Below are 259,565 nucleotides of genomic sequence, written 5' to 3' on the forward strand. Positions count from 1 at the left end.
AAAACAAAGGGCAATTCACATGTTTTCCAGAAATGGAACGCAGATGATTTTATGAAGATAGCCCATTTGATACCGTTTTTCAACTAAGAGATTGGCAGTAATCAGAAAGTTTGTAGGGCTCTTAGGAAACAGATCTGAGACATCATGTAAGTCCTGGGCATTTGCGAAACTTCTATGGGGAATGGACTGACAGTGTCCTTAAACAATTAAACGTGCACATCCGTGGTCGGCCCCCTCAAGGGTGGAGAGGATGAGGCATTTGTGATGTCTCAATACATCCTGGAGAATCTAGAAGGTCACCTCCACACACCTGCACCACAGGTGGCATCCTATAGGTATTTTGCTCAAGGAAGCAATGAAAGGGTAAGATAAATAACCAAGAGGTGCCCGCCACTGTGTTCACCCAATTTTACGTACTCCAAGTTATCACTAGTGTCAAAATCAGAAGAAATAACTCCAATGCCAGAAAAAGCCAGCTGGCTGTGCCCTTCAATATCCTGAGAATGACGGGATGTGAAAAGGTGTCGAATCCTCAATGGCAGGGAGACTGCTTGGGTGACTCCCACCCAGAACTGAAATTGAAGGCGGAGTTTCTGAGCTTAGAAAGGGGAAAGACCCAGCATTTATGACTGACTCCTTCATCCAACCTCTTTCCCCACATCAGACGATTTTTGACATGGGTATGGTAACACCATACGTTTGCATAGAGACATTCATGGGAAGCCTAGCTGCTGTGACGTGCAGCAGTCAGTTTTTAACACCATCATCAGTGGCGAAATGAAACATTCCCTTGAAATCGCCTTTCTCTGGATGACTATTTAAACAGCTTCACGTTAGCCTGCCTGTGCGACTGAGGACGTACTGATGATATCCTCATTTTCCGGTGGAGGAAAGTTTATGACGTCAATCCCATTCCGAATATCAGGACTTTAAATCTCTATGATGTTAGCACAAAATGCAAGTGGAGCCCTCTCCAAGCTTTCATAGCGACATGTATTTTGGAAGCCTTAATGGGGAGACAGTTCTCAATGTGGAAAAGTTGTCATGTATTGCAGAGAAGAGAACAGACCACCATGCCCAGCTAATGTTTGTATTTTTAGTAGAGACGGGGTTTCAACATGTTGGCCAGGATGGTCTCAATCTCTTGACCTCGTGATCTGCTCACCTCGACCTACCAAAATGCTGGGATTTCAGGCGTGAGCCACCGCGCCAGGCCCAATGCATCTCTTTTCTTAGTTGACTTCTTTTGTATCTCTTCATAGCCTTTTCATATTTTTATATTGATTTGTATCTTTCATTTTTTATATATTTAAACTGCCTACTTATGTTAATTCTGTGCCATGGTAACTTCCTTAATTCATGATTCATATGGGCATACATACAGTCATGGATACAACAGGCTTTCGTATATAAAATTATGAAAAAGTTTATTCTTTTAACATTATGTGGGGATACAACAGGTTTTCATATATAAAATTATGAAAAAAAATTCTTCTAACACCTTTGTGGGGATACAAAAGGTTTTCATATATAAAATCATGAAAAAGGCCGAGTGCGGTGGCTCACGCCTGTAATCCCAGCACTTTGGGAGGCCGAGGTGGCTGGATCAAGAGGTCAGGAGATCGAGACCATCCTGGCCAACATGGTGAAACCCTGTCTCTACTAAAAATACAAAAAATTAGCTGGGCATGGTGGCACGCACTTGTAATCCCAGCTACTCGGGAGGCTGAGGCAGGAGAATTGCTTGAACCCGGGAGGTGGAGGTTGCAGTGAGCCAAGATCGCGCCACTGCACTCCAGCCTGGCCACAGAGCAAGAGTCCATCTAAAAAAAAAAAAAAATCGTGAAAAAAAGTATCTATTCTTCTAACACTTTTGTGAGGGTTACACAGGTTTTCATCTATAAAATAATGAAAAAATGTATTCCTTTCTTAAGAACATTTGTCAGGAATGGGTATTCAATCAAGTGTTTTCTTGGGCTGCATCATGCTGACTATGGTTTTCTACTTTGACCTGTTAATATGGTGAATTAAATATAATGACATATCATATATCATCCTTCAATCCAATCTTATTTGGTGTTACACTTTAGTTTTGTTATTTTCTTTAGGATTATTGTGTCAATATTCAAAAGTCAAATTCATGTGTGTTATATGTTTGCATGTAATATATTTCAATATTGTGCTTTCTTCATACATACATTTTGGTAGATTTTCTTCTTTCTCGTGGAAAATCTGATGGCTAAAGTTTTCTGGGCATGGGCTGTGTGTGTGTGTGTGTGTGTGTGTTTTAGAGGGGGCAAAGGGTTTTTGTTTCTTTCTGATGGAGAGATATTTATTTATTTAGAGATGGAGTCTCACTCTGTTGCCCAGGCTGGAGTCCAGTGGTGCAATCTTGGCTCACTGCAACCTCCACCTCCCAAGTTCAAGCAATTCTCCTGCCTCAGCCTCCCGAGTAGCTGGGATTACAGGCATATACAAGCACGCCCAGCTAATTTTTGTATTTTTAGTAGAGATGGGGTTTCACCATGTTGGCCAGGCTGGCTCAAACTCCTGACTTCAAGTGATCTGCCTTCCTCGGCCTCCCAAAGTGCTGGGATGACAGGCATGAGTCACTGTACCCGGCTGGGAAATGAATTTTTTTAAAAAAAACTTTCTGTATTTCTACTTCTTCATTGGAAAGTCATTCGTGTTTACTTAAGTTTTCAAATATCACAGTGCAGATTAGAACAAAGTAGTTGTTTCTAATTCTTCCGCATCCTCCAAGTGTATGGAGAAGCTCGCATTCTTCTTGTTTTGTGCTGTCGTTATTTTAGTTTGTTATCTTCGTCTACTTTAGTTTTCTCAGATAATGTTTAAATTACTTGGCAAATCATTTCTCAATTTTCAATGCATTAATTTCCTCCACCTGCTTTTCTGGAGTTTCATGTGATACCCACTCTCCCCACACAGGATGACTTCTTGAGTTGAATGTTCATTCCATTTATTTTCATTCTTTCTTGCTTAATGTTGTAAACAGGCGAGGTTCTAACTTTTCATCTGTGTACTACAAGCTCTCAAGTTCTTTCATGGGGAGTTTGTATCATGGTCATTTTCTAGTATTTAGCATTTTCAGCTTTTGTTTCCTGTCAACTCAACATGAAAAGTTTTTTAAAACGTCCGGGTGATATTGTTGCTTTGTTTGCTTTCCTGGTTTCATTATCCATTTTCAATTTTGCTGCTGTGAATTTGCACCGTCTCCTTGGGGGGTGATTTGGCTGTATATTAGTCAGCGTTCTCTAGAGGGACATAACTAATGGAATATATATATACACACAAAGGGGAGTTTATTAAGTATTAACTCACACGATCACAAGGTCCCACAATAGGCCATCTGCAGGCTGAGGAGCAAGGAGAGCCAGTCCCAGTCCCAAAACTGAAGAACTTGGAGTCCAATATTTGAAGGCAGGAAGCATCCAGCACGGGACAGAGATGTAGGCTGGGAGGCTAGGCCAGGGTCTCTTCTTGCATTTTTTTGCCTGCTTTATATTCTAGCCTTGATGGCAGCTGATTAGATTATGCCCACCCAGATTAAGGGCGGGGGGCCTGCCTTTCCCAGCCCACTGACTCAAATGGTAATCTCCTTTGGCAACACCCTCACAGACACACCCAGGATCAATACTTTGTGTCAATCAATCCAATCAGCTTAACAGTCAGTATGAACCATCACAGGCAGTGTCTACAAGCAATGAAACGTGCACACACCTTTCTACCTAATTCCTGCCCATTCCTGACCAACGCTCCTAAGAAAGGAATAGATTGATTTTTTTCTTGATTTTATATCTTAAAAACCTGTTGTATCCATGTCTGTATGTGTGCCAGGGTGAATCACAAAGTCAGGAAGTTCATGTGACACAGAATAAGAATATCTTTATTCTTTTATTTTTTATTACTTTTTATTTTGTTTTTGAGACAGAGTCTTACTCTGTCCCCCAGGCTGGAGTGCAGTGGCCTGATCTACGCTCACTACAACCTCCACCTTTCCGGTTCAAGTGATTCTCCTGCCTCAGCCTCCCAAGTAGCTGGGATTACAGGCACATGCCACCACACCCGGCTAATTTTTGTATTTGTAGTAGAAATGTGGTTTCACCATGTTGGCCAGGCTGGTCTCAAACTCCTGACCTCAGGTGATCCATCCGCCTCGGCCTCCTAAAGTGCTGGGATCGCAGTTGTGAGCCATCATGTGTGGCCTAGAATATTCTTATTTCCAATTTTACAGCAACAGAATGTCTTCTGTCTTGTTTCTACTTTAAAAAAACAGTTTGCTAAAGCTTTCTTTGTAGTGCAATTGTGAATTTTCAGGAGCATCCCATGAACATTGAAAAGGAGATGCATTCACGCTTTTTAAGGTTATCGAGGATGTGAAAATTAAAGTTGGCTTTGTAAATTCTGCCGTGTCTGTGAGCTCCCAGCATTTGATCAGCTGAGGCTTCGAGCGGTGAAGTAGAGTGCTTTTCCCCTAACGTGCTCTGATCTGGAGCCTCCGTGTATTACCGCCGGGCACACGGCCTGCCCTGACCATACTTTAGTGAAGCAGAGGTGATAAAACTGTGTTTCACAGGACTCCCACAACACACAGCTTTGATGTCGGCAAACTAGAACCCAGGAGCCAAATCTGCCCACAGTGTGTTTTTGTACAGCTTTCAAGGTAAGAATTTTTTTGTATTATTGTCGTTATTGTTGTTTTGAGACGGAGTCTTACTCCGTCGCCCAGGCTGGAGTCCAGTGGCATGATCTCGGCTCACTGCAACCTCCGCCCCTGGGTTCAAGCGATTCTCCTGCCTCAGCCACCTGAGCAGCTGGGACTACAGGCATGCACCACTACGCCCGGCTACTTTTTGTATTTTCAGTAGAGACAGGGTTTCACCATGTTGGCCAGGCTGGTCTCGAACTCCTGGCCTCAAGTGATCCGCCTGCCTCTGGCTCTCAAAGTCCTGGGATTACAGACATGAGCCACAGTGCCCAGCCAAGAATGGTTTTTACATGTCTGAATAATTTTTAAAACTCCAAAGAACAATAATATTTTGTGATGCATGAAAATTATGTGACACTCAAGTTTTTATGTTCATAAAGTCCACTTGGCGCACAGACATTGGTTACATATTGCAGCAGAATCCATATGGTTTGCAAAGATAAATGCCTTTACTATCTGACCTTCTGCAGAAAAGCTTGTCTACTCTTGCCTTAAGAAGCATGTAAAATACTTACAACACTGGCACATGTTAGGCATGGTGGAAATCATAGCAATTATTTTGCACCTTCATTACATCTGAGAGGATTTCCTGAATTTAACCATTTAACCTAATTCCTCACTACCTTTTGGGAAACATTTTTTTTATTAAGGTGAAATTCACAAATCATAGAATTAACCTTTTTTTTTTTTTTTTTTTTGACGCGGAGTCTCTGTCACCCAGGCTGGCGTGATCTCATCTCACTGCAACCTCTGCTTCCCGGGTTCAGGCAATTCTCGTGCCTCAGCCTGCCAAGTAGTTGGGATTACAGGCAGTCACCACCACATCTGGCTAATTTTTGTATTTTTAGTAGAGATGGGTTTCATCATGTTGGCCAGGCTGGTCTTGAGCTCCTGACCTTAGGTGATCCACCTGCCTCAGCCTCCCAAAGTGCTGGGATGACAGGAGAATTCACCATTTTAAAGTGAACAATTCAGGTTGCTTGCTGCTTTCACAGTGTTTTGTGGCCACCACTTCTACCTAGTTCCAAGATATTTTCACTGCCCCCAAAAGAAATCCCATTAGCAGCTGTTTTTTATATTGGCTTCCTGGGGCTGTCATAAAAACATGCTTCAAACTAGGGAGGGGGCTTAAAAAACAGACAGTTAAGCTGTCACAGTTCTGGAGCATAGAGGTCTGAAATCAAGGAGCAAACAGGGTGGATTCCTCCCTCCGTCCCTTCTTCCTTCCCTTCCTCCCTCAATCCCTCCTTCCCTCCCTCCCTCCCTCCCTCCCTTCCTGCCTTCCCTCCTTCCTTCCTTTCTCTTTCTTCCTTTCCTTACCTTTCCCCTTTCCCTCCCTCCCTCCCTTCCTTCCTTCCTTTCCTCCTCCTCCTTCTTCTTTGTTTCTCTTTCTTTCTTCCTTTCTTTCTTCTTTCTCTTTCTTCTCTCTCTCTCGCTCGCTCTCTCTTTCTGAGTCTCACTCTGTTTCTGTTGCCCAGTCTGTAGTGCGGTGGCACAATCTTGGCTCACTGCAACCTCTGCCTCCTGGGTTCAAGCAATTCTCCTGCCTCAGCTTCCCAAGTAGCTGGGATTACAGGCGCGCACCACCATGCCTAGTTAATTTTTGTATTTTTAGTAGAAACGGGATTTCACCATGTTGGCCAGGCTGGTCTCGAACTACTAATCTCCAGTGATCCGCTCACCTCAGCCACCCAAAGTGCTGGGATTACAGACGTGAGCCACCGGGCCCAGCCAGCAGGGCTGATTTCTTCTGACGCTGTGAGGTAGAATGGATTCCATGCCCCTCCCATTGCGTCCAGTGGTTTGCTGCCAATATCCCTTGGCTTGTAGGTGCATCACCCCAATCTCCCACTTCATGTTCCCAAGGCCTTCTCCCCGTGTGCATGTCAGTGTCCAGATTTCTCTCTTCTTTTAAAATACCAATCATATTGCAGTATGACCTCATCTTAACTAATGATTAGGTTGGTGCAAAAGTAATTGCAGTTTTCACCTTTAAAAGTAATAGCGAGGGGCTGGGCACGCTACCTCACGCCTGTAATCTCAGCACTTTGAGAGGCCGAGGTGGGCGGATCACAAGGTCAGGAGTTCGAGACCAGCCTGGCCAACATGGTGAAACCCCGTCTCTACTAAAAATGCAAAAATTAACCAGGTGTGGTGGTGCACGCCTGTAATTCTAGCTACTCAGGAGGCTGAGGCAGAAGAATCACTTGAACTCAGGAGGCAGAAGTTGCAGTGAGCTGACATCATGCCACTGCATTCCAGCCTGGGTGACAGAGCAAGCCTGTGTCTCAAAAAAAAAAAAAAAAAAAAAAAAAGTAATGGTGAAAACTGCAATTACTTTTGCACCAAAGTAATACATCTGCAAAGATCTTATTTCCAAAGAAAGTCACATTCTGAAGTACTGAAGGGTTGGGCTTCAATATATGAAGTTTGCGGGAGAAAAAATGCAACTCACAATATATCCATTCCCACGTCTTTGCAGCCCCTGGCAACCGGCAATGTGCTTTCTGTCTCTGCAGATTTGCCTGTTCTGGACATTTCAGAGAAATGGAATCCTACACAATGCGTTCTTCTGTGTCTGTTTTCTCTAACTCAGCATCCAGTTTTTGACGTCCATCCGCTTTGTAGCAGATGTCACGGTGTCAGTCCTCTTTAGGGTCAGGGGACTTTGAAGGAAATATCTTTCTAAATGCATCAACTGCTTCCTGGACTCTGCCACTCAGAGCTTAGGACTGCACAAGCTAACTGCCTTAGAGCATTTCCCCCATATGCGCACACACACACACACACACACATGCACACACATGCACACACGCACACACACACAGACACGTGCACACACACACACACACCTGTGTGCACAGGAACTTAATCCATCCAAGTAACTTACCTTTATAAAGATGTTGCAGTCCAGGCGCGATGGCTCACACCTGTAATCCCAGCACTTTGGGAAGCCGAGGCAGGTGGATCACTTGAGGTCAAGAGTTCAAGACCAGCCTGGCCAATGCAGTGAAACCCTGTATCTACTAAAAATACAGAAATTAGCCGGGCGTGGTGTCGGGTGCCTGTAATCCTAGCTACTCGGGTGGCTGAGGCAGGAGAATCGCTTGAACCTGAGAGGCGGAGGTTGTAGTGAGTTGAGATCACACCACTGCACTCCAGCCTGGGCAACAGAGTGAGACTCTGTCTCAAAAAAAAAAAAAAAAGGAAGATATTTCATAGAAGACAACTCCCAAACACCAGGTCAACAACATGAACAGACTTAACACTCCAGATGCTCAAATTTGCAGAGAGAAAAGTCCAAGATTTATTTCTCCTTTTGGGTCCGTTTGCCATGAATCCTGCTTCTCTGGGAATTTAGAAGCTGCCCTTATAACTAAGACTGATTTTCCCCTTTCTCCTGCAGTTAATCTATTTACCAGAGGACTTCAAAGCTGTTTGCAAATGGTAACTTTTTAAGTGCTTGCCTACTGCTTCATGGTAGGTAGAGTGTAAGGGTTAACCCACGAGTTGTATATGGATAAATTAGACACAGTCACAGATCTGCAGGGAAGAATATAATTAAAACCATTGTGAAAGCAGGAGTCATCATCGAACTCAGCTATCCAGTCATGTTTCTTCTCCAAGGAGATTTCAAACAGAAGATGTAAATTTTGGTAGTTACATAAAATGTCTCAGATTTAAATGAAAGACACAAAAAGCCACATGTCATCTCCTTTTCCTGAACAACCGTATCTGCTGAAATATTAGTTCTGCCACCTACAGAGACAACTGAAGGCTGAGGATAAAAAATGCCTCTTGGAAGTCACTGAGTTTGTTAGGTATAAAAGGCAAGACTTCAACTGAGGTCTTTGCACTGATGTGTACATTAACCCCCCACTGGGTATCACTGTACAATCACGTCCTGCAGGAGGAAGATTACAGGCGGCCAGTGTCTTCTCTGGTTTCTGGGTTGGTGACTTTGAACTTGCTACAGCTCCCACACCCGCAGCGAGCAGAGTTGCCAAGCAAGTGTGCCGGCTTCCAGAAGCCTGAGATGCCCATTGGTGCTTGGGAACCACCCCAGTTTCCCCATCCTCTGCGCTGCTGCAGATTGGTTGGGGCAGCCCGGGGAGGCTGGCTCCGACACACGACTGAGTGTGCCTACACTGGTCCCACAGGTTTTCAGCTGTGGAGTTTGGGATCTGAGCTTGGAGCCCATTTGTTTCTGGCAGTTCGGCTCATATTTTCCACTTGAAGACATCGCCTCCCTTCCTTCCAAGCTGGGAGACCAGAAGTCAACAACAGGAGGGTGGAGAGGCCGGGTCTCACAATCCGCTTGGCTGGGGAGTCCACTGAGGTTCTTGCATCCTGAAGCAAACCATGGAGAGCTGGTGGGGACTTCCCTGTCTTGCGTTCCTGTGTTTTCTAATGCACGCCCGAGGTAAGAGGCATTTTGCTTTGAGGGAGATCTGCCTGGGCATGGATTTTTCTATTCTTGCTTTAAGAAACTCTTTCCAAAGGAGTTGCTATGAAGTGAATGGGGATAATTTGCCCAATGGGATTAGAAAGGAGACTAAGAGCGATGGGTGGCTGAGAGGGGAGGGAGAAGACGGGCTGCTCCCATTTGGAATCTGGGAATTAGATCCAGAAGGGCAGGATGTTAGCTGATACCATCTAGATATTCGCCATATTTTCCTGTTTTGATCCATGTGTCCCACGCGTTTAAAAAATGACCTATTTAACTCCGTGATTCAAGCATGACTGGGTGTGTGTGGAATGCCAGTCATTTCTTTCTGATTTTAAAAATTAGTTCTGACCATTTCCATACAGTAAAAGTAGAGTTGAAACTACTTCATCCCGTGGGGCAGATTACCAGAGATTCGTTTGCTGGAAGGGTTGCATTTGTTCAGATTTTTAAATCTTTTCCTAAACACTGTCATTCATTCTTGCAAATTAAAACCACCTGAATTGTTCACATCAAAAACTTCGATATAAACTTGCAGGCTGGCTGTCCCAGACTCCAAGATTAGATTTTTCAGTTCCGTACAAAGACCTCTTTGAGAAACTCCAATGAACTCATAAAATACAGGATTTGAACAACGGTTGAGTAAGTTTCTTTGGTCATTTTAATGTGGCGATTTCAGAGAAGGGAACGCCTGGGCGCATCTTAAGAGAGAGAAGTATTTCTGTTAGGAGTTAAAAGACATCATTCAGATGTCCCTGTGGCAGCATTTCCTGCTTATCCTATTTAAAGACATGGACGTCATTAAGATTGGAGTTGGTTGTTTATGGGCGGAGGCGGTGTCGGGATGGATAGATCCTGGTGGACATAGTCTAGGATCTGCAGTGAGAATTTTTTATTATTCTGTGCTGTCTTCAGATCTCACCTAGTAAGTGGACAATGCGGCCATGCATTCATTAGCTTCTGTTTACGGGGAGATGCTCAACAGCAAACCCACCTCCCCAGAAAAGTACTTCCAGGAGTTTGTATCATTCACAGTAAGAGCCAAAGGTTAACCATATCCCCTTGGGCAAATCAACTTCTACAAAGTGCGGATACAGACAGTTCCCAACTTACCATGGTTTGACATGATGCTTCAATTTAAGATTTTTCAACTTTACAACGGTGTAAAATTGGTATGCATTCAGTAGAAACGAAAACTGTACTTTGAGTACCCATACAACGGTCAAGCAATTCTCCTGCCTCAGCATCTCAAGTAGCTGGGATTATAGGTGCCCACCACCACACCCAGCTAATTTTTCTATTTTTAGTACAGACTGGGTTTCACCGTGTTGGCCAGGCTGGTCTTGAATCTTGACCTCTGGTGATCCACCGGCCTCCCAAAGTGCTGGGATTATAAATGTGAGACACCGTGCCCAGCCCCATACAGCCATTCTGTTTTTCATTTTCAGTACAATATTCAATAAATTATGTGACGTATGCAACACCTCATTATAAAGTCGACATTGTGCTAGATGATTTGTCCATCTGTTGGCTGGTGTTCTGAGCACTTTGAAGGCTGGTAAGGCTAAGCTATGGCGTTTGGTAGGGTAGTTGTATTAAATGCACTTGTGACATAAAATGTTTTCTTTTTTTTAATGTGTTTTAATTTTTTTGAGGGAGGGGCCCACTGTGTCACCTAGACTGGAGTGCAGTGGTTCCATCATAGCTCACTGCAGTCTTCACCCCAGGGGTTCGAACAAACCTCCCACCTCAGCCTCCAGAGTAGCTGGAACTACAGGCATTTGCCGCTACGCCTGACTAGTTTTTAAAACTTTTTGTAGAGACGGGATCTCACTATGTTGTCCAGGCTGGACTTGAACGTCTCAGCTCAAACGATCCTCCCACCTTGGCCTCCCCAAATCTTGAGATTACAGGCATCAGCCACCACACCCTGTCCTGCGCTAAATTCTTTGACTGACGGCAGCACTTCCTATGCACTAGGCATGGATTAACTTAGTTGATTGTCCCTCAACCCTATGACGGGAGTGTCGTGCCTGATGTCATTTTACAGATGGTGTATTAGTCAGGGTTCTCTAGAGGGACAGAACTAATGCAATAGAAATATACATAGAGAGAGGAGTTTATTAAGTATTAACTCACATGATCACAAGGTCTCACAACAGGCCGTCTGCAGGCTGAGGAGCAAGGAGAGCCAGTCCAGGTTCCAAAACTGAAGAACTTGGAGTCTGATGTTCCAGCATCCACCTTGGGAGAAAGATGTAGGCCAGAAGACTAGGCCAGTGTCTCTTTTCACATTTTTCTGCCTGCTTATATTCTAGCCACAGCGGCAGCTGATTAGATGGTGCCCATCCAGATTGAGGGTGGGTCCGCCCCTTCCAGTCCACTGACTCAAATGTTAATCTCCTTTGGCAACACCCTCACAGATACACCCAGGATCAATACTTTGTATCCTTCAATCCAATCAAGTTGACATTCAGTATTAACCATCACAGATATGGGTAAACTGAGGCACTGAGGATTTGGACGGGGGCAGCCGGCAGCAGAATCTGAGCTGTCTTGTAGCTCTCTCTCGGAAGACTCCAGTGAGCATCCCGCTCTATCCCAAGCCTTGTCTTCTGAAAATCAGAATCATCCCTCCTCCAAGTGTTACAGGAAAGGGGTCCGGATCCAGACCCCAAGACAGGGTTCTTGGATCTCGCTCGATAAAGAATTCAGGGCTAGTCTATAAACTGAAAACAAGTTTATTAGGAAAGTAAAGGAATAAAAGAATGGCTACTCCGCAGAGCAGCTCTTAGAGCTACTGCTTGCCCATTTGTATAGTTATTTCTTAGTGATATGCTAAGCAAGGCTTGGATTATTCATGCCTCCCCTTTTTAGACCATGCAGAGTTCCTGACATTGCCGTGGCATTTGTAATTGTCATGGTGCTGGTGGGAGTGTAACACTGAGGACAACCAGAGGCCACTCTCATCACCATCTGGGTTTTGGTGGGTTCTGGCCGGCTTCTTTACTACCACCTGTTTTATCAGCTAGGTCTTTATGACCTGTATCTTGTGCAGACCTTCAGTCTCATCCTGTGACTCAGAATGCCTTAATCATCTGGGAATGCAGCCCAGTAGGTTTCAGCCTTCTATTGCCCAGCCCCTATTCAAGATGGAGTCGCTCTTGTTCCAGTGCCTCTGACACAAGTAGCGCCCCTTAGGGAGGTTACAGGAGGGACTGGAAGGAAAGTGAGGTCTGGATCAGGGCCCTTCTGTGTGAATAACATGATGTACATGCAGCAGCTGGGTATGTCCTGGGTAAAAATTAGTTAAATGCACAGGCGACCCTGTTTCATCCCCAGCCATCACCAGCTGGAAATGGAGCACATTCCCAAGATCCCAAAAACATTCTGCAAGGCTGGTGCGATGATTGCTACGAAGTACTTAAGAAAACAGATTATTGTTCAGGATCAATAGCTAATGCATGTGGGGCTTAATGCCTCTGTGACGGGTTGATAGGTGCAGCAAACCACCATGGCACATGTTTACCTATGTTACAAACCTGCACGTCCTGCACACGTATCCCGGAACTTAAAATAAAATAAAGAAGACAGAATATTGTTCACGGTTAATATGCTGTAAATCATTATGATGATTACTAAATTATCAATACAAAACAAGATAATAGCAAGACGGCCATATTCCTAATAGAGGTTGATGTTTTAGCAGCCTCACATTTCCACTGTATTTAATTAGTATTTGCCGTCCAATCCAGAGGGGCATGAAGGAGCACGAGACAAAATCAGGTCTTCTAACAGCTGAGAAGAAGCTGAGAACCAGAAGTGGAAACCCCAAAGGGCAGCGTATGAAATGTCATTTATTGAGGGAAAAAAAAAGAAAATGACAGAGTTCGATAGAAGAAATAAGCACTAGTGTTTAGATAATCAGTAGGGTGACTTTAGTTTACAATAATCTATTGTAGATTTCAAAATAGAAGAGTCGGAATGGTTCTAATATGAAGGAAAGACAAATATTTAAGGTGGATGGATATCCCAAGTAGGCTGATTTGATCTTTACAAATTATATAAATGTATTAAATTATTACATGTACCCTGAAGCTATGTACATCTGTTATGCATCAATTAAAAATAAATTAAAAGAAAAGGATATATGTCCAGGATATACACCAGCTAAGACAGTCTCTTCCAAGTCTATTGTACATTATTCCCTTATCAGATTTGAAACCTGAGAGTTCCCTGACCCCCCCCCCCTCACAGGATGTGCGACAGGGGTGTGTTTGATCTGTTTGACCGCTGCACACTGAAACCTCTCATGGGAGGCAGAACTTGCAGACGGGCAGGTGCAGCAGCTAGTGTGAGTGTTTTTGAGCTCTGGGCCCCACGGTAGCATCTAGGGATGGGTGCCTGCGACCCCCGAAGCCCCAGTGGGCGTTTTACAGTGCTCTTTTAGCTCTGCCATCCGCACATGGCTTAAGCGTTAGCCAGCTCAGTGCCGTCTTGGTACCCGGGTTCTTGTCCAGCATCCAGGAAGAATCAGGTCACACGAACCAGCTGAAGGATGGTAAATGCGGAAGACTTTGTTGCCAGATGGAGATGACTCTTAGCGGGATGGTTGGGGAGTTGGAAAGGGGATGGAGTGGGAAGATGATCTTCCCCTGGAGTTTGGTTGTCCTGCGGCTAATCTCTTCTCCAACCATCCCCAGCTGAACACCTCTCAGTGTTCAGATGTTCCTTCTCTTCTCTCCTTCTCTGCTGTGCTGCTCTTTGGTTCCTCGCCTTTTCTGCTCATCTGTCTGTCTGTACATGGGGTCTGGGGTTTGGGGTTATATGGGTACAGGACAGGCAGGCATGGTGGGTCAAAAGGCAACATTTGGGCACAAAAATAGGAATGCCTGTTTCCATTTAGGACTACAGGTTTCCAGGCTTGAGGGCGGGGCCTTTGCTGGGGAAGTGCCCTCTTCTATCTAGTATCTTCCTGCCTCCTGTCCGTATCAACATGACTTAAAATGTGTGTGCATTTGTATAGAGCTGTGTTTCTATGTAAAGACTAAAAAAGACTTATGAAAAAGATCACTCAGAGCTCTGAACAGTAGCAAATCATATTTCTGAGTACTTCCTGTTGAGTAAAGGTAAGTGAGGATTGTGGCAAGTATTTTTCATTACTTGCTGCATTAGGTTGTCACAGGCTGTTTAGTTTACTTCTAAAAATTGGGATATGGGGAAGTTGTGGGCCGGGCACAGTGGCTCATGTTTGTAATCCCAGCAGTTTGGGAGGCCGAGTTGGGCAGATCACTTGAGGTCAGGAGTTTGAGACCAGCCTGGCCAACATGGCAGAACGCTGTTTCTACTAAAAATACAAAAATTAGCCAGGCATGGTGGGGGGTGTCTGTAATCCCAGCTATTCAGGAGGCTGAGACAGGAGAATCGCTTGAACCCAGGAGGCGGAGGTTGCGGTGAGCAGAGATCACACCACTGCACTCCAGCCTGGGTGACAGAGTAAGACTCCATCTCAAAAAAAAAAAAAAAAAAAGGAGAAAAACGTTATGATGATCGCCTAAGGTGAGAAGCCATACCATGCCAGCGTACAGAACCCCAAACCACGCCAGCCTCATCCTACGTCTCAGTTATATTTTTCTTGACTTGCTTCCATTCTGGTGCCCCCTCTCTCCCTGCCCCCTCCTTCCCTGCAAAGGATCTAGCAAATTTTTAGGTGTGGAAAGGGAACCACAAATGGGTCATTTCCCTGCCATTGTCACCTTGAGCATGTAGCCATTTAGTGCAGTGATTCTCTGTCTTTGATGTGCAGGTCATCACCTTGAAGGGAGGAGGTATTAAAAGCACCACCCCGTCCCCACCCACTGAGGTCTTTATTCAGCAGGTGTGGGTCAGGCATTTGGGAGCTGGGAGACCTGCATTTTAAGAAGCACCCCAGGTGATGCCCAAGCGGAGCTATGTACTTCTTTTAAGAGATGATGACTCTGTGTGCAACCATGTGGTTACCTTTGCGTGGAGTCTCATGGATCACTGCCACAGTGGGGAGGCAGCTCTGTGCTCTCCAATTCGGTGATGTGTCATTCACTCTATGCAGGCCCAAGGTGACACCCCCAGATACAGATGCTGCCATCCAGCCATTCTCAACCAGGGATCATGTTTATCCACAGGGACACTTGTCGATATCTTGAGGCTTTGAGTTGCCACACTGATAGCAGGGATGCTGCTGGCATCTAGTGGGTGGAGCCCAGAGATGCTGCTCAACACCCTGCAGTGCACAGGACGCCCCACAGCAAAGAATGATCCAACCTCATATGTCAGTAGGACTGAGGCTGAGGAATCTTGCCTTAGCATGAGAGATCCTGTCTGTCTGTCTGCCTATCTCTAGATCTATCATCTACCATTATCCATCGACCTATCTGTCTCTATTATATACACCTATCATCTACCTAATCTATCTGTCAATGATTTTCTGTCTTCTATCATCTATCTATCTATCTATCTATCTATCTATCATTATACCTACTTCTGTATCCAACTCTCATCTCTATTATCTATGTATCTGTCTGTCTGTCTATCTATCTATTTATCTATCTTTCTACCTACTTCTCTATCCAATTCTCATCTCTATTACCTATCTATGTATCTATGTATCTATCTATGTATCTATCTATCCATCCCTCTGTCAATCTATCTATTTATCTAGCAGTCCATCATCTATCTATGACATTCTTCTGCTACTCAGGGACAATTGTGTTCCTCAAGTAACACTTGGCAATGTCTGGAAACAATTTTGGTAGTTGCACTGGGATGGGTGTTCTCGCATCCGGTGGGTGGAGACAAGGCATGTTGTTCAACACCTTACAGTGCACAGGACAGCACCCATGACAGAGAGTTATGCAGCCCCAAGTGTCATTAGTGCTGTAGTGGAGAACCTGCTGTTAGTTGTAACTTCTAACCCTGCGAAAGGGGACAGGTTGGAAATGTCATGCTCCTGTACACTGTAGGAGGTATAGTTGTCTGGAGGTATAGTTGTCCTGTACAGTATAGGAGGTATGGTATGGTTGTCTGGGGCATTTCTAAATGGATCTTACTGTCAGAATGCACTTGTAGGATCTTTTCCCCATAGGGCATAGAGCCATGGCACATATAACCCAGAAGCTAAGCATTCCATAGTTTCCTTGTTGGAGTAGGAAGGGGCTGTGCAGAAAAAGTCTATGGCTGTTTGGCACCTGAGTGTGAAGACATCTGGCAAATATTGGAGCCAATTAGCAGACAGGCACGGAGTCCAAGAAATGTCTCCCCTTTCTTGGATAACAACTGACCCTTCCTGTGAGGGCCCCCCTCATTCCAGCCATTTTCCTCTTTCTCATTGGCAGACAGGGGGTAGAAAAGTGGGGTTCTGCCTGCAGGTGGGGCTCTGCCAGACACGGCTAAGCTCCTGGGGATTCCCCCGATGGATCAGGGGCCAGAGGCACCTAAACCTGTGAGTGATGTGTGCAGCCACGGTGCTGAGGCTGGGAAACTCTGCTGTAGTCTGTGAATCCCAACCTCTGGGAATGCTTCAGAATCTGCATGTGGCCAGATTCTGGGCTGATCTGGAATCTGCATGTGGCTGGATTCTGGGCTGATCCAGGCATGGAGGCGTGTGCCTGTAATCCCAGCTACTCGGGAGGCTGAGGTGAGAGAATTGCTTGAACCTGGGAGGCAGAGGTTGCAGTGAGCTGAGATTGTGCCATTGCACTGCAGTGAGCCGAGATTGCACCACTGCACTCCAGCCTGGGCAACAGAGCGAGACTCTGTCTCAGAAAAAAAAAAATTAAGGAAGAGTATTATTGAGGGCATAGGCCAGGCGCGTGATGTTGCTGAGATGAAACTGTCTCTCCAGATTCCCAAACCCTGGTTATCTCCACTGAACCAGGCTGTCCAATGGCATCCTCATTGTAATTGACCATGTTCCATGGTTTAAATCTGTTGTGAGCCAAATTGTACCCTCCTCAATTTTACAGATGGAAGTCCTAACCTGCAGGACCTCCAATTGTGACTGTGTTTGGAGATGGGGTCTTTAAAGAGGTGATTCAGGCTGGGTGCGGTGGCTCGTGCCTGTAATCCCAGCACTTTGGGAGGCTGAGGCGGGAGATCATGAGGTCAGGAGATGGAGATCATCCTGGCTAACACGGTGAAACCCCATCTCTACTAAAAATACAAAAAAAAAAAAAATTAGCTGGGCGTGCCTGTAGTCCCAGCTACTTGGGAGGCTGAGGCAGGAGAATCGCTTGAACCTGGGAGGTGGAGGTTGCAGTGAACCGAGATCACACTACCGCACTCCAGCCTGGGCGACAGAGCGAGGCTCTGTCTCAAAAAAAAAAAAAAAAAAAAGAGGTGATTCAGGCAAAATGAGGTCACTAGGTCGGGCCCTGATCCAACAGGACTGCAGACCTTATAAAAAGACAAGATGAAGACACAGACATGCACAGAGGGATGACCCTGTGAGGACTCAGGGAAAAGATGGCATCCGCAAGCCGAGGAGAGAGTTCTCAGGAGGAACCAGCCCTGCCCACACCTTGATCTCAGACTTCCAGCTTCCAGGCCTGTGGGAGAATCAATGTCCACTGTTTAAACAGCCTGGTCTGTGGGACTTTGCTATGGCAGCAGCCACAGTGGACAAACACATTTGTATTCCAATGAATGAGTTACCGCTGTAAGGGTTGAATTGTGCGTCTCCAAAATGTATATATTGAAGGCCTAATCCCTAGGACCTCAGAACATGACTGTGTTTGGTGATGGGGTCTTTAAAGAGGTGAGAAGGGTACAATGAGCTCAGGAGGTTGTGCCCTGATACAATAGGACTGGGGTCCTTATAAAAAGAGTAGATAAGGACACAGACACACACAGAGAGATGACCCTGTAAAGACACAGGGAGAAGAGGGTGTCTACAAGTCAAGAAGAGAGGCCTCAGGAGGAACCAGCTCTGCCCATGCCTTGATCTCAGAATTCCAGCCTCCAGGACTGTGGGAGAATAAAAGTCTGTGGTTTGTAAGCCACCCAGCCTATGGTATTCTGTGATAGCAGCCTGCAATGGACTAAGACATCTCATAAGAAGAGCAGATGAGGACACAGACACGCACATAGAGGGACGACCACGTGGGGACACAGGGAGAAGACGGCGTCTACAAGCCCAGGACAGAGGCCTCAGGAGGAAACAGCCTTGCCCATATCCTGATCTGAAGACGTCCAGCCTCCAGGACTGTGGGAGAATCAATGTCTGTTGCTTATAAGCCACCCAGTCTATGGTATGCTGTGACAGCAGCCTGAAATGGACTAAGACACCTCATAAGAAGAGGAGATGAGGACACAGACACACACAGAGGGATGACTACGTGGGGACTCAAGGAGAAGACGGCATCTACAAGCCCAGGAGAGAGGACTCAGGAGGAACCGGCCCTGCCCACACCTTGATCTCAGACTTTCAGCTTCCAGGACTATGGGAGAATCAAGGTTGTTGTTTAAGCTGCCCAGTCTTTGGGATTTCATTGTAACAACTCTGGGAAGCCATTACCAAGTCTCTGTCCTGCAAAGTGAGATCCATGGATCTGCAGCCTTGACATCCCCTGGGAGCTGATGAGAAACACTGTGTCTTGGGCCCAGACAGACCTGCTGAAGCATAGTCTGTGTGTCACCCATGTCCTGAGGGATCCGTATGCATGCCACTCTGGGAAGATGGGTTTACAACACACCATCAACCAGTGCCTCATTGCATGGTCTGCGGTATTTTCCTCGAGTTTTCCTTGCACCAAAGATGTCTTGCTTTTTGTGATGAATGATCATTCCTTCCTCTTTGACGACAAAATACTTCGATCTCTGCAGACACCGTCTGTTGTGTTACAGACAGACACTGAGGCCTGAATTCTCATTACCAATGTTTGCTCTAATAGAGCTTCAATCTGCAACTGCATAATACGGTCACTGGGAAGTCAAGAACGGGGCCGGTTGGTTGACCTTCTGGGGAGAGGCTGGGCTGCTCGGATGCTGAGACCGTGGAGGGTTCATGGGTTCCGAGGAGCAGATCATGCACCAGGGCGGCCTGCTCAGCTCTGGCATCTGCAGCCCCAGTGAGCTTGAGCATTAAGGAGTCCCTGGATATTCATGTTGAGGTGTGGAGGAGGAGACTCCAGCTGTGTTTGATTTCCTGTCCTGCTGGAAACATAAACTTCATAACCAAGTAGAGAACAGAATGGATTTCATTTTATCCATGGGGATAAACTGGAACCCAGCCCTGGGCAAACAAGGCCCACCAGGAATAAGATTTCCCCATTGGGGCAGCAGCCTTCCTTGTCACTTTCTGTTGCAACCTACAGTCCTAACCTAGTCATATGATTGAATTTTTTTTACTCTGTGAATCATGCCGTCCTGGGAGAGAGTGAGATGGAGCAAGGACACCCCTCTTAGGGGCCTGCCAGGCACTCTCCCTAGCATGGAAATAAAGGAAAACCTTGAGTTCCTTCAAGGGAAATTCCAGGCACCTCGCTGGCCTTGAGAAGTGCATGGAGCAGCTTGATAAGCAAGAAGGTGATTGTAGTGTAGAACAATAGCCAAGGAAGTTAGAGCCTCAATATGTTTAGTTTCCTGTGAAGACTAAAGATAACATCCTTTTTTGAGATGGAGTCTTGCTCTGTCACCCAGGTTGCAGTGTAGTGGTGCAATCTTGGCTCAGTGCAACCTCCAGCGCCTCCTGGATTCAAGTGATTCTCACGCATCAGCCTCCCAAGTAGCTGGGACTACACGTGCACACCACCACGCCCACATTTTTGTATTTTTAGTAGACACAGGGCTTCCCCATATTGGCCAGTCTGGTCTGGAACTCCTGACCTCAGGTAATCTGCCTGCCCTGGCCTCCCAAAGTGCTGGGATTGCGGGTGTGAGCCACCATGCCCAGCCAAGATAACATCTTACTATATGGCCCTGAATTGATTTTCAGGAACCCAGACCCCCACCAAATAAAAAATGCCATCTGCTGGCTCATAGACGTTGGGTAAGAGAAACTGAGGCCTGAATTCTCATTACAAATGTTTGTTCTAAATTCCTTCCCAGGGGCGTGTGGCGGTGGGAGGGGGGTGGAAGGGGGTGCGGGGAGGTGCTGGAGGAAGTCACACCAATGGCCAGAACTAACATTGATTTCTGCTGACCCCAAATGCTCAGACAAACTTCGCCTCTTTAACCGATGACAAATCAGAGAAACTTTGAATCCACATTAAGCCCCTGCTTCCAGGTATCCCGCCTTTTTAGATCAAAGCAATGTATAGCCTGCATGTATTATGGCTTTGCCTGTAACCTCTGCCTCCTTGCCATTGAAAACCCTCACCTACTGGCCACCCAGGAGGTTGGGTCTTAAGGCATCAAGGAGGTTGCTTGATGCCCTCTAAATAGCCCGGAATAAATGCCTCACTTCCTCACGCTGCAATCCCAATGGCAGTGTTCGGCTTTACTGCACAGGGCCGGTGGACCTCAGTTGAGTTAGTGGGAGGTGTTCGAACCAGAGCAACTCCAGCTTGAGTAGGGGCTGTGTAAAATGAGGCCGAGAGCCGCTGGGCTGCATTCCCTGATGGTCAAGGCATTCTAAGGCACAGGATGAGATAGGAGGTTGACACGAGACACAAGTCATAAAGACCTTGCTGATGAAACAGCTTGCCGTAAAGAAGTCGGACAAATCTTACCAAATCCAAGATGGCGACGAGAGTGACCTTGGGTGGTCCTCACTGGTATCTTCCCACCAGCCCCATGACAATTACAAATGCCATGGCAATGTCAGAAGTTACCCTATATGGTCTAAAAAGAGGAGGCATGAATAAGCCACTCCTTGTTTAGCATATCCTCAAGAAAGAACCATACAAATGGGCAACCAGTGGCCCTCGGGGCTGCTCCGTCTATGGAGGAGCCATTCTTCATTCCTCTGCTTTTCTAATAAACTTGCTTGCATTTTATGGACTCTCCGCAAATTCTTTCTTGTGCAAGGTCCAAGAACCCTCTCCTGGGGTCTGATTCCAGACCTCTTTCCGGTCACAAGTTCAGTCACAAGAACCATTATCATATGCTTTCTATATATACACATAGGTATTTTTTAATTGCTGAACTGGAGTCAAAGAGAAACCTTAGGATTTGCCTGAAGGAAGTCAAGATTTGTCCTTCTCGGGGTCCCTGTGCCAGCTTTGTAAAACCTCGGAACTTTCCCCTCTGTGGGCTTCCTCAAGCTGAGGAGGGCTCTATGGGCTTAGTACCCACTAAGTGGCTTCATCTGCAGCAGCTGACCCAAGAAAGTTGATTTAAATGAACCCACACTTCAGAGGAAACCAGTACAATCCGATGTAAAGAAATAAAAAATAGGCCGGGGGCGGTGGCTCATGCCTGTAATTACAGCACTTTGGGAGGCCGAGGCGGGTGAATCACTTGATGCCAGGAGTTCAAGACCATCCTGGCCAACATGGTGAAACCCCGTCTCTACTAAAAATACGAAAATTACCTGGGCGTAGTGGCATGCACCTGTAGTCCCAGCTACTCAGGAGACTGAGGCACTAGAAGCGCTCGAACCAGGGAGGCAGGGGTTGTAGTGAGCCGAGAGTGCGCCATTGCACTGCAGCCTGGGCAACATAGTGAGATTCTTTATGAAAAAAAAAAAAAAAGGCTAGGCATGGCGGCTCACGCCTGTAATCTCCGCACTTTGGGAGGCCAAGGTGGCTGAATCACGAGGTCAGGAGTTTGAGACCAGGCTGGCCAACATGGTGAAACCCCATCTCTACTAAAAATTAAAAAAATTAGTTGGGCATAGTAGGGGGCGCCTGTAATCCCAGCTACTCAGGAGGCTGAGGCAGGCAGGAGAATCAATTGAACCTGGGAGGCGGAGGTTGCAGTGAACAGAGATTGCACCATTGCACTGCAGCCTGGGCAACATAGTGAGGTTCTGTATGAGAGAAAGAGAGAAAGAGGGAGGGAGGGAGGGAAGGAAGGAAGGAAGGAAGGAAGAAAACAATTGCTTGAAAGGGCTTTGTTTCTCCAGGGCATGCAGATCAAAGGACATTGGATTGAATAATGAAACAGAAGAGCCTGTCTGAATTTGCTAATGTGGTTGCACGTCCCGTAATGATTGCAGTTGGCTCTGATTCAGTTCCGTGGTGTATAAATTCTGCTGGCAATAGCTGTAATTGGGGTCAGGGATTTAGATAGTCTCTGTGTGTTCCTTTTCATTTTCTGCTCAGAGCCTGCTGGGAGCTGATTTTCTTCTTTAAAGCGAGGTAAATAATTCAGTGGGGAGCAGAGGTTTTGCTGTGGGTCCATTGCTCTCCTGTGCTGCGTGGCAGCTGTGCTGGTGGCAGCTAATGTTCAGTGGGTGGTGGCCTCGACATTGCATTATTATTATTTGAGCAATGGTACTGTTCTTTGCTTTGCAAAATTGCTGTTTGTTATATTGACTTTCTGGGGTCGTGGCCCCTGAAGCATTACTGAAAATCATGGACATGAAGCAGATTTATTAACTGGAGAAAAGACATACAAATGTATTTAATGTGTATACACGGGAGCATTCAGAATGAAGACCCCAAGTTACAAGGGGAGATTGTTTATATTTATGCTTTGGTTCATCCAAGTCTGGACAGCTGTGTAGAAATAGGGTTGGACAAAAAGGGCCTGATCCAATGCTAATGGCCTGAGTGGGGAAACCCAGCCAGGCCTGTGTGTCTAGATTCTTCTTGGCCTCTCTCTCTCTCTCTTTTTTTTTTTTTTTTTTTTTTTTGAGACGGAGTCTCACTCTGTTGCCAGGCTGGAGTGCAGTGGCACAGTCTTGGCTCACTGCAATCTCCACCTCCCAGGTTCAAGCAATTCTCCTGCCTCAGCCTCCCGAGTAGCTGGGATTACAGGCACGCACCACCACGCTCAGCTAAGTTTTGTATTTTTAGTAGAGACGGGGGTTTCACCATGTTGGCCAGGATGGTCTCGATCTCTTGACCTTGTGATCTGCCCTCCTCGGCCTCCCAAAGTGCTGGGATTACAGGTGTGAGCCACCGTGCCCAGCCTGTGCCACTCTTTATACAGATAGGATAGAGGGAAAGTTAGATTCCTGTTTTTAGGTTTTATGGCTGGCTTCGGGGGGAAAGGCGTTCTTGTTTCTGGGACCCGTCTTGGGGAAGAGGGATTCTAGTTCCTTCGGTGCCTTAGGGGAGAATGGGACTCAGAGACAGGGGGGCTGGAGAAGTTCCGAGAGAAACTTCTGCTTCTGAGGCTGCTGCTGAGGCCTGCACTTGGCGGTATTGTCTCGTAAGCCTGAACCACGTGCAGGTCTGAATCAACATAAAGAATTTGGGTGGGAGGCAGGGGAACTCCAATAAGAAGCATCTTTGAATCCGGCAGGGGTGGAATTTGGGCCCCAGAGGGGTTTGGTGACTGCAGGCTACGGAAGAATGCTTCAAAGTGCTGTATCACATGGCTTAGCTCCAAAGGGTCCGGAGCACAGCTTTACCGGGGGCTCATGTGTAGCGCTCGGCCCACCCATCCACCAGCAGGAGCCACTTAATCGACATCTCCAGGATGCCAGCAACCGAGGACCGTTGTCATAGTCCCAGCACAAAATGAGGCTGCTTTCTTCTTGGGGGTTTAGGGATCCCAGACCACAAGGATTTGATTAAAAGCCGCTCAGTTCACTAACTATAAGCAAAGCAAATCGGAAACAGATCTCCTGTTCCTGCCCCGTCTTATGTTCCCAGTGGAAAATAAACCCCATGAAAGCAATAGCGTCATGTGCAACCCAACCTTGGAGACAGAGACCCCACAGTTAGCGTTGTCTACCTGGGACATCTCCCAGCCCGGGGGTCTTACTCCAGGCCCGTGAGGGCCCCAGTCGTGGCTTTGCTGCAACTTCCCTGGAGAGGAGAGAGGACAGGGGGCCCTGCCTGGGAGGTAGATTTCCTGCCTGGCATGCAGGACTGGAGACTGTCTCAGTGCCCAGGCCGTGTGATGCTGGCCGGAGTCCGCCTGGTTTATGTAACGAAGTCTGGGTGTGACCAACAACGGCCTCGTGTGTGTGAGTCACTCATGCAGCAACTTCTGGCTGCAGTGCAACCCCTGAAACCAAGCAAAGCCTAAAACCCCCAGGCTCCGCTTCCTCTGTGACCCTCCCCACCCCCAATTCCTGTCATCTCTCAGGGTCATCCGGAGCATCTCAAAGCTGAAGGAGCCTCCGCTGCAACCTGGCCTCCTGCTGCAGGATGAGACGAGCTGTCTGCGGCCCTCCCGTGCCACCTGCCTGTTTTATGCAACAGCATTTCAGAGAGGAGGGGCCGGGAGGGGAGAGATAACACCGAGGCCTTCGGTTATTTAGGGCAACAGCAGGGAGTGGCCGGGTGCACAGATTGGAGGAGATTAAGTGGTTGCTGAGGGGATGCCTGGGATTGCTGGGATGGGCGGAGACATAACACAGTGAAAGATATTGGTCAACGGTGAACACAGATTGGAATGTAAATTCTCACAGTGTGTGTGCATAGCCGGGACGCTTCACTTTGGCGTCCTGGACAGGTGTCTCGACTGGAACTGCTGGCAGCCTTGGAGGGCAGATGTTGCACAGATCCAAGAGGCTGACACGGTTCCTGTCCCCCAGCCCAGTCTGAGCAGCTTGGACCATGATGATCAAGAGCGCTGGAGGAGGCCAGGTGCGGTGGCTCACTCCTGTAATCCCAGCACTTTGGGAGGCCGAGGCAGGTGGATCACTTGAGGTCAGGAGTTCGAGACCAGCCTGGCCAACATGGTGAAACCCTGTCTCTACTGAAAATACAAAAGTTAGCTGGGCGTGATGGCATGCACCTGTGATCCCAGTTACTCAGGCGGCTGAGGCACAAGAATCGTTTGAACCCAGGAGGTGGGGGTTGCAGTGGGCTGAGATTGTGCCACTGCACTCCAGCCTAGGCGACAGAGACGCCATCTAAAAACAAAACAAACAAAAAGAAAACAACAATAAAAAAAATAAGAAGAGAGCTGGAGGGAGCAAAGATTGGCTGGGTTGTTCTTAAAGGCGAGCCTGTAGTGATCGCCGGTAACAGAGAATGTCATCTGAGAGGGACGTGGGGGCTCCCAGAGTTTAAGAGAAACGGCCGGGTGGGATTTGACCTGTGATGGCACCGCCAGCTCCCAGCCTCCAGTCTGGGCCCAGGGGCAGCTGCTGTGTGCACCCTGGGCTCAGAGTTCCCCTTCCCTCCAAGGTTTGTGACTTTGTCCTGACTTAGGGATTCCTGTCTGGGGATGCGTCTTCTGCTCCGGAGAGGCCCTAATTGCCTCCACAAGGAGCTGCAATGCCTGCCCGGGTGGCATCTGACTGGAGCCATGCCACAGCCTATACGAATCTATGTTGGAGCCCTTGAACCTTCCCCCAGAGCAAGCGTCACCCAGACAGACCGATTTTTGGGAGGGAGACAGACCTCAGAGCGGGGGAGACCCAGCACCTAGGGCTCACCTGGTTCCCCCAGGCTTAGCCTCCTCCAGGGCTTAGTGTTTGAGTGAGAGATTGTCCCTCCTGGACAATTCTGTAGATTCTGACTCTGCTCCTGCCTTGCCCTGAACTTCCCAGAACCTCAGTTTCTTCCTTTGGGAAATATGCATGCTGGTCATACCAACATCCTTGGGTGGGCAGATGAGACTCTTGGGTGCCTGGCATTACTGCAACAGAACTCAATGCATAGTAAGTGCTGATTCAATGTGCTCCTGGCTGCATCCTCTACTTCCTGATAAATTCTCTGGTGGTGTTTTCTCTACAAGGCTAGTACTGGCAGGGGCAAGTGAGGAACAAGATCAAGGTGTGCATATATTTCAGCAGGAGGGACCCTTCACCCTCACAAATTCTGCAGTGTGTTTTTAATGATGTGTCACAAAGATGTGAATGTTCTCTTCTCTCTGCTGCAGACGCATTCATTAGATTAACTGCTTTTGGATCAGGTAGGAACCTCAGCTTGTCCACACAGGTTGCTTCCTGACCCTGTATTTGTCAGTGTAGGCTAGCTGCTGTAACAAACAGCCCCCAAAGAATTAAAAGTTTATCTCTTGTTTGTGTTGCAGCCAGGTGAGGTGGCAAAGGTGTCCTATGCTCCATATAGTCTCTCAGGCATCCAGGACCCTCACATTGTTATGCTTCACCTTCTTCTAGGGCAGCCCCTCTCAACCTAGACTCTGTGTGTGTGTTTGGGGAGTGGGGGGGAAATGCCTGTCCTAAACTGTGAGTGGGACAGTCCAGGAGAGAAGTCTATGTGCTTGGAGAGAGGCTTCCTTCAAAGTTTCCTGGCCATGAGCAGGAATGAAGCTCTGACACAGGTTGCAACGTGAACGCAACTGAAGAGCATCATGCTCAATGAAAGAAGCCAGGCACAAAATACCACATATTGTAGAATTCTATTTATATGAAATTTGCAGAACAGACAATTCATGGAGACAGAAAGTGGATAGTGGTTGTCAGGGGCTGGGGAGGCGGGAGGGGAACTAACTGCTGAATGGGGACAGGGGTCTTCTTTTGGGTGATGAGTATGCTCTGGGACTAGGTGGAGGTGGTGGTTGCATCTCCCACGTAGCTCATGGTCAGGTTAGTTTTAGTGCTCTGGGCGACCCTAGGCTTGCAGGAGGAGGGGAGCAGCATGAGGTGAGGAACAAGGGGGATTCTGGCCTTTCCATCATGGGGTGACTTATGCCCTGTTTGCTCCCAATAGGTCAAAGAGACTTTGATTTGGCAGATGCCCTTGATGACCCTGGTAAGTGCCGATATTTCAAGGGGAGCCTTCCCTTTTCAGCTTGGATCTAACAGCATCAGCTGTATAGTTACTTTGGGGTTGGATTGGGCCAGTGTTGGGAATTTCTTGGTGTTGAGATCTCTGTTCTTTGCAGGAGATTGCAGACACCTTGAGACAAACCTTTACACACTCTCTAAAAGTCTCAGACTCATTTCTTGGTAGGTCTGTGCTTCTAAACCTGTGGTTTAGGAATATGCTAGTATTTTATTATTTTATTTTACTTTATTTTATTGAGATGGGAGTCTCGTTCTGATGCCCAGACTGGAGTGCAGTGGTGCAATCATAGCTTACCACATAGCCTCGACTTCCTGGCTCAAGTGATCCTCCCACCTCAGCCTCCCAAGTAGCTGGAACAACAGGTGTGTGCCCCCATGCCAAGCTAATTTGTTTCTTTTTTCTTTTTTGTAGAAACGGATTCTCACTATGTTGCCCAGGCTGGTCTTGAACCCCTGGGCTCAAGAAATCCTTCTACCTTGGTCTCTCAAAACACTGGGATTACAGACGTGCCTCAACATGCCTGGCCCAGTTTCTGCTTTTCTTACACTTCAGTTCATATCCCTCATTGTCCCACACCCCGATCCCAATCCGTGGCCTCCAATCTCCCCTCCCAGAGCACACTTCATTCCGTTCTCCCCTCAACTTCTCTGGTTACCTTCACTGACGGGGCTGTGAGTTTTTCTTCTCCAGGGCACTGAGGACGTGGAATCTTCCCATTCTGTGTTTTCATCAGTCCAAGTTCAGCTAGAACCTTTCTGGCTGACCAGAATGCTGAAAATATGTGTCCTGGGCCCTGCAGAAAGTCCTGCTTGAGGCAGATAGTCTAATTGAGATTCAGGTGTATTCAGACCGCGGTGGGTGGGAGAAAGGGAAAGATTTGGTTTCTAATGCAGGCACAATGGAACCAAACATTTATTTTGAAAGAAAAATAAACTTTTGTGTACACAGAGGAAGAATCCATTGGGCTTTAGCATTGGGAACAACTGGTTGACCAGTGCAGTTACATAATGGTGTGTGTTGGAGGAAGAGAGAATGATAACCAGATCTGATCCTAAAAAGCCAACAACAAGATGATAGGAACTCATCTCTCTCCCAGTTTTCTGCACACAGTGATGTTTTTGCTAATAATTATCCTACAAAGCAGATATAAAATTGTTGTCAGTGCAACAGGAAAATGTAATGACTCACCCCAACATGGAGATGCCATTTCTCCCATGAAGTTAGAAAAGGTGAAGGTTGAATCCTACCCTGTCAAGGCAGATTGAGGGGTGGGGGTTGGAGGCAGGTGTGTGGTTGCAACCACTTTGGAAGCATTGGGGGATTATCTCCAAAATTCAGACCGAGTGTGTAGCACCAGCGTTTGGTCTGGATAAAGAATGAGGCATATCTGCAAGAGAACCCTGTGCAATAGTGAAGGAGGGGCTGGCTGGTAGGCTCAGATACAGAACAAGACATGTTATTGATCTGAAAGATCACTGACATGTGACCCAGGAGTTCCACTTCTAGACAGATACCCAAGAGAATTGGGAGCAGGGACTCAAACAGTTATTTGTGTACCCATGTTTGCAGCAGCAATATTCACAATAAGCCAAAGGTGGAAACAACCCAACTGTCCATCAGGGGATGAATGAATGAACAGAATGTGGTCCCTCCAGGCAACAGAATATGATTTGGCTGTTAAAAAGGAAGGGGGTTCTGATGCATGCTACATGAGCCTTGAAAATGTGCTCAGTGAAAGAAGCCAGGCACAAAAGGCCACAGGGTGTAGGATCCCATTAATATGAAATGTCCAGAATAGGCAAATTCAGAGAGACAGAAAGTGCATTAGCGATTGTTGGGCTGGAAGAGGGGAGAAAAGGGAGGGACTGCTCACCGTTATGGGGTCTCCTTTTGGGGGGATGAAACTGTTCTGGAACTAGATACAGGTGGTGATTGTACAATATTGTGAATATATGAAACACCATTGAATTGTACTCCTTAAAATGTCAAATTTTATGATATGTGAGTTTCACATTGATTTTTTAAAAATCACAGAAATAAACTTCCTTTCCACTCACCTGCTACTACCTTTTCATTGCTCACCTAGAGGACTGCCAGTGCCTGCAAACACATCTTTGAATGCATCGTTTTGCTACCAAGAGCCCCCCATGAATGGGCAGGCATGTGCCTGTTCACACACAGCCCTTCCTTATGGGAAGGAAGTCCCAGTGCAGAGGAAGCACAGTCACCTGCATGGCGACTGTGGGGAATTCACTTTTCACTGTCTATACTGCCTGGGCTTTAAGAAACTCTGTGAGTGTGTATCACTATTTTAAAAAATCGTTATAATTTTACATTTAAAAAAGAAGACGGAGAAAGGAAGGATGGGAGAGAGGGAGGGAGGGTAGGAGGAGGGAGAAAGGGAAAAGGAAGAGAAGAAAGAAAAGAAGGAAACAATGAAAGGACGGAGGAAAAGAGGGGGGGAGGGAGGAAAAAGGATGGAAACAAGGAGGGAAGACAAGGAAGAAGAGGGAACGATGGAGGGAAGGAAGGAAGAAAAAAGGAGAGGAGATAAGAAAAGACTGAGGGAAGGAAGGAAGAAGGGGAGCAATGAAGGCGGAAGGGAAGAAAGGAGGGGGGAAGGAAAGAAAGAAAAATGGGAGAAGAAAGGAAGATAGAAAAAGAATAAGGGAAGGACGGAGGGAAGGAAGGAGAGAGGGAGAGGAGAAAGGTTGGAGGGGAGGAAGGAAGAAAGGAGGGTGGGGAGGAAGGAAAGAAGAAGGGGGAAAAGGAGAGAGGGAAGGAAGGAAGAAAGAGAAGGAAGGAAGGAGAGAAGGAAGGAAGAAGGGAGGGCAGGAAGGGAGAGGGAGGTGGCAGGAAGGAGAAAAGGTGATGAGAAACCTATTAAAATACAGGACATGCGAAACCACATGCCCCGTTTGGAGGTTCAAGCTCTCCTTCTTGCAGTCTCTGCATCCCCAGTGAATGTCCCCACCACACACAAACCCCTGTGTTCCAGCCGCCTCCTACCAAGGCAATGCTAGGCTGTTATGTAAACCGTGCTTTCAAATACGGTGTTTCCTCCGTTTGGAAGAAGTCTGGCCATTGCACAGCCCTGAAGCTCCAATTTTCCCAGCCATGGCCGACTCCACCTCCTTTGAGCCATCTTCCTCAAACCTCCTCCTGCCCTCATCTGCCCATCCACACTGCACACCCAGGTTCACTAAGCAGGGCAGTCACAGGCTGCACCCTGAGCACTCCTGACCTGATATCCACATCCATGCAATACATATTTGCTGAATGAATAAATGAATGAATGAAAGAAAGGGAGATAAGCCATCATTCTGGAAGCTGCAAGTCTTTCTCCTTCTTTTCTTTTGCCTCCCCCTGCCTCACCCTCCACCGTCCAGCCCTGTGGTGGCTCTACGGGCAGGTGGCTCACTTACTTGTCTTGGATGTTCTCAGCTACTTTGGCCATCCTGTGGGCATCCTCACAGCCTCAAGGGTGGATTGTTTTTGAATGGATTTTAAGGGTGTTTTCTTGCCTTTTTTCTCAATTCAACATGGAATTTGTGTCTATATCATTTACTTTGTATGGCTTTGTCACTCCCTTTTCACCTTTCATCAGGGCGTTCATGGCCTTTCTTCATGCTTCCGATGAATCTTCAATGCATATTGCATTTATTTTCTCTCTTTGTTCACAGAACCCACCAAGAAGCCAAACTCAGGTGAGTGTCTCTTTGGCTGGGAAAAACTGAGGCAACGTCCTTGAACTGATGCTTACGGAGGGGATGGTTGAGGATGTTTTACAGAACTGTGGGGTATATGAAAGAGATGCAACAACTGTACCAGATAGCAGATATTGAAAGCGAAATGTGGTGATTAGGGAAATGCAAATCACAACCACAGTGAAGCACCACTTCGTACCCACTGAGATGGCTAAAATCTAAAATGGAAAATAACAAGTGTTGGCAAGGATGTGATGAAACTGGAATGTTTGTACAGTGCTGGTGGGAGTCTAAAATGGTACAGCCACTGTGAACAAATGCTTTGGTGGATCCTCAAAAAGTTAAATACAGGATTACTCTATGAACCAGCAATTCCACTCCTAGGTATGTACTCAAAATAATAGAAAACACGGGTTCCAAGAAAAATGTGTACACAAATGTTCAGAGCAGCACTATTCATTATAGCTAAAAGGTAGAAATAACTCACATGTTAATCAGTGGAAGGAATGGATAAACAAAATGTGGTCCATTCACACAATGGAATATTATTTAGCCTTGAAGAGGAATGAAGCACTGAAAATTGCTACAAAGTGGTTGAGCCTCAAAAACATTTTGCAAAGAGAAAGAAGCCAGACACAAATGATCACATAGTGTATATTTTTATGAAGATGAAATTTCAAGAATAGGTGAATCCCTAGAACCAGAAGCAATGTCGTGACTGCCAGGGGCTGGAGGGGAAAGAGAGAGTGACTGCTTGATAAATTCCAGGTTTCTTTTTGGGGGAACGAAAGCATTCTGGAAGTACACAGAGGTGATGGCTGCACAACACTGTGAATATTCTAAATGCCCCTGAATTATTCACTTTTAAATGGTTAATTATATGTAAATTTGACTTCAATTTATTTATTTATTTACAATTAAAAAGGTAACCTTTGGCTGGGGGCGGTGGCTCACACCTGTAATCCCAGCGCTTTGAAAGGCCGAGGTGGGCAGATCATCTGAGGTCAGGGGTTCGAGACCAACCTGGCCAACATGGTGAAACCCGGTCTCTACTAAATATAAAAAAATTAGCTGGGCATGATGGCACATGTCTGTAATCCCAGCTACTCGGGAGGCTGAGGCAGGAGAATCACTTGAACCCGGGACGTGGAGGTTGCAGTGAGCCGAGATCATGCCACTGCACTCCAACCTGGGTGACAGAGTGAGATTCCGTCTCAAAAAAAAAAAAAGAAAAGAAAAAGAAATAATTCCCGGGGCCGGGCGCAGTGGCTCACGCCTGTAATCCCAGCACTTTGGGAGGCCAAGGCGGGTGGATCACAAGGTCAGGAGATCGAGACCATCCTGGCTAACACGGTATGTTGTACCTGAGCGAGTTAGAAAAATGCCACACTTTGAGACGAATTAAAAGTCCTTTATTAGCCAGCGACTGAGAGACGGCTAATGCTTAATATTCTCTCGGCCCTGAGGAAGGGGCTTGATTAACTTTTATATCTTGGTTTAGGAAGGGGAGGGCGGGGGGTCTCGTGAAAACAATTTTACAGAAATAAAGTAGGCAAAAAGTTAAAAGGATAAATGGTTGCAGGAAAGTAAACAGTTCCAGGTGCAGGGGCTTTAAGACTATTACAAGGTGATAGACTCGGGGCTTTGGGCGTCACTAATCAGACGAATTCCCGGGAACTGTGGATATTGCTCGCCACAGTATCTTATCAGTTAATTGCATTCTTGCATGTGCTGGGAGTCAGCTTGCACGAGTTCAGTCCTTGAGGAAGGGGCTGCCAGTGAAAGAGCCAAGATGGAGTGTGGCTGGCTCTCTTAGCTAAGGGAGAGTCCATTCAGGTGGAAACCAGGCTAGGTGAGTAAAGGAAAAGGGAGAGTCTAAAAACAGGTTAGTAAAAACGAGGTTGGGCATTACAGGTGAAACCCCGTCTCTACTAAAAAATAGAAAAAAAATTAGCCGGGCATGGTGGTGGGCGCCTGTAGTCTCAGCTACTTGGGAGGCTGAGGCAGGAGAATGGCATGAACCCGGGAGGCAGAGCTTGCAGTGAGCCGAGATCTCCCACTGCACTCCAGCCTGGGCAACAGAGCGAGACTCTGTCTCAACAACAACAACAACAAAAAGAGAAATAACTCCCAGACTTCCAGCAGACTCCTTGACTGCCATGAGAGATGTCAGGAAGTCAATGGACGGGTGTTTATAGGTTGTTCAAGAAATGTTCACTATCAAGCAAGAATTGAAAATGCAACTAAATTGCTGTTGGAGAGTGATGATAGCAGAAAGATTTCCAACAAGGAGCTCTGCAATTTTTGCTGAAAAATCTTCCAAATGATGCTCTGCCATAAGAAGAAATTCACACCCTGAATAGCACAGCAGGATGCGAATAGCAATGCCAGCCAAAGACATTGAAAACAAGCCGGTAAAACTAAGTGACTGTTAGCTGTTTAAAAAAATAATAATAACTGGTGTTAACAACAAAGTGAAACTTAACTTCTGAAGATTAGGCTACCTTCACAGAGAGGATAAGGAAGGAAGAACTGAGTAAAAGTAGTTAGATATTGCTGGATTTTGACATTTGAAGGTTAAGTGTTCCTGCTAAAAATAGAAATTGAACATATAACTCCTGAACTAGTGGATGAAAATGAAGAATGAAGAATAAAATTAAACACAAAAAAATGAAGAGTAAAGTTAAATACCAAAATTAGCCAAGTGTTGTGGTGAATGCCTGTAGTCCCAGCTACTCAGGAGGCTGAGGTGGGAGGATCACTTGAGCCCCAGAGGTGGAGGTTGCAGTGAGCTGAGATTGCGCCACTGCACTTCCGCCTGGGTGGCAGAGCCAGGCTTTGTCTCAAAAATAAAAATAATAATAATAAATTAAAAACCTGAATACTAAATGGAAGTTAAGAAGGAAGGAATTAGAAAAGAAGAAAAGTAAAATAAAATAGTAGGAATAGTGAATCCTTAGTTATGTTAGATGTTCAGTGATTTAATAAATCTGTAAAAAGCCGGAGACTAGATGATGCAATTTAAAATGTTTGGGCTGGGCGCGGTGGCTCACGCCTGTAATCCCAGCACTGTGGGAGGCCGAGGCGGGTGGATCACGAGGTCAGGAGATCGAGACCATCCTGGCTAACACGGTGAAACCCCATCTCTACTAAAAATACAAATAAAATGTTTCATGCTATTTACGAGAGAAGCATTTGCAACAAAATGCCAAAGAGAAGGTGAAAATAGCTGGAAAAAAATGCGCAAAGCAAATCACCACTAGAAGAAAGCCAAGTTGGGCTAGCAAAATCAGACAAAATAACCTTCGAGGTGCAAACAACTTTGAGGCCCAAATAGAGATTCTTCCCACTAAAAGAATGATTCGCTGAATGATAATGGAATCTTGACCCAGCCTGCACCTCAGGTTAAGTTAAAAGTGGAAATTTAAAGATCTAAGTGTGAGATTTTAAAAAGCATTTCCCCAGAAATACCAGGATCTGTAGATGGAAATGTTATTAAGAATAAAGATGTGGAGCTGAGCGTGGTGGCTCACGCCTGTAATCCCAGAACTTTGGGAGGCCGAGACTGGCTGATTTCTTGAGCCCAGGAGTTTGAGACTAGCCTGGGCAACATAGTGAGACCCCATCTTTACAAAAAATTTTTAAAAAATTAGCTGGACATGGTGGCATGCACCTCTGGTCCCAGTTACTCAGGAGGCTGAGGTGGGAGGATCACCTGTGCCCTAGAGGTTGAGGCTGCAGTGAGGCATGATCACGCCACTGCACTCCAGCCTGCATGACAGAGCAAGACCCTGTCTCAAAAGAAAAGAAAAGAAAAGAAAAAAGAAGAAAGAAATGAAAACCGTAGCTCAGAGACAGAGAAACTGAGCAATGCGTAGGTTCAGAAGGGTTTGAAACAGACTGAATTGTGTCTTGGCATATGAGAGAGGTCGCAGCTATAAAACAATGAGAGAAGAAACCAAATTCCACATAGGCAGGAGTGAGACAATTGGCTGTTCTTGTGGATGATACGTGATCAAATCTCAACCTCATGCAATACTTTTTTTTTTTTTTTTTGAGACGGAGTCTCGCTCTGTCACCCAGGCTGCAGTGCAGTGGTGTGATCTCACCTCCCCGCAAACTTCTCCTCCCGGGTTCAAGTAATTCTCGTGCCTCAGCTGGGACTACAGGCATGTGCCACCACGCCTGGCTAATTTTTGCATTTTTTTAGTAGAGACGGGGTTTCACCAAGTTGGCCAGGCTGGTCTCGAACTCCTGACCTCAGGTGATCTGTCCACCTCGGTGTCCCAAAGTGCTGGGATTACAGGTGTGAACCACCACACCCGGCCTCATGTAATACTTAAAAATGAACTACAGGTGGATTACAAACCTGAATATAAAAGAAAACTTTTTTTTTTTTGAAAAATAGAGGGAAATGTCTTATAACCTCAGAGTTAGGAGGTTTTTCTTAGATACAATACAAAAAGCATAACCACGCCCATAGTCCCAGCTACTCAGGAGGCTGAGGCATAAGAATCACTTGAGCTCAAGAGGTGGAGGTTGCGGTGAGCCGAGATCCTGCCATTGCACTCCAGCTGAGGCTACAGAGTGAGAGTATAAAAAAAAAAAAAGAAGCATAACCTTTAAAAATGGGTTAGACTATGTCTACATTTTAAAAATAATAATAATAATAATGTTCCAACTTCAGGCTCTGAAAAAAGTCAAAAGATGAGCTGTCAACTAGAAGAGGCTCCTTACTGCTCATACCACCAGGGAGAGTTTAATATGCACAATGCAGTCATCCTTCAGAATTCATGGGGAATTAGTTTTAAGACGCCCTCTTCCCCGCAGATGCCAAAATCCACAGCTGCTGAAGTCTCTCATATAAAACGTGCAGTACTTGCATATAATGCAAGTATATGTTCCTGTATATTTTTATTTATTTATTGGGAGACAGAATCTCACTCTGTTGCCCAGGCTGGAGTGCAGTGGCACGATCTTGCCTCACTGTAACCTCCACCTCCCGGGTTCAAGAGATTCTCCTGACTCAACCTCCCAAGTAGCTGGGATTACAGGTATGCGCCACCACTCCCAGCTAATTTTGGTATTTTTAGTAGAGACGGGTTTTAACCATGTTGTCCAGGCTGGTTTCGAACTCCTGACCTCACATAATCTGCCCACCTTGGCCTCCCAAAGTGCTGGGATTACAGGGAGGAGCCACGGTGTCCAGCCTCTGGTATACTTTAAATTATCTCTAGGTTACTCATAACTCCTGATACGGTGTAAATGCTATGCAAATAGTTGTTATACTATATTATTTTTTATTTGTATTACTTTTTATTGGATTGCTATATTTTATTTTTTGAAATATTTTCAATACAAGACTGGTTGGATCTATAGATGCAGAAATTCTGGTTATAGAGCACAAACTGTGTATAGATAGCTCCTACCAAAACAGACGGATGGTGAAAAAAAGAAAAGGAAAGAAAAGAAAAAGAAAATGGAGGAGAGAGACTATGAGGCGACTAAAAGAAGAGGGATATGATGATTCCATTTGCTGACAAGAAAAATTCAAAGAGGAGGGAATTATGCAATTGACCAGCTGATGTGTGTTAGAAATGCTCAGGGTCACACATATTCATTGAAAGCCAATTTAAGCCACTATTTAAATTTAAACCAATTTTCTAAAAAAAAAAAAAAAAAAACTCAATTAGGCCAGACGAGGTGGCTCACACCTGTAATCCCGGCACTTTGGGAGGCCGAGGTGGGTGGATCACAAGGTCAGGAGTTTGAGACCAGCCTGGCCAATATGGTGAAACCCTGTTTCTACTAAAAATACAAAAGTTAGCTGGGCATGGTGGTGTGTGCCTGAGGCTGTGAGACTGAGGCAGGAGAATCGCTTGAACCCAGGAGGCGGAGGTTGCAGGGAGCGGAGATCATGCTACTGCACTCCAGCTTGGGCGACAGAGCAAGACTCTGTCTCAAAAAAAAAAAAAAGAAGTATATTGGTTCCGTCTGGAAAGGTGGACCACTTGAAGCAAAGGCAGGAAGACTGGAAGCAGGGAGAGGGTTTTCAGGTCACAAACAGGTGAGAGACAAAACAGTTGCCTTCTTTTGAGTTTCTGATTAGCCTTTCCAAAGGAGGCGATCAGATACGAATCTGCCTCAGGGAGCAGAGGGGGGACTTTGAATAGAATGGGAGGCACGTTGGCCCTAAGCAGTTCCCAGCTGGACTTTTCCCTTTAGCTTAGTGACTTGGGGGCCCCGAGATTTATGTTCCTTTCACAGTGTATGAGTGAGAGCACTTGGAAACTGAGAGTGGAAGTGTCGCAGGCCAGGTCTCACTAACACAGGCCCCCACAACACCTGTTTCAGTATTGACTGAGTGGTTAAATATTAAAAGCCAGTGCCCCTATACAAAGGCTGGAATGTAACAAAAGCCCACCGAGAGTTTTTCCCAGGACTTTCCCGGGCCTTAAAGCATGACAAAATAATGAAGGAATTCTTAACAGGACCCATTTAGGATTAAACAACTTTTACTGGGGGTCTGCAGAAACTCCCCAGGCCTCCACAAACAAGTTTATTGGGGCTTTGAAGGAACTCTGCAAACCTCCTGGATTTAGCAGGAGACAACATGAGGGTAATCACCCCAGCACCTGGACCCATTAGATTAAGTCAATTCACTGAGGCTCCTGAGGAAGATCCTCAGGACTCAGACCTTAGTTATAGATTAAAAGAAGTTAATCACTTATGTCTTTAGATAAATGCACACACATATATCCACATAGCTTGGAAGGTATATAAGCTCTGGAAAACTATAATTTTGAGTTAGTCTGGTGATAATTTCCAGGCCTTCTCCCTGTAACAGGTTGCAGAAATAAAAACTCTCTTCCTCCCCAGTTCATCGGTGTTTCATTATCGGGCTGTGAGAAATAGCAGCCCAGTTGGGTCCGGGAACAGAAGGTTTGGTGTTATCTTCATCACAGGCACTGGACTGTCGGTAAATTTATTCCATGACAATTCTTCCTAGGTTTCTTTTTTATATTACTTGCTTCCGTCATGGCAGACAGCTACACTGGCTTCTTGCCATGAAAACGAACTTCTAGTAACAAAACGGAAACCTTTTTTTTTAAGTTTCAGGTTTCAAGGTTTTACTTCTATCTGCAAAGTGATTTTTAACCAGACAATGGCAATCTATAAACACACCGTGGGCAGCAGATGAGAACAAACTGCAAGGTCGATAGTCACGCTAATGTGCTTGTTTCTGCAGGCTGCTCCTAAGGCAAGGACAATTTTCTTTTCTAACGGTGCAATGTTGTTTCCTCCACAGATATCTACCCAAAGCCAAAACCACCTTACTACCCACAGCCCGAGAATCCCGACAGCGGTGGAAGTAAGAATCTGCAGGCCTGAAACTCTTTCTCAATCTGGTTTGATGATGTTTGCCTTTTTATTTACTAGCAGGTTTAGCCTGGTTGCATTTGAAATATGTGTGTAATAGCTCCCTTACTGGGAATGTAGTTTCATTCCTCACTGGGGGGAGCAAGAAAGTCCAATGGACAGAAACAATCTTATTTTCCCTTTGCTTTGACATCTAGAAACCACTAAGGTGTACTTGTCACCACCCAACTGGTTCACTTTGTTGGCTGCCTAGACAGGGCTGATTTATCAAGATAGGGGAATTGCAATGGAGAAAGAGTAATTCACGCAGAGCTGGCTCTAAGGGAGGCTAGAGTTTTATTATTAATCATTCAGTCTCTGGAACATCTGGGGATCAGGGTTGTTAAGGATAAGTTGGCAGGTAGGGGCTTGAGAAGTGGGGAGGGCTGATTGGTCAGGTTGGAGAGGGAACCATAGGGGGTTGAAGTGAGGTTTTCTTGCTGTTTTCTGTTCCTGGGTGGATGGCAGACCTGCTTGAGCCAGATTACCGGGCTGGGTGGTGCCAGCTGATCCATCCAGTGCAGGGGCTGCAAAATATCTCAAGCACTGATCTTAGGTTTTACAATAGTGATGTTACCCCCAGGAGAAACTTGGGGAGGTTCAGACTCTTGCAGCCAGAGGCTGCACGAGCCCTAAAGTGTAATTTCTAATCTTGTAGCTAATTTTTTGGTCCTGCAAAGGCAGACTGGTTCCCAGGCAAGAAGGGGGTCTTTTTGGGAAAGGGGCATTCTTAATTTTGTTTCAGAGTGAAACCATGAACTGAATTCCTTCCCAAGGCTAGTTTGGCCCACACCCAGGAAAGAACAAGGACAGCTTAAAGGTTAGAAGCAAGATGGAGTTGGTTAGGTCTGACCTCTTTCACTGTCATCATTTCCTCAGTCATAATTTTTGCAAAGGCAGTTTGATACTCAAAGGACACTTTGCATTATCATCACAGAAAGCTAATCAGGCTGAGAGACAAGTCCTTTTTCTCACTTGTTTTCAGTGCTCCAAATTCCTTTGGCTTAACCATTCCCAAACCCCCACGTGTGCTGTGCACTTTATGTGTTTTAGAGTTGGTTTCTCCATTTTTTCTAACATTTGGCAGACAGTTTTTTCCACAGATTTATTACACTCATCATTGAAAAATATGCAATTCAAAAAAAGAAAGAGAGTGAACGAGAGAGAGAAGAGTGGGGGAGGTGGGCATGGAGAGAGAAAGAGAAAGAGAAAAGGGGAAAGAAGAAAGGAAAAGATAGATTCTGGCCATTAAAGTTATCAGCAGTTCAACAACCTTAAAAACTTAAATGTTTGCCAGGCAGAGCAGCGTGAAGCTGGCTAAATCAAGAGGGGTTCTGGAAGCTTCCTGGTAGTTTGCTCTGGCTTTAAACTGTCACAGCTTAACAGCGTGTCCATTCATTGCAGACACGCACATCCAGATGGACAGAAATTATCTCCTCTTACAAGGAATCATTAAAAACAGAGAGCAAGACCCAAGGGAGGTGACACCCACTTGAAAAACTACACCTCAGGCTGGGCGTGGGGGCTCACGCCTGGAATCCCAGCACTTTGGGAGTCCGAGGCGGGCAGATCACCTGAAGTCAGGAGCTCGAGACCAGCCTGGCCAACATGGCGAAACCCTGTCTCTACCAAAAATACAAAAATTAGCTGGGCATGGTGGCATACGCCTATAATCCCAGCTACTTGGGAGGCTAAGACACGAGAATTGCTTGAACCCAGGAGAGGGAGGTTACAGTGAGCCAAGATTGCGCCACTGCACTCCAGCCGGGGAACAGAATGAGACTCTGTCTCGAAAAACCAAACCAAACCAAACCAAACAAAACCAAACAAAACCCCAAAACACCACCTCACCCTTAACTGCATTAGTTAAGCCAGCTAGTCTTTCTTTTTTCCCCCTCTTTCATGATGAAAATCCCAAACACCACCCACCTTTTTCTCCTGCTATTTCCTCCTAGTCTTTTAAAAACCATTGTCCTGCGGATCATGGCTATGTTGCAAGGCACTCATGGGAATTCCACAGGGAACGTGTTTCTTGCTGAAACATACTTGGGAAACGCCCAGTTAAACAGACTGCCGTGGGCTTCCCTCCCAGAGAATTCATCAGGACTTAAAATGCGTGGCTGGGCATGGTGGGTCACGTCTGTAATCCCAGTACTTTGGTAGACCGAGGCTGGTGGATCACCTGAGGTCAGGAGTTCAAGGCCAGCCTGGCCAACATGGTGAAACCCCATCTCTACTAAAAATACAAAAATCAGTCGTGGCCTGTAGTCCCAGCAACTCGAGAGGCTGAGGCATGAGAATCGCTTGAACCTGGGAGGCAGAGGTTGTAGCAAGCTGAGATGGCGCCACTGCACTCCAGGCTGGGCAACAGAGCGAGACTCCGTTTCAAAAAAAAAAAAAAAAGAATAAGAAAAAAAAAAAACTTAAAATGCGAGATCCTTTAAGATGGGCCATCTTCAGAGTGTGAACACTCAGCCCCTCCCACAGCAAAGTGATTCATGAACCCCAATAGGAGGAGGAGTGGGGGAAGAGAGGCTCAGGCTGGGGAGGTGACCCCGCATGACTCAAGCCTCAATCTCCTGATGCTTGTCCCAACAAAGAGGAGGCTTCCTTTCCGACTTTGGTTTTTCATGTTGTGCTTAAATCCAGCCACGCTGATGCCTTTAACATGGCAGTCCTGAATTATTAATCAATACTGTGTGAATCCAAAATATCTGAGACAGGTCTCAATCAGTTTACAAAGTTTATTTTGCCAAGGTTAAGGACGTGCCCGTGACACAGCCTCAGGAGGTCCTGATGACAAGTGCTCAAAGTTGTCAGGACACAGCTTAGTTTTACACATTTTAGGGAGACAGGAGATATCAATCAATATGTATAAGAAGTACATTGGTTTGATCTGGAAATGCGGGACAACTGGAAGCAGGGGCTTCCAGGTCACAGGAAGATACGAGACAACTAGTTGCATTCTTCTAAGTCCTTGATCGGCCTTTTACTGAAAACTCAATTTACATGTGAGACAGGGCAAAGGAATAGTACTTATGCCTCAGTCTGGCCCAGTGAATCTGCATTTTTCATCAACAATAGGGCAGAGGAAGCAATCAGACATGCATTTGTCTCAGGGGAGCAGAGGGGATGACTTTCTGTCCCACACCTGTGAAGATGAGCTGTCGGTGTACATTGCCAGGGTGAAATTCCACAGAACTGTTTTAGGGTAAACAAAACAGTTTACTTTCCTCAGATTGTGAGGACAGTACGTAGCTTTTAAAAAACTTAAAAAAATTTTTTTGTAGCTATCTTATTTGGAAAGAAAATGGGAGGCAGGTCTGACTAACTTTTTTTTTCCAGCTTGACTTTTCCCTTGGCTTAATGATTTTGGGGTCCCAAGATTTATTTTCCTTTCACAATTGAACGTGAGAACATGGAGTATTTAACACAGGAAATGAGCAAATTTAACGTACACACCCAAGGAAAAGGAAAAATGAAGCTGGTTGGAAGTTAATTATGGATAGTGTGGTATATGAGCAGAAATTCCCCTTAACCAGTGTTCTTGCCCAGGCTAGCCCAAATGAGCCCAGGCTAGCCTAGATTCCCAAGTGTGTATCTTGAGAACGAGGAAGAGCCCTAGAAAACAATGTGTAACGTCCCTCCAAGATGGGGTGTTCTGGAACAATCCCTCAGACAACGAAGGCAATTGTTGATGGGCAACATTGGGAAGACCCCAGAGATGGAATGTCCTAGGCCTTTCCATGTTCTCTTTCTCATTCTCCCTCCATTGACTTGATAGGTGGCTGGGGGATTTATAAGTATTTACCACACACCAGCCAGCTTTCTCCAGATGGCTCCAGGCATGCTTGGAGCCCAGTGGTCTCTTTCCCTTAGAATTTGATCTGGAGGAACCCAAAATTCTCTCTGTGTCCTTTGAAATTCAGCACATTTTTCTTGGCTTCCATGAGCTCCTGTGGCATTTCTCAGGCCAGCTGTTGACTCTGCTTCCTATGTCTGTGCTTGTCCCTTTGAGAGATGTCAGCATTGCTCACCGATTCTTTTCTCTGACCCCAGCAGCTCCTATCCATGTTGTCTTTTTTTTTTTTTTTTTTTTTTTCAGACAGAGTCTCACTCTATTGCTCAGGCTGGAGTGCAATGGCACGATGGCATGATCTTGGCTCACTGCAACCTCCGCCTCCTGGGTTCAAGCAATTCTCCTGCCTTAGCCTCCCGAGTAACTGGGATTACAGGCGTGCAACACCACACCCGGCTAATTTTTGTACTTTTAGCAGAGACAGGGTTTCACCATGTTGGCCAGGCTGGTCTCAAACTCCTGACCTCAGGTGATCTGCCCGCCTTGGCCTCCCAAAATGCTGGGATTACAGGTGTGAGCCACTGTGCCTGTCCCCATGTTGTCTTGAAAGTAACAAGACAGGCACGGATTCTTTCTGATGCAAGCTGTTATGGGATGAATTATGTCTCCCCCCAGTTTCCTCAGAATGTGACTGTCTGTGGAGATGGGGCCTTTAAGAAGGAGATAAATGTAAAATGAGGTCGCTAGGGTGGGTCCTGATCCAATAGGACTAGTATCCTAATAAGAAGAGATGAGGACTTAGACACACACAGAGGAAAGATTATATGAAGACACAGGGAGAAGATGGCATCTACAAGCCCAGGAGAGAGGCCTTAGGAGGAACCAGCCCAGACTATATCTTGATCTCACACTCCCAGCCTCCAGGACTGTGGGAGAATCAATGTCTGTTGTTTACAAGCCACCCAGTCTATGGTATTCTGTGACAGCAGCCTGAGATGGACTAAGACACCTCATAAGAAAAGGAGATGAGGACACACACACACACACATAGGGACAACCCTGTGAGGACACAGGTAGAAGACGGCGTCTCCAAGCCCAGGAGAGAGGCCTCAGGAGGAACCAGCCCTGCCCATACCTGGATCTCAGACTTCCAGCCTCCAGGACTGTGGGAGAATCAATGTCTGTTGTTTATAAGCCACCCAGTCTTGGTATTCTGTGATAGCAGCCTGAAATGGACTAAGACATCTCATAAGAAGAGGAGATGAGGACACAGACACACACAGAGGGACGACCCTGTGAGGACACAGGGAGAAGATGGTGTCTACAAGCCAAGGAGAGAGGCCTCAGGAGTAAGCCCAGGAATCAATGCAGTTGGAGGTTCTGTGTGTGAATGGAGGAGGGAAGCTCACAGATGAAGGCGTTTTGAGGGAGGACTGACCTTACAGTGAGGTACCCAGAGACTTCCTGAACCAAGCCACGAATATGCAGCTCGTGCTCCGGGCAGTGCCTTCTGGCCTGGAAACCAAAGCTCCCTTGTGTCCAGTCCCCACTCCTCTGTTTGGCCCCCAAGTTTCCATAATCCCCCACAGTTGTATCATTTTAGAGACCTCAAAAGAGAGTCTAGGCTGGGCGTGGTGGCTCGTGCCTGTAATCCCAGCCCTTTCAGAGGCCGACGTGGGTGGATCACCTGAAGTCAGGATTTCAAGACCAGCCTGGCCAACATGGTGAAACCCTGTCTCTACTAAAAATACAAAAATTAGCTGGGCATGCTGGTGTATACCTGTAATCCCAGCTACTTGGGAGGCTGATGCCAGAGAATCGCTTGAACCCAGGAGGCGGAGGTTGCAGGGAGCCGAGATCGTGCCACTGCACTCCAGCCTGGGCAACAACAGCAAAACTCCTTCTCAAAAAAAAAAAAAGAGAGTCTAGGCAGGGCATGGTGGTCCATGCCTGTAGTCCTAGCTATACTCAGGAGGCTGAGGTAGGAGGATCACTTGAGCCCAGGAGGTGGAGGCTGCAGTGAGCTATGATTCACCACTGCACTCCAGCCTGGGCAACAGAGCAACACCCTGTCTCAAGAGAGAGAGAAAGGGAAAGAGAGAGAGACTATTCTGGGAAGTGAAAAACTAGTCATTCTCAGCCCAGATTTGCAGTGTTCTGAGACGTCTGTCCTGAGGAAGGACTTTGAGAACAGCATCCTTGCCTTTTTTGTGAATTAAAGTAATTTCACTCTTGAACCAATGTGGATAAGCACTTGCCAGGTACCAGGAATATAAAATGGGTACAGAAAATAAAGTTTCTAGTCCAGCGACAAAAAGGTGCTGAAGATACAGACTCATGTTGTACAAAGAGCTTGCACTGATTATTTCATTTCGGCTGCTTGAATAGGGTCCAAGGACATTTAAGCTGAGACAGGAGGGACGAGCTAATTAATGCTTTTCCAGATGACAAATGGATTCTTCAAATATTTAGGGAGAGTGTAAAGTGATGGACAGGGAACAGGAGGGGTCATGACAGAAGGAATGCCACCTGCAAAAGTCCTGGGGCAGGGCTGGGCACGGTGGCTCATGCCTGTAATCCCAACACTTTGGGAGGCCAAGGTGGGCAGATCACCTGAGGTCAGAAGTTCGAGACCAGCCTGGGCAACATAGTGAAATCCCATCTCTACTAAAAATACAAAAATTGGCCAGGCGTGGTGGCACACACCTGTAATCTCAGCTACTCGGGAGGCTGAGGCAGGAGAATTGTTTGAACCCAGGAGGCAGAGGTTGCCGTGAGCTGAGATCACGCCACTGCACTCCAGCCTGGGCGACAAAAGCGAAACTCCGTCTTAAAAAAAAAAAAGTCCTAGGGCAGAAAGCTCATGGTAAACTTGAGGAACATGCAAAAGTCGTTGCAAAAAGTTTTAAGAAATTCAAATGAAGCCAGGCTCAGCGTGGCTCATGCCTATGATGATTCCAGCTCTTTGGGAAGGCAAGACAGGACGATTGCTTAAGAACAGGAATTTGAGACCAACCTGGGCAACATAGCAAGACCTTGTCTCTACACAAATTTTAAAAATTAGCCAACTATGGTGGTATGCACCTGTAGACTGAGCTACATGGACGGCTGAGGTGGGAGGATTGTTTGAGCCTCGGAACTCGAGGCTGCGGGGAGCTATGATCGCACCACTGCACTGCAGCCTGGGCAACAGAGCAAGACCCTGTCTCAAAACAACAACAACGCAAATTCAAATGAAAGGGTGTAACTCAAGCAAGATGGAAATACAACGCACTATCAAAAGATCAGATGTTTCATCCTCACATTTATAGAAGTGACTGACTTCTGTAAATGGTGCTGGCATCTGTAGTAGCCCCAAACAGGGAAAGGTCAACAACGCACTTTCTGCCCTGTTAATTTCAGAGAGCCCTGGACTTCTTGCGAAAGCACCGGCGGTGTACGTTTAGGGTACAAAAATAAAAGTTTTTGTTTTTTCATTGTAAGCTCTGAGGTGGTATTATGAATGTTGTCTACATGATTAATAAGCTCCGTAAAAGCAATGGGCAGTAACATCTTTTCTGTACTTTGGCATTCTTATTTATAGATGGTATCTACCTGAAAGATGTCATTATTTTTCTGAAATCATACTGTTGTTTTCCAACAGATATCTACCCAAGGCCAAAGCCACGCCCTCAACCCCAGCCTGGCAATTCCGGCAACAGTGGAGGTAATGAGTATTTATTTATTTATTTTTATTTTATTTTATTTCATTTTATTTTATTTTATTTTACTATTTTATTTGATTCTATGTTATTTTACTTTATTTTACCATTTTATTTGATTCTATGTTATTTTACTTTATTTTATCTGATTCTATGTTATTTTACTCTTTTATTTTATTATTTATTTTGGAGACAGGGTCTCGCTCTGTTGCCCTGGCCAGAGTGAAGTGATGTAATCGCAGCCTCGAACTCCTGGGCTCAAGCAATCTTCCTCCCTCAGCCTTTCAAGTAGTTAGGACTACAGATGTGCACCACCTATATTTCACCACCTATATTGGCTATATTTCAAATTTTTTGCAGAGACAGGATCTTGCTGTGTTCTTCAGGCTCTTCTTGAACTCCCGGCCTCAAGCAATCCTCTGCCTCAGCCTCCCAAAATGCTGGGATTACAGGCACCAGCTATTGTGGCCCAGCCTGGTAATCAGTATTAAAGTCCATTTTAGAAGTGTTTGGGGCCAGGCACAGTGGCTCATGCCTGTAATCCCAGCACTTTGGGAAGCCGAGGTGGGCGGATCACTTGAGGTCAGGAGTTTGACACCAGCCTGAGCAATATGATGAAACCCTGTCTCTACTAAAAATACAAATATTCGCCGGGCGTGGTGGTACATGCCTGTAATCCAGCTACTCAGGAGGATGAAGCAGGAGACTCGCTTGAACCCGCAAAGCGAAGGCTGCTGTGAGCTAAGATCACGCCGCAGCACTCCAGCCTGGGAGAGAGAGCGAGACCCTGTCTCAAAAGGAAAAAAAAAAAAAAAAAAGAAGTGCTTCATGCCTGTAATCCCAGCACTTTGGGAGGCCGAGGTCTCCTCAGGCAGATCACCTGAGGTCAGGAGTTTGAAACCAGCGGCCAACATGGTGAACCCCTGTTTCTACTAAAAATACAAAATTAGCTGGGCAGAGTGACGCGTGCCTGTCATCTCAGCTACTGGGGAGGCTGAGGCAGGAGAATCACTTGAACCCAGGAGGCGGAGGTTGCCTTGAGCCAAGATTGTGCCAATGCACAATCTATCTAGGTGATAGAGTGAGACTGTCTCAAAAAAAGGCGGGGGGGTGGTTGGATACAAGTATTATTTAATGACTTAAAAATTCTCATCTCCATGGTGAAAGACCAATTGCTTTTGAAATGCACAGACATTGTTTTGCGAGGAGTTCAGTTCTACTATCCACCAGCACCTGGGGATTACATTTAGTTGATAGTAAATAAATTTAAATGTTTTTGATGACATTGACTGAAAAATACCATGCACACTAAGACATTTCAAGTTATGATGGAGGAAGGCAATTTTTTCTTGTTTTTTTTTTTTGTTGGTCTGTGTTCTACTCACTTATTCTTCCCTCTGCAAGAGTTATCTGCGGCCACTTTGCCTGTGTTCCTACAGCACTTCCCATCTCCGCCTTGGCAATTGTGTCTCACGAACGTGAGACACTCAGGAAAGAGACGCTGGTCTGTAAAGTTGGAAGAGTCTCGGCGATTCCATTGGTGGGGCCAATGTGTGCAGATTGGGGAAGCTAAGATACACTGGGTGTCTTCCTCTCTCCACCTGCTTTAACCATTGGGAGTTCCGCTGATTGTGATTGTTTCAGGACGTTGCTTGGATGTTGTCATATTCCTAGGGTTCAAGGCACTCTTCGTGAAATCCAAGGAAACAAGCTTTGGGTATGTCCCAGTGCCTTTTCCCTTGGGTCTTGCAACTGAAGAATTGTGTTTCTTCCCTGGAAAAACGAACACACTTTTGCCCACTCACCCACCTCCTGCAAGTCTCCAAAACCACAGCGTTGTATCCTAGACTATGTTCCCCCAGTACGTGGTTCCTTCCTCTGCATTCCCGTACTCCATACTGCTTGATATGTTCTTACATGCAACGCCGTGCAATTGTGTTTAGTTGATTCCTGTGAATTAGAATGAGAACTCTACATGGGCATGGATTTTTGCCTTTCATTCACTGCTGCATTCCCTAGTCTGGAAAGCTGTGCCTGGCACACAATGAGTCCTAGGTGAAGGTCAGTGAAGTCATTAATGCTTGAGTCCCAACAGGCAAACAGCTGGATTCATGAATGAAAGACTTACCGCTACATCCCTTCATCAGGGTGTATAGCGTCAACTCCATTTCCTGGAAAGCTCTACAGTTCTTCCTCCTCAAAAGGCTCTGGTCTTGTGATTCATAGCATTCGTCCACCAAGACGTGAACAAGGGATCTTTATGTCAGAGGTTCCCTGTTCAAAGCTGTTTTAGAGGCCAGGCGTGGTGGCTCATTCAGGTAATCCCAGCACTTTGGGAGGCCGAAGTGGGAAGACCACTTGAGGTCAGGAGTTCGAGACCAGCCTGGCCAACATGGTGAAACCCCATCTCCATTAAAATACAAAAATTAGCCAGGCATGGTGGCATGTACCTGTAATCACAACCACTTGAGAGGCTGAGGCAGGAGAATCACTTGAACCTGGGAGGCAGAGTTCAGTTGGAGTTGCAGTGAGCCGAGATCATGCCATTGCACTCCAGCCTGGGCGACAGAACGAGACTCCATCTCAAAAACAGTAAAAATAAAAAAGCTGTTTTAGGAAACATCCCTTTTTTATTATTTTTTCTTTGAGGCAGGGACTTGCTTGGTTGCCTAGGCTGAAATGCAGTGGCGGGATCACAGCTCACTGCAGCCTCCACCTCCTGGGCTCAAGCAATCCTCCGACTTTAGCCTCCTGAATAGCTGGGACTACAGACACACAGCACTCCACCTGGCTAATTTTTTTTTTTCTTTTTCTTTTTCTTTCTTTTTCTTTTTCTTTGTGTGTGTGTGTGTGTGTGTGTGTGTGTGTGTGTATGTGTGTGTGTTGGGACAGGGTTTCCCTCTGTTGCCAAGGCTGGTCACAAACTCCTGGCCTTAAGTGACCCTCCTGCCTTGACCTCTCAAAGTGCTGGGATTACAGATGTGAGCCACTGAGCCCAGCCCTAGGAAACAGCCTCTTAAGCCAAGTGCAATGACTCTTGAACTCCCCAGAGCCTCTGTGCATGCCACCTCGACTTCAACTTCACAGATGTATGCAACTGCGGGATCAGGTTAGGGGCACTCACTTACCGGCAGTCCCAAAGTTCTGGAGAGTCTGTGCTGAGGGAATGGTCCATGTTAAAGCAAAGCAGAACAACCACTCTGCCTTTTGTATTTTATATTTGTTTTTTTTTTGAAACAGGGTCTCTCTGTGTCACTCAGGCTGGAATGCAGTGGTGCGATCATAGCTAACTGCAGCCTCCAGTTCCTGGGCTCAAGTGATCCTCCTGGCAGATGGGACTACAGGCGCACACCACCAAGCCCAGATAATTTTTTGTATTTTTTGTAGAGACAGGGGGTCTCACTATGTTGCCCAGACTGGTCTCCAACTCCTGGCCTCAAGCAATCCTCCCGCCTCCACCTCCCAAAGTGCTGGGTTGCACCCGGCTTGCATTTCACACGTTTAATAAACCCAATCAGCATGTTTCCTACCCCCTAGAGTGACAATGGTGCACATTAGCATGGATTTCTTATAGATCAAGACCAAAGACCTAATTACTTATCTATAGACCAATCTTGGAGAGGAAAGGCAGACTCCAAGGCTTAATTCGGGGTCTAGAACCATAGAAGGAAGGTCTCCTTGGATCTCATTTGAGCCTGAAGTAGCTCAGTCTATGACAGACACCATCAGAGGGCAGAGGCACAGGTGAACGCAGCAGTCGGAACTTTGTCAGGGCAGCAAAGGACGTCTTAGGAAATGAGGCTTGCAAAGCAGCCTTGGGTTATTGAGAAAGCTCTCTCAGGGTGGATTCTCAGGGCTCTGGGATCTTCTCTGTCTTGCAGGTACCTCTTTGTTTTTTGGGAGGAAGCAGGTAGGTCTCATGTGTCAGGGCAGTAAGGAGCAGGAACGAATGGATGAAACAAATCTGTTGGGGTGGGTAGTGGCTGTGCTCTGGGGAGCCAAGAGAGAGACAGGGGGATGGTGCTGGTTTCAGACAAGATAGTTGAGCAGGAACTTGAAAGAGAAAAGGAGAGTGGATTGTGGGGACCTGAGAAGCTGCAATTCTCCCTGGGGAATTGGCCACTGCCAACGTGAGGGGTGGGGTTAGGAGCATGCGTATGGTGATGGAGAAGCCTGGGGGAGGTGCCTGGTTGATGGGGCAAGAGGAGCCATCTGGGGAGAAGGAAAAGCCTGGAGTCTCCTTCCGGGCTTGCTTAAGGACTAGGGAGGGGCAGGATATGAGATGATGTTGGAGGATTCTGAGCAGGGGATGGGCCTAGGTGGGAGGTGGGGCAGAAGGAGAGCTGGACGAGGACATGGTGAGAGGTGATGTTGGCTCATCCAGGAAGGACGGCCAGGAGGAAGCAGAGGGAAAGGGGCATGCAAAGATCCAGAGGCAGGAGCAACAGGGAACATCCAGGGAGGGAGGGAAGGGCAGGAGATTTGGAGACGGGGCACCCTGAGAGAGGGATCCAGGCAGCAGGCAGACACGACAGCCTGAGCTTCACCCCAGCTCACGGTTGGCCCTGGGAGGGCTTTGAGCAGAAGAGGGGCAAACATCAGCAATATGAGGCCACACTGCAGACGTTCTGGGCCCTGCACACGCCTCCTTGCAGGCAAGGCGGCCAGCCCACAAGGTAATTTAATTCCTGGTGCCTGTGGGCGTCCTGCAAAGAGCCAGTTGGCGTCGGAACGCTCTTCTCCAAAACCTGTCCCAGTGCCCCCAGCGCAGACCTGGTGTGAAGGGGAACTTTGGAGAGGTCTCATTAGCAATGCCACGTGCTCTGCCCCACAGGTTACTTCAATGATGTGGACCGTGATGACGGACGCTACCCGCCCAGGCCCAGGCCGCGGCCGCCTGCAGGTAGGTGCCGAGCCTCCCCAGATGCGACACATTGAATTTGCACAGAGAGGGTGGGATGAGAGGCCTGAAGTTGGGGATGAGAGAGCTGAGGTTGGGGCAAAGTTGGTGACGAGTAGACGATAAGCTGGTGCAGGGGATGACAGAGAAGGCCCCGTGGCCGCATCAGTGGGGTTTGCGGTCTGGGCATCTGTCCGCCTCTCCAGGCTGGTGGACTGGATGGAAACAAAATGAACAGGCAGAACTGGAGGGTCCACTGAAACACTTGTGGTCATTTCTGTTTAGACTTGTATATGTGTAAGTGTGGGTGTACATGTCCAGACACACCTTTATATATCTGCATGCTTATCAATCTTCATTTGTGTGTATATAAATGTTTATGTATCTTTATATTTGTGTGTATATATGCTTTTAAATATATATAAATACATTTACATATGTAGGTATACGGTTTTTTTCATGTGTGTATATACATGCTTTTGTATATATACAGTACGTGGATACCTTTCTATGTTTTTATAGATGTATATCCTGACCTTATATATGTCCTTATATATATCTTTACATAGGTACATGTTTTATATGTGTATATATATCTTTATATTTATATGCAGATATATGCTTTTTATATATATTTATGTATTTATATGTATATCTTTTAATATATCTTTTTAAAAATATATCTTCATGTATACCTTTAAATACATATACATTTTATATACATTTTTATATTTTATGTGTATGTTATATAAATATATATCTTTACATATATAATTAAATATATGCCTTTATTTATATACATCTTTATATATGTACATATATACCTTTACACGTATGTGCTTTTATTTATATATGTATATATTTATATATACACTTTTATATATACATATGTGTATATCTTTATATGTGTGTATAAATGCCTTTATATATGTACACATATACCTTTATGTGTATATACTTTTATATGTGTTATATATGTACACACAACTTTATATATACATGTGTATATATCTTTATATAGGTATATAAATGTCTTTAAATATGTATATACATATCTTTTTTATTTATTTATTTTTTTTTGAGACAGAGTCTCGCTCTGTCGCCCAGGCTGGAGAGCAGTGGCACAATTTTGGCTCACTGCAACCTCTGCCTCCCGGGTTCAAGTGATGCTCTGCCTCAGCCTCCTGAGTAGCTGGGATTACAGGCGCCTGCCAGCACGCCTGGCTAATTTTTGTATTTTTAGTAGAGACGGGGTTTCACCATTTTGGCCAGGCTGGTCCTGAACTCCTGACCTCATGATCCACCTGCCTCAGCCTCTCAAAGCGTTGGGATTACAGGCGTGAGCCACTGTACCTGGTCTATATGTATATCTTCTAATGTATCTTTATATATATCTTTAATATATCTTTATATACATGTACATTTTATATACTTTTTATATTTTATGTATATGTTATATAAATATATACATTTATACATATATAATTGTATACCTTTACTTATATATCTTTATATGTACATATATACCTATATATGCTTTTATATATGTATGTGTACATTTATATATACACTTTTATATATGCATATGTATATGTCTTTATGTGTATAAATATCTTCATAAATATGTTTATATATCTATATATAACCTTTATATATGTATAAATATCTTATATAAATATATATTTTATGTGTATATATGCATTATTTGTATAAACACATATTTGTAAATGTCTTTCCATATATATGCATATATAGCTTACATATGTTTCTATACTGTTATATATAGGTGTATACCTTTACATATGTATGCATACTGTTTTATATATGTGTATATAGGTCCCTTCATGTATATATGTATATACATTTAGGTATGTGTGTGTGTGTGTGTGTGTGTATATATACACCTTTATATATGTACATTTATCTTTATACACACAGACATATATAAACACTTCTAATATAAAGTTTTCTCTAATTGGAGGTGAATGTCTATCAATAATCTTTCATATAGAAATACAAGTACAGACTATAGGAGACAGATGCATACAACATTGGGCTGAAGAGTGTGATGTTTGAGGCTTTATTTTCAAGCATGTGAGGTTTCTGGCCTGTTTAGTTCTGCAATTTTATTTTAGAAGACATAAAGGACTTGTCCCAGGTATTTTGCAAAGCTGGACCTGCATCTTTCGGACAACCAGATTGCATCCAGTCATCTTTTCTGCCGTGTTTACTTGCAATAAATAAAGAGCGCTGTCTTAGAATTTATTACAATAACAATCAGGAATAAACTAAAAATTACTAGTTATTTTTGAAAGGAGAAACTGAGAACATTTACGATTGAGACCATCTGCTGGAAGGTCCTTCTAATCCGGCGTCGGGGTGGCTGATCTCATATCAGTTTCTCGGCAGGAAGCGGGTGCGCCTGCGTGAATTTGGAGTCCCCAGGGTAAATGTTAGTCCCGTGACGGCAAAGTGTTTTGATAGCCAGAGCTCAGTGTTGGCATGAGTTTTCCCACGGGGAAGAGGAAGCTTTGGTGGGGCCACCCTTGACTCTCCCCTGCTGGTCACTCTTTGGAGCTCTCTTGGCAGTGACACGTTCACACGACTTGTTGCCATTCCCAATGAGCTGGACAGACCAACACCTGCAGGAAACCCCACGCTCGGACACCTGAACATCCCTCAACTCTACCTTCTCTGTCTAACAGGAGGTGGCGGTGGTGGCTACTCCAGTTATGGCAACTCCGACAACACGCACGGTACCCCTACATCTGGGCATGCGGTGGTGGGTGGAGGGTGGGAGGGGTCGTCTTTCTAGGGCTCCTGGTTGCACTCTGCCCTGGGCCTTCTACCTGGAGTCTTTGGTGAGTAGGGTACTGTGTGCTGGTGCCTGTCTTCTGAGAATCTGTCTGTGCTGGGCCGTTCCGCTTCTGTTCCCCAGGAGGGTGGGTGCAGCCACACATACACACACGCATACACACACACACACACACACACACACCCCTTTAGGTAAAAGTAAACAGAGCAAAGAACTATACAACTAATGAGAGAGAGAGAGCATCCAACAAACTGGAAATTCTTTAGGGGCGCAGCTCGCTTACTTCAAACAGAATAGAAAACACTTTCAATGGCTGGGCGCGGTGGCTCATGCCTGTCATCCCAGCACTTTGGGAGGCTGAGGTGGGAGGATTGCTTGAGCCCAGGAGTTTGAGACCAGCCTGGACAACATGGAAAAACCCTGTCTCTACAAAAAATACATATATGTAAAAATTAGCCAGGCATGGTGGCATGTGCCTGTAGTTCCAGCTACTCAGGAGGCAGAGGTGGGAGGATCACTTGAGCCCAGGAGGTCGAGGCTTCAGTGAGCAGACAGAGATAAGATCGTGCCACTGCACTCCAGCTTGGGTGACAGACTGAGATCCTGTCTCAAAGAAAAAGAAAAGAAAAGAAAAGAAAAAAAGCAAGAGAACTCTTTTGGTCGGCGGTTATGCCCAGAGTGAAAGCCGTGTTCTACAGAAGCCATAAACAGGCTCTTGGCTTGGTTGAGTTTTTCTCATGGAGACCAGGGGACCTTGAAACCCTCGGATCCTCTCTGGTTTGGAAAACGACTGAAGCAAAACGTCATCACTGAGAAAGAAAACAATAACAAAACACTCTGTAGGTTGATTTTAAACCATCATCTCCATTTTAACATTTTCCCTTTGTTAAGAGTTTTGTACACCTTCAATGAATTGAGTAACCATCTTTTCTTTTCTTTTCTTTTTTTTTTTTGAGACAGAGTTTCACTTGTTGCCCAGGCTGGAGTGCAGTGGTGTGATCTCTGCTCACTGCAACCTTGGCCTCCCGGGTTCAAGTGATTCTCCTGCCTCAGCCTCCCAAGTAGCTGGGATTACAAGCATGTGCCACTACACCGGGCTCATTTTTGTTTTTTTAGTAGAGACAGGGTTTCACCATGTTGGTCAGATTGGTCTTGAACTCTTGACCTCAGGTGATCCATCTGCCTCAGCCTCCCAAAGTGCTGGGATTACAGGCATGAGCCACTACACCTGGCTAATTTTTGTATTTTTAGTACAGATGGGGTTTCACCATGTTGGTCAGGCTGGTCTTGAACTCCTGACCTCAGGTGATCCGCCCTCTTCAGCCTCCCATAGTGCTGGGATTACAGACGTGAGCCACCATGCCCGGCCTTGAGTAACCATCTTTTTGGTTAAAACTAATATGTGCCAAGAGCTCTGGTAATGTGGGAAGTACTTTTTTTTCTTTTTCTTTCTTTTTTTAAGATACGGTCTCATTAGGCTTTGTGAGAGCCAAGGCTGTTGGCCCCCTAAGTTTTCTCTGAATCACTGACATGAGGCAGCTTAATTAACAGGAGAAAAAGCGTATAAATTTATTGAGTGGATATACATGCAAACCTTCAGAACCAAGACTCAACCACCAATGGGATGCAAAAGCTTATAGACCATCTTTTTTAACTTTGATGTTAGGTTCAGGGGTCCTTGTGTAGGGTTGTTATATAGGTAAATTGTTTGTCACCGGGGTTTGGTGTACACATTATGTCATCACCCAGGTAATAAGCATAGTATCTGATAGGTAGTTTTTCCATCCTCACTCTCCTCCCACCCTCCGCCCTCAAGTAGGCCCTGGTGTCTGGTGTTCCCTTCTTTGTGTCCATGTTGTCAATCGAGAAAAATGACGAGACGAGTGTAAAAGATTTATTTGCCAAAGTTAAGGTTAAGGACGCGCCCCAGGAGACAGGTCTGTGGTCTTCTCCGAAGATGATTTTGAAGGCTGCAAATTTAAAGGGGAAAGGGTGGGGGAAATTGAGAAGTATATAATTTTCATGGAAGAGGGGGGTAGGGAAAAAGAGTTATTCATGCTTTTGTCTGGCTCAGTGAATCTGTGTTTTTTTACATAAGACGGCATAGACAAATGGGGCAGAGGGAAAATGCAAGGAATCTGCATGTTGCATAAGATAATCTGGACAAAATGGGGCAGGGGAGCAATCACATATGATTTGTGTCTGCTGGGCGGGGGTGACTGCAAAGCTATCGATTTGCATATTGTCATGGTGAAATCTTCACAGCTCACTAGGATTTTCCTTGTGGGCAAAATATGGGGGAGACGTGTAGCTTTTCATCTTGTAGCCATTTTATTTAGGAACCAAAAGGGGGAGGCAGGTTTGTGTGACCCAGTTCCCAGCTTGACTTTTCCCTTTGACTAAATGAGTTCAGGATCACAAAATTTAATTTCCTTTCACAATGCGTACTCCGTGTTTAGCTCCCACTTGTAAATGAGAACACATGGTATTTGGTTTTCTGTTCCTGCATTAGTTTGCTCAGGAGAATGGCCACCAGCTCGATCCGTGTTGCTGCAAAGGACATGATCTTGTTCTTTTTTATGGCTGTGTATATGGGCCACATTGTATATGGGCCACATTTCCCTTATCCAGTCTACCATTGATGGGAACCTAGGCTGATTCCATGTCTTTACTATTTGAGTTTGCTATTTGTTGTTCTTTGCAGGAAGAATGTGGGCTCAGAGCATGGCCCCAAATAGGTGATGTTGGTAAAGCAGGTTTAACGGGTGGCAAGCCAGGTGATGGGAGGGAGACAGGAAGAGGCCTGCTTAGCAAGGGGGTCCTTGTTATGCAGATGAAGGTTCCCAGGTAGCAGCGCTCAGAGACGACCATGGTAAATGTTTCTTTTCAGACCTGTAAAGGTGTCAGAGTCTCCGTTTCTCTCTCCTACATCCAGGAAAAGCTTAGAAAGGGAAGGCCTGGCTGCAACAGCAAAGATTCTCTACAGATGCCAATTTCCCCACCTCAGTCTGCTGGCCCTGGAGCGGCAATTTCAAAATAAGGCAAAGCAATATATTTTGGAGTAAAATATTTTGATGTCCGTCATCTTCGTTACCTCGGAAGCGAGTGTTGTCATCAGATCCTTTTAACAAAATGAAAGCAATGCATGACGCTTGTCCACTTCAAAGGAGCAATAGCTGTGGCCCTATAGGTAGCCCATCCTCAGAACTCACTCCCTATGACACAGACAAGCTTCAGGATGGGAGGGGGCTCATGACAAGGTGCTCATTTCCTGGGGTCAAGAACTGTCTACTTTTGGCCGGGCATGGTGGCCCACGCCTGTAATCCCAGCATTTTAGGAGGCCAAGGTGGGTGGATCCCTTGAGTTCAGGAGTTCAAGACCAGCCTGGGCAAAATAGTGAAACCCTGTCTCTACAAGAAAATACAAAAATTAGCTGGGCATGGAAGTGTGCGCCTGTGGTCCCAGCTACTCGGGAGGTGGAAGTGACCCTGGAAGTTTGAGGCTGCAGTGAACCATGATAGCACCACTACCTTCCAGCCTGGGCCATGGAGTGAGACCCTGTCTCAAAAAAAAAAAAAACAAAAAAACAAAAAAAAACACTAAAAAAGAATTGACCACCTTCAACTCAACGTACTATGAGTTCCTTCCACCATCTTTCTGTAACTAGCTAAGGGGTTCCCCTTACCTACTACCTAGGTAGACCTGATTTATTAAGACGGGAATCGCAATAGAGAAAGAGTTTAATTCACACAGAGCTGACTGAACGGGAGCATGTGAAGCAGCTATGCTGTCTGGGGTACATACCTGGGGTTCACTGTTGCACGCTGAGAAAGAATTCAGGACACAGACACATGTGGTTGGGTTAAGGAGTTGAAAGTTTAATAGAAGAAAGGAGAGAGGAGAGCAGCTCCTTGCAAGAGAGAGAGGGAGAGAGAGAAAGAGAGAGAGAGAAAGAGAAGCATCTGAAAAAGTTGGGAGGTTGTGGACCACAGCAGCTTTTATAGGCAGGCTGGAGGAGGTGGTGTCTGATTTACATAGGGCTTACAGACTGGTTCGATCAGGTATGACTTCTACATAGTGCGTGGGGAAGGCTGGTGGCCCCACCCTAATTTTGTTATGTAAATGGGCTTTCCAGTTGGTCAGTGCCATCTTGTCTGCTACTTACTGTACATGGGGCTGACAAAGAGGAGGGAAGATGAAGCTGCCATCTTGAACGTGTCTAGGCCCTAGTTCCTGCCGGCATTCACCCATGTAAGCTCCTAGCTGGCTTGTCTATGTCTGCAGCTCAACTTTATTTTTTTATTTTTTTATTTTTTTTTGAGACGGAGTCTCGCTCTGTCGCCCAGGCTGGAGTGCAGTGGCGTCATCTCAGCTCACTGCAAGCTCCGCCTCCCGGGTTCACACCATTCTTCTGCCTCAGCCTCCCGAGTAGCTGGGACTACAGGCGCCCGCCACCATGCCCGGCTAATTTTTTTGTATTTTTAGTAGAGACGGGGTTTCACTGTGTTAGCCAGGATGATCTCGATCTCCTGACCTCGTGATCCACCCGTCTCGGCCTCCCAAAGTGCTGGGATTACAGGCATGAGCCACCACGCCCGGCCACAGCTCAACTTTACAGGCTGCTCTTTGTTAGAAAATGATTTGGGGCTGCTTTTCATTAAAAAGAAAAGCCTTACCAAGGACTCCCATACCCTTGCTATGTGCCTAAGTAATTAACCAATTCCTTCTTAACTCCTATATCAACTGGAGGTTTTGCTTTTTTTTCTTTAAACAGGGTTTCATTTTGTTACCCAGGCTGGACTGCAGTGGTGAAATCATAGCTCACTGCAGCCTCAACCTCTTGGGCTCAAGCGATCCTCCCGCCTCAGCCTCCTGTGTAGCTAGGACCACAGGTGTGTGCCACCACACCTGCCTAATTTTAAAAAAATTTTTGTAGAGATGGGGTCTCACTATATTGCTCAGGCTGGTCTTCAACTCCTGGCCTCAAGTGTTTCTCCGACCTCAGCCTCCCAAAGAGCTGGGATTACGGGCATGAGCCACTGCACCTAGCCAAGACTGGAGTTTTATGACTCAAATCAGCTTCCCCCAAAATTTGGACACTGGGCTTTTTAACGTGTAATTTGGCTGGTAGGAGACCCGGGCGTGGGGAGTGCTGAGTGGTTGGTTGGAGGTGGAATGACAGAGGATGGACATGGGTTCTTTTTGTTGTCTTCTGTTCTTGTGTGGGACGGTAGAGCTCGCTGAGCCGCATTACCAGTCTGGGTGGCGCCGGCTGGTGCATCTCAATGAAGGGTTTAAAAAATATCTCAACTTCAACCTTAGGTTTTACAATAGTGATGTCATCCCTAGGAGCAACTGAAGAGGTTTGGAATCTTGTGGCCTCCGGCTGCATGGCTCCTAACCTGTTAATATAATTTCTAATCTTGTGACTAATTTGTTAGTCTTTCAAAGGCAGTCTGATCCCCGGGGAAGAAGGGAGTTTGTTTCAGAAAAGGGCTGTTATCTTTGTTTGAATGTTAAGCTGGAAATTCCTCCTATGGTTATCTGAGTCTGTGTTCAGGAATGAACTAGAGCTGTTCGAGGGCTACAGGCACGATGCAGTCAGTTAGGTCAGATCTCTTTCACTGTTGTAATTTTCTCACTGTTATAATTGTTGCAAAGGCGGTTTCAATTTAACTGAAAATGTCAGGCAAAGACCAAATTTAATATTTTTACAGAAAGCCACTGGGAGTAGTTTTTTATTGTTTTATTATTTATTTATTTAGAGACAGAGTCTCACTCTGTTGCCCAGGCTGGAGTGCAGTGGTGCAATCATAGCTCACTGCAGCCTCAAACTCCTGGGCTCAAGCGATCCTCCCACCTCAGCCTCCCGAGGAGCTGGGGCTACAGGCACACACCATCATACCCAGCTAAATTTTTAAGAAATTTTTTGTAGAGATGGGGTCTCACCGTTGTAACTGCCCAATGGGTTTACCTTGCCCCCTGCCTAAACAGGGCCAATTTATCAAGACGGAGGAATTGTAATGGAGAAAGAGTAATTCATGCAGAGCCAGCTGTGCCCGAGACCAGAGTTTTATTATTACTCAAATCAGTCTCCCCAGGCATTCAGGGTCCAGAGTTTTAAAAGATAATTTGGCGGGTAGGGGCTTGGGAAATGGGGAGGGCTGATTGGTCAGGTTGCAGAGGGAACCATAGGGGGTTGAAGTGAGGTTTTCTTGCTGTTTTCTGTTCCTGGGTGGATGGCGGAACTGGTTGAGCCAGATTACCGGGCTGGGTGGTGTCAGCTGATCCATCCAGTTCAGGGGCTGCAAAATATCTCAAACACCGCGCTTACATTTTACAATGGTGATGTTACCCCCAGGAGCAATTTGCAGAGGTTCAGACTCTTGAGCCAGAGGCTGCACGACCCCTAAACCATAATTTTTCTTTTCTTTTCTTCTTTTTTTGTGTTTTTCGAGACAGAGTATCACTCTGTTGCCCAGGCTTGAGTGCAGTGGTGTGATCTTGGCTCACTGCATCCTCTGCCTCCCTGGTTCAAGCAATTCTCCTGCCTCAGCCTCCCCAGTAACTGGGACTACAGGCACATGTCACCATGCCCGGCTAATTTTTGTATTTTTACCAGAGACGGGGTTTCACCATATTGTTCCGGCCGGTCTCGAACTCCTGACCTGAGGCGATCCACCCTCATCGGCCTCCCAAAGTGCTGGGATTATAGGCTTGAGCCACTGCGCCCAGCCCTAAACTATAATTTTTAATCTTGTAGCTAATTTGTTAGTCCTACAAAGTCCAACTGGTCCCCAGGCAAGAAGGAGGTGTTTTCAGGAAAAGGCTATGATCAGTTTTGTTTCAGAGTCAAACCATGAACTGAATTCGTTCCCAAAGTTAGTTCGGCCTATGCCCAGGAATGAACAAGGACAGCTTAAGGGTTAGAAGCAAGATAGAGTCGGTTAGGTCTGGCCTCTTTCACTGTCATCATTTCCTTAGTTACAATTTTTGCAAAGGTGGTTTCGCCACGTTGCCCAGGCTGGTCTTGAACTGGGCTCAAGCGATCCTCCTACCTTGGCCTCCATAAGTGCTGGGATCACAGGCCTGCACCACCACATCCGGCCCACCTTGGAGCGTGTTATATAAAGCGAGCCGTCCCCACACCCCTACAGCCTACGAATGAGCCTTTTCACCCCATGCACGATTCTCTGAAACTTCTCTCTGTAAGGAGCTATTCAGGACATGTTCTTTTGTTCTCTGGCATACTCATCAGGTAGAAAGAAGTGATTCAGCAAGCGGCTCCCCTGAGAGCCCTGATCGTTTCCTGTTTTCCTGTGAAGTTAGTCTCGGGAGGTCTGCGCTGTGCCATTTTTGGGGGACCATTATCTGGCTCCCGAATGGATCAAAGCTTACTGGTCAGGGTGCTGCTGTATCCCTGGGGCAAAACTGCCAGAAAATAGCAGATAGCCCTGTGGTCCTTGGCAGGGCCAGGGCCCGGTGGAAGCAGCAGCTGGGCCAAGAGCATCAGGCGTGCATGAGGCACAGCCCAGTTTTGGGAGCATGACGCTTGTTTTCGAGGATGCCTCTGCTTCCCTTCCTGCCTGGACCCCTGCTCTCCAGCCCCGGCAGAGCGAGGCTGTGAGTCAGCGCTCGGATTAGCATCAGCATGGAGGTGCCGGCTGGGATGCAAGCCGCCGCCATGGGATGAGTCACGCGGCTTCTCCCCGAATCCCCAAAGGAGGCAGAGCGTGTTAGGCTTGTTCTGGCTTCACGCAGAGCACTGAGGGGTGAGGGCTGACCTTGGCTGGCCGCGGAGGGAAGCCCAAAGTCTGGCCTCCCTGCGGAGACTGGGGAGAAAATGTTGCGCTCGTCGTTTTTAAATACTGGTGGACAAGTTTCTCTAATACCCAGTGTTTTAGTCTGCTAAGGCTGCCATTGTAAATTACAAGAGTCAGGAGGGCTGAAGCAAAAGGGATTTCTTCTCCCACAGTCCTGGAGGCTGGAAGTCTGAGATCAAGGTGTGAGCAGGGCTGGTTCCTCCTGAAGCCTCTCTCCTTGGCTCGTCGACATCATCATCTCCCTGTGTCCTCACAGGGTCGTCCCTCTGTGTGTGTGTCTGTGTCCTCATCTCCTCTTATAAGGTCTGTAGTCCTATTGGATTAGGGCCCACCCTAGTGATCTCATTTTATTTTAATCACCTCTCTAAAGACGTTGTGTTCCAATACAGTCACAGTCTGATGCCCTGGGGGTTAGGACTGCGACCTGTGAATTTGGAGGGGGATATAGTTCAGCCCATAGAACCCACTATCCACATAAGTCATTCCACTTCAAAATCAGCACAAAGCATTAGTTTTGAAAATCTCGAATCTGTATTTTTAAAAATTGCTCTTAACACATTAGAAAAATATAGAAAAACTTTTTTTCTTGTTTTTCTGAGACAAAATCTCCCTCTGTAGCCCAGCCTGGAGTGCAGGGACGTGATCATAGATCATTGCAGCCTCCACCTCCTGGGCTCAAGCAATCTTTTGCCTCAGTCTCCCAAGTAGTAGCTGACACTACAGGTGCACATCACCACACTCAGCTATTTTTTTTTTTTTAAGTAGAAACGGGGTCTCACTATGTTTCTCAGGCTGGGCTCCAAATGAGCTCAAGTGGTCTTACCGCCTTGGCCTCCCAAAGTGGTAGGATTACAGGTGGGAGCCACCACACCCAACCTGGAGGAACTCTTTTTTTTTTAAATTTTAAATAAATTACTATTTATGGCCTGCGTTTTCATCCTATTCTCTTTTTTTTTAACCAACATTTGCTGGCACTTTTTTTTATGCCGAAGAAAACACCTTTGCCCATCTATGTCAGGCCTCCAGACCCTCAGGGATGTACATCTAATGCACCTTCAGCCACCAGTGTAAACAGTAAACAGGGGCCAGATGGCGCCTGTGCACCTTCCCTGGCCTTGGGAGAGCATTGGAATCTCTGCAGCTTTTAAGAGCATCTTGCTTCAGGTTTGCTGACCTGCTTGCTTCTGTAAGATCATGCAGACTTCCTGAGCAATATCTAGCATTTCATGGTCTCTTTTCTATCCTGCAGGAAGAGGGGGCTATAGACCCAACTCTCGTTATGGAAATACTTATGGTAAAGGAATTATGTCTTACAGAATATGTGAGGCAAAACTGTCCATTTGCAAATAACTAACACACTGTCTGCACTGATGGGAAGCTGAGGCTTTCATCCAGTGCACAACTAACTGGCCGTTTGAGTCTCTCATTTGCATTTTCCTTGGTCATCCATGCTGGGGGGAGATGTTGTGCATGCCCTGAGGACTTCATTTCTTCAAAGGAACTATGGCCCACTTACAGGTGTTACTGGCTGCATGTGTGTGCACATGTGTGTGTATACATATGTGTTCACACACAGGTATGCTTGTGTGTATTGTGTGTGCATGCATGTGTACATGTGCATGTGGATTTTTGTAATCATGTGCATAAGTGCATGTGGATTTCATGTGCATGTGTGCAAGTGTCTGTGTGCACACATGTGGATTGAGCACATGCATGTTTGTGCATGTGCACAGATGTGTTGGCATGTACTTGTGGATTTTGCATGTGTGCATGTTTGTGCTTGGGTTGCATGTGCATTGCATGTTTCCCATGTGTGTCCATTCACATGCATACATTTAGGGGTGTGCAAGCACATGTATGCATGTGGATAGATGCAGGAGTGTGCACCTGGGTGTGCTCGTGTGGTATGTGCATACTGCACGAATATATCGTGTGCATCTGTGCATGTGGATTGTGTGTATACATGCGTGTGTACAGGTATGCACATACACACATGAATGTGTTTGTGTGTGCATATTTGTGTGTACATGCATGTGTTTATGCATACAGGTGTTAACGTGCACACATCGGTGTGTGTGCACACATGTGTACATGTGTATGTTTAGGCGAATTGTGCTTTATATGTGCTTTTGTTGCCTGTGTGTGTGGGATGTGCATGTGTGTGGATGTGCACATTGAGTGCATTGTGCTTCTGTGTTGCATTTGTATTTACATGTTGCACATGTGTGTAAATGCATGTGTGTGTGCACGTGTGTATGCATGCTTGTCTGCCTGTGTGTTGCACGTTTGTTGCATGCTGCATGTGTGTATGCATGTGCACACACATTTGTGCATGTCAGTGTGTGTTGCATGTGCTTGTGTATGAATGGCGTGTGTGTGCATGTGTGTCCATGGGGTTGTCAGCCTGTGCGTGTTTTGCATGCACATGTATGTAGACTCTCCAATCCTGAAATTAAAGCTGCATCTCCCTCTCCCTGGTATTATCCCCATTCTGCTAATGACCATTAGACATGGCATACACATTCACATTCCTCCTCCTTATGCTGCTTGGCTGTCCCCCTCCCCCCACAAGAATGTAAATTCCCTGAAAACAGGGATCTGTGTGCTGTGTTCACAGTCGCATCCTCAACAGTGCCCGGCAATATAAGGCCCTCCATAAGCTCTGCTGAATAAACACGAACATCCTTTTCCGCTTACAGGTGGAGATCACCATTCAACGTATGGCAATCCAGAAGGTAACTGATTGACTCACCCGGTCCCAACCTTTAATAAGAGCACACTCTCCTAGATCAGTGCTGGGAGGAGCTGTGTGGGCTTCTGTTTCCCAACCTCATGACTTTCATGGAGCACTCATACTTTGTATGTATATAAAGTAGCTTCTGAATAAAAATATCTGACCTTCAGCACAGGACCAATCAGAGTTCAGAGAAAGGAGAGGCAAGCATTGGTTTTCACTGCAGAAGATGCCCCTTAGCTCTCAAAGCAAGGCTGTGAATGAGTGCTGAGACTATTACATTTCTCCCAGTACCACCATTACTCCCCTTTCTTTGACCAGCACTAACTTGAAACCCAAGAAGGACAGGAGAAAGGAAGTTATGAACACTCTGCCCAAAGAAGCCATCAGAGTGCACTGTCAATCCCGTCTCAGGTCAAAGGAGGGAGAACTTGAAGCCCACAAGGCTGACTTTGTGTCCTGTATTGTTGGGAGAACAGGTTCCCCATTCCCTAAGGGTCATATTCTTAGAGATTTGGGCTGACACCTGCTTGAGTTTAAGTTGAGAGTAAACGCACCCAACCCCAAGGCTCTTGTGAGTTTTCAATTATGGGGGAGGAGAAAGTGATTGAAGGTGACCCCTACCTTTCAATGATCATGCAGAGTACTAGTATCAATATTTGTGGGGTATGTTGGCATCCTTAGAAAAATTTATGGTTTCACCTTTTTCCCTCTGTGGTGTAAAGTGAGGTCCAGAGATGGAAAGGGCAAGGCAAATAAACAAGTAATTGCAGTCAAATCTGATGAATAATTTCCTGGAACATATGGGATCCTGTAGCAAGGCAGAAGGGATACTCCTAGACTAGGTTAGGTGAGGGAGGTAGGGTTTCCTGGAGAGAACAATATCCAAGCCAATCCCCCAAAATATGGGTGGGAGGTGCCCAGGAGAAGAGTGAGGTGTCAGGGAAGATGGTGCACTAGGTAGAGCTGGATACACACGTGGGGACACCGGAAATTGCGTAGCCAGGATGTGGAATGCAACGGGAACCAGGGAAGGATGCAATGGTGACCAGGAAAGACCTCCAGGTTAGCAGAGGTGGAGTCTGCACTTCATAGAACCTTCATGGGAAGGAGCCTGCCCCTGTTGATATGTAGGTGAAGAATGGACCTGAGGGGGCTCACTAAGACCCAGGGAGACACCCTTTCAGACCAGTTCAGTACTCCCTGGAAATGATGACAGGCTGAATTAAAGCCTGGGCAAAGGAGGCAAAGAGAAGCAGTCAGCTTGGATGACCACTTGGTAATGACAATTGATTGTACTTGATTGATTTGTAAGAGATGAGAGAGAGGAAAAGGTATGGATCAGTCAGCTATGCTGTGTCACAAAAAACCCCAAAACTTAGTAGCTGGAAATAACAACCATTTATTATGTTCGTGATTATGTGAGTCAGCAATTTGGGCTGACACCATTCTAGTGGTCCTCCTGGTGTCTTCTGAACTCCCTCTCTTGTGTGCAGTCAACTGTAGGTGTGGCCAGCGCTTTGACCATGTTTCCTGGGTCTTCTTATGTATCTGGGACTTTAGGTGGAATGGCTCATCTCAGCTTCATGTGGGCTCTCACATCCCTCCAGGAAGCCAGGCCAGGCTTCATCACATGGTGACCAGACAGGGTACCAAGAGCATGAAGAGAAGCGTGCCTGGGCTTAGAGCCACCATGCCTTCACTTGTGTGACATTCTGTTGGCTAAAGCCTGGATTTTCAGAATGAAGATGCAGCTCCACCTCTGGATGGGGAACACTGTGAAATCATACTGTGGAGCGTGTTCATGTAGGGAGGGGAAGAATAGAGGGCTGTCTCTCCCAGGAGGCAGGGTGTGGCGGGTGGCAGCATCAGCCGTAGAGCAGGTTCTTGCGTTCAGTGACAGCACTCTTCCCCCCAGCATGGCAGCCTCATTCGTGGAGCAGTCTTGTGTCCCTCACCTATGCCATGCCACGTATTGGCCCAGGTGTTCAACCCTGTCTGAAGAAAGCCATGCATGGAAAGGGTGGCTATTTCAAATGGAAACGGTGATTTCTTCCTTTTTTCCCTTTGGAAGTGTTGATTTTTGTCACATCAAGCTCCTTCTTGTTCTTTGTGCAGGAGTGCCAAAGCTCTGGAGCAATTTGCCATCGAGGCATTGAGGATGCTTGTGTCTAGTGTGTGCTTGGGTCTAGAGTTCCAGCATGCCTTTGAAAGCAAGCCTATCTGGCAGTTTTTAGTGGAACAATATTTTTGCATGAGTGGGCATTCTACATCTAAAAAGGCACAAAATAGTTTTGACATGTGCCTGTCATCCCAACTACTCAGGAGGCTGAGGCAGGAGGATCACTTGAGCCCAGGAGTTCAGGACCAGCTTAGGCGGCATAGTGAGACCCCATCTCTAAAAAAATAAATCAGGCCAGGCGCGGTGGCTCCCCTCTGTAATCCCAAAACTTTGGGAGGCTGAGGCGAGTGGATCACCTGAGGTCAAGAGTTCGAGACCAGCCTGGCCAACATGGTGAAACCCCATCTCTACTAAAAATGCAAAAATTAGTTGGGCATGGTGGCGTACACCTGTAGTCCCAGCTATTCGGGAGGCTGAGGCAGGAGAATCGCTTGAACCCGGGAGAAGGAGGTTGCAGTGAACTGAGATCACGCCACTGTATTCCAGACTGGGCGACAGAGCAACATTCCGTCTCAAAAAATAATAAGAAATAAATAAATAAATAAAATTAATTAAAAGGCATACATGAATTGACTTCAACAAACAAACAAAAATGCCAAGTGCCTCGTCTGTGCAAATCCTGGCCTTGGATGTCTTCAGTGGTAAAATGTGGTTGACAAGCTTGGCTCTTTGTGAAAACAGAATTACTTCCTAAGGTTTTTTTTTCTTTTTTTTAAATTAAGTTTCTCTCTTTTTTTCTGTGAATACAAGGGTGGGAAGGGATGTGATGGAGAAGTTACTAGATAGATGCAAAAGTTATTGCAGTTTTTGTCATTACTTTCAATGGCAAAAACCGCAATAACTTTTGGACCAACCTAATATTTAAGCAGTTTTCCTGCAGCCATGTTTTTTTCTCAGATGAGCTTGCTTTTTCTCCACTCCTGCAGGCAACATGGTAGCAAAAATCGTGTCTCCCATCGTATCCGTGGTGGTGGTGACACTGCTGGGAGCAGCAGCCAGTTATTTCAAACTAAACAATAGGAGAAATTGTTTCAGGACCCATGGTAAGTTTGGCTCTAAACATTGTTTTGCTTGTTACTAAGCCTGATTTAAAAAAAAAAAATTACTTTCAGATGTCTGTCACTAGCAAGGTTATTTCTGGTTAAGTTCAATATACATAACTTGCCTAATAATGTGATTTTTTAAAATTTATTTTTATTCTTTTTGAGACAGAGTTACACTGTGTTGCTGAGGCTGGACTGCAACCTCTACCTCCCGGGTTCAAGAGATTCTCTTGCCTCAGCCTCCCGAACAGCTGGGACTACAGGCATGCACCACCACGCCTGGCTAATTTTTGTATTTTTAGTAGAGATGGGGTTTCACCATGTTGGCCAGGCTGGTCTTGAACTCCTGACCTCAAGTGATCTGCCCGCCTTGGCCTCCCAAAGTTCTGAGATTACAGGCGTGAGCCACTGTGCCTGGCCAACAATTGGGTTTTCATGGTCAGGTGTGAGCTGTACCTTCCTCTAAACCTTGTTACAATGAGGCTGGCACGTTATCTGTCTAATGTAAAAGAGAGGGAGAAAAAAGGAAAGAAAAAGAAACAAACAAAAAAATTACCAACCTACATTGCAAGACTATAAGCATGACGGTTGGTTTAACTAGCCAAATATAGTTCTGTTCTGTTTTGTATTCAGTGAAATTGTCGTCACAGGTGGGTCAGGAAAAACATCTGGGTTGAATGTGAATGTTTTGCACAGAAGCCCACCCGCAAAGAAAACTCCCGAAACACTCAATTATAAGCCTCTCTGAAATTCCGAAGGTGCGCTCAGACCGTAGGGGAGAAGAAAGATCTGCTGTGGCTTCCTGGTTCAATGCCGGCTCCACACTCCCGGGTTTGAAGAATCACTTGGGATTTGAGAGCAGGGGATGCCCTAAAGAAATCTCTGAAACAACAGTCAGGGATTGTTTTATAGCCTAAAGAGTGACTCAGATCTTTAACTGGGTGTCTCTGGAGGCTTGGTTTAAACCTCAGGCCACCCACGTCAGAATCTGTCTGGAGTTTGCCCAGGGCCCTCTAACTCATACCTTCTTTGTGTCCCCGAAGGAAACCAGAAAGGGGTGCCCATTCCTACGGTGTTTGCTTTAGGATTTGCATTTGGCCTCAAAAATCCTAAAACCTTCCCATGCGCTCCCTCTGCTGGTGAATGGGCAGTATCAACCGTTAGCTAATGAACCTCCGTTGGGGGTGAGCCTCCGTCTACATTACGCCCCGTCCTGAAATTTTAGGAGGAAACTGAGTTACTGAAAAACTGCCTTATTTTCCTGGCAACCTGAGAGCAGATTCTTGGGTTCAGTGACAACACTCTTTCACCCAACATGGCAGCCATCATTAACGAACACCACGTGTTAACTTCAGTAGCTTTTGTGGCAGTGATTTGTAAGCCTTTGTTAACCAAGGGCTGAAACTGAGTAAGCAGAGAGAGGCACCCATCTCCACAAGCACAAAATGTAAGGGCGGGGTACAGGGGTCCCCCACAAACTCAATAATCAAGGCAAATATATTTTAGTGCAATATTTTAAAAGGAAAATCATTGGAATGGGGGCCAGTTGAGTTTCTGAAATAGGTGTAGTTTTAAAAACGTGGATGATGCCTGCCCCATTTATCTGAGGTGGAAGGAAGCACGTTTTTGCTAAAGAGGTACAATGTCTTGAAGCTCTTTCATGCCTTTTGGCTGCCTGGTAAGTATTTTTGTCTACTTTCTCCATTGTACTTCGATGATACCCTCACCAGGTATTCCCAAGCACCAAGTTTATCTTCCCCTCCCTTAAAGTTCCTGAGATCAGAAAGGAGGATATAGACAGAGTGAGCTGATGTTAGGGAGATGTCTTCAAGGGTGAGCAGTGACATTTATGTGGATCCTGGGCCTATATCACCTCGCTGGCTGTAAAGCCTTTATACTATCTAGGAAATATGTGCATGACAGCAAATACGTATGGGTTTGGTATCAAATGGGGCTCAGAGCTCTGCGAACTTGACTCTAAAGTTCCAGGCTGCTGCTAATGGTACCCAGCTGTCCACCTCTCCTTAGTTAGGTCATTAATTTTCTCTATCTCCTAAAGGATGACGTACATGGTATACTAACCATATCCATGGTGATGTGGTGCAGTGCACAACCTGTGGAACTGTGTACCTGCTGAGGCCATACACTGAAGCTTGCGCACTTTGTAGAGAAAGAGTTGTAGTAACAGAGCTGCACAGATAGAAGCAGATGTCTGTCACTTGATGTGGACTTTTAAGAATCATACTTTGCTTTTATTTTATAAAGCGGAGCAAATGACAACATCACTTCAGAAGTTATAAAGACCAACAAGGCCATATTCTAAAAAAGAAGTTCCTACAAATATTAGTTTTAACCAAAAAGAAAGTTACTCAATTCATTTAAGATCATCAAAATCCTTAACAAATGGCAAAATGTAAAAAACAATGTTTTGAAAACTAATATTTTTTTCCAGATATGATTTTAACAGTTTTTAAATATTTTCTATTTTTAATTTTTCCTGCTTTATTGAGGTATAGTTGACAAATAAACATTGTATATATTTAAGATGTACAACTTCATTTCTGCATCATTTATTTGTTCTAATCTATTTCCTTCTGCCGAATGTAAAGCAAGTGTCACGTAGACAGCACATAGTCTGATCTTGGTTTTCTTTTTTTTTAAATAGATTTTTCATTCTTCTAGCTTTATTAAAGTATGATAGACAAACATTGTATATATTTAAGATGTGCAACTTCATTTCTGCTTCATTTTTTTCTGTTCTAATCTTCCTTCTCCTAAATCTAGAGCAAGAGTCTCTTGTAACAGCATAGAATTGGATCTTGGTTTTCTTTTTCTTTGTTTAATAGACTTTTTTTTTGCCCCCACAATGACATTTGTTTCCAATCTTCCTTTCAGAACCAGAAAATGTCTGAAGATGTTAAGATCCCCTGATTACTTTGAGAAAAACAACTAAAACAAGAACCGTGTTTATCACTGTTGTGGAAATTTCCTTTTATTCTTGACACAATTTGATGACCTAAAGTGTGTTTTCTTCTGTGTAAAGTACATGAGCTGCCTCACTAAGCATTCCCAACTCATTGGATGTGATGTGGTTATAAAGATAAGTTAGGCAGCTAGACCCTGCATTCTAAAAAAGGATTGCTTGCAATGTTGGTTTGGCTATTCATTTGCACAAAGAGACTGTGGCTCTCTGTTGTGAGATCTTCAGCTACCTCATGGTGCAATAACACACACACGCTTAACCATGTCGATGGCACAAAGCAGTAAGCAGTAGGGAGGTAGGGTATCTTGGTGGGGAGGGGATGTTACCAGCTTCTGGGAGATGAAGAATATTGTTGAGGTTCCAAAGATGCTGAACCTGTGCTAAATTCTTCAGTGATATAAAAAATCATTGAGCATTCATTATTGCCAATGAAGTGGGGATGCATTATTTCTGACACCCACAAGCAGGGTTTGATCATCCTTTCAGCTTTGATATATCTGCACATAAAATTATTATTACCTGAAGAAAATAAGGCTGCATTTTGAAATGTTAAGTGCAAAACGACTGATGTTAAAACCATCTGGGGGAAATCTTGGGATACTTTTTCCTAGGAAATCATATGGTTGTGATATGTTTTGGCGCATAGGAGACAGAAATAGTGATTATCAGGCGTTGAGCCTTTTTGTAGTATTTTTAGTCTTTGATACTCTGTAAGTACTAGTTCCTAAGGCACCAACATTGCATTCCTTGGTTTATACTTTTTCTATTCATCAGAGTAGGAAATCTTAAATCCTTAGGCATCCAAGAAGTATACTAGCTTTTTGCTTCTCTTTTAGAAATACTTGTGGGGAGAGAAAAAAGGATGGTTTGGGCATATTGGTATAGTTTGAGTAAACTAAGGTTAATGTTCATATAACATTTAGACTTTGCCATAAATATCAGAACCAAAGATCAAGATATTCATGTACAGTCTGGAATGTATATATGGGGCCCATAAAAATTCCCAGTATGCATGTTTTATGCTCACCATTATGAATTGGGGTCTTCAAAGAGAGAAGGTTGAAAGTGGAAAGCACTCGAAAGGGCTCCCCGGTTTGTAAAATATCTTTAATCATTCACATTAGGTATCTCGGAGTTGCGGGTCTCAAATGTGGATTCATGCATCATTTGTGCAATTTGAAGATAGTCCATATTTCCTATTTCAGCATTAGGTCCTGCAACACTTTTCAATTCTTGTAGAAGGTTTTTTTCAGGAGTGGTGATGTCTGATGCTCAATTACTATTTTCCCTATAAGAGTTTCAGCATGAGCTTAATTAAATTCTTGTGAAAACTGTGTTTTTACTTACACACGCACACACACACACATACCTACTTAAATGGAATCTAAACATTTTTAGCCTTTAATCCATTCCATTTTCTAAAACTGTCATAAACTATTTTTAATCATTTTAAATAAATGTAAGAGAAAAATAACTGGATTTGATTATTGAATAGTTTTTTTCTATATTTCACAAATAAATTGTATGAAATGACTGTAGAAGTGGCCCCAAAATTATGAACCTTCGTAGCTGTGAATATGATGCCATAAATCTCTTTTAAAGCTCAAGATAGACTATGAACATATGAAATACATAGTTACCTAATCATGAGACTAAATTCACCTGGGTGACAAGGCTAACGTTCAAGCTACTTAAGATGAAAATATTTGAATCATGATTGCTTGGGGGAACCTCTCTTTGAGGGGTCATGAGGACCACCTGCTGGGCATTCTGTTTTCATGCTGAGAAGGTGAGAATTGAACAGATGAGAAAAGCCTTGATAAAACGTCATCTCCATGTAATTTAGAGAAGGATAACCTTGACTGTACAGCTGACCCTTGAACAACACAGGGCTGAACTGCCTAGGTCCACCTGTATGTGAATTTGCTTCTGGCTCTGCCATTACTGAGACAGCAGGACCAACCCTCCATCTACTCAATGGGAAGATGATAAGGATGAAGACCTTTATGGTGATCCGCTTCCACTTAATAAATAGTAAATTCATTAATTTTATCTTCCTTATGATTTTCTTCATAACATTTTCTTTCCTCTAGCTTACTTTATTGTAATAATATGGTATGTAATACATATACAAAATACGTGTTCAACTGTTATCAGTAACGCTTTCAGTCAACCAGTATGCTATGAGTAGTTAAGTTTTTGGAGAGTCGATTCATACAGCCCTGGATTTTTTTTTTTTTTCAATTAAGTTCATTTAGATGGTCAGAAATGTCAGTTAAGCATCATTTGAAGGTAATAACTAACCTTGAAAAACTAGTGGCTTGGGTATAGTTTTCCAAAAAATTAGGCTGGGCGTAGTGGCTCACACCTGTAATCCCAGCACTTTGGGAGGCCTAGGTGAGGGGATTGCTTGAGCCTAGGAGTTCAAGACCAGCCTGGGCAACATAGTGAGACCCCATCTCTAGTAACGATTTAAAAATCAGCTGGGCGTCGTAGTGCACACCTGTAGTCCCAGCTACGTGGGAGGATCACTTGAACACAGAAATTCAAGACCATAGTGAGCTGCGATAGCACCACTGCACTCCAGCTTGGGCAACAGACTGAGACTCTCAAAGAAAGAAGGAAGGAAGGAAGGGAGGGAGGGAGAGACAGAGAGGGAGGGAGGGAGGGAGAGAGGGAGGAAGGAAGGAAGAAAGGAAGGAAGGAAGGGAGGGAGGGAGAGACAGAGAGGGAGGGAGGGAGGGAGAGAGGGAGGAAGGAAGAAAGGAAGGAAGGAAGGAGAGGGAGGGAGGGAGGGAGGAAGGAAGAAAGGAAGGAAGGAGAGGGAGGGAGGGAGGAAGGAAGAAAGGAAGGAAGGAAGGAGAGGGAGGGAGGGAGGGAGGCAGGAGGGAAGGAAGGAAGGAAGGAAGGAAATACATTTGATTCTTTTCGCCCATAAACTTGTGATGAAGCACCAGTTTTGGAAAGCTTCCCTGCTTTGGTAGAAATAGCAGATGACAAGATTCTGATATCTTCTACTATGAAGTTCAAAACAGTCAGAAGTGGGCAGCTTGGTTTTTCTGAAATTTATCATTCTGACATCGGACTGAGACCTAGAGGAGATTTTTTAATGCCATCTGACAGATCTGAAATACATCTTCTAAGAGTACTATGCAAAAGTGGCAGCTGTCCTGTTTGCTTGGCTTCATTGATCCAAACCACAGGGTTGACAATTTTCCTTCAAATGGATAAAGTGAGGGATTCTGCAGTTATATGAGGTATTTGAGTCAAGGTGATACTTGCTTCTTGACTCCACAGATGCCACTTTTTGCCTTTGAGGGCTTGCTAAAGAGTTCAGACTTTTCCTACTGTATGTTTTCTGTGCAGAAGTCATGTTGTGTGGTGAGGACCATGGATTTTATTTCATTTCATAACCTTTCTATGCAAATGAGACCTTGAGGCTGCAGAGAAAAAAATTATTGGGATGCACAAATCCAAATGGAAATAGGCTCATTAGTTTAGCTAAGGAGGACACTTGTGTTATCTTGTGATTCTAATGACGTTCAAGCTTTAATCACAACATTTTCGTGCAAAAGGAAAAATACATATATTATATACGTGTGTGTGTATCTCCTGTAAAATAAAAACAATATATTGTATTAAGGAGGCCTTATAGCTTCAGAAATTTTATTTTTTCAATATATTATCCTTAGGTCTGTAGTATGAAAGTTCTTTTAAAATAAACTGTACAACAATTTCACAAAATATTCAAAATAAAAAAGAGGGAGTGTTTGGATATTAATTGTCACTAAATTTAATAATTAAAATACTAAAAATTTTACAAACGGGTGACCACACTAAAATTCATATATACCCAAAGATCTCTTAAAAATTAGATTTTTCAGGCTGGGTGCAGTGGCTCATGTCTGTAATCCCAGCACTTTGGGAGGCCAAGATGGGGGGATCACTTGAGGCCAGAGGTTGGAGACCAGCCTGGGCAACACAGCAAGACCCCATCTATACAAAAATTTTGTAAAAATTAGCTGGATGCAGTGGTGTGTGCCTGTAGTCCTAGCTACTTAGGAGGTTGAGGCAGGAAGATCACTTGAGCCCAGGAGTTCAAGGCTGCAGTGAGCTATGATTGTGCCACTGCATTCCAGCCTGAGGAACAGAGTGAGACCTTGTCTCTAAAAAAGAAAAAAAATAGATATTTTGAACATTGCAAAAGCCTACAATCTTTTTAATATTGATTACTTTAGTTAAATTCTTCTCCATTTAATGTGATTTTAGAAGTAATCCTTTTACATCTGGAAAATGGAGAATAATTTATTATTTCACCCAGAGAATGATCAATCAATCAAAATATAGCAATCTAGAAAGCTAATAAATAATGTTCTAATTAGGGAGACCTACTGCCAGTAGGAGTAATAGATAATAACAATACTATTTGCTGAATCATTTTATTTTAGTAGAAAAATAAGCTTTTAAAGTAATTTATTTACTTATTTATTTATTTTTGAGATGGAGGCTCACTCTGTCGCCCAGGCTGGAGTGCAGTGGCACGACCTCGGCTCACTGCAACCTCCGCCTCCCGGGTTCAGGCGGTTCTCCCTGCCTCAGCCTCCTGAGCAGCTGGGATTACAGGCACCCACCATCATGCCCAGCTAATTTTTGTATTTTTAGTAGAGACGGGGTTTTGCCATGTTGGCCAGGCTGGTCTTGAACTCCTGACCTCAGGTGATCTGCCCGCCTCAGCCTCCCAAAGTGCTGGGATTACAGGCGTGAGCCACTGCGCCCAGCCTTTTAAAATAATGTACATACTTTACACATGTACACATAAAAATGGATGTTGGTTGGATGTGGTGGCTCATACCTGTAATCCCAGCACTTTGGGAGGTCGAGGTGGGTGGATCACTTGAGCACTTGAGCCTTGGAGTTTGAGACCAAGCTTGGCGACATATCGAGACTCTGTCTCTACAAAAAAATTAAAAAATTAGCTGGGCGTGGTAGTACATGCCTATGGTCCTAGCTACTTCGGAGGCTGAGACAGGAGAATTGCTTGAGCCTGGGAGGTTGAAGCAGCAGTGAGCTCTGATTGCACAATTGCACTGAAGCCCAGGTGACAGAGCAAGACCCTGTCAAAAAAAAAGGATGTCAGTGATAATGAGTTGTTTATAAAGATAGAATTAGAGTTCCAGGGATGACTGGGGAGGTATAGCGTATTATAACCCCTACCATGTGCCCGTCAGGGACTGGTACTTAAAGGTCAAAACAGTAACTGCAGAATTTGAGAGGTGTACAAAGATAGTCTCTCAAATAGTGCTCAGTTATTAGTTCAGCGATGGTCAGTTTGTGCATAGCTATGAAACTAGCTTATCACGGTAAAAAGTGTGTACGCTTCACTATCTTGTAGCATTTAGTTTCCCAGCAGGGCCATGCGACACCCAGTGGACATTTCTAAATTGTACATTCAAAAAAATGTTACCACTGGCTGCAACATTTTTTTCATTAAACATAAAAGTTGGTCTTGGGGGTGTCATTCAATGCCTTTTTTGCTTCCTTCAGAATTCTAAAGGCTTCCACCACAACTTTGATCTGAGCCCAGTTATGAACTTCATACAAAGCTGCAGGGAGGAGCCTGTGTCTGTTGAAGAAAGGCTCACAAGATCCCATGGTAAGGGGAGAGGAGAAGGGGTAATGAGGAAGAAAGGCAGCTTTCCAGGGGCCGAGTCCGGAAGACCAGACTTGTCAGAGAATGGAACTAGCTTGCCCAGCCTCAGCCCATGAGAGAGTTTCACGCCACCTGCTATTCTGGTTCTGAACATTGAGCACTTGGGTGACTTGGAATGGCCTCCATCTAAGCTGCATCTTCCCCCATAGTTCCAAATATAAATGCAATGCATTCCCTGGGTTCCTGCCAGCCATTGTCACATTTTTGCTTCACAGCTGTCTCCTCCCTGCTCCCCGTCCTATTCATCTGCCCCTTGCTAGACAGGTATTCATGAAACATGACTGCTTGTTTATGAATAGCTGGGATGTAGACATGACATATGGAAAGAGAAGCTGCCAATTTTTCCCCAACCAAAAGTGAAAACAGTGCTTGGACCTAACAAGCATAGAATGTTTGATCCCATAGCAGAGCTGGTGGGAAGGCTGGGGGCAAAATCTGACACTGTCCACCATTGGCTGTAGACCAAAGGGAGGCTGCAGACCAAAGGGAGGCCGCAGGGAGGTGAGATCATTTCAATCGCAGGTCCCCACCCACTACGAGCACTTCCTCACCCACATCCTCTGTTCTAATCTTTTCTGTCTATCTCTTATCAACTTCCAACATATGATAACGTATCACCTTTTATTGTTTCTCTCCCGGCTCCGTCCCCACTAGAATGCAACTGCTACAAAGGCATGGATTTGTCCCCAGTTTCCAGAAACATGACTGGCATGTAGTAGATGCTCATTAAAGACTTATTTATTAATTTATTGAGACAATGTCTTGCTCTGCCGCCCAGGCTGGAGCGCTGCAGTGTGATCCCGGTTCACTGCAGCCTCAAACTCCTGGGCTCCAACGATCTTGTCACCTCAGCTTCCTGTGTAGCTGGGACAACAGGCATGTCCTACCATGCCTGGCTAATTTATTTATTGTTTTTGTAGAGACGGGGTCTCACTGTGCTTCCCAGGCTGGTCTCGAACTCCTGGGCTCTAGTGATTTTCCCACCTTGGCCTCCCAAATTGCTGGGATTACAGACTTGAGCCACCACGCCTGGCCCTAAAGACTTATTAAACACACGGGAAAATGAATGAATGAAGCCCTCGTGCAGGCCACAACTTTAATAATATTAAAGAGGAGATATTTTCTTTTGGTATTCTAGCTAAAGACTTTTGGGATGAGATGGATAGGGATATTAACAAATGTGTGTGTTTTTAAAAAATATACATATTATGAAATGAAACATCTGGAAGACCTCCATAACTCAATGAACCAATATTCTACAAATGACCCATGTGTGAAGTGGCAGAATCATGAATGGATAAAAGGTTTGTCTGAAGCTTAAGATAAACCTGTGGGTTTTAAATGTGTAGACTTTAAAAATTCAGTGATAGGATTTCAGATTCCACACTACCTTATCTTTGAGAAGCTATTGATGATCAAGTTTTGTCATCAAAGGAGAACATTCACAGTTATTTGAAAAGATTACTAAAATACTTTTTCTAACTATGTATCTTTGTGAGGCTAGATTTTCTTCATCTACTTTAACCTGAACAACATAAGGAATGTTGATCTGAGAAACTCATCGTCTCCTCATGTTTGTAAACATGTAAAATAGTACACTCTTCCCCTATGAAAATTTTTCTGTTTGAAAAAATATATCCCATTTTTCATAAAATTACGTTATTTATGTAAAATGTAGTGGATTTATCTTTAAAATTATTAAATAGTCAAAAGCTTCATTTTAATTTTAGAAAATATAGAAATATTAATTTTAATTTATTACAGCATTAAATTTAATGCAATATAATTTAATTACAGAACATGTAGACATTTACAATGCACAAAAACAAAAGTTCCTCTAGGCCCTTAATCGTTGTTAAGAGGGCAAAAGAGGCAGGGTGCGACGGCTCATGCCTGTAATCCCAGCACTTTGGGAGGCCGAGGCGGGCAGATCACCTGAAGTCAGGAGTTCGAGACCAGCCTGGCCAACATGGTGAAAACCCGTCTCTACTAAAAATACAAAAATTAGCCGTGTGTGGTGGCACGTGCCTGTAGTCCCAGCTACTCGGGAGGCTGAGATAGGAAAATTGCTTGAACCCGGGAGGTGGAGGCTGCAGTGAGCTGAGATCACGCCACTACACTCCAGCCTGGGCAAGACAGAGAGAGACTCTGTCTCAAAACAAAACAAAAAAAGAAGGCAAAGGAATCCTGTGACCAACATGTTTCACAATTTCTGCTTGATGTTATAAATGATGGCACTTTCCCCCTGAAATCTCTGCAGTTTTATCAGTCTCCCTCCCTGTCTGACCACCTCAATCCTTTTCTATCTCTGCCAACTCAAAATGGTTGAAGCAATAAAGACAGCATCTGTAACAAGATGTACTTAGATTCAGGACCTCTGGGCTGGGTCAGTTTGAGGGCTTAACAATGTCCTCCAGTAGCCAGGTTCTCTGTGTCTTGCAGTCCTGTGTTTCATAAGTCATCGGCCCATTTCACTCATGGCAGAAGATGGCTGCTGTACCCCCAGCCATCACAGCCTCATCCACTAATATCTGGAGGCCCAATTAGGATCATTTCCTCCCAGATTTTCTCTTTTAAGAGCAAAGACATTCTTTCAGGGATCAACCCCAATTCCTCATCCCTGATTTACACACAGCCCCTAACTAAAAGTAATCAGGTGTAGGCCAGGCATGGCAGCTCACACTTGTAATTCCAACACTTTGAGAGGCTGAGTCAGGAGGATCACCTAAGGTCAGGAGTTCAAGACCAACCTGGCCAACATGGTGAAACCTCGTCTCTACTAAAAATACAAAATTAGCCAGGCATGGTGGTGGGCGCCTGTAATCCCAGCTACTTGGGAGGCTGAGGCAGGAGAATCGCTTGAACCTGGGAGGTGGAGGTTGCAGTGAGCCAAGATCGTGCCATTTCACTCCAGCCTGGGCAACAGAGTGAGACTCCCTCTCAAAAAAAAAAAAAAAAAAAAAAAAGCATGAGAAAGCATGAAGGAACCCTGGGAAAAAATACAGGCTCCACCAACAATAAGGAAAAATGATGGTTGACTGGGTAGCCAGTAGCATGTGCTGCAAATCATTTGCTTATTTTGTGTCAAGTTGTTTGCCAATGTAGTTCTTTATATATTATATATTATTATGTTACTCTTTACCAAAATATAAAACATTGAGATGTAATTGTAGTTGTGACCCACACACATACATGTAAATGCATGTTCTGTGTATTGCAAATGTGTTCTCTCATTCTGTATTTGTCTTCAATTCTTAGAACCTTTGTCACAATCATGTCGTGCAATCAAGTAGCTTGGCACAAACATCTGTTCTGTGCCTTCTGAGTTTGATTTTTTGTTGTTGTTGTTTGAGACAGAGTCTTGCTCTGTCACCCAGGCTGGAGTGCCGATCATGGCTCACTGCAGCCTTGAACTCGCAGGCTCAAGCAATCCTCCCACCTTAGCCTCCTGAGTAGCTGGGACTACAGGCGTGTGCCAACACTCTCAGCTAATTTTTTTATTTTTATTTTTTGTAAAGATGAGGGGAATCTCACTATATTGGCCAGGCTGGTCTTGAATTCCTGAGCTCAGGCGATCCTCCCACTTTAGCCTCCTGAGTAGCTGGGACAACAGGCGTGTGCCAACACTCTCGGCTAATTTTTTAAAAATTTTTTGTAAAGTCAGAGGGATCTCACTATATTGGCCAGGCTGTTCTTGAACTCCTGAGCTCACGTGATCCTCCTGCCTTTACCTCCCAAAGTGCTGGGATGGCAGGCATGAGCCACCATGCCCAGCTGCCTGCCGGGTTTCAATCCTTCCTTTCCCAGCACACATGTAATTTTAAAAAGGTCTTGTAACTAACTCTCCAATAAAGTTGTCCCAGGCATATAAATGTCTTGACGTTTTCTTCAAATGCCTCCCTAGGAAAATTGGCACACACCTATTCCCGGCAACAGGGAGGAGAGAAAGGTTTACTCTGAATGCACCCATGACAAAGCTTACCTGCTGCCAAGCTCTCCATGGCTTCCTGGAGACCAACACACACAAGAACAGAAGCCCGGCAACCCCCAGGGGAAGACGCCTCCTCCAGGTTTAAAGACGGAGCTACCCTTTTGCCCGGGGATCATGAGGGTTGCCTTGTGACTTAGTGCCTTATACTCTGCTTTCGGAGCACCAATTCTCAGTGGAACGGGAGAAACAGGCGGGTGAGGAGGGGTGGGGTGATTTATGGGGCAGAGAATGGTGCAACACCTACCCTTGTTTGTGTTGGGAGACCGAGGCCTCCTCCATGCCCTAAACATGCTGTTTAAACATGCCTGCAATTTTGCCAACGTCTCTTTCTCTCTGGCTGCCTCAACCCTTTTCTATCTCTGCCAAATCCATGCTCCACTGTCTCCGGCCCTCCTGGCTCCAGCTACCCCTCCCCAACACCCTCAAATCTCAGAAATGCAAGCAGTGCCTCTCAAGCCTGCGCATTAGGAACTCCTGGAGGCCTGGTTCACATAGCGGGGTCGGGGGAAGCCCCGAGACGCAGGGTTCTGATTTCAGAGTTCGGATGCCTAAGAATGTGCATGACACAGTTTCCCAGGTGATGCTGATGCTGCCGGACCAGGACTGAGCCTGCACATCTCACCCCGAATTCAAAATCAAAAGATGGGGTGAGGGTTCTCAGCAAAACGCAGCCTGAGATTCTATTTTGGAGACCCCTGTTCCAGAGAGAAGAGCAGTGCTCCTGACACTTGGTGGGTGGGGCCCAGGGACGCGGCTCAACACCCTGCAGTGCACAGGATGCCCCCACAGTCATTCAACTTAAATGTTATTAGTGATAAAGTTGAGAAAGACTCTATCTATTGTCTATCTATGTATCCATCTATCCACCGATTCATCTATCATCATTTATCTATTACCTATGTATCATTTATCTATTATATCTATACATCTAGCCATCCATCATCCATCATCCATCATTATTTATTATCTACCATTTATCTAATATCTGTCTTCCTGTCTATCTTCTTCTTCATTATCATCATCATCATCATCAATCTCTTATCTATTTATCATCTATCTCCATATATGTGTGTATCTATGTATCTCTATATCTATCTATCATCTATTTATCACCTATCTATCTCTCCATCCTATCTATCATCTATCTGTCCATTCATCCTATCTCATCTATCATCTACCTATGTATCATCTATCATGCATCTACTGATCTATTTATCTATCCATTATCTATCTATTTATTTATCATCTATCTAAACAGTGGCTTACAGCCTAAGAATGATTCTGCCCCTGCTCCTACCAGGGGACACTGTGCAATGTTTGAGGTCAGTTTTAATTGTCACTACTGGAAAGTGTGCCAATGGCACCCGGCAGATGGAGCCCAGGGATGCTGCTCAACACCCTACAGTGCACAGGATGGGCCCACCTCAGAGAATCCAGCCCTGAATGCCACAAACGCCTTGGTGAAAAACTCCAGTACTAACTTCCATCTAACCTTGGGAAAGGGATCAGGTTGACAGTCACATCATTCTGAACAGTCCAGGAGGCAGGAGCTGTCTGAGTCTTTCCCTGCTGGAGCAATGAGAAGCCAACACAGGCCCCATGGAACGAGTTGGCAGCACAAGGCTGTGCAGACATCTGGCGACTATTGGAGCCAACAAGGAGAAAGCATAGAAGCTGGGAGAGTCTCCCCTTCCTTGCACAAGAACTGAGACTTCCTTGGAGGGGCCAGCTTCATCCTGGCATTTCTCTTCTTTGGGGCTGGCATCCAGAGGATAGAAAACTGAGGTCGTACTGGCAAAGGGGGCTCCGCCGGGGCACTTCTTGGCTCCTAAGGATTTCCCCAATGCCTCAGGGGCTGGAAGGATTTGAAAGTGGACCCCCTATGGAAAATGATACAGAGATTTCTCAAAGAACTAAAATTTTATCTACCAGTTGATCTAACAATTCCACTACAAGGTATTCACCCAAAGGAAAACAAGTCATTATATCAAAAACACACCTGCACTCATATGTTTATTACAGCACCATTCACAATAGCAAAGATACGGAGTCAACCCAGGTGCTCATCGACAGGTGATTGGATACAGAAAATGTGATTTATGTGTACAATGGAATCATATTCAGCCATGCAAAAGAATGAAATTCTATCTTTTGCAGCAACATGGATGAAACTGGAGGCCATTATCTTAAGTCAAATAACTGAGAAAAAGAACATCAATTACCACGTGTTCTCACTCATAAGTGGGAGCTAAATAATATGTCCACATGGACATAGAGAGTGGATTAATAGACACTGGAGATACAAAAGGGTGAGAGAGTGAGAGGATGGTGGAGAATGAGAAATTACTTAATAGGTACCATGTACACTATTCAGGTGATGCTTACCCTGGAAACCCAGACTTCACCACAACTCAGTATATCTATGTAACAAAATTGCACTTTACCCCATAAATTTACACAAATAAAATAAAATAAATCAGTAAAATTGGATATGTCAACCTGTTTAAAACAAACGAATGCAGAAAAAAACATGTTGTAATAACATATAAAAATAAATAAAGATGCCTTCTTGATGCTTAATATGCCCTGCAGATATCTTACAAAGCTCCAGTAGTCATGAGTTAAATTCTTGCCTGTAGCCTGCTGGAGGTCAGAGATAGCCTCCACTGTTTATTTACAGCTCTGGCCCCATCTATGAAGTAGAGCTAAAAACACCACCGATACCTGTCCCCAAGGCTGAGCTGATGCAGGAACAGCCCTCAGCACAGTGCCTGGTATCCACAGACCATCGATCATCCTAGGTATTCATCTAGATCAGGAAGGCCTGACTGTAGCTTGCATTGATTGCCATTGACAGTTTCGGCAAGAATCTGGGTTCCTTTGCTGTCTCTTTCGGATGGACACGTGAAGGCTCTTCTCCAAGTAAGTTCACTCATTCGACTCATGCACTCATACATGCATGCACTCACACCATCATCACTCATTCAACTCATACATGCATGCACTCACACCATCATCACTCATTCAACTCATACATGCATGCACTCACACCATCATCACTCATTCAACTCATACATGCATGCACTCACACAATCATCACTCATTCAACTCATGAACTCATACATGCTTGCATTCACACATTCATTGATTCATTCACTTAATTCACTCATGCATGCATGCATGCATTCACACTTTCACTTATTCATTCATGCATCCATTAACTTGTCCATGCATTCAATTCATTCATTCACTCATACATAATACATTAATTCCTGAAGTGTATGCAGTCTTCACTCATTCACTCGTGTGTGTGCATTAACACACATGCTAGTTTGTTCCGCTCATTCCTGTACTCATATATATTTATTCACTCAGTCATTCGGCCACGTATTCACTTGTCATGTATTCTCTTCATTCACTCACACACACATTCATTCCTGTATAAATGCATGCCTTCACGTGCTCAATCAATCCTGCATGCATGAATTCACTCACTCATGCAGGCATGAACTCACTTGTTCACTCACTCATTCATGCACTCACTCATGCAGGCATGAACTCACTTGTTCTCTCACTCATTCATGCACTCACTCATGCTTGTACGAATTCGCTTATTTACTCATTCATACACTCACTCATGCAGGCATGAACTCACTTGTTCACTCATTCATGCACTGATGCATGCGTGAATTCACTTGTTTACTCACTCATACATGCACTTATACATGCATGAATTCACTTCTTAAGTCATTCATGCACTCAATCACGTATGAATTCGCTTGTTCACTCATTCATGCACTCACTCATGCAGGCATGAATTCGCTTGTTTATTCACTCATGCAGTCACTCATGCATGCATAAGTTCACTTGTTCACTTATTCATGCACTCACTCATGTATGCATGAATTCACCTTTCACCCATTCATGCACTATGCATGCATGAATTCACTTGTTCACTCAATCATTCATGCATTCAACTCATTCATTCACTCATTCATAGATTCATGCCTTCATGCATGCATGCATGCATTCACTTATATTTTCCACACAGTCACACCTCCATTCATGCATCTATCTCTAAATTCATTCATACATGCATTGGCTTATTCATGCCTTCAACTCATGCATTCATGTGTGAATGCATTCATTCCCTCCTTGGCGCAAACATTGATTCACTGGTTCATTCATTTCCTGGCTTGCTCATTCGTGAGTAGTTGTTTGTTCATTCACGCCTCACATGCATTCACGCATACATGCACTCACGCATACATGCACTCACCGCGTGCGTACAGCCACTCGCTCGCTATGCATTCAACAGCTGAAGCCTGAAACACTCATTTATTCTCTCTTTCCTGCACTCATTCATTCATTCATTCATTTATGCGTGCAAGTACGCGCACGTGCATTTTTCATGCATTCGACAAGATCGCGTATAAGCCCTGCCTTCTCCCTCTGGGAGGCTTCCAGAGCGGCCTCCACTCTCGCTGCGCGCTGGCCTTGGGCCCAGGGCCTTAAGTCATCGCAAACGTTTACTTTGGGGCTGGCTGATTAAAGGTTAAATGTCCAAACCTAGAAACCGCCGACTGCCGAAGGGGCCGCGGCGGGCGAGGGGCGGGGCGCGGGCGTGGATCGCAGCCCCCGGCGGTTCCCGGGTCTCTCTTCCCGGCAGCCGGGGCTGGGCACCAGGCGGCGCGCGGGCTTGCGGGCAGGGGCTGCAGGGAGGAGGAGAGGACCCGCGCCCGCGGGGGCTGGGCCGGGCTTCCGGACAGAGGCCAATCGCTGCCCTCGGGGCCTCCAGCGCCGGCTCTGGGCCGAGGCAGCCAGAGCGCGGAAGAGGTGCGGGGGGCTGTAGGGGGCTGCAGGGGACCGTGGGCAGTGGAGGAGGCCTGGGCGCGGCGGGGGGCCGGGGGGCGCAGAGGCTGCCCGAACGCCTAGGAGGTCTCGAGGGTGGGTGGCGTACAGCGGGGCGGGGGCGCAACCCAGAGGCCGAGGCTGGGGGCTGGGGGAGGGGCGCCGGACTGGAGTGCAAAGGAGGGGCGAGGGGCGCCGGGGGCTGGAGGTCAGAGGTTGCCCTAGCGCGAAGGAGGGGAGGGGTGCGGGGCGCGGGAGTAGGCCAGGAGCGCTTAGGGGTGAGTGCGCCGAGCCACGGCACCGAGTGCTGGGGAATACAGGCCGTCCAGGCGCGGCGGGGCGCGGGGAGACGGAGGCTGCCCCAGTACGGAGGACAGACGGGGCGGGGGCGTAGGGCTGGGAGGCTTGGGGAGGGGGGCGCGGGCCCAAGGCAGAGGCTGCCGGAGCGAGGGGCAAGGGAGAGGTGCAGAGCGTGGAGGGGGCTCGGGGGCGCTTGGGGAGGATGGGCGGCAGGCCGGGTCGGGGAGGAGGGGCGGCGAGAGGCGCAGGGGTAGGCCGGGGGGCTGCACTGGAGTGACGAGGGAGGGGACACCTGGCCGGGGGGCGCGGGCAGAGGCAGCCCAAGCTCGGAGGAGGTGCAGATACTGGCGTCCGGGAGCGCAGGGGTGGTCCAGGGAGTGGAGAGGGGTGACCGGGGGGCGCCAGCTGGGGTGGAGGAAGAGGATGCCCAGAACTCCAAGCAGGTGCGCGGGGCGGCGGGGCAGCTGCTGACACCGCTGAGGTCGGGTGGTGTCCCGGGGGCGTTGTCGTTGCTGGGCGCATGGGTGTTAAGACGCAGCGGGGTCGCAGGTGACTGTGGGGAGGACAGGGGGTCAAGGGGCCCCTGGCCAGAGGGCACGAGGCTGACCTGGAGCGCCAAGGAGGAAGTGCGGGCCGTGGAGGTCGCAGGGGCATCGGGGGAGGCAGGGGCCCCGTGGGGCGCAGGTGACATGGAGTGGGTAGGAGGCCGGGGGTGACACCGGCGGGGCCTGCAGCCGAGGGTGTCGAGACTGCCACGCTGTCGCCCCCAGGCCTGGAAATCCACGCGGATTCCCGGAGACGGCGCCTCTGCTCTGCGGGTTCGTGGCGAGGAAGTCCACCCACTGCTCCTGGGCGCAGGTCTGCAGGTCCGCGCCCACTGCCCGCGGCGCCACTGACCATGTCGGGTGAGTAGCTCAAGCTCCTTCAGTTCAGCCTGCCTGTTCCTACTGGCTTGGGTGAGAGATTGGTCTGCACTGGGGAGAACCCCACTTTGACCGCAGGATTGCCCCAAACCCCGAGTCTCCCCCTTACTGCCTCGCCCAGGTCTCTCTGGGGCTGGAGGGAATGGAGATACCAGCCTCAGCTGCTGGGAGGGGGTGATTTACAGCAAGTGAAGGGGGCCTTGGGATCTCACCAGTTTCCTTTTGTAAAATATAGTCCTGAAACTTTCAATGGGCTTGTTTCTTGGGAATAGCATTGAACTGCCTGAGACTGTCACTGCCTGGAAGGCGGATGGGAAGAAGTCTGTTCTCCTGAAATGGCCCTAAAGCTCTGGGAAGAGGCTGCCTTGAGTTCTTAGAACTCAGACCACGGTTTTAATTTCTGTTTCCGGTACAGATACAGGGATGGCCCGGCTTGGTGGCTCAGGCCTGTAATCCCAGCACTTTGGGAAGCTGAGGCGGGAGGATTGCTTGAGGCCAGGAGTTTGAGACCATCCTGGGCAACATAGGGAGACCACATCTCTAGGAAAAAAATTTAAAAATCAGCTGGGCATTGCGGCACCTGCCTGTAGTCCCAGCTACTAGGGAAGCTGAGGTGGGAGGGTCCTGAGCCCAGGAGTTCCAGGCTGCAGTGAGCTATGATTGCACCACTGCACTCCAGCTTGGGTGACAGAGTGAGACCCTGTCTCTAAAAAACAACAACAAAATAAGAATCCAGGTTAATCCTCCTGCAGGCAGAGGGCTGGCTGGCAAGAATGGCAGGAAAGGCCTGCCCCCCCCCAAGGACCGGTGAGCCCCATCTCCCTGCCCTTGGGTTTTGTGGCCATCAGATAGACTGGTTGACTTAAGAGGCCTAGATATGTGAACACAGAGTGTAACCTCTTCCCATAAGAAAGATGCTGGTTCTATTTTCTATCATTAAATCGTTAAGACACCTCCTTCTTGTACCAGACCACACTGGATCATTCTATGAGTGCATTTTATGTATTTATTTTTAAATGTATATTTTTTAAATTTTGTAGAGACAGGGTCTTGCTATGTTGCCCAGGCTGGTCTTGAACTTCTAGGCTCAAGCAGTCCTCCTCCTTTGGCCTCTCAAAGTGCTGGGATTACAGGCACGAGCCACCACGCCTGGCCATGAGTGCAATTTAAAACACACAAACAGAACAGATGACTTTTTTATTCAGAGGAGAGATTTGGTAAATCACAGAGCTGCTTCTCTCCTGTTTTTTCCCACTCTGGACTTAGAGACGAAAATTGTCGGGGCAGGGATCTTAAGGGCTGTTTTCATGAGGTGTACTGGAAGAGTCTGTTCCAAGGAATGGCAGAAAAGATTCTCTGTTCTAGGGACGCGTTTGGAGCTCTCTAAAGTGAAAGCCACACATTTCCCCAAGCCTGCTAGGGTCTGTATAATAGCAGCATTCAAGACGGACATTCGCATACATCTTGGTCAGCCTCGTGCCAGAAGAGAAGACTCAACTCTTTGCAGAAAACAAAAACCACCTTTGAGTAGAAAAGGGCTGAGAAGGAAGCTGCTAAGGTTATTTTGGGGGGTGATCAGAAGATTCCTTGAGTGCAGGGGGGCAGGCAAGGGGTAGAAAGAAACTGTTGTCACAGATTCATAAAATTCTCAGCCACTGTAATCTCCAGACTGGACTTGATTTTGTGACAATGTCTCCTTTTTGTGGGCTGTAGTGCAGTGACAGGTTTTCTTGCTGTTTTTCCACTCCATGCCGTTGCTGAAAGTGTCCGCCGCAGTGGCACTTGGAGTGGAAACTCCCTCTTTGAATGCAGTAGCATTGGATAATTGTGGATGTTCTCTGGCGTCTGGCGCCGCACCAGGACTTGATCACCAGTTGTTTCTTCAAGGCAAGGCGATGTGGAAGCTAAGCCCTGTCAATCAATGTTTCATCTTCTGTTCTATTTCAATCTGCTGGTCTGTCTTTGCACTTTAGATGGGTTTTACAGTGTCCTGGATGGGAAGCGGCTAACCTTCAGGAGGTGCACATTTTTGTTCCAAAGCAGAAGTCTGAGTCTCGGATCCCTTGTTGCTGGAGAGAGCTCGTGTGCCAACTGGTGTTGTCTTGTCATTGTGTGACTGTGGTCAGTATTCCCTCCACTCTAAACCAAAGAGAGAAACAGGGTATCCAGTAGTTCCATAAAACTCTCACTCTAAATGCAGCCCTGTCTGCATTCTCTTTTGTGTTTGAGATCAAGGTAGGTGTGGGCAGGGCTGGTTCCTCCTGAGGCCTCTCTCCTGGGCTTGGTCCTCACAGGGTCTTCCCTTTGTGTGTGTCTGTGTACTAATCGCCTCTTTTTTTTTTGAGATGGAATTTTGCTCTTGTCGCCCAGGCTGGAGTGCAATGGTGCAATCTCGGCTCACTGCAGCTTCCGCCTCTTGGGTTCAAGCGATTCTCCTGCCTCAGCCTCCTGAGTAGCTGGGATTACAGGTGCCCGCCCCCATGCCCGGCTCATTTTTGTATTTTTAGTACAGATGGGGTTTCTCCATGTTGGTCAGGCTGGTTTTGAACTCCTGACCTCAGGTGATCCACCTGCCTTGGCCTCCCAAAGTGTTGGGATTACAGGCGTGAGCCACCACGCTTGGCCTAATCTCCTTTCTTATAAGGACACCAATCCTATTGGATCAGAGCCCACCCTAGTGACTTAATTTTATCTTAATCTCTTCTTTAAAGACCCCATCTCCAAATACAGTCACATTCTGAGGTCCTGCAGGTTATGATATTCATATATGAATTTTGGAGGTGCACAATTCAGCCCATAATAGGATAACTCATTTATTTGAATACTACTGTGTTTTTCTGCTGGGGCTGCCATAACAAAGTCCCACAGACTGGGCGGCTTAAACAACAGACATTTACTCTCCCACAGTCCTGGAGGCTGGAAATCTGAGATCTGGGTGTGGGCAGGGCTGGTTCCTCCTGACGCCTCTCTCCTTGGCTTGTAGATGTTGTCTTTCTCTGTATCTCCACAAGGTCATCCTTCTGTGTGTGTGTGTCTGTGTCCTCATCTCCTCTTGTAGTGAGGCCAGCAGTGCTACGGTATTAGGACCCACCCTAGTGACCTCATTTTACCATAATCACCTCTTTAAAGACCCCATCTTCAAATGCAGACACATTCAGAGGTTCTGTGGGGTAGGGTTTCATCCTAGGCGTTTCAGGATGGGTTATCATCCGTCTATAACACCCATTAATCCTCATGTTTTCCCTGAGGTCCCCATGAAGAGCTATAAAGCCAGCACACGTGGTTATCAATCAATGATCACTCTGCCATTTCTCTTAGTTGTCACTGAGATCCTCATGAAGAGATTAAAAAAAGCAGCGCACATCGTTATCAATCATTGATCACTTTGCCAGTTCGCATAGTTGTCACTCACGTCCTGATGAAGAGATAAAAAGGCCATGCACATGGTTATCAATCATTGATCACTCTGTCATTTCTTTCAGTTGTCACTGAGATCCTCATGAAGGGGTAAAAAACCAGAGCCTGTGGTTATCAGTCACTGATCGCTTTGCCATTTCTCTTAGTTGTCACTGATGCCCTCGTGAAGAACTATAAAACCAGCACAGGTGGCGATCAATCACTGATCACTTTGCCATTCCTGTGTGTTGTCCTCTGCACCTTGCTTTGGGCCAATTCACTTGCATCATCCTTTTCTCTAGACAGCCAGAGGGCCCTCCCTGGCAATGGAGATGAGACCTTCTTACAGGTTTTGGAACCCTCAAATAGCTCCTCATAAGCCTCAGGATAATAGAAAAGGCTGCATATCACCTTTGTAATCCGGGCCCTCTGACCCCATCTCTTCCTGTGGGTCCTTGTTCTCCAGCTGCTGTTGCTACGCTGTGAGGAATGCAGGATGCAGCATGCAACCTATCATCTCCACCTCTGGCCTTGGCTGGTGGATTTTTTCTGCCTCTTCCTTCTTTGCCTTATTATTTTTGGTTCAGTTTCTTATTGGAGGCAGGAGACAGTAGCTATTTTGAGGGCTTTTGTTGGTGTTGGAGTCAGAGGTGACCTCGGACATTTAATTACTCGTTGAAGCCCCGGTTTACTTGTTTTTGAAGCACATGTCTGTGTTGGAAAGGGAATTAATGAGAGCGCAGAGGTATGCCCTATCTACACACTCCTGGAGGAATGGGAGCCATATTCATTCTTGTTTGTTGCTCCACTGATTTCTTGATGGATAAGTTCTTCCTGGCCATTTATCCCTGAGCTTGGATGGTGCCCTTTCAAAAACTGCTGCCAGCCATAGGACTTGCCTTGCAGTATCGAAACACCCATTTCTTAGGGCTAATGTTTCTCATGGAGCTGTAGGTGTCTGAGGACAGAGCTTGTACCTTGTCAGCTGCTGGGCCCAGCACCTAGCAGATTCTCGTGCCTGGGAATTGCCTGGGACGTGAACCCACAGTGAACGTGTAATGCACTGAGAGCACGTCATTAGGCCCACACAGACATCTTCTGCCCCTTCACCTTCTTTGTCTTCTGCCTCCAGCTTCAATCCTTCACTCTTTCTCTAAGCAGATGCCCTTATGTGTGCAGCTTATGGCATAGCACTGTGGACTGGGATAAGCAGTGTCCCCCATAAAACTCATGTCCCCCCAGAAACTGTGAATGGGACCTGTGAACCCAAAAGTATCTGAGACAGGTCTCAATCCACTTAGAAAGTTTATTTCGCCAAGGTTAAGGACATGCCCGTGACACAGCCTCAGGAGGTCCCGACAACATGGGCCAAAGGTGGTCGGGGTACAGCTTGCTTTTACACATTTCAGAGACATGAGACATCAGTCAATACATGTAAGATACACATTGCTTTGATCTGAAAGGGTGAGACTACTTGAAGCAAGGGGGTTGCGGGGGGTGGTGCCAGGTCATAGGTAGATTTTTAAATGTTCTGATTAGTCAAAAGAGTTATTATCAATAGAAGAGAATGTCTGGGTTATGATAAGAGTTTGTAGAGACCAAGGTTTTATCACGCAGATGAAGCTTCCAGGTAGCAGGCTTCAGAGAGAATAGATTGTAAAGGTTTCTCATCAGACTTGAGGTCTGTGTGGATGTTTATGGTGGTCAGCTTTTCCTGAATTCCAAAATGGAGGAGGGTACGATGAGGCATGTCTGACCCTCTCCTCATTATGGCCTGAACTCGTTTTTCAGGTTAACTTTGGAATGCCCTTGGCCAATTAGGTAGTTGCGAGGCCTAGAATTTTAGTTTAGGTTTACAGACCTTATTGGGAAATAGGGTCTTTGCAGATGTAATTAGTTAAGCATCTCAAGATAAGATTATCCTGGAATATTTGGGTGGGCCCTAAATCCAATGGCAGGTGTCCTTCTAAGAGATAGAAGAAGAGACACAGACACAGAGGAGGCCATGTGGAGTTGGAGGCAGAGATTGGAGTAATGTGGCCACAAGCCCAGGGACATCTGGAGCCACCAGGAGCTGGAAGAGGCAGGAAGGACCCTTCTCTAGAGTTTGGTTTTGGAATCCTGGCCTTCAGAACTGCAAGAGAGTAAATGTGTGTTGTTTAAGTCTCCCAGCGTGTGGTACTTTCTCGCAGCAGCCCCAGGAAGCTCATTCATGGGTTTGCTAGGGAAAGGAGTCAGCGATGAGCCCACCAGTAAGCAAAATGAGCACAGCAGATAAGATGGCACAAGAGATGAAGGGTCCTGTGTCATAGGAGGTGAGGGACTGTGATGAGAAGGGTCGTCTTGGGGAGCAGGGTTTGCAGGAAGATCTCTGAGGGATGGGTGGTTTTTTCCATGGCCACCATGTGCCGGGAGGAGAGTGAGTTCCAGGTGAGTTAAGGGAGTGGTAGTAGCCCCATGGTAGTAGCACACATCATAGGATGTGCTTGAAGACCCAGAGGGGTTGAGCTGGACGTGGGGACTGAGTGTGGGGGATGAGATGACCAGCAGCCTGGACCCAGCTTACATTTGCAGGCAATGAGAAAACCACTGGCGTTGGGTTGGCTTTCAGGGCAGCTGATGGCTTTCACTGTGTGTTGGGGGAGAAAATGTGGTTTTTAAGGACTGAGGAGACAGATAACAGGGACCAGAATCTACAGGGTGGAGCAGAGAATGCAAAGGAGGGAAGCTGTGGCTCAGGGTGGTTGATGCAGAGACCCATTTTAAATGTTTTCTAGTCTGGTGCGGTGGCTGGCTCACACCTGTAATCCTAGCACTTTGGGAGGCCAGGATGGGAGGATTGCTTGAGGCCAGGAGTTTGAGACCAGCCTGGGTGACAGAGCAAGAGACCCCATCTCTACAGAAAAGTTAAAAATAAATTAGCCAGGTGTGGTGGTGAGCATCTGTAGTCCCAGCTACTCAGGAGGCCAAGGCAGGAGGATAGCTTGAGCCCAGGAGTTCCGGGCTTCAGTGAGCTGTGATGCTGCTGCTGCACTCCAGCCCTGGTGGCAGACAGAGCAAGACCCTGTCAAAAAAAAAAAAAAAAAGCCAGGCACAGAAGGACACCTGTAGTCCCAGCACTTTGGGAGGCTGAGGCGGGTAGATCGCCTGAGCCCAGGAGTTCGAGACCAGCTTGGGCAACATAACCTGTCTCTACCAAAAATATAAAAAATAGCTGGATGTAGTGGTGTGCACTTGCAGTCCCAGCTACTCAGGAGGCTGAGGTGGGAGGATTGCTTGCTCTCAGGAAGTCGAGGCTGCAGTGAGCTGAAATCATATCACTGCGTTCCAGCCTGAGCAACAGATGGAGACCTTCTCTCAAAAACCACCACCACCACAACGTAATGAACAACCCCAACATTTTCTGTTGTGCCTCTCGGTTAAGATCTCAGGTTAGTTATGCAAGAGTAGAATGTGGGATTGGAGGCAAGTGGACTTCTCCTTACCCCAGAATTCATGTCATAAATGCTCTGCACAGACGAGGCTTCTGGGACTCTTGGGGAGACCTAGGAGGTGGGTAATAGGGATCTGAATCTACACGGTGGAGCTCATGACCCAGGTCAGATGATGCCAAGTTTCATTTTATACATTCTCTGTTCTTCTTCTCTGCTCCTTAAGAGTGCAGGTCAGTAAGTGGGGTTGGAAACAGTGGACTCTTCCTTACTGGGGTATAGGAGTTGGCACGCTAAATATTCTGCAAAGCTTGCTCTTGCAGGACCAAGCATCTAAATAGTAAGGTCTAACCTCAGTCATCTGTTTCTGGAGGAAAATCCCAAAGCATTGCCTTTGGAGTGTGATTTAGCCCTCATTCTCAGATTCAGTGGTGAAGTTCAGAGGGGAGCCAATCCCTCTGAGCATCTCGAAGGTGGACAGAACAGTCAGCTCAGGAGGAAATCTCAAAACAACGCCCCTCCTCGGGAGTTCTCTTACCTTTGTCATCGTAGTTCCTAAAGGATGCACTCCTTTTCCTTTCTATTCTTTAACTCACAGGGTCCTTAAACATGGTTCCTCAGATTTCAATAATCTATACATTGGAGATCACAAAGAAATCTTAATATTGCCAATGAAAGGCTAAAAATTGTAAATGGCACTTTGTTTTCAGTTTGACATTACTTTGCTGGTGATTCTTTTCATAATATATATGATTTGATTTACCTTACTTTTTACTTTGCCATCTGCTTTGCAATTAAATACACACACACACACACACACACACACACACACGCACATTTTCTTTTTAAAGACAGGGCTCTGCTCTGTAACCCAAGCTGGAGTGCAGTGGCACAATTATATCTCACTGCAGCCTCCAACTTCTGGGTCAAACAAGCCTGCCATCTCAGCTTCCCAAGTAGCTGGGACTACAGGCATGTGCAAAAAAAAAAAAAAAAAAAAAAATTTAAATTAAATGAATACAAGTCCATTCTCAGTATGAAACACATACCGAAGTAACTGCCTGAGAAATGGTACGTGGTAGATAAATGTGCAGCAGATGTGCTAATTGGCCTGGGTATAGAAATTTAGCTATTTGGTCTGGGTATACAATTTTAGGTTGAGGACCATTGCACTCAGAGTTTAGATATGGTGGTTTGTTTTAGTGTCCACTATTCATGATAAGAAGTCTCAGTCTCATCCTTAATAGGATTGACCTGTATTTTTATTTTACTTTCATTTTCTTGGCATTTTCACAATGTTCTCCTTAGCCTTGGTGTTTTTAAATTCCAGGAACATATTGTCAGGAAAAGGACTGCTGATTTTCTTTCTTTCTTTCTCTCTCTCCCCTCCTCTCCTCTCCCCTCCCCTCCCCTCCCTTCCTCCTTCCCTCCCTTCCTCTCTCTCTTTCTTTCTTTTTTCTTTTTCTTTCTCTTTTGTTGCATACTCTCTGGGCTTTTTAAATCTAAAGACTGACTTTCTGCTGTTGAGAACATTTCCTGTTTAATTTCTTTGAAAACTTTTCTTCTCTCTATTTTTTTTTCTATTCTCTTATTCTGAAACTCATGTTGGTGAACCTTCTGAATCACTCCTGTAGGCTTCTAGCTTTCTGAAATTTTCCATTTGTCCCTTTATTCTACTTTCTGAGAGATTTCCTCAATGATGTTTTCCAAACCTTCTGTTATTTCGTTTTCATTTCAGCAAATCATATTTTTAACTTCTAATAACTATTTCTTATCCTTGGAGTGATCTTTTCTATAGCATTTGATTCTTGGTTTATAGATGTATCCCTCTCCCCCTGATCTTTTGAAAGAATACTAATTGGTGCAGTCAGAATTTTTATGTCTGCCTGTCTGTTCCTTGAACTTCTATTCCATGAAATGTCTGGTATTTCTGGGGTTCTTCCCATTCCACTCCATAACTTTTCAGTTTTCTCTTTTGTGGTGAAGGTGTTTTTCAAATATCTGGTAATGGTTTATATGTACATGTATAAAAATGAGGAATGTCGGTTGAGCTGTACCCACTTGCCGACTCGTCTGAATTTGTCAAGCTTATGCTATAGGTTGGGAATTCCACTTCTGTGTGATGGTAATTATTTTTTTCTTGGGCTTTTTGTTTCCTTTAGAGTAGATCCTATCATCTGATTTTGCCCCTGGTGATGGGTATATTTGGCCTCTGAGAATTCTGCAGAATTTCAGTAACTTCTCCAGTTTCTCTTATTGGCTGACGGTTTTCTCCTGCCTCTTTGTTGGCTTGGGGTTCACACTTGCCTTCCTTAGCACACTTTTTAGTTTGTTCTCCTTTTATCTCAGAAAGAAGGAAAGAGAAACTAGGAGCTCCACATCCACCATCTTTGCTTGGAAGATTCCTGGTTTACACTTTTAATTACGTGATTGAATTGATGAAAATGGATGGACCTTGAAAACATCATGCTGATGGAAAGAAGTCGGACACAAAAGGCCATATGACGCTTAATTCCATTTACATGAAATATGCAGAACAGGCAAATCCACAGAGATAAAAAGTGATTGGTGGTTGTCACAAGCTAGGGAAGGGAGAAAGGGGAGATACTCCTTAATGAGTGCAGGGTCTCTTTTTAGGGTGATGAAATGTCCCAGGATTAGATAGAGGTGGTGGATGTACAACATTGTGATGAATTGTGTTCTTTACAATGGCGAATTTTATGTCATGTGAAATTTACTGTGATAAATAAAAAGGAAATATGAAATTATTCCATTTTCAAAAGGCTACATAGTGTTTGATTCCATTTATAGGAAATATCCAAAATAGGAATGTAGAGACAGAAAGTGGACTCATGGTTGCCAGAATGGGGAGTGACTGCGTAATGGGTACAGGGCCTCCTTTTGGAGTGGTGAGAATGTCCTCGGATTGCCTGGAGTTAGTGGTTGCACAACATTGCGCATGGACTAAATGCGAGTCACTTGTGCACTTTAAAATGGTTTGTTTTATGTTATGTTAATTTCCCGTTAATTTTTTGAGAGTTTGCATGGAAAGGTGAAGCTCTAAGCAGGTCGTATGTTTAGGTGTGGGGATACCCATTATGCTGCTTAGAAATATGTTCACACTTAGGGCTCAGCACTGGGGGTTCTACTTGGTAATTCTTTCTGCTTCCACACTCTTTCAAGATATGGGTCAGAGAAACCCTGGTGAGGACGGGGTAGGGGATTGGATCTCTGGCTCTGTTTTGGGCATTGTGTGATTTTCGAGGTCTGTGGGTGAAGCCCACACAGTACCTTTACCTTGGCCAGCTCTGGGCTTTGCAGATGCCAGTCCCGAATGCCTGCTTCCTCTCCCAACTCTGTCCTCTGCTTAGAGACAAAAGAGCCTTACAGACAGCTGAATGGGTCCATGACAGCTACGCCTGTTCTTGGGAAGTAATTTTGATCAGAGCTCAGGCCTTTGGAAATGTCTAAAGAAGTAGTAATCACCATTATTATCATTTTAAAGCTAGTAACTAAGAAAACTATAGATAGATTATAGATAATGGTGGTAGAGATCATTTATAATCTATAGACTGTAGGTAGACAGGTAGATGATTGAAAGATTGATAGATATAAATAAGTAGATACATAGAGGACACATATATGATAGGTAGATGGTAGGTATAGATAGATGGATGGCTAATAGAAAGATGATAGGTAGAGAGATGATGGAGATAGATGGATGATAGATGATATATAGATGATAGATAAATAGATATAGATGATATATGATAAATAGATGATAGAGATACATGGATTAGATAGCTAGATAGATAATAGAGATACATGATAGTAAGATAGATAATAAATAATAGATGTGAAAAGGATTGGTAGATGATAGGTGGATAGATGGATGGATAGATAGATGATAGGTAGATGGATAGATGATGGATGGATGGATAGATAGATATATGATAGATAGATGAATAGATGATATAGATAGATAGATAGAAGGATGGATAGATGATAAAGATAGATAGATTATAGTAAGATAGATAATAGATGTACAGAGAATTGGTAGATGATGGATGGATGGATGAATAAATGGATAGATAGATGATGGATGGATGTATAGATGATAGATAGATAGGGATAGATAGATAGACAATGGATGGATGGATATATGACAGATAGATGGATGGACAGATGGATAGATAGAGATAGATGATAGTAAGATAGATAATAAATAATAGATGTGCAGAGAATTGGTAGATCATAGATAGGTAGATGGATGAATGGATGGATAGATAGATGATAGATAGGTAGATGGATAATATAGATATTATCCAATGATAGATGATAGATGGATGGATGGATAGATAGATGATAGATAAATAGATGAATGGATGGATGGACGGATGGATGGATGGATGGATGATGGATAGATGGATAGATATGGACTGATGAAAGGTATCTTTTGTTCTACAGAATTAAGTTGTAAAGTTTGCTGTCTGTAATTCTCACTCCCAATGGAGATGTCAGGAATTCTCGTTCTTTCTTCGTTCAAGGGTGGGGAGGAGGAGTCTACAGGAGCAGCTGTAACAGGCACATTTTGGAATTTACCCCATTGGAATGTAAAGGTCAAGGAGGCAGCCCTGTACCACACGTCTGGGACGCTTGTGTTTGTTATATTTAGTGCGAATTGTGGGTTGACTTTGCTTGGAGTGCTGCTTCCGGGAAAGGCACTGTGGTCACCTACATGCTGAGCATTTTAATTTCCATAGACAGTACACTGGGCTGCACACTGCATGGGACTTCTCGGCGTTGCTGGCTGCCCTCCTGACTGTTGTCTTTCTCCTGGCAACAGGGGCTTGGGTGCCCAAGAATCAAGTGGTTTAAAAGTCATTACCAAAGTTCACATCAGTCTTGTGCACAGAGAATTAAAACTGCTGTAAATTATATCTGCTGTGAGAGTTCCTTCCTCTCATACTGAGGCATTAGGAAACTGAATCCATTCTACCTAATGAAACAATATACTTTTCCTTATGTTGTCTCTACCACCTCATACATCCCTGAGTTGAACTTGAAGTCTTTGTAAGAAATGGTCTGTCCAGAATTTAAATAACATGTTTGGCTGCTTCTTTATGGAGCACGATTCTTTTCTTTCCTTTCTTTCTTTTTTCTTTTTTTCAGAGACAGGGACTCACTCTGTTGCCCAGGCTGGAGTTCAGTGGTGTGATCATGGCTCTTTGCAGCCTTGACCTCCTGTGCTCAAGCGATCCTCCTGCCTCAGTCTCTCAAGTAGCTAGGACTACGGGCATGCACCACCTCGCCTGGCTAATTTTTTTTTTTTCCAGTACAGATGAGGTCTTGCTGTGCTTCCCAGGCTGGTTTCAAACTCCTGGGCTCAAATGATCCCCCTTCTTCGACCCTAGCACTGGGATTACAGGCATGAGCCACTGCACCTAGCCCAAAGCACAGTTCTTTTGAGTGAGTTGGGTTACATCTTTGCTGTAACTCAGGTCATCAAGCCATCACTTCCACTTTTTGCCTTTTGTTTTCACCTAAGATCTAAACACTTTGGGTGAGTTTTCAAGAGTCAAACACAACATAAAATAAGGGATAGTAGCTATGAGTTTCCATGGCATTGGAGCATCAGGAAATGGGCATAGCAGTTGGGTTGACTTTGTCCCTTGTTTAAGGTTCCTTCATACTCCTCCTGTGTTTTGTGTTGTTTAGAATGAAAGGAAGCATGTATGCGAATTAGAATACTGAATATTCACTGCAAGTCATGATTTTTTTTTTTTTTTTGAGACAGGGTCTCACTCTGTCACCCAGGCTGGAGTACAGTGGTGCAATCACGGCTCACTGCAGCCTCAAACTCCCAGGCTCAAGTATCCTCCCACCTCAGCCTCCCCGAGTAGCTGTAACTGCAGGCCTGCCACCACGCCCAGCTAATTTTTGTATTTTTCGTAGAGACAGAGTTTCACCATGTTGCCCAGGCTGGTCTCGAACCCCTGAGGTCAAGCAATTCACCCACCTCAGCCTCCCAAAGTGCTGGAATGACAGGTGTGAACCATCACGTCTGGCCCAAGCCATGAATCTTGGGAGAGGAGAGGAGGTGACTATGGCCCCGTCACCCCTGCTGTCCCTCAGGAGTGTAACTCTGGTGTTTCTGTTGATTTTCACAGTGACTGATCAGGCTTTTGTCACACTGGCCACCAATGACATCTACTGTCAGGGCGCCCTGGTCCTGGGGCAGTCACTGAGGAGACACAGGCTGACGAGGAAGCTGGTGGTGTTGATCACTCCTCAGGTGTCCAGCCTGCTCAGGTAAGGCTCAGAGATGCGGCTTGTGCCCAGCTGGGTCCTATAGAAGGAGGGTCACCTCTCCCCTAAGAGGTCCTAGGAGTTATTCTGACGACTGACCGCCCTTCTTCATAGGCCTGGATGGCCGGCAGTCATGATGGGCATCTGACGTTTGTAAGGAACCTTCGAATCATGTGAAAATATAGGCGTGTGATCGGCTTCACAATACTTTAAAAAACAATACTGGGTTTGGTTACAGTTCATTCTCCCAACCATGGAAACTGAAAATTCAATTCTTTTTTGTTTGTTTGTTTTTTGAGACAGGGTCTCGCTCTGTTGCCCAGGCTGGAGTGCGGTGGTACCATCTTGGCTCACCGCAACCTCTCCCTCCCGGGCTCAAGCGATCTTCCCTCCTCAGCCTTCTAAGTAGCTGGGACCACAAGTATGTGCCCCCATGCTCGGCTATTTTTATTTTTATTTTTTGTATTTTTGGTAGAGACAGGGTTTCGCCACGTTGCCTAGGCTGATCTTGAACTCCTGGACTCACTCAGTCCACCCAGGTTGGCCTCCCAAAGTGCTGGGATTATAGGCATGAACCATGGCATCCAGCCAAGGAGTCTTTTCTTATAATTTCCTTTTATAATTCTCTTTGTCTTTAATTCTCAAATAAAGCAAATACTTAAATAAATGCGTCTAATGAATAAAGCATAAGGCTTCTCTTAAATGTCATACATTATGTAAGCAATAATCTTTTTCTTTCATCAACCATGGACCACTTAGAAAAATTGATTTTATACGAATGGGACGAGGAGGCATTTAATATGGTAGATGTAGCAGGAATTGAATGTCATATTCTTTGACAATGAAATAATAAATCCAGACATTAATAGCTAAACTAAAAAGAGAACAAATAAAAAACCAACCAGTGTGTCCTCAGACGTTTTAAACTGGAAGTTTTAAACGAAATAACTCAATCCGGGTACAAATGAGAGCTTGAATTATGTACTATTTCAGAAAATCACTGCAATATGAGTGCTACCTATACAAAGCAAAGACAGCAACTACAGTGGTACAAGACAGAAAATTTAAATCAGTGAAGAAATTATCCAGTTCAAATATATATATGTATATACACACACGCATGCGTATATATGTGTATACGCACACACGCGTATATATGTGTATACGCACACGCATGCATATATATGTGTATACGCACACGTATGTGTATATGTACACGTATGCATATATATACATGTATGTGTATATATTTATATATACGTATGTGTATATATCCATGTATGTGTATATATTTATATGTACATGTATGTGTATATACACATGTATGTGTTTATATTTATATACATGTATGTATACATGTATGTATATATGTTCAACTATTATTTTATATACATGCATGTATATATTTTTATATACATGTATTATATATGTTCAAATGTATATTTATATACACATGTGTATGCATATTTATATACACATGTGTATATATACACATGTGTATGTACATATATTTATATACACATGTGTATGTACATACATTTATATATGCATGTGTATGTACATACATTTATTTATGCATGTGTATGTACATATATTTATTTATGCATGTGTATGTATATTTATTTATGCATGTGTATGTATATTTATTTATGCATGTGTATGTATATATATTTATACATGTGTATGTATATATATTTATACATGTGTATGTGTATATATATGTTCAAATGTATATGTATATACATATAAAATATATATATTTGAACTGGTTAATTTCACTGATTTAAATTTAAAATATATATATACACACATATATTTGAACTGGATAATTTCAAATATATATATTTCATATATATATTTGACTTGGATAATTTCTTCACTGATTTAAATTTAAAAAATATACATATATGTATATATATACATATATATACACGCACACATATATATACACATATATATATATATATTTTTTTTTTTGAGACAGAGTCTCACTCTGTCATCCAAGCTGGAGTGCAATGGCACGATCTTGGCTCAGTGCAACCTCCATCTCCTGGGTTCCAGTGATTCTCCTGCCTCAGCCTTCCGAGTAGCTGGAATTACAGGCATCCAACATCACGCCCAGCTAATTTTTGTATTTTAGTAAAGACAAGGTTTCACCACTTTGCCCAGGCTGGTCTCGAACGCCTGACCTCAAGTGATCTGCCCGCCTCGGCCTCCCAAAGTGCCGGGATTACAGGTGTGACTCACCGTGCCCAGCCCCAAATATTTTTAAAATAATAATATTAAAAAAGCAAACAGCAGTAAAAAATTCATAAAGATAAAATGACAAAACTAATAATTGGGAACAAGAAACAAATTCAAGGATTAGATTAACAAATCTTCAGGGAGGCCAAGGTGGGAGGATTGCATGAGGCCAGGAGTTTGACAAGACAGCCTGGGTGACATAGCAAGACCCTATCTCTACAAAAAATAAAAAGAGTTAGCCAGGTGTGGTGGTGCGCACCTGTAGTCCCAGCTACTCAGGAGGCTGAGATGGGAGGATTGTTTGAGCCCAGAGGTTCGAGGCTGTAGTGAGTTATGATCACACCACTGCACTCCAGACTGGGCAACAGAGTGAGCTCCTCTCTCTAAAAATAAAAATAACAAATAAAATTGAATCTTTTATTCGAGAAAACATAAATGTACAAAATTGAAATTAGAAAGAAGTCATTTGGAGGCGGTTTTCAAAGCGAATACTATATAGAACCCTTTACAGTAGTGACACTGGGAGTATTGAAGAAGCGCTTGATCCTTCTGGGGAAATCGGTGAGATGTTGGTTGTTGTCATCAGAAGAAATAGAAACCTTTTGTTTGACAATAACTATGAGAAAAACTGAAAATGTTACCAAAGGCTTATCTTGTAGAAAGTCCCTGTTTTGGGCAATTTTAAGGGAAGTTCTGTTAAATTGCTCATGATGAATTAACTTCCCTGCTGCATAAACTGTCACAGAGCCTAGCAAAAGATGAATATGTTCACTTGTTTTAAGAAACTGTTATAATCTTGACACCCAAACTTGATTTACAGGTTTGATTGTGTTTACATTTGGATTGAGAAAGCCCTCAAATACAGGATGTTAATAAGGCAACTCTAGCCCTGTAGTAAAGAAATAAATAGTGCTTACCCTAAGAAACCAAAGATAGGTTATTATTTTAAAACCTATTAATGTCATTCATCACATTAATATGTTAGAGAAAGTCAATGATAAGATCCTTTTAAAATAAAAACTAAACATATAACAAAAAGAATTCCAGACTGGCTACGGTGGCTCATGCCTGTAATCCCAACACTTTGGGAGGCTGAAGCAGGTGGATCACTTGAGGTCAGGAGTTCGAGACCAGCCTGGCCAACATGGTGAACCCTGTCTCTACTAAAAGAAAAAAAAAAAAAATTAGCTGGGTGTGGTGACAGGCACCTGTAATCCCAGCTACTCGGTGAGGCTGAGGCAGGAGAATCACTTGAGCCCGGGAGGTTAAGGTTGCAATGAGCCGAGATGGCACCACTGTGCTCCAGCCTGGGTGACAGAGCAGGACTCTGTCAAAATAAATAAATAAATAAATAAAAATCCACATAGATTATAAATATAGAGGTAAACATTTAAAACATAGAGAAATCTTAGAAGAAAGTAGATGAAAGTTTCTCAGCACTGCTGCTATCTGGGACTGGAGGATTCCATGTGGTGGGGTGTCCTGTGTACTGCAGGGTGTTGAGCAGCGTCCCTGGGCTCCGCCCACCAGATGCCGGCAGGAGTTGGCAGTTGTGACAACTAAAAATATCTCCACATATTGATGAAGGTGGATGTTTTGTTCATCTGAAAGCTGGAAATGCTGTTGTAAATTAAACAAGATGGAAGAGACACCAGAACTGCTGTGTGTCAGAGATATTATGTGTTAAAGATAAAACAAACTGAGGGCCACATTTAAAATATTATAATGGAGAGGTTCTTATTGTCCATCACATACAAAGAACTCTGAAAACACTTTAGGGGTTTGCACGGGCTCGTCTCTAGCACGCCAGAAGCAAAGATAGACAGACAAATACAAAAATAGGTATTAAACACGAGCAACTGGCTGGGTGTGGTGCCTCACGACTGTAATCCCAGCACTTTGGGAGACTGAGGTGGGTGGATCACTTGAGGTCAGGAGTTCGAGACCAGCCTGACCAACATGGTGAAACCCCGTCTTTACTAAAAATACAAAAAACATTAACCAGGCGTGGTGGCGCCTGTAATTCCAGCTACTTGGGAGGCTGAGGGAGGAGAATCGCTTGAACCTGGGAGGCAGAGGTTGCAGTGAGCCCAGATCGCGCCACTGCCCTCCAGCCTGGTGACAGAGCGAGACTCTGTCAAAAAAGAAGGGAAAAAAAAAGCCTGACTATATTAAGGTCCAAAAATGCACCAGTGAGTGGAAAGGTACACATAGCACATCCAGCAGGCTCCCTGTTTTATTTTAAAAGCCGGCGGGGGCGAGGGGGTAGAAAAATGCTGTTAAAGAGTGTAATTGAGTTGCTTGTAACACAAAGGATAAATGCTTGAGGGGATGGATACTGCATTTTCCATCATGTGATTATTACTTATTCCTGCCTGTGTCAAAGTAGACTTAAGGTTTACTCAAGAGGAACTTTAAAATATTCAGAAACAACATGGCAGAAATCGTGGGAAGGTTCAGTGTTGCAAGTTGGGTTGAGGTTTTGTGGGACCTTTTATTATATGTTTCGTAGTCATGGGGAGAATTGAGGGATGGCGCTCTGTGGTGGTCAGGGCAGTGGAAGACGAGCAGTGAGCAATGACCGTAAATGACCAGGGGTGTGGGTGGTGGGAGATCGCCCCTCCCCCAGGCTGTGTGGTACAAGCGTGTTATGGAGTGATCTTGCAGGGAAACCTGCTTTAAACTAATTGTATTCATGAAACATAATTCTGCTTCCAGGAGTTTATTTTAGGGAAATGAGCAGAGCTGAACAAAAAGATGTAAGGACATAAATGGCAGTGCCATTTGTAGTGAGGTGGAGTGCTGTTTCTCTTGCCCTCCCCCCAGCCCGGATCTTTACGCAACTGTGAAGATGCCATAAATTCCATAAATAACTGGGCCAAAAGCAGAGGGAGATTTGCTGAAGGAAGGGTACTTTTTCAGAGAAATAGTTACCTTAAATACAGAGCAGTGAAATCTTACAAATAAATGTCGAGTCCAAGAGAAATGCTAAGAGACAGAAAAGGTCCGAGAGCTTCAATATCTGTCAAATAGGAGAGAAAGAAAAAGAAAGAAAGAAAGAAGTAACTCCTATTATATTTCAGCTCTGAGAAAAAGTTTAGATTGAAAGTGTTCCAGATATTGAGCAGAGTGGATGAAGAAAGCTCAAATGTAGACACCAAGTGGTAAAATTTCAGAGCAGCAAAAATGAAGAAAAATCCTAAATGCCTTTCTGTATCAATCTGGTTGTGACAATTGATGTCTCAAAATTCTGGTGCAAGATAACTTTGAAATGAAAGTTCTGTATTCAGCTTTAGTACCGTAATTTGAAAGCAAAACAAAGACTTTTCAAATTTGCAAACGTTAAAAATGTTATCCCTCAAAGACCTTTGAGGAAAAAGTTAGTTGATTGACTCCCGCAAAATGGAATGTAATCCAAGAAAGGCGAGAGTAGCCAAGCGCAGTGGCTCATGCCTGTAACCACAGCATTTTGGGAGGCTGAAGTGGGAGGATCGCTTGAGTCCAGGAGTTCAAGACCAGCCTGGACAACATAGTGGGGTCTCATCTCTACTAAAAAATTTTTAAAAATTGCTGAGTGCAGTGGCACATACCTGTAGTCCCAGTTACTCAGGAGGCTGAGGCGGGAGGATCACTGGAGCCTAGGACATTGAAGCTGCAGTGAGCTATGATTACACCACTGCACTCCAGCCTGGGTGACAGAGCAAGACCCTGTCTCAAAATAATAATAATAATAATAATGATAATAATAATGATAATGATAATAATAAATAGAAGAGAGCACACAGGAAGCAGTGCTGAATAAATAAATGTATAAAACAAAGTCTGAATGTGTTAGTGCACAGTTGTGAAAATAATCTGGAATTAACATTTCACATGGGAGGTAATTGAAAGAGCAGAGAAGAAGAGAGAATGAGCATATGTTCATGTTTTTGTTTCGTCTGGGAAGAAGACATAGGTAGTGATTATCTTTATATTTGATAGAAAATATAAGCTTAAATACGTGTGCTGACAGTTGAAAGGTGGTTACCACCAGAAAACTAGAAAAGATGTGTACAAGTTTCAGAGCCTTAATGGGAAATGCGTGGATTGAAGAAAACCTGATTCATGCAATCAGAGGTGGGTGGGAAAGAATTACACTGATGTCAGGCCTCTGAGCCCAAGCTAAGCCGTCATATCCCCTGTGACCTGCATGTACACATCCAGATGGCCAGTTCCTGCCTTAACTGATGACATTCCACCACAAAAGAAGTGAAAATGGCCTGTTCCTGCCTTAACTAATGACATTATCTTGTGAAATTTCTTCTCCTGGCTCATCCTGGCTCAGAAGCTCCCCTACTGAGCACCTTTTGACCCCCACTTCTGCCCTCCAGAGAACAACCCCCTTTGACTGTAATTTTCCTTGACCTACCCAAATCTTATAAAACGGCCCCACCCCTATCTCCCTTTGCTGACTCTCTTTTCGGACTCAGCCCGCCTGCACCCAGGTGAAATAAACAGCCTTGTTGCTCACACAAAGCCTGTTTGGTGGTCTCTTCACACGGACGCGAGTGAAAACTGAAGAAATAGAAAATCTGATATATGTAAAAAAGGGAAAATAATATAAAGTGAAACTGCAGGACTCAATCCAAATATAACCGTGATCATAATAAACATGGATGGATTAAAATTCCTTTAAAAAAAGATAGGCTTTCTGAATGGGAAAATAAACATAAAATCCAGACATACAGTAGTGTAGGAGGCAGCTTAATTAAAAACAAACAAAATGTTGAAAATAAATGGATGCATGTGATATGATTCTGTTCCACTATCCAATCTAAGTAATGGTCAATTGTTTTATAGATTGCTTTTCAGTTGTTTGTTGTTGTTGTTGTTGTTGTTTTTGTTTTGAGACAGAGCCTCGCTCTGTCGCCCAGGCTGGAGTGCAGTGGCGCGATCTCAGCTCATTGCAACCTCTGCCTCCCAGGTTCAAGCAATTCTCATGCCTCAGCCTCCAGAGTAGCTGGGATTAGTTTCCCGCCACCGCACCTGGCTAGTTTTTGTATTTTTAGTAGAGACGGGGTTTCACCTTGTTGGCCAGGCTGGTCTTGAACTCCTGATGTCAGGTGATCCGCCCGCCTCAGCCTCCCAAAGTGCTGGAATTACAGGCTTGAGCCCCTGTGCCCAGCCTTCAGTTTGGTTTTGTCCAGTGTTTTCTCATGATTAGACTGAGGTTATGCATTTTTGGCAAAAAAATCATCAGAATTGATGTAAGTTTTCAGTGTGTCATGTTATGGAGTGCATGATGTCTGTATGTCCTGTCCTGGTGATGTTAAATTTCATCACCTGGATTAAGTGGTGTCGGAATTCTCCACTGTGAAATTATTATGTTTTTCTTTTAGTAATGGAAAATATCTTGGCATAGACATTATACAAACAGCCTGTTTCTTCTCTAAAAATCAGTGAGTCTTGTCTGCAACAGTTGTTACTATAGTGTTTGCCTAATCGTGGTTTTCTACTTCCCTCATTCCTTCTATTTCAATTACTTGGAATTATCTTCTAAATTAAACCTGCCCTTTCTTTCTCACATATTTGTTTATTCAATAGTTATATTAGGTCAGGCGTGGTGGCTCATGCCTGTAATCCCAGCACTTTGTGAGACTGAGGCAGGCAGATTGCTTGAGCCCAGAAGTTCGAGACAAGCTTCATAAACATTGTGAAACCCCATTTCTACCAAAAAATACAAAAAATTAGCCGGGCATGGTGGCGTGCACTTGTAGTCCCAGTTACTTGGGAGGCTGAGGCAGGCGGACCACTTGAGCCCAGGAGTTTGAGGCTGCAATGAGCTATGATTGCACCACTGAACTCTAGACTGGGTGACAGAGTGAGACCCTGTATCAAAAAGAAAACTTATATTAGTGTAGGCTCATGAATATTTATTTCATATTTTGGGCTTGTTGTTTTTTGTTATTGATTACATTATTTCAGCTTTGGCAATTGGGTGCTTCCCCTAGCTGGCCCCCTGTATTCTTTCAATATGCCCCCATCCTTTTCTAGCACTTGCTTAATTTTTCTGTCATCCCAATATGTTCCAGACTATGATGAAGTGGGATTTAAGCAAAAATAAATAAATAAATGGAACAGAGCAAATTTCACGTTGATAAAATGGACAGTCTTTCAAGCTTCGAGTCTCAAACTTGTACGCAACTAACAATGTAAGCTTTGAATACAGAAAGTAAAAATTGATAGAGATTGTTATGGACATCTGTTAGTTTCTACCAGCTCAGCATTTACATTTCTCTGCCTCTGCAGCTTACAGAGGGAAACTGTCTTCCTAAGAGATGGCCCAAGTGCATGCATCTTAAGACAGTTCTGTTCAATTTGTCACATTTTTCAAGTATGCATGCATTTCTTTTTCATAATATTAATATTTATTACTATATATGAATACTAGATTGAAAGCCCAAGCATTCAGTTTACACACAGAAATTATGCAATTATATATCGCTTCACAAAGGCAGTGAACACATTACATTCTACAAAATCTACTTCACAGAAATTTAAAAATTCTAAATATCAAAAGGTACAGCTGAAGAAACAGGTATAAATTTGGCAGCCAGTAATTTTGACAGGGAAGTTGCAGCTTGCATGACTTTATTTTTTTGTTTGTTTTTTGAGACAGAGTCCCACTCTGTCGCCCAGGCTGGAGGGCAGTGGTGCCATCTCGGCTCACTGCAACCTCTGCCTCCTGGGTTCAAGCGATTCTCCTGCCTCAGCCTCTTGAGTAGCAGGAATTACAGGTGCCCACCACCACGCCTGGCTAATTTAAGTTTTTTGTTTGTTTGTTTTTGTTTTTTTGTTTGTTTGTTTTGAGATAGAGTCTCGCTCTGTCACCCAGGTTGGAGTGCAGTGGTGCGATCTCAGGTCAGTGCAATCTCCGCCTCCCGGGTTCAAGCAATTCTCCTGCTTCGGCCTCCTGAGTAGCTGGGACTACAGGTGCCACCACACCTGGCTAATTTTTGTATTTTTAGTAGAGAAGGGGTTTCACCATGCTGGCCAGGCTGATCTTGAACTCCTGACCTCAAGTGATCCGGCTGCCTCGGCTTCCCAAAGTGCTGGGATTGCAGGCATAAGCCACCGCGCCAGGCCTTGCATGACTTTAAATATATGAATATGAAAATATTGAACTTAGAGTAATCATTGTGCTTTGTGTTGATTGAAAAATATAACAATGGCTATCAAAGAAGCATGTTCAAAGATACTTAATTCACTTCAAAATGTCATACAAATTGTGGTGGTTTCTATGCACCTCTAAAGCTTCCGTCATTTAGCTCAGGTACATTACTAAAGTAATATATTAATTCTACCGGTACAGTGGGGTTTCACACCATTGGCATTTGCATTCAAGCATGCAGAGGCTTTTGGGCACAAGTGGACGGTGTGCACAGCTCTAAGCCATCCGTGGAAATGTGCTCTGAACATGGAGACCGCAGTGAGGGCTGTGGGGATTCTCTTTGCATTCCACGTTTGTGAGCAGCAAAACAGCACCCTCTTGAAGGAGGAGGTAGTTCTATGCTGAATATTCACCCGCTGTCCCACTATTTGGCACATGTCTGTTCCAGGGTCATCCTCTCGAAGGTGTTCGATGAAGTCATTGAAGTGAATCTAATCGATAGTGCCGACTACATCCACCTGGCCTTTCTGAAGAGACCTGAGCTCGGGCTCACCCTCACCAAGCTTCACTGTTGGACTCTCACTCACTACAGCAAGTGTGTCTTCCTGGATGCGGACACTCTGGTGAGTGAAGACTCTGCTTGATAGGACACCCTCCAAGACCACATCTCTAGCCTTAAGCAGGCTGTCAACTTTTGTGTGTGTGTGACACAGTCGCTCTGTCACCCAAGCTGGAGTGCAATGGCACGATCTCGGCTCACTGCAACCTCCGCCTCCTGAGTTCAAGTGATTCTCCCACCTCAGCCTCCCGAGTGGCTGCGATTACAGGCACCTGCCTTCATGCCCGGTTAATTTTTGTATTTCTGTACAGACTGGGTTTCGCCATGCTGGCCGGGCTGTCACCTCTTACTGGTAGATTCCTGTGAGGTCATGTGCATTTCTATTTCTAACACAGATGTTCAGTCTGTTATAATCAGACATAACATACCCCCGAGCACTGTGCTAGACCCTGCTGAAGAGAACGGGGGATTGGAAGACATGTTCCTACCCCAGGAATGAATTATAACCGCAGTATTTTACACACACAAAATAGAATCATGAGGGAAAAAACTTGTGGCTGGGCACAGTGGCTCATGCCTGTAATCTCAGCACTTTGGGAGCCTGAGATGGGTGGATCACTTGAGGCCAGGAGTTCGAGACCAGCCTGGCCAACATGGTGAAACCGTTTTTACTAAAAATACAAAAATTAGCCAGGCATGGTAACAGGTGCCTGTGATCCCAGCTACTCAAGAGGCTGAGGTGGGGGGATCGCTTGAGCCCGGGAGGCGGAGGCCGCAGTGAGCCGAGACTGAACCACTGCACTCCAGCCTGGGTGACAGAGCAAGACTCTGTCTCAAAAACAGAAGCATTGGTAAAAGAAGCATTGCGGCGGGTTCTGCGTGTTTTGCTTCACCAGGTGCTGTCCAATGTCGATGAGCTGTTCGACAGGGGAGAGTTTTCTGCGGCCCCGGACCCCGGATGGCCAGATTGCTTCAATAGCGGGGTGTTTGTCTTCCAGCCTTCTCTCCACACGCATAAACTCCTGCTGCAGCACGCCATGGAACACGGCAGCTTTGATGGTAAGTCAGGGCAGCCCGGACGCTTAGGGAAGAGAACGGGACTGCTGCCTGGACCCGCATCGCAGCCTCACCCCGTTTCCCCATATCTGGGAATGGCCACTTGAAAACTGAGGTGGGAATTGAAGAATATGGCCAGTCAGGGGTGTAGGAAGAGATCAGGATGCTCATAAGGAAATATGCAGTTGAGAGAACCATTGGAAATATCCTTGCTGAGTAGAAAGAACGGTTCGACAATCCAGTCATATGAGATAGGTGAGCAAATCGTTCTCTAAAGGGCTGGATAGTAACATTTGCAGAGTTGCACGCCTTGTGGTCTCTGTTGCACACACTCAACTCTGCAGATGTAACACGAAGTCAGCCGTTGACCATACAGTCACACCTCGCTCAGCGACAGGGATGCGGTCTGAGAAATGTGTTGTTAAGTGATTTTGTCATTGTATGAACGTCCCAGAGTGTATCTACACACACCTGGATGATGTAGCCTACTGTATACCTAGGCTGGAGGGTACAGCCTATTCCTTCTAGGCTACAAACCCATATAGCATGGGACTGCACTGAATGTTGTAGGCAACTGTAACATAATGGGAGGTATCTGTGTTCTAAACATATCTAAACATCACAAAGGTCCAGTGAAAATACAGTATAAAATCTTCTGGGACCACCGTCATATGTATGGTCTGTCTTTGACTGAAGCACTTTTATGTGTTGCATGACTGTACTTGGCATTGAACATGGGCTGGCCGTGGTGCCTCATGCCTGTAATCCCAGCACTTTGGGAGGCCAGGGCGGACAGATTGCTTGAGGCGTGGAGTTCAAGACCGGGGTGGGCAGATGGCTTGAGACCAGGAGTTCAAGACCAGCCTAGGCAACGTGGCAAGACCCCATCTCTACAAAAAATACAAAAATAAGCTGGATGTGATGCTGGCACCTGTAGTCCCCAAGCCCTGGGAGGCTGAGTTGGGAGCAGCAGCTGAGCTCAGGAGCTCAAGCCTGCAGTGAGCTATGATTGCACCACTGCACTCCAGTCAGGGTGACAGAGTGAGACCCTGTCTCAGAGAAAAAGAAAAGAGCATGGCTGTGTTCCAATAAAACTTTATTTATAAAAACATGCACAGTGTGTAGTTGCTTGACCCGTGGTAGAATATAGGGAGAATTAAAAGGAGGCAACCTGAAGCCGAGTATTTGTTGAAATGGGCGTCAGTAGAGAGGAAATGTGCTGGAATTTTTGTAAAGTAAAAGAAAATACTGGAGCAGTGAAGAATTGCCTCTAGGTAAAGGGGAAGTTAATGAAACTGGCAAAAATGATGGGAAAAGCATTGTCACTACCAGGGAGAATTCATTAGGGGACCAGTGGAGTGCTTTGGACTCCATATGCAATTTTAGCATTCATTCTGGGGACTCCTGGTGGAGAATTTTGGAGGGAATATGCACTTATTTTTATCAATGGCTTGGGTTATCAGTCTTTTCTGAGAACCAAGAGAATGTGTGCAGCTGGCAGACAGAAGAAATGGAATTAGCAACCCTGAAGGCAAGTGTTTATGTTGAGAGCTTCAGGCACATCTCGCGTTCTTGGAGTGAACCAAGCCATACTTTGCTAACCTGCTTTTGTGTTTGCTCATTATGTAGGGGCAGACCAAGGCTTACTGAATAGTTTCTTCAGGAACTGGTCGACCACAGACATCCACAAGCACCTGCCGTTCATCTATAACTTGAGTAGTAACACGATGTACACTTACAGCCCTGCCTTCAAGCAGTAAGTTCTCCACCCTGGCGAATCCTGCCAGATCTGCCACTACCGATCCACCTTCCCTCCTGGAAGACATACCAGCTGTCGGCATATTTAAAAACTCTATCTATCTATCATCTATCTATCTATCTATCTATCTATCTATCTATCTATCTATCTATCTATCATCTATCTATCTATCACCTCTATCTAGGTAGATCTAAATATCTATTTATCTGTATAGATAGATACCTATGTCTATGTGTCTGTGTATCTAGATCTCTATGTCTATCTATATAGATATATATCTGTCTATATAGTTATCTATCTATATAGGCCTAGACATCTGTCTATCTATCTATCTATCTATCTATCCATATCTATCTATTTAGATCTGGATATCTATCTGTATCCATAGATCTATATATCTATATCTATATATGTATCTAGATCTAGATCTAGATATCTATATACATTGATCTATCTAATCTCTATATCTATGTAGATATTTATCTATCTATCTAGACCTAGATATCTATCTATCTGTCTAATCTATCATCTATCATATGTATCTATTCAGATAGATCTGGATATCTATCTATAAACATCTATCTATCTATCTATCTAGATCTACATCACTATATAGATACCTATATCTATCTATCTAGAACTAGATATCTATGTATCTAGATATCCATCTAGATTTAGATCTTCATCCATATAGATATCTATCTATATCTATCTATCTAGATCCAGATATCTATCTATATACATAGATCTATATATCTATATCTGTATATCTATCTAGATCTATCTAGATACCTATGTATATACATGGATCTATATATCTCTCTATGTATCTAGATCTAGATCTCTCTCTATATAGATCTATGTATCTAGATCTAGATCTCTATCTATATAGGCATCTATCCATCTATGTAGATCTAGACATCTATATATTAATACATAGATCTATCTATATACGTCTTTATATATGTATATACACACACAGAAACACACACACACATCTCGTTTCCTGCTTGCTTGTTGCTGTAAATGATAGCTAGCCAAGGCTCTACGACGATGATCCCCAAAGTGTGGCCCAAGGAACCCTGACCCCACAACTCTTTCAAGTGTCTTCAAAGTCATAACTACTTTAAAAAAAGAATTTGAAGATGTGATTTTTTTCCCTTTTTGCCGCCATTTTCTCATGCGTCTATGCTGAGAGTTTACAGACACTACATGGCATGTGATAAGGTAATACCCTGAACACAGATGGAGCTAGGAAGAACCAGCTGTCGCCTCTTGGGAAAATGGATGGCACTCTTCTCACAATGATTTTTTTTAATATAGAAATTTTTTTAATGAAAAATTATGAAATTTATGTTACTGCATAATGGTTTGATTTTTTTTTAAAGGGATTGATAAATACGCTTTCTAATTTCTCAGTTTTAATATCGATTATTCTAAATATGGAGAGAGAGAATCCACAGGGACATGGCCGGGCACAGTGGCTCACGCCTGTCATTCCAGCCCTTTGGGGGCCGAGGCGGGCGGATCACTTGAGCTCAGGAGTTTGAGACCAGCCTGCGCAACATGACGAAACCCTGTCTCTACGAAAAAATAAAACAAAACATTAGCCGAATGTGGTGTCGCACACCGCTAGTCTCAGCTACTCGGGAGGCTGCGGAGGGAGGCTCACTTGAACCTGGGAAGTGGAGTTTGCAGTGAGCCGAGATCGTGCCACTGCGCTCCAGCCTGGGTGACAGAGCAAGCCTCAGCTCAGGAGGAAAAAAAAAGAAAGAATCCACACGGACAAAGCTCTTTGGGTTCCTAAAAGGGTCAAGGGTGAGGGGACCAGAGGCTGTGAAATTCACTGCTCCAGAAGATATGGCTATAAATGAAAATAGAGAATCTGAGAATCACCTTGGGAATGAATAATTCTAGAGGCTGCATTCTCTACAGAGGACACGGTGTCCCTAAGGAAGAGAAATTGATTCTTGGGAGTGAAATCTTGTTATTTTTTACTGTATAATCACAGATGTAATGTACAGAACATAGATATGTCATGTGACTTTTGTGTTCATATTTCATGAGGAGGTGATCCACGAAAAAAAAGTTTAAAAAGGCTCCTGGAGGATGGTGATGATGAACAACAAAAAAGTTGGCAAGGGGAAAATTTAGAATCCTGTAAAAGAGAAAAAAAGCCAATTGCCTTGCCGCTTGCATTAGCCACTGTAAAAGCTATTTTTTTTTGCCCCTGTCGTTTTAAGGATATGATGATTTGGGCTGCTGTACTTCACGTTTTTACAAAACGGATTTATTTTTCCCGTTTTGGGAAAAAATGTCAATGGATTACGATAATGTTTTTTGATATATAGAAAATAAAATCACTGCAAAAACTGTGATTTAAAAAATATATCTTTATGCAAAATAACTGCAAATGAAACTACTACTACTATGCTGATAGCAGTGGAGTAGTATTATTGATGATATATTGATTACTATCTTGATAGTAGTGGTATGCTAGTATTGCTCAGATATTGATTACTGCATTGATAGTACTAGTATATTATTATTGATTATATATTGATTACTATAGTGATAGTATTTTGTTATTATTGATCACATATTGATTACTGAATTGATAGTAGTAGTATGTTACTATTGGTTATATATTGATTACTATGCTAGTATTAGTATATTGTTGACTATATATTGATTACTACATTGATAGTGGTAGATTATTATTGATTATATATTGAGTACTATGTTGATAATAGTAGCATAGTATTGATTACATAACGATTACTACATTGATAGTAATATATTGTTATTGATCATATATTGATTACATGCATTGATAGTAGTAGTGTATTATTATTGATTATATATTGATGACTATGTTGATAGTAGTAAGCTTATTATGGGTCATATATTGATTACTGCATTGGAAGTAGTAGTGTATTATTATTGATTATATATTGGTTACTATGCTGATAGTAGTAGTATCATCAGTAATAATAATCAATAATGGAAACCCATTGGGACAAGTCCTTCAGAGGCTGTCTTTGAGGAGCCGCATGGTAGGTGGATGCTTTCTGGGTGTCTTTTATCACATCTGAGTGGAAATCAGAATCCCTTCTGTTTCCTTCTCAGATTCGGTTCCAGTGCAAAGGTCGTCCACTTTTTGGGGTCCATGAAACCTTGGAACTACAAGTACAATCCACAGAGTGGCTCGGTGTTGGAGCAAGGCTCAGCGTCCAGCAGCCAGCACCAGGCGGCATTCCTTCATCTCTGGTGGACGGTCTACCAGAACAACGTGCTGCCCCTTTATAAAAGCGTCCAAGCGGGGGAAGCACGCGCGTCTCCTGGTCACACAGTAAGTGGGGGATTCCCTTAAAACCCGTAGCTGAGGACGAGGAGAACGTCCTTGTCACCAAGGTCTGGCGTGGTTTTTTTTTTGAAACGCCCCTTTTTTGTCTAAATACTGTATTTCATGGAAAAGAATACTGAGAAGCAAGCACCTGTTAAAAAAATTTTTAAGTTTTAGCTCAAAATAGAGAATGCCTAATGACTGGAGATCCTGTTTTGATGTATAGGCCTGGTGCAGAAATAGGTTATTGAAATTAGCCATCCTCATCAGAGTAAGAGACACTCATGGACAAGTGGTTCACAATGACTGATTACGACGTCATTCGGGTCAACATTTTCCACTTGAAACCATCATTTGAGATAGCAGTTGGAGGAAGTGTCTGAAGAGGATTTTGTAAAGTTTTGATTGACACCAATTTGATTGCAAAGAATATAATGACAGCCCCTAGGTGTGCTAGATGGTGGAGTATCTGCAGTGTGCTGAATGTGGGCTGCATCTGCCTTGCAGAAGACCTCTTGCAATCAGGACTCAGGAAACTTCTTATTCCTAATGGCTTTTTTCACTAAAGTAAAAAAAACTTGAGCTTTTTTTTTTTTTTTTTAACTAGAGCATTTGTGCTAGAGTACCAGAGTATTTTTTAACTAGAGTAAAGAAAACTAGAGTTTTGTTTGTTTGTTTGTTTTTTGAGACAGAGTCTCACTCTGTTACCCAGGCTGGAGTGCAGTGACGTGATCTCGGCTCACTACAACCTCCGCCTTCTGGGTTCAAGCAATTCTCCTGCCTCAGCCTCCCAAGGAGCTGGGATTACAGGTGCCTACCACCACGCCCAGCTAATTTTTGTGCTTTTAGTGGAGACGAGGTTTTGCCACGTTGGCCAGGCTGGTCTTGAAGCTCTGACCTCAAGTCATCCACCCGCCTCAGCCTCCCAAAGTGCTGGGATTACAGGCGTGAGCCACCAAGCCCGGCCTTTTTTTTTTTTAACTAGAGCATTTGCTAGTGCAACAGAGTCTGCTATCAGCACATGCATTGCCTGGGAAATTGAAAAGAATCCCTATTTTAATTTTTAGTATGGTTTTTTATTTGGGTGGATCTAGGCTGCTTTTTAATGACTGCTGAAAATTTCTCTCACCGAGTGACACTAGCAATGGACGTTTATTTGTATTCACTTCACAAACATTGACTTGTCACATATTTCCTGCTGGGCGTTTTGCTAAGTACTGGATTACTAAGTACTGGATTACTAAGTACTGGATTACTAAGTACTGGATTACTAAGTACTGGATTGCATAGGAGGGAATTTTAAGGCTTAGTGTCAAACGGTCCTGAGAAAGAAAACATTTAGGACAATTATTTAATGATTGGCAGATGGGAGCTGGGAGCCCTGGCTACACAGGGCCCCACCCGCCCCCCAGGACCGCAGGTGAATTGAGGAGACATAGGGAAGACTCACTCCACGTGTGTGTTTTTGTGCAGCTTTGCCGCAGTGATGTGGGGGGGCCGTGTGCGGATTCAGCCTCTGGTGTTGGAGAGCCGTGTGAAAATTCAACACCCAGTGCCGGCGTGCCGTGTGCAAATTCACCACTGGGTTCTAACCAGCCTGCTCAGGGCCTTCCGGAGCCGACCCAGATAGTGGATGAGACCCTGTCCCTACCTGAAGGACGCCGTTCAGAAGATGTAAGTACCTGCATTCCTCACAGGTGTGATAGAGAGTCAGACGCTGGCTCGCAGTGAGAGAGCAGAGAGAGCCGGCTTCCCTGGCTCTCTGGGGAGGGGAGATGGAGGGGAAGGGCTGGTCTTTGGCTTGCTGTGGCATTCAAGGCTCTGCATTTATTTGCATTATGGCACACCGAATCAAGGTCACCTGCAGAAAGATGTCTATGCCCCAATCCCTAGGACCTGTGAATGTCACCTTGTGTGGCAAAAGGGCGTTTGCAGTTGTGATTAAATGAGGGACCCTGAGCTGGGGAGGTATGGTCTTGGATTATGGGAGTGGGCTCTTAGTCATCACAAACCTCCCTTCAAAGAAGAAGGTGGAAGTGTGAAGGTCAGAGAAGGAGTGTGAAGCTGGAAGCAGAGGCCAGAGAGAGAGGGGATTGGAAGACGCTGGGCTGCTGGCTTTGAAGATGGAAGAGGAGGCCACGAGCCAGGGAATATGGTGGCCTCCAGAAGCCGGAGAAGGCAGGAAATGGATTCTCCCCTAGGTCCCCAAGAAGGAACCAACCCTGCCGACACCTTGATTTTAGTCCACTGGACTTCTGGCCCCCAGAACTATCAGATGGTCAGTCTGCCTTGGTGTAAACCACCCAGTTTGTGGCCGTTTCTTGTATAGCAGCCTCAAAAAACTGATGCCACATGGAGACAGATGCTCAGTCTCTCGCAGTTTACAGATTCTGGGGGAGCCAGAGCTCTTTCAGGTTCAAAAAGGGAGGCTTCCGTCAGTGCCCCTTCAACCCAACTGCCTGGCCGTGCATCCTGAGAGGTTTCAGCCGAACCCCTGACTTGAACAGTGGTTCAAGTGAAGATGAATTCCTGCCGGGGGTCAATGTTCAAATGAATGTTGACCTGCACAGTGGTGTCTACTGAGGCCGAGTCTGCAGCACTTTGTCCCCATCGAAGAAAAATGAAAATACACCTTACTTGCAAAACAAATAATGGAGGCCGTCATTTCTCCAGCTCCAATTTCTAGGCGAATACTTTGGAATAATATCTTGTGTTTAAAGGTTTCCTGGGGCCAGGCACGGTGACTCAACACCTGTAATCCTAACACTTTGGAAGGCTGAGGTGGGAGGATTGCTTGAGCCCAGGAGTACGAGACCAGCCGGCAACACACTGAGACCTCATCTCTACAAAAAAAAGTCAAGAAATTAGCCAGGCATGGATGTGTGCACCTGTAGTCCCAGCTACTTGGGAGGCTGAGGCAGGAGGAATGCTTGAGCCTTGGAGGTCAAGGCTGTAGTGAGCTATAATCTCACCACTGCACTCCCGCCTGGGTGACAGAGCGAGACACTGTCTCAAAGAAAAAAAAAAAGAAATCTTTTTTTTTTTTGAGGCGGAGTCTCTCTCTGTTGCCCAGGCTGGAATGCAGTAGCCCAATCTTGGCTCACTGCAAGCTCTGCCTCCCGGGTTCACGCCATTCTCCTGCCTCAGCCTCCCGAGTAGCTGGGACTGCAGGTGCCTGCCACCGCGCCCGGCTAATTTTTTGTATTTTTAGTAGAGACGGGGTTTCACTGTGTCAGCCAGGATGGTCTCGAACTCCTGACCTTGTGATCCGCCTGCTTCGGCCTCCCAAAGTGCTGGGATGACAGGCGTGAGCCACCACGCCCGGCAAGATTTCTTGTTTTAAATCTTTACCACTCATCCTAACAAGTTTCTCAACAGAATTATTTTGAGATCATACTTAGGGAAGGATCTGGGGACTGGGCTGAAGGAAAGTGATTCTTTTCTGTATATTTCAGATAGCTCCGGGAGAGCCGTTTCTTGTTGCTTATAAACAAGTGACCTTTAGATTTTGCACACATTGCTCTGGAAGACACCACACGCTTCAGTGTACTCTGGCGTAAATTATGCTCTGGCAACTTTATGCATGAAGAATGTTGGAGTGGTGATTTCACATTGACCCAAACACATTGAAAAGATGTTTAGGTTCAGATGGTGAAGACTGAGGAGGTGTAAAATGCGCTTTTCTGGTTTTTCATTCCTCATGGTGTGCCCTGAGCATGCCATAGCCTGGGTCTGGCCCCAGGACGTGCCTCATGCGAGTAAAGTCAAGAGCCTCTGCTTGTTCCTGCTGGAATGTGAAGAATTCCATCGGTGGAGCTCTTACATGATGTGCAAAACGGCTGCAATTGTGCTGAGCCATGCTCGTTTCAGGATGTCTAAGGAAAAATCGCATTTACATTAAATGTTTAGTAGGCAACCAAGTTTAGACTGTAAACCAAAGAGTATCCAAGAATGCTGTGGCATTCAAGGCTCATGCTTTTATGTGCATTACAGCACCTTAAGGCCAATAAAGGGGAACTCCGATCCCCTGTTGATGTGTATTGAAAATAACTGAATGCTCAAACTCCTAGCCTAAAAAAGAAATATTATCGAATGCTTCGAAAAAATTAATTTAGGAAGTGTATTTTGCCAAGGTTAAGGACACACCCGTGACACAGCCTCAGGAGGTCCTGACGACATGTGCCCACGGTGGTCGGGGCACAGCTTGCTTTTATACATTTTAGAGAGGCATGAGGTATCAATATGCGTAAGAAGTACATTGGTTCAGTCCGGCAAGGCGGGACAACTCAAAGTGGGGCACGGGCTTCCAGGTCATAAGTAGATACAGGCAAATGGTTGCATTTTTTTTTTTTTTAGTTTCTGATTGGCCTTTCCAAAGGAGGCAATCAGATATGCATTTATCTCAGTGAGCAGAGGGGGTACTGAATAGAATGGGAGGCAGAGGCCCTAAGCAGCTCCGCTCCCAGCTGGACTTTTCCCTGCTTACTGATATTGGGGTTCCAAGATTTACTTTCTTCACAAGACTCTATTGAGTCCTCAGAAAACGGTTTTCAAACCATCTTTCTGATTTCCGGTTGCGTAATTTTAATCTTATTCCATCACTGAATCTTGTACATTAGTGGTTTTGCAAACTATGGCCTGAGGTCTCTCTGAATAAGGATCATTTTAAAGGATTGTGTTTTTGCAGATGATCTTAAAAGCATTCTTCTTTTTCTTTCTTTCTTTTTTCTCTTTTTTTTTTTTTTGAGATGGAGTCTCACTCGATCGCCCAGGCTGAAGTGCAATGGCGCGATCTCAGCAGCTCACTGCAACCTCCACCGCCCGAGTCCAAGCAATTCTCCTGCCTCAGCCTCCTGAGTAGGTGGACAGGCATGAGCCACCACACCTGGCTAATTTTTGTATTTTTAGTAAAGACCGGGTTTCACCATGTTGGCCAGGCTGTTCTTGAACTCCTGGCTTCAAGTGATCCACCTGCCTCAGCCTCCCAAAGTTCTGGGATTACAAGTGTGAGCCACCATGCCTGGCTATTGAAAGCATTCTTAACAGTTTATTCTGAACCACAGTGAGCACTCCCTCATTCGTAAGGGCAGCCACCCTCTTTCAGAAGCGAGTGTGTATTCTCCACCCTTCAGCCCCTGGAGGGATTTCCACGGATTGTCACAGCCCCTGAAAACAAGCTTCCCAGGGCAAACAGTGGTTTTCCAGAGACTCCAAAAGGGAAAACAGTCAGGACGCTCCAGTCCCAGCTCCAGCCCAAGTTGTAGCCACACCAATCTCTGCAAAAACAGAACCATTTCCAGAGTGACAGCACTTAGCACTCTGGTTTCTCTAAAACAGCGCCCGTCATGTTTAATTCATATTAATCTCGATGGAATTGTTGCCATGGATTTTTCTTGACATAAGTCACTTCTACTTTTGCTTTGGATTCATAATTGTCGATGAGGTGGCAACTTAAACAATAGATATGTAGCTTCGTGTTTGTCCGTCCGTGAGCCACCTTTCAATCAGAGCCAGTCAAGCCAAACCTAGGAGAGACTTTCCCATGGAGGGGTTGGGGCTTCTGAGGAAAGCTCATGGAGAGAATCGTGATGACAGAATTGAGGATCATCCTGCCTTGATGCCCAAGGAGATAAGCAAGGACACAAAAGCACGTTCATTTCACCCCAGTTAGGTGGTGTCTGTTATCAAAAAGACAAAAAATATCCACTGCTGGTGAAGATGTGGAGAAAGGGGAACTCTTTTCCACTGTTGATGGGGATTAAAAATAAGCACAGCCAGGATGGAGAAGAGTATGAAGGTTCCTCAAAAAACTACAAATAGAACTACCACATGATCCGGCCATCACACCACTGGGCATTTATCCAAAGGAGAGGAAATTAGTATATTGAAGGGACATCTGCTCCCCGTCCATGTTTTTGCAGTTTATTCACAACAGGCAAGATACAGATTCAACCCAAGTGTTTGCCAAAGGATGAATGGATAAAGAAAATGCCATGTATAGATATACCATGGAATACTATTCGACCATAAAAAAGAAGGAAATTCATCATTTGCAGCAACATGGATGGAAATAGAGGACATTATGGTAGGTGAAATAAGCCAGAAACAGAAAGTTAAACACCACATGTTCTCACTCATCTGTGGAAGCTAAAGAAATTCAATCTCACAGAAGTGAAAAGTAAGGCCAGGCACAGTGGCTCACTCCTGTAATCCCTGCACTTTGGGAGGCTGAGGCAGGATGATTGCTTGAGATCAGGAGTTTGAGACCAGCCTGAGCAACATAGCAAAACCCTGTCTCTGCAAAAAAATACAAAAATTAGCTGGATGTGCGGTACTTGCCGGTGGTCCCAGCTACTCGCAAGGCTGAGGTGGGAGGATCGCTTGAACCTGGGAGGTCGAGGCTGCGGTGAGCCGAGATCACGCTGCTGCACTCCAGCCTGGGCAGCAGAACAAGACCCTGTCTCAGTAGAAGAGAGTGTACTAGAGACTAGGAAAGGTGGGGGAAGGAGAAGATAGGGAGAGATTTGTTAAAGGATACAAAATTACAGCTAGACAAGAGGAATATGTTGTCATGTTCTATAGCCCTGTAGGATGACTGTAGCCAACAGTAATCTATAGTTTCAAATAGCTGGAAGGAGGATATTGTATGTTCCCAAAAGAAAGAAATGGTACATATTTGACATGATGGATATGCTAATTACCCTGACCGGATCACTGAATATTGTAGGTATTGAACCATCCCTGTGTACCCCATGAATATGTACAATTATTATGTGTCAATTTTTAAAAAGTAAATTTTTTTTTTTAAAAAAAGTATGTTCAACAGCCAGCAGCCACGAGAGGATCATCAGCTGGTTTCATCCACAGCAAGAGATTGCAGTGCCCTTTGGATATTTTTGGCATGGCTCCAAATCCCCACCCCATCCTCAAGGGGCAATATTGCAGAAAGGAGGAGGGTGGGAAAAAAATCTCAAGAATTGGAGAATCGCTGGTTTCCAGGGCCCAGAACAAGACCCAGGAGGAGATGAAGATCACCCTTGCAGGTAGAAGCTGTCCCTGTCTGGGTAGTGCTGGGGACAGTAGGTGGCCCTTCTGCTGTCTGTTTGAGCATGAGCTCAAGGCCAAGGGTAAGATGAGGGGAAATGACCCCCAGCTGGGCTGAGCATACTTTGTTTAGGGTATTTAAGTAGTTCTCAAAAGTGATTGCAGAACCCGTATCTCCCATCTCAGGGACTCTGCCCAGCCTCACCCCTCCCTCCACCCCACTGTCATGCCCACGCTTAGGCTTCAAAAACATCAATGGAAGATGATAGTGCAGTGCCCAACTGCAGGCCCTTACATGAATAAACTGCACATCACAGAGGGGGCGGCAAGGGAAGTGAAAACAGACAGATCCAGCTCAGATGGGATTTGATCTGAAGGAAAGTGATGAAGTGAAGAAGGGATCTGTCAGCCCTGCAAGCGGCCCCAGGCACAGCATGAAGGGGAGGCAGGGAGAGGTCATGCTGGCCTCAGACTTGGACGCTGAAATGTTTAGTTACAGCAGGAGGGGGGACGCCTGCATAGGTCCTAGGGAAAGGAGGGGACACCCAGGCATTGGAGACCCACTGTGTAGACGACTGCGAGACCTGCTTAAATATTTAGCAGAAAGGAAGAGAAATTCAAATAGAGAGATTCAGGAATGGGAGAAAGGGATGGAGGTGAAATCAAAGCTGTTTAAATACAGATGCTCTTCGATTTACAATTGGTTTACATCCCAACAAACCCATCGTAAACTGAAATATCTTAAGTCAAAAATGCATTTAGACCAGGTGCAGTGGCTCACGTCTGTAATCCCAACACTTTGGGAGGCCAAGTGTTGGCAGATCACTTGAGCTCAGGAGTTCGAGACCAGCCTGACCAACATGATGAAACCCTGTCTCTACTAAAAATACAAAAGTTAGCCAGGCTTGGTGGCGGGCGCCTGTAATCCCAGCTACTCGGGAGGCCGAAGCAGGAAAATGGCTTGAACCTGGGAGGCGGAGGTTGCAGTGAGCTGAGATCACACCACTGCACTCCAGCCTGGGTGACAGAGCAAAACTCAGTCCCAAAAAAAGAAAAAGAAATATAAGCATAACCTTAAATAACTGGGGAGCGTTATGTTGGCTGACTGCAACACAGATACGAAAAACCCTGACAGAATAAAAAGAATTCTAACCAAAAAGGTATTTTGGGCCGGGCACAGTGGCTCACACCTGTAATCCTAGCATGTTGGTAGGCTGAGGCAGGCAGTTCACTTGAGCTCAGGAGTTTGAGACCAGCCTGGCCAACACGGTGAAACCCTGTCTCTGCTAAAAATACAAAAATTAGCCGGAAATCGCTTGAACCCGGGAGGTGGAGGTTGCAGTGAGCTGAGATCGTGCCAGTGCGTTCCAGCCTGGGCAATAGAGTGAGACTCCGTCTCAAAAAAAAAAAAAAAAAAAAAGAAGGTATTTTGGAGTTCCTGTGTCCACATAATTTCATCCTTCGATCTCACCCCCTATTCTCCCCACCTCTCCATCCTAATGTAGGTGAATAGTGGGTCGGGGAAATTGACCTAAAAAAATTTGTTATGGTCTATATATTTTCTGATGAGGGTATTTTTCTAAAAGCAATGAAGTCTTCAGGCTTTTAAAAGGAAGGGATTGGGGGGCGAGGGGAGAGAGAGCATCAGGACAAATAGCTAATGCATGCGGGGCTTAAAAGCTAGGTGACGGGTTGGTAGGTGCAGCAAACCACCATGGCACACGTATACCCATGTAACAAACCTGCACATCCTGCACATGTATCCCAGAATTTAAAGTAAAAACAAAACAAAACAAAACTCTTTTTAACAAAAGGTATGTTGATTAATTGGAGATTATTATATTACGGTCACATTTTCCAAGATAATATTTGATAACACTGAACAAGGAGTTGAAAATTTGAGCTGTTTTGTATACTAGTTATGTGACTTTGGATAAATCAATAAATATTTCTGAACATCTTAAAAAAAAAAAAGAGAGGGATGCTGTCCATACGGTATCTGATATATAGCTCACCCTCCGCATCTATGGGTTCCATATCTGTGGATTCAACCAACCTTGGATTGAAAATATTGGGGAAACAAAATTGCATCTGCACTGAACATACACAGACTTTTTTCACTTATTATTATTCCCTAAACAATACGACATAGCAAGTATCAACATAGCATGTGCATTGTAATAGGTATGGTAATTAACCTAGAGATGGTTTAAAGTCTATGGGAGGATGTGCATTGCTTATATGCAAACACAATTCCATCTTGTATCAGAGACTTGAGCATCCGTGGATTTTGGTATAACCAGGAGGTCCTGGAACCAATCCTCCATGGATATCAGGAGAAATTCCATTTCATTAATTCATACTCCCGGTGGTCTTTGAAATGAGTCGTGCAACATCACTGTCACCTGCTGTCCATTTACTGAGTTACTCTGGGGTTTTTATTTAGGGGAGCTGAAACACAGATTTTAAAAAAAAGTTTATTTTCATAAATCGCAATAATGTCATAAAAGCTGAGTGTGCGTCTGGGGCTCTTTAGTCCAGTAGCTACTTTGGTATATATAATGATGGCAAGGTTGACGTGTTTTGGTTTTGTTGTTGTTGTTGTTTTTGAGACAGGGTCTCGCTCTGTTGCCCAGGCTGGAGTGCAGTGGCACAATCTTGGCTCACTGCAGCCTTGACCTCCTGGACTCAAGTGATCCTCCCACCTCCTCCCAGGTAGCTGGGACTACAGGAGGTGCCACCACACCTGGCTGATATTTTGTATTTTTTGTAGAGATGGGTTTCACCATGTTGCCCAGGCTAGTCTTGAATTCCTGGGCTCTAGCGATCTGCTCATCTTGGCCTCCCAAAGTGTTGAAATTACAGGCGTGAGCCACCGTGCCTGCCCCAGATCTGTGTTTTTTAAAGTAAAGCTGAATATTAATTTTTTCCACATACATTAATGTATTAAGGAAAAAGTTGCAATTAGTATCTTCTCCAGCGTTTTGTCTTCTAGTATTTGGGGTAGGGAAATGTAGTTAATTAAAAGATTACAGATGTCCTTCAGTTTTTTTTTTTTAAGCTATCAAGTTTTTTTACTCTTTTTGTAGTGCATCTTATTTTATTTATAATACACCTTTTTGTTGAAGTATGTCTTACTTTTTTATTTATTTATTTATTTTTTTGAGACAGAGACTTGCTCTGTCGTCCAGGCTAGAGTGCACTGGTGTGATCTCGGCTCACTGAAGCCTCCGCCTCCTGGGTTCAAGCGATTCTCCTGCCTCAGCCTCCCAACTAGCTGGGACTACAGGCATCCGCCACTACACCTGGCTAATTTTTTGTATTTATAGTAGAGCCGGGTTTTCAGCATGTTGGCCAGGCTGGTCTCGAACTCCTGACCTCAGGTGATCCACCTGCCTCAGCCTCCCAAAGTGCTGGCATTACAGGCATGAGCCACCACGCCCGGCCTCTACTAACATTAGTAGAACCGTTGACTGTGTCCCATATATCTATGACACAGTTATCTGCATTTTCTGTCAATCTTTCTCCCCATACTTCAGTCTACTGACCTATTTTCTAGTTAACTGATCTCTTTGGCTATGTCTAATCTGTTGTTAAACCCACATTTTAGTTTCAGTTATTATGTTTTTAGTTCAAATTAACATCAGATTTTTAGTTCAAATAACATCAATGTAGTTTCAATACTACCTTGAAAATTTTTATCTTTTTCCCCATCTTATTTAAAGTATTTCTCACATTTAATTATAGTCCATGTCTGATAAATTACATATCTGGGTTTCAGGTGGGTTTGGTTTTGTTGTTTAATTTTGCTTGCTCTTGATTTTCACTCATTTGGTCTTTTCTTGTTGTATGATAGTTAATTTTTTAATTGACAGCCAGACATGGTAAATGAAAAAGAATTGCAAAGACAATTTGTAGCTCTGAATCATATTATCATAACCCAAAGAGGATTTTTTTTTTTAAATTCATGTGATTTGATGTGATTTGTCCATACCCTGAGGTAGTTTGCCCAGACCCTATCTGGGGCTGAGCTGGAGGGAAATTGGGCTTCAGTGTTTGTGATGACCAGTCTATTTCTGGTTCTCCTCTCAGTGAGGTCACAAAAGAAAGCTTGTGGTGTGTACCAGGGTCCCTCATTGGTCCTGATTATTAATATTTATGGACCCCTCAGCCTCCTAGCACTGCTGGCAACTCTACTCAGTTTCTCAGCTTCCCAGCCTCTTATTTGCCCTGAGTGGAAGTAAGGTACCAAATGTGACATTTACCTCTTCTGTTTGTCTCTGGTATCTTCACTCTTAATTTTGTGCTGTCTTAGTAGCTCTCTGATGTACTTAAAAAAAAAAAAAAATTCTAGGCCAGGTGTGGTGGCTCACACCTGTAATGCCAGCACTTTGTGAGGCCAAGGCAGGCAGATCACCTGAGGTCAGGAGTTTGAGACCAGCCTGGCCAACATGGTGAGACCCCCATCTCTACTAAAAATACAAAAACTAGCTAGGCATGGTGGCACGTGCCTGTAATCCCAGCTACTCGGGAGGCTGAGGCAGGAGAATCACTTGAACCTGGGAGGGAGATGTTGCAGTGAGCCGAGATGGCGCCACAGCACTCCAGCCTGGGCAACAGAACGAGACTCCATCTCAAATAAATAAATAAATAAGTAAATAAAATTCTATATACATTATTTGTGCAGCCTTTTTAGGTATTTTTGGCAGAAGACTTAGTGTGAAACAACAGCTTCACCATTTGCCGAAAGTGGAAAAAATCTCATTTCAGTTCCTGAGCTGATACATATATATTTGTATTTTTAGCATTTACCACCTCCAGCAGTAATAACTTTCACAAATTTATAGCCCATAATGCAAAGGAGGGCTTCCTTTTTTGCTGTAAATGTTATCTCCTTGGATTGTGTACTGGAACATTCTGTGTCTGCTGTCTAAGCATCTCTGCATATCTCAGCCTCTCTCCAATGACCTGAGAATTCTTCTCTGGCCTGCATCCAGTTTCAGAGTCCCTTCTTTCAAGGTGACCCCATCTTCAGTCAGGCTTTTAGGGGATACATCAGTAGAATAGTTATTACCTAAGGATAAAAAGAAATGCAGTTTGTAAAAGTCACATTTTATATTCATGCATTCACAAGCTTGCCAAAAATGTTCTTAAGAGCGGACTTTGAGATTGCTTGCTGCATTCTCATCTTAAAATTTCTCTCTGCATGATACGCAAGGGGGAAGTGTCTACTTGTTACTAGTAAAAATAATGGCCGTATTTATTCATAAAAGTTGGTTTATGTTTCGGCTGTTAATATTACTTGTTAAGTAAGCCTCTGGGTCTTGATTAGAAACATTAGCAAGGGCTGACTGAACTTCTCTTCGTCGTTTAAATTCGTAAGATTAACACATCTGCAGAGGGCAAGCTGAAAACGTGCATCATTATTTCATCCTTTGTAATCAAACATATAACCCTGAGTTAAATCCCTTCCAAGGAAGGATTATACTTCATGATCGGCCCCGTGGAACTTATTTATGTGTTTATCGTTGGGAGAAATTAGATGACAGAAACAGATTGACATTTTCCCTAATCCAATTCCAGGAATGGTTTTTTGAGCACTTATTCTTTGCCTGTCTGGCTGCTTCATTTATCCATCACAATAAGTGTCTGTGTGACATCTCACTGAAAGCCCCATGACTCAGAGAGTCATTTCTCCAGGTCCTTTTCCTTGATGTGTCAGTATTCAAATCCAGGACATCCCTCTACCAGCCCTGGTTGAAGAAGGAAATTATTCATTTTTATGGGATTCATATGGTTTATGATAATGCAGTTATTGCATTCGTCATTTTTTCCCAAGACTCATTTTGGTGTTTTGCAGACCCTGGAAAATCATGTACATTGCATACAGCCCAAGGGCAAGGCTTGGCAGACACAGAGGCGCATACCCAAATCCCGCTCTCTCACTTGCTAGCTCTCGTATGTTGGGCAGTATCTCTGTCTGCAGATTAAACTTTGCAACAGTAAGAGGGAAGGCTCAACCTGTCTGCCTCATAGGGCTGTCGGGATTAAAAGGAATCAGGGCTGAGAAGTTTATGAGTGTCACTTAGCAGCCAGCCATGAGCAGCTACTAAAAAAGGAGTCCTGTTATCATGGTTGTCTGATGTCTTTGACAACTTATAATTTTGTGTTACACCATAATTCTTAGAACTTAATTTTATGTTTGGATTTTACATACATAGCTGAGATCCGAAAGAAGAAGCCCATATTTTATTTAATGTTAATTTTTAAAAATTTCTCTCCAGCTGTATTGAGGTCCCACTGACAAATAAAAATTGGTATGTATTTAAGGAGTACAATTTGATGCTTTGCTGTATGTATACATTGTGAAACAATCATTGTATCAAGGTAATTAACATTTTCATCACCTCGCATAAATGCTGTTTTCTCCTCCTCCTCCGCCTCTTCCTCCTCTTTCTCCTCCTCCTGCTGCTGTTCTTGGTAATGAGAACACATAAGATCTACTCTCATAGCAAATTTTAAGTACACAATCCTATATTGTTAACTGTGGTCACCATGCTGTATGTTAGATCCCCAGAACTTATTTATCTTGTGTAACTAAAACTTCATATTCATTCCTTCACCAACATGTCTTCATTCTAAGCACTCCGCCCCCAGCCCCTGGCAACTACTGTTCCACTCTATTCTTCTGTGAGTTATTTAAAGTGCACTTTCGTAGGCTGGGCATGGTGACTCACCTGTAATCCCAGTACTTTGGGAGGCTGAGGCAGGCAGATCACTTGAGGTCAGGAGTTCAAGACCAGCCTGGCCAAGATGGTGAAACCCCATCTCTACGAAAAATACACACAAAAAATTAGCTGGGTTTGGTGATGCATGCCTGTAATCCCAGCTACTCAAGAGGCTGAGATAGGAGAATCAGTTGAACCCAGGAGGCAGAAGGTTCAGTGAGCCGAGATCATGCCACTGCACTCCAGCCTGGGTGACTCTGTCTCAAAAATAAAATAAAATAAATAAATAAATAAATAAATAAATAAATAAATAAAATAAATTGCACTGTCGTGATTATGAGTTAGAATAGTCAAATTTAAAAAAAGGTTCATGATTACAGTGTTCTCTTTTACATCTTAAAGTTTCAGTAAATCTCACTAATAATGACTTTTGGGGGTGTTCAGTTTTTATAGATACCTTTTTTCTATTTCTTTCTGTGCTCCTGTTCCTCTGCCTTAGGGCATTGCACATGCTGATCTGCTTTCACGTGCATTTTTCAGCATGTTCTTCTTCTTACTTCATTTCCAGTCGTTCTACATCATTGGCTTCTACTCAGCCTTCAGGCTTCATTTTAGATATTACTTCCCTAGGAGTGTCTCCCCCTTTAGACCAGGTGAGGTCTCTTGATAACATTTTCTTTCCTAGAATTGATAACCATTTTCTTTCCTAGAATTTCTCATGGCTTGCCATTTTGTATTTGTTATTTGTTGATTTTCTGTCTTCTTTGACAGTAAGCTTCATGAAGGTGCAGATCATATCTGTGTAGGCCACTGTTTAATCTTCACTACCTACCTCTCCATAAACACCTGTGAAATGCATACGTGCATGCCTCGATTAGGAAAATGAACTGGACATTCTCCTAAAAGGGAATGCTAGGATCAGAAATTTGGGAGCTGAGTATCCGAGTGACTGATCTCCACCCCAGCTGACATCACTCAAAATCTCTGGGATCATGGCCTGCGGGTCTGCATTTGAAGGATTACAATTCTCTGAAGTTGGCCTGGTGCAGGCAAGAGGGGCTCATGTTGAGGCTCAACCCCATCCACCCCCAAGAATTCCACAGTGTGTTTTCAGTGAGGATGTCAGTGTTCTCTTATCTCTGTTGCTCACACTCATTAAGCTAACTGCTTTGTGACCTGACCTGATGGGGGCCCCAGTGTTTGGACACAGGTTTGCTTCTTGACCCTGTATTTGTCAAGGTAGGCTAGCTGCTATAACAAACAGCCCCCAAATAAGTAAAAGTTTATTTCTCATTTGTATCACAGCCAGCTGGGGTGGCCAAGGTATGCTCTACCCCATGCAGCCTTTCAGGGATCCAGGATGCTCCTATTGTTGTGCACCACCTTCTAGGGCAGCTCTTCTCAAGTGAGACTCCTTGGGAGGATTAGGCGCTGTTGCTGAACGCAGCCACTGTACGTAATGCATTAAGTAATCTCCTCCCCATCTAGCATGGTGTTAGATATGGACCATCCTTGGGAGAGTTGAGAAAAGAGTCACCTGATTTGTTCTCTGTTTGGTTTTATTTTCTTATGGAGGCCCAGTTCAGAGAGGGTGGAGGGATCTTGTTTTTCACCTGGCTGGTGGTAGAAGAGAGGATAGGAATATCTTATTCCTCTCGTTGCCCAGCCCAGAGGTGACTCACATCACCTCCTCACATTCACTCAATCTGCTTGTGGGAATCACTTCCATGGTCCTGTCCAGGTGCAAGGAGGTCACAAAATGCACTTAGACATTAGCCCGAGAAGAAGAAGAAACAAACACAGGTATTGGTGAGCATATCACCTTGCCCCAGTCCTATCCCATATCAAGTTGTATTTGCACCATAGAGGCAGAAAAAAATGGAGTGGGTATTTTCAATTAAGTTGCATTTATTTGCATGAAGGTTTGACTTAACTTGCCTTTGCTCTTTCTTTATAACAGATGATAGCTTGTCCTGAAATTGAGACTCCTGCCGTGATAACGTGTGACCCACTGTCCCAGCCTTCCCCTCAGCCTGCAGACTTCATAGAGACTGAAACCACCTTGGTATTCCTCATCTATATGACCTACACATGGCCAGCTCTCTTATTGCTTGTTATTTTCTCACAGTGTCTATCCCCATTACATACCAGTGGGGGCACCATATGCTTTTAAAAATTCCTCCCATTTTTTTTTTTTTTTTTTGAGTGGTTTCTCCCACCTGGAACAAGTTGTGTTATAATTAGTCTATTTCTCTATTATCCAGGTGGATAAGGAATCTGGCTGTCTGTTCGAACTTATTGTGGGGTTTTCTTTTTCGTCATTTTGTTATTCTCTTCCACTTTGCTTAAAAAAATTAATAAGAAAAAGATACAGCGTCTATATTGCATCTATGTCTCTATTAATTTTTTTAAACTTTTGATAGGACTTGCACCATGTCTAAAATCAATATTCCATGACTATGGATTTTATTTTAATTCTTTTTTTCTCTAAATTTACCCTTATGAATCTGGGCTTTTATTGCCACATATCATCAGAAAACTGGCTTTATGGACACCCCCCTTTTTTTAAACTCTCAAAGAGACTATCTTAGTAAAATGCTTCTGTAGGCATTTGGTATAAACAAGTCAAATCTCTCTCTGAAAATTTAACTTTCATGAATTGCATAAGAACTTGTAGCATCTCCTCTTGTCTGAGACTTGGTGGATGGCTCAGAAAAAGTGAGGGGAGAGAAGCTGAGCTATTTTTAGCATTCCCAGAAAAGAAGATCGAGTACAGTCCATCAGTTTTTTTAAAAAAGTTAATTATAGTGCCGGACGCGGTGGCTCACGCCTGTAATCCCAGCACTTTGGGAGGCCGAGGCGGGCGGATCATGAGGTCAGGAGATCGAGACCATCCTGGCTAACACGGTGAAACCCCGTCTCTACTAAAAATACAAAAAATTAGCTGGGCCTGGTGATGGGCGCCTGTAGTCCCAGCTACTCCGGAGGCTGAGGCAGGAGAATGGCGTGAACCCGGGAGGTGGAGCTTGCAGTGAGCCGAGATCACGTCACTGCACTCCAGCCTGGGCGACAGAGTGAGACTCCGTCTCAAAAAAAAAAGTTATAATAAAGATGAGGTGTTGCTATTTTGCCGAGGCTGGTCTCGAACTCCTGGGCTCAGGCAATCCTCCTGCGTTGGCCTCCTAAAATGCTGGGATTACAGGCATGAGCCACCGCGCCTGGCCTCAACCCAATAATTTGATTTTATTTTACCCCAGGATAAAGAGTTCTCCATCATTTAGGTTAGGGCTACAGTTCCCTGCAGTCCACCGCAGACTAATGATGGAATGGTTATGTTTTAGCAGCCAGCAAATAAAGTCGAAAGTGTCTCATCCGAGGAAACCTTCGAACCAAGCCAGGAACTCCCTGCTGAGGCTGTCAGGGACCCCAGTCTGCAGGATGCACTGGAGGTGGTATCCAAATTCTTCCCCTTGCCCAAGGCTCCCGGTGGGGGCCATCCACCGTCACTGAGGTCAACTGCATGCACACAACAGCTGTTAATTTTTCAGCCTCATTTAACAAAAAATAAGAATCGGCTTCCCTCTTCCCCTGCCTCTGATTCTTCTGTCTTCTCTCTGGCATTTGCCTGGGGTGATCGGCTGACTCTCTTTTGCCATCTCCAAGTCTGATCATCACGCTTTTCTCTCTTTAAAAGCTGTTCTGCAGAAGGGATCAGGAGGGAAGTTGAGGGACTGTGGAAATTAATGCATAGCAGTCCATTTTCTGAAATGAAGAGATTAAAAGCTGAAAATTGGAGGGAGTGGGGCATGCTAATGTTCGAATCCAAATGGGGCATGCAAATAATTTCTTCTTTCAGGATGAAATGAGAGATGCATGCTTTCTGTTCCTTCCTCTTAGAGATGTGTTCATCTTCAACTACATTCTCTCCATTGATGCATTTAATGAAAGCAATTGCTAACGTTTTCTCTTGCTCTTTAAGCATGCTCTAATAATGCCATTTGGTCTTTAAGTAACAATCAATACAGCTCTAGAGCTAGGTTTAGGTCTAGACTGAAAGTTGGTATTGAACGCATGTTTAGAGTGTGACCTACTGTGTCACAAATGTTTCCGTTGGCTAAATGCCTTCCCTGGACAGTCACCCTTGGAGAAAATGTGAACTTGTTTTTCTCATTCTTACTTGGTTAATGTTCAAATGCAGCATTTTGAACTTAATTTCTAGAGCTGTTGGTTGAGGTCCAGGTTTCTTATAAACATGTGAATGTATCCCTTCAGCATGTTCCATCCTTGTGGTCATCATTTGAGGCTCTATGAATTGAATCTGTAGTTATTAGTGAATGACAGGGCATCAGTGTGAGGTTGGGTAGACCTACGTTGGACAGCTCAGCCATGTGGTAGGTTTGGGATCCTGGATGAGTTCATTACTTTTTCTTTTTAAAAATTATTATTATTATTATTATTTAGAGACAGGGTCTTGCTGTGTAGCCCAGGCTGGAGTGCAGTGGCATGATCATAGCTAAGCAGTCTTCCTGCCTCAGCCTTCCAAGGAAATGGAACTACAGGCATGGACCACTGCAACCAGCTAATTTTTTATTTTTATTTTTTGTGGAGTTGGGGTTTCACTATGCTGTCCAGGCTGGTCTCAAACACCTGGCCTCAAGTGATCCTCCTTTTTTGGCCTCTCGAAATGCTGGGATTACAGGCATGAGCCACCGCGCCCAGCCTGAGTTCATTACTTTGCTTCAGTGTTCATGAGGTGGAGACTGGGTTGCCCACCTCACAGAATTGGAAGGAGGGGTATTAAAAAGGAGAGTGGTATAGGGAAAGCCCTAGTTACTGCTTGGCTCATAAAGATGAGGAAGATTTCGGTCATTGATTTGCTAAACCGGGGCACTTTGACCTTCTCCTGTGTGTCCACACTGTCCTCTGGGGGAACTTTAGTATCTTGTATAATACTCTAATTCATAACATTGGAGCAGCTTGTTGTTTTCTTGGATACTCATCTCTTGTTAGCAGAAATGTCACAATCACTGTGCTGTTTTGTCTTGAAAACTAGTATAAGGTTGGGTGCTGTAGGTCCTGTTAATTCCAGAAACATTTCATTCTCAGGAACTGAATGGATCTAAATGCAAGTGCTCTTAGAGGGGAGAAATGCTGCAGTATCCTGAAGTGGACTTTTTAATTTATTTGTTAACTCTTGCTATCACCTTAATCAATAGGATGGCTGTCTTTAAATAAAATATCATATATGGGAATGAGTGTAGAAGGCAGAATCTTATATGTAAAAACCTTCTAAAAACACTGCGGCAAGTAATTAGAGAAGAAAGTAGTATATGCCTATGGTGTAAAAACTCAAATTTATCTTTCTATATATCTATCTCTATACATATCATGTATCTATCTATCTACCTCTTATCTATTTTCTTTTTTTTTTTTTTTGATGGAGTCTCACTCTGTCACCCAGTCTGGAGTGCAGTGGCGTGATCTCGGCTCACTGCAACCTCCGCCTCCCGGGTTCAAGTGATTCTCCTGACTCAGCCTCCCGGGTAGCTGGGACTACAGTCACCCACGACCAAGCCCGGCTAATTTTTGTATTTTTAGTAGAGATGGGGTTTCACCATGTTGGCCGGGCTGGTCTCGAACTCCCGACCTCAAGTGATCCACCTGCCTCGGCCTCCCAAAGTGGGATTACAGGCATAAACCACCACACCCGGCTATCTATCTATTTTCTATCATCTATCTCATCTATATATCCATTCATCCTCACATCTAGATAATAGATACATAGATATAGAAGAGATAAAACATAGGTAGTAGATAGAGATGATAGATAAATGAATGATAGAGTGATAGATGATAGATAGATAGGTAGAGAGGTAGAGAGATATTTTAGATAAATAGATAAATGATAGAGTGATAGAACGGATAGATGGATGGATGGATGGATAAATGGATAGATAGATTGATAGAAAGTAGATAGGTAGGTAGAGATCATAGATAAATAGGTAGATAGATGATGGAGTGATAGATGACAGATGATTTATTGATAAATAGAATGGATGGACGGATGGATGGATGGATGAGTGGATAGATAGAACATAGGTAGATAGATGAGATAGATGATAGATAATAGATGGTTGGTAGATGAGATAGATGATAAATAGATGATAGATAGATAGATAGATAGATAGAAAGAAAGATGTGTGTGTGTCTATTATTGTTACCATCTTTAAATTTTTAAGAGTCTTTTTCTAGTTCTTGGTAAGAAGTGTTTAAAGCAAATGATTTATTCTTTTTGTTGACTCATCTGAATGCCAAACAAAAGTGTGTGTGTGTGTGTGTGTTGTTACACACTTGCATTTTCATCTGTTTTTTCATATGACCCTTAAGAAGGCAGGAACTCTGCCATTGAAAAAACTATCTGAATTATTATTTAAATTCCTTTGCCAAGCAGTCCAAATTCTTATAGGCTTTACTTACATGAGGTGAGTTGTTTTTTCATTTAACATAGTTTGGTTATTCACTGTCATACAAAACAGAAGTTTTGGTGGGTGAGAGGATTAAATTAGTGTGTGTGTGTGTGTGTGTGTGTGCACATGCGCATGTGTGCATGTGTGTGTTTAAAATGGTTTAGTGGCTAGAAATGAAAACAATTCTTCAGAAAAAGAGAACATATACAATTACATTTTATAAAATTTCAAAACACTTAAGCAAAAACAATTATCTTCTAAGCATATTATACTAAATCTAGTGTATATTTAGCTCAAAAGAAAAGTGCTGCTGGGCGTGGAGGCTCACACCTGCAATCCCAGCTCACTGGGAGGCCAAGGCAAGAGGATTGCTTGAGCCCGGGAATTCAAGACCACACTGGGCAACATAATGAGACCCCATGTGTGCAAAAAATACAAAAATTAGCTGGGCATGGTGATGTGCACTGTAGTCCCAGCTATTGAGGAGGCAGAGGTGGGAGGATCTCTTGAGCCCAGGAGGTCAAGGCTGCAGTGAGCTGTGACTGCACCACTGCACTCCAGCCTGGACGACAGAGACCCTGTCTCATTAAAAACAAAGCGCTAGTGATTCGCAATCTCTTTTTGAGAACTGAGATGCATCTTTCTGCGGGACCCTACACTGGATGGGTTTTAGCAGTCTTTCCCTCGATAATGGACAGCTGCAAAAACCATCTCCCACTGACTGTCTTCCCTAGGTCGACCTGGCCGTCTCTGTTTCCCAGATCTCCATCGAAGAGAAGGTGAAGGAATTGAGCCCCGAGGAAGAGAGGAGGAAGTGGGAGGAAGGCCGTATCGACTACATGGGGAAGGACGCGTTTGCTCGCATCCAGGAGAAGCTGGACCGGTTCCTGCAGTAATCCGGCAGCTGGTGGGCGTTGTGTGTAGTTAGACAATGTCCTGTTGGGTGGTCCTGTTGCGTGGAGATCTCCTCTGGTCCTTTCAAAGGGAAACGCTGTTGAACCTTGTGCCTCTATTTATGCTTAATCCATTTGAGTGCCTCACACAAAAAACGTAGAGTATAGAAATCCACCTTAAAGCCCCTCGCCCCAACTTCTCCACCAATGCCTTCAGAGGTCACTTCTACAACCTTGAACCTGTCGGCAAAAGCAAGCAGCAATAACATTCTAGTAGACCCTTGATGGTGGTCTCCGCTCTTGCCCGACGGACCTCTGAAGTACGCTGGAGCTGTGTTGTACAGGTGCTGTGAGACCTACCCTATGTAGAATGAAACCTCACTGCCAATTTCCTCCCATCACGAAGCTAACAACACTAATATACGTATTTAGCACCTCTGAGGCTTTGCCATGGAGACCCATTTCTGTAGGGCTAAGGAAACATTTAGACGTGGTGACTGACTTTCATTTGGACTAGGCGAAGCGTATCTGAGAAACACCTCGGCTGTGGTCTCTCTGCTTTAAATCCTAACAGGACTTCCTAGAGCGTTGACAGAAATTCTACTCGTGGACGTTGGGAAGAAAGATTGTAGGTGGCTTGGGGAATGTGGGTGGCTTAGAGGATCTAAACCGATTCACTTCCTGGTTGAGAAGCATCCAGGGCTTGGCCCTAAACGATTTAGAGCAACAGTTTGCTCAGGATAACAGGATCTAGAGATGCTCTCTGCTTGACAACAAAAGTCAGGGTGCAGTCGGTCCACCCTTGACTGCTCTTGGCTTGGTCTCTACCCCCACTACCTCCGTTCTCAATAACTTAGTGAATCACTGCCCTCAAAGCCATTTCCACTCAGCTCTTTCCAGAGAATTCTCAGTTTTATGAGACGGGAAACTATTTCACGAGAAAGCCTCATTGTCAGAAGTATCTTCATTCAATGGGCACAATATGCTGTGTATCTCACCAGGTAGCTGTGTTTACGTGGAGAGGCGTGGCCACTTTTTAGGTCACCTGAAGCAGTTTAGCCTTTGGATAGAGGAACCTGCCTGAATTTATGGCATTACTGGTGGCATTTTTTTGTGTACAAGATGTGGGTGATGCAGGGGCTGTTTCTTTTTCCGTGTGGGTGGTTAATAATCGTCAGTCTCAGAGGGCGATGCTCGTAGGATATTTCAGGGCTTAATTTAAAATAGCCATATGGATACAGTCTCAGGTGAGTCAGGGTTGGATGGTCATCGGCTTTCAGACGGAGACCACGGGAATGTTCAGGGAAAAAATGTCAGCTTCTCTGAGGACCAGAATTCATGTTCACGGGCAGTGATGAGTTGGCTTATGGAGTGAGTCCAGTCTGGAATTCCGCCGTGCATTCTAGCCTGTATCATCTCATTTGGACAAATGCTGGCACGTTGAAATTAAAATGTTAAAAAACAGCCATGTGGCCTCCTTCCAGTGTGTGTTTGCCTATTTCCTGCGATATCAGGCTTATATTTTATATTAAACCAAGGGTAGGGCCTTTCTATTTTATTTTCGGCCTTTTCTATTGTATTTTGTTTTTAAAATAGTAAGCATCGGGCTGGGCGTGGTGGCTCACTCCTGTAATGCCAGCACTTTGGGAGGCTGAAACAGGTGGATCACGTGAGGCCAGGAGTTCAAGACCAGCCTGGGCAACATGGTGAGACCCCCGTCTCTACCAAAAACACAAAAATATTAGCCGGGCATGGTGGCACACGTCTGCAGTCCCAGCTACTGGGGAGGCTGAGGCACAAGAGTTGCTTGAGCTGGGGAGGCAGAGGTTGCAGAGAGCTGAGATCACACCACCATACTCCAGCCAGGGCGACAGAGTGAGGATCTGTCTCAAAAAAATAAATAAATAAAATATAATAATAATAATAATAAGCATTATTTGAGCTGGAATTGCAAGGTAAAATTTTAAAAGTAAACAATAAACATACTTTATTTTATTCTTGATTTAAAATGTTTTTTAACTGTCATGTAATAATTGTACATATTTATGGGGCATGTAGTAAAGTTGCAGTACACGTCATGTCTACTGATCAGGTCACGGGAATTAGCATATCCATCATCTCCAACCTGTACCATTTTTTGTGTTGGGAACATTCAGTATTCTCCTTCTATATATATATTTGAAACTATATAATATATGATTTTGAGCTGTAGTCATCCTATAGTGCTATATACCAGTGATCCCCAACCTTTTTGGCACCAGGGACCAGTTTCATGGAAGACAATTTTTCCAGAAACCAGGCTGGGGGGATGGTTTTGGGATGATTCAGGTGCATGACACTTATTGTGCACTTTATTTCTGTTATGATTACATTGTAACATGCAATGAAATAATTATACAACTCAGCATCATGTAGAATCAGTGGGAGCCCTGAGCTTGTTTTCCTGCAACTGGACAGTCCCATCCAGGGGTGACAGGAGACAGATCATCAGGCATTCGATTCTCATAAGGAGCACGCAACCTAGATCCCTCACATGCACAGTTCACGGTAAGGTTTGCACTGCTATGGGAATCTAACGCGGCCGCCGATCTGCAGGAGGCAGAGCTCGGGTGGTAATGGGAGCGATGGCGAGCGGCTATCAATACAGATGAAGCTTTGCTCACTCGCCCGCTACTCACCTCCTGCTGTGCGGCCCAGTTCCTAATAGGCCATAGACCAGCACTGCTATAGAACACTAGAACTACCTTAAAAAAAAAAAACCCAAAAACTGGATCTCATAGAAGTAAGAACTAGAACAGAGGATACCAGAGGTCAGGAAGGGTAGGGAGAAGGGGTGATGGGGAGAGATTTGTTAAAGGGTACAAAATTACAGCTAGATAGGAGGAGTCAGTTCCAACAATAAATTTAAATTATCAGATGGATTTTTCAGAATTGCTGGTCACAGTAAAATGCATAGAACTGTTTACTTCTAACCCTTTGCGATCTTGCAGGATCTCTTTAGGAAAGGTACCCATTTTCTGAACTTTGCTTTGTCAGTTTCATTCATTCATTCATCATATGCTTATTGAGTGCTCTCTTTATACCCAGCTGTGTGACATGGGACAAATCAATACACCATAAGTTTGGGAATATACACTTTTTTCCACGAGAAATCCTCATTGTCAGAAGTATCTTCATTCAATGGGCACAATATGCTGTGTATCTCACTGGGCGGCTGTCAGGGGCCACCGAGAGTGTCGTTAAAAATGGGCATGTTGATTGACGTCTCATGTCTCCCTAGAATATATAAAACCAAACTGTGCTCTGGCCACCTTGGGCACATGTCGCCAGGACCTCCCGAGGCCGTGTCGCGGGTGTGTGTCCTCAACCTTGGCAAAAGAAACTTTCTAAACTAACTGAGACCTGTCTCAGATTTTCAGGGTTCACAGGTACAGTGCTGAGTACGTGGGTGGGGGGTTCATGCATACCCCATACCTCACTACCAAAGAAAATACCCTAGTGACAAACCGGCACGTGTACCCCTTAGACCTAACATAAAAGTTGAAATTATTTAAAAATAAATAAATAAATATTATGAGATTATTATCTTGTGGCAAGTGGAAATGACGTGGGAAGGAAAGGATTTCTAGATCTGTCGAATTGGCAGGGTGGATTGATGCCTATAGATCCACAGGAATAAGTTATAGTATTTTTGTTCCTCAAAGCCACTTGGTCGAATCCTGCCAAAACCTTTGGCTGATGCTTGGAAGCACGAAACAGGTCCTAGTGTTAAAGCATTTTGGGGTGGAACTGTAGTTTGAAGCAGAAAGGGGTTTCTTTCTGACCACCACCCTTGAATTAGGAAAAGCAGAGCAATTCTTTCTGGTTTCATAGGCCTCTGCTCTTTAGTGTACAGTACCATTTTAAAAATTATTTATTTATGTATCTTTGGCCGATTACGGTGACTCACACCTGTACCTGGTACTTTGGGAGGCCAAGGCGGGCAGATCGCCTGAGGTCAGGAGTTCAAGACCAGCCTGGCCAACATGGTGAAACCCCGTCTCTACCAAGAATACAAAAATTCGTCAGGCATGGTTGTGCATGCCTGTAATCCCCGCTACTCAGGAGGCTGAGGCAGGAGAATCACTTGAACCCAGGAGGTGGAGGTTGCAGTGAGCTGAGATCACACCGCTGCACTCCAGCCTAGACAACAGAGTGAGACTCTGTCTGAAAAAAAAAAAAAAAGAAAAATAAAATAATTAAATAATCTATTTTAATTATTTTATTATTTTTTATTTTTATTTTTTTGACACGGAGTCTCACTCTTGTCCAAGCTGGAGTGCAGTGGCCCGATCACCGCTTCCTGCAGCGTCCAACTCCAGGGCTCAGGTGATCCTCCCACCTCAGCCTCTCAAGTAACTGGGATTACAGGCATGTGCCACCACACCCAGCTAATTTTTTTAAACTTTGTAGAGGCAGGGTCTCATAGGAGTCTCACTATGTGGCCCAGGCTGGTCTCCAACTCCTGGCCTCAAGCAATCCTCCTGCTTTGGCCTCCCAAAGTACTGAGGATTACAGGCATGAACCACTGTGCCTGGCCCCCATTTTTTTAATAGATCAAATGAGTTGCATAGGTTTACAAACTTGATGTCTTCTATCCCTGCTCTATCCATCATCCTAAGAAACAAAATGAAGTTTTTATTGGCACAGACAATATCTGTTGGAAGCACATTCGTGCAAATCCAGCTATACCTAGTATGTGACATGTACTGTGCAAGAATATACTTTACACGGGATTGTAGCATGCCTTGAGGATGCTTGTCTGGATTCCATTGCATAGTTGCTAAATGCTGATGCTCTGTGAGTCTGTCATTATTGCAGCATTCATGGCCCAACACTCAGCTGCACAAAAGAGCTTTTCTGTTTCTCTTTCCCTCCCTAGCACACTCCTCTTGACTATCACTACTATGTTTTGATTGTTCAACGTGTAAAACAGTCCAATTTATTATTTTTTTAATGTTTAAACTGTTCCTTTTTTTTTTTTTTTAAACGACACAGGGTCTTACTCTGTTGCCCAGGCTGGAGTGCAGTGGCATGATCATATAGCTCACTGCTGTCTCAACCTCCTGGGTTCAACTGATCCTCCCATCTCAGCCTCCCAGGTGGCTGGGACTACAGGCAAGAGCCACCATGTCTGGCTCAAATTGTACCAGATTTACCAGTGGGACTCTCCTCACTTTAGATGGATTCTTAAGTCTATGAACTGATCCCATTAGTCTTTTTTTATTTTTATTTATTTTTGTTTGAGACAGAGTCTCGCTCTGTCACCCAGGCTGGAGTGCAGTGGCACGATCTCAACTCACTGCAACCTCCACCTCCCGGGTTCAAGTGATTCTCCTGCCTCAGCCTCCCGAGTAGCTGGGATTATAGGCACGTGCCACCACGCCTGGCTAATTTTTGTATTTTTAGTAGAGACGGGGTTTCGCCATGTTGGTCAGGCTGGTCTCCAACTCTTGGCCTCAAGTGATCTGCCTGCCTTGGCCTCCCAGAGTGCTGGGATTCCAGGTGTGAGCCACCGCACCTGGCCCCCATTAGTCTTTGATCACTTCCTTGCTTCCTGGCAAAATGAGATTCTCCAGAACCATCATAGATTTTCTCCCCTCACAGCTGGGGCCAGACATTTCTCCAAGGTCTTATTTTTAAGAACAAGCCAATTTTTATGTTCTAAATTGACTTCACACCTCCTCAGGGAAACGCAGCCAGTAGTTTAAAAACATCTTTGTAACAAATGAACGCTAAGCCCCACATCTTCTCTCCTTATCTATAAAAGAGGGATTACAATACCACATGCTCATGGGAATTTTCTGAGGATAAAACGAGACAATAAACATAAAGCTCTTAGCACAGTCTGTGGGAACAATTAAGCATGAAAGCATGAGCTGCTGCTCTCATTGTCAACATCTGATTGAAATCTTGTTTTTGAGACAGGGTCTTACCGTGTTGCTTAGGCTGGAGTGCAGCGGCACCGTCAGGGCTCACAGCAGTCTTGACCTCCCGGGCTCAAGTCATCCTCTTGCCTCAGCCCCCCTAGTACCTGGGACGACAGACTTGCACCACCATGCGCAGGTAATTTTTTTTTTTTTTTTTTTTTCAGTAGAGACAGATTTCGCCATGTTGCCCAGGCTGGTCTCGAACTCCTGGACTCAAGCGATCTGCCCACCTCTACCTCCCAAAGTGCTGGGATTACAGGTGTGAGCCATCGTCCCTGGCCTTATTGAGATTTAGAGATACTGCCAATAACTTGGGTTTTAAAAATTATATTGCTTGAGCCCAGGAGGTGGAGGCTGCAGTGAGCCAAGATCACGCCACTGCACTCCAGCTTGGGTGATACAGCGAGACTATGTCTCAAAAAAAGAAGAAGAAGAAAAAAAAATTACCATTAAGATAAAAAATGTTTATGACTGTGTATGATAATGTTTACAAATTTAGCCAGCCTACGCAACATAGCAAGACCCTGTCTCTACAACAACAACAAAAATAATTAGCCGGGTGTGGTGGTATGTGCCTGTAGTCCCAGCTACTCGGGTGGCTGAGGTGGGAGGATCACTTGTGCCTAGGAGTTTGAGAACACCCTGGGCAACATAGCAAGACCCCAGCTCTATAAAAATACATAAATATAGCCAGGCATGGTGGTGCATGCCTGTAGTCCCAGCTACCTGGGAGGCTGAGGTGGGAGGATCGCTGGAGCCCGGGAAGTTAAGGCTGCAGCAAGCCGTGATGGCACCACGTACTGTCCAGCCTGAGCAACAGAGCAAGACCCTGTCTCAAAAAAAAAAAAACTTAGAAATATTAGTAAACATGGTAGACGCCTGTTCATTAATTCTGCTTGAACAGGTGGTCAAGGAAAAGAAGTGACTTGAATAGAGCTAAGGGCTTTTATTCAGCAGATCCTCACCAGACGGCCCCTGTGCACAGATAATTGATTCACTGTGGCACAGCAGGATCTGAGTTTTGTAAGACGAGGAGAAGAGAGGGGTACAAGTTTTTGAGGACTGGCCCAAATTTCACTTTTCTGGCCAGGCGCAGTGGTTCTCGCTGGTAATCCCAGCACTTTGAAAGGCCGAGGCGGGTGGATCACTTCAGGTCAGGAGTTCGAGACCAACCTGACAACATGGCAAAACCTCATCTCTACTAAAAATATGAAACCTAGCCAGGCGTGGTGGTGTGCTCCTGTAATCCCAGCTATTTAGGAGGCTGAGGCAGGAGAATCGCTTGAACCTTGGAGGCGGAGGTTGCAGTAAGCCGAGATCGTGCCACTGCACTCCAGCCTGCGCAACAGAGCAAGACTCTGTTTCAAAAAAAAACAAAAAACAAAAAACAAATTACACTTTTCTTCATCTTCAGCTGTTGCAAAACCTGGCATCGTGTCCATTGGAGACTGTTGTTGCTGTGGTTTAAATACCTCTTTCATGGTATTATGGGAGCAATCCCTTTTCAGCAACTCTCAGGACAGTTTATTTTGCAAGGCTTTGCAATATGTCAAGGTTCAGGGGAAAGTGCGGGTAACAAAAAGGGAGGAGAGGAGAAAACGGAAGAGAAAAATATAGGAAAAGGAGGCAAGAGTTGAAGCAACATAAACTGGGGTCTCTCTATGTTTTATTGTAGTGCAAACACAAAACATTACATTTATTATCTTAACCATTTTCAAGAGTACAGTTCAGGCCAGCTGCGGTGGCTCATGCCTGTAATCTCAGCACTTTGGGAGGCCACGGTGAGTGGATCTCTTGAGCTCAGGAGATGGAGATGAGCCTGTGCAACATGATGAAACCTCGTCTCTACAAAAAAATACCAAAATTTAAAAAAGGGGGGGAGTAGAGTTAAGAGTTCAGTAGAGTTAAGTCTAATCACATTGCTGTGCATGGGTCTCCAAAACTTTTTCATCTTGCAAAACTGAAACTCTGTGCCTGATAGCAGTGGGGAGATCCAAGTTACCCCGAGTTACCAGTGGCGAATCTGTAGGGGTCTGCAGCAATTTCAATACGTGCCTCCTTGGAAGAAAGAATTTGACTGAGGGCGTAAGGCAGAAAAAGAGACCAAGGCAAGTTTCAAAGCAGGAGTGGAAGTTTATTTTAAAAAGCCTTAGAACAGGAGGAAAGGAAGGTACTCCTGGAAGAGATGCAAGTGCATGCCTGAAGGTCAAAGAGAGCGAGAGCGAGGGAGTCTAACCTTGATCCTGGGAGTTTACATGCTGGCCTCTTTCTTACCCATGATTCTTCCCTTGGGGTGGGCTGCCCACATAAGCAGTGCCCTCCTTACCCTTGGAAAGTGAGCATGTGCAGTGTGTTTAGGGATTGTACGAATGCCGGTCTGAGACTTTCTTCCTTTTCTGGTGGAGGCTCCCGGAAGGTCATACTTCGTACTTCACCATTTCATCTCTTTTCCCTGGCATTTGCAGTCAATTAACACTTTAATGTTAAAAGCTGTGTTACTGGAAAGGAGTCCAGGTCCAGACCCCAAGAGAGGGTTTTTGGAGCTCGAGCAGGAAGGAATTCTGAGTGAGTTCATAAAGTGAAAGCAAGTTTTTTAAGAAAGAAAAGGAATACACGAATGGCTCTTCCATAGACAGAGCAGCCCCGAGGTCTCCTGCTTTCCCATTTTTATGGTTATTTCTTGATGATATGCTAAACAAGGGGTGGATTATTCATTCTTTCCCTTTTTAGACCATATAGGGAGACTTCCTGACGTTCCCATGGCATTTGTAAACTGTCACAGCGCTGGTGGGAGTGTAGCAGTGAAGACCACCAGAGGTCACTCTTGTCACCATCTTGGTTTGGGTGGGATCGCGCCGGTTTCTGTACTGCAACCTGTTTTATCACCGAGGGCTTTGTGCGGACGTCCTGTCTCACCCTGTGACTATGAATGCCTCACACACCTCCTGGGAATGCAGCCCAGCAGGTCTCAGCCTCATGTTACCCAGCCCCTATTCAAGACGGAGTGGCTCTGCCTCCAGTGCCTCTGATAGTGTCACAGGCCATGCTCACTCACATTTGGCTCAGAATAAATCTCTTCAACTATTTTAGAGTTTTACTCTTTATCGGCATCATCTTGTCCAATTCCAATGAGGAGCTCTTGAAAGCTAAAACCAAGAAGTCTTCCCCATGGGAGAAGCACCCCCAAATCTTGTTCTTACCAATCAGGCGCATTCGCGGTTCTTCCTTTCCTCTCCTTCTCCTCCTGCACCACTTGCTGTTCCCCTTCTCCCACGAATGCTCTCCAGGGCCTGCTGCACTTCTCACAGTGCCCTAACTCCTGGCTCTGCAGGAAAATGACTTCACAGGAATTTCTCCTTGTAAGGATTTTATAACCCAGTGGATGGACCCTGATGGGACAAAACCCAGGGGTGAAAAATTAAAATAGCAATGTTACTGGAAACGGGTCCCTATCTAGATTCCAAGAGAGGGTTCTTGTGTTGTACCCGAGCGAGTTAGAAAAACGCCACACTTTGAGACGAATTAAGAGTCCTTCATTAGCCGGCGACTGAGAGACGGCTAACACTCAAAATTCTCTCGGCCCCGAGGAAGGGGCTTGATTAACTTTTATATCTTGGTTTAGGAAGGGGAGGGCGGGGGGTCTAGTGAAAACAATTTTACAGAAATAAAGTAGGCAAAAAGTTAAAAGGATAAATGGTTACAGGAAAGTAAACAGTTCCAGGTGCAGGGGCTTTAAGACCATTACAAGGTGATAGATGTGGGGCTTTGGGCGTCACTAATCAGACGAATTCCCGGGAACTGTGGATATTGCTCGCCACAGTATCTTATCAGTTAATTGCATTCTTGCATGTGCTGGGAGTCAGCTTGCACGAGTTCAGTCCTTGAGGAAGGGGCTGCCAGTGAAAGAGCCAAGATGGAGTCTGGCTGGCTCTCTTAGCTAAGGGAGAGTCCATTCAGGTGGAAACCAGGCTAGGTGAGTAAAGGAAAAGGGAGTTAGTAAAAACCAGGTTGGGCATTACATTCCCCACTTGTGTTTTTGGGGAATCGAATCGTTGATTCCTCAGTTATAACAAGGGGGTTATATTGAGTCTTAAGATACATAAGTTTGACAGAAGCTATGCATTGTTTTATAAAATTAAGAAACCAATTTAATATACAAGGCCCCAAAATTAAACTTAATAGTATGATGAGGAGAGGTCCAGCTAACCCAGTGATTAGTTAGCCAGGGGTTCTAGTTGAACATGTTTTGATACCAGGGGATGTTATTTTCTTGTTCCTGTTGGTGCCTATCTAGATTTTCTTGAACTTTTGGAGTGTATCTTTTATGACTAAGAATGGTGGAGGAACAGTTAAATCAACTTTGTCAGGGGGTTTCTGGAACATAGGGTCATCTAGAGCAGTTAAAGGCCCGATTGGCTTGGGTGGGCTCCATGAGACCAGGTTTTTTTTTTTTTTTTTGGATGGTGAACATAGTCCCAACATCAAATCCTGGGATATAAAATCTTAATCTCCATGACATGCCATAATATTATTGAGTTGAATTAGGGTCATGGACAGTTATAGTAAGAGGATTACAATTTTTTCTAGTACATAATTTAGGACGAGAAGCACGAGTTATGGAATGAAGATCTGGTTGATGCCCCAGAGTAGGTGGCTAAAGTTACACATGTCCAATCAGGGCAGAAAAACTGATAAGTATCTTGACAGCTAGCATCAGGGTGATTTCCAGGACAGAAGTAAAAGTCAACATTTTGGAGTCCTTTCTCTGCACCTTTGGAGTTTCCACATCCAGTTTGGCTCCCAGAGTGTCCAAATCCTGCTGCAAGGTCGACACTTTCTGCTCCTATGACCGGTAAGTTGTGTTGTTCTTCATGGGTGCGAGCTGGCTCTGGGAACAGTGCACATAAATTGACTGCAAAGGTGACTTCCTTGGAGGTACCGGCCCTCCAAGTGGTGTTGGCGAATACACGTCCTGTTGTGAAAGAGGTGAGGAGGAAGGAGTAGGAAGGCACAGAGGACATAATAGGCGAAAACAAACAAGAGAAGTAAATAAAAAGAATTAATCTAACAGCTTTACCCGACTTAGGCGCAGTTTTAAGGGGCCTAACCCAGGCTTGGGGACCCAAGTTTTTATCTGGGCTTTGTTGGCCTTTTTGATGCGGGAGTGATGAATCCAAGCAGGAATTCCGTCCACCTTCAGAGCTGTTGGCGTCGTGAGGATGACGGTGTGAGGTCCCTTTCAAGCAGGAGTGAGTCCTTTTCTCTGGAATTTTTTAACAAACACCAGGTCACCTGGCTGGAACGAATGGCAGGGCCCCCGTCTGGTCAGGAACTGGGTTGGGATGGCCTTCTCGAACAAGTGGCAGAATGATATCTTGTATCTGTTGGAGAGACTGTAGGTACTGTAATACATTTGCTTGCGATATTTCTGCCAAATGGACATCTCTTAGCTTAGGCAAGATAGGTGGTGCCCGTCCATACATGATTTCAAAAGGTGAGAACCCAGCCCGATAAGGGGTGCACCTTACTCTAAGTAGGGCTAAAGGAAGGAGACTTACCCAATTTTCACCGGTTTCTAAAATTAATTTTGTAAGAGTGTTTTTTTAGGGTGCGGTTCATGCGTTCTACCTGCCCAGAGCTCTGGGGTCGACAGGCACAATGGAGCTTCCACTGAATGTTTAACGTCTTACTGACTGACTGAGCTATGGACGAGGTGAAGGCAGGTCCATTATCAGACCCTACAGCAGCAGGCAGCCCGTATCGAGGGATGATTTCATTGAGTAAGAACTTAACTACCGTATTGGCAGTTTCATTTTTGGTAGCAAATGCTTCAGTTCATCCGGAGAAGGTGTCTACTAGTACTAGAAGGTATTTGTACCCAGCCCGGTGCGGTTTTACTTCTGTAAAGTCAATTTCCCACTTTTCTTTTGGCGAGTGTTTTTTGGAGATGGTGGTCTGGGCTGGGTTTAGGACCTTGCTTGGCATTTACCTGGGCGCAGGTTGTGCACCAGAGAGCTGCTTGATCTGTTAGGCTTTGAAGACGGGGGATTCTTCTTTGTTTCTGATAGCCTTTCCTGCTGAGGTGAGTAGCCCGCGCTCCTGGTAGATGGCTCCATATACATGCACAGTAGCAAAGGCGTACCTGCTGTCAGTGTAAACGTTAATGTTTATTCTTACCCCATCGGAGAGCTTGGGTGAGGGCGATCAATTCAGCTTTCTGTGCTGAGGTGTTCGCTGGTAAAGCCTGAGCCCACAACACGTCTGTCTCTGTAGTAACACCTGCACCGGCCTTTCGTACTCCCTGCTCGAGGAAACTGCTGCCGTCTGTGAACACGGTGGCGTCCGCCTTTTCCAGGGGCACATGCTGAAGATCTGGCCGCCAGTTTCGGTAGTTTTCAACAGTTCCTGACAGTCATGGGCAGGAATATTGGAATGTGGATCTGGGAGTAGGGTGGCAGGATTTAAACACCTCGTGGGAGAGAAAGTCAAACGAGGCTGATCCAACAGTAAACTCTGATATTGTAAGATGCGAGCATTTGACATCCATTTAGCAGAAGCACTTCGTAGTAAAGTCTCTACAGCATGAGGAGCCATAAGGGTTAAATTCTGGCCCAGAGTTAAATTAGTCTCTTGGACTAGGCTTGCTGTAGCCGCTATGGCTCGCAGGCACCTTGGCCATCCAGAGGCCACAGGATTCAGCCTCTTAGATAAATAAGCCACTGGGCGTCTCCAAGGTCCTAAAGTCTGAGTAAGCCTCCCCTTAGCAACTCCCTGGCTGTCATGGACAAACAGGTGAAACGGCTTTGAGATATCTGGGAGGGCTAAAGCAGGGGCTTCAGTTAAAGCCTTTTTCGGATTTTGAAAAGCCTGTTCTTCGGTGTCTGTCCAAATCAGTGGGCCGCTACCTCTTGTAGCAGTAAACAAGGGCTTTGTAATTTCCGCAAATCCCAATATCCAGAGGCGACAGTATCTCACGGCCCCGTCAATCATCAGATGGCTCCTCCATTGTGGGCAGGGTGAGGACCTTTTTCTTTTCTGATTTTTCTTGTGGCAGTAGTGGGCATTCCTTTTTCCAGTGCCCAGTCTGCTTGCAATAAGCACATTGGTCTTTTTCTACAGGGGCCTGTTCACCTTCTTTACCTTTCTGGCGGGAACCCGAGGTTCCTTGGCCATTTTTCTGGAATGGGGGCCTTTCCTTTTTGCCCTCTTGGATAGCCGTCACCAAGATTTCTGCTTGTCTTTTATATGCTTTATCAGTGGCTTTTTCAGCTGCCTGTGTTGCTTGTTTCTGTTTTTCCTCTTTCCCGGAGATTTTTCAGGAAACCTGAACAAGAGAAAAATGAGAGATAGAAAAAGAGAGAGAGAGACTGCTCTGCCAGAAACCAAGGCTCAGCTCCCCAGCGTCCTGGGTCTTGAGCTGAGTCAAGGGAGGGTCCTTGTCAGGACCACTTCCCACCCAAACCAAGACACAAAGGCGCCTACCAGAAAACCAAGGCTCAACCCACTAGCGTCCTAGAGTAACGGGCTGAGTCAAAAGAGGGACACCCTCGTCGGGGCCGCTTCCCTCTTACCAGAAACGAAGCCAAATCTGACCTACCTGACCCCGGGGTCAGAAGCTGAGGACTCAGATGTTGAGTTTTGGGGCACTCACACGGTAGTCGACCCGCTCTCCTCCCCAAGACGGTCACCCTTCGGGAACCTGAAAATTCTTTTTTTCAGGTGGCACCCCCCCTTCCAGCCAGCCGTCCTTCCGGGGGAGCCTGGAGTGAGACCGGCTCTCGCCCAGTGGCGTTAAAATTCTCGCTGGGGCCTCCAAATGTTGTACCCGAGCGAGTTAGAAAAACGCCACACTTTGAGACGAATTAAGAGTCCTTCATTAGCCGGCGACCGAGAGACGGCCAACGCTCAAAATTCTCTCGGCCCCGAGGAAGGGGCGTGATTAACTTTTATACCTTGGTTTAGGAATGGGGGGGGTGTCTAGTGAAAACAATTTTACAAAAGTAAAGTAGGCAAAAAGTTAAAAGGATAAATGGTTGCAGGAAAGTAAACAGTTCCAGGTGCAGGGGCTTTAAGACTATTACAAGGTGATAGATGCGAGGCTTTGGGCGTCACTAATCAGACGAATTCCCGGGAACTGTGGATATTGCTCGCCACAGTATCTTATCAGTTAATTGCATTCTTGCATGTGCTGGGAGTCAGCTTGCACGAGTTCAGTCCTTGAGGAAGGGGCTGCCAGTGAAAGAGCCAAGATGGAGTCTGGCTGGCTCTCTTAGCTAAGGGAGAGTCCATTCAGGTGGAAACCAGGCTAGGTGAGTAAAGGAAAAGGGAGAGTCTAAAAACAGAGTTAGTAAAAACCAGGTTGGGCATTACACTTGGATCTTGCGGCAAGAAAGAATTCGGGGCGAATCCATAGAGTAAAGTGAAAGCAAGTTTATCAAGAAAGTAGAGGAATAAAAGCATGGCCACCCCATAGACAGAGCAGCAGCATGGGCTGTTGGTTGCCTTTTTTAATGGTTATTTCTTGATTAGATGCTAAACAGGGGTTGGATTATTCTTGAGTTTTCTGGGAAAGGGGTGCGCAATTCCCAGAACTGAGGGTTCCTCCCCTTTTAGACTATATAGGGTAATCTCCTGACATTGCCATGACATTTGTAAACTGTCATGGCCCTGGTGGGAGTGTCTCTTAGTATTCTGTGCTTTATAATTAGCATATAATGAGCTGTGAGGACAGCCAGAGGTCACATTTGTCACCTCTTGGTTTTGGTGGGTTCTGGCCAGGTTCTTTCATGCAAGCTGTTTTATCAGTAAGGTCTTTATGTCCTGTATCTTGAGCTGACCTCCTATCTCATCCTGTGACTTAGAATGCCACACCTCCTGGGAATGCAGCTCAGCAGGTCTCAGCCTCATTTTACCCAGGCCCTATTCAAGATGGAGTGGCTCTCATTCGAAAGCCTCTGACAGCAAGATTGAAATAGCTTCAGGAGGGCTCATCCAGCTCATGGGCTATTCTGAACCTCTCTTTTCTTCCTTCATTACTGTCTTCTACCCCAGTTCGGGTCATGTGACTTGGTGACTTGGCCTCTGTCCAAGAACACTGAGATATCTTATTTGTCATTTTGTACACTGGTCAGTGATCTTGCATTCAAAGGGATTTCTTCTCTCAGAGGGGAGTCCATTGGGGAAGTGAAGGGTCAAAGGCCAGCCAGAATTCATAGGATAGAGTCGGCAGAGAGCCTGGAAAGCGGGAATCTTGTTGATGGCTGGCAGAGGCCAGTATAGGCATTCTGCCTTTTAGGACGTTGCGTAGAGTCTTGTAGAAGACAATGGCAGCTGTTTGGGCATTCTTTGGCAGTGTTGTGGATTTGGCTGTTGCTATGGTCTCAATGCTTGCCTTGAACATTGTGTGCCTTGAACATTCATGTGTTGAAACTTAATCCCCAAGACAATAGTATTAGGAGATGGTGCTTTTAGGAAACAATTAGGGGTCTAGACTCATCAATGGGATAAGTGTCCTTATAAAAGGGACCCCAGGCCAGGCACAGCAGGTGGCTCACACCTGTAATCCCAGCACTTTGGGAGGCCAAGGCAGCTGGATCACCTGAGGTCAGGAGTTCAAGACCAGCCTGGCCAACATATAGTGAAACCACATCTCTACAAAAAATACAAAAACAGGCATGGTAGCACACACCTGTAATCCCAGCTAATTGGGAGGCTGAGGCAGGAGAATCGCTTGAATCCAGGAGGCGGAGGTTGCAGTGAACTGAGATTGTGCCACTGCACTCCAGCTTAGGTGACAGACAGAGCAAGACTCCGCCTCAAAATATAAAATTAAATTAAATTAAAAATAAAATAATGAATAAAATAAAATTAAAAAGGTGAGCCATTGTGATGGATGGAAATCATGTAAACCTGGACCAATTCAGGCAAAGATGTTGATGGGACATCACGGGTAATAGCCATTCCTCAGAGACTACCTGCCAAATTGCTCCCCAGCTGTCTTAGTCAATTTAAGCTGCCATAAGAAAACACCATAGACTACACAGCTTACCCCAACCAGCATTTGTGGCTCACAGTTCTGGAGGCTGAAGTCCAAGGTCAAGGAATGGCAGATTCAGTGTCTTCTGAGGACCCACTTCTGTTGCCTGGTCCAGGCTAAACTGTAACCATAATAGGTTCGTTGCATGCAGCATGTCTATACCCCAACTCTCAGGGCTGCAGAAGAGAAAGAGGTTTAATCAAAAAGAAAGAAAGAAAGAAAATGAAAATGAAAGAGACACACAGAAACATTCCATTGGTTACAGCTCAGTGTTTGCCTTATTTGAACATGGTTAGAACAGTTGGCTCCCTGTGAGTGGTTGAAGTATGGCTGCTGGGATTGGTGGAGATGTAGCTTGTTACAGAAGCATACTCTTAAGTTAGGTGATATGGTTTGGATCTGTGTTCTCACACAAATCTCCAATGTTGAAGGTGGGGCCTGGTGGGAGATGACCAGATCATGGGGGCAGCGGTTTCTAATGGTTTAGCATCATCCCCTTGATGCTGTTCTCATGATGGAGTTCTCACGAGATCGGGTTGTTTAAAAGTGTGTGACACCTCCCCCCTCTTTCTCGGTCCTGCTCCAGGCATGGTAAGACACGCTTACTTCCCCTTTGCCTTCTGCCATGACCGTAAGTTTCCTGAGGCCTCCCCAGCCATGATCTCTATACAGCCCGCGGAACCATGAGCCAATTGAACCTCCTTTCTTTCTAAATTATCCAGGCTCAGGTAGTTCTTTACAGCAGTGCAGGAACAGACTAATACCTTAGCTTTTCAGTCTGCCCGCCTACCTGCCAAGTTAGGTTACGGTTCACCCACAAGGACTCAAGTATGAGAGTACAGAGACATTCTCAGGCCAGAGTTTAGTTTGATTTAATAGTTCAGATTCTTCTGCATCCTGTATCTTCAGAAATAAGGATGTTCCCTACCATTTGATCCAGCAATCCCATTACTAGGTACCTACTCCGAGGAAAAGAAGTTATTATTTGAAAAAGATAAGATACTTGCACATGCATGTTTATAGCAGCACAATTCACAATTGCAAAAATGTGGATCCAGCCCAAATGCCCATCAATCAATGAGTGGATTAAAAAACTGTGATACATATATATGTACACACACACACATATATGTATATATATATATACACACATATATGTATATATATACACACACATATGTATATATATACACACATATATGTATATATATACACACATATATATGTATATATATACACACACATATTCATTCCTTTTTATGGCTGAGTAGTATTCTATCATCTATATATATATATATACACACACGCACATATATGTGTATATATGTGCGTGTGTGTATATATATATATATAGATGATAGAATACTACTCAGCCATAAAAAGGAATGAATGAATGGCATTCACAGCAACCTGGATGGAATTGGAGACCATTATTCTAAGTGAAGTAACTCAGGAATGGAAAACCAAACATTGTATGTTCTCACTCATAAGTGAGAGCTAAGCTATGAGGATGCAAAGGTGTAAGAATGACACAATGGACTTTGGGGTCTTGTGGAGAAGAGCTGGAAGGGGGTGAGGGATAGAAGACCACACACATTGGGTTCAGTGTATACTGTTCAGGTGATGGGTGCACCAAAATCTCACAAATTGTCACTAAATAACTGACTCATGTAACCAAATACCACCTGTTTCCCAAAAACCTATGGAAACAAAACAATTAAAAAATTTTTAAAAAAGAAATTAAGGATGTTTCTTTCCTCTGGGTATTAAGGCACCTTTCAAATGAGGGTGGTTTGACCTGCTTCAGGAGAGAAAGATGAGAGGAAGGTCAGAGAGACCTTCCCGCTTCTGCTGTTTTCTCCAATGCCAAGGGGCCATGTTTTGGGGTGGCACGTCCTGAAACCCCTCACAAGCAACATAAATGAACCTGGATTGCTTAAACAACACCATCCCTGCATGGTGAGTGTGTGGGGTCATTCGAAGAGTAAGGAACATAGAAGAGCTAGTGTTATAAAATGGCGAAATCAAGAACAGCCTGTGGAAAGCATGCAGCGGTGGCTTTATGGGATTACTGTTGTGAGATGCTCAGGGTGAATGTGGGAGGATCCAAGCCTGAGACCCTGGCTCCTCCTTGGCTTGGGTCGGGGAGAGCAGAACACCTTGATCTACTATCCCACCTTGTCCCCTGTAGGGAAGTAGAAGAGCCATAGCCACGTGAGGTGATGTCCGTAAAAGAGCGAGATTGCTGTGTGACATACAGAACAAAGCCCACCGCCACATTCTCCCTTCCTGATTCTTCAGCCTGATCAGAATGTGGCTTTGTTCATAGACTAATGGCTAAATTGGCAAAATGCCCCAAGATACGGAGTTGCAGTTGCGAAAGAGCCACGATTGCTGTGAAGATTGTAGAAGCTGTGATCTGCAAAGCACTGAGAGCAAGGCCTGGCTCATGTCAAGGACACAATAAATGTCACAGCTGTACTCATTATTTTTACCCTGAGGCCACATCCTGGCACAGGGAGAAGGGTGATTATCCATTATACGAGGTCTGGCTGTGGATTGGGATGGCAGTGCATTAGCTGTTTCTTATGTGCATATAGAGAAGTCTGCTCAGGGGCTGTGTCTTTGCAAGCTCATGCCCTCTAAGCAGCTGCTTTAGAACAGGTGAAAATTGGCCAGGCACAGTGGCTCATGCCTGTAATCCCAGCAATTTGAGAGGCCGAGGTGGGCAGATTGCTTAAGTCCAGGAGCTCGAGACTAGCATGGGCAACATGGCAAAACCTCCTCTGTATAAAATATACAAAAATTAGATGGGCGTGGTGGTGCACACCTGTGGTCCCAGCTATTTGGGAGGCTGAGGTGGGAGTATCACTTGAGCTTGGGAGGCAGAGGTTGCAGTGAGCAAGATTGTGCCACTGTACTCCAGCCTGGGTGACAGAGCCAGACCCTGTGTCAAAAAAAAAAAAAAAAAAAAAAAAAAGCCAAGTGTGTGGCTCATGCCTGTAATCCCAGCACTTTGCGGGGCTGAGGTGGGCAAATCACCTGAGGTCAGGAGTTTGAGACCAGCCTGGCCAACATGGTGAAACCCCGTCTCTACCAAAAATACACACAGAAAATTGGCCAGGCATGGTGGCGCATGCCTGTAATCCCAGCTGCTCGGGAGGCTGAGTGAGGCAGGAGAATTGCTTGAACCCGGGAGGTGGAGGTTGCAGTGAGCTGAGATCACCCCACTCCACTCCAGCCTGGCAACAGGGTGAGACTCTGTCTCAAAATAAATAAATAAATAGAACAGGTGGAAATAAATGAGACGTCCCCCATCCCAAATGTTTTCGTCCCAAATGAAAATGAGCAGAGGCCACTTATTCAGAGCTAGCCCTAGTAAGGGAGTCAGACATCACCCTTTGCATTTTGGCAGGGACTGAAAGACAAGTAGAGGAGGCTTTATAGTGTCAGACCTCAGGATACACGTCCCCAGATATGACTGCTGGCAACCAGAATATACCAGCCCAACATACCCATTACTTTGAGCTGAAACACTGAGAACCAGCTAATACAAGAGGAGCTCTTTACTTGCTCCTCAACAGCTAAAAAATAAAGTACAAATTTCCCCTTTGAAAAGAGAAATTTAGGCCAGACATGGTGGCTCATGCCTGTAATCCCAGCACTTTTGGAGACTGAGGCAGGTTGATCACCTGAGGTCAGGAGTTCGAGACCAGCCTGGCCAACATGGTGAAACCCCGTCTCTACTAAAAATACAAAAATTAGCTGGGTGTGGTGGCTCATGCCTGTAACCCCAGCTACTCAGGAGGCTGAGGCAGGAGAATTGCTTGAACCCACGAGGTGGAAGTTGCAGTGAGCCGAGATCATGCCACTGTACTCCAGCCTGGGCGACAAGAGTGAACAAAACTCCATCTCAAAAAAAAAAAAAAAGAAATTTTTGTTTTGTTTTGTTTTGTTTATTTGAGATGGAGCCTTGCTCTGTCGCCAGGCTGGAGTGCCGTGGTCCGATCTTGGCTCCCTGCAACCTCCCCCTCCCGGGTTCAAGCCATTCTCCTGCCTCAGCCTCCCGAGTAGCACAAGCACATGCCACCACGCTCAGCTAATTTTTGTATTTTTAGTAGAGATGGGGTTTCACCATGTTGGCCAGGATGTTCTCTATCTCTTGACCTCGTGATCTGCCTGCCTCAGCCTGCCAAAGTGCTGGGATTACAGGCATGAGCCACCCCACACCCGGCCGAAATTTGGTAAACTCAATCAAGTTTATTTATTTATTTTTTTAATTTTTTTAATGGGTCGCGCTTTTGGTGTCTTATTTTCCTAACCCAAAACGAAAAAGACTTTCTCCTCTGTTTTCTTCTGCACGTGTTATAGAGATCGCACTTACATTTGGGTCTCTGATCCACTTTGAGTTAATTTTGGTGCAGGGTTTTCCATTCATGGAACATGCAGTTGGATTTCTAATAGGTCAATATATGAAAAATTTCCCGCAAAGTTTTTCTTTTCTTTTTTTTTTTTTTTTGAGACTGTCACCCAGGCTGGAGTACAGTGGTGCAATCACAGCTCACTGCAGCCTTGACGTCCCAGGCTCTAGAGATCCTCCCACCTCAGCCTTCCAAGTAGCTGAGACCACAGGTGTGCACCACCACGCTTGCCTGATTTTATATTTTTTGTACAGACGGGGTCCCACTGTGTTGGCCAGGCTCGTCTCGCACTCCTGGGCTTGAGTGATCCTTCCACCTCGGTGTCCCAAAGGGCTGGGATGATAAGCATGAGCCACTGCACTCGGCCAGTTTCTAGTTTGGATATTTGAGTGGACTTCCCAGCCCCCACACAGCATGCTCATTTCGTGTAAGATTGTGAGAGAGTGCGAGGAGAGAAAGAGCATGCAGCCAGCGTTGGAGCTTCGGAGACAGCCCGGGCAGGAGCTTCCCAGGGTCTCATTTGTTCTGTCTCATGGTTGGCACACCAAGGACAGTGAGAGGAATCTTGGTTTCAGGGGGCCTCAAACCAGACATTGAGGAGGTGGGGGAGGCGGTTGCCACTCCGGTCATTCAGTGCATCCAGGCTGTCTAACTGGTTAGGCCACTTGCAAATGTGCAAACCTTAAGTAAAGAAACAGACTCTGGGGTCAGGGGGGAGGTTTGAACTTTAACTAGCACGTCATAAATCCCAGCCCTTATCTTGAACAAGAGTCAAAGACCAGACTTGCAGGCATCCCCCAAGATAAAGGTAGGCCCTCTGCAGGGCAGCTGTAAGTCAGCTCTCCTCCACCCCTCTGGCTGGCCCCCTCCTTATCAGAGTCCTGCTTCCTTCCTCTTTAAATCTGCAGACAACGCTGCTTCTCTGCAGGTCTCTGCGTATTCCCTCAGCTCACAGACCGGCTGCGTACTTGGTATTTTCAGGGTTAGGTTTGCAACACATGACTGGGGAAATGCATGAAAAGGAAATGATGCAAGAATTCACCGCGGACACCTTTAGGTGAGAAGGAGATGTGACAAAAAGTCTCTGCCTGGCCAAACCGTAGCCAGGCACCTGAAGCCCCTTCCAGGCCCGGTCGTGCGTTTCCTTATAGAATTAGATTTCAGCAAAGTACCGGCTAAGTCAGTTTGGCGAGAAGCCACCATTCTTGATATCATGTTCCTCGTCGTCCACCACCCCTGGTTGATGTTTAACCCCCCCGGCTGGCTTTAACAAGCCAGGTTGGTTTAGCCAGGACCCGCTTCACCTCTGATGTTTCCTTTTAGTGCTTTGCCATCTATACACCCGCTGCCTGCCCCCGTGGCTATACATTCCCACTTGCCCTTGCTGTGTTCATATTGGAAGCTGAGCCCAGCCTCTCCTGCACTGTGAACCGCCATTGCAGTGGTCCCTGTACTTCACACGATAAGCCTGGATAATGTCTTCATTATCTTTTTGGTGATGCTTTCACAAGTACGAGGTTCGTGCAAAAGTAATAACTGCAATTACCAACCTAGCATCACTGAATAGTTTTTTCTTTAACAAAGGTTTTGCTCCCGGACGAATGAACGAGGGCTGGCTGCTTGTTCTTGGGGTTCAATAATGAGGTACAGACAGATTGGGGAGAAGGGAATTTATTTCTCCAATGGGTTACAGGGGGAAGGTCAGATTAACTCACCAGGTCAACTCAAAGTGACAAGTTTTTTCCAGGGTTTCTATGCATTTTAAGCTCTATGCCCACGTGTAGGATTGCACCTACACTACGAGCGGGAGTATTTCATTCAGTTCCTGTCTAATCTTTAACTAGGGTCTGGGGTCTGCAAAGTTTTCTCTAGACGCTTGGAAAGTTTCTTAATCTTCAGTGAGCCCTGGTATGAGGTGTATGTGTAAGAATGCTTTTATTGTTTGATCCGATTTTAGGGTCTGAGGAAACTCACGCGGGGCCTTCATAGGTTTGTTTTGGCATTTTGGCCCTCCTTCCCCAGCGCCACTTTCTCCAGTTCTTTAATGTTTAACTTGTGCATTCATCAGAATTATAATAAAGCGTTAGTGGAAAAACTGGTTGCTCCGGCTGCTAATGGAAGCCTGGCCTGCCACAGTTTGACTCAAAGGGAACCTAACTCTCAAGGAGCCATAATCCCAGCACTTTGGGAGGCCAAAGTGGAGGATTGCTTGTGCCCAGGTGTTGGAGACCAGCCTGGGCGACATAGGAGACCCCATCTCTATACATAAAAGAAAAATTAGTCGGGCGTGGTGGCTTGCGTCTCCTGCCTCAGCTACTCCGGAGGTTAAGGCTGGAGGATCGCTTAAGCCTGGGAGTTGGAGGCTGCAGTGAGCTGTGATTGTACCACAGCACCCCAGCCTGGGCAACAGAGCGGAACCCTGTCTCCAAAAACAAAACAAAACAAAATAAAAAACAAAAACAAAGAGCCATACAAGAAAGTTTTAAAGAATGTATTTTTTAAAAGCCCCAGTGAGGTTTTCTGCAGAAATCCTGGGTGCTTCTAAGCCAGCCAGAACCTCTACCTTTAAAGCATGTCTGCTCATGTCATAGGTCTTACAGGTATGGAGGAAAGTTGAGGCTTTTAAATTTAAAAAAATATAAAAAAGAAGATGAACACTTCTGAATCTTCTTTTTTTTCCTTTTGAGCATGTTCTCTGGGTGGGGAATGTGCTATGGTTTCTGAAAACAAAGAAGAAAACATGTCATTCTTCTGTTCCAGGTTCTCACGATGGTCTAGGGGAATGCGATTTTTTTTTTTTTTTTTTTTTTTTAATGGATAGCATGATAGTGGCATGGGGTGACGTGGAGGCCAAGGACAGAGGGTGAGGTATTCAGCCTGGAGATGACCTTTAACCTCAAGGCTTTCTTCCTTTTAAAATGTTTGCAGATTGTTTGTTTTTTGTTTTTGTTTTTGTGTTTTTTTGAGACAGAGTCTTGCTCTTGTCGCCCAGGCTGGAGTGGCATGATCTCGGCTCACTGCAACCTCCGCCTCCTGGTTCAAGTGATTCTCCTGCCTCTGCCTCCCAAGTAGCTGGGACTACAGGTGTGCACCACCACACCCAGCTAATTTTTGTATTTTTAGTAGAGACAGGGTTTCACCATGTTAGCCAGGCTGGTCTTGAACTCCTGGCCTCAAGTAATCCACCCGCTCTGGCCTCCCAAAGTGCTGGGATTACTGGTGTGAGACACTGTGCCCAGTCAAACATTTGCTTTTTTGACAATAATTTATTGGGTTTTTTTTTTCTTTTTTTTTTGAGGTAGAGTCTTGCTCTGTCGCCCAGGCTGGAGTGCAATGGTGCCATCTCAGCTTACTGCAACCTTCACCTCCCAGGTTCAAGCAATTCTCCCACTTCAGCCTTCTGCGTAGCTGGGATTATAGGCGCCCGCCACCATGCTCGGCTAATTTTTGTATTTTCAGTAGAGACGGGGTTTCACCATGTTGGCCACTGTGCTGGGATTACAGGCATAAGCCACCGTGCCTGGCCAATTGTATATTTCAAAATAACTAGAAGAGTATATTTAGAAATGTTCCCAACACAAATAAATGATAAATATTTGAGGTAACGGATAGCCCAGTTACCCAGATTTGATGACTACACATTGTATGCTTGTATCAAAAATATCACACCAATCCCATAGATCTGTGCAGTTCTGATATATTCATAAAAGTTTTAAAAATTGCCTGGCACAGTGGCTCAAACCTGTAATCCTAGCACTTTAGGAGGCCGAGTGCGAGGACTGCTTGAAGCCAGGAGTTTGAGACCAGCTAGGGCAGCATAGTGAGACCCCATCTCTACGAAAAATACAAAAATTAGCTGGGTGTGTTGGTGTGTGCTTGTGGTCCCAAGGGAGCTTGGGAGGCTGAGGTGGGAGGATTGCTTGAGCCCAGGAATTTGAGAACAGCCTGGGCAACATAGCAAAACCCAGTCTCTACACAAATTTTAGAAAATTAGCTGGAAGTGGTGACACATGCCTGTGGTCCCACCTAGTTGGGAGGCTGAGGTGGGAGGATTGCTTGAGCCCAGGTAGTTGAGACTGCAATGAGCTGTGATGGTGCCACTGCACTTTAGCCTGGGCAACAGAGCAAGACCCTGTCTCAAAACAAAACAAAAGAAACAAACAACCCTCAGAACCAACTGTTCAGATAACAAAAAATGACTTTATGATTACATTAGGCCCGCCCAAATAATCCAGAACCACCTCCCCATATTAAGACACTTAATTTCATGAAATCTGAGAAGTCTGTTTTGCCATGCAATGTGATATGGTTTGGCCGTGTCCCCATCCAAATCTATCTTGAATTCCTACGTGTTGTGGGAGGGACCCGGTGGGAGGTAATTGAATCACGGAGGCAGGTCTTTCTCATGCTGTTCTCGTGATAGTGAATAAGTCTCACGTCTTTCTCATGCTGTTCTCATGATAGTGAATAAGTCTTTCGTGATATGCTGATCTCGTGATAGTGGAAAAGTCTTTCATGATATGCTGTTCTCGTGATAGTGAATAAGTCTCACGAGATCTGATGATTTTGCGCAAGCTCTTTTCTCTTCGCCTGCCACCATCCTTGTAAGATATGACTTGCCCCCCCTTGCCTTCCACCATGATTGAGGCTTCCCCAGCCATGTGGAACTGTAAGTCCATTAAACTACTTTCTTTTGTATATTGCCCAGGCTTGGGTATGTCTTTATCAGCAGTGTGAAAATAGACTAATATACAAGGTGACATTATACAAGGTGGTTAAGGGTTGACTGCTGTTTCTTTCCCCACAATTCATATGTGGAAGATCTATCCCCTCTCCATCTGTGAATGTGACCTTATTTGGAAATGCGGTGTTTACAGATGTCATTCGTTTGGATGAGGTCATCCTGCAGGAGGATAGGCTGTAATCCCATGACTGGTGTCTTTATGAAAAGAGGAAATTTGGACACAGACACACACACAGGAGAACACCATGAAACCATGGGGCAGAGACTGGAGTGATACAACCAAAAACCCAGGAGCACCTGGAGTTGCCAGGGTCTGGAAGAGGCAGGAAGGATCCTCCCCTATAGCCTCCTGAGGGAGTGCAGCCCTGAGACACCTTGATCTCAGCCTCCTGGACTCCAGGACTGGGTAAGGATAAGTATCTGTTGTTTAAGCCCCTGGTTTGTGGTAACTTGTTATAGCAGCCATAGAAAACTAATTCAGACATATTCATAGGCTCCAGGGATTCCGATGTCTGTATCTTGAACAGCATGAGGGATCATTATTAAGCCATTGGCAGGGCTCGGTTCTAATTGTGGCCATGGATTGCCTTGGCCATGGACGTGGCCATGGTCTGTTGGACACGTCCTTTTCTCTGGAACAGCCATGCCAACTCCATGTGATTAGATTAGGATGGGATTCTACGGTGGAGATCTCATTCCAACCATGGGTGGACATTTAATCCAGGAACGGCCAAGTCCTTCAGCCATAATGATTGGTACCAAGATGGGTGATATCGTTTGGCTGTGTCTCCACCCAAATCTCATCTTGAATTGTAGTTCCATAATGTCCTAAACATTAGAAACGGTAAATGTTAGCTAACATGGCAAAAGGGACTTTGCGGCTATAATGAGTTAAGAATCCTGAGATGAGATGATCCTGGATTATCCTGATGGGTTCTAAGTAATCACAAGAGTCCTTATAAGAGGGAGGTAGGAGTGTCAAAGTCAGAGAAGGAGATGTGAAGAGGGAAGCAGAGGTCAGAGAGAGAGAGAGAGACTGGAGGATACTGTGCTGCTGGCTTTGAAGATGGAGGAAGAAGCCATAAGCCAAGGAATACCACAGCCTCTAGAAGAGGGAAATCTCAAGGAAATGGATTTTCTTTTGGAACCTCCAGAAGGAACCAGCCTGCTGACACCTTGATTTTTCGACTTCTGATTACCAGAACTATAAGAAAAATTGTGTTATTTTAAGCAATTAAGTTTGTGACATTTTGTTACAGCAGCAATAGCAAACTCATACACTCCTTTAATGGTCTTTTAACCTCAGGTCCTCTCTCTCTCTCTTTCTTCTCCTCCTCTTTCCCTTCTCCTTCTTCTTTTTCTCTCAATCTCTCTCTCTCTCATTCTCTTTCTCCCCATCTGTTCTCTCCAGAAGGGCAGATGAACTTTTTATTTACATGGGGGCTCTTGAGTCCATAAGAGAGAAGTCAGAAGCTGCCAGGTCTCCTAAGTCTAGGGCAGGAAGGATAGTATCAGCATCACTTCTGCGGCATTCTGTTGGTCTATGCAAATCAGAGGCTCATCCTAGATCCAAGGGGAGGAAAAAGGCTCCAACTTGTAGCTGGGCTCATTTGGAAGGTAATGGGAGGACTTGGCAGCTGTAAGACATGTACCACATCTAGACTTCAACCTACAGAAAAGTCCAAAGATACACCAACAGCAGCCCAAGTTAGTCAACTGAAGCTGGCTCAAGGCTGCCCCCTTTAGGTGGAGACTAACCAGCTCCCTGACATCCTTCAGTTAACTGCACCTTCCTCCTTTTTGCTGCCTGGAATGTCTACATGCTGCCTGGAGCTATGGCAGCCATCTTGTGACCATGAGGCAAACCCTATGTGCAAGAGCAGGAAGCTGGAAAGAACCTGTCAGCCCTGGATTGCTTCCTCTGTGACCCCCATTACCTGGGAGAGAACACATCTTTCTCTTGTTTAAGGTGTTCTTATTCCCAGTCGCCCTCTCTCCCCTGTATAACCCTAAAAGCCCAGGAGTACACTTGTGACTGTGACTTAAGTTTTTCAGAATGGGGGAGTTTGGATTGTTTAGTCCTCTCTCCATGAATAGTGAATAGCAATGCCAGGTGAGTTCCTTCAAAGCTGGGGGGTGAAGGGGTGGAGGTGGAAAAGTAGGATTGCGGATGGGAAATAAAAACAAACAAATGACACCATCCAGGGAGATTTGTCACATTTTATTCAGTATTTCTGCTGCACTGCCAGCCTAGGGATGCACTTGATTCCCAAGAAATGCAACTGTCCTATTCGCAGAGCCGTCCACAGGTACCTACCCCCTGGACTGCAGCAACTTTATTACCTTAACTAGCACAGAACAGAGGTTGATTTAAACTCCTTACACTCACTTCTCAGATCAATGAATGGGCAAAGAAACACCTCATGGCTCTGGGAAGGCATGTTGAGACCCGTTTTTGCAAGTCCTGAGGAATGGAAGAATATAGCTGCCAGGTATCCCAAGTCTAGGGCAGGGAGGGTAGTATCAGCATCACTTTCACTGCATTCTGTTGGTCAATGCAAGTCAGAGGCTCAGCCCAGATCCAAGGGCAGGGAAGAGGCTCCATCGTGTAGTTGGGCTCACTTGGAAGGTAATGGGAGGAGTTGGTGGCTGCTTTAAGACACATACCACATCTAGATTTCAACCTCCAGAAAAGTCCAAAGATGCACTCACAGGAGCCCGTTAGTCAACTGAAGCTGGTTCATGGCTCTCTTCTTCAGGTGGAGACTAACGAACTCCCTGACCTCCTTCGGTTAAGTGCTCCTTCCTTTTTCCTGCTGCCTGGAATGTCTATGTGCCATCTGGAGCTATGGCAGCCTTCTTGCAACCATGAGGCAAACTCTATGTGCAAGAGCAGGTAGCTAGAAAGAGCCTGCCAGCCCTGGGCTTATATCCTGCTTCCCAGGGAGCTTAAAGATAGCAAAACTCATTTTCAAGAGCCATTTTCATCAAATGCCAGGAAATTCTTAGGCTGGGATTGTTGGGATTGTTTGAATGGTTGAGCGTGAAAGACTTGTTATAATGGGCTTGTTGAATACGGTGAAAGATGAGATGGCTTTTAGCTGCCTCCACTCCCCGTGTCCCATGCTCCATAGATGTTTCTTTTTTTTTTTTTTTTAAATCATTTTTTGGTTATGCCAGGTGTCTCCTGTGTGTCCCTCCAGATCCCTCTCCAGCCCTAGAAACCTGAGCTCTATAAATGTTGCCTCTCTCCACTCATCTTCTCTTTGGCTTCAGGTTGAGTTCAGCCAACAGATGCCCCTGTAGGATTTGGACACAGGGAGCCAGGGGAGAGGGGCATCAGCTGCCTGGTTAGCAGGGCTGTGATGATTCTTCTACCTATGACTCTCAGTGCTGTGGACAGCCCGTTGCCTCTTCCTCTGGATCTTGGAAGCTTCCATGCTGAGGTCTGAAGGTGGCTCCCTGCCTCCCACTGATGTCCTTAGAATCCCATCCTCACCTAATACCTGGTATTGAACACTGCCTTTCTTAGATGTCATTTAGGCTCTCGTTTCAATTCCCAGTATGCTTCCTGCAAAGACCTCGATAGATGGACTGAGGGGAATAGTGCAAGGTCCTCCCATCCCCAGTATTGGGATCTAGGGGCATGGGGTCCCAGCTGTGCAGTAGGTTAGGACTACACTTCCATCATCAAAGCCACAGAGGGAAGAGGTGAGGATGAAACACACTAGAATTGACTTAGAAAACACATTGGCCAAATCTTAGCTATTTGAGGAATGTAGGGAGAAAAGCTACCTTCTCTCTCTATGTCTGAAGGTTCCCATGGCTGTCTCTTTGCCCAAGGGGCAAACTTTCCATCAGGGCATCTTCTGTGCCTCTGAGGATCATTTGCCAATTATAGGCAATGGTAGTACGTGTTTCAGTGCAGAATGAGATAGAGTTGTTTAATTTGACAATAAAGCGATGCGTCAAAAACCTCAGTCAACACAGTAAGTGTTTTCTTGTTTTCCTGCTGACCAACCTAATTCTGGTTTCATACAGGGCAGCCAGGTGCCCACCTAAAAGACTGCACTTCTCAACTTCCAGTTGTTTCTATGGATAATGGTTGGAAGCAGAAATTGGGTTGGGGCTTCCAGATACTCCCCCCTCACAGGGACTGCTTCAAGAGAAAGGGATGCCCTTTGGTTCTTTCTCCTTTCCACTGCCTGGAATGTGATGTCTGACACTGTGGCAGCCATACTGGCATAATGAGGCCAACTCTCTGCCATGCTAAGAGTGGCAGAGCTGGGAATTGAAAAGAGCCTGCTAGCCTTGGGTTGCTTCCCCTTGATCGGCTCATTACTTGGAAGAGAACACACCCTTCTCTTATTATTTTCTTTAAGGCATTTTTTTTTTTTTTAAGGCAGGGTCTTACTCTGTCCCCCAGCCCGGAGTGCAGTAGTGCAATCTTAGCTCACTGCAGTTTTGACCTCCCAGGCTCAAATAATCCTCCCGCCTCAGCCTCCTAAGTAGCTGAGACTACAGCTGTGCACCACGACATCTAGCTAATTATTTGTTTTTTGTAGAGATGAGGTCTCACCGTGTTGCTCAGGCTGGGTAGGTGTCTAACTCCTAGGCTCAAGTGATCCTCCCACCTTAGCCTCCCAAAGTGCTGGGATTACAGGTGTGAGTCACCGTGCCTGGCTTTGTTTAAGGCATTCTTTTTCCCCAGCATCTGTTACCAGCAGCCTGAAGCCATTTCTATAACAATATCAGGAAGACACATGGACAGAGACCCTAATGTATGAAAAATGCATCAATTATTTGAGATTAATGAGTCCTCATAAACAGAGACTGAGAGGCTCTAACTTTCCTCCGCTATGTGAGAGTAGGAACAGACACTCCTCCCTGTCCTTTTGTAAGGCTGTTATGTCATCTAGGTGATGAAATTGCAACAATGCTTTAAGACGGAGGGGTGAAAACATCGGGCATTGGCACAATGACGAACCCTGAGATTTAGGAGAGGAAGAGGAGGCATCAGTGGGTGCCTACTGGGACAGTCTTATTTCACAAATCAGGAAAGGGAAACCCTACATGGGCGCAGTGGCTCGTGCCTGTAATCCCAGCACTTTGGGAGGCTGAGGCAGGTGGATGACTTGAGGTCAGGAGTGCGAGACCAGCCTGGGCAACATGGTGAAACCCTGTCTCTACTAAAACTACAAAAATTAGCTAGGCATGGTGGCAGGTGCCTGGTGCCTGTAATCCTGGGTACTCAGGAGGCTGAGGCAGGAAAATCGCTTGAACCCGGGAGGCGGAGGTTGCAGTGAGCAGAGATCGTGCCATTGCATTCCAGCCTGGGGGACAGAGCGACACTCTGTCTCAAAAAAAAAAAAAAAAGAAAGAAAGAAAGTGGGGACCCACTCTCAGTCCAGGGCATGTTCCTTGCAAAAAGGGAAGCTGAAGATAGAACCAAGCTTGGAGAATTTTGTTTCCAACGCAGTCAGGCTCTCCTGGATCCTCTCTCACAGTCCTGGCATTCAGGGGGTGCCATCCCCATCCTCGTGGCATGAACAGAACGGGAAATGTCCGCAGCACGGCTGCAGCCACGGCTTCCACAGGATGTTGCTCGTGGAAAACTGCTGGGGCACAGGACTCAGGGTCTGCCGATGCTCCGACACCGCGGCACCTACCCTTGCTATCACGGCGTGGTACAGGGGCTCGGAGTCGGGGGTCAGGGGCCGTGCCTCGGAGGGGTCCCCGGAGAGGTCAAAGAGCAAAGGGGGTCTGTGATGGGTCACGCCCTCCCCGGAGCATGGGCAGACGCCTCGGCCGTAGCAGGCCCCCGCTCCCTCGGGGTGGAACTGCGGGGTCGTGTAATGAACCTTCCAGACGCTTCCACCTGGATGCAGACAAGAAGGGAGTCAGGGTGGCAGAAATCCACGCAGGTGTGAACGCAGAACGCAGGTGTCGGCCCTGTGGAATCAGCATGAACCTCCCTATTCAATGAAAAGGAGGAGGGACACGAGGCAGTCCACACAATCACAGCCTTCAGCTTGCAAAGTCAGAGCATGTGTGTGTGCGCGCGTGCGCCCATGTGTGTCCGTTTGTGTCTCTACATTGCATGCCCCAGGCAAAGGGACTCATTGCAGAGCACTCACTGTGGCTGCTTTCAGAAATCAGAATCATAGAGGTTCCTTAATTCTTCCCCTTTCCCCTGTGTTGAAACTGTTCAGCGTCGATCTACTACCTTTCTACACAGAAACAACCATGATATTTTAAACAGCATGATTGGGTACTTATCTATCTATCGCTACCTATTTATCTATCAATCCATCCATTTATCTTACCCATCGATCTATCTACCATTATCTATTTATCTATCAATCATCTATCTACCTACCTATCATCTATCTCTGTTTATCTATCTACCTATCATCTATCTATCTATCATCTATCTACCGTCTATCTAGCTACCTACATACCTATCATCATCTACCTATCTACCATCTATCATCTATTTATATATCAACTTATCTATCACCTGTCTATCACCTATCTATTATCTCTCTCCATCTATCTTTCTTTTTTCTAACAGCCCACCAGATATCTCTATCTACCTTTCATCCATCTATCTGTCCATCCATCTATTCATCCATCCATGAACTGATTCTACTTTTTATCTATCTATCTATCTATCTATCTATCTATCTATCTATCTATCTATCTATCATCTATCTTATCCATCATCTATCTTATATATCTATCATCTATCTTATCTATCCATCAATCATGTATCTTATCTATCATCTATCCTACATATCTATATATTTATCCATCCATCATGTATCTTAAATATCTATCCATCATCTATCCATTATCTATCATCTATCCATCCATCATCTATCTTATCTATCCATTATCTATCTTATCTATCCATCATCCATCTCATCTATGTATCTATCCATCATCTATCCATTATGTATCTATCATATCTCTCTCTCTCTCTCTCCCCCTCCATCATCTATCTATAATCTACTCATTGGTTTATCTATCTCTATTTCTATAGCTATCTGTCCATCCACCCATCCATCCATCCATCCATCCATCCATCCATCCATCCATCCACATATCCACACATCCTATTGGCTGTTTCTCTGGACAACCCTGGCTGTGGGCAGCAGGTACTCACTGTCCTTCTGGTGCCAGCGTGCTGCGTGAAGATGCTGCCCACAGTAATGAAACAGGAACTCATGTGCCGAGCGTGCCTCAGCTCCCTGCAGCAAGGGTACCAGGCTGTGGCCATCAATCACCCTGATTTCATGAAGAGAACACAGAGCAGAGTCAGACCACGGGTTCCCAGGCAGCCTTTTGCACCTGGGAACACATCTCCCAGAATGCAAGGCTCCCCAGCAAATGGAGCAGAGATGAGCTGTCTCTCCAGTCGCTGTTCAGATTACAGGTTGCTGAGCAGGATACATGTGGTTATTTCAAGACACAGTGTCTCTAAGTGTTGGGGTCATTTGTTATGCAGCACTGCATAAGCAGAGTGCACACACACACACACACACACACCCCCCCCAACACACAGCACTGTCACCTTGGGGGTCAACACAAAGCCTTCAAATTCCAGCTGGACAGCCCACATTCCTAGGTTGGCTTTTCTTACTTTTTTTTTTATGAGGCAGAGTCTTGCTCTGTCACCCAGGCTGCAGTGCAGTGGCACAATCTCAGCTCATTGCAACCTCTGCCTCCTGGTCAAGTGATTCTCATGCCTCAGCCCCCTGAGTAGCTGGGACTACAGGCACAAGCCACCACACTCGGCCAATTTTTGTATTTTTTGTAGAGATGGGGTTTCACCACGTTGGCCAGGCTGGTCTCGAATTCCTGACCTAAGGGGATCCGCCCATCTAGCCTCCCAAAGTGCTAGGATTATCGGCATGAGCCATTGCATCCGACCTGTCCTTACTTTTTAATCATAACAGACCCCAAGACACATGGCCACATGGATAAAGGAGATGGTGGTGCATGCCTGTAATCCCAGCTACTCGGGAGGCTGAGACAGGAGAATTGCTTGAACCCAGGAGGCGGAGGCTGCAGTGAGCCGAGATCATGCCATTGCACTCCAGCCTGGGCAAGAGTGTGAGACTCTGTCTCAAAAAAAAAAAAAAAAAAAAAAAAGCTTATTTATGTAACCAAATACCACCTGTTCCCCAAAATCCTACTGAAAAAAAAAAAAAAAACTAAAAACAATTTAAAAAAATCAGGGAACAGGCAGCCTTATCTCCACGTACCTGTCCTGGGGCACCTCGCCACCCACCAGCTGGACCACAGTAGGGAACACGTCCATCAGGCTCGTGGGCTCTCCAATCACTCGGCCGGCTGGGAGCACCCCGGGCCAGTGGAAGATCCCGGGCACGCGGATCCCACCTTCCCATCCTCCCATGCCCTTCCCACCTGTAAGTAAAAGACATCGTTAGGATTTTGCCGGAAACTGCCCAGTCTGTACACACATCTGGATGTATTTGTGCATAGGTATGTGAATATGCACAGCCACCCGTATGCACACATGCACACTGGGGCAGCCTCAGCTTCCCAAAAACAGCCACAGCAATATTTCCAGAATCATGCTACTCCCTGGCCTCTTGAATATCGGTAGGTCGCTGTGGCTGATTCAACTGTTCTAGTCAATCTATGCTACCTTTATTTAGAATAAAATAATGTATTAAAATATTCATTAAATTTAATAATTTAAAAATATTTGTTAACTATCAATAATTTTTAAAATATGTATTAATATTATGCATCAATATTAATTGATGCATTAAAATATTAGTTAAAATAGTAATAAATTTATTAAATATTTAAAAATTAAGACTATAATAAAATAAATTTTAATTTTATCTGAATTATTTATTTATACCTCTGTATTCTACTAAAACGTAAACCCTTTAAAGGAAGGGGATGTGACTTTTTATCTGCCTGTCCTGCTCATCTAGGTAGAACTTGTACTACAGTAGGTGCTCAATGCATTCTTTTTGAAATGAGCAAACTCATTTTCAGTTCAACTTGTTCTGGGACCCTCAGTGGTGGGAGCTATTTGGTCGAATGCATATGTGTCCCCGATGTCCACAACTCACCTTTGTAAATTCCGTTCCATCCCCCTAACTGGCTGTGTCCATCTCTTGCCTCTAAATGTCCTCCATGGTCAGAGGTGAAATACGTGAATGTTGAGTTCTTTAAACCATTGTCTTCGATGGCATTAAGAACCTTACCTTTACAGAAAATGGAAAGTTTCAGGACCAAGAAAACAAAGCAGCATCCGCTAGTTCAATGCACTTCTTCCTTTCTGCAGGAGACACCTCTTGCCAGGAAGTCATAAGAAGAGACCACACTTACTCGGAGGCCGTGGTTACAATGTGATCCCAAAGTGTAAGACATAGCTAATCATTGTGATACCACAGGACTGTTTACAATGCAAATCAACAATAAAATTCGAAGCCCCCCAACCGACTGGTGAACTCTGCCTTCAGCCAAGGCCATTCCAAAGTTAACCTGAAAAACTAGGTCAGGCCGGGCCTGGCGGCTCACACCTGTAATCTCAGCACTTTGGGAGCCTGAGGTGGGTGGATCACCTGAGGCCAGGAGTTCAAGACCAGCTTGGCCATTATGGTGAAACCTCATCTCTACCAAAAACACAAAAATTAGGCAGGTGTGGGGGGTGCACGCCTGTAATCCCAGCTACTTGGGAGGCTGAGGCAGGAGAATCGCTTGAACCCAGGAGGCAGAGGTTGCAGTGAGGTGAGCTTACACTACTGCACTCCAGCGAGGGTGACAGAGTGAGACTGTTTCAAAAAAAAACCCAAAAGAGGGCCAGGTGTGGTGGCTCACGCCTGTAATCCCAGCACTTTCGGAGGCTGAGGCGGGTGGATTACGAGGTCAGGAGATTGAGACCATCCTGGCTAACACCGTGAAGCCCCGTCTCTACTAAAAACACAAAAAATTAGCCAGGCGTGGTGGCGGGAGACTGTAGTCCCAGCTACTTGGGAGGCTGAGGCAGGAGAATGGTGTGAACCCAGGAGGCGGAGCTTGCAGTGAGCCGAGATCGCACCACTGCACTCCAGCCTGGGCGACAGGGTGAGACTCCATCTCAGAAAAAAAAAAAAAAAGAAAAAAAACCCAAAAGAAACAAAAAACAAAAACAAGGTCAGGCCATGATGGAAAGTAGTGGGGGCGGGGGGAGTGGTGGGCATGCGTCATGATACCCTCCTCCCTTTGGAATTCAGGCACAACTGACCAGCATTCACGTTGAAACAGAGACCTATGACTTAGAGAAGGCCAGGCACAGTGGCTCATGCCTGTCATCCCAGCACTTTGGGAGGCCGAGGCAGGAAGATCCATTGAGCTCAGGAGTTCAAGACCAGCCTGGGCAACATGGTGAAACCCTGTCTCTACAAAAAATACAAAAATTAGCCAGGTATGGTGGCACATGCTTGTATGTAGTCCTAGCTACTCGGGAGGCCGAAGTGGGAGGATTGCCTGAGCCTGGGAGGTCAAGGCTGCAATGAGTCAAGATCACACCATGCACTCCAGCCTGGGCAACAGAGTGAGACCCTGTTTAAAAAAAAAAAAAAAGACTGATAGAACAGACTCTTTAAGTCTGATAAGAAACATTTACCATGTATTCTCTCTGAAGCCTGCTACCTGGAGGCTTCTTTGGCATTATGAAACCTTGGCCTCCACAACCCCTTATCATGACCCAGACATTCCCTTCTATTGATTCTCAGATAATAACTCTTTCAACTACCTGCCAATCAGAAAATCTGTAAATCCGCCTTTGACCTGGAAGCCCCGCTTTCAGTGGTCTTGCCTTTCTGCACTGAACCAAGGTACGTCTTACACATGCTGATTGATGCCGTATGTCTCCCTAAATGTATAAAACTGAGCTGCATGCCGACCACCTTGAGTACATGTTCTCAGGACCTCCTGAGGGCTGTGTCACGGGCCACTTGTCACTCATATTTGGCTGAGAATAAATCTCTCCAAATATTTTACGGAGTTTGACTCTTTCGGTCGACCCCAAGATACCACCAATACAAAACACAGAATGAACACACAACGCCAAGAGGTTGCCAATGAGCACGCTTTTGTAAACATAGTGCCGTGTGTGTGTGTGTGTGTGTGTGTGTGTGTGTCTGTGTGACATAATAAAGACACTGGGGAGAGGGAAATGGTGAGACTCAGTGATGACAGAACCCTGTCTATGTAGGAGGAAGCAGGGCTGTAACTAGCATCTATGGGCATTGGCGTATGGAGGCTGATGGCTCAGCAGCACAGAGGACGCCCTGCAAACCAAGCAGTTGCTTTATCCCTGGAGGCCACTGGTCATTGAAAGCACTGAAAGTCAAAATGATATAAACCACAAGGTCATCTGTAGCGCTGAAAACGCAGACTTTGAAGCCTGCTGTAAACTGAAAAGTATCTGAGGCAGGTCTCAATCCATTTATAAAGTTTATTTTGCCAAGGTTAAGAATGACACAGCCTCAGGAGGCCCTGATGACATGTGCCCACCGTGGCTGGGGCAAAGCTTGGTTTTGTATACTTTAGGGAGACCTGAGACATCCATCGCTACATGTAAGATGTACATTGGTTGAGCTGGAAAGGTGGAACAACTGGAAGTGGGGAATTTAAACATATTCTCATTGGTAACTGATTGAAAGAGTTATCAATAGAAAGGAATGTCTGGGTTATGATAAGGAGTTGTGGAGACCAAGGTTTGATCATGCAGATGAAGCCTCTAGGTGGCAGGCTTCAGAGAAAATAGATTGTAAATGTTTCTTATCAGAGTTAAGGTCTGTGTGGATGTTCATGCTGGGGGGTGGGTAGAATGAGGCAAGCCCAACCCCCTCTTCCCATTATGGCATGAACCAGTCTCTCAGGTTAAATTTTAGGGTGCCCTGGCAAAGGAGGGAATCCATTCAGATGGTTTACACTGTGAACCAATCCCGCCCTATCACTATGCTTGTCTCGGGAGATACGTTCAGATTCTGCAAGGATTTTAATATCTGCACTCTCTTAAGAATCTGCAGCCTCGCTGGTCCTCTCCAGGGTTTCTTCAAGGCCATAGAAGGAAGGTGACCTCTCTGCATTGTCCGAACTTTATTGCTTTAGTTTCTGTAACTTCTAATGAGGATGTTAAGTCATTGGCTGTGTAGAAGGTTGACAATATAGTTTGGATGTGTGTCCCCGCCCAAATCTCATGTGGAATTGTCATCTTCAGTGTTGGCGGTGGGGCCTGGGGGGAGGTGACTGAATGATGGGGACAGAGTTCTCATGAATGGTTGAGCACCATCCCCCCGCTTGGTGCTGCAGAGGGAGTAGCTTCTCACGAGATCTGGTTGTTTAAAAGTGTGCAGCTCTTCCTCTCCTCTCTTGGTCCTTCTCCTGCCACAAGATGCCTGCTCCCCCTTCGCCTTCCACCATGAGCAAAAGCTCCCCGAGGTCTCCCCAGAAGCAGATGCTGCCATGCTTCCTGTGCAGCCTGCAGAACCGTGAGCCAATCCAACCTCTTTTCTTTATAAATTACCCAGTCTCAGGTATTTCTTTGCAAGAACGGACTAATACAGTTGATTTTGTGCAAAATTAGACTAAGTAATCGGAAATACTGAAGGACCAAATAAATGACATGAGAGAAGTTTTTCTCCCTATTCTTCGTCTTTTATTTCTTTTTTTTTTGGAGACAGGGTCTTGCTATGTGGCCCAGGCTGGAGTTCAGTGGTGCAATAATTATAGCTCATTGCAGCCTCAACCTCCTGGGCTCAAATGATCTTCCCACCTCAGCCTCCGGAGTAGCTGGGACCACAGATGCACACCACCATGGCTAATTTTTTAAATTTTTTGTAGAGATGGGGGGGGAGGGTCTCACTATGTTGCCCAGGCTGGTCTTGAACTCCTGGCCTCAAGCCATCTCCCTGCCTCAGCCTCCCAAAATGCTGGGATTAAAGGCATGAGCCACCTTGCCCCACCTGAAAATGCAGACTTTTAAGACTGTGAACTCTATCACGATGCTTGTCTCAGGAGACACATTCAGATTCTGCAAGAATTTTAATGTCTATGCTCTTTTAAGAATCTGCAGCCTCACTGGTCCTCTCCAGGGTTTCTTGAAGGCCATAGAAGGAAGACAGCGTCTCTGCATTGTCCTGAACATTAACTTTATTGCTTCACTTTCGGTAACTTCTGATGATGACATGAAGTCACTGGCTGTGTAGAAGGTTGATTTTGTGCAGAATTAGACCAAGTAATTGGGAATACTGAAGGAGCAAATAAATGATATGGGAGTGTGTTCTGCCCCCATTCTTTGTACTATTATTATTATTAAAGAGACAGGGTCTCACTCTGTTGCCCAGCCTGGAGTACAGTGGTGCAATCTCAGCCTACTGCAGCCTTGACTTCCCAGGCTCAAGCGATCCTCCTGCCTCAGCCTCCTGAGTACCTGGGACTACAGGCGTGTACCATTATGCCTGGCTAAGCATTTATTTTTTTAGAGACGGGGTCTCACTATGTTGTGCAAGCTGGTTTTGAATTCCTGACCTCAAGTGATCTGTCCATCTGGGCCTCCCAAAGTGCTAAGAGTAACTCTTATTCTTTTTCTTTTTTTTTGAGATGGAGTCTTGATCTTTCACCCAGGCTGGAGTGCAGTGGTGCGATCTCAACTCACTGCAACCTCTGCCTCCCGTGTTAAAGCGATTCTTGTACCTTAACCTCCCGAGTAGCTGGGACTACAGGTGTGCACCACCACACCGGGTTAATTTTTGTATTTTTAGTAGAGACAGGGTTTCACCATGTTGCCCAGGCTGGTCTCAAACTCCTAACCTCAGGTGATCCGCCCGCCTTGGCGTCCCAAACTGCTGGGATTACAGGCGTGAGCCACCGCCCTTATTCTTTATTGCAACTTGGTTCATATTCAGATGGCCAGTCTGTTACGCCCTATGTTCAAACCTGAGGCCGAGGGTGGAGTGAGGCTCCGTGGTACCTTGACTTACCTATGAGCCAGTCCATCTCCTCCACATTATCACCGTATAAGCCATGCTGACTTTTCCCCAGGAATGCACTCGTGGTCACAAGGGGAATGTGCACATGCAGCAAAGAAAGGAAGAGGAGAAATGGCCCATGCTTGTGTCTGAAAGAAGAAAACTTCCTTGAGAATACACAGAATATACAGTACATCAAAGGGACCCCTGCACCCATATGTTCACTCCAGCACTATTCACAAGAGCCAAGGCAGGGGATCACCTTCTGAGTCCATCAGTGGGTGAACACAGAAAGAATAAATGGTGGGCCAGGCGTGGTGGCTCATGCTTGTAATCCCAACACTTTGGGAGGCTGAGGCGGGAGGATCACTTGAGGCCAGGAGTTCAAGACCAGCCTGGGCAACACGGTGAAATGCCATCTCTACCAAAAATAGAAAAATTAGCTGGGCGTGGTGGCTTGAGTCTGTGGTCCCAGCTACTTGGGAGGCTGAGGTGGGAGGACGGCTTGAGCCCGGGAGGTGGAGCTTGCAGTCAGCCATGATCATACCACTGCGCTCCAGCATGGGTGACAGAGCCAGACCCTGTCTCAAAAAAAAAAAAAAAAAAAAAAAAAAAAAAAGAATATATTGTATATGTCCACAATGGAATACTATTCAGCCATAAAAAAGAATGGAGGCTGGGCACAGTGGCTCAAGCCTGTAATCCCAGCACTTTGGGAGGCTGAGCCTGGCAGCTCAGTTGAGGTCAGGATTTCAAGACCAGCCTGGCCAACATGGTGAAATGGTGAAACCCCATCTCTACTAAAAATAAAAAAATTAACAGGGTGTGGTGGCAGGTGCCTATAATCTCAGCCACTCAAGAGGCTGAGGCACGAGAATTGCCTGAGCCTTGGAGACAGAGGTTGCAGTGAGCCATGATCACACCACTGCTCTCCAGCATGGGTGACAGAGCCAACCCTGTCTCAGAAAAAAAGGTTATATCTGGTATATGTACGTGATGGAATACTATTCAGCCATCAAAAAGAATGAAATCCTGTCATTTGCAGCAATACAGATGAAACAGGAGGTCACTATGTTAACTAAAATAAGCCAGGCACAGAATGACCAATACTGCATGTTGTCACTCATATGTGAGAGCTAAAAAAAAATCGATCACATGAAGGTAGAGAATAGAATGATAGAGACCAGAGGCTGGGAAGGGTGAAGGACAAAGAGAGGTGGTTTAAAGAGTACAAACATACAGTAAGCTTAAAGGAATACATTCAATGTCTGGTAGCAGAGTAGGGTGACCAAAGCTAGCAAAATGTATTGTACTCAGGAGATGGACACTGTAAGTATGCTGTTTGATCGTTATTCAGTGTATACATGTAACAAAATTTCACACATACCCCATACATTTGTACAAATTAAAAAGTAAGGGCCAGGCACGGTGGCTCACGCTTATAATCCCAGCACTTTGGAAGGCAGAGGTGGGAGGAGGGCTTGAGCCCAGGAATTCAAGACCAGCTTGGGCCATATAGTGAGACATTGTCTCAAAAAAAAAAAAAAAAAAAAAAAATGAGACATTAGAAAAAGGCCAGGCACAGTGGCTCACTTCTGTAATCTTAGCCCTTTGGGAGGCCAAGATGGGAGGATTGTTTGAGCCCAGGAGTTTGAGACCAGCCTGGGCAACATAGTGAGACCCCATCTCTACAAAGAATACAAAAAAAAAAGTTTAAGAAACTGTCAATAAAAATGTACAGAATCCAATGGCGTGTATGTCAATGCTATTCGAGCCATCACATGACATCCACTTCGAGACTCTCATATGGGAAACCCAGCCACATGAAAAGGTTGGCTTCTGCAAAGCCGTCTCCTCCGAGGGTTGGTGTCTGAGATCCCAAAGATTATAAGGGGACTCTCAGATGCTCTGAGCAGTTACCGTCTCTTTTTTTAAATTAAACTTTATTTTTATTTTTTTAGCGACAGAGTCTCACTCTGTCACCCAGGCTGAAGTACAGTGGTGTGATCATTGCTTACTGCAGCCTCGACATCCGAGGCTGAAGCGAACCTCCCACCTTAGCCTCCTGAGTAGCTGGCATTGCAGGCACACACCACTATGCCCGGCTAATGATTTTATTTATTGTAGAACCTGTCTTCCTATGTTGCCCAGGCTCGTCTAAAGCACCTGGGCTAAAAGATCCTCCCATCTTGGCCTCCCGAAGTGCTAGGATGACAGGCATGAGCCATCGCGTCCGGCCCCATCTCCTCTTTAAGATGCGATGGTTGCTTACCTTTCAATATAGGAAACAGCTTCCTTTAGCATAAGACTCGCTGTTTTCTCCAGCACCATGGGTTGCTCCGTGACGTCATGGTTTCTCATCAGGATACAGTTCCAGCGTCGCACAAACCCGAAGGAGGAGTACCAAGAGATGAAAAACAGGCAGCCCACGCCGGCCATGCCGGTGACTGCTCTCGTGGAGACAGAGAAGAAACCGCAGGTCTGGCCGGCAGCCAGGGTGAGAATCCCCAGCGCCAGGAACTGGGTGTAACCCCAGAGCTGCGCCCTCAGGGCGGCGTCCACTTCGGGGGGCCTGCCTGGGTCACAGTCGTTTGTGAGCGTGAAGGGCATGCCGTAGAAATAGTCAAATCCGTGGTTCAGGGGGTGGTGGCAGTGATCCCCGCGGGATGCACAATTCACACCCTGGTGCCATTTTCCTAAAAGAAACGCAAATGTTCAACAGAGACCCGCTTTGAAGCAGCCCTGTCTGCTGCAAAGAACCTCGGAATCGTTCCGCGTCGGCAGGAAAAGAAAAGTCTGCAAAGAGCAAAACTGGAAATGGAAAGGCAATGAATGGATTGGATACCTGTGTTTAAATGAACGCATTCTGATCCGTGAAGACTAAAGAATGTATCCATGTCAGAACCCTTGGCAAGTGATTAAAGGTTTAAGACTTTCGGCCAGGCGCAGTGGCTCACGCCTGTAATCCCAGCCCTTTGGGAGGCCGAGGCGGGCGGATCACGAGGTCAGGAAATCGAGACCATCCTGGCTAACACGGTGAAACCCCGTCTCTACTAAAAAAAATACAATACAGGTGGCGGGCGCCTGTAGTCCCAGCTACTCGGGAGGCTGAGGCAGGAGAATGGCGTGAACCCGGGAGGCGGAGGTTGCAGTGAGCCGAGATCGTGCCACTGCACTCCAGCCTGGGCGACAGAGCGAGACTCCATCTCAAAAAATAAAAATGAAAATAAAAGTAAAAATTAAAAAAAGAGAGAGAGAAAGAGAAAGAAAGAATAAATCCACCCTCAGAGTAGGAGATACACAGACTTCTACAGTATAAAGCACTGGCCCTGTAATCCCAGCACTTTTGGAGGCCAAGGTAGGTGGATCACTTGAGGTCAGGAGTTCGAGACCAGCCTGGCCAACATGCTGAAACCGTGGCTCTACTAAAAATGCAAAAAAAATTAGCCAAGCATGGTGGCACATGTCTGTGGTCCCAGCTACTCAGGAGGCTGAAGCAGGAGAATCGCTTGAACCCAGGAGGTGGAGGCTGCAGTGAGTTGCAATCGTGCCACTGCACTCCAGTGTAGGGGACAGAGAAAGACCCCATCTCAAAAAAATAAAAATAAATAATAAATAAAAGAAGAAAAAACTTTAAAAAAATTCAAAATAAAAATAAAGTGGCAGGAAACTTGAAAAGGAGGAACAATGGTTGTCCTCCTTAAGAAAACCACAGCTTTGGACAAGTTGGGGTGTTGCAGCTCCTGTGAATGGGACAGTGGCTTTGAGTGTGAGAAAAGCACAGAGAGGAACTGGGGACCCTGCACAGAGATCCCACCACCAGGTCGGGGCGGGTGGCCTCACCACTGCGCTCCCACGTTCTCATGTGTGTGACGGGGACAGCACCTCTAAACCCACAGGCTGGGTAAGGAATGAAGGAGGTAACCAGCAGACTGCCTGGTGCTTGGCGGCATAAACCAACATCTCCCTCCTTTCCTCTCCGTGCAGAAAGGCGTTTAAGGGGCAGGCCTGAGCTAGTGCCCCTTACAAAGGCTGGCTTGTAAGATTCCCCGTGGCTGGTGTTTGAGATCTGGATTTCCAATGGAGAAGTCACACTATTAAAATAATAAGCTGACTGTGCCTAAACTATATGCAAAAGCAACGTGGTTCATGCTAAACACCTCCTTTGGTTCTGGGAGTCTGGAATTCGGGTGGGTGCCAGGCAGTGAGTGCCTGCAGGACCAGCCCCCAACAGAAACCCCTGGGCACTGATTCTCCCGGGAGCTTCCCTAATAGACAGCATTCCTTGCGTGTTGTTGAAACTCATTTCTGGAGGAATATGGTGCATCCTGTGTGATCCCACTGGGGGAGGATTCTTGGGAGCTTGTGTCTGGTTTGCCCTGGGCTTCATTCCGTGTAATTCCCATCACTGATTCTGCCTCACCTCCTTTGACTGTCATAAATCACCCATGAGCAAAACTGCATGCCAAATCCTCCTAGCAACCTCCTGAACTTAAGGGTGCTCTTGGAGACCCCTGACAGGCTGTCTGTTATAAAGAGGGTGTTCTGCCCCTGCCGGGGTTTATTGTCTAAAGGAAGGCAGTGTTTGTTAACTCTGGGGCTTTTGAGATGGTGAGTGGCCATGTAGAGAAGGATAATGTCTGAAGAAGGTCGTGATAAATGGGGACAAGCTGAAGACTGATAGGTCCAGAGAAGAAAAGAGGGCAATCTCCTAGGATTTTGAATTTAAAAAGAAAAAAAACTCATGAAAAACTGGGGACAATCCAATAGGCATGAGATGGACCAGGCACCAACTTCTGATTCAGAGGACACAGGATTGTTTTCCTTTGCAGGAAAACCGGATCTTTTTTTTTTTTTATTCTTTGAGACAGAGTCTCACTTTGTCACCTAGACTGGAGTGCAGTGGTGTGATCTCGGCTCCCTGCAACCTCCGCTTCCCGGGTTCAAGCGATTCTCCTGCCTCAGCCTCCTAAGTAGCTGGGATTACAGGCGTGCGCCACCACGCCTGGCCTGGGATCTTTTTTATCACGAATATTCCCAACCACCGTATAATGTGAGGCTCCCACATATCCACACCTATGAGGCCAGTTGCATAGCCATGCTGCTGCAAGATTCTTGCAAAAGTGGTTTCGTTCTCAGGGAGTCCACCTGAGCCTGCGTTCCACTGAAGGGCCCGGTATCCATTGCTGGCGTCCATGCCTGTGAGGCAGAGAAGACAGGAAGAATTTACTTTCCTTTCTCTAGAGGAGCACTTCTCAACCAGAAGGATTTGGTGTCTGAGATCTGGATTTGTGCACCCGAGCCAAGCTGCTATTATCTATCATCCATCTATCATGGATGGAGCTATCAATTATCTACCCATCTATCATCTGTCATCTATCTACCTACCTACATACCTACCTACCTACCTATCACACTATTCTCGAAATAATAAGCATGGCCAATGTCTGGAGATGTTTGTGGTGTCACAACTCAGAAAGGGTGGTGTGTGGCGCTACTCGTATCGGGTGCGTGGAGCCCAGGGATGCTGCTCAAGACCCCACATACAGTGCACAGAACAGCCCCACCACAGAGAATCATCTAGCCCCAAATGTCCATCATGCCAAAACAGAGACACCCTACCTTAGGATGACAGACGCTATGTGATCTATCATATGTCTATCTATCTGTTTACCTAGCTATCACCTGTCACCTGTCTATCTCAATATGTATCCATCATCTATCATCTATATCTATCCATCTATGTATCTATTATCTATCATTATCATTAATCATCTAGCTATCAATCAGCTATCATTATCTATCATCTTTCTATCACTTATCTTTCTATCATCATTATCTATCATCTATCATTATCTATCAATCATCTCTTATCTAGCTATCTAGCTATCAATCATCTATCATGTCATTATCAATCATCATTATGTATCATCATCATCTAGATATCTAGCTATCAATCATCCATTATCTATCATTATCATCCATCTAGCATGTATCTAGCTGTCAATTTATCTATCTATCTATCATCTATCATCTATCTATATCACAATGATTCTCAACTTGGGGAAACTTTGCTCTCTCTAAGAGACACTTGGTCTTGTGATCAGTCATACTGGCTCAGAATAAACCTCTTTAAAATATTCCACAGACCTTGGTTTTTCTGTTCACATCCTAATGATCACAACTTTTATGTGTATGCACACAATACAATATTCTTTACATAAATACAAGGAAGACGATGAATTGCAGGTGATGTTTGTACCATTGCCCCTGTATCTTCACCATCAGTACTCAACTGTTACAGATGACAGAATGAGTGCACACAGATGTACCCATTTCTCCATCATCTCCGTGACACCAACCTGATCTGAAGGAATGTCTCCCTGTGAGGAATGCAGCTCGGCTTGGGGTGCAGAGCGGGGCGGCCGCCAGGTGCTGAGTGAGCCTCACACCTTCCTCTGCAAGCTGGTCAATATTCGGCGTTCTGAGCAAAGCACACAAATGTCATTGTTGGAAGGGAGACATGCATTTGGCTTAAGCAGATCCCTGCTCTGAAAGGCACAGGAATAGCTGCAAGGACTTCACCGGATTTCAGAATTAGTTGCATTATGGTCTCCTGCAGCGGTAGATTGACCCCATCCTAAGTTTGGTGTTGATGTTGAGATGGATGACATCTCTCTCTCTCTCTCTCTCTCACACACACACACACACACACACACACACACACACACACAAAGTATATGAGACAATTTATGACTCATATAACAAGGCTTTCTGGGGAGAGCAGGGCAGGCCTTCCAAGCTCATGTGAAATAAGGAAGCAAGGAAAGGAGATTTATGTTTTCAATTGTGGTGAGGGTGTGGGGCGGGATGAGGGTTCCCATGCAAGGGTGGGGGCATTTATGGTCTGAATCTGCCATCAGCACCAAAGGAGACAGTCCCTGTGCTTTCTTATCTGCTTGTCCAGATGGGGAGCACAGACAGAAGAGGCTTAAAAGCTTTCATCATCAGATATCAAAAAACTGTGAGGGCCGGGCACGGTGGCTCACGCCCGTAATCTCAACTCTTTGGGAGGCCTAGGTGGGCAGATCACTTGAGGTCAGGAGTTCAAGACAAGCCTAGCCAACATGGTAAAACCCCGTCTCTACAAAAAAAAATACAAAAATTAGTCAGGCAAGGTGGTGCACACCTGTAATCCCAGCTACTCGGGAGGTTGAGACAGGAGAATTGCTTGAGCCCAGGAGGCGGAGGTTGCAGTCAGCCAAGATTGCACCACTGCACTCCAGCCTGGGTGAAAGAACAGAGTGAGACCCTGTCTCAAAAAAAAAAAAAAAAAAAAAAAAAAAAGAAAGAAAGAAAGAAAGGAAAAGAAAGAAAGAAAGAGAAAAGGAGCCAAAAAAGGTATCCACATAGAATGGAATCTATGGAATATGACTCAGCCACTGCAAGGCGTGAGGCACGGTACTGACACTTGCTGCCACAGGGAGGAACCCTGAAAACACTGGTCTGTGAAAGCATCCTGACATAAAAGACCACAGGTTATATAATTCCATCTGTATGAAATGTCCCTAACAGGGGAATCTATAGAGATGGAAAGTATATTAGTGGCTGCCAGAGGCTGAGGGTTAGGGTGCTGAGAGAGTTGGAGGAGCGTTAGCTGGGGCTGCCATAACAAAGTCCTACACACCTGGCCGCTTCAACACCAGATATTGGTTGGGCACAGTGGTTCACGCCTGTCATCCCAGCACTTTGGGGGGCTAAGGTGGGTGGATCACTTGAGGCCAGGAGTTTGAGACAAGCCTTGGCAACATAGTGAAAACCTGTCTCTACAAAAAATACAAAAATTAGCTGGGCGTGGTGGCATGTGCCTGTAGTCTCAGCTACTCAGGAGGCTGAGGTGAGAGCCTAGGAGATGGAGGTTGCAGTGAGCTGTGATCATGCCACTGCATTCCAGCCTGGGCAACAGAGTGAGACCCTGTCTCAAAAAACAAAACAAAATAAAACAGAAAAACAAACCCAGTAGACATTTATTCTCTCACATTTCTGGGAGCTGGAAGTCTGAGATCAAGCGTGGGCAGGGCTGGTTCCTCCTGAGGCCACCCTCCTGGGCTCGTAGGCACCATCTTCTCCCTGTGTCCTCAGGTGGTCATTGCTCTATGTGTGTCTGTGTCCTTATCTCCTCTTCTTATGAGGACCCTAGTCCTATTGGATCAGGGCCCACCCTAGTGACCTCATTTTACCTGAATCACGTCTCTAAAGACTCAGTCTCCAAATAGAGTCACAGTCTGAGGTCCTGGGGGTTAGGACTTCAACGTAGGCGTTTAGGGGACACAGATTCGCTCCTAGCTGGAGGTGATGGCTAAGGGGATGCAGAGTTTCTTTGGGGGTATGCAAATGCTCTAACATGGTTTGTGGTGACAGATGCACAGCTCCATGAATAGAATAAAAGTCCCTGAACTGTACACTGTAAACAGATGAACCGCATGTTCTGTGAATTACAACCAGGCCTGCTCAGGGTGTTCGAAAGGGGATCCCTGGACAGGGGGCAGATTGATTGATTGATTGATTTAGAGACAGGGTCTTGCTCTGTGGCCCAGGCTAGAATGCAGTGGCGCAACCTCAGCTCACCATAACCTCCACCTCCCGGGCTCAAGCCATCCTCCACTCTCAGCTTCCTCAGTAGCTGGGACTACAGGCATGCGCCACCACACCTGGCTAATTTTTTGTATGTTTCATAGAGACAGGGTATTGCCATGTTGCCCAAGCTGGTCTCAAACTCCTGGGCTCAAGTGATCCACCTTCCTTGGCCTCCCAAAATGCTGGGATGACAGGCGGGAGCCACCGTGCCCGGCCCACACAGGGCAGACTGCTGCAGGTGCTGCGATGTTCACTGCAAAGAAGGGAGGCCCTGCTCTGCGGGGACCGCTCCTGAGGTTGGCAGCTATTGAGAAGCAGGTGCAGCCTGCATTCTGGGGCAGTCCTTCTAGGAGAAAAGCCCACCAAATGGAATAAGGAGCTTTCTCACCTTTTCTCCTGTTGCAGAAAGCACGTGAGCACCACTCAAGCGCTCTGCTGGTAAGGTTGGCATAGAGGCTACTACTCTGTGTTTGCACATGCCACTGCAGTGGGCTGAATGGGGGTCTGCGAACCGATCTGTCCACGTGCTGACCCCCCAAACCTGTGTGTGAGACCTTGCTTAGAAAACTGTCTTTGGAGTTGTTATTAGGTATCCCGAGATGGGATCATCCTGGTTTAGAGAGGGCCCCAGATGCAATGACCAGTGTCCTTCTGAGAGACAGAGGAGGAGACACACACACAGGGGAGAAGGCCACGTGGGGACAGAGGCACAAACTGGAGTGATGTGGCCACAAAGCCAGAGATGCCTGGAGCCCCCAGGAGCTGGGAGAGGCAGGAAGGGTCCTCCCCTACAGCCTCTCAGGGAGCTCTGTTGGTGTCTTAATCTCCTCTTTTAGTAATCCATATCAGATTAGGGCTCACCCTAAGGACCTCAGTTTAACTTAATTACCTCTTCAAAGACCCCATCTCTGAATACGGTCACACCCTGAAGTACCGGTGGTTAGGGCTTCAACCTACAAATTTGGAGGAGGCCAGAATTCAGCCCACAACAGACGTTGTTTGCAAACGTAATCAACAGAAGATGAGATCTTTACAGTGGGCAGGCCTTGCTGCAATGGCCGGTGTCCTTATAGGATGAGGAGATTAGGACACAGACACAGAGGAGAAGGCCCGGTGGAGACGGAGGCAGAGACTGGAGTGATGTGGCCACAAGCTCAGGGACACCTGGAGCCCCCAGGAGCTGGGAAAGTCCGGAAGGATCCTCCCATAGGGCCCCCAGAGGGAGCCCGGCCCTGCCCACACCTGGATTTAAGATTTCCGTTGTTTTAAGCTACCCATTTTGTGGTAGTAATACATTCACCCCCTCACCGCAGTTCCGCAGCGTTGAAAAGGGCCTTTTTACCTGTTGGTAGTTTTTTGTTGAGTTCTGAGGCCCTAAGGAGTTTCCTAATTTCTCCAGGCAGATTTTAAATGCACTATTCCGTCAAACTCACATCACATCATCACCAATAGCAACAACCAACTGTACCTCAGTGTATTGTTCCCATAGCAACCGAGATCCCCAATGCCTAGATCATCCGCCATGATCAGTAGGATATTTGGTTTAAAGGCATTTGCAGTTTTAGGTTCACACGTCTTCAGAAGCAAGCATAAAAACAGTAGCACCGGCAAAGAGTCCCTGGAGAGAAAAGCGAAACACAGAAATGACTATCTACAATTTGGCAAGGGAAGTAGGCATTTCAAGGCAGCTCGCTGGGAAGGCGAAGGTCTTACCACTAAATTAAGACGCTCAGCTTTATGGGAAGTTATTGTCTTGGCCTGAATTCCTGCACTGGTGTCCCTGGACCAAACCGAGGGTCAGACTGCTATTTCTTGTGACCCAATAGCGAGATGCAGATGAATTGGGAAAGAAGAGAGTTTTTAATTCTGTAACCAGTTACAGGAGGAAGGCCTGGAAATTCTCTCCCAACCAACTCAAAATTACAAAGCTTTCCAGAGCTTATATACCTTCAAAGCTATATGTCTAAGTGTAAGTGTGCATTTATCTAAAGACATAAGTGATTCACTTCTTCTAATCTGTAATTAAGATCTGAGTCCTGAAGACCTTCCTCTGGAGCCTCAGTGAATTGACTTAATCTACATGGGTCCAGGTGCTGGGGTGATTACCCTTATCTTGTCTCCTGCTAAATCACAGAGTTTTGGGGAGTTCCTTTAGTCCCCAACAAAGCTTGTTTGTGGAGGTCTGGGGAGTTTCTTCAGACCCACAATAAAACTTGTTTAATCCTAAATGGGTCCTGTTAAGAATTCCTTCGTTATCTTGTCATGCTTCAAAGGCCCAGGAGAGGCCTGGGCAAAACTCTTTGTGTGCTTTTGTTACATCCCAGCCTTTGCATAAAGGCGCTGGTTGTTTCAGCTTTTAGTATGTAACTTCACACTCAGTCAGTGCTGAAACAGTTGTTACGGAGGCCTGCATTAGTGAGACCTGGCCTGCCACACTAGACCATACAGGTCAAAACAAACTGGAATGGAGTCACTTGTGTTAACTGCCACATCATCAAGCTGAACAGGGAAACAGGTCAGTTTTCCAAAAAACAGAAGATTTGAGTAAGCAAGAAGAAGATGTGTAGTTCATCTGAGCTAACAAAGTCTCCCGTGCTTTAACCCTGTAAGAAAAGTAACTTTGAAACAACCAATCTGCTTTATTATTCTTTTTTTTCTTTTTTTGAGATGGGGTCTTGCTGTGTTGCCCAGGCTGTAGTGGCATGATGGTGGCTTACAGCAACCTCTGCCTGATTCTGAGGTGGGAGGATTGATTCAAGCAGTCCTTGAACTGCAGTGGATAGGTGGTGTCTTAGTGTCGGGGGATCGTGGCTGTGCTCTCCGGGGAGGACGCGAACGAGGGGTGTGTCTCAGGGTGTGTGAGGGGACACGGCTGTACTGGGGGGCAGGGGAGGAATAAGGCCATGGGGAGGGATCCGGTGTGGCCAGCAGGGCAATGGCCGCGGAAGGGGACAGGACGGGGCGTGTCTTGGAGGGTAGCGAGAGGCACGGCAGCGCTGCTGAGGCAGGAGAATAGGGTCTGGAGGCAGGGAACCTAAGGCTTTCCATGCCGACTTCCTAGAACTAAATTGAAAGGAAAATCCTAACTTTCCTTTTTTTTTTTTAATTTTAATTTTTATTATTATTTTTTGAGATGGAGTTTCACTCTTGTCGCCCAGGCTGCAGTTCAATGGCATGATCCAGGCTCACTGCAACCTCCACCTCCAGGGTTCAAGTGATTCTCCTGTCTCAGCCTCCTGAGTAGCTGGGATCACAGGTGCCCGCCACCACGCCTGGCTAATTTTTTTGTAATTTTAGTAGAGGCCCGGCCTAATTTTTGTATTTTTAGTAGAGACGGGATTTCACCATATTGGCCATGCTGGTCTCAAACTCCTGACCTCAGGTGATCCACCCGTCTCGGCCTCCCAAAGTGCTGGGATTACAGGCATGAGCCACCTCGCCTGGCGGGAAAATCCTAACTTTCCATGCCTAAGTAACAAAACGACCGAAGCCTTCCCTTTGACCTTTTCTATTGGGTAGATAGTAGACTGGCTGTCTGCAACCAATCGGACTGATTTCGGGTCTAGTCTTCGTGTGCAACTTTGTGATTTCACCCTAGTCTCTGATTAGTTGGGTTTTGCAACCAATCAGATGTTTGCACAGGAGTGTGACCTTTGTAACTTCACCCTTTGGTTGGCTGCTGTCTGCAACCAATCAGACTGATCGCGGGCCACCACTTCAGTTACATGAGGTGAGCATGAAGTGGCCAATGGGAAACTTCTAGGGGGTATTTGGACCCAAGAAGATTATGTACCCGGGCCCTTGAGCCGCTGCTTGGTCGGCTCGCACACTGTGACGTGTCCTTTTGTTTTCAATAAATCCCTGCTTTCCTTCTTTTGTTGCTTCATTCCTTCTTTGCTGGGCGTTTTGTCCAATTCTTTGTTCAAAACGCCAAGAACCTGGACAACTTGCAGTCACGACCCTCTACCGGTGGCACTGGGGCGCAAATGAAGCTGGGAATGCAGGACCCGGCGCATCTGAGGAAGTGCAGCGGGGCATGGCGGTGCTAGAGGGTGGGGACATGGAGGCGGCACAAGGCCAAGGCGCCGGGGGATGGCCAGAGGGAAGTAACGGCCGCGCTTGTGGTGGAGATGGGGACGGGACAGAGAAGTCTTGCGGGGTGACCGGGGTAGGCACGGCGGTGCTGGGGGGAGGGCGCCCAATGAAGCCCATGGGGAGGAAAGGGGCGTGTCTTACCGAGCGTGTTGGGGGAGTCACAGCCGTGCTTGGGAGGATGGGGTCTGGGGGAAGGACGGGGCGCGTCTTAGTGGGATGAGGGGGAGGGCACAGCCGTGCTGGGAAGGCAAAGGGCCGGGGGGCGGGATGGAGCATGTCATGGTGGGGCCGAAGAGGCGGGGGGCGGGAAGGGGCCTTCTTAGAAATCGGGAGGGCGTCACAGCTGTGCTCGGGAGGACGGGGCGTTGGGGAGGGACGGGGAGCGTCTTAGCGGACCCGGGGAACACGGCCGTGCTGGAGGGCATCGAGCTGGGGGTTGGGGGCGGGACGGGGTGCCTCTTAGGAAGTGGGGCGGGCACGGCTACGCTTCGGGGGATGGAGCCTTGGGGCGGGACGGGGCGCGTCTTAGTGGGGCGGAGCGGGAGGCGCGGTTCGGGGCGGGTCTTAGGGAGCCTTTGAAGGCCGAATCCGGGCAGCGGTGTAGCTGGGCGTGGAAGGCGGAGGACCCAGCAGGGCGTGACCGGCCCAGTTTCCGCTCCCTCCGGGTCCCGGCCAGCCTTCCCCCGCCTTCCCTTCCCTTCCTCCTTTGTTCTCTTTCCCTGCCCTTCCGCCTTCCCTTCAGTTCGGTCTCCTCCACCCGCCCTTCGTCCCCTCAGTCGCCCCCCATCCCTGGGCTCTGCTGTCTGGCGTCTTTCCCGGGCACAGAACGCGCCTCCAGCTACTATTTGGGGACTACAAGGCGCCGGACACAACCACGCCCTTTACAGGGGCCCAGGCTCGCCCGGGGCGCCCCTCGCCGTGCTCGCGACCCCCTCCCCAGGCCCCCACCCCAGGCCTTAGTGTGGGCCGCGTCCCGGGGTCCCTGGCACCTGGCGGCGGGCGCGGCGCGTCCCCTCCGCGCGGCGGATCGCATGGCCGAGCGCTGGCCCAGAGCGCAGGACCTTGCCCTGCGCACTCCGCGCCCGGGCGCCGCTAGTGCCAAGGCTTCCGCCCTCTCAGCTGCGGGATCTGGGCCGGGCGCCCGCCCCTCCTTCATCCGCGTCATCTCCTGGCTCTCGGGACCTCCGGGACCTGCGCGTGGAAACAGGTTTTCCCAGGTCGTCACACGGGGAGGCCTGGGCTAAGGAGGAGCTGATTAAACCCAGTTACGATTGACCGGGCGCGGTGGCTCCCGCCTGGAATCCCAGCAGTTTGGGAGGCCAAGACGAGTGGGTCACCTGAGGTCAGGAGTTCGAGACCAGCCTGGCCAACCTGGTGAAACCCCGTCTCTACTAAAAATACAAAAATTAGCTGGGTGTGGTAGTTCACGTCTGTAGTCCCAGCTATTCGGGAGGCTGAAGCAGGAGAATTGCTTGAACCCGGGAGGTGGAGGTTGCAGTGAGCTGAGATCGCGCCACTGCAACTCCAGCCTGGGCGACAGAGTGACACTCTGTTTCAAAAAATAAATAAATAAAAATAAAAAATAAACCCAGTTAGGCTTGAGCACAGGGACCCCCTTTTCTTTTTGTCAGGAAGGGTCTTAGGACCTACCCAGAGCAATCAAGTTGCGATTTCAGTTTCTCAAAGCTTGGTGTTTGAAATGTCTGTTCCGGATGCTGGACTTGTACTCTAAGTCTGGGACGGGGAATGCTAGATGGGCCTTTTTTTTTTCTTTTATTACTATTATTATTTTGAGATAGGGACTCACTCTGTCGCCCAGGCTGGAGTGCAATGGTGCGATCTCGGCTCAGTGCAACCTCCGTCTCCTGGGTTCAAGCGATTCTCCTGCCTCAGCCTCCCGAGTAGCTGGGACTACAGGCGCGTGCCACCACGCCCGGCTAATTCCAATTGCTATTTTTATCTTTGTTTCTTTCATCAGACTGCTGTCGAAATTACTCCTTTTGATTAATCACTGTGCCCTGGACCCCTCCCCATCTTTTCTGTGACTCATCCTTTTGTTTTTGAATGATGCTATTTTGCTCATTACCCTCTCACTTAATGCTTTCTTTGTATCTTTGGCTCCCCCTTTGTTGTTTGTTTGTTTTGTTTTTAACTCTTTTGACCTCTAGAAAGATCAAGGCTGAGAGTTGAGACTGCAGTGAGCCTTTGTTTTTGTCTAACTCTCTTGACCTCCAGTCGCTGATTCTCTCAAGCCCCTTCATGTCTTACCTCATCCCCTCACATCCCCTCACAATGCAAGATCTGGTCAAAGTATAAATTCATATTTTGTAGGAAATGCTAGCTTACAAAACAATATCACATCCCTACCTCCAGCCCAGGTAACCCACTTTCCCTCAAAGGGGGTCGCTTAGGTCCTCTTCCACTGGTCAGGGACAAAATGATTCCATAGTCTTCAAGATAACAGTACTTTCTTTTTCCAAGGCTGAGGCTGTCAAGGGTGAGGCTGTCACCGCCTCCCAAGGAAGTGGAACTACCGGTGTGCACCACCACCCCTGACACATTTTTGTTAATTTATTTTTTTGCTAGAGACTAGGTCCCACTATGTTGCCTAAGCTGGTCTCAAACTCTTGCCTCAAGCAGTCCTCCTGCTTTGGCCTCCCAAAGTACTGGGATTACAGGTGAGCCACTGTGCCTGACCAGCCACAAGACTCTATGTTGGGTGTATAGGTGGGAAGCATATCCAGGTCCTCCTCACCATTATTCTGCCTCCAACATTTATGCCATTTTTTTTTCCTTTGCAACTCAGTTCTCTATGCTTACCAAATGGAATCAGTAAGGTAGGGGAGGCGGGGTGGAAGTTTGTGTTGAAAACATAGAGTCAGAAGCCCCTCCTTAAATTCACTGAGTTAGGATTTTCATAAATGAGGGAGCTGCCCCACGCTCCCCTGGGATGAGATGATGGGGGTGCTTGTTCAAGACAATACAGTCAGGAGCCCTACTCCCTAAATTTATTCAATTGGAATCTCCCAAAATGGTGCTGGGAATTCTATTTAGAAAAAAGACCATTCACTTTTAATTGGCAAATTTAGTTCATTTACATTTATTACGCTGGCCATCTGTCTGGAGCTAGTTCTTGAGCACTGTTTATTGCTTCTCTCTTTGCCCTGTTACTCTGAAAGAGCTTTTATCAGACAGGCTTGGTGGCTCACACCTGTAATCCCAGCACTTTGGGAGACTGAGGGGGAAGGATTGCTTGAAACCAGGAGTTTGAGAACAGCCTGCGAAACACAGAGAGACCCTGTCTCTACAAAAAAATTTTTTTAAGTTAGCCGGGCATGGTGGTGTGCCTGTAGTCCCAGCTATTTGGGAGGCTGAGGTGGGAGAGTCATCTGAGTGCAGGAATTTGAGGTTGCAGTGAGCTGATTGCACCATTGCACTCCAGACTGGGTGACAGAGCAAGACCCTGTCTCTAAAAAAAATTTAAAAAAGAACTTTTTTATCTTTGAGGGCTTCCCAACTGGGATTCCTTGCTGAGCCTCTGTCATGCAGATGGAGAAGGCCAGGCCGAGGCCTGGAAGGAGGAGGGCAGGAGACAGCCCAGAAGCAGTTCTGCAAGGAGGTTTAGCAGGGGTGGAGCGGAGATTTGATCCTTGGAAGAAATCCTATGCTGCTGGGAGTTGAGATTCCTGAGAACTAGAGAGAAAAGAACTTTGGGTGCCCTTAGGTAAATTATGTAAACACACTGAGCTGTCTTGGGTGCCCAGGATTTGGAAATGGGGCCTGGGGGCAGTAGGAGCTGGTGCTCCAGAAGTCATATTTGCGGGAGGTTGTGGGGATGGAAAGGGTGGGTAAGCCCTGACCCTGAGGGTCTCACATGACTTTCAGCACATGGAGCCTCCATGGGGACTTTGGCTTCAAAGCCATCAAGCTCAAGAGTGTGGGCAAGTGTGGAGACAGAGGTGACTCTCCCCAGTGGATGCTGAAGAACTTAAAGGTGACTCTGTGGGCCGGGAACATCCGGCACAGCTGACCCAAAGTGCTGGTCTTGTTCCATAAGCCATGGCTATGGGGAAAGCCATAGGGGTTAACTGGTTCTTCCTGCCATCCCTCCCTCCCTTTCTTCCTTTTTCTTTTGGCTTCTTTGCTTTCCTTCCTTCCTTCTTTTTCCTTCCTTCCTGCCATTTTTTCCTTCCTTTCTTTTTAGAGATGAGGTCTCGCCCTGTCGCCCAGTGGCACGATCACAGCTCAGTGTAGCCTTGAACACTTTGGGAGGCCAAAGGCTCAAGTGATCCTCCCACCTCAGCCTCCCAAGTAGGTGGGACTATAGGCACGTGTCACCACACCTAATTATTTAAATGTTATGTGGAGGCAGGGTCTCGCTATGTCACCCCAGCTGGTCTGAAACTCCTGGCCTCAAGCCATCTTAGTGCCCTAAAGTGCTGGGACTACAGAAGTGAGTCACTGCACCTGGCCTACTATTTCTTTCTTGACCCAAGAGAATTGGCTGGAGATGGATTTGACTTTTTGGTCTCTATGCACAGCCTGAATTCTTGGAGGCTGATGTGGATTGGATAATTTGAGGACATGTTCTTGAGGCGGTGACAGGGTGGGGCATTGCTCGTCACATACCTAGGCTTGGAAGAGTGGGAGGAGGGACCTGTTGCTTGAATCTGGAGACAGAAAGAGCTATTGGAAAGACCTCCTTACTCCCAGGGGAGAATGTGGTGGGGACTGAATTGTGTTGCCTTCAAACTCTCAGGAATAAGGTTTTTATTCATCCTTTAAAATGAGGTCACAAGAGTGGGCCCTATTCCAATAGGAGTGGGGTCCTTATAAGAAGAGGAGATTAGGGCCAGGTGCAGTGACTCACGCCTGTAATCTCAGCACTTTGGGAGGCCAAGGTGGGCGGATCACTTGAGGTCGGGAGTTCTAGACCAGCCTGGGCAACATGGTGAAAACCCACCTCTACTAAATAATACAAAAATTAGCCGGGCATGGTGGTGCACGCCTGTAGTCCCACCTACTCGGGAGGCTGAGACAGGGGAATCACTTGAACCTGTGGCAGAGGTTGCAGTGAGCTGAGATCACGCCATTGCACTCCAGCCTGGGCAACAGAGCAAGACCCCGTCTCAAAAAAAAACAAAAAACAAAAAACAAGAATCAGAGATAGGACACAGACAGGCACAGAGGGATGACCGTGTGAAGACATGGGAAGAAGGCAGCAGCTGTGAACCGAGAAACAGGTTCTCCCCAGACACAGCTTCCGTCACGCCGTGGTCTTGGACATCCAGCCTCTAGAACTGCAAGAAAGAAATATTCTTGATGATACCCAGTTTATGGTATTTTCATTCTAGCAGCCCAGACAATTAAGGCACAGCCTGATTATGCAATGACCTTGCAGCTCAGAGCTGGGGCGAACACTGCCTGCACAGCGCGGCTTCCATAGCCAGAGTTTGCCCAAATCACCTGGGGCACTGGGGACAAAAGAAAACCACTTGAAAACATTTCCAACGGGAAGCACAGTTCATCCTTGTGGCTGTAAACGATAAACAAACACTATAAATGGGCACCACAGACAAAGCCACATCAGTGCCAGTTTTTATCTTTGGGGCCTATCTCCTGTTCATGTGCAAACCTGTAGGTCACAGAGACACCTTTGCTGGGACTTGTGCTGTTGTGGGCTACAGGGCAGGCCTCTTCCAGACTGAGCTGGGGTCCATTGACAGACTCCTCCCCGACTCCAGGAGATACTTTGCCTCTCCAGTTTGGTGTCTGAGTGATCATTCAACGGTGCATTATTAATGTTTGTTTGTTTATTTATTTATTTTTGATGAGACAGTCTTGCTCTGTCACCCAGGCTGGGGTGCAGTGGTACGATCTCAGCTCACTGCAACCTCTGCCTCCCAGCTTCAAGCAATTCTTCTGCCTCAGCCTCCTGAGTAGCTGGCATTACAGGCGTATGCCACCACGCCTGGCTGCTGCTGCTTCTTTTTTTTTTTTTTTTTTTTTTTTGATAGAGACAGGGTTTCACCATGTTGGTCAGGCTGGTCTCGAACTCCTGACCTCAAGTGATCTGCCTGCCTCTGTCTCCCAAAGTGCTGGGATTACAGGCGTGAGCCACTGTGCCTGGCCAGTGTTTATTGTTCATTTCTACTTTTTCTTGCCTTTTCCTTTGTTTTTCACAGGGGGAAACTATTCATCCTTATGCAAATAGATATCTTAACATGACACTGAAGTTTGTTTCATTTTTTTGTTTTCTTTCTTTTTTGAGACAGGGTCTTGCTCTGTTGCCCAGGCTGGGGTACAGTGGTACAATCATAGCTCAGTGCAGCCTCCAACTCCGGTGCTCAAATGATCCTCCTGCCTTAGCCTCCTGAGAAGCTAGAACTACAGGCGTGTGCCACCATGCAGGCTAATTTTTTTTTTTATTTTTGTTTTGTAGAGCTAGAGTTTCATCATGTTGACCAGGTTGGTTTTGATCACGGGAGTGATCCTCCTATGGTGACCTCCTAAAGTGCTGGGATGACAGCCACCATGGCCAGCTGGTTTGTTTCAATTTGAGTGACAAAATTTAGGAATCGGGGCTCCAGCTTTTCACTGCAGAGATTTATTGTGGGTCATCTTCCCTAAGGCACCAGCAGAGGGGGAACGGGCCACAGCAGGGCTGCAGCCACGGTCTCCAGATGTTGCCCAGCCTGTCCAGCTGCAGAGGAACTGGGCTGAGTGTCCGCTGGTGTTCCCGCACCGCCTGCTGGACTCGTTCCATCACCTGATAGAACACGGGCTCTGAGGCTGGTGTGAGGATGTGGGTCTCAGAAGGGTCTCTTGAGAGGTCAAAGAGCAAAGGTGGATTGTGGTGGACTACTTTTTCCCCAAAGCACGGGCAGACCTTTCTTCCATAGCAGGCACCGGCTCCCTCTGGCTGGAACACTGGGGTCACAAAGTGGACTTTCCACATTGTTCCTCCTGGTGGAAAGATAATAATTACAGAGTTGGCATAGAGAAATAGGGTGCCTTGCTGGAGAATGGCATCTTCATAGGGCTAAAAGGTAGGCCTAACCCAAGCGTCCATCGATGGATGGACAGATAAACAAAACATGGTACATCTTACATGGCATACTCTGCAGCTATGAGAAGGAATGACACACTGACACAGGCTGCAACATCAACGAACTTTCAAAATACTACGCTCAGAGAAAGAAGTTACAAAAGAGCACGCATTGCATGATTCCATTCATATTGAATGTCAAGGATAGGGAAACACATAAAGACAGGAAGTAGAGTAGTGGTTTCCAGGGTCTGCAGGGTGTGAAATGGGGAGTGACTGCTGATAGGAACAGTGTCTGCTTTTGGCGTGATGAAAATGTTCTGGAGCTACATAGACGTGGAGGTTGCACAACACTGTGAAAGCACGAAGTGCCTGTGAATTGCACTCAGTCAGTTTTTTCTTTTCTTTTCTTTTCTTTCTTTTTTTTTTTTTATTTGAGACAGAGTCTTGCTCTGTCGCCCAGGCTAGAGTGCAGTGGTGCAACCTCCGCCTCCTGGGTTCAAGTGATTCTCCTGCCTCAGCCTCACAAGTAGCTGGGATTACAGGAGTGCGCCTGTAACTGTTCACAAAGAAAATGAAGTCGTGTTAAGGTCAGGTGATTAAAACATTTGGAAGCACATCTAGATGCATAAAATAGACTACAAAAGGCTGGGCGTGGTGGCTCACACCTGCAATTTCAGCATTTTGGGAGGCCAAGATGGGTGGATTGCTTGAGCCCAGGAGTTGCCTGGGCAACATACTGAGACCTTGTTTCAACTTAATAAAGAAAAATTGGAGACCAGGCGTGGTGGCTCATGCCTGTCATCCCAGCACTTTGGGAGGCCGAGGAGGGTGGATCACTTGAGGCCAGGAGTTCAAGACCAGCTTGCCCAACATGGTGAAACCCCATCTCTACTAAAAATACAAGAAATTAGCCAGGTGTGGTGGTGGGCACCTGTAATCCCAGCTACTCAGGAGGCTGAGGCAGGAGAATCACTTGAACCCGGGAGACTGCAGTTGCACTCCAGCCTGAGCGACAAAGACTAGTCTCAAAAAAATAATTACAAAAAAATAAAAAAAGGAGACTAGAAAAGTCTTGAACACGTGTGTGCAAGCATGTGTGCGTGCATGTGTGTATGCATGCACATACGTGTGTGTGATGATGATAAAAGTTGCACTTCATATAGTGCAGGGAAGAAAGAATGAAATATAGCCCATACATGGTGCTTAAACTATAGGTAACGACTCCCCATCGTTTTAAGACGATTGGCAGGTGATCTCAGAAGGCATGTCGCTGGAATGAGAGGGACACATATTGACAAAAACTAAATTTAAAAAGCTCGTGGAGAAAAACGGAAGCACGGAGACATGGAGATGGACTCTGGAATGCAGCTCCATCCCCAGCCTGTTCTAGGGCATGGTGCTTTCCTGCACAGAGGGACTCTTTCCCTAAGGGTGTTAGGAAGGGGCTCCCCTACTCACTGTCCCGTTGATGCCACCTGGCTGCGTGCAGAAACCTCTCACAATAATGCATCAGGAACTCGTGGTCTGAGTGTTGGGCTGTCCCCAGGAGCAACGGCAGAAGGTCTTGGCCGTCAATCACTCTGCAGGAAGGAACATGGCATGGCTCAGGGTTGGAACAGGGACTTTGGACATTTGTCCCTCCAGCATCCACCAGTCCCAGCCCCAGGTGGTGCACTCTCCTTATGTTGTATCAGTGGAGGGAAAGTCTGGGTGTGAACGCAGATGGATGGAAGGCATGTGTGTGCATTAGCACGCTTAGAAGAAGAATGCAGCAGCTGCCCACGTTAGTCACCACCAAACGTCACCTTTGGCTAAAAAGTAATTAATTGGCCAGGCACAGTGGCTCGCGCCTGTAATCCCAGCACTTTGGGAGGTCGAGGCGGGTGGATCACCTGAGGTCAGGAATTCGGGATCAGCCTGGCCAACATGGTGAAACCCCGTCTCAACTAAAAACACAAAAATTAGCCAGGTGTGCTGGTGTGTGCCTGTAATCCCAGCTACTCGGGAGGCTGAGGCAGGAGGATCGCTTGAACCCAGGAGGCGGAGGTTGCAGTGAGCCTAGATCGCACCACTGCACTCCAGCCTGGGCAACTGAGTGAGACTCAGTCTCAAAAAAAAAAAAAGAAGAAAAAAAAGCTGAAAGAGCCAGCACCCAAAGGCTGGAATGTAACAAAAGCCCACTAAGAGTTCTACCCAGGCCTTTCCTGGACCTTGAAGCGCGATAAAATAATGAAGGAATTCTTAACAGGACCCATTTAGGATTAACACATTTTATTGGGGTCTGAAGATACTCCCCAGACCTCCACAATGAAGTTTTACTGAGAGTCTAAAGGAACTCCCCAAACCTCCATGATTTAGCAGGAGACAAGATAAGGGTAATCACCCCAGCACCTGGAACCATCTAGATTAAGTCAATTTACTGAGGCTCCAGAGGAAGGTCCTCAGGACCCAGAGCTTAGTTCTAGATGAAAGGAAGTTGAATCACTTATGTCTTTAGATGGATGCACGCTTACATGTGGACATACAGCTTAGAAGGTATAGAAGCTCTGGACAACTTTGTAATTTGGAGTTGGTCTAGTGATCATTTCCAGCCTTCTCCCCGTATCTGGTTACAGAAATAAAACTCCTTTCTTTCCTCGTTCATTTGCATCTCGTTATTGGGCCATGAGACTAAGCAGCCCGACCCTCGGTTTGGTCGGGGAACAATTTCAGGGACGCCTTACTGCAAAGCCAAAGTGACATGTTCGTTTGCCATAAGTGTTGCTGTGTCTGTGCAAAGCTGAATTGTTTCTTTGGGTTGTTCTGTACCTGTCCTGGGGCACCTCGCCGCCCGCCAGCCGGACCACGGTGGGGAACACGTCCATCAGACTCGTGGGCTCGCCAATCACTCGGCCGGCCGGGAGCACCCCGGGCCAGCGGAAGATCCCGGGCACGCGGATCCCACCTTCCCATCCTCCCATGCCCTTCCCACCTGGGTTTGAACAGAAACAAAAGAAAGTGGTTAAAAACCAGAAATAGATGCTCAGCCTGGCTGATTTAACTTTTCTGCTTGTTTCACTTGTTTGAAGTTTCTCTTTCCCTGAGTCTCAATTTCTCTCTCTCTCTTTCCCCCTCTCTTTCTTTCTCTCTCTGTTTTAGTGACATTAAAACATTCAATCTCATGTAGTTCCCCTGTAGAGGTTTGATTTTATATTTTTTATTAACCTTGTTATTGGTTAGTGTGCATTGGATTAAGTTAGGTCCTTCACTGCAAATGACTCTTGTTCTTAGAAGACACAGACACAGAGGAGAAGGCCATGTGGAGATGGAGGCAAAGACTGGAGTGATGTGGCCACAAGCCCAGGGACTCCTGGAACCCCCAGGCGCTGGGAGCAGCAGGAAGGATCCTCCCCTAGAGCCTCAAGAAGAAAGTGGATACAACTATAACGTATTGAACGGTGACCCCAAAACATGTTCATGTCATATCTCCCAGAGCCTATAAATGAGACTTTATTTGGAAATAGGGGGTTTGCAGATATAATCAAGTTAAGGACCTTGAGATAATCCTGGATTAGGGTGGCCCTAAAGGCAATGACAGATGTCCTTCTAAGAGACAGAAGAGGAGACACGGACACAGAGAAGAAGGTCACGTGGAGACAGGCAGAGGCTGGAGTGATGCGGCCACAAGCCCAGGGATGCCTGGAGCCCCCGGTAACTGGGAGAGGCAGGAAGGAGCCTCCCCTAGAGCATCCAGAAAGAAGTAGATTCAATTGCAGTAGATTGCAGTGTAGTCCTCCTAAAAGATATATCCACATCCTGATTTCCAGATTATGTGAATGGGACCTTATTTTAAAAAGGGGTCCTTGTAGATGCAATTAAGTATCTCAGGATCGTCGTGGAGAAGGATGGACTCTATGTCCAATGACAGCATTCTAAGAGACAGAAGAGGAGACACAGACACAGAGGAGAAGGCCACATAGAGATGGAGGCAGAGACTGGAGTGATGTGGCCACAAGCTCAGGGACACCTGGGGCCCCCAGGAGTTGGCAGAGGCAGGGAGGAGACTCCCCTAGAGCTTCTGGCGGGAACATTTCCCTGAGACACGTTGATCTCAAACTCCTGGTCTCCAGGGCTGGGACAGGATAAATTCCTGTTGTTTAAAGCTCCGCCAGTTTATAATACTGACATTCTTGATGGCACAGAGAACCAGATTGGGTAGAGGATACATTAACGTCAATGGCAATGAGATAAAGAAGGTTTCTGAGGAGTCAGGCCTTCAATGTGAAGTTGTTTTGGGAAGGCATTAGTGGATGTAGTTGGCATTTATATATCCCGTTTTACATATGTACTAGACTGATGTATCCATCTACTTCAAAGCAAATATACATCATAGGTATATTTGCCAATATTAGCCTAAAAAGGCTCTTTCAAGGACTGAAAAATAAAGCTCTCTAAGCAGGGAGAAGACAAAATGTGTAAGCACAACAGTGTGAAGTCATGTACACGGGGCAGCACATTTTAGAATCTTTGTGGTACACGAAAGAATGGCGTGTTTGGAAACAATGGAATACAGGTTTGAATATAATGTGGCCAGCTAGGTGTCTACCCTTCTACCTTTTTTTTTTTTTTTTTTTTGAGACAGAGTCTTACTCTGTCACCCAGGCGAGAGTGCAGTGGCACAATCTCAGCTGACTGCAACCTTCACCTCCCAGGTTCAAGCAATTCTCCTGCCTCAGCCTCCTCAGCTGGGATTACAGGCGTGCACCACCACGCCTGGCTAATTTTTGTATTTTTAGTAGAGATGAGGTTTCACCATGTTGGCCAGGCTGGTCTCAAACTCCTGACCTCAAGTGATCTGCCTGCCTCGGTCTCCCAAAGTGCTGGGATTACAGGTGAGAGCCACTGCGCCTGGCCTTATCCTTCTTGGATGCATTGTCTGAAGGTAAAATTCAAACCTGAGTCCACACAATGGAATATATTCAGCCATGGAAAGGAATGAAACATTTCCACAACACAGATGAACCTCAGAGGCATCATGCTAAGTAAAAACAAAAAAACTCCACATATTGCATGATTTCATTTACATAAATGTCTAGAGTAGGAAAATATACAATGATACAAAATAATTTTGTGGCCAGGCATGGTGGCTCACGCCTGGAATCCCAGCACTTTGGGAGGCCCAGCTGGGAGGACTGTTTGAGTTCAGGAGTTTCAGACCAGCCTGGGCAACACAACAAGACCCTATCTTTACAAAAGATAATTTTAAAAATTAAATAATAAACAAATCAAAAATAAGTTTTTGGGTGACGGATGTTAGCACGGGGGAAAAGGGAGTGACTGCTATGAGTAGAGGATTTTTTTGTGAGGTGATGAAATGTTCTGAAATAAACAGTGGTGGACCACATGTGGTGGCTCATGCCTGTCATCCCAGCACCTTGGGAGGCCAACGTGGGAGGATCACTTGAGGTGAGGAGTTTGAGACCAGCCTGGGCAACATGGCAAAACCCCATCTCTACAAAAATACAAAAATTAGCCAGGAGTGGTTGCATGCACCTGTAGTCCCAGCTACTTATGATCGCTGAGACAGGAGGATCACTTGAGCCCAGGAGGCAAAGGTTGCGGTGAGCCAAGGTCGTACCACTGTACTCCAGCCTGGGAGATAGACCAGACAGTCTCAATAAAAATAAATAAATATAATAACAATAAATTTTACGAATGAAAATAGTGATTGTAAAACAAAAATAAAATTCTAAGGACCCCCAACCATCTGAATGGACTTCCTCCTCACCCAGAGCTCTTTAAAAACTTAACCTGAGAGACTGTTTCAGGCCGTGACAGGAAGCGGGAGTCGAACATGCCTCATGATTCCTCTCTGGCATTAACATCCACACAGCCTTTAGGTCTGATAAGAAGCATGTTACAACCTCTTGTCTCTGAAGCCTAGTACCTGAAGGCTTCCTCTGCAAAGAAGAACTTGGGTGTCGACAATCTTTTTTTTGTTTTGTTTTGTTTTTTTGAGATGGAGTTTCGCTTTGTCGCCCAGGCTGGAGTACAGTGGCACAATCTTGGCTCACTGCAACCTCCGCCTCCCGGGTTCAACGGATTCTCCTGCCTCAGCCTCCCAAATAGCTGGGATTACAGGCACGCACCACCACACCTGGCTCATTTTTGTATTTTTAGTAGAGACAGAGTTTCACCGTGTTGGCCAGGCTGGTCTCGAACTCCTAACCTCAAGTGATCCACCCGCCTTGGCCTCCCAAAGCATTGGGATTACAAGTGTGAGCCACTGTGCCTGGCCTCCACAATCCTTTATCTTAACCCAGACATTCCTTTCTGTTGATCCCAGGTCTTTAGAGAAACTCAACGAATTGTCAACCAGGAAATGTTTAAATCTACCTGTAGGTTGGAAGCCCCCTGGCTTTGAGTTGTCCCACCTTTCTGGACCAAACCAATGTGTCTCTTAAATGTATTTGATTGCTGTGTCATGCCTCCCTAAAATGTATAAAACCAAGCTGCGCCTTGACCATCTTGGGCACACATTCTCGGGAGCTCCTGAGGGCTGTGTCACAGGCCATGGTCACTCCTATTTGGCTCAGAATAAACCTCTTCAAATGTTTTACAGAGTTTAGCTCTTTTCATCGACATGATGATGGTTACACAACTCTGATAATCTACTAAAAATTCCTTAATTGTGCACAAAAACGTGGCAGGCCACGTCTCACTAACACAGGCCTCCGTAACAACTGTTTCAGCACTGACAAGTGGTGAAGTTAAATAGCAAAAGCTGAAACAACCAGCGCCTGTATACAAAGGCCGGGATGTCACAAAAGCCCCCCAGGAGTTCTGCCCAGGCCTCTCCTGGGCCTTGAAGCGTGACAAGATAACCAAGGAATTCTTAGCAGGACCCTTTTAGGATTAAACAAGTTTTATTAGAGGTCTGAAAAAACTCCCCAGAGCTCCGTGATTTAGCAGGAGACAAGGTAAGGGTAATCAGCCCTGGCACCTGGACCCATTTATTTATTTGTTTATTTATTTATTTTATTATTTTTGTTGTTGAGATGGAGACTCTCTCTATTGCTTAGGCTGGAGTGCAGTGGCGCGATCTCAGCTCACTGCAACCTCCGCCTCCCAGGTTCAAGCGATTCTCCTGCCTCAGCCTCCCGAGTAGCTGGGACTACAGGTGTGTGCCACCATGCCCGGCTAATTTTTGTATTTTTAGTAGAGACGAGGTTTCACCATGTTGGCCAGGTTGGCCTCAAATTCCTGACTTCAGGTGATCTACGCACCTCGGCTTCCCAAAGTGCTGGGATTACAGGCATGAACCACCGTGCCCGGCCACCCGGACCCATTTAGATTAAGTCAATTTACTTAGTCTCCAGGGGAGGGTCTCCGGGAGTCAGACCTTAGTTCTAGATTAGAAGAAGTTCATCACTAATGTCTTTAGATGAGTGCACGCTTACACGCAGACATACAGCTTAGAAATAGAAGCTCTTGAGAACTTTGTAATTTTGAGTTGGTCTGGCAACAATTTCCAGACCTCCCTGTAACCGGTTACAGAAATAAACTCCCTCCTCTCCCAGTTCATCTGCATCTCATTTTTGAACCACCAGAATAACCAGCCTGACCCTCAGTTTGGTCCAGGAACAAAAATTCAAACTGGAGTATGTCAAATTACCACTTTTGCCCTGGATAGGAAAAATCACTGTCCCTGAGCAATAATATTGACCCTCCTGGAATAGATTGCCCTGCTGGGAATTGCAGGGAAGAGATAAACTTGCAAGATGAAGATCTGGGAGCATCTCAGTCTTACCTTTATAAATTCCATTCCAGCCACCATACTGGGTGTTTCCAAGTTGATTCTCTAGGGAACCGCCATGATCCGATGTAAAATAAATGAGGGTGCTGTTGCTCAAACCCTCCACGTCCAAAGTGTCAAGGATCCGTCCTGCAAAGAACAGATGTTTTTGGGGCCGTCGAAATGGAAAAATATCAGAAATGCAGCTCTGAAGTGTATGCTTTAGCATTCGGGGGCTAGCCACAAGAATGAAGCCTTAGTTTAAACGCATAATGGAAGTCAGCTGTTGGATAATTTTGATATCCTTTGTTGGAGATTGATGTATGACTTTATATGCACCCCATCCTTTCGTCAGAATTTTAGGCAACCTACAAGGACAAAATATCAAAAACTTAAAAGTGCAGCATGCAGGCTGGGCACAGTGGCTCACACTTGTAATCCCAGCACTTTAGGAGGCCGAGGCAGGAGGATCATTTGGGGTCAGGAGTTGTAGACCAGCCTGGCCAACATGATGAAACTACATCTCTACTAAAAATACAAAAATTAGCCAGGCGTGGTGGCACATGCTTGTAGTACCAGCTACTCGGGAGGCTGAGGCAGGAGAATAGCTTGAACCCGGGAAGTGGAGATTGCTGTGAGCTGAGATCACGCCACTGCGCTCCAGCCTGGGTGACAGAGTGAGACTCGGTCTCAAAAAAAAAAAAAAAAAAAAAAAAAAGTGAGGCATGTGAATATTCCTGAGAAGAAAGCATAGACTGAAAATGCAGACCAGTCCTCAAAAGTGACCCTGAGCTTCTTGCAGCCACACACAAGGGAACTCATGTCATTAATGTCACTCACAGTTGGCCGGGCACAGTGGCTCATGCCTGAAATCTCAGCAATTTGAGAGGCTGAGGTGGGAGGCTCTTTGAGCCTATGAGTTCGAGACCGGCCTGAACAACACAGCAAGAACTTGTCTCTACAAATAATAAAAAAATTAGCCGGGTGTGGTAGTGCACACCTGTGGTCCCAGGTACTTGGGAGGCTGAGGTGGGAGGATTGCTTGAGCCTGGGAAGGCAGGGTGCAGTGAGCCACGGTTGCACCACTGCACTCCAGCCTGGGTAAGAGTGAGACCCTGTCGGCCAGGCGCAGTGGCTCACCCCTGTAATCCCAGCACTTTGGGAGGCTGAGGTGGGCGGATCACAAGGTCAGCAGTTCGAGACAAGCCTGGCCAACATGGTGAAACCCCATCTCTACTAAAAGTACAAAAATTAGCCGGGCATGGTGGCGGGTGCCTGTAAACCCAGCTACTCCGGAGGCTGAGGCAGGAGAATTGCTTGAACCCGGGAGGCGGAGGTTGCAGTGAGCTGAGACCGTGCCATTGCACTCCAGCCTGGGCAACAGAGTGAGACTTGGTCTCAAAAAAAAAACCAAAAAAAACAAAACAACAAAAAAAGTGAGACCCTGTCACACACACACACACAATTAACTTTTTCTCCTTCCATGCCTAGCTTGTTGAGGAAACAATTTTTTTTTTTTTTAAATACGTCGTTCACCCAAATCTCTGATGGCAATTATTCTGAGGATCCTGGGATTCGCAGCCCACCACCACCTAAACCCTGCGGTTCCTAAGTTCTTTTTTGGGAGGCAGGATGTGCTGTGCCCATATACAGGTGCTCGCCCAGCCCTGACTCACTCAAGCAAGATTCCCTTTCCATCCTGTTCTAAACCCAGGAAATATAATGAGGGAATGAGGCAAGACAATCCGGCCCCACAGGAGTTTATATTCCCCTGGGGGAAATGGAAAATCAACCTACCTAACACATGGTCACGAAGAGAAGCAATGGTGATGCCGTGTTAGGAAAAGAAGAAGAAGAGGAAGAAGTGGAAGAGGAAGAAGGAGGAGGAGGAGGAGGAATATGAAGAAGAATAAGAACAAGAAGAAGAAGAAGAAGAGGGGGAGGAGGAGAAAGGAGGAAGAGGAGGAGGAAAACAAAGGCAAAACAAAAAAGGAGCACAGGAGAATGGGGAGAGCTTTAGGCTTCACTGACGCACCCCTTCTGATAGAGGTCAGACTAGGATCTGGGCAGCAGCAGGTCATGGGGCTTTTGTAGGTGATAGGAGGAAATTTAGTTCTATTTTCAGTGCGGTGGAGCCACTAGCCACTCTACGGCGGAGAGGAATTTTATCTGCTCTTTCTTTCGTTTGTCTACCACACGGCAATAGGATGTAGACATCTTTGGGGCCAAAATTCTGTATGCCACTTGGGAATTAAGACGTGGAAATCTCTGAGGTCATTATTCTCTCTAACACATGGGGATTAAGACGTGGACATCTTTGGAGTCATTATTCTGTCTAGCACATGGGGATTAGGATGTGGACACCTTTGGGGCCATTATTCTGTCTCCCACATGGGGATTAGAAAGTGGCTATCTTTGGGGCCATTTTTATGTCTACCACATCAAGATTAGGACGTGGATGTCTCTGCAGCCATTATTCTGTCTAGGGAGTGGACAGCTTTCTGCCACATGGGATTAAGATGTGGACATCTTTGGCCGAATCGCATTGCCTCCCATGCATGTGTTATGGAATTCACCCTCTGCTAATGCAGTGAAGATCTGTGCTATAATATTTTGGACTCTTAAAATCCAATCGCACTGCAATCGCTATTCTGCATCTTCTGTCTTTAACCTTCTCATTCTTTGTTTCCTTTCCTGCTTCTATTGCTGGAAGGGAAGCAGCCCATTTTCCCTGGAAGTGCACTTACCTACCATCCAGTCCATCTCCTCTACGTTGTCCCCATACAGCCCGTGGAGACTCTTCCCGAGGAAGTTCTCCATAGTGATAAGAGGGATGTGAACGTGCAGAAAGGAAACAAAGAGGAGGAAAGGCCCATGCTTATTCCTAAAAATAAATACAAAGCAATTAAGGTGACTTTTTTGGTAAAACAGAGATTGAAGTCCTGTAGATACTAAATACGGATCTCACTTGTCACATCATTACTTAAATGTCTTCTCAACTCTGCTCACTGAAAAGAAACACTCAAAACTCTTCTTCAACAGAAAAATAATTCTTATATTTAACAATCTTCCTTTTTTTTTTTTTTTTTTTTTTTGGCTATTTTAAAGACAGGGCCTTGCTCTGTTACCCAGGCTGGAGTGCAGTGACATGATCTCAGCTCACTGCAGCCTCAATCTCCCAGGCTCAAGTGATCCTCCCACCTCAGCCTCCCAAGTAGCTGGGGCCACAGGCATGTGCTAACAGGCCCAGCTAATTTTTTTTTTTTGTAGAGACAGGGTCTCACTATGTTTACTAGGCTGGTCTTGAACTCCTCGGCTCAAGTGACCTGCCCCTGCCCATCTCGGCCTTCCAAAGTGTTGGGATTACAGGCGTGAGCCACCATGCCTTTCTGGTCTGTTACCTGTCTCTCTTTTTCATTTTGAGACGGATTGTGGCTCTGTCGCCCAGGCGGGGGTGCAGTGGCATGATCTCAGCTCACTGCAACCTCTGCCTCCCAGGTTCAAGCAATTCTCCTGCCTCAGCCTCCCAAGTAGCTGGGATCACAGGCATGCACCACAACACATGTCTTGTTTAAGACTCTTTAACATCATGACTTTTCCCTTCCCTTCTGAAATCTATTTAAAAATCCACACTGGGCCAGGCGTGGTGGCTCACACCTGCAATCCCAGCATTTTGGGAGGCTGAGGCAGGAGCATTGCTTCAGCCTAGGAGTTCAAGACCAGCATGGGAAACATAGCAAGACCCCATCTCTACTAAAAATACAAAAATTAGCGGGATGTGGTGACATGCACCTGTACTCCCAACTGCTCAGGAGGGTGGGGTGGGAAGATTGCTTGACCCTGGGAGGAGGAGGTTGCGGTGAGCTGAGATTGCGCCACTGCACTTCAGCCTGGACAACCGGATTGAAATCCTGTCTCAAAATAAATAAATAAAGAAATAAAAACCCATACTGATCTAATGCATCTTTTCCCCCCCGAATATTATAATGTTCTAACTCTACTGCTTAATGCAAAGTTAAAAGAACTGTAGGTTACTGACATGACTTTTATTTTGTTCAATTATTTCAATATCTATTTTTAACCTCAAGCTTTAGCTTATAGAATAAGTGGTGCCACACATTCCATTTTCTTTATAATTGCTACCACGTAGTGAGGATTAGGACATAAAATAGTTATAAAAAACACACTTTACAAATGAGGCATATTGGGTTATTCATATTATTTCCATTGTCCTCCTTGAAAGCAGTGTTTTAGCTTCTCCCTCCCTTCACCCGGCCTTCATGGTCTAATCTAGATCCTTGAAGCCTAAGAGCAATGGTGAAGGTGTTAGCCTTAATTAGAACACGTCAGGCTGGGCATGGTGTCTCATGCCTGTAATCTCAGCACTTTGGGAGGCTGAGGCAGGAGGATCACTTGAGCCCAGGAGTTCGAGACCAGCCTGGGCAACATAGCCAGATCCTGTCACATTTAAAATCAAAAAGAACACAACAGTCTTACCCTGCTTTAATTTGCAAGCTAATTGTCAATGTCCTTTCTGTCATACATTAGGTATTGCCATGAAGAACTCTCTAAGAGGCTGGATGCAGTGGCTCACGCCTGTAATCCCAGCACTTTGGGAAGCCGAGGCGGGTAGATCACTTGAGGTCAGGAGTTCAAGACCAGCCTGGCCAACATGGCAAAACCCATCTCTATTAAAAATATAAAAGTTATCTGGGCATGGTGGTGCATGCCTGTAATCCCAGCTACTTGGGAGGCTGAGGTACAGGAATTGCTTGAACTCAGGAGCGGAGGTCGCAGTGAGCCAAGATTGCACCACTGCAGTCCGGCCTGGGCCATAGCTCGAGACTCTGTCTCAAAAAAAAAAAAGAAAAAAATTATCTAAGAATGTTGTAGGAGATGATGACAACCTCACTGTCACCAGGTAAGGTGACTTTTCATGGTGTCACCATCTTTACTAGAATGCCCTTGGGGAGCATGAAAATAGCTGTGTAGTACTGAGAACTAGTTTCATCCCATTTCTCCTGGTCCCACACAGGAATTTTCCTTGCCATAAAATTGACCGCAGGCTGAATTCTGCCAAAAGACATCTGACTTCTGAAGATAGACTTTTTTTTTAAGTTTATAATTTATTATAAAGCCCTTCAGGTGATGCAGGTTACTTAAATAGTGTCTGTGGTGATCCGAGGATGCTAATGGAATAAGACTGACCCCAGAGTAGTAGCAAATTCCAGCTGACCTGTAACAATTTCTTTTTGAGACAAGGCCTTGCTCTGTCGCCCAGGCTCCCTTCATAGCCTCTACATAGCCTCAACCTCCTGGGCTCAAGTGATCCTCCTGCCTCAGCCTCCCAAGTAGCTGGGCCTACAAGTCCATGCCACCACAGCCAGCTAATTTTTAAAATTTTTGTGGAAATGGGGTCTTGCTGTGTTGTCCAGGCTGGTCTCTAACTCCTGGCCTCAAATTATCCTCTTGCCTCAGTCTCCCGAGTAGCTGGGATAACAGGTGTGTACCACTATGCCCAGCTCAGCTGTAACAATGTTTTAATGGACACAAGGCAAGTCACAGGGCTCCACTGACCCTCATCTATGCCCCATTCTTACCAAAAAATTGTCCTTCTAGGTCATGGCCATCCCATTCTTCAAACGTCAATTAAAGAAAACGACTTTTTTTTTTTTTTGAGACAGGTTCTCCCTGTGTCACCCAGGCTGGAGTGCAGTGATGTGACCTCACCTCCCTGCAACCTCCACCTCCCAGGTTCAAGGGATTCTCCCACGTCAGCCTCCCGAGTAGCTGGGATTACAGGCATGCACCTGTAAAGCCCCACATTGGGCTAATTTTTGTATTTTTAGTAGAGACGGGGTTTCACCATGTTGGCCAGGCTGGTCTCGAACTCCTGACCTCAGGTGATCCTCCCACCTCAGCCTGCAAAAGCACTGGGATTACAGGAATGAGCCACCATGCCTGACTGAAGAAGACTATTTAGGATGCGTTTTCATTCCAAAGCTGAGTGCTTGGAGGAAGCTGACCCTTTTCTGCTGACCTTTTGAGAAAGGACGCAACCTCCTGCAGAATAAGGGGTGTCGTTCTTCGGAAGCACATGGGCTGCTCCGTGATGGTGTGGTTTCTCATCAGAAAGCAATCGGCATGGACAATCAGAGCACCCACAAAATAGGAGCTTGCGAGGAGGAGGACGGCCGAAAGGGCTGACCAGATGACCGGCATCCACGAGACGGGTATCAGGTGTGTGAGCTTCCCTGCTACCAGTGTGAGGGCAACCAAGGCCAGGACTTGGAAGAGGAAGTTGAGTTTTTGTTCCAGGTTGACACGCTTCTCTGAGAGTTCCCAGCGGGCGCAATCACCCATCAAGGAGAAAGGCATTCCGTAGAAATGGTCAAAGCCATGATGGAGAGGGTGGTGGCAATGATCGCTGGCTGACTCACAGTTGAGACCCAGATGCCATTTTCCTGAGAGGCAAAAAGGATGTTGATGTGACAAGCATCTGAGCATAACTGGACATGTCGATATTGACTGTTTGTCACATTCCTGATACTCTGTTAGACACTGGGGGGCCAGGAGATTGCAAAGAAGTGTGGGCAGCATTAGCTGTTATTTGCACCACAATCTGGCGTCATCGTTTCAGGGGAATGAGGACCCCATGTGTCAGCTTTAACCAAAATATTAGTTACCCGTGACAGGTGGAAGAAATTCCTGTAAAACTGTTCACCTAATACAACACAAATCTATCCTCTGCCAGTCCTAGAGACCAGGAGTCTGAGATCAAAGTGTCTCCAGGCCACACTCAAACTGGAGGCTCTAGGGGAGGATCCTTCCTGCCTCTCCCAGCTCCTGAGGGCTCCAGGCCTCCCTGGGCTTGTGGTCGCATCACTCCAGTCTCCATCTCCATGTTTCCATGGCGTTGTCCTCTGTGTGTGTCTGCGACCTAATCTCTTGTCTCATAAGGACAGCAGTCATCGCAGTAGGGCCCACTGTAGAGACCTCATCTTTACTTGATTATATCTGCAATGACTCTATTGTGAGCTGGATCCTGGCCTGCCTCAAATTCATGAGTTGAAGCCCTAACACCCGGGACCTCAGAATGTGACTGTGTTTGGAGACAGGGTGTTCAAAGGATAATTAATGTAAAATGAGGTCATTAGTTTGGGCACTGATATGGTTTGGCTGTGTCCTCATGCAAATCTCACCTTGAATTGTAATAATCCCTATGTGTCAAGGGTGGAGCCAGGTGGAGATAATTGAATCATGGAGGTGGTTTCCCCTACACTGTTCTCATGGTAGTGAATGAGTCTCACAAGATCTGATGGTTTTATAAATGGGAGTTCCCCTGCACATGCCCTCTTGCCTGCCGCCATGAAAGACATGCCTTTGCTTCTCCTTTGCCTTCCACCATGATTGTGAGGCCTCCCCAGCCATGTGAAACTGGAAGTCCATTAAATCTCTTTTCTTTATAAATTACCCAGTCTTGGGTATGTCTTTATTAGCACCGTGAGAACAGACTAATACAGGCCTTAATCTGATAGAACTTGTGTCCTATAAGAAGAGGATAGTAGGACACAGACACACACATACTCTCTCCAGAGGCTCTAGGGGAGGATCCTTCCTGCCTCTCCCAGCTCCTGGTGGCTCCAGCTATCCCTTGGCTTGTGGTCGCCTCACTTTAATCACACTGCTTTCTCCTCTCTGTGGCCCAATCTTCCTCTACCTCCATGTTAAACGAAGCCTTGTCCTTGCACAGTGGGCCCAGCTGGATAATTCAGGATCATCTTCTCACCTCAAGATTGTTCACTTAATCACATTTACAAAGACTCTTTTTGCATATAAGCTAATATTTGCTAGATTCAGAGGTTAGGGCCTGACATCTCTGGGACCATTATTTAGTCTATTGCACCTTGTTTTACAGTGCAATGATGAAGGCCGGAAAGCACCATGTGATATCAGCAGCATGGGCAAAAGACTTCTGGACTTTGGAATTGTTCTCTCTTTGAGAAACCACTATCATAGTGGCCATGGTTGAAGTGGGTGGTGGGTTTTGCAAGGCACACCTTTCAAATTCAGTCAAAGGAATATAGTCTTTGCTTCCATGTAGCCACTACTATGGTGTTGACAAAGAGATGTCAACCACCCCAATGCTGTCTGCCATCTGGAAAACCTCATGATTTCCCAATGAATATCCCTTAAGGATAGACTCTTCTGTCTTAGAAAAATTATAGTTGGCCAGGCATGGTGGTTCACAACTATAATCCCAGCACTTTGGGAGGCCGAGGTGAGAGGATTCCTTGTGCCCAGGATTGCTGGAGACCAGCCTGGGTAGCATGGGAAGACCCCATCTCTACAAAAAAAAAAAAAAAGAAAAAAGAAAAAATTAACCGGGCATGGTGGTGCAAGCCTGTAGTACCAGCTGCTTGGGAGACTAAGGTGGGAGGATCACTTGAGTCTGGGAGGTCGAGACTGCAGTGAGCTGTGACTGCACCATCGCCCTCTAGCCTGAGTAACAGAGTGAGTACCCTGTTTAAAAAAAAAAAAAAAAGTCTATTGGAAAAAATACACCTTTGTTTGACAGCGATGACTGAATCTCCCCAGAATTTGTTTTTTTTTTTTTTTTGGTAAAAAATTAAACAAAGAACATTTTATAATTTTTAATTTTTAGAAATATATAATTTATTGAATTTTATACTCATTGTATCCACTAGTCATGTTATTTGTTATCAATAAATGGAACTGTTGATAAAAATCATTACTATAACACAATAATGATAATGGCAACTTGGTCTCCTCTCAAGGAACTATTGTCATTAATTTTATTTTTCATCCAATACATGACATGTTTGTTGACTTGTAGAAAAATAACCATGTTAGTTATGGAAGCTGACAGGGAGGTACTAAATCTAGTAAAGACATTTTCATACACACCAAAGGGAAAAATAGGTAGCATTACAGAAATTTTTGATGCAAGAATATATTTTTTCTTATTTTTTTTAATCATGGTCTACGAGAACATTGTTTGAGATGCCAAATATTTCATTAAGTTGATGTTCCTTTTCTTTCTTTCTTTTTCTTTTTCGTAGAGACAGGGTTTCGCCATGCTGCCCAGGCTGGTCTCAAAGTCCTGGCCTCAAGCGATCCACCCACCTTGGCCTCCCAAAGTGCTGGGATTACAGGCATGAGCCACCACGCCTGACCAGAGTCACTTTTGTAAGGGCACTAATCCCACACATGAGGCTCCACCTTCACGACCTCATCACTTCCCAAAGGCTTCACCTCCTGCCACCATCACCTGGGGGGTAAGGGTTTCAACCTAGGAATTTTAGGAGGACACAAACATTTAGATGGCAGCACTAAACTAGCCAAGTTGATCCATAAACCAACCAGAAAAGAGCTGAAGGTGTTCAGTCTAAGACATTCATGTCTAAGACAAAAAGTCCATGTGAAGGGTGGGAGAGGATCCCACAGAACAAAGAAGCAATTATGTGTTGTGCAATGGAGCTTGGAACATATGCCATAGGCATGAGCACATTTTATTTATTTTTAAATTTATTTTTATATATTTTTTTGTAGACGTGGGGTCTTGCTATGTTGCCCAGGCGGGTTTCAAACTTCTGGGCTCAAGCAATCCCTCCGCCTCGGCCTCTCAAAGTACTGGGATTATAGGCATGAGCCACCTTGCCTGAGCTGGTATTTCTTGAGTATCTACTTTGCAGAAAACAACCTGGAAAGGAACATGGTTCCTAGATACATGCAGCTTTCTGTCTAGTGGGAAATCCCACAGCACCTCACCCACTTTCCTTTCCAAACTCTTTAGCTGAATGTCCCTTCCATATGAAAGTCATGTGCTTACCACTTTTAAAAACGTACATACCAATGAGTCCAGTGGCATAGCCTTTCTCTTTCAGTATTTTTGCAAAAGTTGTCTCATTTGTTGGAAGACCTCCAGATGCTCCGGTCCACTGAAGAACACGGTAACCAATGCTGGAAACCATCCCTTTGAGCAATTATTAAGAAAAAGAATTACTGTTCCGCATTTTTTTTTCTGTTTGTTATTTATTATTTATTCAAAAATAGAACACTTGGTAAAAATCTCTCTTAAAATTAAATTGAAAATGGACTTCCTATATGACTTTGCCTAGTGGATTGCATTTTTGGCAGCAAAGTAAATGATTAATTTATTGAAAACGTTAGCGAGAAGATGGACTTTCCTGTTATGTGCAGGTTATAAGCAATATAATTCAGTGAAAAAGGACTAAAAATTTAAATGGTTTTTTGTTTGTTAATTAATTTATTTAAAGATGGGGTCTTGTTCTGTCGTCCAGGCTGGAATGCAGTGGTGTAATCAATGTCCACTGCAGTCTCGACCACCTGGGCTCAAACGATCCTCCCACCTCAGCTGCCTGAGTAGCTGGGACTACCGGTGCGCACCACCACACCTGGCTAATTTTTAAATTTTTTGCAGAGACAGGGTCTCACTCTGTCACCCAGGCTTGACTGCAGTGGCATGACTATAGATCACTGCAGCCTTGAACTCCTGGGCTCAACTGATCCTCCCACTTCAGTCTCTCAAGTAGCTGGGACTATAGGGGCTCATCACCATGCCTAGCTAATATTTTTAATTTTTTGGCAGAGACGGGGTCTCACTATGTTGCCCAGGCTGGTCTTGAACTCCTAGACTCAAGTAAATCCTCCCACCTCAGCCTCCTAAAGTGTTGGGATTAGAAACATGAGCCATTGTGCCTGAACTAAAAATGATTTTATAATTTCATCAAACTCTTGATATAATCCAAAGGTTCTCAAAGTTGTCTGCCCATTGGAATCGTGTGGGGAGCTTCAAAATATTCTGACGCCTGGTTATCACCCCAGGGGTGCTAATTTTCATTGGTCTTGGGTGGAACTTGGGCTTTGGGATGGTGGGAATATCCTCTGGATGATTCTAATGTACTGACAAGGTTGGTAGCCACTGATAAAATTTTATTCTGCTCTCCAGACATTCCAAATTTCTACCCAATGGTTTTTTTGTTTGTTTGTTTGTTTTGGGACGGAGTCTTGCTCTGTCACCCAGGCTGGAGTGCAGTGGCGCGATCTCGGCTCACTGCAATCTCCGCCTCCCGGGTTCAAGCAATTATACTGCCTCTGCCTGCCAAGTAGCTGGGATTACAGGCACTCATCATCACGCCCAGCTAATTTTTGTATTTTCAGTAGAGACGGAGTTTCCCCATGTTGGTCAGGCTGGTCTTGAACTCCTGACCTCAGGTGATCTGCCTGCCTCAGCCTCCCAAAGTGCTGGGATTATAGGCATGAGCCACCGTGCCCAGCCTCTACCCAAGTGCTTTAAAATGTAGGTATTATGTATTATTATTATTAAGGTTTTATCATTCAGCTATGGCAAGGCCAACAGATCAGGAGATGACTGTCATTGGAGAGATAGTTTATTACTCACAGTTTCTGATAGTTTATTACTCACAGTTCAAGAGGACGCAGGGGTGAGCCATGCTGTGTGACTATACGGGGAAGCTCCAGGGTTGGTCAGGAGGCAGAGGGAGTGAGGGGAAAGCATGGAAAAAGCCTTTCTTATTTATTGTTTTTCTTTTTTGGAAAGTAATGGGCAAGGTAGGGTAAGCCGGCTTAAGACTGGCCAGGTTGTACAATTTCCGTGGGCTTTCATCTGCAGGGGCTGTCCCTAGAAAGCTGGTACCTGATTCTGGGGGGATTAGGGCAAGGAGAGAGTAGCCCCATATATGAAAATCTCATAAAAGTGATGGTTGGGGGTGTGGGCTCTGGACTGATTGGTTTATGCATGAAAGGTGCACTCCCAGGTGACTTGTTTGCTATCTCTAAGAATTGGCTAGCCCTGGGAGGGCCAGTCCTGCCAAGGTCAGCAAAGCCCTAAGATGTCAAAGCATCAGAATATAAAAGCTGCCTGGGCACGGTGGCTCATGCCTGTAATCCCAGCACTCTGGGAGGTCAAGGAGCGGGGATCTTTTGAGCCCAGCATTTCAAGACCAGCATGGGCAAGATAGAGAGAGCACCCCCCAATCTCTATTTAAATAAAAAATAAAAAAACCAAAATGTAAGAACTAGAAACTGACGAATACACCAGGCTGCACCCTAGTGCAGTTGTAAAGAGAGACTGACCTGATCGCACAGGGTATCTGCCCGTGAGGAAGGCGGCTCTGCTTGGGGTGCACAAAGATGCGGCAGAGATGTGTTGGGTCAGCTTCACGCCGTCCTCTGCAAGGCGGTCAATATTCGGAGTCCTATGGAGGGACAAATTAACAGCTTTACTTGTTAAAATTAGACAGGCTTTTCATAAGCATAGCTACATGCTACTTCATAGAAGGTCTGCTGGTCATCGCTGAGTGCTTCAAGATGTTCTCAGGAATGACCCAAAGGTAATGTCAAAGATTTCTAATGTCTTCTGAACTTTCAAGGAAACATCAACTCATTTAAATAGGAATGAGTGGCTGGACGCGGTGGCTCATGCCTGTAATCCCAGCACTTTGGAAAGCCACAGAGGGAGGATCGTTTAGGGCCAGGAGTTCAAGACCAGCCGGGCCAACATGGCGAGACCCTGTCTCTACAAAAAAAACTACAAAAATAGAAAAATTAGCCAGGAATGGTGGTGCATGTCTGTAGAACCAGCTACTTGGGAGACTGAGGAAGGAGGATTGCTTGAGCTCAGGAGTTTGAAGCTGCAGTGAGCTGTGATTGCAACACTGCACTTCAGCCTGGGTGACAGAGAGACAACCTGTCTCTAAAATAAATAAATGAATGAGTAGATAGAGTGACTAAGTTTCCACAAGGCACTGTTGGTACTGAGAGACCAACCTCAGAGGGAATGCAGAACTGAGAGCCCAGGGCACCTTCTCTGGAGCTCACAGTGTTCATGGGAAGGTTTGACTTCATGGACGCCAACACACTGTAAGTACTACATGAGGGTGGAAGGCTGGAATTCGGACAGGAGGACGGACTAGCTCTAGCTCTTGACAGATGGACACGCCATATTTTGGCATTAGGAGGGTGTGGACTTGTCTGTCTGAAGCAGAGCTTTTCAGCAGGGGAGGATTGAAATCCCGCATAAGTGCTGGGCTTGGCTAGATGGATAGGGTTGGGAGTGAGACAGAGATCAATATTGACACTGATTTCTCCTGTATGTTTGTTTATTTGTTTGTATTTTGAGACTGAGTCTCACTCTGTCACCCAGGCTGGAGTGCAGTGGCACTATCTGAGTCTCACTACAACCTCCCCCTCCCGGGTTCAAGTGATTCTCCTGCCTCAGCCTCCCAAGTAGCTGGGATTACAGGTGCCTGCCACCATGCCCAGCTAATTTTTGTATTTTTAGTAGAGACGGGGGTTTCACCATGTTGGCCAGGCTGGTCTCGAACTCCTGACCTCCAAGTGATCGGCCTGCCTTGGCCTCCCAAAGTGCTGGGATTACAGGCGTGAACCACCATGGCCAGCCTACTTTTTGAAACAGGGTCTCTGTCGCCCAGAGTGCAGTGGTCTGATCACAGCTCACTGCAACCTTAAACTCCTGGGCTCAAGTGATCCTCCCACGCCTCACCCTCTTGAATAACTAGGATTACAGGTGCATGCCATCATGCCTGGCTAATTTTTTTTTTAATTTAAAAATTAATGTGCCGGGCGTGGTGGCTCACGCCTGTAATCTCAGCACTTTGGGAGGCTGAGGCAGGTGGATCACGAGGTCAGGAGATTGAGACCATCCTGGCTAACATGATGAAACCCCGTCTCTATTAAAACTACAAAAAATTAGCGGGGTGTGGTGGTGGGCGCCTGTAGTCCAAGCTACTTGGGAGGCTGAGGCAGGAGAATGGCGTGGACCCGGGAGACGGAGCTGGCAGTGAGCCAAGATCATGCCACTGCTCTCCAGCCTGGGTGACAGAGCGAGACTCCGTCTCAAAAAAAAAAAAAAAAAAAAAAAAAAATTAATGTTTATATTTTCTAGAGACAGGATTTCACTATGTTTCCCAGGCTGGTCTTGAACTCCTGGCCTTAAGTGATCCTCCTGCCTCAGCCTCCCAAAGGGCTGGTATTACAGTCATGCCTGGCTGATAGCATTTCTAAAGCATTGTCCATTATGTACTGGGTGGATAAAAATCATATTTAAAAAATGAAATGAGGCCAGGCACAGTGGCTCACACCTGTAGTCCCAGCACTTTGGGAGGCTGAAGCGGGTGAATCACTTGAGGCCAGGAGTTCGAGACCAGCCTGGCCAATATGGCAAAACCCTGTCTCTACTAAAAATAGAAAAATTATCCAGGCATGGTGGCGGGCGCCTGTAATCCCAGCTACTCTGGAGAGTAAGGCAGGAGAATCACTGGAATCGCAGAGGCGGAGGTTGCAGTGAGCCGAGATTGCACCACTGCACTCCAGCCTGGGCAACACAGTGAGATTCTGTCTCAAAAAAAAAAAAAAAGAAAAGAAATGAGGCCAGGTATGGTGGTTTACATCTGCAATACCAGCACTTTGGGAGGCTGAGGTGTGTGGATCACTTGAGCCCAGAAGTTCGAGACAAGGCTGGGCAACATGGCAAAACCCCACCTCTACAAGAAACTTACAAATTACCCAAGCATGATGGTGGGCACCTGCAGTCCCAGAATTACTCGGGAGGCTGAGGCAGGAGGATCACTTGAACCTGGGAGGTCAAGGCTGCAGTGAGCTGTGATTGTACCAGTGCAATCCAGCCTGGACCACAGAGCAAGACTTTGTCTCAGAGAAAAATAGAAAATAAAAATAAATAAATAAAAATAAAAATGAAATGAGCAGTCATATGTAGGATGGATTGAGGTGAGGTTAGTGCTGGCATGGGAAGAAAGTAACATTAGGGAGAGTTAGAAAACGCAGAAGTGCAGAACTCTTGAAGTGTGAACTGCCAAGATCAAGGGTTATATGCATTTTCAGTGGCTTCTCTTTCTTCTGGTGTCTGCACTGGGGGCACCAGGTGAGTAATTCTCTGTCCCTTGCCTCATGGTGTTGTTGCCATAGCAGCCAATGTCCCCAATGCCAAGGTCGTCCGCCATCAGAAGAAGGATGTTCGGTCGGGAGGCGGAAATGTCGCTGGAAGCTGATGGCGCCAAACTTAGCAGTACAGCGAGCATCGCTGGCAGCCAGCTCCTGAAACACAAACCGTCAGAGACTGCGTCATGCTCCTGTCCATCTCATTTGCAGAACTTGTGTATGGGGGAAGTTGGCATCACTATTTTAAGAGGTATTGATATTATCATCACATTTCAGAATAGCTTTGAGGACATCTCTTAGGCATTTGATTGTTTTTCTCTGGTTACAATTAACTGATACCGTTGATGGCTTTATTTGGCCTTGAAGTTTTTTGTGTTTTTTTTTGATGCTGTAAAGTCTGTTGTTAAGTGATTAAACTCATGATTAACAGAAAGCCTTGGTGGGGTGCAGTGGCTCTCTCCTGTAATCTCACTATTTTGTGAGGCTGCAGCGGGTGGATTGCTTTACCGCAGGAGTTCAAGACCAGCCTGTGCAACATGGTGAAAACTCATCTCTATAAGAAATACACAGCTTAGCTGGGCGTGGTGGCACGTGCCTGTAGTCCCAACTACTGGGAAGGCTGAGGTGGGAGGATCGCTTGAGCCTGGGAGGTTGAGGCTGCAGCGAGCTGAGATTGCACCACTGCAGGGCAACAGAGCAAGGCTGTCTCAAAACTACAACAACAGCAACAAGAAAAAGCAAAAACAGACAGAAAGCCTGCCTTAGTCATGGTTTCTTGGATGGATCGGGTCCCCAGAACAGCTATTGCCCCTTCTCCATTCCCTCTTCTTCATTGTTCTTCCTTAAGCAAACTGTGTTGAACATAGGGAATGGAGGCTGGGGTTAGGGTTTGGACCACCCAGCAGAGCAAGGAAGAGACACAAGCTTGGGGCAAGGTGAGACCACAGTGAGCTGCTACTTCTGAGTCTATGAAAACCCTCTGTTCATTGTAGCACACAGATGAAAATACCCAGGCCTGACTTCTTTAGCCCACTGGTATCTGATGAGAAGTGGGTTTGGAGGTGAAGGAGGTTCCAGCCTGGAGGAGAAAGCCCTGGTAGTTGCGTACCATGAGGGAACATTTCCGCAGGGGTTGGTGACATACAGCCTGCCACTATCATTGCTGCCTCTTTCATCGGTGCCACCCTGGGAATGCACATGGACAGCAGGGCCATAGTGTCCCAATCCCCAGTGGGATGCAGTAAAGATGTAATCTGAGTCTCCAAGGTTCGTAGTAGGGGAAACCCTGATTTTCCCTGGAAAACCAGACACCTGGACGATGGTAGCGGTTGATGCCCACCTGATTTGCAGAGAATGAAATACAATTCCTTCTGAGGCTGCCTGGGGCAACATCAAATCAAGGGAGCCTGGAGCACATCTATTAATCACGGGTCTCATGCTTCATTCTCCAGATGCAGGATAAATCACTATCAGTGCATTCTGAGAAAGCACCATCAAGAGATCCAGAAGCGGTCAGGCGTGGTGGCTCATGCCCGTTATCTGAGCACGTTGGGAGGCCAAGGTGGGAGCATCGCCTGAGCCCAGGTGTTCAAGACCAGCTTGAGCAACATGGTGAGACCCTGTCTCTATATAAGAAAGGAAAAAAAATAAAGAAGGGAAGGAAGGAAGAAGAAAGAGAGAGAGAAAGAAAGAAAGAAAAGAAAGAAGGGAAGGAAGGAAGGAAGAGAAAGAAAGAAAGAAAGGAAGGAAGGAGACTACTAATGAGTGCATATAATTGTATCTTACCAAGAACGGTGCAAATGTAACATGTTGTCTCTCTCTCTACTTCCTGTAAGACATAAAGATGTCCACAATCACATTGACAGCAGAAATTGACCTGATTATAAATAAAACAGTAAGTAAGTCATTAGAAAGGGGAACTTTGATTCCCGTTCATGATATCAATAGCAAAAATATCTTAAAACTATGATCAAAATCTATAAAGGAATGCTCTTCCCGAGTGAAAAGGCTTCAAAAATGTTTAATACTATGTTAAGAATGTAAAACGTGTTTCAATACACAGCCAGATGGTCTTCAGAGAAAGAGGAAGAAAGTGGTCATAGGGTCTCCATCCCCTTTACCAGCTTTCATAGCCCATGAGTGATCACAAAGTGATGAGAGAATCCCAGTGTCCGGAAGCAGATTATTTTGTCTTCTGCTTCCCGAGCCCAGAGCAGGGGTGATTCCTAATGTCCAGAAATGCAGAGAGAGAGTCCTGATTTGGAAGGGGGAAGCGGGGAAAGATCAAAGCTTGGATGATACACAAAAGAATCTGAGTAGAGATCAGAAATACAATGAGAGGCTGCGCGTGGTGGCTCATGCCTGGAATCCCAGCACTTTGGGAGGCGGAAGTGGGAGGATTGCTTGAGCCCAGGAGCTCCAGACTTGAAAACAGAACTGGGAGTGTCAGTGTGAAGGAAAAAGGCCTAGAGGACTCTGCAGGCACTGAGTGCTGCATGAAGGAGAGACGCATTCGCCTTCGTCGCTAGGGGTAGGTGCTGCCGGGAGAGGGGGCGACCATTGCCCACACTTGGAAATGTTCTGTCCACAGAGGGAAACGGGCGACCCCCAAAGCACAGAGGGGCGGCCCCTCAGTCTCGCCAAGAAGTGAGGGAGAGCCCAGGGTGTAGAGCAGGAAAGGAATGAGATGGAAGATAACAATTAGAGTTGCAGGCAGCAAGAGGTCACCTTCAGGGTACTGCAGTGGTCTGACCCCATGTGGCTTGTGCATGGGACTGAGGACGAAGCTCTGATTTTTCTTTTTATCTTGCCCAAATTCCTATCTAAGGGGTCTGGAGAGTCATGCCCTACAAACCATAAATTCTCATCAGAAGGGTTTCATTTAACTATATATTGTGACTTACTTTCCAATCTGACTCTGGCATAACATGAGACAAATAAGAAAATCAAAATATTTTACCCAAAAACATGTTTCTTTGCCATATCTTGAAATGGCCCTGCAAAGCTGTCCTTTGTGGGGAAAAATTTGCATCTGTAAAGATGTAAAGAATCTCTATTCACATAGATATTCACATCTTTTTCTTCCGGACCCTTCCAATCCTGAAAAGATTGACTAAGACTCTAGCACCTTTTAAAGGTCTGAATAGGAAACAATTGTCATCTATTGTCTCTAAGGGCAGCCGCTACAAGACTTCAAAATAACCTTGGTCTCCACAATCTTTTCTCTTAACCTGAACATTTCTTTTCTAGGGATCCCAGGGTTTTTTTTTTTTTTTTTTAATCTTTCTTTTTTATTTTTTTGAGACGGAGTCTTGCTCTGTTGCCCAGGCTGGAGTGCAATGGCGCGATCTTGGCTCACTGCAAGCTCCGCCTCCCGGGTTCAAGTGATTCTCCTGCCTCAGCCTCCTAGGATCCCAGGTCTTTAGATGAACTCAACCAATTGTCAACCAGGAAATGGTTAAATCTATGTATAAGCTGGAAGCCCCCTGACTTTGAGTTGTTCCACCTTTCTGGACCAAACCAATGTGTATCTTAAATGTATTTGATTGACACCTCATGCCTCCCTAAAATGTATAAAACAAGCTGCACCCTGACCACCTTGGGCACACGTTCTTGGGTCCTCCTGAGGGCTGTGTCATGGGCCATGGTCACTCTTATTTGGCTCAGAATAAATCTCTTCAAATATTCTACAGAGTTCGCTTCTTTTCGTTGACAGGACATGGGCATGCATAGAAGATAAAGAGACAGGAGCATGCAGATGTGTTGGGTTTCTGCCTCTGAGTAACCAGGGGAGTGACCTGGTCACTTTTAGAAGGGCCGAGCGGCCAGTGAGTGAGGACACACTGGAGCCAGCAGGCACTGAGAGCCTAGAAGTGGCCGTGGTGTCTGTCCAGGTGAAACCTGACCAAGGATAGACACAGCTGGTGTGGGAGCGGGGAGGGCAGAGAGGAGGGATGGGCAAGGTCCGCAGGGCGGCAAAACCCCAGGGTGTGAGTGGGAGAGAAGCGATTGGTTGAGGGATTTCCCCTCATCGCCTTTTCGGGGATGCTGGGAGGGGTGTTTGCTCCTAGCAGGGTTCAGGCACAAAACCAGTCTTCTGAGAAAGACAATGAGCTTTGTGAAAGGAAAATAAATCTTGAGGCCCGCAAGTCACTAAGCTAAAGGGAAAAGTCAAGCGGGGAACTGCTTAGGGCCTCTGCCTCCCATTCTAGTCAAAGTCCCCCCTTTGCTCACTGAGATAGATGCGTATCTGATTGCCTCCTTTGGAAAGGCTCATCAGAAACTCAAAAGAAGGCAACTGTTCCTCTCTCACCTATCTGTGACCTGGAAGCCCCCTCCCTGCTTACAGTCTTCCTGCCTTTGCTTCAAGTTTTCCGGCCTTTCCAGACCGAATCAATGCACTTCTTACATTATTGATGGATGTCTAACACTGAATTGCTACATCTCCAATAATTTTCCGTCTGTTGAAGAGAAAAAGACCTTAGATATCATTTGTGCTTTGTTTAGAACACAGAAGGAAGGGATAAGGTGTACGCCCTGCTCGTGAGGTTTTTTTGTTTATTTGTTCGTTTGTTTTACCCTAGAGAGCACACACAATTCTCATATTCTAAAAGTAATAGCAAAAGACGCAATTACGTTTCACCAACCTAATAGCATCTTCACTGGGAAAGAGATTGATTTAAAATTGTACATGGAGAGAAAACCAAAATGAGCATTTTAATACCCTCAGCATTGCTTTCTGACCTACAATGACATGCTGCCAATGGTCAGAAAATGGAATAAAAGCAAAATACTGTACAAATGTAATGAGAAAACCCCAAACCACCACAAAATAGGGGAAGATGGTTTTTGCAGCAATCCTGCCCAGCAGTGGTTTATCTCTGGGTGTGGAGATTTAGGAAAAGTGCTCTTTTTCTAATTTTTCTTTTCTTTTCCTTTTTTTTTTTTTTTTTTTTTGAGATAGGGTCTGGCTGTTTCACCCCGGCTGGAGAGCAATGGTGCGAACATAGTTCACTGCAGCCTCAAATTCTTGGGCTCAAGTGATCCTCCTACCTCAGCCTCCCAAGTAGCTGAAACTACAGGCACATGCCACTATGCCTGGCTATTGATTTTTTTTTTTTTTTAAGTAGAGGTGGGGTTTCCTCTCTTGCTCAGGCTGGTCTCAAACTCCTGGGCTCAAGCAATCCACCCGCCTCGACCTCCCAAAGTGCTGGGATTACAGACGTGAGCCACCGTGCCCGACCTAATTTTTCTTTCTCCCGCAATGTTATGTATTTATAAGTAAAAATATGAATATTTTTTCTTGGAGAAAAACGTTAAATAAATAAAGAGATGGTGATAACAGCCTTGAATGAGTTTAATTTTGGAAACTGTGACATTGAGGTGACCCAGAGCATGGGGCCTGCCCAAGGCCTCTCCTGCAGATTAGAAAACAGATCCCCCTTCTCCAGGAAAGAGCTGCATTCCTAGGCCTGTAAGTCACGGGTACGTTTCTGCTTTATCAAAACAAACTGGGCAATTATTCAGAGACAGAAAAGGGAACGGGGAGCTCTTTGTTCACCACACTACTTCATGCCTGGTCACGGAGCCCAAATCCAGCACAAATGAACATTCACAGGACTCACCTCTGCTCCTGGGTTCCTTCCTGAATCCCCGATCAAGAAGAGGAAGGTTCTCTCCCAAAGGAAGCAAGCGTGAAGGCAGAGAGCACTTGCACAAGGCTTTGAGCTGGGAATGATTGACTTCGAGTTTGTTTTTCCCAAGTCAGAAGATCAGAGAGAGTTAGGACAGACAGAGCAGACTCCCCCCACATCGCAGCATGGGGGAATCTCAAAGCCACGCCCACGTCTACCAAACCAATGGTCAGTTTCCTTAGGTTTTTATTTTGTTTTATTTTTTGTAGAGACGGGGTTTTGCCATGTGGCCTAGGCTGGTCTCAAAGTCCTGAGCTCCAGTGATCTGCCCTCCTTGGCCTCCCGAAGTGCTGGGATTACAGATGTGAGTCACCGTATTCTGCCAGTGTCCTTAGGTTTTTAAGTGATTGCCTGTGCTGTTACACAGGGTGCTGGCTATAATATGATCATATCCAACCTGGCATGGTGGCTCATGCCTGTAATCCCAGCGCTTTGGGAGGACGAGGCAGGAAGATTGCTTGAGGCCAGGAGTTTCAGAGCAGCCTGGGCAGCAAAGTGAGATGCTGTCTCTTCAAAAATAAAAAAAATTAGGCTGGGCAGTGTGGCTTATGCCCATAATCCTAGCACTTGGGGAGGTTGAGGCAGGAAGATCGCTTGAGCCCAGGACTTCGAGACCAGCCCGGGCATCATAGCAAGACCCTGTCTCTATAAATAATAAAACAATTAGCCAGGCATGGTGGCATGTGTCTCTACTGCCAGCTACTCAGGAGGCTGAGGTGGAAAGATTGTTTGAGCCTGGGAGGTTGAAGCTGCAGTTTCACTCCAGCCTGAGTGACAGAGCAAGACCCTGCCTCAAAAAAAAAATGTTTTAAAGAAGTTATTTGTTGAGTGGTAAATGAAGTAAATAAGAAATAATAAAGATAAGATAAAAATAAAAAAGAAAACATTTTTTAAAGTAAATAAACAAACAAACAAAAGAAGTAAAAAGGCCAGGCGCAGTGGCTCATGCCTGTAATTCCAGCACTTTGGGAGGACGAGGTGGGCCGATCACTTGAGCCCAAGAGCTCGAGACTAGCCTGGCCAACATGGTGAAACCCTGTCTCTACTGAAAATAGAAAAATTAGCCAGGCATGGTGTCACATGCCTGTAATCCCAGCTACTCGGGAGGCTGAGGCAAGATAATTGCTTGAACCCCGGAGTCGGAGGTTACAGTGAGGCAAGATCGCAGCATTGTACTCCAGCCTCAGCAACGGAGAGAGACTCTGTCTCAAAAATTATAATAATAATAATAATAAACATAAGATAAAAAGAAAAAAATTAAATAAGCAAAAAAAAAGTAAAAAAAGGATTATTTTCAAGCAATGCTTGGTTTAAAAACATAGAAAAGACGGGCTGGGCACGGTGGCTCACGCCTGTAATCCCAGCGCTTTGGGAGGCTGAGGTGGGCTGATCACCTGAGGTCAGGTGTTTGAGACTAGCCTGGCCAACATGGCAAAACCCCGTCTGTACTAAAAATACAAAAATTAGCTGGATGTGGTGGCGTGCACCTGTAATCCTAGCTACTTGGGAGGCTGAGATAGGAGAATCGCTTGAACCCGGGAGACGGAGCTTGCAGTGAGCCGAGACTGTGCCGCTGCACTCCAGCCTGGGCGACAGAGTGAGACTCCGTCTCAAAAAAGAAAAGACAAGACAAGACCAAGAGGGCAGGAAGCAGTTTCTGAGGCACTGCATGATCATTGCTGGGAAGTTACTCTGTAGAATGGAACCCTACGCAATGGTCCCTATTATTCAACCATCCTTGACCTACAAGGACGGGGTTTCATAGAGTTCCACTTGCTGTCTCTTCCCAACTTCATATGCAGCCACATGCTGGGTCTGTGGGAAGTCACATAGCCTACCTGATCTCACTTCCTCCTTATGTGGGGGTGGAAACCACCCTACTTCTGGGATGAGGAGCTGACACGCTGGCACACTCCAGCCTGACTCATTTTTACAAGTGGACGGTTTTGGTGGCATGTCTCAAAACGAGTATTAGGAGGGGTGTCAGAAATGTTTTCTTTTCCTGCCACAGGTGTGTGCCCTAATGGTAATTGCTTTTACTTTGTGATTTTTGGCAACAAATCTTAAGTCATTTCCTCGTAGGGGGCCTAAAGGAATATTTTCACCTATATTTTAATTTATATATTCATAATTATTATATATAATATAGTATAACTTTTGTACATCATACATAGTATAAATGTATCACATAAAATGTGTAAATAAGGCTAGGTGTGGTGGCTCACGCCTATAATCCCAGCACTTAGGGAGGCCGAGGTGGGAGGATTGCTTGAGCCCAGGAGTTCAAGTTAAGTCTGAGCAACAAAGTGAGAGCCTATCTCTAGAAAAAAAAAAAAAATAAATAAAATATATAAATATAATATATAAATATATAATAAAGCATAATTTTTCTTTATTAAAATATGCATGCTTTTCTTTACAAAAATAATATATACTTTAAAATATATATGTACATATATGTATAGATACATAAAACATGTACATATACGTACACATCTACATATAAACACATGTTATAATATGCACGTATAAATATAAACATATAACATATATAAACATGTACATATAGACATCTACATACATGTTTATGTGTTCATATATGTATGCTTATATGTATATAATGTATACATGTACATGCATGTATACATACATATATGTGTACATAACATATACATACATATATGTATACATAACATATATACCTATAAAACATGTACGTATATACATGTAACGTTAATATATGTACTTTTTAAAGTAAAAATGTTTATGTGTGTATGTATAGTACATATATACATATAAAACAAGTACATATATGCATATAACATATATATGTACATGATTTTTCAAGGAAAAAGCATATTATGGGCTGCTTCTGACTTGCCTGGGGAACATGACTGCTTGTGTTTGTTTTATCTGGCTGGTTATATTGGTGTCTAAATATAGGACCCTCAATCATGGTTGAACAGTCATATGACATACGGTTAGATATCAAGTCTGTGGCCTACCTCTGAACTGATGTATTTATGTATTTAGTGACACAATAAAAGCAGAGTCTTCTTTTCCAAAGAACTCTGCACTTTAACCCTTGGAATGTTAAACATTTTGGTCCAGATTTAATTTTTACTACTGAATAAAACTTTCTACTTTTTTATTCTAAAGACACAAGGTATGTTTAGAAAGAGACAAGAGGCTGGGCGCGGTGGCTCACACTTGTAATCCCAGCTAGCACACTCTGGCCTTTGGGAGGCCGAGATGGGAAGATCACTTGAGGCCAGGAGTTTGAGACCAGCCTGGACAACACGGCAAGATCCTGTCTGAATTTAAAATAAAACAAAATAATAAAATATAGAATACAATAAAATATAATACAATGCAATAGAAATAAAGATAAAAGAAGCAGACGAGGAAACACCCATGCGAGACTGACAATATAGCCTTTGATTCTCTTCCGGGGAGAAGGAATCCCAGCCCTCCTTTCCCGCCCTGAGCTTCAGCCCCGGGCTGCGAGCCTGTGTTCAACGCTTCGCCTGGGCCCTGTTCCCAAACCCAGTTTCGCTTTTCACCTCCGGTGTCTCCTCGATGTTCAGTGCACGTGCCTTCAGCATCTCTAAGATAAGAATCTAGTGTGGATGCAATGTCTCCCATTTGGTGCATCTTCCCTGGTTGCTTTTTTTTTATGCATTACGTTTGGAAATCTCCCATGTAAAATCTGTACTTGAGATTTTCACTGATTATTATTATTATTTTTTGAAAGCAAATTACTTTTAAAACATTGACAGGGACTTGTTTGAAAAGACGCAGTTTAGCATAAAAGAATATCCCCTGGAGCGTCTCTGCACGTGCAAAAGCCGGCCTGTAAGAAGAAGCCCCAGGAAGGCCAGTTACCTGACATGCAGCTGTGTAAGGGTGACACTGGCTGGATGTGGCGGGGAGGCTGCTCCTTGGAAGAAACGTCTTCTTCCTGCCAAAACAGACACGCACTGGCTGTCTCGGCGGCACTGAACGGCTGGCTCACGCATGTGCGTAGCTGATTCACTCTGAAAAGAAAAACAGGAATTCCGCAGAAACCAAGTTAGGTTGTCCCAGAAACAGATCAGGCAAGTCCCCAAGGAATGTACTGCTGGGTCTTTCAGGCGTCCACAAAAGACCTTCTGTTCTATTTGCAGAACCTCACTCTCACGGAAGGAGCCCAGACATCTGGTGCTGAACGCGGAGTTTTTCAAAGGCAGGAAGGTGGAATCCCTTCGGGCTTTTGATGTAGGCAGAGTGCATTTTCCAAAATGGAAAAGTGGTTTTCTTAAAACTCATCTTGAATCATCACTCCGTAGCCCTTCAATTTCATGCCTTTTTCTTTCCTTTTGCTATTTGCCTCAAACATAAAAAGAAGACAGGAAACAATTCAGGTTACAGTTGCAACTATGACGGTGTGTACACAGCCGCAACTATTACCATATGTATATAGCTGCTCACCTATGTGACTCTGTCACTGTCACTTCCGTTTAGCTCTGTGCACCAATGTGTTTTCTCATCTATTTGCCAGGGAGCGCATTTCTTTTTTCATATTGAAGCAGAGCATACATTGCAGGCAACGTTAGATGTAAAACGAATCACTTCAAGGACTTTTTTTTTTTTTTCAAATAAGAGCTGTCTGCACACTTCTACGTGTTGAATCACAAAAATATTCATCCTAATGCATTTATAGTCTCTATAGCCTGAACATTGCAGAGTTTTGATTTGAGACTCCCGCTTGCCAAATAAGCCCTCTTATAAATCTGCAGCTGCGTACATTATTCATGAGTTTAACACATCAGAAAGAACAAAGCATAGGCTCGACGGGCTGAGGAACACCTACCGCTCTAGGCCAAGTCTACTAGGTTATGTTGCTCTTGAGGGAAGGCTGTCAACACTCATGCAGTTATTTTTTGCACAAGTTGAACATCAAGGAGATAAAACCAGGATCCAAATTGGAACTCCCAGGTTGGCTGAACTTCAGCCTGACTTTCTATGTTCTGGGATGAGGCATGGTTACGCCACTACCCTACTATTGACCTCTGAGGAGGATGATTCTTTATTGTAGGGGCCGTCCTGTACATTGTACAATGTTGAAAAGAATCCCTGGGCTCCACTCCCTAGAAGCAGGGAGTGATCACCACCTCCTCCCCAGTTGTGACAACCAGAAATATCTCCAGCCATGGCACAATGTCTCCCGGGGGGGGCAGAATCACTCCGGTTGAAAGCACTGGTGTTAAGGACGTACTTTGCAGATGACTGGAGAACACTTAATTACGATCATGCTGGGTGAGCCATTTCAATTTGTTTCTCATACTCCCACGTCCTTCAGAGCTGGTAGCAGAATCAAGCTCCACACCTGACACTCTTAGCACGAACGTTATACAACAGTACTTGTCAGCTGCATTTCCAATACTAGCATCCCAAAACAAATACTCTCTTAGCATCAAGTAAAGTCATTTACTCTTTTTTTTGTTTTTTTTTTTTTTATTTTTGAGACAGGGGTTCGCTCTGTTACCCAGACTGCAGTGCAGTGGCACAATCACTGTCACTGCAGCCTCGACCTCCTGACTCAAATGATCCTCCCACCTCAGCCCCCTGAATAGCTGGGACCACAAGCACACGCCACCACAGGTGGATAGCTTTTTTTTTTTTTGTAAAAATGGGGTCTTGCTATGTTGCCCCCTCTAATCGCTAACTCCTGGCCTCAAGCAATCCTCCTGCTTCAGCCTCCCAGAATGCTGGGATTACAGGTATGAGCCACTGTGCCCATCCTAACAATACATATTCTTTAGCAAAGTTCAGATCCCCACCATCATCCTAACGTTGTCTTCTGCACGGAGCTTTCATCTCTGAACAAGGCGGACGTTCGCTTTCCCTTGACTCCAAGTTGAACTACGAACTAAATTGGTCTCATTGTCATCTTGGGCACCATATGCTAGAAGAAGCAAGACAAATACAAGACAACAACAACAACAAGAACAACAACAATGTAGCCTGTGAGGTTAGAAGCAACATGGAATCAGTCATGTTCGATTTCTCTCATTATTTATAATTCTGTAAAGGTGGTTTCATCCATCTTTCCCAAACAACCACTTCATATTCCACTCTAGCTGGAATTTATTTATCCTGGGCTATGGTTTAAAGTGTCACTGTAAAGGGTGACATAAGGAGCCACTCCTTTTGGGCAGAATTCCTTCTCTACCTCAAATTCCTTCTCTACCTGGCCACCATTTTCCATATTCCTTGCACAGGTAATACTTGAAAATATTCAGACATAACTTAAAATTTTCATATGGGTTGCATACAAGAAGACAATCTCGAAATCCATGTTTCTAAACTAGTTGCTTCAGCTTTGACATTATGAAGAAAAAGAAACGCCCATGGGGGTAAAATGGATGGTTTGTCCACATGAGAAAATGTCTTATATACGGTGATGTATTTTTAAGAAAATCTATGAAAAGCTATTTTTATCTCAACTATCATCATCTACTTTGAACAGAACCTGACTTAACAAAAAGTTAGGTGGGTGCAGTGGCTCGTGCCTGTAATCCCAGAACTTTGGGAGGCTGATGTGAGAAGATTGCTTGAGCCTAGGAGTTCGAAACCAGCCTTGGAACATAGTGAGACCTGGTCTCTAATAATTTTTTTTTTAATAAAAATGTTGCTGTTACTATTGTGTCTCATAAGTATCAAATCTTTTCTAATCTCTTTGGACTCCTAATCCCTCACCCATTCTGAAGATGTGCATGTCAGCATGCATCTAATTTTAAATAGCAAAACATTTCTTATGTTGCACTTATATTGCATGTCATAAATCAAGAGAAGTCGGTGGAGAGCTACAAAAATACCATTGGATAGAAGGGATAAGTTCTAGTATTTGATAGTACAGTAGGGAAATTATAGTGAACAATGATTTGTCCAGCCTATGACCCTGTCTCAAAAGTTAAAATGAAAACAAAACAAAATAATGATTTGTTTTATGTTTCAAAACAGCTAGAAAAGAATTGTAATGCTCCAAACACCAAGAAAGTATGAATGTTTGATGTGATGGATACCCCAAATTCCCTGATTGGATCATGACACATTGTTTGAATGTTTCAAAAGATTACCTATACCCCCCAAATATGTACACAGCCAGGCATGGTGGTGCACACCTGTAGTCCCAGCTACCCATGAGGCTGAGGCAGGAGGATCGCTTAAGACTAAAAGGTCGAGGCCACAGTGAGCTGTGATTGTGCCACTGCACTTTAGTCTGGACAAAAGAGTGAGGCCTTTTCTCACGAAAAAAATGTACAATGATGATATATTAATTTTAAAAAATGAGATGAGATTTTTCCCTTGACCCCCTTCATGGGCAGGAACTGGAGTGGCTCATTTCACTCAGCCTGCAGTCCATGGATGACTAAGTGTTAACAGCCCAGCAAAGGGTCAGAGTGACAGCCTTCTGCACCTGCCCTTTTTGACACCCGAGTTCTTGTTTGGCATCCAGGTGGTCACAGAAATGGATTGAAGGGTAGTGTATGCAGAGGATTTTACTGGGCGATGGATGTGGCTCTCAGATGGATGTGCTCTCAGCAGAATGGGGAGTTGGAAAGGGGACGGCGTGGGAAGAAGGTGATCTTTCCCTGAAGCCCAGCCATCTCTGACTGGGCTCCCATCTGAAGCTGCACCATCTGAAGTTAGCTTCTATTTGTAGTCTCCCTTGCTCAGCCACTTGTATACCCGACGCTCAGCAGCTTGCATCCCTGACTGCTTGCATCAGCTGCTTGTGTTGCTCTGCCAGCAGAAGTCTGGTTTTTATGGGCACAGGACAGGGGGCAGGGCAGGCCAAAAGGGCAATCATTTGGGTTGAAAAATGGGTTCAGCTGTTTTCACTTAGGACTAAGGTTCCAGGCTTGGGGGTGAAGTTTTGCCAGGAGCCCAGTTGTTCTGTACCATTTTCCCCCTCTGGAGAGGCACATCTAACTGCCCTTAGAAAATGGATGACGACCAGTCTGAGCTACTTCCTGCTGAAAGAGGGCATTGTTTGGGGAAAATGGCAGTTAGATTCCTCCCAGAGGTCTCCCAAGAGTCCCCGGCAAAGGCGAGCCATCATCCGAGGCTCCGGCTGCCTGCCCATTTGGAGCCTTGATGGCGTCTAGGTGAAAGAATAAACAAGCTTTACAAGGTTAAGTAGGCATGGATCAAACATGTGTATTATACAAAGAAAGAATGTAGTGCAAAACATCTCAGAAATAAGAAATAAAACAACACTGTACCCCAAGCTGCCTCACCCTGGTGAAAGAAATTAAACCTCGTATGGGAGCAGTTAAACTTTATGAGCCAGAGAAGTGCTCTCGCCACATCTGTCGGAGTTAACAGGTGAATCTTAGGAATTCTGAGGCTTATGGGCTTGCCGGCGGGCAGTAAAGTTTCTGCCTCTTTCTTGTGTCTAAAAGACCAAGGTGGTCGTTTTCAGGATGTCCTCTAAAGTACTATCTGGTCCCAGGGTCTGTTTCTGAGTATAAACTGGAGGTGGAAAATTGTGTTGGTTGCCCATTCTGAAGACAGGGAATTAGGCTTCCCTCAATTCTCTTTCTTCTTTCAGTGATAACCTGGGGTATGAGGGAGAGAGGAAGTGGGCATCCTCCTTTCCTCTTCTATCTTTTCATCCCCAAGTCCCAGCAACCTTGACAGGTGCCACCCATGGGTGCCAATGTGGCTTGCACCCATGAAGCCGGGGGAGCCTAGAGAATAGGAATGATTCACACTCACCTATGCCTCTACCTCCCCTGCTGTTGACAACCTTTGAGTTCCTTGGCAGGTGCCACCCATGGCTATCAATGCAGCTTCCACCTGTGAAGCAGGGAAGACCTAGAGAATGGGAATTATCTGCACTCACCTATGCCTCTACCTCCCCTACCATCAACAACCTTTGAGTTTCCTGGGCCTCATTTATGCCATGGAGTATGGCCTCCTTCCGTAAAGCAGGGGTTTAATGGACAGGAATTTGTCCTGCCTATTTACACTGTGCCTGTTGCCTGGCTCAGATCTGGTTTTCCTTTCTAGTGCCTCCACCTGAAGCTTGGAATCGAGTTTGAGACCAAAAAAAAAAAAAGTATTTCAGGGGCTGCATAGATTTATTTAGATTAAGTCCCAAACAGGCCAAATTTACAGCTAACAGCCTGCAGACAATGCCCCTCTGTCGTTTCCCTATCATAAGCAGAGTGCTGACGTAGAAAGAGAACTCTCTTACTTGGAAAAGAAGAAAAACAACTTAAAGTGCATGGTGGCGGGGGAACCTGGGGAAAGAGCCTCTTGCTCTGTGGAAATGGGTTCCTTTAATCACTGTATCCCTCCCCCGGTTCAGACCAGCTAGACTTTCATGAAGGGAAACAGAGCCAACATTCCTTTTTCCTGAAGAAAAGAGAGAGGAAGCAGGGTCTCAGAAAAGAGACAGATCCAACAATTCCGCATTTTAACCCACCCTTTGTTGTATCCCAGACGAGCCTCCGGATGAGATAGGATTGTTCCCTTGACCCCCTTTGTGGGCAGGAACTGGAGTGGCTTGTTTCACTCAGCCTGCCATTCCTGGACAGCTAAGTGTTAATAGCCCAGTGAAGGGTCAGGGTGACAGCCTCCTGCACCTGCCCTTCTTGACACCTGCATTCTCTATCAGCATCCAGGAAAAATCTGGTCACACGAGCAGATTGAAAGGTAGTGTATGTGGAAGATTTTATTGGCAATGGATGTGGCTGCCAGCGGAATAGGGGGTTGGAAAGGGGATGGTGTGGGAAGATGGTTAGCTTTCCCTGAAGTCCAGCTGTCTCTGGCCGGGCTGTTCTCAGAAGCTGCACTGTCTGAAGTTAGCCATGTCTATCTGTAGTCTCCAATGCTCAGCCACTTGTATCCCAGCCTTCAGCAGCTTGTATCCCCAACCACTTGTGTTGCTCTGCCAGCTGAAGTCTGGTTTTTATGGACACAGGATAGCAGGTGGGGCAGGCCAAAATGGCAACTATTTGGTTGGAAAAACGAGATCAGCTGTTTTCACTTAGGTCCGAGGTTCCAGGCTTGAGGGTGGAGTTTAGCCAGGGGCCCAGCCATTCTGTACCAAATAGACATGAAATGAAGTAGAAAAAGGTTAAACAAACTGAGAGAGAGAGAAAAGTGCCTAAACTCTACGAGTGGCAACTTCAAGAAATCAAGTAAAGGGTCCCATTAGGACAATAAGGAAGGAACCTACAAATCAGCATGACTAAATGCTGCTTCTAAGGTCCAACACTGAATTTATACCCGCTCGGGTCCACAAAGAATAGAAGAGGAGACATAAATGGTAAGATAAAAGGTGAAATCTTCTTCCTTGGTCTGTGCTTTTTATCTCATCTCTAGCCTATCCCGTCTTTATTTTATCTTTATCAAAGTGGGGCATCTCCTAAGGCATGTTTGTGAGAAACAAGAAAGAAAAAACTCTCGTGGAGAGAGTTAGTATAATCCCAGCACTTTGGGAGGCTGAGGTGGGAGGGTTGCTTAAGTCCAGGAGTTGGAGACCAGCCTGGACAACATGGCAAAACCTGGTCTCTACTAAAAATACAAAAATTAGCCAGGTGTGGTGGCTCACACCTGTAATCCCAGCTATGCAGGAGGCTGAGACAGGAGAAGCTCAGAGCCTGGGAGTCTGATGCTGCAGTGAGACAAAATTGTGCCACTGCACTCCAGCCTGGGTGAGAGAATGAGATACTGTCAAAAAAAAAAAAAAAAAAAAAAAAAAAAAAAAGGAAGAAAGAAAGAAAAAAAGAAAAACATCCAAAAAACCTGTGAGTCAGAATTTCTACAGCCTCCTCAACTTGAAGACAAGGATGAAAACCTTTATGATTATCTACTTCCACTTAGTGAACAGTAAATATATTTTCTCTTCCTTATGATTTCCTTCCTTCTTCCTTCCTCTTTCTTTTCTTTCGTTCATTCTTTCTTTCTTTTCTCCTTCTTTCTTTTCTCTTTCTTTCTTTTTTTTTTTTTCAAGGTCTTGCTCTGTCATCCAGGCTGGAGTGCAGTGGTGCAATCATGGCTCACTGCATCCTCAACCTCCTGGACTCAAGCAATCCTCTCACCTCAACCTCCAGAGTAGGTGGGACTACAGGCACATGCCACTATGCCTGGCTAATTTTTCTATTTTTTGTAGAGACAGGGTCTCACTGTGTTGCCCAGGCTGGTCTCAACTTCCTGGCCTCAAACAATCCTCCCACCCTGGCCTCCCAAAGTGTTGGGATGACAGGCGCGAGCCACTGACCCCGGCCATGATTTTCTTCGTAGCATTTTTTCCCTCTAGCTTACTCTACTGTAAGAATACAGTATATAATACACAGAGCATACAAAATATGCGGTAATTGACTGTTTATGCTGTTAGTGAGGCTTCTGGTCAACTGCAGGCTATTAGACGTTAAGTTATGGGGGAGTCAAAAGCTATGTGCTGACTACACCCCTAACCCCTGAGTTTTTAAGGGTCAACTGTAGGTATACCTGTCCTAGAAGTTCACATACATGGAGTCACACTAAGTATATAAAATATTTATTTTACGTCTGGCTTCTTTCAGTCACCAAACTATTTTTAGGATTCATTCATCCTGTTGCATGCCTTATCAGTGTGTTCCTTTTTATAGCTAAGTACTAGCAGATTCTATAGATATCAATCCGTCAGTTCTTCCCCAACTGATAGAAACTTGTATTGTTTCCAGTTTGGGGGCAATTATAAATAACACTGCTATAAACATTTTTTGTGTGTATGGACACATTTTCCAATTCTCTTGGATAAGTACCTAAGAGTGAAGTTTTTGAGTCACATGGAGAGTTGTATGTTTAACTTTTTTGTTTTTGTTTTTTGGAGACAGGTTGTCTCACTCTGTCACCCAGGCTAAAGTGCAGTGGTGTGATCTCAGCTCACTGCAGCTTCCGCCTCTTGGGTACAAGTGATTCTCATGACTCAGCCTCCCGAGTAGCTGAGATTACAGGCGTGCACCACCACACCCGGCTAATTTTTTGTGTTTTTAGTAGAGATAGGGTTTCATCATGTTGGCCAGGCTGGTCTCAAACTCCTGGCTTCAAGTGATCCTTCTGCCTCAGCCTCCCAAAGTGCTGAGACCACAGGTGTGAGCCACCACGTCTGGCCTATTCAACAGCTGGGCATGGTGGCTCATGCCTGTAATCCCAGGAATTTGGGAGGCTGAGGCAGGCAGATCACTTGAGGTCAGGAGTTCAAGAGCAGCCTGGGCAACGTAGCGAGACCACGTCTCTACTAAAAGTACAAAAATTAGCTGGGCATGGTGGTGCACGCCTGTAATTCCAGCTACTTGGGAGGCTGAGGCATGAGAAACACTGGAACCCAGGAGGTGGAGGCTGCAGTTGAGCTGCGATCATGCCACTGAACTCCAGCCTGGGCAACAGAGGAAGACTCTGTTTCAAAATAAATAAATAAATAAATAAATAAATAACTGAGTTGTTCATTTTCTTATTATTGAATTGTAAGAATTCTTTATATAGTCCAGAAATCAGATGTATGTTTGGCACAAATATGAATGGATAATATATTGTAACAATTTGTTGCTTTCCTTTTCATTTCCTTAACACTATTGTTCAACGAGCAGGAGTTTTTAATTTCAATGAAGTTCAATATACCATTTTAAAAAAATAGTGTGTGCTTTTGATGTCCTTTTAGGTAATCTTTGCCTGCCCCTAAGGCTGAAACTCCTAAGTTTTCTTCTAAAAATTGTAAAGATTTACGTTTACATTTAGGTCTGTAATACATTTTGAGTGTTTTTTTTTTTTTTTTTAATAGCATGACAGAAAGGTCAAATTTCACATCAGTTGTTCTGGCACTTTATTTGTTTGGAAAACCATTTTCTGCCTTTTTGCTTACCTTGGCGACAATGTGGAAAAATTCATAAATGAGCGTGTCATTCTTGAATTCTCCTTTCTGCTCCATTGACCCGTAACTATGCTAATCCGAGACCATACTTGTTTGGAATCTTTTCCCCCCTTCTTTTCACATGTGTTTATGGAATCTTACATTTTCTTTCTTATATTTTTCTTTTTTCTTTTGAGACGGAGTTTTGCTCTGTCACCCAGGCTGGAGTGCAGTGCCACAATCTTGGCTCACTGCAACCTCCACCTCCCAGGTTCAAGCAATTCTCCTGCCTCAACCTCCCGAGTAGCTGGGACTACAGGTGCACACCACCACGTCCGGCTTTGAGTACAGAAAGTGGTGGTGGCTACATAACCCTGTGAATGTGTTTAATGCCACTGATTTGTAAACCTCAGTGTTCCTTCAGAATAAATTGATCATGAATTTATTCCTTCAGAATAAATTGACATTGATCATGGTCAACATGATAAATATTAAGCTATGTATATTTTACCACAATAAAGAAAATCCAACCAAAACAAAAAACGGTCCAGAAAAGACTGAAGGATGCTAAAGAGACATAACTAAATGTAACATAGGATCTTTGATTAGATTCTGGACCTTTCAAGGACATTTTTGAGGACATCAATGAAACTTGAATGAAGTCTGTGGATTAGACAGTAATTTTGGGTGATCATTTTTTTGTTTTCTTTTTAGTTTTTGTAGAGATGGTGTCTCACTCTGTTACCCAGGCTGGTCTCAAACTCCTGGGCTTAAGTGATCTACCTGCCTCAGCCTCCCAAAGTGCTGGGATTACAGATGTCAGCCACTGTGCCTGGCCTGGGAGACTGTTAATTTGTTGGTTTTGGTGAGTGTTCTGTGTTTATGTACATTGAATATCCTAATCTGTAGTTTATAGGGTTTGGCTGTGTCCCCACCCAAATCTCACCTTGAATTGTAATAATCCCCACATGTGAAGGGTGGGGCCAGGTGGAGATAATTGAATCATGGGGGTGGTTTCCCCCATACTGTTCTTGTGGTAGTGAATAAATCTCGTGAGATCTGATGGTTTTATAAATGGGAATTCCCCTGCACAAGCTCTGCTGCCTGCCACCATGTAAGATGTGACTTTCTTCCTCATTCACCATCCACCATGATTGTGAAGCCTCCCCAGCCATGTGGAACTGTGAGTCCATTAAATCTCTTTCCTTTATTAATTACCCAGTCTTGGGTATGTCTTTATCAGAGGCATGACAACTGATTAATACAGTAAATTGGTACCAGATAGTGGGGCACTTCTGTAAAGATACCCAAAAATGTGGAAGCAACTTTGGAACTGGATAACAGGCAGAAGTTGGAACAGTTTGGAGGGCCCAGAAGAAGACAGCAGAATGTGGGAAAGTTTGGAACTTCCTAGAGACGTGTTGAATGGCTTTGACCAAAATTCTGATAGTGATAAGAACAATGAAGTCCAGGCTGACATGGTCTCAGAAAGAGATGGGAAATGGTTTGGGAACTGGAATAAAGGTGACTCTTGCTATGTTTTAGTAAAGAAACTGGTAGCATTTTGTCCAGAAATCTGTGGAACTTTGAACTTGAGAGACGTGATTTAGAGTATCTGGTAGAAGAAATTTCTACGCGGCAAAGCATTGAAGGGGAAGCACAGCATAAAAATTTGTAAAATTTGCAACCCAACAAGAAAAGAAAGCTCCATTTTCTGGGGAGAAATTCAAGCTGGCTGCAGAAATTTGCATAAGTAATGAGCAGCCAGATGTTAATCACCAAGACAATAAGGAAAATGTCTCCAGGACATTTCAGAGACTTTCACAGCAGCCCCTCCCATCACAGGCCCTGAGGCCTAGGAGGAAAAAGTGGTTTCCTGGGCCAGGTCCAGGGCACCCCTGCTGTGTGCAGCCTTGGAACTTGGTGCCCTTCGTCCCAGCCCCTCCAGCCATGGCTAAAAGGGACCAAGGTACAGCTCAGGCCATTGCTTCAGAGGGTGGAAGCCCCAAGCCTTGGCAGGTTCCATGTGGTATTGAACTTGCAGCTGCACGGAAGTCAAGAATTGAGGTTTGGGAACCTCTGCCTAGATTTTAGAAGATGTATGGAAATGCCTGGATGTCTGGGCAGAAGTTTGCTGCAGGGGCAGGGCCCTCATAGAGAACCTTTGCTAGGGCAGTGTGGAAGGGAAATGTGTGTTTGGAGCCCCCACACAGAGTCCACACTGGAGCACTGTCTAGTGTAGCTGTGAGAAGGGGTCCGCCATCCTCCAGGCCCAAGAATGGTAGATTCACCGACTGCTTGCACTATGTGCCTGGAAAAGCCACAGACGTTCAATTCCAGCCTATGAAAGCCACTGGGAGGGAGGCTGTACCCTGCAAAGCCACAGGAGTGGAGCTGCCTAAGACCATGGGAAGCCCCCTCTCGCATCAGCGCACCCTGGATGTGAGACATGGAGTCAAAGGAGATCATTTTGGAGCTTTCACATTTGACCACCCCTCTGGATTACAAATATGCATGGGGGCTGTAGCCCCTTCATTTCGGCCAATTTCTCCCATTTGGAATGGGTGTATTTACCCAATGCCTGTATCCTCAATGTATCTGGGAAGTAACTAACTTGCTTTTGATTTTACAGGCTCATAGGTGGAAGGGACTTGCCTTGTCTCAGATGAGACTTTGGACTGTGAACTTTTGAGTTAATGCTGAAATGAGTGAAGACTTTGGGGGACTGTTGGGAAGGCACGATGGGTTTTGAAATGTGAGGACGTGAGATTTGGGAGGTGTCAGAGGAGGAATGATATGGTTTGGCTGTGTCCCCACCCAAATCTCATTCTGAATTTTAATAATTCCCATGTGTCAAGGACGAGGCCATGTGGAGATAACTGAATCATGGCGGCAGTATGTCCTATACTGTTCTCATGGTAGTGAATAAGTCTCATGAGATCTGATGGTTTTATTCAGGGGAGTTCTGCTGCACAAGCCCTCTTTCATGACACCATGTAAGATGTGACTTTCCTCCTCATTCACCTTCCACCATGTCTGTGAGGCCTCCCCAGCCATGTGGAACTGTGAGTCCACTCAACCTCTTTCCTTTAGAAATTCTCAGGTGTGTCTTTATTAGCAGCATGAGAACAGACTAATACAGTAGTCAATACACCCTGAACAATTACACTATCATAGGACATCTTCTTTTCAAGTTATTCTCAAAGGGCTTAGAAATGTTAGCAATCGGGGAAAATCTATGTAAAGTGCATATGGGAGGCCTGGGTACTGTTCTTTTCCCACTTTTATTCAAATTTGAACTTATAGTATGACAATTTTTTAAAATAAATGGATTCTGGTTCAAAGTGCCCAGTATGATCAGTTGTAGTCTATAGTGAACAGCTTTCATCACGCTTCCCCAGATATTTTGAAAACCCCTTTCAGGCTAGACACAGTGGCTCATGCCTGTAATCTCAGCACTTTGGGAGGTTGAGGCAAGAGGATCACTTGAGCCTGGGAGTTCAGGACCAGCCTGGGCAACATAGTAAGACCCCCAACTCTATGAAAAGGAAAAAATATTTTAAAGGGGAAGAGAAAACTCCTTTTGTAATTTGATAGTTTCCTATCTGGGCTTTATTCCAGACCGACTGAATTTGACATTCTGCAGGAAACGTTCCAGAAACCTTCAGTCCTGAGAAGCCTCTCAGTTAATTCTGATGAAAATTAAATTTTGAGAACCCCTGGCCAGGCATAAAGTGTGGATCCCATGAGTAAGGTATGTGGAGATGAAAACTAAGAAGTGGTCTTGTCACACAAGAATACAATCTTTAATTCACATCATCAATGCTGTATTTTCTTTTGTTTCCTTTATTATTATTATTATTAGAGACAGGGTCTCATTCTGTCACCCAGGCTGGAATGCAGTGGCACGATCATAGCTCACTGCAGTCTCGACCTCTCTGGGTGCAGGTGATCCTCCCATCTCAGCCTCAATGTTGTATTTGAGAGCTGATTTTTACAGTGAGCTTAACATTTTGAAGTGTAGTGCTCTGATTAATTAGAAACACAGATTTTCAGACCTTATCTTCACTTTTTAATTTTTTTGAGACAGGATCTTGCTCTATTGCCCAGGCTGGAGTGCAGTGGTACAATCATGGCTCACTGCAGCCTCAACCTCCTGGGCTCCAGTGATCCTCCCACCTCAGCCTCCTGAGCAGCTGGAACTACAGGCATGCATCACCATGCCTGGCTAATTTTGTGTGTGTGTATTTTTTCCAGAGAGGCAGTTTCATTATGTTGTCCAGGCTGGTCTCAAACTGCTGTCAAGCGATCTGCCTGCCTTGGCCTCCAAAAGTGTTGGGATCACAGGCGTGAGCCACTGCGCCCAGCTTGGAGAGCATTCTCTCCCAGTTCGGCAGGGCCACATTCCCTCTGGAGACTCTAGGGGACTAGGCTTCCTTGCCTATTTCAGCTTCTGGTGCTTGCCGGCAATACTTGGCATTCCTTGGTGTGTAGACGCATCACTGCAATCACCCTTTCCATTTTCTCATAAGTGGTTTCTCTCTGTGCATGCCTGTGTTCCTCCTTTTCTTTTTCCTTATTGTTTATTTATATTGAAGCTATGCATGAATGTTTCTCTCCTTCCTAGAAGGACACCAGTCATTGCCTTTAGGGCCCACCCTACTGCAGTACCCCTTCAGCTCAAGAGCCTATTCCCAAATGAAATCACACTCATGTATACACGAGGGTTAGGACTTTAATGTGTCTTTTGTCGGGGGACACACTTCAACCCACACCAGATGGATAAAGCAGAGGCTTTGTGTAGGTAGAAGCAGAAATGATGCAATTCCCATTTTAGGGGATGGGTTCCTGTAAATCCTGCCTGCTCAGAAGGGCAAATGTAGAACCAACAGCAGCCATGGTGACACCTGGTAGACGCGGAGGCCTTTTGGCTATCAACCAGACCTATATGCAAGCAGTTTAGTTGTCCCCAAAAGACTCCTCCAGTTTAACGAGGAGGCATTTGGAAGCAGGAGAGGAGAGAACTTAGGCGTGTCTTATCAATAGGATTCCACTGCACCCACAAACTGGTGAAGCAAGGAGAGAAAGCTACAGATGGAAATTACTTATACTATGATGCAGTGGTAAACATTTGACTCAACTTAGCAGAACAAAACCCAAATGGAAATAATGATGGTGGACACAGTGAGGTGCTGCTGTGTAATACTGATGCTTCTTGGCCAGCACTGTCCTGATCTTGCCAGGAGATGCCAGCAGAGTGAGGTTGTGCTGCCCGTTGGCTGGGAGGGAGTGCAAGACGCATCTCAAATTCAGAAGCGTTGACACCGGGAGCTCTGTGGTTATTTTCTTCCATGCTGTGGATTATCTTCACTCTTTTGATAGTGTCCTTTGATGCAAAGGATTTTCAATATTGGTGAAGTCCAATGACTCTGTATTTTTTCTTTTATTGCTTATACTTTTGGTGTCACATTGAGAAACTATTACCAAATCTAAGACCTATCTATCTGGATATCTATCTGGAAAGCCCTTTCCAGAGAAACAGAACCAATAGGAAGGATAGATAGATAGATAGATAGATAGATAACAGATGGATAGATATATGGAGGGATAGATAGAGTGATAGCTAGATGGAGGGTGGATAGATGGATGGATAGATTGATAGATACATAGATAGATGGATATAAGAGAGATAGATAGAGTGATAGATTTTGGTAAAGTCTAATTACTCTATTTTTTTTTTTTTTTGTACTGGAAGGACCAGTACATTAATCTAAGTCATGACTTTTGGGGTATTTTTTTGTGGTATTTTTTAGAGACCAGCCTTGCTCTGTTATCCCAGCTGGGGTGCAGTGGAGTGGTTATAGGTCACTGCAGGCTTCACCTCCTGGTCTCAAGGGATTCTCCTGCCTCAGTCTCCTGAGTAGCTGGGACCACCATGCCCAACAAAATTTTTTTTTTTGAGACAGGGTCTGGCTCTGTCGCCCAGGCTGGAGTGCAATGGTGTGAGGCTCACTGCCACCTCCGCCTCCCAGGTTCAAGCGATTCTTCTGCCTCAGCCTCCCAAGTAGCTGAAATTACCCGCACATGCCACCACACCTGGCTAATTTTTGTATTTTTAGGAGAGACGAGGTTTCGCCATGTTGGCCAGGCTGCTCTTGAACTCGTGACCTCAGGTGATCCACCTGCCTCGGCTTCCCAAAGTGCTGGGATTACAGGCGTGAGCCACCACACCCAGCCTGTGTTTGTTTTTTTGTAGAGATGGGGGTCTCAGTATGTGGCCACGGCTGGTCTTGAGCTCCTGGCCCAAAGTGATCCTCCCACTTCAGCCTCCCAAAGTGCTGGGATGACAGATGTGAGCCACTACGACCAGACCTCATTCTGGTATCATTCTTTGCCTCACTTCCTCCAGTATGGGATCCCAAACTGCAGAGGCTATGGAGTTAGAGTGACGATGGCGGAACTTAGAGAATCAGTGCCCAACTAGGGCGCTTCCCAGCTGTGTGACCTCGGATAGGTTACTCAATCTCTCTGTTGTTGTTGTTGTTGTTGTTCTTCTTCTTCTTCTTTTCTTCTCCTCCTTCTCCTTCTTTTCAAATTTAAGAACTTCTCTGTCTCTCTGTTCTTCTTCTTCTTCTTCTTCTTCTTCTTCTTCTTTTTTTTTTTTTTTTAACGTTTTGAGATAGGGTCTTGGTTTGTTACCCAGGCTGCAGTGCAGTGGTGCTATCTCAGCTCACTATAACCACCCCCTCCCAGGTTCAAGCAATTCTCCTGCCTCAGCCTCCTGAGTAGCTGGGATTACAGTCGTCTGCCATCACACCCAGATAAATTTTGTATTTTTAGTAGAGACAGGGTTTCACCATGTTGGCCAGACTGGTCTCAAACTCCTGATCTCATGTGATCCACCCACCTTGACCTCCCAAAGTGCTAGGATTACAGGTGTGCCGTCAACCTCTCTGTTTCTCGATTTCCTCCTGGGCAGGATGGTATTGGAGTGCCCACTGGTGAGATCACCGTGGGGACTACACCTAACACCCTTTGAATAAGGTGAGCGGGACACACAGAAACACTGAGGACTGATGGTTATTCTTGGTAGCTCATGATCCAGCCCCTCCCTGTCACTCCGTGCGTACTCCCTGGATTGAGTGTCTCACAACAAAGACATTTTCTGCTGCACTGAAATCAGATCATGGTGTGTTTTGCCTTTGAGTCATTTTGGACTCCAAGGTAACATGTAAGTGTGTGTCTATGTAACTTTCCAGAAATTCTTTCTAGAATAAGCTCTGCTTTGGACTCTATTTTCCCCCTCAGGGCTTCCACTGGATCTTCCAGTCCAGGAATGTATCTGACCTTCCCAATACATTGATGGGCTTTAGTACTTTATTTTACTATTTTATATTTTATGTTTTTTTTTAAATTTTATTATTATTATACTTTAAGTTTTAGGGTACATGTGCAGAACGTGCAGGTTTGTTACATATGTATACATGTGCCATGTTGGTGTGCTGCACCCATTAACTCGTCATTTAGCATTAGGTATATCTCCTAATGCTATCCCTCCCCCCTCGCCCTACCCCACCACAGGCCCTGGTGTGTGATGTTCCCCTTCCTGTGTCCATGTGTTCTCATTGTTCAATTCCCACCTATGAGTGAGAACATGTGGTGTTTGGTTTTTTGTCCTTGCGATAGTTTGCTGAGAATGATGGTTTCCAGTTTCATCCATGTCCCTAAGGACAATGTCACAGTAACCTACATGTCCACTGAAGGCCTGGAAGTAGTCATCTATCTTGGTCCTTCATGGATTTTTTTGTTTGTTTGTTTTTATTTCCTTCAACTATTTATTTATTTATTTATTTTTGAGACGGAGTCTCACTCTGTCGCCCAGGCTGGAGCGCGGTGGTGTGATCTTGGCTCACTGTAACCTTCGCCTCCCAGGTTCAAGCAATTCTCCTGCCTCAGCCTCCTGAGTTGCTGGGATTACAGGCACCTGCCACCACACCTGGCTAATTTTTTTGTATTTTTAGCAGAGATGGGATATTGCCATGTTGACCAACCTACTCTCGAACTCCTGACCTCAAGTAATCCACCCACCTCTGCCTCCCAAATTGCTGGGATTACAGGCATGAGGCACGGCACTCGGCCTCCTTCAACGTTTATTTTCAGTTCTGGGGTACATGTGCAGGATGTGCAGGTTTGTTACATAGGTCAACGTGTGCCATGGTGATTTACTGCACGGATCATTCCATCAGCCAGGTATTAAGCCTAGTATCCATTAAGTATTCTTCCTGATGCTCTCCATCCTCCCATCCCCACTTCCAACAGGCCCTAGTGTGTGTTGTTCCCCCTGACTTGTTCATTGTTCTCATCCATCAGCTCCCACTTACAAGTGAGAACACGTGGTCTTTGGTTTTCTGTTCCCGCATTACTTTCCTAAGGATAATGGCTTCCAACTTCATTCATGTCCCTGCAAAGACATGATTTCGTTCCTTTTTATGGCTGCATAGTATTCCATGGTGTATATGTACCACATTTTCTTTATCCAATCTATCATTGATGACATGTAGGTTGATTCCATGTCTTTGCTATTGTGAATAGTGCTGCAATGAACATATGTGGGTGTGTATGTTTATAATAAAATGATTTATATTCCTTTAGGTATATACCCAGTAATGAGATTGCTTGGTCAAATGTTATTTCTGCCTTGAGGTTTTTGAGGAATTGCCACACTGCCTTCCACAATGGTTGAACTAATTTACACACCTATCAACAGTGTAGAAGTGTTACTTTTTCTTCACAACCTCATCGACACCTGTTGATTTCTGTCTTTTTAATATGAGTCATTCTGATTGACATGAGATGGCCCTTTGTTTTGTTTGTTTGTTGCTTTTGTTTCTGTAGATACGGGGTCTCAGTATGTTGCCCTATCTTTCACAGAGACAGACTGGTCTTGAACTCTTGGGCACAAGTGATCCTCCTGCCTGTTTCTCAAGGTGTTGGAATTACAGGCAAGAGCCACCATGCCTGGCCTCCACTCTGGCTCTTTTGTCTTGAAGAAAGAGTAAATATTTCTGGCTTCCTCTAAAGCTGGAATCAGCTCTTTAACTGAACTAGAATACTCATATAAGCACTTTTCACTAAAATTATTTATTGTAAGAAATAAGAAAACTAGTTGAATTCCTCTAAGCTCCTATTTACGGTCTAAAATGTCATTGAGAATATTGTTATGTTTTTGGGAATATAATCATTAAGGATTATTCTTGGCTGGGTGCAGTGGCTCACACCTGTAATCCCAGCACTTTGGGAGGCCGAGGCGGGTGGATCACGAGGTCAGAAGATTGAGACCAGCTTGGCTAACATGGTGAAACCCTCTCTCTACTAAAAATACAAAAAATTAGCCGGGCTTGGTGGCACACACCTGTAGTTCCAGCTACTTGGGAGGCTGAGGCAGGAGAATTGCTTGAACCCGAGAGGTGGAGTTTGCAGTGAGCTGAGATCGCGCCACTGCACTCCAGCCTGGGTGACAGAGCGAGACTCCGTCTCAAAAAAAAAAAAAAAAAAAAAAAAAGACTTTAATCAATGGTGAAAACAAATGAGAATGTCTTGTGAGAAAAGTGCTTCATGAGGAATGTCTAAGCTAATCTCGCATGAAGCACGTCTCGATACTTCCACATATAAATGCAGGTAATAACGTTCACCCACCTCAGAGGAGAGTGTTGAGGTTGAGGCTTTATGATGCACTGCTTGTAAGATGCATTTAGACCCAAAGGTGGAAGCTGTACTGTAAAGTCTGCAGTCATATTTCAAATGCTGAAATTCACCCCGTTAGAATTCTCTTCCCTCTTCACTTCCTTTTAAGCCCAACTGTAGCTCTTGGTTAACTTTTCTAAAAAAAATTATCTTCATGGAAAGCATATTCAGTTTTATAGAATTCCCTTCATTCCATATGTATGAGTGTCAGTTGAAAGGCTGAGATAAATTATTCCTTTCTTAAATAACTATGTAATAGCTGTCATGGTAGGTTATGTTTAATATAAAAATAATTGGTAGACTAGAGCAGCGTCCAGCCTCGGCACTTAAGAGATATTTAATTATATTAATGACAAGAGCAACTAAGGACTACGGCAGGATCTTGGAATTGTAGAATCAGTGTCTGCAAATGCAGGAGCTGGGGAATCAACTTATTGTAAGTAAGGAAAATACGTTAAGTTTCCTGTAATTGCAGTTGGGCATACTTAAAATTTTAGGTAAACAATGGCGTTGAGAGTGAAGAGTTGAGTAGTTGTTTTATCTAGTTTTTTTTTGTTTTTTGTTTTTAACATGTTTCCAGATTTTTATCTAAATGGGCTAATACAATACATACTGTTCTGTGTGGCTTCTCATGACATCCATGAATATTTTGCCTATATCAATAGTTGATTCCTAGTTATTTTCGAGTTGACTTCTATTGGATTCTGGCTGTCCCGGAGTGGATTTTCCACTCACCTGTGAGTGGATGAACACTTTGGGTGTCAAATCATATTTTCCGTAGTGGATTTTATAGCCATCGGTGGCATTCCTATTTAAGACTAGTGATGCTAATTTCAGGAAGAGAAGAGAACCAAATAGACATATCCAAGACCACAGAGGTAGATTGTTTTGTGGTTGAATTAGGAAGTCTACACAAGTAAGTGTGAATACCCAAAGGCTTGTATTTTATTTTTAATTCTCTAAGAGGGTATTTGTTATAATATCTGAAGGGGATTATGCATCTCATAGCATTCCAATGAATAAATGAATATTGTATTTTCTTCACTTTTTAAAAAATCCAATGTTGACTTACATTGTATAATATAAAAATTTTTGCCACTTTATAGAGCAGACTTCCTTATGTTACATTTACTTTCATACCGGGTATATTTTATTTTACTTTATTTTTGATTGGTAGTGTCTTTCTGAGTAAAAAACAAATAATGAGTTGGTAAGATGTGTCTCATTCAGTGTAAGAACCTAATGGTTAGAAAAGAAAAAGAAAGGTTTTTAGTTACTTACTTATAGTTTTTCTATACTGCTGAGTATTTTTCTTTCTACTTTATAATAATAACATTCCAAGAATTATTGAATATCAGACCATTTGTGGGAAGTTTGGGAATGTGTGTAAATTTCTTTAGAAATCTTTAAAAATTACTTCTATGTGTAGGTGAGAAACCGCATAAGAAAGCAGAAATCTAGTAACAAGTTTCTTCCAGCGGTGAATGAGTAAAATAAAACACATGAGGCACTGCTAAGTTTTAATTATTTAACTATTTTAATTAAAAAAATAAGATACTATCAGCTAAGGATAGCATAGCTTATATTCCAAATCAATAACTCTTTGAATGAGAAAGCCAGAATTTTGATTCATTAATATACAATGCAGCATTTGGTGTCATCCAAGAAGATACTTTTCATAAGTTCCCCCTATTCTAGTTGCAAGTACCGTTTGGTGTCTTTATTCTTTTCTTTGAGAGAGGGTCTCACTCTGTCGTCCAGCCTGGAGTGCACCAGTGTGACTGTAGCTTTCTGTAGCCTCGACCTCTGGGGCTCAAATGATCCTCCTGCCTCAGCCTCCCAAGTAGCTGAGACTACAGGTGCACACCACCATGCCTGGCTATTTTTATTTTATTTTGTTTTATTTCTTAGTAGAGACAAGGTCTCCCTATGTTGCTTAGGCTGGTCTCAAGCTCCTGGTCTCAAGCAATCCTCCTGCCTAGGCCTTCCAAAGTGCTGAGAATACAGGTGTGAGCCACCATGCTGGCCCTCTTATTCTAGTTTTACCATAACTAGTTCTAGTCTATAAATTCCCATTATTTTAGCTTTGTTTCACTGTGAGGAGGCGGTCATTCTGTTCCCTTGGAAACCCTTGGCCATGTCTGGGGACATTTTTGTTGTCACATTGGTGGGGCGTGGGTGGTCCTGGAACCTGGTGAATGAAGCTCAGGGACGCTGCTCAACACCCTACAGTGCCCAGGGCTGCCTGTGTCCTCCAGAAAAAAAAAATAAACTCTTTTCTTCCATTCCCTATACCCCTGAAAAACGCGCAGTCCTACACGGAACCCACAGCGAATTTTCACCAAGCACGTGGCCACCAAGTCATCCAGCTCCAATGTCAGCTGGACCAAGGTGGAAAAAGCCTGGTCCAGTGCATTTTACCCAGCTCTTCAAAGCCCCTCTCACCCTTGTGTCTCCGCCGTCCGTGTGGAGCTTTACTTCTGTATAGATCCTCAGGAATCGCCTCTGCTCTTGCTGCCTTTACAGACTCCCTCTCTAGGTTTGTGTTCTGAGCCAAGAAAGGAAGAAGAAATTCCAGTGAAAAGTGTGACAAATTACATTTCTCCACGTTAAAGGATTCAACCAACTGTTGAATCCTGATGAATTTTGCCTGGGTTGTGATTATGTCTTAGACTTTCTTGTCTAAACTCTACTATCATCAAGATGACTTGGTGAAAATTCACTGCAGGTTTCATTCAGGACAGCACAGTTTGCAGGTGTATAGAGAATGGAAGAAAAGAGCTTATTTTTTTTATCTGGAGAACACAGGCACTTTCAAGAGTAGCTTCAGTGCCTATAATATTTTTGTTAACGAATATTAATGGAGTATTTTAATGAATGCGGAGACTGCTTTGGATTTTATTAGTTGACCTTAAACAGCACTTCGCTCATGCAGCCCAATTTACCTACATAGACCTGGGGGTACTGATGTTATTACCATCCTTCGTCATTGAGAACAGAAAGGTTAAGAAGGTGATGTCCAGGTAGTGTTGCTGTTTCCTGAGATGAAAGGTGTCATAAAAGTAATTATTGTTTTGGTTTCACCTGCGGTGGGGAAATGCCTTGTAGAATTATACAGTTCTACCATCAAAGTGACCCAGGAAACCGAAGTGACTGAGGGCATCTCTCTTGTTATTTTAATTTTAAAAATTTTACATCTTAGGTCAGATGTGGTGGCTCATGCCTGTAATCCCAGCACTTTGGAAGGCAGAGGCAGGTGGATCACCTGAGGTCAGGAGTTCTAGACCAGCCTGGCCAACATGGTGCAAACCCATCTCTACTAAAAATACAAAAATTATCTGGGCATGGTGGTGCACGCCTGTAGTCCCAGCTACTTGGGAGGCTGAGGCAGGAGAATCGCTTGAACCTGGGAGGCGGAGGCTGCAGTGAGCCGAGATTGCGCCACTGCACTCCAGCCTGAGTGAAAGAGTGAGACGCCATCCCCCCCACGAAAAAATTACATTTTAATTGATAAATCATATTTATACATATTTTTAGGGTACATGTGATATTTTTATACCTGTATACAATGTGTAATAATCCAATCAGAGAAATCAGGATATTTATCACCTCATTTATCTTTTCTTTGTATTGGAAACATTACAATTCTTTCTTCTAGCTATTTTGAAATATGCAGTAAATTATCTAATCTCCCTATTTTATTTTTTATTTTTATTTTATTTTGTAATTTATTATTATTGTTTTTTCATAATAGAAATGGGGTTTCACCATGTTGCCCGGGCTGGTCTCAAACTGCTAAGCTCAAGCTATCCTCCCACCTCGGCCTCCCAAAAGACTGGGATTATAGACGTTAGCCACCATGCCCGGCATATTTTTGTTTCAATAAAATACAGCCAAGGTTTCACTATGTTGCCTAGGCTGGTCCTGAACTCCTGAGCTCAAGTGATCCTCCCACCTTGGCCTCCCAAAGTGCTGGGATTATAGGTGTTAGCCACCATGCCTGGCCTATTTTTAGTTTAATAAAATAAATAGAGAGAAGGTCTCACTAAGTTGTCCAGGCTGGTCCTGAACTCCTGAGCTCAAGAGATCCTCCCACCTCGGCCTCCCTAAGTGCTAGGATTACAAGCGTGAACCACCACACCTGGCCCCAGTCTCCCTATTTTAAAGGAAACAGCATTCCAGATTCAGTACGAAGACTTGCAAAAGCCACATATTGAATTAATGTGAAACAGGCATCATCTCTGGTTTTTTTTTTAAGTTAAATTTTAAACAACTATTATAGATAAAGCTCAACTTGGCCAAAACCTGTCTTCACCACTGTGGCTCCTGACTTTACCCGGGGGTTGCAATTCCTATGAGCCTTTTCCTTCCAGATATCTGCCCCACTTTCATAAACATTCATGAAAAGGGAAATGTTGATGTGTGAATGCGTTCAATAAAAGGTATCATACTGTATATATTTTCAGAAAACTTATTTAAATTAAAAAAATACTGTACTATGTATCTTGGAAATCTACTGCTATTACTAGACATAGAACTATCTTACTCTTGATCTGATGCATAGAATCTCATAGTAGGAATATACACCAATGTATTTAGCCAATCTACTTCAAAGAGGGGAGATTTCAGTTGGTTTCAATGTGACTCTACTTAAAGACAATGTTGGATGAAACATCCTTCCTCCATCCTGGCTCCCTGCACTGAGTGTGGGGCTAGAAGCACGAGTGCTTTGCTAAACTTTAGGCTCACTTTTAAGTCTTGATATTTAGTGGCAGCTGAAGGTAACTTGCTGTGAATTCTTCTTATAACATATATTTTCACACTTTAAAAGTTTTTGGTGTTTTGATAGTGAGCCATTCTATCTCATTATCCTTAACATTTACTTTTTCTAGTTGACGGGAAAGTTAAAAATATTTTATGTGCCTATTGATAATTTGTAATTTTTGGGGTCTCTTTTCTAATTTATTTATCGAAAATGTGGCCAGGTGGAGTGGCTCATGCCTGTAATCCTAGTTCTTCTGTTCCTGGACCAAACCGAGGGTTTGGCTGCTATTTCTTGCGGTTCAATAATGAGATGCAGATGAACTGGGAGAGAAGGGAGTTTTTATTTCTGTAACCAGGTACAGGGAGAAGGCCTAGAAATTATTGCCAGACCAACTCAAAGTTACAAAGTTTTCTAGAGCTTATCTACCTGCTAAGCAATGTGTCTATCAGTAAGTGTGCACTCATCTAAAGACATTAGTGATGAACTTCTTCTAATCTAGAACAAAGGTCTGAGTCCTGAAGACCCTCCTCTGGAGCCTCAGTAAGTTCATTTAATCTAAATGGGTCCAGGTGCTGGGGTGATTACCCTTATCTTGTCTCTCGCTAAACCATGGAGGTTTGGGGAGTTCTTTTAGACCCTCCATAAACTTGTTTGTGGGGGTCTGGGGAGTTTCTTCAGACCCCCAATAAAACCTGTTTAATCCTAAACGGGTCCTGTTAAGAATGCCTTCGTTGTCTTGTCATGCTTCAAGGCCCAGGAGAGGCCTGGGCAGAACTCTTGGTGGGCTTTTGTGACATTCCAGCCTTTGTATGAGGGCGCTGGCTCTCTCAGCTTTTAATATTGAACTTCACCACTCGGTCAGTGCTGAAACAGATGTCATGGAGGCCTGCGTTAGTGAGACCTGGCCTGCCACACTTTGAGAGGTCGAGGTGGGAGGATCACTTAAGGCCTTAAGGAGTTTAAAACCAGCCTGCAAAACATAGCGAGACCCTATCTCTACAAATAGTAAAAAATTTGCCAGGCATGGTGCACACTTCTAGTCCCGGCTACTCAGGAGGCTGAGGCAGAAAAATTGCTTTAGCCTATAGTTCGCTGTGCTCCAGCCTAGGTGACAGAGCAAGACTCTGTCTCAAAAAAAAAAAAAAAAAAAAAAAAAGGGAAATGTTACAGAGATTTTTTCCTTCCCTGTAACTCCTTTTTGCTTTGTCGATGGTCTATAAAACTGTTTTCAGTTATTTATATTAGTTTCTTGTGGCTGCTGTAACAAAATACCGCAAACTGGGTGACTTAAAATGACAGTTATTCTCTCCTGGTACTGGGGACCAGAAGTCTGAGATCCAGGTGTGGGCAGGGCTGGTTCCTCCTAAGGCCTCTCTCCTTGGCTTGGAGATGCTGTCTTCTCCCTGTGTCCTCACATGGCCGTCCCTGTGTGTGTGTGTGTGTCCTCATCTTCTCCCTTTATAAGGACACCAGTCAGATTGGATTAGGGCCAGCCCTGGTGATCTCATTTTACCTTAATTATCTGTTTAAAGGCCCTGTCTTTAAATACAGTCACATCCTGGGGGACTAGGAGCTAGGATTTCAACATATAACTTTTTGGCAGACACAATTCAGCCTATAAGAGACTCCACTCCTTATTTAATCAGAGGAATTTAAAGATAGCTACTTTAAAGTCCTATCCTGGTCGGGCACAGTAGCTCACACCTGTAATCCCATCACTTTGGGAGGCCGAGGCAGGCAGATGGCTTGGGTTCAGGAGTTCTAGATCAGCCTGGGCTACATGGTAAGACCCCATCTCTACAAAAAATACAAAAATTAGCCTAGTGTGATGGCTTGTGCCAGTGGTTCCAGCGACTCGGGAAGCTGAGGCAGGAGGATGGCTTGAGCCCAGGAGGCAGAGGTTGCAGTAAGCCAAGATCCCATCACTTCACACTCCAGCCTGGGCGACAGAGTGAGATCCTGTGACAGAAAAAGAAAAAAAAGAAAGGCAGGAAGACAGGGAGGAAGGGAGGGAGAGGAGAGAGAAAAAGAAGAAAAGAGAAAGAAAGGAAGGAAGGAAAGAAAGAAAGAAAAGAATCCACTGCACTCCAGCTTGGGAGACAGAGCCAGACTGTCTCAAGAAAAAAAAAAAAAGCACGAAACACAACAACAACAAAAAACAGATGACTCAGGATAAGATTCTTTCTCTTTCTTTCTTTCTTTCTTTCTTTCTTTCTTTCTTTCTCTCCTCCCTTCCTTCCTTCCTTTCTTCCTTCCTTCCTCCCTCCCTCCCTCCCTCCCTTCCTTCCTCCCTCCCTCCCTTCCTTCCCTCCTTCCTTCCTTCTTTCCTTTCTTCCTTCCTTCCTTCCTTTCTTTCTTCCTTCCTTCCTTTCTTTTTTGTCACAGGATTTCACTCTGTCACCCAGGCTGGAGTGCAGTGGTAGGATCTTGGCTTACTGCAACCTCCATCTTGTGGGCTCAAGCAATTCTCCTGCCTCAGCCCCCTGAGTAGCTGGGATTACAGGCGTGTGCCACCACATCCAGCTCTTTTTTTTTTTTTTTTTTTTTTGAGTACAGATGGGGTTTCACCATGTTGGCCAGGCTGGTCTTGAACTTGTGGGCTCAAGCAGTCCTCCTGCCTTGGTCTCCCAAAGTGCTGTGATTACAGGTGTAAGCCACCGCGCCCAGCCGCTGAGTCATCTGCTAATTCACTGGACTTCTGCACAAATAATTTCCCTCATTCATTGCTGTTGGCTGACCCCAACTGTGTGGTGACTCCATAATAGTCCATCATTAACCATCATCAAATTCCCTGTGTCCTGGCTGGTGACATCTCACTCCAGTCTTATAGGTGTTTCTCTGGCACCCTCAGATGCTTCCAGCATTGACATTGCTAGCTACTGTGGGTTCCCATCTGTCTTCCTTCTTTTCTAGAGCATGACTTTAAAAAAACAAAAGAAAACATAAACAAAAACGAAAAAACCATATCTTTCTTGTTTTTAAAGCATGACTGCGCTCTTGCAATCTTTGTCTAATTCTGTGACTTTGGCCCAGCCGTGTTCAAAGTCCACCATTCTGAAATGGAACCCAGAATTTGGTTTTGTGATGTTTGATCTTTCTTCTTCTCCCTTTTCCCACTGTAGTGTTTCCTTCTGTTTTTTTTTTTCCACTTAAGAGTCTCAATCAAGTTGATGATGTGTAGACAGTCCTCAGTGACCATTTATTTTATTTTTTAGTGTAAAGTAAAGGGCTACAAGTGCGGCTATGTTGCATGGATAGATTGCACAGTGGGGAAGACCAGGTTTTCAGTGAATACATCACGAATAGTGTACATTGTACTCACTGAGTAATTTCTCATTCCTCATCACCTTCCCACCCTTCTGAGTCTCCAGTGTCTATTATTCCACTCTCTATGTCCATGAGGACACTGTGTTTAGCTCCCACTTATAAGTGAACATGCAGCATTTGACTTTCTGTGTCTGAGTTATTTCACTTAAGATAATGCCCTCCAGCTCCATCCATGTTGCCGCTAAAGACTTGATTTTATTCATTTTTTCTGGCTGAGTGCATGTGTGAGTGTATTATATAAATTGGATATACACAGATATATATATATATATCTCACATTTATTTAAAAACACACAGAATGGCCAGATATAGATATATGTATCTCAGATTTCTTACATATATAAATATGTGTGCGTGTGTGTGTATAATCTCTCATTTTCTTTTAACTTTTAATTTTTATTTTAAGTTCTGGGGTACATGTGCAGGATGTGCAGGTTTGTCACATAGGTAAACGTGTGCCATGGTGGTTTGCTGCACCTGTCAACCCACCACCTAGGTATTAAGCCCAGCATACATTAGCTATTTATCCTAATGCTCTCCCTCCCCCTACTCTTACCCCCCAACAGGCCCCAGTGTGTGGTCTTCCCCTCCCTGTGTCCATGTGTTCTCATTGTTCAGCTCCCACTTATAAGTGAGAACATGGGGTGTTTGGTTTTCTGTTCTTGTGTTAGTTTGCTGAAGATAATGGCTTCCACCTCTATCCATGTCCCTGCAAAGGACATGATCTCTTTCCTTTTTACGGCTGCATAGTATTCCATGGTGTATAAGTACACACTTTTTAATCCAGTCTATCATTGATGGACATTTGGGTTGATTCCACATCTTTGCTATTTTAATCTCACATTACAGTCATGGCTACGGTGAGCCATGATTGCACCACTGCACTCCAGCCTGGGCAGCAGAGTGAGACCCTGTCTCTAAATGAATAAATAAATAAATAAAAATAACCTTTATTCCTTGCTAGTTGGAGAGAACATTGCACTGGTGGCTAGGACCATTCATGGTGATTCTTACTAATCTTGTCCTGGAGAGATGCTTATTAAAGGAGGGTGGAAATGGCTAAATATGGTGAATAAAAAGACGATATTCTCAATTCATCCATGTTTCTGTCTCTGTCTCACCTAACTATTGGGAAACTCTGGATTTTCTCGGTGTGAACTTTATGGGAATACTAAATAGTATATTAGGCAGTGGAGTTACAGACATGAGAACCAGAATGTGATATTTTTTAAATGTCACATTGTGGGCAAGTCTAATATAGAGGTATTAATTGGAAGTTGTGGGGTAGAGAAAATGGACCACTGAACGGTTAGAACGTGGGCTTCACCAAATGCCCCAAGGTAGTTAGTCTTTAAGGATATTACATTTGAGAGCCATATTGGAGGGTTGAAGTTGAGAAGATGGCCTGGGGAATTGGCTAATTTACACACACACACACACGCACACACACACACACACAGACTCCTGAGAATCAGTCCTTATTTTGAATCCCAGCTCTTCAATTTACCAGCCTTGTGAAAGTCTTTTAAGCGATATGAAACCCAATTGCTTCTCCTAGAAAACGGAAGAGTCATCATTAACCCTTTGAGGCAAGCGGGGTGAGATATTTTGAGGATCAAATAGTAACAAGTGTGTGGAAATGCCTGGGGAATTATAAAGCTCTGCTAACAGTATGGCGGTGCTATTAATCTTTATTATATATTATTTGTCTTGTGGGGCAGTTCCTCAGCCTATAAAGCCTCACCAACTTGGAATCACTTGAGGATTCTAGGCAGGGAAACACCAGATTGTACCACTGGTTGCATTCTTGTAAAAATATCTTAATTACAGCTGCTAAACATGTCTTCCTCCACCAAACAAATCTGGCCTCCATGACTATCACAGGTCTATGGTGTTTCTTGTTGTGCTTTTTAAGGTAGATACCACAGTTGATCCAGTATGTGTAAAAACAAAGTGCTTTCCAGAACAGTACCACACATAAATTAGATCTGATACAAAGCAGTTATTGAATATATGCACATTCATTGATTACTGATTTACTTTACTGACACCAGAATAGTAGGTTTTTGTTGCTATACCAACGTAATTTCTTGTAACTCTGCCATTAGAATTAACTTGAGCTGCATAGACCATGCATAGAATTTTGCCTTATTCTTTGTGAGCAAATATCACTTATTTGCAAATACGTTTAAAGAATGTGCTGGGCTGGCCAGGCACAGTGGCTCACACCTGTAATCATAGCACTTTGGGAGGCCGAGGCGTGTGGATCACTTGAGGACAGGGGTTCAAGACCAGCTTGGCCAACATGGTGAAACCCTGTCTCTACTAAAAATACAAAAAATTAGCCGGGCATGGTGGTGCACACCTGTGGTCCCAGCTATTTGGGTGGCTGAAGCATGAGAATTGCTAGAATCTGGGAGGCAGAGGTTGCGGTGAGTCGAGTCGCTGCACTACACCCTGGGCGATAGAACAAGACTCTGTCTCAAAAAAAAAAAAAAAAAAGAATGTACTGGGTTTACTGGGTCACCACAAAACAATCTAGTTAAGCCTTTGGACCATTATCTGCCTAGCTATGAGAAAAACATTTGCTTTGCAGATGCTCTTATTTTATTCTTCTCTTCCTTAGATAATCTAAGAAGAAGCCATGAAGCAATTGCTGTATGACTGGTGAGCTGGCAAATTCACGAACATTCATCACTCTCCATTTCTAGAGAGAAGGATTCTTTGTCAAGGTTTTCTCTAGCCTGGAGGACTTGGGTTAAATATGTGCTTAAAATGTCCTTTATGAGGGTGGATTATCAATTATTCCTCATATTTTATTCAAGCTGTGCTTTCTATTTTTTGTCTTTTATTTATTTATGTAATTTTTTTCTTTTTTATAGAGATTGGGTCTCACTATGTTGCCCAGGCTGGTCTCAAACTCCTGGACTCAAGGGATCCTCCCATCTCGGCCTCCCTAAGTGCTGGAATTAGAGGCATGAGCTGCTATGCCCAGCCTACTGTCTATATTTTCAAGCCATAACTAAATTCACACTGGTTTATGATGTTCATATCATCTTTGTGGATTTGTATTTTTATTATTCTATAATAGTCTTGCCATTCTATATTAATGATTTTTCAATTGTAATTTTCTTCTGGCTGATGTTATTATTGCTACAAGTTTCTTTTGATTACTACTTGGCTGGCCTACTTAGATGTTTACATCTTTTTAGTTTCAAGTTTTGTTTGTCATTAGGTTTTAGGTATGTCCTTTAAGAAAAACATAGGACAGATTTTTAAAAATTAGTATGGGATTCTTTAATAGGCAGGTAAACCCACCCACATTTGTTACAACAGCAAGAATAGGAATATTTGTACAACAGCAAGAGTGACCCTTATATTAAACTATGGACTTTGGGAGATAATGATTTCTCAATGTAGGTTCATTGATTGTATCAGATAATGTACCATCTTGTTGCCGGGTGTTGATAATGGAGGAAGCTATTACATATGTAGGGGCAGGGGATATGTGGGAACTTTCTGTACCTATGCTCAATTTTTCTGTGAACCTAAAACTGCTCTAAAAAATAAGTCTATTTAAAAAAAAACATGAGCTTGAGATTTAATAAAATAACTACTATTAATATTTAAAAAAGAAATAGGTCAGACACTGTGCCTCACACCTGTAATCCCAGCACTTTGGGAGGCTGAGGTGGGAGGATTGCTTGAGCTCAGGAGTTCAAGACCAACCTGGCCAACCTAGTGAGACACCCATCTCAATTTAAAAAGTTTTTAAAATAAAAATATAAACATGAAATAGAAGGGAAGATGGATGGATACAAAAGGATTTATGATATAATATTTGAGGTTGAATTAGGAGGACTTGGAATTGATTGAATGGAATTTGGAGTTGGGGAACCTGACTGAGGGGATATTGGTCTTCAATTCATAGTGATCATTTTTGATCAACGGCTGTTGTGAATATTTCAGGATATTGTACAATTCAGCTGTTACAAGAGGGTTCTTTTACAATCTAAAATTTAGGCCGGGCGTGGCGGCTCACACCTGTAATCCCACCACTTTGGGAGGCTGAGGCAGGTGGATCACCTGAGGTCAGGAGTTTGAGACCAGCTTGGCCAACATGGCGAACCCCATCTCTACTAAAAATACAAAAATTAGCCAGGCGTGGTGGTGCACACCTGTAGTCCCAGCTACTCAGGAGGCTGAGGTGGGAGGATCGCTTGAACCTGGGAGGCAGAGGGTGCGGTAAGCCGAGATTGCGCCATTGCACTCCAGCCTAGGTGACAGAGTGAGACTCCGTCTCAAAAAATACATAAATAAATAAATAAATAAATAAAACTTAGTAGATCTATTCCAACATTGACCCATTAAAAAATAAAATAAAATTTAGTAAAATCTGCCTTTCATTGAACTAATTGACAAATTTAAAAAAATTTAGCAGAATCTCAAAAATGTTAAATTTTCTTTCATAGATTTTAAATAATTTCTAGATTGTTTTTGAAGTGGAATTTTTTCCACCTGATTTCTTCTATGGACATATGTTCTTGATGAACCAAAGGAGAAAACAGTTTCTATACTCACATGTGTTCCATCCCCAAATATCAGTGTTTCAGCATCTAGTTCTGGGCTTAGATCTAATAAGTTACTGGAGCTTCTGTTATAATTGCCCCCACCCCGCTCCATGTGGCTTAGAGAAAACCTTTGAGGTTATAAAATGTATTAAAAAGTACAACTGAACACTTGAAAAATCAAAACTGACTCGCTCTTGGTCTCTGATTTTCCATTTTGCTTACTGTTTTTTTTTTTGAGACGGAGTCTCACTCTTGCTACCCAGGCTGGAGTGCAGTGGTGCAATTTCAGCTCACTGCAACCTCCACCTCCTGGGTTCAAGTGATTCTCCTGCCTCAGCCTCTGAAGTAGCTGGGACCACAGGCGCGTGTCACCATGCCCGGTTAATTTTGTATTTTTAGTAGAGATGGGGTTTCACCATGTTTGTCAGGCTGGTCTCAAACTCCTGACCTCAGGTATTCCACCTGCCTTGGCCTCTCAAAGCACTGGGATTACAGGCATGAGCCACTGTGCCCGGCCTTGGTTACATTTTTATTCAATAAAGTAAACAAAAAAGTTTTTTTTGAGACAGGGTCTGCTCTATTGTCTAAGCTGGAGTGCAGTGGTGCATTCATAGCTCACT

The 259,565-nt window shown here is 45.2% G+C and overlaps 4 protein-coding genes across 29 annotated transcripts; 2 read left to right on the plus strand and 2 right to left on the minus strand.

Moving 5' to 3' along the window:
- Window positions 1-6,785: 6,785 nt before the first annotated feature.
- On the plus strand, window positions 6,786-71,555 carry XG (Xg glycoprotein (Xg blood group)). 11 transcript variants are annotated; one of them, XM_063601861.1, is made up of 11 exons: window positions 6,842-9,152; window positions 26,897-26,938; window positions 30,658-30,681; window positions 37,991-38,053; window positions 45,543-45,608; window positions 50,435-50,503; window positions 53,206-53,256; window positions 62,389-62,433; window positions 63,839-63,874; window positions 66,982-67,098; window positions 69,994-71,555. In XM_063601861.1, the coding sequence occupies exons 1-11, from the start codon at window positions 9,092-9,094 to the stop codon at window positions 70,008-70,010; spliced, it is 591 nt and encodes a 196-aa protein (XP_063457931.1). In that variant the 5' UTR covers window positions 6,842-9,091; the 3' UTR covers window positions 70,011-71,555. The 11 variants fall into 11 exon arrangements, with proteins under 11 accessions (XP_063457935.1, XP_063457932.1, XP_063457937.1 ...); XM_003814386.4 differs by having other exon boundaries at window positions 45,543-45,605; XM_063601862.1 differs by lacking the exon at window positions 62,389-62,433 and having other exon boundaries at window positions 6,791-9,152.
- Window positions 71,556-84,225: 12,670 nt separating this feature from the next.
- On the plus strand, window positions 84,226-137,702 carry GYG2 (glycogenin 2). 12 transcript variants are annotated; one of them, XM_063601826.1, is made up of 11 exons: window positions 84,226-84,336; window positions 85,704-85,838; window positions 98,854-98,995; window positions 108,835-109,009; window positions 109,842-110,004; window positions 111,631-111,757; window positions 114,890-115,112; window positions 116,580-116,780; window positions 130,839-130,943; window positions 132,220-132,327; window positions 136,080-137,702. In XM_063601826.1, the coding sequence occupies exons 2-11, from the start codon at window positions 85,832-85,834 to the stop codon at window positions 136,239-136,241; spliced, it is 1,413 nt and encodes a 470-aa protein (XP_063457896.1). In that variant the 5' UTR covers window positions 84,226-84,336; window positions 85,704-85,831; the 3' UTR covers window positions 136,242-137,702. The 12 variants fall into 12 exon arrangements, with proteins under 12 accessions (XP_063457896.1, XP_063457897.1, XP_063457898.1 ...); XM_063601827.1 differs by having other exon boundaries at window positions 132,223-132,327; XM_003814388.5 differs by lacking the exon at window positions 84,226-84,336 and adding an exon at window positions 84,535-84,618.
- Window positions 137,703-163,610: 25,908 nt separating this feature from the next.
- Window positions 163,611-190,451, minus strand: ARSD (arylsulfatase D). 2 transcript variants are annotated; one of them, XM_014343373.4, is made up of 10 exons: window positions 189,136-190,449; window positions 185,520-185,669; window positions 181,777-181,898; window positions 180,491-180,613; window positions 177,687-178,110; window positions 175,427-175,563; window positions 170,525-170,659; window positions 169,679-169,841; window positions 168,577-168,698; window positions 163,611-167,286 (listed from the first exon to the last, which is right to left on the minus strand). In XM_014343373.4, exons 1-10 carry the CDS (start codon window positions 189,309-189,311, stop codon window positions 166,925-166,927), a joined length of 1,914 nt encoding a protein of 637 aa, XP_014198859.2. In that variant the 5' UTR covers window positions 189,312-190,449; the 3' UTR covers window positions 163,611-166,924. The 2 variants fall into 2 exon arrangements, with proteins under 2 accessions (XP_014198859.2, XP_034807257.1); XM_034951366.3 differs by lacking the exons at window positions 163,611-167,286; window positions 168,577-168,698; window positions 169,679-169,841; window positions 170,525-170,659 and adding an exon at window positions 173,178-174,644 and having other exon boundaries at window positions 189,136-190,451.
- A 3,680-nt stretch (window positions 190,452-194,131) lies between these two features.
- On the minus strand, window positions 194,132-228,029 carry ARSL (arylsulfatase L). Of its 4 annotated transcripts, XM_034951347.2 has the most exons (12): window positions 227,535-227,612; window positions 219,742-219,784; window positions 219,296-219,581; window positions 217,963-218,112; window positions 215,113-215,234; window positions 212,846-212,968; window positions 209,012-209,435; window positions 205,719-205,855; window positions 202,987-203,121; window positions 198,006-198,168; window positions 196,656-196,777; window positions 194,132-195,112 (listed from the first exon to the last, which is right to left on the minus strand). In XM_034951347.2, the coding sequence occupies exons 3-12, from the start codon at window positions 219,391-219,393 to the stop codon at window positions 194,754-194,756; spliced, it is 1,833 nt and encodes a 610-aa protein (XP_034807238.1). In that variant the 5' UTR covers window positions 219,394-219,581; window positions 219,742-219,784; window positions 227,535-227,612; the 3' UTR covers window positions 194,132-194,753. The 4 variants fall into 4 exon arrangements, with proteins under 4 accessions (XP_034807238.1, XP_008965281.2, XP_054962244.1 ...); XM_008967033.3 differs by lacking the exon at window positions 219,296-219,581 and having other exon boundaries at window positions 227,535-227,656; XM_055106269.2 differs by lacking the exons at window positions 219,296-219,581; window positions 227,535-227,612 and adding an exon at window positions 223,581-225,713.
- Between the last annotated feature and the right edge of the window lie 31,536 nt (window positions 228,030-259,565).

Source organism: Pan paniscus, chromosome X, assembly GCF_029289425.2.
Source record: "Pan paniscus chromosome X, NHGRI_mPanPan1-v2.0_pri, whole genome shotgun sequence".
NCBI lineage: Eukaryota > Metazoa > Chordata > Mammalia > Primates > Hominidae > Pan > Pan paniscus.

Bases quoted from the DNA above. Each gene is read 5' to 3' on its own strand.
- ARSL (XM_034951346.3), bottom strand. From the start codon at position 227,668: ATGCGTGAGCCAGCCGTTCAGTGCCGCCGAGACAGCCAGTGCGTGTCT. The intron at 215,235-217,962 runs GCAAGGGACAGA...GTCCCTCCATAG, and splicing joins TATGGCAACAACACCATGAG to GACTCCGAATATTGACCGCC. The intron at 195,113-196,655 runs GTGAGTAGGGGA...TCTTTCCACCAG, and splicing joins CAGGTGGCATCAACGGGACA to GAGGAACAATGTGGAAAGTC.
- XG (XM_063601861.1), top strand. From the start codon at position 9,092: ATGGAGAGCTGGTGGGGACTTCCCTGTCTTGCGTTCCTGTGTTTTCTA. The intron at 38,054-45,542 runs GTAAGAATCTGC...GTTTTCCAACAG, and splicing joins GAATCCCGACAGCGGTGGAA to ATATCTACCCAAGGCCAAAG. The intron at 45,609-50,434 runs ATGAGTATTTAT...TCTGCCCCACAG, and splicing joins TTCCGGCAACAGTGGAGGTA to GTTACTTCAATGATGTGGAC.
- ARSD (XM_014343373.4), bottom strand. From the start codon at position 189,311: ATGACGCGGATGAAGGAGGGGCGGGCGCCCGGCCCAGATCCCGCAGCT. The intron at 185,670-189,135 runs GTGCCAGGGACC...TTTTCTCTCCAG, and splicing joins CGCGCCGCGCCCGCCGCCAG to GGACTCTTTGCCGGTGCTAC. The intron at 175,564-177,686 runs GTAAGCAACCAT...TTCTTCTTTCAG, and splicing joins GCTGTTTCCTATATTGAAAG to ACACAAGCATGGGCCATTTC.
- GYG2 (XM_063601826.1), top strand. The intron at 98,996-108,834 runs GTAAGGCTCAGA...TGTCTGTTCCAG, and splicing joins CAGGTGTCCAGCCTGCTCAG to GGTCATCCTCTCGAAGGTGT. The intron at 116,781-130,838 runs GTAAGTACCTGC...TCTTTATAACAG, and splicing joins AAGGACGCCGTTCAGAAGAT to ATGATAGCTTGTCCTGAAAT.